This window comes from Anastrepha ludens, chromosome 3, assembly GCF_028408465.1.
Source record: "Anastrepha ludens isolate Willacy chromosome 3, idAnaLude1.1, whole genome shotgun sequence".
Lineage (NCBI taxonomy): Eukaryota > Metazoa > Arthropoda > Insecta > Diptera > Tephritidae > Anastrepha > Anastrepha ludens.
The window spans coordinates 89670551-89958908 of NC_071499.1; the positions used below are offsets into that span (position 1 = coordinate 89670551).

The 288358-nt window shown below is 35.3% G+C and overlaps 16 protein-coding genes and 1 non-coding gene across 25 annotated transcripts in view; 11 read left to right on the forward strand and 6 right to left on the reverse strand.

Annotated features, from left to right (window-relative positions):
* Window positions 1-342: 342 nt before the first annotated feature.
* LOC128856620 (nuclear speckle splicing regulatory protein 1) lies at window positions 343-1794 on the reverse strand. The gene is made up of 2 exons (XM_054091930.1): window positions 1712-1794; window positions 343-1651 (listed from the first exon to the last, which is right to left on the reverse strand). Exons 1-2 carry the CDS (start codon window positions 1720-1722, stop codon window positions 511-513), a joined length of 1152 nt encoding a protein of 383 aa, XP_053947905.1. The 5' UTR covers window positions 1723-1794; the 3' UTR covers window positions 343-510.
* A 5023-nt stretch (window positions 1795-6817) lies between these two features.
* Window positions 6818-9444, reverse strand: LOC128858416 (nucleolar complex protein 4 homolog A). The gene is made up of 6 exons (XM_054094677.1): window positions 9030-9444; window positions 8814-8931; window positions 8095-8751; window positions 7690-8025; window positions 7398-7591; window positions 6818-7317 (listed from the first exon to the last, which is right to left on the reverse strand). Exons 1-6 carry the CDS (start codon window positions 9177-9179, stop codon window positions 7201-7203), a joined length of 1572 nt encoding a protein of 523 aa, XP_053950652.1. The 5' UTR covers window positions 9180-9444; the 3' UTR covers window positions 6818-7200.
* A 363-nt stretch (window positions 9445-9807) lies between these two features.
* On the forward strand, window positions 9808-10972 carry LOC128858418 (uncharacterized protein C1orf131). The gene has a single exon (XM_054094679.1). The coding sequence runs from the start codon at window positions 9945-9947 to the stop codon at window positions 10479-10481; it is 537 nt and encodes a 178-aa protein (XP_053950654.1). The 5' UTR covers window positions 9808-9944; the 3' UTR covers window positions 10482-10972.
* A 751-nt stretch (window positions 10973-11723) lies between these two features.
* LOC128858419 (uncharacterized) lies at window positions 11724-12241 on the forward strand. Its single transcript, XM_054094681.1, has one exon. It carries the CDS (start codon window positions 11847-11849, stop codon window positions 12147-12149), a length of 303 nt encoding a protein of 100 aa, XP_053950656.1. The 5' UTR covers window positions 11724-11846; the 3' UTR covers window positions 12150-12241.
* On the reverse strand, window positions 12222-13395 carry LOC128858417 (26S proteasome non-ATPase regulatory subunit 8). The gene is made up of 4 exons (XM_054094678.1): window positions 13169-13395; window positions 12917-13092; window positions 12657-12864; window positions 12222-12603 (listed from the first exon to the last, which is right to left on the reverse strand). Exons 1-4 carry the CDS (start codon window positions 13274-13276, stop codon window positions 12298-12300), a joined length of 798 nt encoding a protein of 265 aa, XP_053950653.1. The 5' UTR covers window positions 13277-13395; the 3' UTR covers window positions 12222-12297.
* Window positions 13396-13812: 417 nt separating this feature from the next.
* On the forward strand, window positions 13813-18223 carry LOC128858414 (uncharacterized). Of its 2 annotated transcripts, none has more exons than XM_054094675.1 (2): window positions 13813-14244; window positions 14663-18223. In XM_054094675.1, exon 2 carries the CDS (start codon window positions 14694-14696, stop codon window positions 17310-17312), a length of 2619 nt encoding a protein of 872 aa, XP_053950650.1. In that variant the 5' UTR covers window positions 13813-14244; window positions 14663-14693; the 3' UTR covers window positions 17313-18223. The 2 variants fall into 2 exon arrangements, with proteins under 2 accessions (XP_053950650.1, XP_053950651.1); XM_054094676.1 differs by having other exon boundaries at window positions 13835-13919.
* A 5356-nt stretch (window positions 18224-23579) lies between these two features.
* On the forward strand, window positions 23580-25552 carry LOC128858420 (ribokinase). Of its 3 annotated transcripts, XM_054094682.1 has the most exons (7): window positions 23580-23857; window positions 23936-24076; window positions 24291-24423; window positions 24486-24575; window positions 24632-24760; window positions 24814-25010; window positions 25123-25552. In XM_054094682.1, the coding sequence occupies exons 1-7, from the start codon at window positions 23790-23792 to the stop codon at window positions 25469-25471; spliced, it is 1107 nt and encodes a 368-aa protein (XP_053950657.1). In that variant the 5' UTR covers window positions 23580-23789; the 3' UTR covers window positions 25472-25552. The 3 variants fall into 3 exon arrangements, with proteins under 3 accessions (XP_053950657.1, XP_053950658.1, XP_053950659.1); XM_054094683.1 differs by lacking the exon at window positions 23936-24076 and having other exon boundaries at window positions 23598-23857; XM_054094684.1 differs by lacking the exon at window positions 23580-23857 and having other exon boundaries at window positions 23870-24232.
* LOC128858421 (translation machinery-associated protein 7 homolog) lies at window positions 25461-26082 on the reverse strand. Its single transcript, XM_054094685.1, has 2 exons — window positions 25976-26082; window positions 25461-25867 (listed from the first exon to the last, which is right to left on the reverse strand). Exon 2 carries the CDS (start codon window positions 25850-25852, stop codon window positions 25658-25660), a length of 195 nt encoding a protein of 64 aa, XP_053950660.1. The 5' UTR covers window positions 25853-25867; window positions 25976-26082; the 3' UTR covers window positions 25461-25657.
* Window positions 26083-27181: 1099 nt separating this feature from the next.
* LOC128858423 (ADP,ATP carrier protein) lies at window positions 27182-41404 on the forward strand. 2 transcript variants are annotated; one of them, XM_054094688.1, is made up of 4 exons: window positions 27182-27310; window positions 39767-40076; window positions 40150-40277; window positions 40640-41404. In XM_054094688.1, exons 2-4 carry the CDS (start codon window positions 39771-39773, stop codon window positions 41112-41114), a joined length of 909 nt encoding a protein of 302 aa, XP_053950663.1. In that variant the 5' UTR covers window positions 27182-27310; window positions 39767-39770; the 3' UTR covers window positions 41115-41404. The 2 variants fall into 2 exon arrangements, with proteins under 2 accessions (XP_053950663.1, XP_053950662.1); XM_054094687.1 differs by lacking the exon at window positions 27182-27310 and adding an exon at window positions 33696-33810.
* LOC128859422 (small nucleolar RNA psi28S-3327) lies at window positions 34850-34995 on the forward strand. The gene has a single exon (XR_008454160.1). It is a non-coding gene; the product is annotated as a small nucleolar RNA psi28S-3327 (small nucleolar RNA).
* A 3709-nt stretch (window positions 41405-45113) lies between the features above and the next one.
* On the forward strand, window positions 45114-47026 carry LOC128858422 (ADP,ATP carrier protein-like). Its single transcript, XM_054094686.1, has 3 exons — window positions 45114-45599; window positions 45698-45825; window positions 46076-47026. Exons 1-3 carry the CDS (start codon window positions 45285-45287, stop codon window positions 46551-46553), a joined length of 921 nt encoding a protein of 306 aa, XP_053950661.1. The 5' UTR covers window positions 45114-45284; the 3' UTR covers window positions 46554-47026.
* Window positions 47027-53242: 6216 nt separating this feature from the next.
* LOC128858426 (28S ribosomal protein S29, mitochondrial) lies at window positions 53243-54636 on the forward strand. The gene has a single exon (XM_054094690.1). The coding sequence runs from the start codon at window positions 53360-53362 to the stop codon at window positions 54536-54538; it is 1179 nt and encodes a 392-aa protein (XP_053950665.1). The 5' UTR covers window positions 53243-53359; the 3' UTR covers window positions 54539-54636.
* A 141-nt stretch (window positions 54637-54777) lies between these two features.
* On the reverse strand, window positions 54778-58114 carry LOC128858425 (phosphatidylinositol-3-phosphatase SAC1). Its single transcript, XM_054094689.1, has 10 exons — window positions 57746-58114; window positions 57376-57467; window positions 56949-57286; window positions 56782-56890; window positions 56536-56723; window positions 56313-56468; window positions 55850-56239; window positions 55618-55785; window positions 55432-55533; window positions 54778-55365 (listed from the first exon to the last, which is right to left on the reverse strand). Exons 1-10 carry the CDS (start codon window positions 57781-57783, stop codon window positions 55168-55170), a joined length of 1779 nt encoding a protein of 592 aa, XP_053950664.1. The 5' UTR covers window positions 57784-58114; the 3' UTR covers window positions 54778-55167.
* A 25257-nt stretch (window positions 58115-83371) lies between these two features.
* Window positions 83372-203798, reverse strand: LOC128858427 (probable serine/threonine-protein kinase DDB_G0282963). Its single transcript, XM_054094691.1, has 5 exons — window positions 203143-203798; window positions 182962-186675; window positions 101526-101759; window positions 86676-86741; window positions 83372-86445 (listed from the first exon to the last, which is right to left on the reverse strand). Exons 2-5 carry the CDS (start codon window positions 185872-185874, stop codon window positions 86272-86274), a joined length of 3387 nt encoding a protein of 1128 aa, XP_053950666.1. The 5' UTR covers window positions 185875-186675; window positions 203143-203798; the 3' UTR covers window positions 83372-86271.
* Window positions 203799-221960: 18162 nt separating this feature from the next.
* On the forward strand, window positions 221961-222569 carry LOC128858428 (uncharacterized). Its single transcript, XM_054094693.1, has one exon. It carries the CDS (start codon window positions 222061-222063, stop codon window positions 222508-222510), a length of 450 nt encoding a protein of 149 aa, XP_053950668.1. The 5' UTR covers window positions 221961-222060; the 3' UTR covers window positions 222511-222569.
* A 445-nt stretch (window positions 222570-223014) lies between these two features.
* On the forward strand, window positions 223015-227430 carry LOC128858429 (ubiquitin-conjugating enzyme E2 S). The gene is made up of 4 exons (XM_054094694.1): window positions 223015-223848; window positions 223938-224085; window positions 224367-224686; window positions 226063-227430. The coding sequence occupies exons 1-4, from the start codon at window positions 223840-223842 to the stop codon at window positions 226201-226203; spliced, it is 618 nt and encodes a 205-aa protein (XP_053950669.1). The 5' UTR covers window positions 223015-223839; the 3' UTR covers window positions 226204-227430.
* Window positions 227431-241925: 14495 nt separating this feature from the next.
* The window catches only part of LOC128858430 (uncharacterized), a 137388-nt gene continuing 90955 nt past the window's right edge, over window positions 241926-288358 (forward strand). The window contains exons 1-2 of one of the 5 annotated variants that reach the window (XM_054094702.1): window positions 241926-242463; window positions 280439-280832. In XM_054094702.1, coding sequence (XP_053950677.1) covers window positions 280713-280832 — 120 coding nt within the window. In that variant the 5' untranslated portion in view covers window positions 241926-242463; window positions 280439-280712. Of the gene's footprint in view, window positions 242464-280438; window positions 280833-281355; window positions 281708-288059; window positions 288316-288358 lie in introns of those variants that run through there. The other 4 variants (XM_054094696.1, XM_054094697.1, XM_054094699.1 and 1 more) reach the window with 4 other exon arrangements.

Below are 288358 nucleotides of genomic sequence, written 5' to 3' on the forward strand. Positions count from 1 at the left end.
AGATTCTGAGCATTAAGATGGCATATTTTCAATAAAAATTTTAGCTTACTTAGGACGCGAAGTATTTATCTTTGCCCATCATTGGCAAAACAAGCAAAGAGAACATTACCAAACGTGATAACAACTATGGTAAAACAAGGAAAGTGTAAGCAGTGGAAAAAGCTTTTATCTAGTTTTTAAATTCTTTAAAAAAAGTTTATTTTTGGTTGCTCAGACAATTGAAATCTTTACTTTTTTATTTATAATTTTGTAAGAAATGAATTGCCCCCATACTTCAAATTAAAATAGCTAGTCTTTGGAAAAACTACCATGTGTACAAAAATTATATGTACTATACTCACATAAATTTTAACGATTGAATATATTTTTCACAAATACATGTGTATATACATTTCTTCGGCTTGAAACACATATAAATATATAATATAATAGGTGTGAATTCATTAAAATCTTGACTACTCTGATTATCATTTATAGTTAATATATGTACATATGTACGTATTTACATATTTAAGCACTCCTAGCTGCACGCCGCTCATAATAACGTTGTAAGGCAGCCTCGTAAGCTTCTCCCACAGTGCGCTTTTTCCATATCGCATTTTTATCCTTTTTAACTTTGGGCTTCACATCAATACACTCACTGCTCTCAGGGACTATTGACGGAGCTGTTTCAGGTTCATTCTTTGGATCTTCTACTTTATTTTCATCTGATGTTTCTTTCTTTAACACATCTATATTCAAAGATACTGAGCTGGCACCACCATCCGTCACAACTTTGTTTACCTTCTCAGCAGATTTCGCATTTCTGCCTTTCTTTTCGTCGTCTTCATCATCCGTAGAAGAATCTATGCTGAAGTCGGAATCTGCATCGATATTATTTGGCAAGTGCACTTTCTTAGCTTCTGCGTCTGCCGCTGCCTCTTCTTCCTCAAGATCATTTGAAGAACGGCGTTTACGATAAGCACGTTGCTGCGGCACCTTGCCTGATTTTATGGGTTTATATGCGACATCTTCTTCACAAACTGGTGAGGTAATAGCAGGAAAATTGGGTTTCTTCACCTCCTTTGCAGTACCAGTTTTTTGCTCAAACAAATGCCGATAGAAACCATCTAAGTCTTTTTGCTTCGTTACATCACCAATAGCTTCTAAGTACTCGTCACGCTCTTCCTGCTCCTGTAACTTACGCATTTCTTCCAATTTCTTTCGATAACTAGCTGTTACAAAACTTTCTTTGTCTTTGAATTGTTCGCCCTCTTGTTCACGCTCCTTTTGTACTTGCCTTTCCATACGTAATTCGTTTTCCAATTTACGACGCTCGGCGAATTCCATTAAACGTCCTATATACTTAGGCTTTTTCGGTGTCTTGCTTTTAACTTCTTCCTCCTGTTCTCGTTTAGTTTCCATTTCGTCGTACAGCTCGTCATACTGGAAAACCGTGGGATCCTCTTTCAAGGCCTTCTCCTGCATTGTGCGGGCAATTCGTCGTTCCATTAAGCTGGGTCCTTGCACAGTACTGCTTCTTGGTTTAAACTGTGGCTTACTATCGTCATCCGAAGAACTTTCATCGAATATGGATGGCTTAGATATTGGCTGCGTTGCTGCTGGAAGAGCAACTTGCCTCTTTTGCTGTCCGGGAATGATGAGACCATATCTGAAAAATGTAGAAATCTATTAAAAACCAAAGAACCTAGTAGTTGTTTACAAAACTCACTGTTTGGACATATTTCCAATTAAAAATTCCAATAATAATAGGGATGTGTCTATACAAACAATTACGATAAGTTCTCAATGCTTTCCGGCAGAAATCGACTTCTTTGAAAATTAGGGCGATTTGTACTATCGATTCAATAATGGGGTAGATTAGAATGACAGAGGTGAACTCCGGTCCCCGTTCCTATGGTAGTGATTTAGTATAGCATTCCTGATCACGATGCAAGGTAGCGCCTTCCGAAAACTTCTACTTTATTTTTGCAAATATATTCTATCATTCTTGGTCCCAGTGTAATCGTTGACAAAGGATAAATTATCTGGGCATTCCTCCCATTCAGTACAAGTATTGGACTATTTCTAGAAAACAAGTATAAGTGATTTTGCGTTATTTTTCACTTTGTATCAGTTGGTACTCAATATTTCATTAATTAATAGTTTTAAATAAAAGTATCCATACTATAAAATTAGTGCATAACTAAGAAAAGACACATCACCTTTATAAAACATTCGAAAATATAAAAGTATTATACTATCGATATTTATATATCAATTTTCATAGCAAATATTATCGATTTCTCATTGCCCTCCCTTTGGATTTGAAGACTATTAATGATAGGATGCCAGACTCACACAATAAAATTACAAAACATATTTAGGGAATTCATAATGCGTACGATTTATTCTATTGCTTTATTTTGGTTTCAGTGATAGAGAGGAGCAGAGGGAATTGATTGATAAGATGTGCTCGAGCTTCAATAAGCAAAAATTGTAAGAACGTCACAAGTTCTATTTGTAAGCAAAAATTGTTTGAACATCACAAGTTCCATCAACATCATCATTTGGTTGGTTGGTTGGTTAAAGTGGTGATTCTTCCAGAACCCAACTAGCGCTTCCGCACCATTTTGTTGCCACATCCTCGTTACCAACTTGTTTAACGGTTATTTACAGCATGACTACATCCAGTCTGTGCGGTTGAAGAACCTTATTAGGGTGTTGTCTCGAACAGTGATTGAGCTATGGTTAACATTCTGTCCCTCCATAGGGCAGGGCATTCACAGAGAGAAAATGGAAGATTGTTTCCTTTTTCTCCGGTTGCTTACAACTGTGACAGTATGTTTTGTAAGGGATACCCATTTTGGTTGCTTGTTCTCCGATAGACCAAAAGCCAGTTATGACTGCCGTTAATCTCCAGGTGTCGCGTCGTTTCATGCTTATTAATGTCGACGACTGCTTCTTCATTACTAGCAATACAAAAAATATCACTGTCCAATTGAGATAAAAGGCGAAAAGTTGCCAAAATTTATATTTTTTTTTTTTTTTTAAAGCGTGGGTTACACAAAATCTGTACGTCCAAACGTTATTTCAACATTTTGAATAACTTCTTCCTGTTAACTTTTGTAGTAAATTTATTTCACTTATATAATATTAAATTTTTTTTTTACAATAGCACCACTTCCTTCAATTAATATTTCATAATTGCCCAGTATTTTTCGATGCGCCAAAGCTACCGTCAATTAGGTGGGTTTAACTCTTTCGGTACTACATCGACCATATTACTTTGGCGAATGGATGAAAGTAATTTTTTTTAGACACATTAATATAATTGTCTGATATCATTGCTGATGATGTCACAAATGCTCTGTTTTAATACCACTGCTACAAACTGTCTGTCAGGTCAATACTCACGATTTAATTATTAAAGGTTTTCTCAGTAGCAGATTTCTCCTTACCTCTTGACAAATCGGCTCCCTTAGCAAGACTGTAAAATTTAGTAAAAGCGAAGGAAAAGTATAATATGTAGAAAAAACAATTCCTTTTTCAAAATGGTATGCTTATAGGCAGTTATTCGCTGAGGGGCCTGTTTTGGTAAGTTCAGGACTAGTATGACATGAAGTACCACTTAAATCAGGATATCAAAGAGCTTTTTTTTTTTGGCAATGCGCGCAAAATGTGGTTTGACAATCTGAGCTCAACAAACTCGAGCTCAAATATAGGTTACGGATGTAGTTACTAGCTAACGTTGCTATAAAAATACATAAGTTATCAAGATGAGTACATTTAGTAATTTTCTAAAACAAGAATGTGTAAATTAATTAAATATGTACACAAATAAATTCAAAATAAGAAAAGTTAATTAGTAATATAAGAATAATCGTGACTTTGGGGTAAAAACTCCAAATTTACGTGGGAAAATAGTAATGAAAGTAAAGTAATGTGTAAGTAAGTTTGTTTCTTTTTTATAGAAGAATTAATTTTTTACTTACTATAGTGGCCTAATAGCTTTATATTGACGAAACTTCGCAACTTTGCGATACTGTGTTAAACTAAAATGAATTCGTAAAATATAATTCTTGGATTAAAATAATTTCTGCTAATAACTTCTATTTGCACCATTTATTTATTTCTTCACATAAATGTGTATTTATGTATTTGAAATATACTTACATTGTCCATTAAATATGTTCTTTATATGCACATATTAATTCAAATTTATTTTTAGGCCGTCGCAGTTTGTTTCCATTTAAGTATAAAAAACTTTTTAATATATGATTGTAAGGGAGTGCCAAAACTCTAATGTCACAAGCGAGCAAACCTTCAATAAATGAATCAAGATCATTACTTTTCTAAAAATTTATCGTATTTTTTATATTGTACTTTGAGATAGCGTAAAATGTAAAACTGATTTAAGACAAGTTTGACGTACATCCTTTTATTATACAACCTCACTAAAATCTGATCATAAGCTTTGCGGACCTGTTTTTCGCCAATTCATTTTTTTTACTCCGACCAATTTAGATGTATTATGCCATGATAGGACTTTACTCCTACTCCCCTGACCGTGCTTTTACTACTACAAAACTTTTTGGCCCGATCATTATCAGGCAGCTCAGGTCTATTTTTTATTAAAGTTTATATATTTGATTTTAATTTTAGATATGTGTTCCTTTTTTACACATTTTTTTTTTTTTTTTTTTGTTACTTTTATTAAACTTGAAGTATCTATCTAACATTTAATTACACTGACAAAGTGGTTTTTGGCAATTTCAATATTTTTTTCAGTCTTTGATTCCGAGCGTCAAGGGGATTTTTCACGGTCACTTTGCTATTTGTGCAGTGCATCGTCAATAAAATACTAAAATTGAACGAATAATGTTTTCACGGCGGCTATTTAACTCTAAGTACACTTGTAAAAAAGTTATTCCTCAAATCAACAATGCAGTAATAATTGTTAGAGTGCGTACAGATTTTACGCGAGACATGCTTTAATAGCCATGAACCAAAAACCATCTAAAGAAATAGTAGTAGGTTTATAATTTTGCAGAGAAGAAATCATAAGACTACAAATTAAGTGGTACATATTTACAGTACCATTTCATTTTTGAATACTATGGACAAAAAACTACAGAGGAGTGAGACAAGTTTGCATACTATCGCCACTATTATCATATTTAACGTGTATGCAGAAAATATTTGAAGGAGCAATAAATGACGCAAAAATAGGTATTAAAGTTAATATAAATAACATTATATATAAATAACATTCGCTACGCAGACAATGCAACGCAGTAACAAGCAATTTCCAGGATCTTCAAAAACACAGCAAAGACTTCGGGCTAAATATAAATATTGATGAAACCAAATTTGTTATTGTAAATAAAAGCAGCAGAGACTATTCCTATGCGAGACTAACCATAGGGGGCAAAACCATAGGAGTATGGCTGAATGACCAATGGAACCATGATCATGAAATAAGAGGCAGAATAGAAATGGCTAGAGCGACCTTCATGAAGATTAAAAGAATACTGACACGCCGGTACATACCAATTAAATTAAATACAAGATTTTTAAAATGTTATGTATGATCAACAGTATTCGAAATGTGGTGCTATAGAAAATTATGAGAATAAGATGGACTGACAAAATATCAAATGGCATAGTGCGAAATAGAATGCAAGCCTCTAGCAACATGCCAACGGACATAAATAAAAAGAAAAGTCGCTTATTTTGGGCATATAACAAGAGTTGACAAATACGATCTTTTAAAACTGCTGGTGCAAGGAAAAATTGAAGGACAAATTGGAATTGGTAGGAAGAAAATGACGTAGCTCAACAACATCAAGGAGTGGACAGGTCTTAAAACAATCGGCGAACTAACTATGGCAGTGAGAAACAGACACACATTTAATGACATCGTTAATAAAATGGCCTGACAATCGTAAGTCTAAGATCAAAATAACGTTTGTATGTAATCGCGAACATCCAGCATAGATACGCCGATTAAGAAGAAGAATAAGAAAAACATGGTACAAAAATAAGCAATATTTTACGTGGTTTTTATTGAATTATTGGCATTATTAGAAATCCTGTAATGAGGTGCTTTAGTTTTGGTCAATACTGTATACGCATCACCAAAATGGATTCACTCCGGTATAAAAACTTTTACAATTACACCACAAGATACAGCTACGTTATTTTTATTTTTAACTATATAAATTGGGATCCAAATCAAATTTCAATTTTTTTGGGGAGAACGGAAAGAATGGGTATGCCGATTTTGCAACAGCTTTCCAAAGTAAATGGTGTTTGCAGTTCATACATACATATTCTTGTTGAGTTTAAAAATCCAGTTTGTGTAGGTACTATAAGTATTATTTTCATACATATTTTTATTAATTCTGACTATCTTCCAGTCAGCTGAAGGTCCTAGTTATCCTCAAAAGTAGCTTTCGATTGTAAATTTTAAGCTATCTTAACCTTGGAACGTCATGCTTAGTTTTTGTACACTGTGATGTATTCCGAATCCATATTAAAAGGATCCTTAAATAATGTCCACATGGGATTTAATTCTTATTTTTTAGTTAATTTTAAATCAGAATTTTATCAATTTTATAACTTTAAATTAGAATTAGAGCAAAACAAACGATGAAAGCATGAGAAAACTTAAAAATAAGAACGCACATCGCCGCTTTAACGAAGGATGGTGGCCCGTGGTTATGGTCGCAGTGATTATGATTAAGTACATTTTAAAAGTCACCTAAGGGGTTTTAAAACTTTAGCTCAACATTTACCGAAAAAATCCTGTTAACAGTTTAAAATTTGTATCATATCGTTCAAATAAATTGATAAAAAATATATTTAATAAAACAAGAAATAATTGTATATTTCCGCACAATATTATAACCTCATTAATATTATTGTGGCATTATTGCAATAAGAGGTAAAATTAACCTAGCAATATTTATTTTGAACAAATTCATAGCCTTTTTACATTTTATGGTATCTGCACATTGAGACTAAAACAACTTACTCGTATATATGCTATTAAAGAAACCGAAGTTTATCTTTTGAATTAAAACTTAAAACAATGTGTAGAAAATCATTTCTACTTTCATAGCAGGTTCCATTGCTGAACCGCACGAGGATCTCCGTTTTTACGTCAGCATAGAATGCATCTTGGTATTTACAATTACATATGTACAAAAATTGTTTTTAAAACAATTTCCAGTATTGATTCACCTTATCGTCATGCGCCAAATATAAAGATTGGGGCCGCTCAAAAGCCAAGGCATATTGTTTACTCTTCTTGGTAATCTCTTGGTCGAAAATCTAAATAAAAATAATTGAAGTAGACATATTACATTTTGACAGGGCGAACAGTAGTTTATAAGTATTTTCATAGGACTTACATCATCCTCCTTTATTTCAAGTAGGGAGGACAAATCCCACTCAGTAGTGGGTAAGGGCTGTGAGATGAACCGAGCCGCAGTCGCAACAGCAGGAACAGCATGTTTCTGTAACGACACTACTTCCCATAAAGAACTATCCAACGCATTGGATTTTGTGGGATCCCGTTCTTCCATAATAAAAGGGTCGCGGGAAACTAAAAGTATAGATTGTATATGGAAATAATCAAACGTTTACCGGTTATAGCACCGAATGAACTTATGCAAGCGAATAAAATCGGCATTTTTTTCTTACCTTCTATAGCGCCTTGTGCGCAAATCAGACGTTTTAAGCCGGAATGACGTAATATAAGATTACCAATAAAATGCAAAATAATTATAGCATCTTGTGGTGGTGCGATTAAGCTAAGACGGGCCAAACGTTTAACAAATGCCGCTACCAAATTTTCAGGCAGATGTGTGGAGCTTAGGAAAATATCCGCCAAATAAAACAGACGCGCTTTAAATTTTGTATGGAATATTTCTGGCTCAAACATAGAATACAACTTCTCGTATAAATTCGGATATGTAATATTATGCTTCTGTATAAGGATGAAAATCCCTTGCAGTGCTAGTAAGCTGACTGGACCACCTAGAATAGTTTAAATTGATGTTTTGGCATTGTGTACTATTCGAAATTGTTTCAAATTAAATTCCTTACCGCAATCAAGTGAATCCATAAGGAAGTCTGTCAGCAGTATGGGTTTTTCCAAATGGGGTAAGATACGTTCCAACAATATAATAAGCATTTGTCTATGCACGGGTTCCTGCATTCCATCTGTCCATTGCATTAGGGAAAGCCATACTTTGTTAATACATTTTCGTGTTAATACATAATCAAAGCAATCAAGCTGATCAGTGTGTTGTCCGGTAGTTTGCGTTAAGCATAATAACTTTCTTTCTTCTTGTACGTCTTTTGTCACAGGCACTGCATTTATAAGGTCCAAATAATTGCGCGCAAACACTTCATTCGCGAAGGCCGTACGTGAGGATAGTTGCTGCATCAATTTCCAGCTATAGAAAACCAAATCCAAATACTCCGAATACTCTTTGAAACGTTGTAACAGTGCGCTTTGTAATTTTGTTGATGAAACTAACTTCTGAAGAATACTACGCAAACGCTGTTTAGGAAATTTGCTGGGCTCATCTAACTTTTCTAAAGGATATTTTCCTTCTGCTGCCAATAACTTCATACTTGACACTAAAGCTTGCGTGGCCTCTGCAGATTTTTCATTATCAAAGGAGCTAAGTATTAAATTCAGAGACTCTTCGTAACGTTGTCGTAACCATTCCCGATATTTCGCTTCTGGGCTATCATCTATTGAAAGAATATTAAAAACACACGTTATTCGGGCATTACATTTATTATCACCGCCTTACCTTTTGGCTTGAGTGGTGTATTCTGAATACACATTTCACGTCTCTTCAATAATTCCACAAACACAACTTCCAAGGTCAGTAACGCAGCAGTAATTGGTAGTTTTTCTTGAATGCAATGCTGTAAATATAACCAAATTTATATGTATGAATATATGCGCACTGCAGAACATTTATCATATCCTAATAAAGCATTTTCTATTCAAATCATTTGCTTACCTGAAAATGCTCGATAATATCGACGAGATTATTTGCATGGCGGCGTGAATTAAGAAAATCGTTGGCTTTTGCACGCAACTCCTTTGATATCTGGCTGCGTAGAGCACTGGCATTTGATGGCGTTGGGGCCGCACCAAGAGCCGTCGCCATGTTTAAATAACTGGTAATAGCTTCTCAAAAAGCTTGATTTTTTCACTTTAGACTTTATAAAACGTGTTTATTTAATTAAAAACTGTAATGACAATTCTTGCACAACAAAGTCGCGACAAAAATATATGTAGAAGAATTGTCGCACTTGATCAGCAAACGTGAAGGATAAAAATCGTGTTCGGTGCGCGGCACAACAATAAAATATTTACGAAATGTGCTGCCGGATTTTTTATATTTGTTTTTATCAGTTTTTTTGTAAATAATCGACTATAAGCTATTGATACAAAGACAAGGTGGATTTATTAAGGTGACAGCATTCACCCAGCTGAATTTTTCATCGTAGGTATGGCTTACGTCAAAATGATATGCTTTGTTTGTATGTATTGGTATGTTTACATTTGCTTGCTGATTTTGACGTGATGGTTGGACCAAACGCAACAACAAATACATGTAGGGTTTTACTTATATGTGTTTGCTGTCACCTGTACTAAATTCGCCTTGTACAAAGAGCAATTTAACATTTATTAGTAGTCATCAAAACAGTACTTATATGCTATATTTACTATTTGATTGTGTTACATCTTTTAACTAAGTTTTTCGGCGCCCTTCAATTTTCCATCATGTGGCAACTATAATTTTGTAATATTGAATTGTGAGACTACACGTTTTATCAAAAAGGTTATCCATGTTAAAAAGTGTTCCATTGAAGTAGTACTTCTCTAAATTTAAGAAGTAAAAAAGCCAAAAATAATTGTTTAAGTGAAAATGAACTTAACTACGGACTTTAAACCAGTCCTAACACGTGCAGCGTTAGCATTACAACGTAAGAATCAACCCAGTCATTTTCAGGCACTTGTTTTCGAAGATCCCACAAAGACTACACATGCGGATAATTCACAGGAGGATCAAGAGAAGGGACATGTTTCTAAAGTAAATAACTTTACAGATAAATCAAATGAGTTCGATATTAAGAAAGCTCGTCAAGAAGTCCTCCGGTTTGCAATAAACAATCAGCGTGATATCAAAAACAAAAAGAAAATGGAAACGTTCCAACTCATTAAAATGGGAGCAAAAGCACCAAAAAAAGCATATAAGAACTATAAAGTGTTGCTAGACGAACGTAAGCGTTTAAAGCAAATTCGTGAGGAGCGAAAAAAATTCCATCAGTTGGGCAAAAATCAGACAGGTGCTGCTTCCGTGAAATGCCGCAGTAAGACTAAGTTGGAGAAACAGCAAAAGAAACGTGCTCCGGTGACAGCCATAGACCAAAATTATGGTGTTGTTAAGCCCAAATTTAAATAAAATAGGTTTTATAGGTTTTAAATAGAAAAATTTTAGCTTGTAAGAATGATAAATAAATATATAATAAAATTAACAACCCAATCTTAGAAAATGTATCAAATACGTTATTTGACCTATTAGTAAACTGCAGTTCTATGCCGCTTAGGTTGGCACTTTCGCTTTGTGAGAACTTTAGTTAATAGATCAGAATCAGGAATGATAGATTACAAGATTGTGACACCCGTGAGAGTATTTTTGGCTGTGACGTATAAATTTAATAAACAGAGGTGGAACAGTTCTCCACAATCTTCAATCGTTCAGTAACATTATTTTCAGTTGGAGGAAATCCGTATGCGACGTTTACTGAGGTTGCAAAAAATTATGGCAGCAATACGCGTGGGATATTCTATATTACATTTTATAATATGTAATAAGAGGACAAAACCTTTATGAACACACACTTTTTTCTGTAATATGTATCTATAATTAATAATATTTAACAAAAACTTTATAAGAATTATGTTTACAGACCTATGTTCCTTGCCGGCATCCATTTCATTTACTTTTTATTTTGATGTTTCTCCTTACATTCGTATTAATAATTATCGATAACACAGAAAGCACAGGGTTGTGTGTCAATAAGTATCGTTATTATCTGGGATTATTTTATAATCTCAGATTTTGGGAGAGGAATTTTGTATAGGAAACGCACTTTTCAATTACAGATTTTGAGTTAAGCGCGAAAAAATTGATCATCTATTTATATGGGAACGTATTATTACTCACAAATGAGGTAAACTGCTCTCAAAATTTTGGATGGTGTATTATGTAAATCGGAGGGTAATTGGGAATTCAAATACGATTGAGAGAGCAAATTACGAAAGGCAAGATAGCATTTTGCATAGAATTATGTTCTCCAGTAGCCCGTTTCTACAAGATACCGACAAAATTGTTGATTTTATTTTATTCCTGTCATTGTTTGAGAATGCAAGGCGAATAGAGTACATTCTTGTCGAGAATGGTTAATGAAATTAGTTACAGGTATAATTGGTTCATGACAAACCTTTCACTGCTTTCGGCTGTTATGGTTAGCAAGTAATCTACATTTCATCTTCCGATGGACTTCAGAATTTAACAGGAAGATATTCACCGGTCTTTGGGAAATCGTTTTTTGTAATCTACTGTTATTGAGAAATTGGTCTGTCAAATTAATCGATTGCGTGTAATTTCAAATTGAAATTGAGAACTATTTATCTCATCGAATGCACCTCTGTATTGTTGCGCTAATTTATCAGCTGCGATTACGTGAACCGCAAAGGGAGCTAGTGGCTTTTTAACTAGTGAAAAATATCTTCCGCAATTAGTAAATAATATTAACAAGTGAAAATGTTCACCCGCTCTCGTTTTCTTTTTCGTCTGTCACGCCGTAGCTATAACCAGGCAGCCCAAGATATGGCAGGAGTGAAGCCTCCTTCTGGTCCGGGTGGTAGTACAAGTGTCAATACCAACGTGCCTGGCCTGAGCAGCAACATCGTAAAGCCCACTTCTGAGCCCCTTGGTCCCGGGGCTTCTACTAGCGGCAAATACAAAGTGCCTGAATACTATTCTTTCAACCGTTTTAGTTATGCCGAAGCTGAAGTAGAAATAGCCAAATATCGTCTACCTCAACCTTCAGCACACAAAAAGTAATCACGAGAACTTAAAGGAAACAAGATGAGTGTGTAAAAGGTTTATGGAAAAATTACGAAAATAAAAATTCAGTTCTCTTATTTAAATTTAAATTATGTTTATTAGTTGAATACAAACTTTTTTATATGTAATTGTGTGAAATTAATATTTAAACAATCATTTCTAGTTCACGGGCATAGAAAATTGCTTGTTCTGCTAACTCCACAGAAGGTAACGTCTCTTTTGGCTTGGCGACTTTTTCTACAAAATTGTAAACACCATCTGGGCCCAAGTTCCAGTTGCGTTTTTGGCCAAAAGCTTTTACTTCTTCAACTGAGTCGAGGTTTAACCGTTTAGCTGCTTCTTTAGCGGATATCTTTTCGTAGGATTTTTCAATGCAAGCACCTATTTCATCACGAACAGTATTAAGCAGGATATCCATAAAATGGTTGTATATTTCAGAAGGTGCTGAACTCTGCAAATGTAAAAGTTAGATTTTTCCTAGTATTATTTCAAATTTGCAACTACCTTTGCTTGGAAAATTTTGTTGTAGCGTCCCTCCATTATATATTGCTCCAAAGCGAGAATCGGACGAATATATTTGTTATTTTGAATGGTGTCGGCCGACAAAAGCTCTAATTCTGTGTGAAATTCTGAAACACGGTTCACGGAGAGCAAGTAGAGAAGGTTTATGCCAAGTAATTTGTACATATTGTCGGACTCGCCAATTTTTTGCCTGAAACATATGTTCACTAAAGATTATTGAGATTTGAGCTTTTTTCACATACCTGTAATCGTAGTAATAACACTTTAATTGAGACATATATCGTTCATATGCAGGTATATCCTTATTTGCGACGCTGTACTCTACAGCAATTTCAAGAACATCGCGAGCTAGTACCATTTCATTTTTCGACGTTTTAATATCACCAGTTGGCAAAAACGCTAGTTTAGTTAGGGCAATCTAAACAATTTACAGAAGTGAAGTTGAATATGCAGACAACGGATTGGGAGGTTATATTGCAATAGAGAATACGCACCTTCAGATTATCTAGCAATTGTCCGCACTTCTTAAGGTTTTGTGGCTTCTTAGACCACTCGCTTTTTAATTCTTTATACAAATTTTCAACTCCACCCAAATTTGCCATTTTTATGTATGTATATAAATTAGCAATATGAAAATTCAAACGACGAGTTTACAGAATGATACGCTAAAATTTACGGCAGAGATTTCAGTTTTTGACATTCTCTGTTTACGGAGCTATTTTTCGCTTTTCTTTTGGTTCTGCTTTTTTTCTGTCAATTTTGACATTGTAGAGTTTCATTCGTCTGGTTTCTGTTGACATTCGTGGCTTTATGAATAAGCTACTACAAATTTTGACGCGAGCGGAACATGCTTGTCTTCGATGAATTTTGCATCTCTTGTAATAAGTTTTCTGAATCGTCAGCCACTTGAGTTAGAAATACGATACTAGTAAAGAATATCCTTCTAATTTCTAGGTATCATGTTAAATTTTATCGAAACCGTCGCAAAACTTTATTGTAAAAGATCAAATTATTGCTTTGTCCGCCATTTTCCCCCAACTCTCCAGTGCTTATGCGGACATAAAAATGGTCTCTTTCGCACTACTGTATTATCGCTTATTAAATGTCAAATTGACGCCATCTTCGCCATTCGTTTTTAACTATTTGTGTCACTTTCGCGCACAGCAAATTGGATTCGTGAAGTGAAATTAGTGTTGTGAAAATATCTTAGCGATTGCGTTTCTTCACATCGAAATGTCATAAAGCGTTAGTTAACCAGCTCTACATATTTCCAGAAAATAGAATATCAACATAAAAACTTTGTACATAAGTTGTTTGTAAAGAAACAACAAATTAGATAAATATTGTACTTGAAACAGAAATTGCAGAATCCTACGCTGCCTCCCAGACGCGGCAGCGTATTGAGTTCGTTGGTTTCGAGTGTGTAGCAGCAACCTACATTTTTCTCCCATCAAACTGCAGTGTTTTCTGTAATTCTAATTTGTCACTTTGTTTTTGATTGTGTGTGGTTGAGCGGTGGTTAAAGCTTAATTGTTTCGAAATACGCGAACAATTGGCAATTTTAGAAAACGTAAGCATATAATTAGTGTTATAAGTTTATCGGAGAGTGCGTGTGTCGAGGTACAGTTGGGCAAGAGACAAATTGAATTCTTTGGCGCTTATAATTCTGGAAACGGGTGCTCCATGGATCAGTTTATCATAAAAAATTGATCCAAAACTCCATAAGTATGGGGGGAATAAATTTTTTTTGGTAGTTCAATGATTCGCGCCAATATTTGACAATCATAGGATGGGTTTAAAGAGTTGCCACACGACAACATCCATTAGGGGATGTATTTCTCGTTACGTACACTCTAAAGTGATTTTGAATGTATAGAAAAAATTTAAGAATGATAGCAATAATGATATAATTAATCACATACTTATATATTACATATTGTATGCAACCTTAATTTATTGATAATAATACTTCAATATATTCCAATTAGCTAACCTGAGAAATATATATGTGAAGGAAGGATGCGCGTTGGTAAGAAAGCTAACGTCGTCGAGGCGAAGAAAACACGTTCCTGTGTCGTGCGATTGGAAAAGGTTTCATCACCCCCAATAAAAGCAACTAGAAGCAGTGGAGTAAGCCCTCGCGGAAACGTGCAAATACACTCGGATGAAAAAAAATTCAAGGGTCCATTGAAAAAGCGACCAATTGCACAAGGCAGTAGCACTGCTGCATCGCCAAATACTGCTACTCCAACTTCAACACAAATATTAGCTAAAGCCAAAGAGATGAAGGATAGATTTAAAACGCCTTTAAAAGGTGTTAAGAGCGAGTCGGCTAAACGAGTTGCTGACGAACAGCCTTCACCCACAATAGCTGCTGGACGTTCACGAAGAGCAATTAAGCCCAATCCCAAATATGCAAGTGAAGATATGGTCACCCCAAAGAGTATAAGGAATGTGGCTGCTCTTGCTGGAACATCAGTTAAAAGGCCAGTCATTACGGCGAAACAACGAAAGAGGTCAACAAGTAGTTCAGACGATTTTTTTAATAGAGATTCGAGCGATGAGTTGGGTGCCAATGAACTAGATGATGAGGTAGATAAGATCTACAAAGCAATTGAAAAAGAAACGGATTCCGATTTCTCAGATGAACCTAAAGTGGTCGAAACACAGGTGAAAAAGCGTGGTAGGCCACGGAAAAATACACAGTCTACCCCAACTAGTACACCTACACCAACGCCACGACCAACATCAACGCCGCGACCAACATCAACGCCACGACCACCACCCCCGACCGTACTTAAAGGACAAGCATCACAACTTCAGTTGCTGAGAAAGTCATTTGCAGCAAGCGTTAATCGATCCATTGAGCCTTTGGCAGGAATTAAACGCCCCCGTATTGATTCCGTGACCGGAGGTAGCAGTAGTGATAACGATGTTGATGCAGGAGTTGTTGCCCGCAAACGTTTCTTGTTGTCCAAGTCGGCGATTGTGCGCGCCAATAAAAATTCGAATTCCAGTGACATTAGTGTGGTAGTACGAAAAACAAATCAAACACTTAATGGCAGCAAAATAAATAAGATAAAACCCGGCATAATAGACGTAGAACAACATAAGCGCAATACAACTGTAAGTGAAAAACGCACACTTATGGACGGCAATAGTGCTCCAATCAGGATACAGCAGCAAGCCAAACCTCTACATACAATGCGAAATGTTGGTAATACTTCTACGACACCATTAACGCGTACACTAATAACAATGCCCTCTAAGACTCAAAATGCGCGTGTTATGGCCGTGGCAAAGCGACGGAGCGCTTCGCCGGCTACCCCCAAAGTAACAAAAACCCTCATTGAAGAAAAAGCCGAAGAAAGTAGTGGACATAAATTGGCAGACTCACCCTCAACAACCGTGGATGATTTTGAGACAATGCCTACTTTTACCATTGTCAATATCAATGACATAATTAACAAAAAGGGCGATGTACTAATTTCCAAGACTGGCAAATCGCAGAAGCCGGATGATAGTATCACATCGGATAATGATTTATCGGAACAAAACAAAATGAGTGAACCAAAAAATGCACCTGGACGGCACAAAGGTTCGATTGTGGACAAATACAGTGACGCCATTCATTCAAAGAGCCCTTTGATTTCAACAAGGAAACCAACTCAGAAGATTTTAAACCACACACTTCTTAAAAAATTATCATCTTCGGATAGTGCTTCACAGCGCAGCAAAGCCAACTCAAGCATTTCACCTGATAAACCTGCTCCACGAATACTCAACGCAATGGTGGCAAAGAAAACTCAGCCTGTCAAACCTATGATAGCTAATTTTGAAGACTCGGCAGACGATGAAACCTATCCACTTTCACTTGATGGCGATGAGGAAGAGGAGGAGGATGATGCAGAGGAAGATACTGGGGACGCAGAAGAAGACGACGAAGATCCCGACGATTCGTTTGAGGTTAGTAAAAACAAGCTTCCAACCAGCACACCGTATCTCGTCAAAAAAAGGACGCCGTCAGCAAAGGAGAATTCACAAACCGCTCTTAATCGGCAGCCAACAAAGAATGTCATACAGCGCAAAATATCACCGGAAAAAGTGGTTATTTCTCGTCAAGGAGATAAAATAATAAAGAAAATTACCTGTTTTGAAACGTGGTATGTTATAATACCAGAAGAAACAACGCCAAAAGTAACACGAAATATACTCGATATACCCCTTATCAAGCTGGCCAATGTAGCTACTGAAATCAAACTACCATCAGAAGATTGGAAGAGTAAAGTGACGTTGCATGAATTATCGCCAACAATGATTGCCAAATCAAACTTGATAACCTACACAGGTGATCTAAATGAGTACAACATCGCGGAAAATGATCGAGGTCGTTATCAGCCTTCGTGCGTAATGTTTAGGCGTTCAGTAAATGATCGAGCGAAATCACGACTTCCGTACGATAGGGCTGTCATATTCAAGAATAAAACTTTCTTCACAAACATCGAAGGCAAGAATGTTAAATTGGTGGGAGCACCCAGTGCTGTCAATTCGCAGAAAGATGTTGAAATTTTGCTCCAAATAGTGGACTCATTAACACTACAAAGTTCACTTGTTGAACCCACAAATACAATGCAATAGGCAAAGTTGCCAAAAGATTAACGGCACAAATCCAGAATTCAGTACACTTCTTTGTATGTATACCCAGGCCCTTATAATATCTACTTTAATTCGTTATAAATTCAATTTAAAAATTAAGTTAAAAACAAAATATCGTATATTGAGAAGCTCCAACAATGAGCTCAAAAATCTATAAATCGAGAAACTGCAATTGAATTACTTAGGTTTGTCATGGAAAAAGCATATAATCATACATTTGTATATGTTATTATCATTATTCGAGTATAGGAAGGTCTTATGAACACATTTCTTATAGAAGCAGTAAAACAAAAAAACAATGACATTGTTTTTGTAGTGCGAAATTTGTTCGAAAACTCTTTAGTTTGGAGGAAGGTGACATATGCTACATTAAACAAAAAAAAAAAAAAAAAGAAAAAAAATATTTTTTAGACCTTCAAAATACCAGTAGCGATATACATATATGTATATTTGTATAAGTGTAAATGCTATGTATAAATTGTCATTCGCATAGATTCGTAGGTAAGTGCGGACCCAAATTTTTATAAGTCATTGAAGGACTACCGCGTAGGTGTTGTAAATCATATACTTAACATAACTACGAAATAATCTTATTTCTTTACACGCTTAAATAAATGCATACGAAAGAAGTTAAAACTAGAAATGTTAATATATATGTAACATATGGATATATGTATATATTATATATATGGATGTAATATATATATATATATATATATTTGTATGTTTTCGATATATACGGTAATAACATGGAGATATATATCCACTGCATATATAATAATATATTCTGTAGAGAATTATTCAGAAGACAAGAAAATCATCTCAACTTTGTTAACATAATTATGGTTATTTTTAGTTACATATTAAGTATTTTATCGTAGGCGTTAAAGCCTGCCTAAATCTAATTTATAAATTTCTAAACAAAAAAAAAATAATCCGTTGGTAAAATAAACCAATTTTTTATGTTTATATAAAAGTTTTACTTTGCATAAAACAAGTTTGATAAAGGTGAAGTATTCTGAGAATTTTGGAAATGGCCATACCTATTGCACACTTCCGATTTGGAACTGCGAATTATATCAGATTGAACATCAAACATTTGATAAATTCATTATAACCTTTGCAGGTAATTAATATGTATTTTTTCTCTATTGTCTACATAGTGGCATATGTAATTTTGATTTGCAAATAAAAGCAATAAAATAATAAAACCAATGTTTTTATTTCATTCGTCTATTTTGTGGGGTGGCAGCTCCTTGCCACGATTCCGTCGGGGTGGCATCGTTGTAGGAGTGTGTTCGGCGATGAAGTGATCTATATATTAGGGGTTTGAATCAGATATCGGAGCTATATCTTTCCCGTTATCATTGGATTGTAATTGGCACAAACCATTTAAACTTATAGCTTTTAAAGAATTATGTGGGTCAGCTCTTTTATGCCTAACATAACCCTTATGTATAATTTAATATTTCAAGATAATTTATTCAAATTATAACAAGTTTTCTAAAGACTCGAGAGAAGAAATTGCTCTTTACTGAATTCTTTTTCCATTATTCGGAAATATCGCTTGCTTTTTATATAAATATTGTGTAATATTTTGTCAAAACTGCAAGGCCTTTCAAATCACTCGTTTTACCAACACTGGGTTTTCGATCAATACCACATACTGGATAGGGTATTGTATGTGTAACTCTACCAAATTATTCTGATTCCAGACTTAAATTAGTCACGAAATTTCATTACTTAATTAAAAATCAATTTGTTTGCTGTTTGGTTGAGCGTCTCCTTCAATGTATGGTGGGAGTCAGTTTATAATGACTGCTTCGAACCCGGTAACAACCGAATGGTAGTAACCCAGAAATCACTTAGCTGGAGGGGCGCAGAATTAAATGCACTTAAAAATAAAAGAATTAAAGGTATTTAGTTTTGCAAAAAAGATATTTATAACAAACTTTATTGAATCGAGATTTCAGTGTGCGATTACGACATTCGATAAGAATTTAGGCAATTTAAAATTTGTTAGAAAATGAAATACCGTTATTTTCTTTATATTTATAGGAGAATTGTGACTGACAGGGTATTTATGTCTAGGCAATAACTGTTGGCACATTTTTTTTGGAAATAACTTATACCAATAAAAAACTACTGAATGCTAATTTAATTTATATTGTTTGGAACTTTATTTCACAGGAATTTCATAGAAACAGGGAGTAGAGAGCATATCCGGGCCCCGGGGGAAAATTGCAAATGCGGGTCCTTTCCAATTATGTCTACTTATATAATTCGGAATTACTCTCGAGTCCGGGCCCCTCTGAGAACTCCGGGCCCGGGGTAAGAAGTCCCCGATCCTCCCCCCTCTCGTCGGGCCTGCATAGAAATTATATAAATGTTTAAGGATTCTTAAAATTATATTTTAATTAAATAGTTTTATTTATAAATTTTAAAATAAGCAAAGATTATTTTTTCAAACTTGTTTTATTATAAACTGGCTTGGAGGGAGTTTTTTCAGCACTACTGGGGTGATATATTTAGAAATAGAGTTGTTGCAAATATTTTAAAGTCTGATATATTCATTTAAGACACGATTTTTAATTTCTTAAGCATGCTACACTAAGTGGTTAAGACTTCGAACTGACAGCTTTGAAAATCAACTCTTTATAAAAGAAGATTATAAAAGCAATTCTTTACGACAATATTAATCATTTAATAAAAAAGGAAAAGTTGTAGTTTCGGTATGAAATATTAGGAATACATCAAAAATAGTTAATTAATTGCTTTTGCAATATGTATCATGATTCTATTACAATTTTAATGTTTTTAAGGGGTAACATCTATCTAACAGTTCGAAGAGCGTAATGCTGCAAAAATATACTCGTTGTCAAAAGATAGTATACATAAAATATTTAGCTTTATGCTTTAGAACAATGCAAAAAAATATTGAACAACTTTTTCAGCCTAGTCTAAATTCGAGAGTATTTGAATAAAAAGTTTTAAAATTTCAAACAGAAAGGGCTGTAGTTTTATTATTATATGAAAGAGAACTATGCACTTTGGCCTTAAGGTCTTATTGGTTTGCTAAAAAATGTTTAGAATAACTAATTGGTGAATTTTATTTTTTTCATTGAGAAATTATTAAAAATTCGAACGAGAAAAATTTTAAGGTTCTGTATTAAGTTCCTGGCGTTGTTTTGGAGATAACCCGTTTAAAGTTTGAAAATGCGCGAACGGATTGTTGTCCAACTAAAAAAATTGTATTTAAATTTAACTTTTTAAAGAAATTTATAATGCATGTTTCTTAAATGCACCAAAGATTTTATATTTTATAATGCATTTTCGCCAAAGGTATGTGTTTGAAATGCGTCAATAGTTCTTTTTTCAGTTAAGTCTACACTTTCTTAAGGAATTAATAACATTTGTTTACTAAACGCGCTAAAAATATTCTAATCAGTTACACATTTTTTAATTAATGTTTTTTTGGATAAATGATAATGTATGTTTTTTTTATTGAATTATAACATTGGGTTTTTGAATGCGTCAAAAAACATTTTAATTAGATCTATATTTTTGCAAATGAATTTATAATATTCAACTTAAAGTTTTTGTTAAAGAATTAATTTGGCAGAGGGTTGTGCATTTAGTCCCAAAATTTAATCTAGGCACATGGTTTTTTTTTTTTTGTTTTTTTTTTTTGTAATGTTACACAAAATGAGTCATTTCCAAATTTCAAACCTCAATAACTTTATTTAGAATGAGAAAACTGGCAACATTTTTTCCTCACTTTTATCTAAAATAATTGTACTATCTTATAAATTTATTTATTTTAATATATTTGATGCAGATGATTACTAGAAAAAATACGAAACATCAAGCTACGAAAAGAGGTAAAAAAACCAAAATAGGAAAAAATGCTTTGCATAAAAAACTGAATTAATGTAATTCTACAGAGAAACCTTCAACAATTTGTTTTAAAGCCATTGGTGTTATTCATAAGTTTTATTTGGACGGGCATTTTTACTGAATTCTAGTTAAACGGAAAGTTCATTGCTCGGGAAATTTATTACTTGTCAAGTTGGTGAACAACAAAAGGTGGATTAAAATTATTACTTACTTACTACATAAGTTATAATATATAAAGAAAACACACATTTTTATTTATTCATAAAAATTGTTTAAATTGACGCTCTTCGTTATATATGTATGTATATAAGTACGTGCTCGGCATCGATTTCGTATTTGTACAGTTAGGGTATGTAGTCGAACGAAAAGAAGCGATAGCGGGTAGTAAAATTTATGAATAATTTAGTTGTTTCAAATGAAATTTTGATTATTGTTTGCCATTGAAAAGGAGATAAACTAAAAGAACTAACCAAACGTTTTTTGTTTTAAATGCAATGTTAATTTCGTCTTTTCGGGTTTTTATACCCGCGCAGTTGTGCCCAAGGGTATCATAATTTTGTTCATACAATGGTTTTATGTAACATCATAAAGGAATCAAGATAGATGTAGACATGTGGTATATGGTTATTTCGATTTAGCCATGCCTGCCAGTCTGCGCGTACGATAACGGAGCAAAAATTAAAATATTTCAAATAAATTTGATAGTTAGCAATGAAAATGTACGAAATCGATCAATAACGATATAACGGTAAAACTTTGCACCTCTGTTATAAATGAAGCAAAATTATTCAAATTGAGTAGAAATGGTGAACCCTAGAAAATAAATACGACCCAATTACTTTTTGAAAATGGCGTAGTGCCACGCGTACCTTTGGGGAAATGCGTATACTCGACCACGACTTAATAAAACACTCGTATTGCAACCCAGCTCATTTAGAGGCGAAGTAATTATTATTAAGATCTGATAAAAGCCACGATCACTTTTTAAATGCTAAGACTAAATTTCCGTCAGTATCTCTGATGTTACAAACTATAACTTTTATTGTCTATGAGTTTATTTAATTAAAAAAACTAACATCCAGCCCAAACTAAATTTTACTAAAATGTACGGAGGTATATAAAGTTCGGTCCGGACTGAATTTAGTCTTACTCTCTCTTTTTTTAATAAATTTATTGCAAAGCTATTTTTTATGGAGTTTTTTAACTGTAAAAAAACAGTTTTTACTTACGTAAGTCTAAATATTAAATGCGATAAAAAAGATTTTTTATTCAGGTCAATATTTTTTTAATATATATTTTTAAAATGAGAAACAACTAAATTTTATTTATTTATGTGTGTGCATATACATACATATACTTTTTAAATACATTTATATCTTATATTCTTAAATTTTTGGGGCCCAATGTTGTATGGGTATTTTGTAAGGAAGAAAATGTTTTTGTGCGAAGTTTATATTGAATTTCCTCAACTACAGTTATTACTTATTATTTACTAGGAGACATAAAATATTTTGTTAACCTCTTATGGTCAATATTTTTAGTATATAATACGCTTGACACTAAAGTTCGTTGAGCACCACATTCTGTCAGCTTATTTGTTGGCCCTCGTTGATGTTTGATATATTTTTAAATATTCAAAATAATCTTAATAAAGCTAATAACTATATTAGAACTGGTTGCTGTTACATAAAACAATTAATGGGCGATGATGCTAGATATACGAGTATATTCTTGACCTGATATATGTTTGTTGGTCCGCCTCGTTGAGGGAAAGTAAGGCTGTCATAAAAACTAAGTTTTTTCCCCAGAATATTCGGATGTATTAGGTGGGTATTTTTAATGTCTTATAAATAAAATGTATGTCAATAAATCAGTTTTAATTTTTTTAATATTATAAGAATAACATTAAATAATAATATTAAAATATTTATTATTTATAACATTAAATAAATATATAAATCATATTTTTAAAATTATTTTAAAACTAAGAGGAAATTCACATAGAGTGAAAGTGATAAATAACATAAAATAAAATTAATATAGATTTACCTAATATGTACATGCAAATGTACAAATATGCTGTTTTTTATACCTTTTTTTGGTTTTAAGATTATCATGGTTCATTACTAGATTTAAATAAAAGTTTATTCAAGATACAAATTTACGTACATTTTTTATATGTAATTTTGTAAGCCAGTATAGCGTAAAATACAATAATAATGAAATTTCGCACTGAAGTATTTTCTGAAAAATCATTGCATCACTATGAAGGAAAATGTGTATCGGCTTGTTTAGTACGTTCACGTCTACCCATATATCACATGATAATTATTGCAAAGATCACAGCTAAAATTTACATTTTAAGACTGTTTCAAAATGTTTAAAAAATATAGAAATTGAATATAATACATATATTTCAATCATATTTATCTATGTATATGTACATATGTATGTACATGTAAAGATTATCAATTCGGTGATCACTTAAAAGGCGACTATGGGAGGTTGTTAAGGTTATATTCGCCGACCTATTGACATTTTTTGTATTGTATGCTATAGAAAATGGTTCTGATTATAATGCCAACATTTATTTTAAATAAGCGATACTGGAAATTTCCACACAAATTTAGGTACGAGTTGTATGTAAAATAAGTAAAACAAAAAGATTCTACGAACGTCGAGGATTTATTATCAATTTGTAATCATAGGTGTGATAATGTGCAACAAAACTTATATGCAAAACAAATAAAAAGTTACGAGATAATGAGAATGCAATTAGCTACTCGAAAGTCGATTTGTCAGAGTTGGCTGAAATCTGAGGGGCAGAATATCATCAATCAGAACCTTAGGTGGCACGACTGAAATACTTATTGAAAGTTTTTAAAAACCCCATTTTGTAAACAAAACGCTTGTAAAATTTATAATATTTCTTGTTGCGGCCAAATTACATAAAGATAAAAAATGGAAGTGCTGGTATTTGGCTCAGCGATAGTAGATTTCGTCGCGTAAAATATACATATAATAATTACTAGTACAAACAATTTTAACGCAAATCGCTTTCAGTTACACGGAACGTTTGCCAAAAGCTGGTGAGACACTGCATGGTCATACATTTTTGACGGGGTACGGTGGCAAGGGCGCAAATCAGTGTGTTGCTGCTGCACGGCTGGGAGCAAAATGTGCCATGATAGCAAAAGTGCGAGAAAAATATGTGAATATACTGAATATCTTTGTATACATTAACTTAATTCATTATAGTTGGGAGATGATACTTGGGGTTCGAACTACTTAAAACAACTACAGACAGAGAATGTGAATGTTGACCACGTGGAGCAGTGTAAAGGAGCAGTTAGCACTTAATATAAAATATATTAAATAATATCATAATCGTTCCCTTATTACAGACAACTGGAATTGCACAGATAAGTGTTGCAGATAGCGGAGAAAACCATATAGTAATCGTTGTGGGGGCGAACAATTTGTTAAGTGGAGAAGATGTAAAGAAAGCAAAGGCTTTGTTTGAAACTGCAAAAGTAGGTAGACAATTCTCTAGTTTCCACAAATGTGTATTTTACTATACCTTTAGATATTAATATGCCAATTTGAGACACCTCTTAATGCAACATTGGACGCATTGCGCGCCTTCAAGGGCATATCCATATTGAATGCAGCTCCTGCGTTGGCAGAAACACCATCGGATCTGATAAAAGCTGCTACAATCTTTTGTGTAAATGAAACCGAAGCAGCTTTGACAACGGGTTGTGGAGATATCTCTACTTTAGAGTAATTATTTTGCTGAAAACGGTGTACGCAGAATGGCGGCACCCGTTTCAGCCTTTATATAATGATTACGTCTATTTTCCTTTGTCCGCGACTCATTTAATATTGATTCCAGACATGCCAAAACAGCAATGAAGAAACTGCTTGAAATGGGTGCCAATAATGTTATAATCACACTGGGTTCTCTTGGTGCTGTTTATGTTAGAAGCGAAAACCCGCTTCAGTTTATACACGTACCAGCAATAAAAGTGACAAAAGTTGTGGATACAACTGGAGCCGGTGATGCTTTTATTGGGGCATTGGCCTTTAATATGGCTCGCTTCAGAGATTCTCCTTGGTACAATCTAATAGGAGCAGCCAATGAAGTTGCTGCATATTCTGTGCAACACCCGGGAACACAAGCTAGTTTTCCGAAACCCGAGCAAATGCAACGAGTAACTGACTACACATGGCTAGAAATATAAATACCCGAACCAACAAACGCGTTTACTTTATTTTTTATATTTACAAAAATTTATTAAATAAAGTCTAGTCTAGCTCGGCAATGTTTTAGTTTCGCTACAAGATTTTTTATAGAGGTTAACTAGAGTCGTGTGCCATTTGTGAAGGAAATGCACATTCTTATATTTATACATATACAGTCGGTAGTATTATTTCTTCCCCGATTTCTTAATGCCTCCACCAACCAGTGGACCCTTTTGTGAAGCACGTTGCTTTGCTTGTTCTAATGCCTTTTGAGCATCCTTCTGCTTCTGCTTGAAGGCCAACTCGTCATCGTCCAGCTCTTTCGACTCTTTCTTCGGTGCCTTTAGTGGTTTTTTCTTTCCACCCTCGCGACCAGACATTTTCTTTTAGCTTTTCTAAATTGTATAAATAAATGAAGTATTCGTTTTTATTAGTCAGAAACGTTTAGTTTATTTTTTGTTTTTGTAAACAATGAGCGAAATTTAATATCAAATTTTACTTACTCGAACACACACGTTTACAACAGCAATATTAATTGGTTATTTTAGCAAATATGCGATGTGACTGACTTTTTGATATCGATATTTCACACCATATAGAGAATATATTCTTGGATATTTCACACAATAAAAACAAAACTTCAGATTAAGCCCATGTATTCACAGGCAATCGCTTGTGGTATGATATTGATGTCATAAAACACATTCCCAATTTGAAAAAATTATATATTTGTTCGAAATACGGAACATCGGTTAAAGATTATGCATATCCCTTTGAATATTATTGCATAATCTCTTATAAGCATTAATTGAATGAAATATATTGACTTGTTTTCTCCTAAAATTTATTTAAATAAATTTAGTAATACCTACTTTTCAATATTTCTTAACAATTGCTGCTTTATTCAGATTATAGATAGATTGCATAAATAATTGTAGCATACATCCTTCGTTGGATGTTGCACCGAACTTCTCTAATTTGTGGTGCGCGTCTTAATGTTTTTCCATAAGTGGAAAAATCCACGCTTTTGAGTTGTTTTTGTTGTTGTACTAGCATAAACATTCCCCATACGGGAAAAGCTGCTGGAGTGATAGTCCTTGGCCGGATATAAATCCGGGTCGTTTCGGTAACGTAGAACCGACTGTCGTGGAAACGTGTCACTTTTGAGTGGAGACGCATGTTTCCACTTAACTGCTAATTTACAAAACGATTGTCAAACGAAAAATTTGTAAGTGAAAGCAACAGCAGTTTAGTGATGTTCAAGTCGGTTCTACGTTAGCGGAACGACCCGACTTATATCTGGTCAAGGACAACCACTCCAACTGTATTCCCAGCACATGTATGGGGAAACTTTATTCTGTTTCAACAACAACAAGCCCGATATATCCATCCTAGAACTGTCACTCAGCAGCATTCCCCACACATTTGGTGTAGTTTTCGCAATAACAAGAAGGAGATATGCCAAAATAAATTACGATTGCACCATGGAGACCAGATAATTCGCAATTTATTATACTTAGATAGCGAATCACGTGCCGTGATAGCCTTACTATTATATATAGCGTAGATATAGTCGATAAGTGATTGGACATGGTTATATGACACCCTGTTTACTAACTACAGAATGACATAGATTATTGGCAATTTAATAAATCGGCCCAATTCCATTTGTTTGCACCGCACCGCTACGAATAATTTGATGGCGCATTCGGTTTCTTTCATTTCAAGTGTGTCGGCAATAGATTAAACACGCGACTTGTCAACGCCGAGTGGGAAAATCTGATTTCTTGAGAAAATTTTTTACTGTCTCTTTTGTAAGAAGTATACAAACCAAAAAGGTACTGTACATTTTTAATATATTTTCCTAAATTATTGATATAATGTAATGAGTATTTGAGAATATGATTATTCAAAGTGTTAAAATGTGTCGAAAAAATACGACTTGTGACCGGACGATGAAACGTTGAATCGCGTTAACTGCTCAGTAGCGAGCTATTGATTTTTCTCTTAAATCACTCTACCGCTGTCATTTTGCCCGGATGTTGGTTATGTAACGAACTTTTTAACTTGTAAAAGTTAACGAACAAACATCTAATTGAAATGAAACAATGAATTATGCGATCTTATGTCGATACATTTTCCAAAAGAGCCAAATATATGATATAAATGAGTTGTGATTTGATAAATACTCAATAGCTACTGCAGTCAGCTGCAGTAAGAGCGGCGACCGAATTGCGTGTGTAACTAAATTCCCCCTGCTGCCCGCTCAGGAGCTTTTGGTTTTATCGAGCAACTTCGAATGTGTGTGGCAGTCACAAGGTAATCTTTCTTGGTTGAAATTGGGTTTTCATAATTCCTAACCTAAAAATGTTACAACAAAAATAATCTTCGAGAATTTCTGAGCGAATAACCAAATGGTGGCGTCGGTATTGAGTGTGTATGCGTATATACGCGATCGTGGGATGCTTGTATTTGTAGATTCTCTGGCAAGTGGTAGCCAACTTGGCAATTGAAGCAACTAGGCCAGCGATGTAGGACGACATGCTAAGAGATTTCCCTCTTCAATACCATCGCATTTTTAGTTTCGAATGGCATAGATCGCATTCTCTTAAAAGCAACCAAGCGATCATATGAGTATGTATGCACACACAAACCTATATACGAGTCTATATGTGTATGTGCATGAATTTGTGAATTTTACTTCATTCAGCGAATATATACAATTTGCTGTTTATTTTATGTACTTTCTTGCTTTTCATCAGAGCGCGCGTCTGGACTACGTCATCTTCACATTGTCGTCAAGTAGGTAAAAATTGCAAATACATTCCAGTTTCATTGACAATATTGAAAGTTTTCGAAGAAAATTTTAAGTGTATGTATATACTATTTTTCAAAAAACGAAGAACGAAGAATTTATGTACACTCGTGCTTACAATTGTATATAGCTGCTGCTTAGTCCTTCTAATGAGTTACTTTAGTTTCAATCAAAATTTTTTATTACAGAGTTTCCGTTTGTGTCGATTTTTTGCCATTGTTGTTCAGGTAGTGACGTCTGACTTGCATATTTGAATGTACATACACAAATGCATTTTTAGGAATTATTATTTTATTTATTTATTTATTTATTAGAATTAATATATAATACTAAAACTAATACAAGAACGAGTACTAGCTGCCAGGGCCTACAACTCGAAAGAATTATTCTTTTGTCGCTCTCTTGTTTTTGTATGTTTTTGCAATCCACCTTCAATGCGCCGGCTTCATTATAGGTCAAGCGTTAAATCTTCGCTTTTAGTAACACAATTACTTTTGCTTTAAAGCAGACAGAACTGGTTTCCCCCTGTTGTATATCTAGATATTCAAAAAATGCTTGAAGAATGATGTGAGTGTAAATGAGTTTATAATATCTACAACTCTGTCCAATGGAATTTTAGGTTCTGTAGAGAAGAAGATGAAGTCGCCAAACATGTGCGTAAGCGTAATACTCTGAATCCATGAAGGAGCACAATAGATCTTTCATGTCACAATGCTAAATCCTCTCATAATAATAATAATAATGTTATCTACAACTCTGGCGATATCGAATATTAAAATACACCAATTTCACTTGTAATGTTGTTTGTAACTCGTGTAGTGATTCAATATTTTCTCTTTGAGAACAGATCGGTTTGTAATTGAGATACGGCTTGCGTGTTTAGGATCATAAAGAATATGAAACCTAACTCGTTAAATTAATTTCTGCAGCTGCATATATCTACATACATTTATTTCAATGAGTGCCATTGTTTCGTGGTTTGAGGCATTGTTTTGATTATTTGTTTTATTTAAGTTTGTTGTAATTTGAAACGGAGGAAGTGAAGTTTTTGATAAATTGTCAAAGGAATCAGATATGTACATTTGTACAATGTTATAAGAATTACCGAATAGTATAATATAAGCGATATTTGAGTATCACACATGAAGTACCTACATCCTAATAATTTTTATATGATTGCATTTGTCGTCGTTTTCAGTTTTTAAAAACAAAGTAAACATAGTTATACTCGTATGCCGTTTGTTTCGAGCCTTCGATTTCTGTATTGTCAATTTATGTGAGTAAAAGTACGTTCACATATGCATTAATTACCAATAGATCCACAAAATTAATCTGCCCGTTCACATATGGCAGATCACCTGCAAAATTGACGATCAGCTGTTAAGACTGTTGTGAAAGGTTTTTCTTTATAGAACTTATTTTGGTGGAATATTTCGGAGTTTTTGGTTTGTTTAATTATTATTAACGACATGAAGAAAAGACAATGGGAAGGAATATCTAATTTAATTGCGCATTTGTCTGCTAATAATAAACAGTTAACACCGACGTTTACTGAGGTTTCTAAAAATTATGGCAGCAATCCGCATTCGAGATTCGATATTACATTTTATAATAAGTAATAAGAGGACACAGTTAATGGACAAACTCTTTTTTTTCTGCTATATGAATGTATAGTTAATAATACCTAACAAAAATTTTGTTAGATTATATCTATAAGCCTGGTTTCTTTGCCGGTATCCTATTTATTTAGTTTTTACTTTGACTTTGAGAGGATGAACCTATAAAGTATATTCTTTAAATACTATACTTTCGAAATATCGAAAAAAAAAAATCGATTTTTTGAAAATTTTACATGGACTTCCCCCCTTAAGGTCCGTTGAATGAGTTGACCTTTTGAATACGAGTTCAATACGTTTTGTTGCGCAATATTTGGCATTTATATGTTTTTCTTTTGTTTGTAAAATAACTTTTGATAATAATTCAAATCGTATTTTGAAGAATAATTATTAAACATTTGTTATATTAATACTTAATTCAATATGTTTTGTCCGACACTGTATTTGCAATGGTGCACATACACAGCCAAACATTGTAACTCGTGAAAACCAGTTCTAATTGGGATTTTGAGTTTTTAATGAGTTTATTGGTTTTTGCTGCTATGAAATGTACTGATTTTTGACAGAGATAAAAACCAGTCAAATGCTTCAAATTAAGCAAACTTACCATCTGATTAATCAAACCTTCCACACCTCTTTTTGAAGGTATTTTTTCTGTTATTTTACCTAATTCTTTCCTACATTCATTCTTATGTATGTATGTACCAATAAGAACACTTATCGCTCATTTGCTGCAATGCAAGGCTGATATTCAAATAAGCATGCAAAAACGACACCATAAGTTCTTATTTTATGTTGTGTAAAAAAATCATGGCCATATCAATTAACAGTATCTCATTAGATGAGAATACTTAGGGAGGCCCTGTACATTGAAAACTTTGAAACCGTTATGACTCTCTGGCAGCAAATAATTTGAAACTTGTATTAATAATTTAAAACTTGAAAACTTCAGAACCATTAAAGCTAATGGAAATTTCGCTCGAGCGGCCTTACATTTGTTGCCATTCGTACGTTTTTTTTTTTTTGATGGTTAACTTAAGATTGCCTCGAAATATGCAATTATATTGCCGCATCTACTGTGTAATGCTTTCTCAAGTGTCCCGAGTAGTACTGAAAAAGGCTATAAAATTTACTATAGTAGTGTAGTGCAGTGATGTCTTGATTTCAGATTTTTCTAATTAATTTATTTGAAGGAATCTCAGAACTTCTGCAGCTAGAGTTTTAGTTGAAACTGAATGTACCAAAATTATCAAAATCTCAAATGGACTATATATATATATATATGTATATATAATTGGCGCGTACACCCTTTTTTTTGGGTGTTTAGCCGAGCTCCTCCTCCTATTTGTGGCGTGCGTCTTGATGTTGATCCACAAATGGAGGGACCTACAATTTCAAGCCGTCTCCGAAAGGCAGCTTTTTCATGGCAGAAATACACTCGGAGGTTTGCCATTGACTGCCGAGGGGCGACCGCTATTATAAAAATGTTTTTCTTAATTTTGGTGTTTCACCGAGATTCGAACCAACGACCTCTCTGTGAATTCCGAATGGTAGTCACGCACCAACCCATTCGGCTACGGCAGCCGCCATGGACTATATACCAAACAATTTCTCATATTAAACATTTGCCTTCTACAATAAATAAAAGCTCGTGTCAAAATTCATTAACAAATATTTGAGTTGACCCTGAAATTTTTTATCTTGAGAACTTTTGTAAATACGAAATAAGCTTACTTTTTATCTTATCACACTTTTGATTATTCCTAGAGTATCTAGAAACAAGTAACAAAGCGCTAAATTCGGTCCGGTCCGAACTTTGGATATCCGCACACATTTTAGTAAAGTTGAAAAATTTGCAACTGAGATGCACACATTTACCTAAAAATGGGTGTAGCACCGACTATTTTGCAAGATTTTTCTTTCATCATATTTCTTTTTTTGGGTTCATCCTTGTACACCAAGTAATTTTGCTTTATTTATCTTTTCTTTTTAAAAAGTACCTTTATGTTAGGTGGGCATCGTTATTGAGCGATTTTGTTTACTTTAATACCAATCTATCTTGGAGTATTATTCGCACCAAGTTTGATTGAAATACATATGTATGTACATTTTTGCCGAGTCAAACATGGCAAAATGGACTTCTCTCAGCGTGTGCCTTTTGAACACTTCACATATCCATATCGATTCCTTTATGCTGTTACATGTACATATGCGTTATTTGAAAAAATTATAACATCCTTGGGCAAAAGTGTGCACGGGTATACAAATTATGTAAAAAATACATTAGAAAGAAGTTTGTAGGCAAGGGGTAGGGATGACACAAGTTTAGAAAAAGTGAAAATCATTAGTGGTAATGCTTTATATTTCCTTGCTTTTTCTACTCATATTGTTATTATTGATTGAATATGCGTTCAATAGGTAAACCGTAGACGAGCATACAACTTATTATACTCGTACCTATACATACATGAGCATAACATATATACATAGGCATGTGTGGATATAAAAAAATATGTACGCAAATGTTACGTCAAATTCAAAATTTCATATGCGAAACGATCACATGCGCCTGGGTTGTCTAAACTGATTATGTATGTATGCATGCGTATATGCATGGAAATGCGTACCTATGCATTTGTGCTGTTGTCACTTGGTGACGAAAGGGGATATGTCTTCCAAATTCTTTACTAAGCTAAGCAGACACCAACCAAATGCTTATTTAGTGGTTTTGATTTTTTTGTGAGCGAAATGTAATTTAATTTGAAATTGATATTACGTAAGCATTTAATCAAAAAATCTTCGATAGTTATTGTTTTGGTCCTTATCATCAACGTGTACAATTTCGATGGGCGGCAATTCTTTTTTAGCCCACATCTGCTCAGCATTGGCGCTGCACCAACAAGCGCCGACTTTTTCTTAGCATTAACCTGAATACTTGCAATTGATTAAAAAGTAAAATGCACAAATAAATGTATGGTATATTTGAGGCCAAAGACGAATTGCTAAAAAATTTACCAAACTAAATTTTAATTTTAGTTCAATGCCACTATTGTTTAAATACTCTAAAAGGCATTATGTAATGCTTTATTGTACTTGTAACTATATTGGCGTTGTGATCAAAAATGAGTGAAGAAAGCAAAGCAAGGGAAAGAGCAAAACTAAAATAATGCTCTCAATTTATTTTTTTACATTTAGATTACAAATAAATGATCATGACCATTGGAAGGTGGGTTTTTCATGGCTGTCAAAGTGGCAATCAGCCAAAGAGACCAGATTAGAACAGCTTTTACACAAATACATACATATATAATATGTGCAAATATGCGTAACAAGCTTTCTATTCTCATGCACAAATATACGCTCGTGTGTGCGTGTTTACACCCATTTGACGCTCTCATTATTTCCACACATATTTTTGCGATTACGCTCGCTTATACAGAGCATTTGAAAATGTAATTTATTACTGAAATTTGTGAGCGAGTACGGGGTGTGAAGGGTTAAAAGCTAACTAGCGTGTGGCAGAAATGTTATAAAACCACCGATGCCAATGTGTTCTCGGCGTTGGCCTTCAGAGAAGCCGTAATGTATGTAGAAAAGTCCATCAGCTCTCTTTTCCGCCACCCCTCATGGAGAGTTGTGGCGGTTGGGCGAAAGAAAGCGCATGCGTTCCCATAAACGAACAGCACTCGTCGCTCACTTTTACGAGTATGCTTTTGAGGTTACTCTCAGATGCGTAGAGCTTTGAAGCTTTTGAGTTTTGATACACTCAACGTCGTTATGTAGAATTTCCAATTTTCCATAAGCAATTCAGCGGCAGTTCGGTGCAGACCTAGCTTACGGAACAGGAATAGGGCAATAGCAATTAACATAATTTTGTTACTGTGATAAATTTTAACTAAAACAAATAGTACGTAAATACAATTTTTTATTATGTGTGTAAATATATTTAAATAAAATTATTTTATGGTGGCAAGCTATTGAAGTTCATAACTACAAATTAAAGCGAAATTAAACTAAATTATCTATCTATGTTGCAAAAAATCCGGAATTAGCCAAGTGTGCAATTATCTAATGTAGACGCGTTGAATAATCTTCAAATTCGAGGGGTTTGCTTAAAATCTTGTATAGCTGTGAAAATTATTAAAGCGGGACTCTGCAAAAGTGGTTTTATAAGTGCGAAAGCTTAAATATTCTCGTCATCTGCGAATTTTCAATCAACTGACGTCGATAATTGTGTGACTTGAGGAAAAGAATATGTTATGCAACCACAGTAGCAGTAGTATATAGCAATAGCAGCAGCAGCCGTAGTGTGTGTTTGCAGTCGTTTCGCGAAAATGGTCGGTTAGTCGGTCGATCGTTCCCTCGTTTGCTCGGAGGTCGAGTCTATAGTGCACACATCACAATCGTCTAACATCGTGTTGATAAAAATGCGATTTTACGTAATTTAACAGTTATACATCATAGTTCGTTTGTGCAGTTAGTTGCAACGACCTAAAAAACATCACCAAACGACACTGTATTTTACTACTGCAAGCTAATACAAACATTTGTACATCATTTCATAAATTGTTTTTGGTGATTTCTCCTCCCAACTAGTTTACGTTAGCCACGTGCTACCTTAAGTTAACACTTAAGTGTGACGTACCATACATACATATATACATGCAAACTTAGAAGAGCCACTTTTTATACCATACACACACATACGTATATGCCTATATGCTCGTGTGTATGCATACATGTGTGTGTGTGATATCTGCACTTGAACTATTAGATAATAAATACCTGCTACGTACTTAGACGTAGGGCGTATGAGTAACTTCACTGGGGTATGAGTTGCTAAGAAGTGAGAATGCGAGGCGAATGATTAACGTCAGTACAAGAAATTTAGATAGATAATTTGTAAAAAGAAATATTCATATAATATTGCAGGTATTTATATGTTAGATTTGGTTTTATCGAAGACCATGTACTTATGTCTAGAAACAATTATGTGGTTCAAAAGGAAGCCAACAGCAATTTTTGTCACGACGGTCACTGAATGTCTTGATTTTTTGTGATACTTCAGTAACACATACGTGCAATTACAATAGATACTGCAACAAAAATATTGGGTATGATGAACAGCTTGAGGAAATCGATATTACCAGTGTTCAGTAATTTTTCTAACAAAAATGTTTATTCCAAAGCAAACGTTTTATTAAAAATATAAAAAGTTATATTAAATCTTGGAATCTTTGGCTAAATAAAAAAAGTAATAGTAATAATAATAATAAAATCAAGCTTGTTTTGCAAAATCCATTAATTGGCTAGATAATATTTACTTTTATTATTTTCTTAAAACACGGCTAAGTAATTTTGCACGCTGATTTAATAAACAAGTTATAAATTTGAGTTCTTTCAAGGCTTTGAGGGCTACAGCAAAATTTATATGGAATCTGAGTATTTTTTGCGCAACCAAATATTTGACGTCAAAATCTTGTCGCACTGTTTGTGATTACATAAAAAACAGCGAGTTATTAATGTGCACACGCACATGTATACATATACATACTCACATTCATACGAATTTTCCATCTCATTTCGAATAACATCTTTTAGTCTTTGTTTGATTTTTCTCTGCATTTACACAACTGATTGAGTTCTAAATTTAAATCTCAAATTTTGTGCTGATCTTGAAAATTGGTTGCGTGTTCTTGCTGCCAGTCTGCATTTGAGAGATTTTTGGCAATGAATTCAAACAACTTTTTTTGAATGGGTTTTCGTTGTATTTAGTGCAATACATACACATATGCATAGATATGTAAACATGCATGTAGGTGTGGCATTTGTATGCATGCAAAAAACTAAATGATTAAAAAAAATTAACATTTGAAAGCATTAGCAGCCAAAGTTCTCTGACTTCTCCAACGAAAGTTATATACAGTATAATCTCGATAATTCGGACAATTAAATACCAGAGGTTGTCCGAAATATCGAATTTTCCGGATTATCGAGAAGGTAAAAAATTTAATAGAAATCAGTAGATCAGTAATTAAATGAAATAAACTTTTATTTAATCTTAAATTGATTAATATTCAATGAGTTATATGTACATATATTAGTTTTATTCGGCCGTAAAATAATTCAATATATTCGTTTGCCGCAATTTTGTTTCATTTCTCTTTCTGAAGGCAATATCTCTGAGACTCACAAGTTTTAAAATGTCTCCGGATGCAAATTCCTGTTCCTCTGCATATTTAATACAACTATCAAATGCGACAATAGCTTGAGAGTGCGAAATTTTAGCACACGTTCATCCACATTTTTCCAAGCAATAGACGATAAAAAAGCCACATCTTTTAATGTAAAGTTTTTTAAAGATTCTGGGAGATTGATCGTTGGGCTGGACAAAAGTAGAGACAAAAAACTCTTCCGATAGTTTGTCTTTAAAATTCGGATAGCATTTTGGTCCATTGGCTGTATAAGAGCCGTGCAGTTTGGTGGTAAAAACTTAACATATATGTCCTTATCGACATCCGACAGTGATTGGGGATGGCAAGTTGCATTGTCGAGCAGTAAAATGGCTTTGGCTGGTAAATTCTTTTCCTTTAAGTAACGCTTTACTTCTTTAACGAATGAGTTTTCAAACCAATTTTTAAAGATTTGCTCTGTCATCCAAGCATTTTTGGTATGGGAGTACCCAAGCGGAAGGTTTACTTTTTTAAACGCTCTGGGGTTTTTGGCTTTCCCTATCATGAACAATGGAAGTTTATGTTCTCCGGTTGCATTACAGCAAACTAGAAGTGTTACTCTTTCTTTTCCAATTTTGCGCCCGGGTGCGGATTTTTCATTATGTAATGCAAGGGTTTTTTCTGGAAGTTTTCTCCAAAACAAAGCAGTATCATCTGCATTATAAACCTGATCATACGTAATGCCCATTTCTGCAATTTTCTTTCGCAATTTTTCAATAAAGGGTAGCACAGCAGTAGAATCATTGGAAAGTTTTTCGCCAGATATTTATAAGAATTTAATTCAATATCGGGAGCGAAAATTATTAAACCAACCATTACTAGCCACAAATTCCACACTTTGTCCGTAAATTTGGGAACATAATTGTTTGGCCTTTTCTTTGATGATTTCCGAGAAAATCGGTGCATTGTTTCGTCTTGCGTTTACAAACCATTTATAAAAGTGGTCTTCCATCTTTTCAAACTCCGCAGGTCGCATAGTTTTACGCTTTCCAAGGCCACATTCTGTTCTAGCAATGTAACTGCAAAATATAATCAAAGGAGTGTAAGCTCTTCTTACAAAATGTTTTCGTTTTTTACCTAATATATCAATCTTTAATCCACTTGATTTTATGTCCGAAATTGTAGATTTACCTTCATTGTATTGCGCAGCTAGCTGTCGAATTGACTGTCCTTCACTTAGTTTCTTAAGAACTTCTTTTTCTGGTCTATCGTTAAAAACGTATGTTTTTTCTTAGCTGCTGGTGCCATAGTTAAATTTATGCAGTCCACAGTTAAAGAAATTATGGAGTTAATGTTTGAAATTAGCTACTGAACTACACGTTACGCAAATATGCTTATGAATATGAACTAGGAGGCTGACGAGCACTTAAACGCACTATTCACGCAAAGTAGTTAGCAGGGGAGTCCCCTTTATAAAATAAAATAAAAAATAACGGAATTCCTTTTTATTTCAGCATATTCACTGGAAAACAAAGAAGTGTCCGAATTTTAGAGGTACATGAATACGTGGTGTCCGGATTACAGAGACTTCAATAGAAAACGTTTTGGTGTCCGGATTACCGCGCTGTCCGAATTATCAAGTGTCCGAATTACCAAGATTAGACTGTATCTACAAACTGTTCATGAACGTAGACAATGCTAAAGATTAAAAATTAGGCGTTAATCATAAATAGTAGTTATAAAGACAATATGATAGCAAATATTAACGACAATATAATTTTACAGTATCCAATTAGTAATTGATATAATTCAAAAGGCTTTTTGTTTAGGTCAGCGTGTGCATATTGAGGTGGAGTAAATATTGAAATTTAAGCATTCAATAATATTAAAAAATGGAACTTTATGTGACCGTATAATTTTACAGTATCCAATTAGTAATTGATATAATTCAAACAGCTTTTTGTTTAGGTCAGCGTGTGCATATTGAGGTGGAGTAAATATTGAAATCTAAGCATTCAATAATATTAAGAAATGGAACTTTATGTCAATATGTATGTATGGAAAGGTGGTAAAATGAAGTTGGCTATGAAATAATAAGCCCCTTTTTGTTCAGGCTGAAATCAACTTGATTTAAATCGTTCTGAGTGTGCAGTTGCACGCCCAACAGTTAAATACGGCGTAATATTTTGCATTTGTATACCAAACGACTGTTAGAACTTTTAGAATGCATATACATATATGTATTTAAAAGTTATGCATTTATTTAATTATTTGAAAAAATAATTACACAATTCATAATGTGACTGAATACAATATTTTTCTAGCATAAAGCAAATCTCAATATTTGCTTACATATTTAGTAGTTCACTTTCATTTAGCGTGAAAGCGGAAATTCTATAATATTTTCAACAGAAAATAAATGTATGATTGAAGTCAATTTAAAACTGGTCTTTTGCTTGAAGGTCGAAAGACTTGTACAGCAATATAGTGTAAAGCAAAAAGTATTTGTTCAAATGAAAATTTAGTAAAAACCGCATAGACGATCAGAAAATGTTATACTCTGAAATTTTGACAAAAATCTGAAATTCATGCTTTTTTAAAGTACGGGGTTACTTTCTAATTTCACAGAGAATAATATCATTATTTCTTCTTAACTTTTAATGCATGTGTATGTATAGTTTGTATGTATAAATGTGTATGAGTGCCGAAATATGAGAAATAAACGTACACCACGTGCTAGCAAATTAAACCAGAATTTTCGTTTTCGGAACCACTGTCGTTTAGCACACCGCCTTCTGCTGACTCACGCTTAGCAACGAGACTGAACTTCAACAAACTGGTTAGGTTGAACTACATTTGCAATTGCGACTTAAGTTGAAGTCTTATTTTTTAATTGTATTATGATAGTTCTTATCGCAATTGATGCAACGATTTCCTCGTAAAAAGTAGCGACAAAAAGCGCGTGTCCGTTCGGTATTTGACGGGGGCGGCCGGTCTTATGTGAAGTCCCGCAGGCCGCGGATCTTGCTGATATCAAATATAATTTAATATTTTAACACCATTTTATTGTCAACTGATTACGCCTGACGCCTGGCAAAGGCAATTTAAAGTAGCAGTAGCTTGTATTTTTTATTTTATTAATTTATTTTTTTGTTACCATAAATAAGTAGACAGACATATAAATGTACATACAGCGCCTCACCTACAGAGGGACCTAGTAAAAAGTTCAAAAAAATATCACTTTATCTCGGGTTCACATTCAAAAACTTATTTTTTAATACATACAAACATTTAGCTTTCTCTTAGAAATAATTGAGCACCTCAAATGAAAAAGATTATGAACATGAACTGACGTTAAGTATTCGAAATTTTAAATCGTAATAGGCTTTGTAAAGGCACCGTTATCCACACAAAGCGCGTAGCTGTTGGTATTTAGAATTTAACATTTATTCTGTTAGTAAAATTCAAAGGTTTCGGTAGTTTTCCCTTAATCAAATACGAGAAGCTGTTTAAAATATGGCTAGAAAGTCAAAAGAAACTACTTTGGAGGAAAGAAAACTAATTTCAATTTTGTGAGGCACTGCATGTACCGATATGTATATTTTCTACAAAAAAGGCAAACAAAAAACTCTATAGTGTCCTAGTTAATTCAAAGGTTATTAATATACAATTCGTTTGCTTTAATTACAGAAAAATGGGCAAAGAAGGTAAAGTTGCTGATCCCTTCGCATTCGTGAAGGATTTCGCTGCCGGCGGTATTTCCGCTGCCGTCTCAAAGACTACTGTCGCACCCATTGAGCGTGTGAAACTGCTCTTGCAGGTTCAACACATCTCAAAACAAATCAGCCCCGATAAGCAATACAAGGGCATGGTTGATTGCTTTGTCCGCATTCCAAAAGAGCAAGGTTTTATGTCATACTGGCGTGGTAACTTGGCCAACGTTATCAGATACTTCCCAACCCAGGCTTTGAACTTCGCCTTCAAGGATGTGTACAAACAGGTGTGTGGCGTACAAAAATTTTTGTTACTTTAATCGGTTAATCTTGCTTAATTGTTCTTTTTTTATATTTTAGGTTTTCTTGGGTGGTGTTGACAAGAATACTCAGTTCTGGCGTTATTTCGCGGGTAACTTGGCCTCTGGTGGTGCTGCTGGTGCCACTTCTTTGTGCTTCGTCTACCCATTGGACTTTGCCCGTACCCGGTAAGCTAAATTGCGTTAACCAAAAGTGCAGTAACACGGCAAAAAGTTAAAAATACCGGATAATGTCCAACTTACGTTTTCCAGTTTTTTAAAACGTGAAGATCGTCAAATTGGTTGCTAATTTTGGTTGATTTATTTGTATCCGTATCACTTGTATTACGAATTGAGTTTTAGTCAAGCAAAGTTGCTGATATGGAGACAAGCTTTATATTTTCTTTATTTGATATTTTTAATTTTTTGGATTTGCTTGTATATACAAATGTATGTACAATCAAATATTTGTGCAGTTGTCAATATTTAGTTAATATTCTATTACTTAAATGAACAACTAATTAAATAAAATTTGTTTCCTTCCCATCCAGTTTGGCTGCTGATGTCGGTAAGGGTGGTCAGCGTGAATTCACCGGTCTTGGTAACTGTTTGGCCAAGACTTTCAAGAGTGACGGTCTTGTTGGTTTGTACCGTGGCTTCGGTGTTTCTGTGCAAGGTATCATTATCTACCGTGCCGCCTACTTCGGCTTCTACGATACTGCCCGTGGTATGTTGCCCGATCCCAAGAACACACCCATCTACATTAGCTGGGCTATTGCTCAAGTTGTTACAACTGTTGCTGGTATCGTGTCCTATCCATTCGATACTGTGCGTCGTCGCATGATGATGCAGTCTGGCCGCAAAGCAACCGAAATCATCTATAAGAACACACTGCACTGCTGGTCAACAATTGCCAAGCAGGAAGGTACTGGCGCCTTCTTCAAGGGTGCCTTCTCCAACGTGCTCAGAGGTACTGGTGGCGCTTTCGTGCTTGTATTGTACGATGAAATCAAGAAAGTCTTGTAAAGTAATTGAAACCTACTATCTAATTGAGCTAAAACAATTATTTAATTTAAATATTAAAATAATACCAACAAAACAAAACACAAAAAGCAGTTACCATACATTATTGAAATAAGCGATATAAACAATTGTAAAACACGAGGTTGCAAATTGTGACAACACGATGATAGGTCGAAAAATAACCAATAGTAATTCAACTACAGCAACAAAAGTATGATGAACCATTAGTAAATGTTCACCAACAAACAAAAACGGAAAAGTTAAAAATACAAAAATTAATAAAAATTGTAAAACGATCTTTTAATATTGTATTATGGCAGTGAATAGCAGGAAAATGATGATACTTATACGAAGGGCTAATTCCCGTTGAATGAAATATGCATATGTATTTATGTATGTATAACTCTGTTCGAAACAATAGCAGTGGCATGTAGTCGTTATTTTTTGCAGAAGAAAAAATATCAGAGTACGAGATTTCATCTATGATTTCTAGTTTGTTTTAAGGCCGGCGGGCCAATTAGATGTCCTAAATTCAGTAGTTTTCGCGAAGCGTTGTAGGATGAGAAAAAAAACAATTAGCCAAATGAAGTTTTGGGGATAGTTTAATATATATTATATTTGAACTAAAAAAAAAAATTTGTAAGCCGAGTTATCAATAGATTCCCAGAGCGCCTTGCCACTGAATTATCCAACTTCTGTACAAGATACAACTTGCAATTTTCATCTGAAAACAAAAAAAAAAAGATTATTAATTTTGATGTAATTATCTTTGATGTGAACTAAGAAAATTGGGAGAAACACGTAAAATTCGAATTTTTCAAGGAAAAAAAAAACTCTTCAACTGGGTAAAAAAGTTTTTGGATGTTTTTTTTAGTTCACATAGAAGAGAAAACAATACTGAAGATAACGCATTTTGAATGAAATGGATAGCTCGTTTAGTTTTTTTGCAACCGTGTACATAAATTAGGTAAAATCGTGAAAATGAAAAGCCGAGAAAACGCGCTTCAAACTACAACAATAAGCGCACGGTTGCTCGACGCCGCACTACGCTCGGCTCTGTAGCTCTGCAAATACTTGGAATTTAACTCTGAAAATTTGTGTCTCATGTTCTTGAATATCTAAGCTATTGATTTCAGGAAAAAAAAAATCGATTTTTTTGACCTTTTAATTGGCCCGCCGGCCTTAAAAAACAGTTATCAACGAAAAATACAGTACTCCATTTTTTATCAAAATAAATCCTAATATAATTAATTCATTGTATAACGCAAAAAATGAAGGCTTAAAAACTTAATATTTCCTCGAATGGCTCTTGTTAGCGAGTACTGCTGGTTATCTATATGGCGTAGAGTTCACAAAACACCTACACTTTTCGACGGGAATGGCCTTCCATGCCTTTCTAACAGTCTTCTACAGCTCTTTGATTTTTGTGGGATTCTCTTTGCCTACAGCTTTAACGTCTGCCCAAAACATTTTCAACAGGATTGAGGTCAAGTGACAGAGCCGGCCAGCCTATGACTTGAACACCGTTTGAAACGAATTAATTTCTTGACAATTTGCCAACATTTCAGAGCCTTCTTTCACTCCACGTGGTTGACTCCATTATCTCCAGGCGAAATCCTGTTATAAAAAAAACGTATTCGGAACTAAACAAATTTTAATTTCATGCGAATTCGTTCAAATGCCTTGACTTGTTGTTGCTGCTGTTGTAGCAGCATAAACATTCCCCATATTTACATACGGGGAATGCTGCCGGAGTGACAGTCCTTGGCCGGATATATGTAAATCCGGGTCGTTTCGGTAACGTAGAACCGGCTGCCGTGGAAACGTTGCTGTTTTTGAGCACAGTTGAACGGAATGCGTAGCAGGAAACATAGATTACACACATTTTCATTCTCTCCACCCTAAAGTTAGTGTAACTTTTTGAACATGGCGACCAATTTATACGAGGTGGTATTGTTTGATCAGCTGATTGGTTGTCTGGTTGTCAAAGTGTGACCATTTGTATTTTCTTTCCCTCTTCTTACCCCAGAAAGAATATAGGAAAATTTGTAGAATTGATGAGAAAGAGAGGAAGAAGAAAGGGGGCTTTCATTTTTAACCGGGATTCCCTAGTAATCAAGAGGTAGCCGATTTCATAACTAGATAACAGATACCACTTTATACTGGATAAATTGAAAACAAGAGAATTTTTGACCATTTTATAGTCATCCGTAAACGTACCAATATTAATTTTGTATATACATATGTAATATAAGTAGTACAAAAGTCGTTATTTAATTTAGTATCATCGCATTGACGCTAAAACAATCTTTCCCATCTAAATAAAAATGATTACCGTCGCATGGTTTTAAGAATATTAGATGCGTCCCTTCGATGCAGCTAATTACTCCTGGGATTCCAAATTTATTGTAAGAATGCATTGTAAATTAGACTAGCAATTTTCATATTGTGTTCTTCCAAACTTGATCGACTTTTAGCACTGTGTCCACCTTAAGACATTTAAAATTTCTTTTAAAATTTAAGACACTGTCGGCCTATATAGTACAATATGTTAATTCTCTCCGAAGGATCGTTGGAATTCTCGCTCCGTAAGAAATCTTCACGGGGCTGTTAATTTCGGGTCAATAGGCATCTACCACGGCTTTATTAAAGGTTTGATAATATTACTAATATCAATATTACTCTTTTGTTATCCTATATTATTTTTTTTACCCTGTATTTATAGTTGTTATTTATATTTAAAGAAATATTTTTTTTTTGTATGTATACATTTTGTTTTTTGTATCTATAAATTTTTTTATTTTTTGCTATTTCTGTGAACAGAGAATGAAATACTTCGTATTTATACGGATGTGTGTGTGTAAAATTTCTTTCCTCTTCACAAATAGGTAATTTCCCTTGTTTTGTTTGTATTTTCTTCAGTAATGACGCCGTGCGAATTCGGAAGATGCATTCTTGGGGTGAATAAATTCCCCGGGAAAATTCAAAATTGGCTTTTTTCAAGAGCTAATCAATTCAAATATTATCAATTTTCAATAACAGGTTATGCCTAAATTATAGCCTTACAATTTTCTGCAAAAATCCTCATTCAGCATAAAAGTTATCTCTTACATCAAAGATTTTTTAATTTACTTTGTATATCTTCAGTTTTACGTAAAGATTCACATATCAGTGCTACCAATTGCAAAAGCCTGTGCTATCGAGCTAATAATGAAAAACAGAACGAAAAGAATGTATAATAAATAGACCTCTGTCACATCGTTATTGTTGCATTTGAGTGGGCAATTTTTACCTGACTTTTTATTATTTAACTTTTCTGATTTAAGGGTAGCTTTTTGAATCTTTTCAATTCCGCTATTTAGCTTTCGAAATTATTGCATGTATTTAACTCCCACTGGAGCGAAATATAATATAATATTTATATTCCTCTAACATATCCTGTCAAACCCTAAAAAAATTCACGTAACTCAGGATTCGCCATTCAATGTCTACTTACGTTCACTTGCTAAATGGTTCGCCCAAACCGCTCTGTCCTCACTGCAACTCCTGCGACTACTCAACAATTCATATTCTTGACTAGTGCCAAAAGTGAAAGGAATGTTAAACTGTTGTGTTTCCTAACTGCAAGCCCACCGGATTTATTAAGAAGCACAGATATCAATAGTATCTATTAAATTAATTTGTAAATTCATTTCACAAACTAGAGTAAATATAAAACCCAGTAAGCTCTGAGCAAGCCATACAATCCATATCAGCTAACCCCTAACACTGATCTCAAAAATTCTTCACCTCCTCCATCGTACCTTCTCCCTTAACTTTAACCTCACCCCAAATAAACATTAGTATTCAGCGGTTAACTCTTAAGTGTAATAGTTATTTATAATTGTTACTCTTGTAAATAAATAAATAAATAAAAAATAAAAATATTCCACTTTTCATATAGTACTGGATTGGTGATGCTCTGCACCTAAACTGTTGTTATCGCCTAATCTACTGTTATCGAAGCGTTTTGTTTTTTGTTTTAGAACACCTGACAAATAAACATCGAAATTTTATTCAAATTTTTTTGACTCTATCACATTTGATTTCTCTATTTTTTCAAACTTCGCTAACTGATAATTTCAGATACATATTTCGAATACAAGAATATTTCTATTGTGCACGAATATCAAAATGGGTGAAGGTGAAATAAAATCAGATTTATCTGATCCGATTGCATTTCTTAAGGATTTCATGGCTGGTGGTGTTTCGGCAGCGATTGCCAAGACTGCAATGGCACCGATTGAACGTGTCAAATTGCTTCTGCAAGTGCAGGCTATATCAAAGCAAATTGCAGCCGACAAACAATACAAGGGAATGATAGATTGCTTTATAAGGATTCCTCGAGAACAAGGGTTTTTAGCATTTTGGCGAGGCAATTTAGCTAACGTCATTAGGTATTTTCCTACTCAGGCTTTGAATTTTGCGTTTAAGGATAAATACAAACAGGTAAGCAGAAAAGAAATCACGTATGTATATGTATATGTGAATGTTTTGTTAAAATATCTAATGTACAATATATAAAAATGGTTGTGGCATATTTAAAGATATTCCTAAGTGGTGTTAACAAAAAAGAGCAACCGGGACGTTACTTCGTAGGCAATTTACTATCTGGCGGAGCAGCAGGTGCCACATCACTTTGCTTTGTCTACCCATTGGATTTTGCGCGTACTCGGTGAGTGGTGTATTCGTAGAATATTTTGACCTCGATACTGCTCGAGAAGATTGGATAAATATGCATTATTATTTAAAAACTTATAAAGTTCGTCATTCAATTTTATGTTTTATGGTTTTTATGGGGTATAAAGCTCTACCAATAAACATGAAATTATATCTTTGAAGATCAAATTATCTCTTTGATGTATATTGGTAAAAGTTTTTAGACAAGAGTCCTAAAGCTGACAAAATTTTTATATTTGTAACAGATTGGCTGCTGATGTGGGAAAAGCTGGTCAACGTGAATTCAATGGACTGTTTGATTGTATATTAAAGGTTTTCAAAAGTGACGGTCCGGTCGGATTATATCGTGGTTTCATTGTGTCCGTGCAAGGTATTATTGTGTACCGTGGGGCATATTTTGGGTGCTATGACACAGCCCGTGAAATGTTGCCAGATCCCAAAAACACACCGATATGGATCAACTTTATGATAGCTGAAGCTGTAACTTCTATGGCCGGTATAATTTCCTATCCTTTCGACACGGTACGTCGGCGTATGATGATGCAATCTGGTTTAAAGGCATCCGAACGCATTTATAAGAACACAGCACATTGTTGGCTAGTTATCGCCAAAACAGAGGGTCCATTCGCTTTCTTTAAAGGTGCATTTTCAAATATATTGCGTGGCACTGGTGCTGCCATCGTTTTGGTGTTGTATGATGAAATAAAGAAAATGCTTTATTAATATAAAACTCTGCGAAAATTAACAAACTTAGATGTTTCTAGTAAACAAATATATTATTTTTAATTTTAGTAGTCTGAATTACCCATGCATGCATTCGAAACGTGATGGCTCGAACTAAATTGTGTCGTATTTTGGTTGTATGGAGGTTTCAACTTTTACAGGTTATTTTCGTGGTTGGCAAAATTTTTTGTTACCAAAAATTGTTACCACTATTAATAACTTTAATTCTGGTGCACTGGTAGCGCCACTGATGAGCGAATATTGCGTGAACCCATAATGGAAAGAATAATGAGATGGCGCCTATCGTGGTCCCGTTACTTTGCTCTCAGCGAATTTGACAACGAGTTACGTGATTTTAGCTCCAGTATGGCTAGATTACCATTTTCGTAACTTGATTTAGCATTTTTTTGTTATTTAGTTCTTTCTTCATGAATTTTTTTTAACCTGTTCTAATTAATTTGTAATGTTTATAATTTTGTTAAATATACATTTTTTATTAATTAGTTAAATAATTCACTCAGTTTTATTTAGCTTTACTTTTCTTTAACATCTGGTGGCATTGCCCGCGATTGCAGTTGTTGTTGGTGTTCTTCTGTTTTCGGCAGTCAAATCTCTCTCTCGCTCCTGCAGTGTTGCCTAGCTTTGGATATAAAAACGCACTAAAATACCCATTTCAAGAAAGTATATTAAAACATCAAATTTTTATTGAATCACTTAAAGAACTTTGTATGCGAGACAAATTGTATTTAGAATGTGCGTTTTTTTTTTAATAAATGTGTTATGCTTATGTACAATTTAATTTATGAGTTTTTTTGCTAAGCGAGACTCTTTTGTTAAGAGAATGACTTATTTGCTATATTTGAGGTTATGTAACTAGATAAGTTACTCTTTTTTTTAAAATGTCAGTATGGTTTCTTTAGTATTTTCTGGTATTTTATGGCTTATTTTTACAATGAATACACCTCTTGATGACCTATGTCTCACTAAGGATTGATGGCCGGAAGAAACGATTACACCCCTATGGTTTTAATCCACATTCAGTAAATTCAAACGCCTTTTAAAATGAGTAAACAGGTTTTCAATCTTAAGAAGAGTTGAGAGAGGGACATTTAATATTCTTGCATAACCTTAAAAGGAGCAAAAAATTAAATTCACTCTTTCAAAATATCAAATTTTATAAGAACCAACTAATTTTCATTAGCAATAAAATCTTCTCAGAGTGGCCTTTTTTAACCTTCTTTTGTATAATAATACAGTTTTTTAACTTAAAGTTTCGGTAGCTTTAAGTAAAACAAAGAAACAAACACGAAACTTGAAAATTTTCGCATTTTCGGTATAAAAAAGTATTAAATTTATTGCGAAGAGCAAATGGTTAGTACTGCACAACTCGGAAAAACGTGACGTCACGCACTCTCTGATATTCGCAATCTTCTTTCTATCATTCTTGGCGTGAACCGCTAAGGGGGCGTCCATAAATTACGTAAGATGTTTAAGGGGGGGAGGGGGTCGAGTCAAATCTCATCTAATCTTACGTTGGAGAGAGGGGGGGGGGTCTCGGCAAATATCACGCAATTTTTTTTCTGATTGAAACAAAAAAATTGTACATGCTTAAGATTTAATCTCAAGCGTAATCGTAGTATGATTAAGATCATTCACTAATTCGTTCGAAAGAAAATAATTTCATTCATACTTCGACGTTATACATTACTACTGTCAAACCACCATATTTGTTTTATACCAAATAGCTCAATTTAATCTGAATTTGCGGTACAGTGTAGCCCGTCGGTTGTTTTCGCGCCACTATGAGCCGAACGCCCTATCACTCAGGTTGACGTTTGACAATTCCGGACTTTAAAGAACATGACGGAAAATCATTTGCTCCATTTCTAATACGCGTACCGATTCAACCGCTGAATGCCTTCATCAGCACGCCTATTGATCTCTATTGCCCAAGTATACGTGATGATTTAGAGAAAATATGCTGCAGTACATGCGGTATTTACTTCGCATCTATCACAAGAGCTGCAGAGCACAGGAGAGCAGCCCACATTGCACCAGCTGAGCAAGCGCGTATGTTCCGCAAAGTGCGACCCTCACGGATTGTCACAAGACGAGCTAATGAGTTACTGTGCGCAAGCGTCAACGGCTGAGAGTGGCTAGATTAGAACGAAGTTGAAGGAGCACATGATTTTACTGAAAATCATATGGACATGTTGGTCCCAATAGTCTCTCTTGAAACCGCGCATGATTCTCCATGGACTGAATTAGAGTAGATATTCTTTTTTTAATCGCAGTAGTTACGATTTAAGTCTTCTATTGTTAAATTTTTATTACATTTATAACTCTCAGCAATATTGACTACTAGTCTTAACTAGTCGTAAATAAAAGCACGAAGCAAATTTTTTTTCTTTTTACAATAACAATCCAACGCGTTTACATAAGAAACCCACATTTTGAAAAATCTCACGTGAGATTGGGGGATGGGGTTGAATAAAATCTCACGACATCCCACCTTCAGAAAATTGAAAAAAACACCTCACGTAATTTATGGACGCCCCCTAACCCGCTTTCAGTGAATTAGGCAGAGCGATGACGTAATTTAAGATTGTTGTTTTTGTTTTTTTTTTTCTCACAAACAACCTTGGGAAAAGGTGTACTATATGAATTTCAATTGAACCTTGTGGTTAATAATTTGCGATTTATTTAAAAACTTATTCAAATGCGATGTGCGGAGTTGAATTGTGCCACTGACAATATATGTAAAGCTTCCGAGCGCAGTTTCTTTGCTTTTATAACGGATCTGGAATTGTTGCAAAAGTGGATCGAGTTCTACCGGAGGTCAGAAGTATTTATTGTGAGAAATGGTGTTATCTGTATGAAGCGATACACGTACTGAGCTACATAACAATAGCAGGAGTTATTTTTGAATGGATTACGCTATCGAGAGATGATTAATGGAATTGAATGGTATTGATCTGAACAATGTTTATTTTCAACAACACGGTGCTACGTGCCACACAAGTAAAGAAACCATCGATATTTTACGGGAAAAGTTTCCGGAGCGTGTTATCTCTCGGAGAGGTGATCACAATTAGCCACCTTGTGACTTTTTTCTTTGGAGCCACGTGAAAGAGAAGGTCTACGGTAACAGCCGAGGGTCGATTCAAGCCCTCAAAGATGGATTTGTGAGGCTGTCGAGGACATAGGGCATCAACTTTGTAATTCGGTTAAGGAAAATTTCATGAAAAAGATATTGTCCTCTAAGCGTGGTCGTGGTCGTCATTTGCCTGCATACCTTCCTCTTTATAATAAAATAACCATCTGATCATTTATATTCAAAAATTCCATTTTTCTTTGAATATCAAAATACCACCTCTGTTTGGAAAACCCATAGTACAATTGTTTTTTTTTTTCAGAGTAGTGGGCTAATGCTTTAAATTTTGGTAAGTAATGATTTGGTATTGCACTGGGATTTAGCACTGCGACCTGAAATATCTATTGTGGCAAAAAAAATCGGACATAGTGGCTAATGAAGTACGTAGAAAAAATAATTTTTTTTAACTTTAGTTTTGTAACACATATTACCAATATAAGAGAGAAAACTAAGAAAATTCTTGCACTAGTAATATAGTCGGGTTATCTGTGTTTAAGTCAATATAAATGATGATTTTTCCTTTTTGTTTCATTGCATTGTTTATATTAACCTAACCTAAATTGTTGTTGAGATTCTTTTCCAGTACTGACAGTATATGTTTATTTATACCAGTTGCCTCATCTATTAGCCAAGCGTTAGCGATTTTTATTTATGTAGTGAATCGTAAATTTTTGTTGTTGTTGAATCAGCACAGTCCTTCGGGTTACATCCGGGTCGCTCGCAACTCCGTATACACATAAATTTATTCACTCAAATATGTGTGTAAATACCCTGCAAGACAGGTAAGTCATAAATAAATATTTATAATAATTACAAAAATGATTAGAAAGCTCCTAATTTTTGTTCTGACCCTGGGGAAAAAATGAGTACCTACTCCTTGCCATTGTGTAATTATATTTGTTTTCCTCTCTTAGCAATTAGACATAAGTGAATTCCATTGCTTTACAAAGGCAAAGCAACTAATAATTGTTATGCTTACAATATAATTACTGCTGACTAAAAACTGTTCATCGCAGTGTCTCAAGTGCTCAGCAGTGTCTTGTAGGGTATGCCTTTCAAATGCTCGACAGTCTTAGCGAAAGGTAATGGTTTAACTGCTGTGCGTCAATTGTGTACAGAAGTCATGGTGAAACGATTTTTAGAGGTGCGCTCTTTAACATTCCGTTATTCGGCAGAATCAGCTTAAGGTTCTGACGTCACTTGGGATGTGTTTACAAAAATACTGAGATTGTTTTGGTGATTTACGAAAATAATCAATCAATGACACTTTGTTGCCAGCGAAACGATTGATTGGACGGGTATGTGAAATGATTGAGCTAATTTTGGCTGATGTTAAGATAGTGTTAGGTATATAAAAAAAAATTAATACAGTCTTCGCTCATGTTACTTCGTTCCTATTTAACGATTGATTGGACGAGTACATGAATGCATGTGAAATGGTCGTGCAGAATTCGGCTGCTGAATCTCCTAAGTCACATGGCAGCCGAACTTCCCCTCGTAACTTTCTTTTTCACCATAATTAATGTAAATCTATCATCCTTGCACAGAAGCATACTACGATGCACGCAAAGCCCTACCATAGATAATAAGATGCGAAACTCTTTCATTTTGAGAGAGAGCGCGCCCATGAGCTCGTTTCAAATTTGGCAGCATTCAAACATTATGGGATTTTGAACAGCTGATAGGCGAAATAGCGGGCTGCAAGAAGAAACGCGCCAGAAATAACTGACGAAAACATTTCGTTTTTGTTTAATGGAGAAATTGTGCGATTGAAATGTTTATAATTATTTGTCTTAAAATTAATTTAATTGACTTAATTATTAACTTTAATTTAATTTTTCCGCTACTATTTTTATTTCGTTTTGTGTGCATATATGAATACAATTTACATACAGGTAATTTAATTGCAAACTGTGTGATGGTTTATGTGTGTAAATTTCTACATATGTAAGTATTTTATGGATGAAAAGCGTAGGTAAGGGAATTGAATTTAAGTTTGAAATATTTTGCAAACATACTTAATTATTACTTAACTATTTTTAAAAGTAATAATTAAAGGTTATCTGCTTTAGCTTTATTCTTTTATTAAAAAATGGCAATATTTTATGTATTTATTTATACATTTTCGTCTTCATTACTTTATTATTATTATAGAACATTTGTATTTCAATTTTGAATAATGCCATTTAAATATTAATTTTTGATTTTTTAGCTTATTCATGGATTTTATGCTGATTGTGCTGATTTTTATTATATGTAGGTGCATACTGATGATATATTGGGCAACTGCGCACTAAATACTAACCTCAATGGCGGAGTGGAAACTAAAAATTCCAAATTTTTCCTTAAAATATACCCATTCAATGTTTCTGCCGGTGAGGCATTACTAACGAATGTTGTAAAAAATGCACTTTTTTCCGCGCTCCCACGAGAAAAAGAGTTCCGCATCTAGTCATCTATGGCCCAACAAGTAGCTTGTAACGAAATTCTGTTCCGGATATTTCGATATTATTAAAAATTTCCAAACAAAAACATACACTTGCCAGAAAAAGTATCCATACACACAGAAATGAAAGCAACATATTAAGAAATTCATTGTAAAAAAACAAAAGCTTTTTAAACTTTAATGAGAGATGTTTAGTCAGTAATTTTTGTACAATTTCTAAACTTTTTTTTCCCAAATACATCTTTAAAAATTAAATTTTACAAAACAAAAAACTTCATTTCAACGAAGCAGAAAAAGTTTCCGTACATATGACAACGGGGATTTCTGCAGTATGCAGTGACATATTCATACCCAAAAGCGGGTTTATTGTAGTTTGTAATTGATTTTGCTGTGACTACATTACTTTGGAGTTATTTTAAAGTTTTTGTGTACAAGAAATAGCGATGGCCCTCAAAACTAAGGAAATTAGTGTGGCGAGAGAAAATTATCCTGAAACTTAGAAATGAAGGCAAATCTTTTCGCGAAATTGGGCAAATCATAGAAAGAAGTAACTCTACTGTGTAGTATGTCGTGCAAACATATAATACAACTTGTTCAATTGTGTCACAGCCACGTGGGGAACAAAAAAGCAAAGGAAGGGGAATTACATGTTTGTAAAAAAGTAGAGCAGGCGAAAGCAATGGAAGCAACCAAACACAAGAAATTATAGTCACACACACATACTTTCAAACCACCTCGTCTTCCGCATAAAACGCAAACAATCTGTATTTGGAGGCTTTATATTAATTTGTGCTTTCACAATTTAACACACGGCACTTCGTTTTCATTAGTTTGGGTAGTTTAAATCTCACAAATCTCAAAACTACCAAGTCATTCACTGCATTTTCACAAACACGTAATTTTTCCTACTTTTATTTGTTTCGTATTGCGAACTTAGCTAACGTCAGAATTGTCAAAATCGCGAAAAATAAAGTAACTGTTTTTTAATGGCGCCACCGTAGATACTCTATTCGCCTTGTGCAATATCTGATTGAATTGTAATTTTACCGTGATTTCTGAATATGCTTATCGATTATAGTTTTATCGATTTATCGATACTCTATTCAGAAATCAGCTGTTGGGTGCATGGGATTTCAATTTCTGTGTAGCTAAGGTTGTTGGAAAAGTATAAAATTTAAATTAAACTTTTACAAACAGGGTTCGAAAATGTTAGCAAGGCATTCATTGAAACTTCCGCGTGTTTCGAAAGTATATTCGGCTTACTGCACAGCCGTTGCGGAGGCAACGGTGGAGTCACAATATAATCGCCCGACACTCGTTCCAACTGATTACCGCACAGCCGAGACTAACACCGACAAGCATTCTAAAGTGCATGAAGCCAAGTTCTACACAATTTCCCCTGAACAGAAGAAGCAATTATTCAGCGGTGGGGGACTGCCCCGACAATTTGAACAACAAGTAAAGACTTTCACCGAAGCTTGTGTTATGGTGCGTCCAACGGGCTTAGAACTAATAAATTACATCCGGAACACTGATTTCAAACGACCAGTCATTCGTTATGTTCTATACGGTGATAATGGTGTTGGCAAGACACTAACTATGGCTCATGTACTGCACTACGGTTTACAAAACGGTTTCTTACTTGTACACGTGCCTTGGGTGCCTAACTGGATGAAACGTCCAAAGGAGACCGCAAATGCAGCTTCGCAAGAAGGATTCATCGACTTGCCCTTCGATGCAGCGGCTTGGTTGGTACATTTCAAGACCCAAAATGCCGACCTACTTTCGAAATTGCAATTGAAGACTAGTAAAGATTATGTCTGGAGTAAACGAGAAGCAACACCAGCTGGCTCAACGCTATTGGAATTGGTGGAGCATGGTATTACACGTATTAAGTTCGCATCTGAGACAGTATCTGCCTTATTATCCGAATTAAAACAACACGCTAGCGAAGAGCATTGTAAAGTAATGGTGGCGATTGACGGATTTAATGCGTTCTACCATCCGGAGACTCGGATTTTCGGCGATAATAAACAGCGTATAACTCCAGATCGCATTACGCTGACTCAACCCTTCTTAGATATTACAAATTATAATTGGACTAATGGGGTGTGTATATTAACTGTAGATAAAATAGGCATGACGGAAGGTTATATGGAGTCGTACATGCCTCGTTATCTACTTGGCAAGGAAGGATTTGAACATCTAGACCCATTTGTACCGGTGCGCGTTGAAAATTATACAGACAAAGAGTTCGCAAGTTGTATACAGTACTATTTAGATCGAAATTGGATACAGAAAACTCCGGAGGGCTTTGACGAACAACTCAAGTACCTAAGCAATAAGAATCCTTATACATTAATGCAATTAACACGTTCATTGTAAATGGATGTAATTCTTTTGAACAACCGAAAACCAAATATTGTTTAAATACATAATATTACAAACGAAGTAATAAAACTGGCCAGGTGCTATAAATTCAATTATTTTAAAATAAGAACTTTCGAGTGGGGCTTACCTAGATGACTGAAGTAAAGATTTCTTGTACACAAATATATGCTTTTAAATAAAATACACATAGCCGCTAAGCAAATGTTGCAATGATATTGAAATTTACAACTGTATTTACTTCGTTGGATTTTGGATTATTTATTGAATAACCGTTACGTATTTCACAAAGAATTTTGTTACATTTATAAGTAAATGTAATTGTTTATTTTCGCGTCATTTCATGGTTTTTTTTCTTTTGCGTTAATTAAAAATTGTATTTTATATCTTTATCATAAACCTGACGAATATCCTTACAGAATAACATATCAACACAAAATTGGCTATAAACAAGCAAGGAATTTTAAGATGAACACTAGTGTCAAATGCTGCAGAATTATTCAACTAAATTCACTGCTGTGCATACATACATACGTTAATCAAGTGTTGCTCGCGGCGTCAGTGCGAAATTTATTTAATCTTTACTTTTCATCTAAACGCACATAATAACGCCGTTCCCATATTTGCTAGGCTTCAATTTTGATTGGCGGATGTAAACGTGGCCAGTCGACGAACTCCACACCGTAATGCAATATGCCAGCAGTACCCACTCCAACAATTGTTCCCCAGAACAAAAGGAATAATAAACTTTCCGTATTAAATTCTGACGGAAATATGGCCGTGATAAAGAGCATAGCGATGGCAAACAGCAAAACGGAAGGAATCTGAAATATAAGACAGTTCGGTTATGCATATTAATTATTTTCCCTTATTGCAGATTAGCAGCGTACCGTATTGTAACGCCATGTGCGCGTAACTACCAAAGGCGATGGCAGTAAATTACCTTCATCCGGTTTCACAATATACTTGCCCAAGAATAAATCAAAACCATCCTTAAGAAACGAAATTTTAGAAAATGTACAATAGTTTAAATTCATTCAAATATAAGCAATTAAATTTTTCGCATGGAAACTCACCTGTCTGCTTCCATCAGAAAAATTATTGAGATAATAGCGTGTTGCCGAATTAACACCATCCTGCATAAGACCGGCTTTTGTACGTTTACCTGTGCGTGTGAAATCCGTTTTCAGAGCGCCGGTACCAGAATATTGCAGAGAAATTACATCAGCATTATCAGCCCAAACCTGATTATAATTGTGAAAAGCGTACGTTAAAAAATTAATTAAAATTTTAGATTATTTGACACACCCCTTTAAAAATATATTCGAAGTTGGGCGCAGCACGCTCTACTAATTGACCGGTTTGTAAAATACCCAGCTTTTGTAGCACAGCATTTAGCGATCGCTTGGCCAACATACTTTGTACAACATTGGTACGGTCTAAGCAATCAATGCAGTTTGTGCGAAATACGCCATCCTGTGCTGTTACCAAACTACCATCTTCACGTAAATGGAAAACTGAGAACTCGTCCTGCTCATGAGCGACACGATCGATTAGAATTTGCAAACGATCCCAACGCATTTTTTTGCATTCAGCATGGAAGTCAAAGGCTTCATAGCGTACATTCGGATTATTAATTTGCTGCACAAATGTGCGGAATGCCCGTTCCAGAATACCTTCTGCGCGTTTCTGATCCACCTACAAGTTCAGTAAAAAAATGTAAAATATATTATATGAAAATACATATACACTCCGCAGCTATTCAAATTACCAAGTTTAATATTATTTGGCGGCCATACAGCATAACTTGTGATTCAAAATGTTTACTGCATGCTCCCAAGTGATCCTTGCCAGGCACTAGCTCCGGATCGGGCTTGTAGCGTAGGTTTGGCAGTTGGCGCCAATAGAAGGGCATACTACCCCGGGTCTGAGTTGTAGGACATTTATGTTACTCTAATTGAAATACCATTTTTCATCAAATGTGTAGAAACTACCTGCACGAAGGAGATGCGTTGTCCATTATATTCGATAATCTGTTCCGTTTCGACAAAATTAGCTACGTTGCCTGCCTCATCAATGCCACGTGCAAAGAAGCGTGTGCCAGCACGATGTATGGAGCGGCGTGAAATGATTGACCAAAAGAATGTTTGGCCATTCACTTGTACTTGGTTGATGGAAACAACTGTGAAAGAAGATATTTCAATTCTAGTTGTAAGAATGAGAAATGTAGACAAACTTACAGCCTAAAATAATTGGTAGTGCGAATTTACGCATTTCTGGACAGTTGAAGTTGCGTAGAAGTGCGCCATTCCAAACGAAGCGTTCATCGGCGCGTTCGAACAATCCATTCTTTATAAAATTAGTATATTTAGAGAAAATTTGTAAAGATTTTATTTTACAAACGTACCTTCATAAAATCTGGTGGCATGCCATGGAGTCGTTGCAGCGAATGCGTTAAATCGTACCAGTATGAGAAGTAGAAAAATCGTGTATCCAATGTTTGCCGCAACATGTTTAGGTAAGCTTCATTTTGCTCCCTCTGCTTGGGACGCAAATGTGTTATGGTCGGAATGTAGGGTATGATATCGTAACCAGCCAAACGCCATATTATGGCTCCATTCAGCATGCCCACGTAAAGGCGATGAGTTGCCACAATTAGATAGTGACCACCTAGCAGTTGTATTGTGCCTAGAATACCACAGACACGTCGTGTGGGCACTTGGTTGTTAAGTTGGTTGGTCTTACCTAAAAAAATTAATTATATTGGTATCGCATTATGTATAAATACATATGGAATTCTACCATTGTGATATGTTCCAAATTAGATTACTTACTTTGAACACGCACTGTATTCGCAACGCGATCAATCACCAGCAGCTCATCTTTGCCATTCGGTTCAACAACGAAACGCTCCGGCGTTATGTATCTAGTATATGTATATTAGGCATAAGTTATAGCAAAAAAAAAATCACAACAAATCAATAAAATCAATCAAATTTTCCTTCAAGTGGTCATAATTGTGTCAAAAGCACTCACTATAGAAGGGGTGGCAGTGGCAAGACTAATGCATTATTATTGATGGTACAAGAGTGGACTATGTACACCCTCCTATACTCATACTCATAGACTCCAATATTCGCAACGAACCAGCCTTAACGTTTCATTGCCATTTTTCAAACATAATCACAGCTTAAAGCTACTTACAGATTCATGTCATCATGTATGCCCCAACTGGTGTCCATTTTTGCGTATCACTTTTGGTAACTTGCTTTAAAACTCTGATACTTATTGGTTACTAATAAGTTCTTTTAAAATATACTGCTGCTTTATCAATTTTCCAAATCACTGCTTGGCAACAAAATCAAGACCACAATAATTTCTTTATTAGGAATGCTTGGCGATTATCGGCTTTATTCTTTATTTTCGTTAATGCTTTCGTTGTTGAGGTGTTATTTTGTAAGTCATTTATGCTATTTATTTCTGCTCATCGTAGTAAATAATTAATTTAGAATCGTGGAAAAATTGACTTCCAACAAAAAATTTGCAAAGTTTGACACTAAACAGCTGTGACGATAAAGAACAAAGTTGCAATTTTTTGACAGCCGGAAATCTAATGCTATGTTAACACGTTTCGTAATTCGCTCTAAAATTATTTGCGAATTACCAAGGCGCATTGAGGGGGCGTCTTTCCAAAACAGTTGCTGTATTTTTTCGTGATTTTGACAAGTCTGACTTCAAGTCCGTTACCAATTCAGTGAATGGCTTGGCAATATTGTGATTTGTGAGATTTAAACTAAACAAACCAGTGAAAACGAAGCGCCGATTGTTAAATTGCGAAAGCACAAATAAATATACAGGGTCCGCCATATAACTTTATGGAATTAAAAATGCTATAAAAAAGAAACTACTCAATATTTTTCCAAACTTTTTTTTTTATTTTGAAGTACAATCCTTCCGGTTAATGATGGAACACAACTTCATTCATATGGCTGCCTCGGCTAGCCATGCACCATTCCATACGATCGGTCCAATTTTTCAACACATTTTCGTCTCAATGATGTCTCCGAAATGTCCAATTGTTGAGAACGACGGTGAACTGATGTTCCTGGTGTTTCACGAACACCCCTGGCCACAGCAGCAATATTTTCGGGTGTACGCACGGTTTTTGGTCGGTCACGCGTTGGTTTGTCAATAAGCAACCCAGTTTCTCTTACTTTTTTCGCAAAGTAACGCAGATACGCTTCATTCGGTGCTTTTCTTCTTCCCACTGCCGTACGTAATTTGCGTACACATTCTGCAACATTACCATGATTTTCAAAGTAATGTCGCAATATTTCCCAGCGTTCTTTGAGCGTATACACAACCATTTTCGTTCAGCAGAAGAATAAAACTAATTTTCTGTCAAATCAGATGACAGCTAAGTGTTACCATTCTTCAAATAACACCTAGTTCAAATCCGTAACGATAGATGGCGGGCCCTTTATAATGTCTCAACTACAGTTTTTTTTCGCTTTTAAGCAGAAGACGTCGTGAAAAAAAAACAAAGTGTGTGTATGTGCATATAATTTCTTGTATTTGGTTGTTTCCACTGCGTTCGCCTACTCTTTCTCTTCACAAAGAAATAGTTCCCCTTCCTTTTGTTCGTTTATTCATAGGCTCTGACGTCACAGCGTATTCGGAAGATGCAACTTTGTATTCTATTATCCTTGGTGAATTATCCTGTTTCCGCAGCGCACTCGTTATTCGCTTTGGCAGCTCTCCTTCTTGCTCTTGCTCTTTGCTTTTTCTTACTATTATTTGCAGTGAATATCGGTGATGGAGAAAAAAAATTAAGTTTAAATCAATATTTTACTTTATTTAATTATTCGCACAAAATAAGTAGAAAAATGCCTTCGGCCCATACGAAAATTATTTTAAAACGAAAGTTCATCAGCGTGCTGGCAGCTTGTCCCAGAAGGATTGAGTTCGATCCTAAAATATTTGTTATAAGAATTTTACAAAAATATTCACAAGTTCATTTAAACAAGTTTAAGTTCATTTAAATTGACTTTTTCTAGGTTAAACTTACAGAGGTCAAGAATAACTTCACAGTTATTAGAAGTCACAGTTGCTTCAATAGCTGCACCTGCTCTTCATCTAGGTGGAATAGTTTCTCGGAAGACAATTTGATATCTTCCAAAATTGGGTACTATCGCCATTGCTCTGGTCTATCCTGACTGACGATTTGGTACGAACCCTTAACAATAAAGGGTATAAAACAATAGGGTATGCAGATGACATTTCTGTAATAATTAAAGACAACCACTTAATGCACCATAAAAAACCTTATGCAGGTTGCCTTAAATACAGGGTGCGTCATCTTTTATGTCAGTATGAAAACATTGAATAACTTTGGAAAAAAAAACTTATTTGTACCATATAAGTGAGGTATATTTATTTGGTTTGGTTCTTTACAATTTATTAAAACTATTTTTTGAAGACAATTTGAATCAAGTGGCCAACTTTATTAGCAATAACAAGCTGCGATATTTTTTCTGCGTTTGTCATCACCTTGGGTTTTATAGCGTCGATTTCGGTGTAAAGCGATTCATGGTTGAAATTTTACTATTCAGTAAAAATAGTGAACATATGTACGTTAAAGTCGATCGGTTGGTAAATGACAAAGTTTTTCAGCGTTTACATACCGACAGAGAAGATGGCGCACCCTCTATAACCTGTGAATGGTGTAGAAAAGAGGGATAATCAATCAACCCTTCCAAAACCACTAATATCCCAATTACCAGGAAAAGGGTTCTAAATATACCCATTCTGATAATGAATGGAATAGAGGTACCTCTAAAGGAAGAGGTTATGGTAAATATCTAGCAATTATCTGGGATAAAAAACTCACTTGGGAGACCCACCTTAACTTAGTAATAAAAAAGGCAAAGAAAAACCTTTGGACCACAAAACAACTCTTGGGTCTGAACCTTAAAATTACCTTCTGCGTCTACACGTGGTAAGAACTATTGGACTACATGGGGCTTTGGTATGATGGGTTGAAACAAATCAAACCACAGCTATATCAAAACTGTGTAAATTACAAAGGCTGGCGTGCCTAAGTATAACAGGGGCCAGGAGAACTACCCCAACTGCTGGCATAGAAGCGCTTTTAAATTTACCACCGTTGCATTTAACAATACAAGAGAAAGCTACTATACAATCACTCTCTTTTCATATGAAAGAAAAACTTAAACCAGGAGATCTTACTGGACACCTCAATATCTTGAACAGGGTTTAGCATGCAGTAGGCATAACCCATGCGAATGACCACACGGAAACCGTACTCAATTTTATAAAGAGGTACAAGGTTATCTTCCCGTCTAGGGAAGAGTGGAACACTAACCCAACATGGTTAAATGATGACTCACAAAAATGGTACACAGATGGTTTCAAAAAGATCTAAGGAGTAGAAGCAGGAATAGGTGGGCCTAGAGCACAAAAATCCCTAACACTAAGTACAGATACCACGATTTTCCATGCGGAGCTCTTCGCCATAGTGTAAACAGGGCAAATCATTCCAAAAGATAAAGTAAAAATGAAAATACTTTCGGACAGCCAATCGGCTCTTAAAGCCTTGAATAGCTTCACATTCAAGTTAAAGGTCGTAATAGAGTGTAACAATGCACTCAACACACTGGCCACTTATAATCAGTTCTCACTGATTTGGGTACCATGACATGAGGGACACGAAGGAAACGAGAAGGCAGACTTTTATTCCAAAAAAGGGTCAGAATGGCTATTTATTGGACCAACCCAATTTTTCGGCTTTAACAAAAATAATATAAAACAGGAAAACAAAAAATGGATCCAAACAAAAATCAGGGAACACTGGAACGGCACAAGCGGCCTTAATCACTCCAAAAAGTTTTTGAACTTCAATGCTAACAGAGCAAAATCTGCTCTAACCCTAAATAAAAAGGGCCTCAGATTACTCTGTGGAGCACTTACAGGTCACTTTGCCTGTAATAAACACTTTACAAGTACAAAGTTCCGCATTTTCATATCACTTCAAATACGTATGTACTTATATTTACTTTGTGAGGAAATCGACCAGCGACTTAAAAAGTTCGACTTTCTCCCTTTCTAACTGGGCTTTCCGTTCTGCTCTTTCTTCTTTTTTCATGTTTAAACAATTTACCATGGGACCTCTTTTCTCATCCATATACTGATCCAGGTCCGTTTTTCCTTTTTTTTGATTTGTGGATGTAGATGAAATATTTTCCTTTAAATATCCCCGTGTAAAATAAAGATATCTACTAGTTAAATAATTATATAGGAAAAAAAAAATTAAAAGCTACCTGCAGTTAAGACTATAATATATATAATATAATTGGCGCGTACACCCTTTTTGGGTGTTTGGCCGGGCTTCCTCCTCCTATTTGTGGTGTGCGTCTTGCTGTTGTTCCACAAATGGGGGGATCTACATTTTCAAGCCGACTCCGAACGGCAGATATTTTTATGAGGAGCTTTTTCATGGCAGAAATACACTCGGAGGTTTGCCATTGCCTGCCGAGGGGTGACCGCTATTAGAAAAATGTTTTTCTTAATTTTGATGTTTCACCGAGATTCGAAACAACGTTCTCTCTGTGAATTCCGAATGGTAATCACGCACCAACCCATTCGGCTACGGCGGCCGCCCGTTGTACTGACTATGCCATCTTCTAAATCCCTGACCTCGAATGGGAGGTCCTTCAGCATCCGCCGCATTCTCCGGTCCTTTTACCATCATTTCCCCTCCCTGCCAAATCATATAAAGAGCTTTACCTTCGAAAACAAAGAAGTCTTTAAAAACTGGTTCGACTACTTCTTTGACACCAGACCACGCGATTTTTGGCGGAACGGCATCAAAAATTTGGTCGAGAAGTAGGAAGAGGTTGTGAACAGCAACAGCGAATATATAATTGATTAACTTATTGGTTTTTGTCTTGGGTAAAACGCTATGAACTTATTCCCCAACTTAATACATACGTGTAGCGAGTTTCATAACTATAATACAAGAACATATAGAGAAGTATTGACAGTTTCTTTGTTACATATTTCATATTAAAAGTCTTTTATTAAAATAAAGTTCATTCTATTAGAACACCCATATAAATCCAAGTTTCAATTAAAAAAAATTTAACAAATTTTCATCAAAACTTTCATTCAAACTTTTTAATCAGAATTCTTAGAAAAATTACATTTTATTATACCATTGAATTTTGAATGAAAGCATGCCCAGCAACTGATATCTCAGTGCGCTCTGTTCAATTTACAAGAAAAGTGGAAAGGCGACTTTGCAGAATGACCCTAAGCAGCACTGTGATAATTAGCAAAGATGTTTCTTAACCATTCGAAACGAAGCGGGGTTTCAGACTATTTCCGATTTCTTATCATGCGACTTTTTCAACTTGATGAAGAAAAAATTAATCGCGCCTGATAATATCAACATTGTTGGCAATAGTTAGCAGGCAGCCAGTGCAACTTACAAAAAGAATTCCGTCAAGTGCGTCTTGCGGTAAACGAGGGCAAGACAAAGTGCCTTGTGTCAACAACCAAAAACTCTACACGTATTGGACAGAAGGTTGCGATTTACAATTACGAGCTCGGCGTAGTTAAGGACTTTGTCTACCTAGGATCCAGCAGTAACACCAACAAACTTATCAGTCTAGAAATCCAGCGAATAATAACTCTGACCAACAGGTGCTACTTCCACGCACGAAAAAAACGCTCTATCAATCACTCATCCTCCCGGTCTTACTGTATAGCGCTGAGTCCTGGACATTGACGAACATCAATAGGCGGTTGCTAGCAGCTTTCGAGAAAAAAGTTATTCGTAAGATCTATGGTCCAATTTGCGTAAACGAGACATACCGAATAAGATTGAACCATGAGTTCAATACGAGCTGTACGCCGATATCAACGTAGTGAAGCGCATTAAAATTTAGTAGCTGCGTTGGCTAGGTCACGTTGAGTGATTGGATAACAACAGTCCAGCAAAGAAGGTACTCTTTTCGAAATATCAACAATGACCTGACCGCCCTTGGTGTTTCTAACTGGCGTTAATGCGTGCAATGCAGAGGAGATTGGCGCATCATTTTGGTAGCGGTCAAGACCGACCATCGGTTTTAGTTGCCAGCTAATTAAGTAAGTATGCGCAAGTTTGAAGTGACTCAAAATCGCATTGATTTTTGACAATTGCTGATGGTCTTATGCTCTACTTTTTCCATATTGAAGAAAACACTCAAAATTCCATGGTCCATTTTTCCAAAAATTCTGATTAAAAGGTTTGTTAGTTATTTGTGAAGACTTTTGTGATTCACTGTGTACATAACCAAATTTTATGACTATTGGCTTCATTTTACCCAGAACATCCTTCGCCTCGAATTAGCAAGAATATAAATCGTCACTTGAATTTCAAGCAAATTCCATTGCATATATATATCTTCCTACTTTAAAAATGATTATATAAAACGTGGATACATTTTTGTGTTTTATAATTACAATCTATTTTTTTGTTTGTTTTGTTGTTACCGAAGTTGATTAGCATAAGCGACTAGTTTGCGCTAATGCTTTGTATTCAATATTGGTTTGTGATTTAAGTTTTAGCTGCGTGTGTACCTTAGAATCCACAAATTAGTAGAGGATGAGCCGGAAGCAAATATGTGATCAAACAAAAATGCCTTTCAGACCCACTTCGAAGGAGTTAAATGACAACCACGGAACAACAAAGAAATAGGATTGGTAGAAAATATTTGGCTCGGATTTCAATGCATTTGAGGCTTTAAGCCTCTGTGATTCGCCATATGTTTGAAAGTAGCGAATAGATGAAGCAAGACGCATTTTATCACATAAGAACTGGGGTGATGCAATAAAAAAAATACAGAGAATATTTATGTATATATTTATATTTATGTATATAGTAAAATATTTATATTCCTAGGTAGGAATATATTATAATTCGATTTGTTTAAAGATAGACATTTAATTTGTCTCCATGAATGGCCTGCTTTCTGCGCTTCTGCTACAACCTGCTATCTCCAAGTGTTGGCTGGTTTCCCGCACCTACGGCTCTTTTGAGGATTCCAGTATAACGCAGCTCTTTTAATATCCCCCTGGTGCTTACGCAACGTATGACCGATCCAATTCCATTTGCGACGCCGTCCCTCGAGGTGGATAGATGTTTGCTTAGTTGGAGCCCAAAGGTCAACGTTGCATGATCTTGTGAAAACAACGATTGTCGTTGAAAATCATTAGCTACGTACATCTGGAAATGTGCGTCGATTTCCAAACTTTGTTCAGAATGCCAAAGCCAGCTCGTCCTTTTGCTGTACGCTTGTGTATGTCTGTTGCTGACCCACCATTTGTTATAATAAGATAACGAAACTCGTCTACTTAGCGTACTATAGCGTTTCGGCGGTGTTAATGCACATAAGCTTTGTCTTGGAGATGTAAAATTTCAGGCCTGTCAGCGTTGAAAAAATACTTACCGAATGTATCTTCCCTGATATATGCGAGCGCTTGTGCGCCATTACACAAATATCGTCAGCGTAGTTTTGGTCTTTAAAATGAGTATTAAAACCCTAGAATATACCTCTATTTTCCGCTCAAGCTCGACGAATTACTTGGTCCAGGACAAGGTAGACGATTGCACACAGATCTGTTTGACACCAATTTGGACTTCAATGCTGGCTCTCAGAGTAATTTCGTGCTTCACACAGCAGTTCCACCCGAGTACAGTTCTTTTATGAGGCTAATAATTTTACGCAAGGATACTCAAGTAATTTTCATCATGTGTAAGAGTGTCAAACGACTTTTAAAACTCGCTGAAGCAGATGTAAAGGCGAGTGAGCTACTCACCTGACTGCTGCATAATCACTTTTAGGGTGTTTATGTGATCGGTGCATGAGTGGCGTGCGCGAAATTCAGCTTGCTCGTGGCGTAGCTCCTGCATCGACGAATTAGAAAGCCTTTTGTAAATTGTTAAATTATAGTCCATATATGTATTTATATTCATATTTATATATAAAAATGCATAACATACACCTTAATTTTCTAACAACAAGTAATGTAAGTAATTAAAATATTTTCAACATTTTTTTGCTTCATTTCAAAGATAAAATTATTATTATTTTACTTATCTTTATGCCACTCGTTACAAAAAGTTGTATAATTCATTTTCTATTCTTGGGCAATGGAATAAGTATATATAAATATAATTGGCGCGTACACCCTTTTTGGGTGTTTCGCCGAGCTCCTCCTCCTATTTGTGGTGTGCGTCTTGATGTTGTTCCGCAAATGGAGTGACCTACAGTTTTAAGCCTACTCCGAACGGCAGATATTTTTATGAGGAGCTTTTTCATGGCAGACATACACTCGGAGGTTTGCCATTGCATGTCGAGGGGCGGCCGCTATTAGAAAAATGTTTTTCTTAATTTGGTGTTTCACCGAGATTCGAACCAACGTTCTCTCTGTGAATTCCGAATGGTAATCACGCACCAACCCATTCGGCTAGGGCGACTGCCCGAATAAGTGCTCATAGAAAAATTTCAACCACTTTTTTTACATATTTACAACTCTACTATATCTCGACTTGGTGCATTTAAAATGTTATTGAACTATTTTCATACAACTTGTTTTCGAGTTAAGGTTATCGTGGAACCCAAATAGCAAGCGTATAGTAGAAAGTTGCTTAGTTGATATATATTTATTTGCTTTGTTATTATTCTTCAATATAAATTCCATCTCTTCGCCCGGCTACGTGGTCAATCTCCGTACTAATATTTTTTAGAGCTTTGTCAAATTGCAAAACCTGAATATTTAGAAGTTTATTTGAATTTTGTGGACATGCCACTAAACACTTTTCTTTGCTTATCAAAATTGACTTTTGTGAAAAATGGACATGCCATTAACAAGGAATACCTGTTGTGCTCAAGAAGGGTCGCCATAGGAGGCATATTTACTTATTTAATTACTTTACACAATTTTGCAGAATTACCACACGACATGCGAAAGTGGAAAAAAGAAATCAAATAACCAATAAGAAAATAATAAAGGCACAACCCCTTTGCTAGTCCCAAAGATAAACTGTAAGTACAATCGAATACAACGAGTGTCAGTTGATGACGAAAAAAAAGAAAAAAATAATTTTGCGTGAAATAACTCTTTTCAAAATAATCGAAATGAAAATTATGTGATTGTACTAATTTAAGGCTTACACTTGCTTTAAATGTGAAATAAAAAGCATTTCTTAATTTATCACACACAACGGCAATTAAATAATTTGAAATTCATCGTCAATGTGCACACCCAACATATAAAGGAATATATGTAGGTATGTGCACACATGTGACTACCCACCTGCGCTATTCAAGCGAGTTCGCTGCTTAAGTCTTTTGTATAACATACGGGTATGCGAACCCAAATGCATACATACATATGTACGAGTATTCAATGTTTATTATATGTAATTGAATGTATGAAGGTTCTCACGTATTTAACCACATTTTTGCATTGTTACAACAGCTTCCTTTGAATACGCATGTATGCATACATACTCGCACATACAAATGTCTGTATGTAGATGTGTAATTGCGAGCACCTGTGTGGCTCTATAAACAGGTTGCTGCCAATAAAAAATGGAAACGACTTTGTAATGAATTACATAAACATTGATGCTGCGCAGAAAACTAGTCAACGACATATAAAAAATAAATGAAATCAAAAATTTACAAAAAAAAAGGAGAAAAAAAATAAAAATCGTCATGTCAAAGAATTCGAAAAATTTCGCCGGCTACATTAAAAGCCTCAACTCAGAGCAACGGAAGCAAGCCAGAAAAAAAGAAGAGCAGACTGCAAGCGTGCACCGATGGTTGATGGGCCGATAGGTTGGTCGATTGTTCGATTGTTTAGCTACAGGCGAACCGGTATTTGTTATGGCGGCATTGCAAAAGGGTGAAAGTGACGTGCAACAATTCAATTTTATGCGCCGTTGGTGTATAAAGGTAAAGGTTTGTGCACCTATGCGCATAAATACAGTATATGAAAGTAAATGTTTGTATGTATATGTTATGAGTTCGCATTTTAATAGCCAGCATAAGAAATAAATATTTGGTAAGTTCACCTGACAAGTGTTGTCGAATCTGACAACGAATTGTGGCTAGCGTTGAGTTCGTGCCTTACCGCGGCCTCAGCGTCAGCCACATTCTCAACTTTAGCTGTGATTTTTGATGGTCGGGCGCGCATGTTAGAGTTGTAGTGGTGATCGCTTGTAGCGGCATCAGTCTACGGTGCAACAATTGATATAGGGAGACGGTAGTTTATTTTCACTATAATTTAAACATAAAGGGTGGTTACATTTTAAGGGCCGATATTGAATATGAACCACACCTAAGCGTCAAGTTTTTTTGCTGCATTTCATTTGACATTTTTCAATTTCAGACTAACTCAATTTGAACCATGGAAAGATCCACAATCGAGCAATGCGTTAAAGTTATTCAGGTTTATTATGAAAACGGGCGTTCAAATCAAAATGCATATTGAAGAAAATCATCTTCAGTGATGAGGCATATTTTCACCTCAATAAGCAGAATTGCCACATTTGGGCGAATGATAATCCAAGAGTGATTGCCGAAAAACCAATGCACCCACAAAGAGTGACTGTTTGATGCGGTTTATTTGCCGGCGGTATCATTGGGCCGTATTTTTTCCAAAATGAGGCCGATCAGGCAGTTACTGTGATTAGTGTTCGCTATCGTGAGATGATAACGAACTTTTTATGGCCAGAATTGGAAGATATGGATGTGGACGATATGTGGTTTCAATAGGACGGTGCCACTTGTCACACAGCTAACGAAACAATGGCTCTTTTGCTCGAAAAATTTGATGGCCGAATAATCTCACGTCGCGGCGATATCAATTGGCCGCCAAGATCATGTGATTTGACACCGTTGGACATCTTTCTTTGGGGTTATTTGAAAGAAACGGTGTACGTCGATAAGGCAGCAACAAGTCAAGAGCTAAAGAATGAGATAATTCGGCACATTAAGGGCATAGAACCTCAATTATGCCTCAGCGTCATCGAAAATTTGGACCATCGGATGGAGCTGTGCCGCCGAGGCCGTGGAGGTCATTTAGCTGATATTTTGTTTCATACGACCACCCTTTATATGCAGCACATATATGCTTGTATAGTATGTATACTTGTATACGCATGAATGCTTGAATGCATGCATATATATTTTTACTGATATTTGTTTATTTGCCTTTGATGCATCTCGAATAAAACTTTAGTGGTAATAGTCAACGGAATACAGTTAATAGGAAAAAATTAAAAATAACAATAAAAATGCCTAAGCTCCATAAGCCGCAGCTACAGCCACTCATCAAACAACAGTAAAGCTTCCATACATTTCTCATCGTACAGTTTAACTTTTCGCTAAGTTCAATTGGCATGAAGATGAAGCGTCAATGCGACATGGTGAGCAAAATGCTTGCTATTGATATTTCAATCGTTGTAACCACTAAAATTTATTGTTGTTGTTACTGCAACATGCTGTTATGCACTGTACACAATTGCCAATAAACGGATACCAACTGAGATTCGCTCGCTTCGCTGTTGATATTGCGCTGTCAGCACATACGTATCTTTGGTCATAATTAGTATAATTATTTATGTTGGTATCATCGCTGTGTGCAATAGATTAAGATCTTGAAAGAGTTGCAATAACAAGCAGCTTAGCATTGCAATGAAAGGTGAGTGTGTGTCGAATGCGAAGGAATGCCACTCCACATCAGAAGATACGAGTATTGTATGTAAATAAAATAGTATTGAAGACAGGTCCTTTTGAATGTGCTCCTTTCATTGTCATTGTGTTGGTCAGCACTCTTGCTTTCGCTATCCCTTTACGGTTGTCGAGGTACTGAATCTTTTGACTAAACATCATTCTTTACATATGCATCGTTTGACCGGATGGGTTTTCTAGAGGCTTTATAGATATTTTGTAATCTGTCTGATTTTCCACCCAACCATTTTCTGCTTGGTTTTTTTTCTATTTTTCTACTGTCGGAGGTACTTTTGTGAATAAATAATTAATTTTCCTATTATGCCAGTCACCAAGCTTAACTTATTATCTTGACAGAAACAGCACTCTTATTTTTTCTTTAAACGAAATAAACCAGCTCCTGTTTCTTCACAGGTGTTTTTATAATGTCCACTTGTTTTTTTGTTGATTTTTTGGCAATGAAATAGAGTTTACAGTGCCTGCGCACCATAGTGACCATCGTGTCTACGTGAGTGGTGTGTCACTAAAACTATTCCCCCTCCTCCTCTCTTGGATGTTTCCTCTGCCTTAGAATTACGGCAGCATATCATCGAATACAGAGAAGATGCAACTAGGCGTTCTGATATAGACTGCCTTTTCTACTCTCCCTGCATCCAGGGTCGCTGGTTTTGGAGCCAACATCATACTATCCACTCATCTTCTAATTAGATAGGTAGGTTAGCATGTCGTCCATGTCAAGTTTTTTGGCGCGTAGGACTCGCGCTATGTACGTGCCAACAAGTTGCCAGTTTCCGATTTCTCTATTCTGGTTAGATATTTGCGAAAATACTTATGCCCAGATAGCAAACGAGTAATATAGAAGTTCACCTCTCCGAACTGTCTGTCATAACATTTATCTATGTTTGGTATAAGTCTCGCCGTCAAGCTATCTTTTATTTAAGTTCTGAGAATTCGTCCATTGTGTGGGAAGACGAGATGTCAGAGTCAGTTTGTATTTTTCCTGGGTGTGCATTAGAGTTTTATAGAGATACTTTTACGTAAATTGTATTCGTTGTGTCATTTGTTAAACCGGCGTTTTTGTTCCTTAACATATTAGGCTATTCTCTTGCCTGGGGGCAGAGCTAGTGCAAATTATTCTGGTTTTTCCACAAATCTTTTCTAAATTCGATGGATGTGTATATTTCACAGAACGGCGCACCTAGGCCAAATAGTTCACTGTTTTGCCAATTGATCGGGCTCTGATTTCGTCCTTTTAAATTCGCCATTTGGTATCACAAATGTTTTAAGAAACGCTGGAGAAATGGAATGGAATGGAAATGTGGATGGCCGGAAATAATCTATTTTTTCAAGCACGTAGGCATTATTGCTCATTGCACTTAAGGTCAAGGGACAGGATTAAAAGATAGGTGCTTTCGGAATTAATACTGCCCAGCAAACTTCCCAAATTTTTTTAAGCATCTAAGCAGTTTGTCTATCAAAAGAGAATTTGGTTCGTTCATTCTCAATATGCCCGATCCAAAAATCAACTATCTTAAGGTGAGGTGATATATACATAATTGGCGCTTACACCCCTTTTGGGTGTTTGGCCGAGCTCCTCCTCCTATTTGTAGTGTGTGTCTTCATGTTGTTCCACAAATTGTAGGTCCTAAAGTTTTAAGGCGACCCCGAGCGTCAGGTTTTCTTTTATGAGAAGCTTTTTAATGCCAGAAATAAAATACACTCGGCGGTTTGCCATTGCCTGCCCAGGGGCGACCGCTATTGGAAAAAACTTTTTCTTCATTTTGGTGTTCCACGGGGATTCGAACATATCGTTCTCCAAATTCCGAATGTTAGTCTCCCACCTACTCGGTTTGTCAGAGCAAATTACGGTAGACTTTGTGTAGAGATAGGGAAATTCTCAAGTTAGAGGGTCTCCTCCCTGATATATTAGTACAGAAGTCATGAGTTGAGGTTCAGTGACAGTTCCTTAGATTAGATACCACTGTCAAAATTCTCGTCCAGCTTTAAGTCAGCGATGATGAAGACCGCAAATATTGAGTCAGTTTTAAGTTTTGAGTGAGTTTTTCCCAATTCGAATTATTTTTAACTTTTATTGTAATAGCGTCCAGAATTCTATTCAATCTAGTTGCGTTTCAGCTACTTTGGTTCGTTCTGTACAAGTCTATTGGAAAGAGATTTAGAAGGAGATCTAGAGCCCTATTGGGGTTGGAGGGCAGTGCACCTGCAACAAGCATAGATACTGCTCTCTGTACAATTTCAGTTTTGCTCCTAGATGTTATATTTTTAAACTATTGCTACCAGACAGTCACTCCATGGAAAATTAGGGGTCTGACTACAGCTGTATCCAGCAAGACTTCTATGCGCTGCTCTGCATAGTATCACAGGACTTGAGAAGTGCACAAAATAAAGTCTGGGATTGACAGAAATGAGGGTAGGAGCAATGCAGTCTATTATTGATACCGCGATATCTTTAAGTCAAGTCGAATAATCCCAAATATTTTACATTCATGGTGAAGCCTCGAGCACTAGGCTTTGTTAGCATCAAATAATTGAATTTATATATTAGTAACAACAATAACCAAAGCAAATAAAAAATCAAGAAACAACTAGACATGCGATGATTTCAAACACCACGAATAATAAACTGAAGATAGCTCACAAGCTTCCAAAGTCTTCCACAGCTGCGCTTTATGAAAAAAAAAATAAATTTTAAATGTCATACAAATAATAGCAAGCTACATAGATAAAAATAAAAATAAAAAATTGCAAGAGTAACAACGACGAAATTTTACGCGTACAAAAAATAAAAATTAACACAATACCACTTAAGCCCAAAATAATACAAAAAATGCAAGTAACGGGCCTTTCAACAGGGCCATCATAATTTTGTATCTAAAGAAATGCATTGCTTCAGTTCAAATTGAGCTAAAACTATAAAAAACATTAGCCCTTGGCAGGCAATGGCAAACCTCCGAGTGTATTTCTGCCATGAAAAAGCTCCTCATAAAAATATCTGCCGTTCGGAGTCGGCTTGAAACTGTAGGTCCCTCCATTTGTGGAACAACATCAAGACGCACACCATAAATAGGAGGAGGAGCTCGGCCAAACACCCAAAAAGTGTGTACGCGCCAATAATATATAATATATATATATTAGGGCGGGTCGATTTAAAAATCGCTCATTGCTCTGTGAAAATCGTATTCTAGGGATCAAAATAAGAAACTTTGCCGAAGGAACCATACCTCTAAAACGAATTCTGATGTCCCCTAGGGGATCCCTAGAATATGATTTTCACAGAGCAATGGGCGATTTTTTTGGCTCCCCACAAATCGACCCGGCCTAATATATATATAGGGTTTTTCAGTAAGAGCGCTTCAACTTTTGAACTTTTTTGAATAAAACACAAACGGTTTGACTTTTTTAGCTAATTTTTTTTTTATTATCGAGTTTGAACATATACATTTAAGTATGAAATTCGATTTCTTTTGCAGGACCACCGCGTGCACGTTTTACGAAGTCCAATCGTTGAACCCAATTTTCGACCACTCTTTTGCATAAATCGGCCGAAACTCCAGCAATTTCGCGTTCAATATTGGCTCTGAGCTCACAAATCGTCGCCGTCTTGTTACTGTGGACCAATGACTTCACATAACCCCAAAATGGGACGGCTTGTTAAATGGACCGTAAAATGGCCGTAATGCTCTTAAAGTAGCAGCAACAGAACGATTATTTTCATAAAAAATTTGCACGATTTGCAATCATTGCTCAAGTGTGTAGCGTTCCATGATGAAATGTATAATAATGAAGTTTACAAATGACAAGCGAAAAATAAAAAATATTGCGTCGTTCGCCCTCCCTATCGGAAAAAAGTTAAAGCGCACCTATTAAAAAACCATATATAAGCCTTAATTGTAGCCAAATTTAGCCTATAAATATACTTAATTGACAATAAATTTCAGTCACTCTGTGAAGTCTGTTCAATAAGGAAATGAAATGACATTAAAGTCAAATAGATAATAAACGACGCAATGGAGTTTGACAAAATTCGCGTTGAGTAAATTTAAACAAATTTTATAATAAAGGAAACTTTATTAAATAGGAAGGGCAGGATGACAAACGTACAAACTATTATTTTTGTTCGTTGGGAAAGATCTTTACTACTACCTACTTAGTTTAAAGTAGCCCTTATTGGCATGTGATGCTCCGTTAGATTTCAAGACTAACATTATTATCTGTGTTAATGCTGGTTCCTAAATAAACGAAGCCTTTTACAATTCTGACGGCGCTGCTGGTACTGATCAACGCCATCTGTGCAAGGAGCAAGTTACCCTTATTTTTTTCTGAACAAAGCCAGGCTAAAGACATTTATATTCAATGGAAAGTTTAATATGTCTACTATAAGCTAATACAATTGTTTCTAAAGTTAGGTTTCCCTGCATTTTCCTCACACCAAATTTTTCACAAATAATGATCGAATACTGTCAGCTTGCAAATTCTAATTGTGTAAGCCAAATTGTATGTGTGTCAATACCAAACTCAATTTAAATTTTAGTAGCCCCAGCTCGAACATAGTCTTAATAATACGAAACCATTCCATTTACAGGTATTGGAAATCTCCCAAACCATATCGTGACGAATTTTGAGTAAAGATATTGAATACAAAACAGAGAAGTCGCTTCATCTTTTAAAGCGGCGAACCATCATCTATTGGGTTCTGCATAATCAATCGGGTTTGAAAAAAATAATGGTTTCATCGAAAAACTTTGTAACTGCAAATTTTATAACCAAAAGTTGTTGTTAAGTTTGGGACTACAACTTCAATGCATTCGTACCATTGACATTATATCTAAAACGTCTAGAGAGTTTTTATTTAGTGTAACCAATATCAAAAATATTATTACCGCCGCAGACAGCTTTTAAAGGAAAAATATTCACCTTGCAAGACAGCTGAGTATCAAATAAGTGCTTATATTATCATTACCATTCATTAAAAAGAGCTTAGCAAACTATTCATATTTGTACTAGTCACTGAGTGCTTCTTCCAAGGGAAATCATATATCTTTTCTCCCACATAGCAAATCGATATAAATGTAAAATATACTTGCAATGCTCTAAATACGCAAATAAACTAACGATTTTTGTGCTTACAATGCGATTAAAAATCTGCTAATTTTTGTCTTTATCAACACCTTAGCATCTAAGGTGCTTAGTTGTGTCTTGTATGGCGTTACTATATAGTAACCCATAGCGACACATACATGTATGTGCTTTAAAAAAATCTATTGCATCCACAAAAAGTGACCGTTTGATGTGCATTTTATGGTGGAGTTGTGGTAATTCCCTATTTTTTAGCTGATGCAAATTCTCGCCGCGTTAAGTTCAATAAAGTCAATGGGTTCAGAATTGAATGGACTTGACATCAGTGATGGGTAATTCCATCAAAATATTGAAGCGGAAGCTCGGTATCCATATAACCACGAGAAATGGCCCAGTCGAATGAGCGCATCACTTTTTTTTAAGTTAAGTCCTTGGTATATGCCAACAAGCCGACAATGAAATCACGAATCCGTCAGGAAAAGTGTCCCCGTTATTCATATAAATGACAATGAATTCCCTACTTAAGCATAGTACTAAGTTCGCGTTTCACGTTAAATGGCTGCCAAAATCGATACAAAATGCAGTGCCGTGAAATATGCGTGAAATTTAGTATGTATCTCACGGTTAAGTAGAACTCAGAACACGCTGTGAAAACACCGCGCAAGATGCAGGCAACATTTATTCACATCTATTAAAAGCACGCATGCCATTTAAAATTGAGCGAAAACAGACAGTTCGTTTGCAAGCGAAGTGCCTGAGTTCGAGTCGTCTTCGCAAAGAGTGTAAGTAAATCTTCTTTTTTCTGTCTTAATATTTTTTCTAACCAAAATTCGCTAATTACTTCTGGGGCTATGCTTATAAGTTTGACGTTCCACTCCTTGTTTGTTAATCAATGTTGCTAGCAACATTTAATGGCAAGCCGAATGCATGTCTTTGGTGAAATTTCACTGCTTTGTAGTAAGTACTCTCTGTGTTAAGCTTAGAGAGAATATGTTAGCCCTTGTTGAAAACCCCTTTAACTATTCGCAAACTTTTTTTCAACATGACGTGCTGTTTTTTGTTTTTCCATTGTTTTTTGGGTTTACTGACAACTATTTGCATTGCTGTTGCAGTTTCTCTTATAGTTGTTGCCATTGAGCTCGTAGTAATTTTTCTTGCCGTGTTCGCTGCAAATTGTAAGCTTGGTTGTTTGTGTAATTTAACATTGTTTGCGCTGTTATTAGTGGGTTGTTACTAACGCTGTAATTTCTGCTATGTTTGAGTTTTTGTTTTTATTTATTTACTGCGTATTTAGTTTTTGTTATTTTGATTATATATTTTGCCACGAGCAAAAGTTTTTGCGGCCTTCAAATTATTGAAAAATCTAGCACATCACTTACGAATGATCAGCAGCGATAACAACTGAAGTGAAGAAAACAAACAATTATACCAGAACAATTAAGTAGTTAGTATGCAAATAAACTCTTCAGCAATGAAACGCCTTCAATATTTAACAATGTTTGTACATTTACAACTTTTCTGTCTAGATTTCTGCGAGATTGAGCAGTCGTCGAATTAACATACGTACATATGTGAGTAACTAAGAATGAGCTGTGAACATCAATCACATATCTGTACATACACACATAAACGAGCCCTTGATTTTGAAAGTCGACTAAGTCATATTTTCCTTGTTTCGAGATAATTAGAGTTTTGCGTTTTAAAGGATTAAAAAATATTTTTGCACTATGGAAAAAGATTTTTCGACAGTAAAGTAGTGCCAACAAACAAGAACTTATTATGGTTGTGAAATTTATAACCATTTTTAACTGGATATGTGCTTTTGAAAGGTTGCAAATGACTTAGTCGACTTTCAAAATTAACAGAATGACTTTATAAATGATTTATTCCAAGGAAACATTTTTATTAGTAATTAACATTTTATTCAAACTCATTTCATTGTAACAAAGTAAATTATTTGTTAATACATATTTAGGGAAGTAAAGTGTTTGTGAAAAATTGGTGGGATATAGGGTAGTAAATCCATCATATCTTTATGTTTTTCTTTTGTTATTGGTCTAATAGTTGTGTACAATGGAGGCAAATCAATATTTTTGTATATTTTAGGTCTTCCTATTTTAGGTGAGAGGTCTAATATTTTGAATTCGGAATTGTCATCTAAGGAAGTTTTATAAAACATCTTATATGGAGAATTTTTTAGAAATCTGATCCATTGAATTTTTGGCCAAGACACAGCTTCTTCATTGGTGTTTTTCTTTCTATTATTCGTTGAATATTTTAGTTGTTTTGTCGAAATGAAATTTTTCTGAGCCATTTGTACCACCAAAAATGGGTTTTTTTTTTTACATACTTCTATTAAATTATAATAATGCTCAGGTATGTATAAATAATTCGATTTTTTAATTTTAGTTTCTATCATACCAAAATCGCGATCATTTGGCAAAAAAGAATGGCCGGATACCATAAATTTATGATCAACAGTTTCAACATTGTTATCAGATGACTGTCTAATTTTTAACCAAACTAAAGCTATATTGATGTTACGATTTTGTCCTGTGCAGGCATCACTGTAAGCTATGACATGCTTTTGAGTGGTAATGTCCTGAATGTGCTTTAAGATGCAGGACGCAACTTCCTGTGATCCTCTTGAAGCGATTGTTTCATCCCATACATACATTTTAGCATTTTCATTGTGGAAATTATGAAACCCCAAATTGTATACATACATGTTGCGCTTATAATAAGCTACCGAAACAGAAAGTTTTGGATACGCAAGTGCTTTCTGTAGATCAAATGTGAAACCGTAATATTCACTCGGGTTATCTTTTGCTTTTTGTATGTCATCTGTTAAACTTTTTCTGGCCTGTTCGGCACTGATAAGATGTGAATCACGAATTTCCATAAGATGCAACTTCTCGTCTTCGTACCGGATGCTTCTATTTTTAGTTTTAGTGAATCACACTTTTGGCAAGTGTCTTTACGAGGAGTATGAAAATTTAAGTTGAACTCCGTATTGAAAATTTTCCTGTAAGTCCACTCCTTCACACGTGATATATTATTTTCATCACATTTTTTCACATACAGCTCATACATTTTTCGGATATCTAAGTCAGCACTTAAATACTTTCGACCTGAAGTGTGATGTGATCTCGTGTAATGGCTTTCACATGCTGGAAAACTCAGAATATGTTCTCGTACCACTTTAATTTTATCTTCATCTGTTTTTCTAGATGAACCAAGCATTTTGCCACGTAAATCCATTCCAGCTGATTTGGCATTTAAGGCACCGTTTAATCTTCCGTAAGATATTTTAAAAGTATCCAAAAAAAAAAAAGTTCTACAAATGGAAACTTTTGAATTCCGTAAATTTATATGATACTTATAACTACATTTTCTCATATATCCTTCTTCATTTCTGGGTCGTCTTTGCTTTATTGATAGTGTCAGGCGATACCACGTTATTCATTTATTGAAATTAATTTTAAAAAAGCTTCATTTTAGACAAACAGTTTTAGCATACAAAAACCACATAGTATAGTTCACTTAAGAATAATATGCATGTAGATTTCTTTGCCTTTTTGACTTGTTGCGTTGATTTCTTTCGTTTCTTTTTCTGTCTGTAGAGTGCTGCCAGATTTATGCACTTACTTGGTGGCGTGTGCATCGCTAGCAAGACAGCAAACGAAGCAATGAGGTGATGCAATTATTGTGTTTAGTTAGTTATCGTGTGACAATAGTTTTCGAACCAAACCGTGCAGAAACAAATTCTGTTTTTCAAAACTTGCTAATTTCCAAAAAAAATCAAAATTTGCTTTCCTATCTTCATATCCAATTGCATTTATACATTGTTTGGAACAACGGCAATCTTTATGTTCGAAAAGTTTACCACTCACAAGCTTAGACTTTTTTGTTTCATATTCCTCTCCACTATTTCTCTTCATTGTTCTTATATTTTGTGCATAATTAAGTTGATTTCGGCTCCACTTTCTTGATTTCATGTTGATTTCTTCCATTTGTAGGGGTTCCGAATTCACTTTCACAGTATCAGTTGATTCATCTGAAGACGATGTTGCTCTTATTCGTTTCCATTGCTTGGGAGCATTACTTAAACTTCTTCGCAGTACAATGTCTACAATTAACTATAAATAGTACGTTTTTACATTTAAATGATTACTTGATCATACCTGAATCGTTATCTGAAGGCATTACAAAATTATTATTTATTTTCCAAAATTTCTCAACGAACTGACTTAGTCGACTATCAAAATGAACAGTTTCCGTATTTTGTTTAACAACCAAAAAATACACTCAATTTTACGAGTTAATTTTCATGGCATACTGCTAATCTCTTCAGATTATGTTAGTTCATTAGGATTAGATAACAAGTAGCTGATAAACTCGATTTTTAAAAATTTTGACTTAGTCGACTTTCAAAATCAAGGGCTCAAATAGGAATTTATCTAAATATTCTTAGGTAGTGTCTATGAAACTTGACAATATTGCTCTAACTTTATACTTAGATATGATCAGTTTTTCATATATATTAAGCTTTTATTAACGTGTGAAAAGCCAAATCACATGTGAGGATATCGATATACGCGCAAAGATAAAGCTCAAATATAATAAAGGTGCGTGCTTAGTTCTTTTTTTTAAAGAACGACTGAATTTTTTCTAAAGGGCCTTAAAGTTTCAAAAAGGATAGTGAATAAAAATTATTTTTATAAATCTAAAACTATACAAGATAATAAAGTATGGGTTATTAAATGACAGCTCTACAAATTCGACTCTATATGGTGAGATTCAAGGTAGCTACTACGAGTAGTAATATTTGAGATGCTAAACTGGTTTTCTCAGAGAGTTTGACGCATTTTTCCCATGAAACACATTTGCTGTCAACAAAAAAGCCTATAACTTTTAAATTATTAATTGCATGTGCCTAAGATTTACAACATATTATAACTGAAAAAATAGCTTTGCAAAATAAATAAAAAAACACTTAACATTACACGTACTTGTATCTATCGGGTGCTTTTTTTGCTGCATGAGATAACTATGGTTTGACAGCTGAGTATGACAAACCGTACTAATATTTCTGTTCATTAAGGTTTGGAAAATCATCATGAATTGTTTAACGGCACAAAAACGCTTTCAAATTGTGGAAATTTACTTACAAAAAATGAATAAATCTGTTTCCGAAGTTCAACGGTCCTTATTTCTTTCGAAATGAGCTATGCTGACCGAATCTTAGTTTCTAAAAATTGTTCAGACAAAGAATCACGAAATTTGCTTCCAACGACATGGCAAAAATTGCTGTATGCGCGCTTAACAATCGATTTATTGCAATATCCCAGTCACCATTGGCGACATACGGCCATATTTATTGGAAAGAGTATTCAAAAATTGTACTGATCGAATGGTACATGTAACTCGTATTCGCGGTGGACATATGCTGGATATCATATTCAAAGAATAGGTGCCATGAAATTATCTACCAGATTACAATAAAAAAATTCATTCCAACAATATTTCTGTTTTGTATTCTCATTTTAAGTTCTCAAGCTCTTAAAAAAACGCCCGATATATGCACATATATTTAAAGATGGCTGCTGGTAATGTTGACAGCTTAGAAATGAGCTCACTGTAATACCACATGGTTCCAAATTGTCTACTCATCCTTAAAGCAGTTCATTGATTCAACGAACTTTTGCAGCTGCCGTATCTTCAACATCGCCGCTGCAAGCAATTCTTTTAAAAGCCCCTGCACCTACAATCTTTTCCTTGTTCTAGATAATGCAGGGCGGCCATACCTTTGAAGAAGAAGTCCCTGAGCCTGAGTTTGCAGGAAGTGAGAGGCTTGCCTCACCTCTTCCTGATCCTTCAGAGAGGTTTCTTGTTTCTGCTGACAGTTCTTGGTGGTAGACAGTAAACAGCTTCTTATATTGCCAGCAGATCGGCATGAAATATGCTGCAATAGTTTGGAAGACGGAAAGATGCCTGCATACCTATATATGTATGTATGTACGTGTGTATGTATGTATGTATGTATGTATGCAGTTTTTCAGCATAGACACCTCTGCCGACTTTGTTTTCAAGCTTGTATCCATTAGTGTAAAACTAAATGGAGTCGCCAGATTTTGAAATAACTCACTACTGATTATTGTTATGTAGAGATGGGTATTCCCATGCATTGACTTTTTTTTAATGTGTTGGAAGGACTCAATACTATGGAAATTCGGAACCAGTTGGTTCCCATAGTAGACAACCGCTACAACATAATTCAGAGCAGGAGTAAAAAAATACACTTTGGCTCAGTTGATACGAAATGGCCCATTGAAGCAATAATAACATATTTACGGAATTAATTGAAGCATACTATTTGAGGGTCATTCGTTTGGTGACCTGCCCTGGCTAAAAGCCACAAACAAACCAAACTCGGGATGACATAAAGTTTACCTTGTATTCTAGTAACAGGGGCAATATGCTCGAGTCCAAGTGATGTGTTCCACTTAATTAGTCATTTATTACCAATAGATTTTCATATCAAATGCCCACATGCAACTAAAGGGACAAGGCTCAAAGAAATAGTGACCTGCACCACTAGAACGTTTGGTAAGAGTAGAATTCTTCGGGAAGACTATCATCCAGCTAATACCACCACTTAATTAAAGATTTCTGGTATTTCCATCTAGAGCAGATTGGATATGGAGGCGAATTTCTATCCAATTAAATGCACCTTCCAGATAAAGACAGCGTACTCCAGGCAGAATCGCTAGCATTCGCCGAAGCCAAAATAACCAATTTCCCGGATAGTCAGGCTTCTATAAAATTAGTAAATTAAGTCATCAGAACTTACAAACTTGTAATGGAGTGCATAGAAGAACTCAGCTCACTTAGTCAACGGTTCGATATCGCTCTATTATGGGTTCCATACCATAGGAACATCGAGGGTGACGAGGAGGCGAATGAGCTTGATAGGTTAGCATCCTCCTTTAGCTTGATTTAAGCAGAACTAGTAGAAGTTCCCTTCAGCCGGATTAAGGCGGAAATAGAGCCTCGCTGTTACAGTATTGCAAGTAGATGATGAAAGGAACTACCTAGCTATACCATGTACGGGAAGGCAACGTATCAAAGACCAAACAACTGCTTACGTACGGTCGACCCAAATCTCCAGACTAACCGCGATTCTTACAGGATACTGGAAGGTAGAGGAACACGCGGCAATAATATTTGCCACAGTTGCAGAGAATTGGAGAAGGAAACTCCTGGTACAAAAACAATTTAGCTTGTTGTTGAAGGTCAGTTGGTATGAGAAAGCCAATTCCAACACAATCCGTTCAGCGTGAGGAAACATAGAACCAAAAATTTGTAGTCATTAAGGATATTCGCCAAATTGAGAAAGTAGTCTGAAATACATTTTGAAGTTACTTGAAGTGTAAGTTATCTTATTGAACGCCCTTTTTAACAGTTATAGGAATAAAACTGAGAGCTATGAAACAAGCTAAGTTTTGTTTACATTTTGACTTATAAAATTCGCAGCCATGCCGCTGTTCCAAACTGCAAGAGATGCTGTGTTGATTGAAGATAAAGTAACTTTTACATTGGTGGCAGATACGGACGAAGTCTTGAAAATTTGTTAAAACTTAATTGAGTATCTTTTCTCTGTAGTTTCTTCAATCACTTTTGCAATAATTCATAATGTTTTGTTGACTCGGTTGTTGATCTAAGACTTTGTTAGAAACCGTTGATGAAACAAAATATTTTGGCACTATTTTTTCACCAAATTCCACATTTAATAGTCATATTGACCATATTGTTATGTCTTATTCAACATTAGGCTTTACTAGGTGGAGCAGTGAACAGTTCTCTGATCCGTAAGCATTTAAACTGCCATACACGTCTTTTGTATGTTCCAATTTGGAATATGCTACTTTCGTTAGAGGTCAAAAAAATTCTATTAATCAGAACGAGCATGCTCGAAAGTTCTTTTCTAAATTTGTTTTGTGATTTTTGAATTTTTTTGAGCCTACGCCTTCTTATAACTCTCGCCTGCTTCTAATAAGCCTTAAGAACTTAGAAGGTAGAAGAACTGCACTCCCACTATCCTTTCTGTTTAATATTGTTATGTTAGATGATATAAATTTTAATGTCCCGCAGAAAAGCCTACGAGTATTACTTCCTTTTTATGTTGCTAGTTGGAACGCAGGGTATACACGTAATACCCCAATTACACGTGCACTTAGTGAATTAAATAACTTTTAACTTTTATTTTGTATCTCTTACTTTCCGAAGTTTTTGTAATTAATTTTTAGTGATTTTAGTAACAAACTTTTTACTTGCTTGTATTTTAGTAGACTAAATTTATGTGAATAAGCAAATGAAAACAAAAAACAAACAAGCATAAAGTTGGGTTGCATTATAACTCTTACAAGCTAACCACTTAAATCTACTCAACCTTTTAGACTGCAGAAGCGCTGATAGGTGGTACTTTTATTCCAAGCACATTTTGTTGTTCTTTTAGGCTAATCAGCTTTTTTGTTCACTTTCGAAGCCGTTCACTCATTTTGACGAAAATATACTCATAAATAAGAATAAATATGTATAACTAGCGCTTATATCCTTTTTGAGTGTTTGGCCGAGCTCATCCTCCTATTTGTGGTTTGCGTGGCGTGGTTATGGCAGAAATACACTCGGAGGTTTGCCACTGCCTGCCGAGGGGCGATTGCTATAAGAAAAAGCTTTTTCTCTCATTTGGCGTTTCATGTACGGAGATTCGCACCTATGCAATTCCGAATGGTAGTCACGCACCAATCCATGTGACTATGGCGACCGACGAATACCTCCATTAAATTCGGCGCTATAAAACTCAGATGTTTCTGGATTATTATAAGTATGGACATCATAAAATAAAAGAAATGCAATATGGTTTTTACTATATTAATTACTTTACTTTATTCGCTTTATTTCTAAAATCGTTTCACAAAAATAATCGCTTTTTTGCATAAATGATGCTTCTTTATTTTAGAGAGGCACTACGAGACACGTTTTTATTCGATTCGACTTTTTAATATAATACATATGTATGTATGTAAGCTCTTATGGTACTTCACAGAGCTCGCATTAAAGCAACAATGTCAAACGCAGCTAGCGCCACTCTAACTTAGTTTTATTCCTTAATTATTTTCTCTGATATAAGACACGATTATATTTTAGTAGAATTATGGCTAGATCAATATATAAGATATGTAATATATGTAGGACATACATATGTATATATGCTTGCAAATGGTCTTGCCTATAAATTAACTATCAAACTATTTTGGTGTAAACTATACATACATACAAATATTTAAAAAAATTGTTTTAGAATATATGTATTATTATTTTTAACGAACCCTTTTTGCGTCAATTTTAACTACATATATGCATATACTCGTATTAGATAGAACTGATTGTGTATAGAATAACATTTGCTTATACTTATTATCGGGCCATCAAGTGCTTAAAAATATGTATGTGTTTGGGTGTATATAAAAAGTGGGCTTTTATGTATTTTTTTGATTATTTACATCAAAAAATCAATAAACAGGAATACTTTTTGGGAGGGAAAATGGCGCACGAGGACATAAATATACTGAAGGATTGAGGATCGCTGCTAGTCATTCCTCTTAAAAACTAGATTGCTTGCTGTCGCATACATTTTTTAATTGTCAGTTTGTCTTTTAAAGAACTGCTACCACAAAATGTATTTTTATATCGAACTTAATGTTTGTAAGTAGTTCTAAATATATCGACTTTTCGGTAGAAATATCATTTAGAAATTTAGAAATTAATTATTCTTTTCTTTTGATCTGGTTCAAATTGAGTCTTTTAATTATTTATTAGTATACATTATGTGTTTAATTTTTAATAAAATCTTTATTTTACATTCGGTATGCTTATACGCAATAGTATGTGTTTAAAACCAGTAAAATTAGCCTTTTTGCAGTTATTTTTGTATTAAGCCAATTTACTCTCACTTGTGTAGGTGGACGATGGTATTCTTCAAAAATTAAATTAATTGAATAAGAAACTTTTGTTGTCACAGTTCGATGGCGTTTTTTTTTATATATGTTAAGTAAAAAACCCACAATTTACTAAAATTAGTTCGATTTCGCGCGAAAACCTTATGAAAATAATTAATAGTTACTACGGAGCGGACGGTTTTTTCAATTTGAGTGACTACATAAACACAAACAAATGCCTTATTTGGGTATTGGAAAATTCAGATACATTTTTATATTTCTCTAAATACGCGTTTACAGCCAAAGGATTGCGATATCGAGATGTTAACAACAACTGAAGTTTTGAAGAATAAAATTCAGCGTGAAATTGGCAATGTAAAGCGCGAATTATGCCGAAATGTTGTCAAAAATCTCTTTAAAAAAGGTTTTGTTTTAATTTGTATACTGTTTTTTGAGTTAAAGTGATTTTGTTAATTTGTTTTTTAAAATTTTTTATACCAAATATTGTACTGATTAGCCAATTTCCTTTCAAAATATATATGTAAGTCTTCCAACTAGAACCAATCAAGCAAAAAAAAGTATATATATTTGTGAAGTCGAAATATGCACCTCCGAAGTTTAAATTGGAAGGCTATATTTTAGTTTGATCACAGTAGTATCTCTATTTAATAGGAAATAGTAATTATGGGTGATTAAATATGCATTATTTTTCTAAATTATTGAATCCAAGCTGTTTTCTATTTTACATTTTCAAAGAATATTTTTTTACACTTTAGAAATATCTATACTGCGCCACACAAACACTTCGCACTGTCAAAGGTCGAAAATGACTAACACCTCATAAAAAAACAAACGTTAACTGGCCTGGTATGTGTAAGAAAAGATGAAAAATTTGTAAAATTCTTAAAATAATGTTGTTTACGAATTTAGCATTTGAAAGAACAGGTATGAACAGGCTAATCTCATACACAAGCAAGCGTGAACTGGTCTAATGAAATGATGTTTGAGTTTTCATATTTGCATACGTGCAGATTATATTATTGTGGATTTCTATAAAGTTAAAATTAACATTTTTTAACCAATACTTTATTCTTCTTATCTGCCTTTTATTTGTTTTTAGTTGTTTTCTAATATCTGTGTTAAATTATCACAACCGTCATATTTGCAGTTTAAACAATCGACGATATACAATAAATTCGAATACCCTCGTGACCGTCAATCAAATCGAAGACTTTTGTGTACACGTACTTTTAATTATATTGTACAATATAAATTTACATATGTAAATAGATAGAGTTAATTAAACAATTAAAAAAAAAACAATAAATATTGCTAAGGTCAGCAAAGCAATCGTTCGTTAAATATTTTTGTTTGAATTGCTATCCAATAATTAGTTCATGGTTGTGTCTTTTATAAAAATATGTATGTAAATATGTATTTCTTAACAATAAATTGCGCTATTGCACTACTGATATATTTAAAATAAAAACAATAATAAAAAAGAAGAAGCGTAATCCTACTTATAAGCAACGCAATAGCAAAACAAAAAAAAAAACTTAGTGTTTAAAGAAAAATAAAGAAACCATAAAAAATATTGAGTGACTATTTCGTTGCTTAACTTAGTTAGAAGTAGTTAGTAATTAATTCTACCTATATATGCACGTGGCGCGCCATCGTATTTAGTACTTCTCTCCGCCATATGACAATCGTCAATTGCCTGTTAGCTGTCCATTAAGCTTCATTGCTGCCGCCTGTTAATTAATCGCTAAACTATGTATGCAAGTAGCTGCAGGCTTCATTTACTCCTCCTCCTCGTTAGACTCGCTGCTTAACAATTGTGACATTTAACCAGTCCCACTTCATCACAATTCATGCATTTCAGTGCCACAAATTCAGCTGTAAAGTGATTTCGATGCACCGATTTCTTTGAGCCATTGCACGAGGGACACGGCAGTAGGCGGTAGCCGCCGCATGTTTGACAAGTGAACGTGGTGGCAATTGACTGAGAATAACAGCGAAAATGAAAAGAAGAAATAATATATTATAAAAAAATATACAACAAAATTAACAAATGTATTATTAAACGCGCACACTTGGTACTGTTAGCATTCTTTTAAAATGGCCATGAAAAGGCGCTCACATGCCGCATTGACAAATGTCATTATCAATTAGATGGATTGGCTAGCGCGTGTAGGCATTTCCTCAGGCCAGTAAGTCGGCCGTCAGACTTACCTTGTATGGTTTGAGCAACTGGCGCAGTTCACCAGATTCGTTGAGTCGTTCCACGGTGTCAGCATCCTGAAAAAAAAAAAATAAAGTAATGTATGAATAAATGGTTAGCCATATGTGTTGATGATATGAAATACTTAAGAAGGAAACTTGTTCGCATTGGTTTCAAATTGATTTGTTTTGTATGTTGTTGAGCGTCTGATTTTCATAGAAATATATTTTTCCATTGCGCTAATGACTATGGAAAATTTTAATATCTCCGGCATTGTTGGTATTTTAAAGAAATTATCAATTTAAATTCAATAACTCAAATGCACTCATTCATCCATTCATATAAGTCAGGCTAATACAAGTACATATATCATAAATAATAGAAATGTTACTTCTAATATTCGACCAGTGGCAATTCAATTTCGATTTTATATTTAAGCGATTGTCTGTGAATTGGTTAATGTCACGCATATAATTTTAGTTCGGATATTAAATTACTACACCCATTTTTACGTAATCAAAACAACTGAAATGGAAAATATTTGTGGCTTATCGAACATTGCAAAACTGAATTGAATTTCAGTTCAGAAAATGACAAAATTTGAATGCAGTTATTATTATGAGGAGATTTAACATTGCAATCTGAAAGATTTATTGTGCCCCCTTCATGGATTCAGAGTATTTCTCTGAGCTCTACTTCCTTCATAAATTACACTGCACAACAGCATTTCTGATGATTGGGTTATGATACAATCCAATTTTTAATGAAAATTTCAAATCTGTAATTGAAATTCCTATATCAGCTCTATATGACTCTATATGACACATTTGACTTTTTGTAATAAAACACTATAGATTTAAAGATTATTTTATTTTATTGCCTTCTTAAGTTTAAAAAAAATTTCTTTTATATGATTTCCTTGCTGAAGTTGAGGGCATAGAACTGTTGTTAATGCTCCAACAATAGTCGGCCATCATGTGTGTGTTCCAGTAACCTTGATAGCGTTCCTCCATCGTACGAAGGTCCTGGTGGAATCGCTCGCCCTGTTCTTCGCTGATATCCCCAAGATTGGCTGGAAAGTAGTCCAGATGGTTGTGAAGAAAGTGGAACTTAATGCTCATATAACATCCAACCATTTGGAAGTGACCGTTTAGTTGTTCGACGTGCTGAGAATAGTCAGAAATTTTCTTATTTCCTAAGAAATTTTGAACAAGCCAAACAAACGCCTTCCATGCCCTTTTCTCAATCACTGTCATAGTGTCTATGAAATTTGAGTATTTTATTAACGACCTTATCTGTGGCCCGTCAAAAATACCCGCTTTTATCTTTTCTGCACTCAATTTTGGAAACTTTCTAGACAGAAAAAGAAAACAATTTCCATTTTTGTCAAGATCTTTAACAAATTGTTTTATAAGCCCCAGTTTTATATGTAACGGAGGTAAAATTATACCGATCCCTTGATACTAAAGGTGGGTTTATCACGTTCTGTTGTCCTGGTACTAACGCTTCCCGAGCAGGCCAATCTTTTTTAATCCAATGTTGATTTTTAGCTCTACTATCCCATGAGCAAAGAAAACAGGGAAACTTTGTGTAACCACCTTGTTGGCCTAAAAGAAAGTTTACATTTTTAAATCGACACATATGACCCAATTGTGTTCCGCATATTTAATTTTATCTAAAACCAGAGCAATAGTTGTATATTCTTCTTTTACTTTAGTAGAATGATGAATCTATAAATAAACGCCACTCACTAGAAACGTAATTTTGTAATCCCATTGCAGCCATTAAACCAGGTACATTTTTACAAAATGCAAAGTCATCTTCTTCAGCAAAATATTCAAGGAAAGTTTGTTCTCTTCTGCGATAGTAAGAAATTTTAGTTTCTTTTGTGACTAAGTTTCTTTCTTTTAATCTAGATGCCAAAATTTCTGAACCAGTCTTTGACAGTCCCAGATCTCTAATGAGGCCATTTAAATCATCTTGGTTAAATGGTTTTGGGGTTCCCAGGTCACAATCAAAGTCACTATCGCTATTGTTTATTTTTGCCTCAAAATGTAAAGGTTCTTCGTGTGAAGCACCAGGTTGAGGTTCAGATGACATCGTAGGGCTCAAAACACGTCTATGTGCTGATCGTATTTTTTCGGTTAATGCCAGTTATTTAAGAAAACTTAATATTGGTTTAAATATTCGTCAATTAACACTGAAATATAGTGATTTTTTTGTGATAGCTATAACTCGTAAACAAGAGCTGTTACAAAAAAATGAGGGCATATATAGAATCAGCGTTGTCAAATTAGTAAACATCAAGTATCAAAAGTCATTCATCAGACAAAAAGTGCGATTTTGTTTTTTTGTGTTATAGTATGTATTTGTTCTATTTTATTGAGTTTTATTTCCTCCTCCTTTAAAATATGTTTACCCAGGTGTTTGTGCTGCTTATGCAGTTCTGAGCACGATGATAGCACATGTTTCGCGCTTTCATCTTCTACCCTACATAACATGGAGCTTGCCCATTGTAGTATACTCCCAGGTTAGTAAGATTATAATTTAATCTACAATGCCCTGTTAGAATTCCTGTATTGATTCTAAAATTTTTCTTATTCAACTATTGTATGGTTATCGGTTAAATCCCATAATCACATACCCTCATAAAATTACCGAATGCCTGCTTATCAATTTAAAATTCCTGCAGTCTCGGCGCTCTATTTTACCTTGATTTTTTGTGATTGATATTTTGTAAGGTGTTGTGAATTACCGCTACCTTTTGGAGCGAATCTTTCTTAATACCCTATCTGAACGCTTCGTAATTTAGAACTTTCCATATTTTGTCTGCTTATCCTAGACAGTCTTTCATTAAACTTCTTAGTAGAATAATGTCGTATGGGAACTGGAACCCATGAGATATATACCTGACTGTTCTAGCCTAAGATACTCAGTTTATCAAAACATTCCGGCACCAGTTTTGATGCAACCTGGAAAGAGTTAAGAGCCTTGATTGCTTTCATTAAGGAAACTATATTTCTGTTGTTATAGTTGTGTTTGAGGTTAAAGTAAGCGCATGTTTCTATTGCGGAGACCTCCGCTTGAAATGTACTTGTATTCTTGCCTATCGCTTTCGAGTATCTCATCCCGATTCCTAGACTTCTGCCCCTGAAACTTCCTGGAGAGGGATCCGTTCGTGTACTAAGTTATCATGTTCCGGTTTATCTAGTAGTTAATCCTCCTTTTAAATAACCCTTCCCAAGTCTTTTTATTGCCTAGTGACTTTTAAAACGTATTAATGTCGATTATCACGAATTGAAAATCAGCTACGTAAACATATTTCAAGAGTGTATTCGAATATACTTTTTACTAGGTTTTTACGAGTTTTCTAGTCGAGCAGATCTGGACTTAGGCTGACAGTTTGAAGCTTATGCTTACCCCTAACTTTACTAGTATGTCTCAAAAAAATTATATTTTCACTGTTCCATATAAAATACAAAGAAAAATACATATAAAATCCAGAATAAATATTCCGGTTGTCACTTGATACACAGTAAAATGAGACTCTTTTGAAGATTAAGAGACGCTTTTTACCTTTTAAACTATATAATATAGTATTACCACTTACCACAAATCTATTCAAACACAAGAAATACAGGCTAAATTATACACTTGCGCATATTTTAGGAAAATTCTTGCAATATATGTTATTCGATTAGTAAAATGCCCCTACTTCGAAAGTTTTTGGCATTTCAAGTTGAGGTTCTTGTTTCTACAAATTTAAATTTGGGCTAAGTGTTGCTGCAAAGCTGAAGTATTACAAAAATAGTACCACACTTTCATTTACAAAGATGTATTTTTGTCATTGAAAATGGTAAAGTTTTGCGTGAATTTTTTTAAATGCGAAAATTTTACCAGTTATCGAAAGTTATAAAGGACGTATGACAGATGACACAAAGATTTTATTTATGTTTTAGATTCATACAAAAAATTTTTATCGATCATCAATTATAAGATTTTCAAAACTAAAGTGCCTTTCAAAAGTGACGCCTAGATATCAGTACTGAATAATTCCTTGAATGCACTTTTTTATGGCATCTGTGACATTTGACAAATATTAGGTTGGGGAATAATACAATAATTATATCAATAAGTTAATGAATTATATATTCGCCGTTGCTGTTTACAGCCCCTTCCCACCTCTCGACCAATTTGTTGATTTCGTTCCGCCAAAAATCGCCTGGTGTGGTGTTAAAGAAGGTGTTGCGCCAGTTTTCAAGGACCTCTTTGCCATCGAAGATAATGACAGGGAGCGGAAAATATGGTAATCGGTCGGTGCAAGGACCGGAGAATTCGGCGGTGCAACATAGAGTCTGGCGTTGTCGTGAAAGAGTATGGTTTCACCATGTCAATCAGGTCTTTTCAGTCGAATAGCTTCATTCACGCGGTGTAGCTGAGCAATGTAGAGCTTCTTGTTAGCCGTAGCATTCTTTTCGAGACTTTCCCAGTGCACCATGTCCTCCCAGTCCCACCAAATACATATCATGATATTCTTTGGATGAAGATACGTCTTGACTCTCGGCTTTGGCGTATCTCCTGGAGCCACCCACTTCTTTCTTGGCTTCATATTGATGTATAGGGACCATTTCTCATCTCCCGTGACGATTCGGTACAAAATTCGCTTTTTATGTCCGCGTCTTGCTCGATGGCGAGCAAGCAATTTGAAGGCGACTTTCTTTGTTTTCTTCGTTGAGCTCGTGAGGCATTCCGGCTCCCAATTATTCGGTAAATCCCATTGAATGAAGCTGAATGAGAATCGTTTTATGATCGCAGTTCATTTTTTACGCCAATTCAGGATTGGTTTGGTGACCGTTCTCCTTCAAAAGTGATTTGAGACGTTCTTCATCGAATCCAGAAGGTCTTCCGCTGCGGGACATGTCATCGACGTCAAAGTTGCCATTTTTGTCCCGGCTGCTTTGGCAGCTTTTTGATTTCGATGAAAAGCAAAGAAAAGCAGATGTCGAAAATGTTGATTTTTGCCTCCTGTGTATTCCATTTCTAAGCCTCAAAATTATTAATAAATCAAATAACTCAAAAATACAATTAACATAGTTTTGTAGAGCAGAAACAGTTCTATCGAATGAATTCTTACGCTTTGCCAAACAACAAGCAAATCGTTGTAAAATAAAAGGAAATATAAAAACGCTATGGACTTATTCCCCAACCCAATAAAAGATGTAAAATTTTACACGATAGGACAACGCGTTAAAATTATTGAAACTTATTATGAAAATGGTCAATCTTTAAGAACAACATATCTTAGAATTCGTGATGTTTTTGGTGTAAATAAGCGTCCGAATGAGTCGACAAAAAAAAAAAAAATTTCAAAAACTGGTTCCGTCGGAGATAGAAAGAGGACTCGCAGACCAATAATTGTACGATCTGTTGAGAATATTGCGCAATGCCGAATAACCTTCAACATCGATAACACGACGTTCTCAACAATTAGGCATTCATCTTTTCTTCATCTTTTACTTTTGTTATGAGGTGGACGAAAACTTTGCCTCAAAAATAAAAGGTGTGGTTTTATCCGACCTCAATAACATTTTTTGAAATTGATCGTTCAATGGGAGGTAGCCGTGCTTATTGACCGATTTCGCTTATTTGCAATACCAACCTATTATATTATATATTGGATAAAGGGTAATATGTGTACCAACTTGTATTGAAATATTAGTTTGGGGGAAATATAAATCCATTATTTTTTCAGCAGATGACTGTAGTGAACGATATCTCGTAAAGCATCGATCAAACAATTTAAAGTTTATGCTCGTGGTTAAGATGACATTTCACACTAAAAAAGGTTCTGTTGCTGTTTTTTGATTGTTCCATTCAGTTGTGAGTTACAGGGTGGTAACAATGGAAGTCAATAAAAAGAAAATTCGGTGCATTTACAATTTGTCTTTGATAAAGGCGAAAATGCTGCCACGCAGCTGAAATAGTGAATGCTGTGTATGGTGCCGATATTATAACAGCTAATTACGTGCAATTTTGTTTTCGTCGATTCCGTTGAAGCATTTTTGGTGTTAAAGAAAATGTCAATAATGTGGAAAATGTCGGTAAAATCACAGAAATAATCGAAGTTGACCGGCATGTCAGTAGTAGTAGTAGCATCGCCCAAGAGCTAAAAATCGATCATAAAATGACTGAAATATATACATCGTACGCACGGCCAGAAATAGCTTGACTCCTCTCATCATTCTGAGCATTATTATCTACCTTGATTCCTTTATGCTGTTACATACAAATGTGAACAAAATTATATTACCCTTGTACGCAAGTGCGCAATATAAAAAATTAAAAGCAAAATACTATAGTGTGAATAATGTATGCAAAATAATTGAAAATGTGTTTACACAAAGTTCACAAAAATATTTTCCTTGTAAGGTGGCTTCGATCTTCACTGCGGATATTTGGCTTGAAAGTGAAGAACAATTGTTTCTATTAGCAGTGGCCCTCGTGCAGTAATAAAATGCTTTTGAGTGCAGTTCTGCAACTTTATACACCCTTAGTTACTTTGCACTTGATAGTACTTTATATACCATTTTTGATTTGTATCGGTATGCCATACTTGAAGTGACTAAAATTAGCTCTACAAATGGGACAGGGTCGCAAGTGACATATGTATTTTAAAATGTTAAAATTTTCAAGTGAAGTCTTTAAAATATTTCGTTTTATGTGTACTAAGAAAATAAAAAAAATTTGACTGTCAAAACATTTACATTTTTAATAACGAATAAAAAGTAATGTAGAAACCTGAGCGAAACCTAAAGCGCAAGTAAATTTAAAAATATTTACAAACATGCATTCGGAATAAATGCCTGAACAATCATATATATTTGTATGTATATGTATGAACATACATATGTATGCATGGGTACAGAAAGAAATCAATTGTACAAGTAATCGCCAATTTCACTTTCTTCGTGAGTAAATTACGAGATGACGAACCCTCACTTTCTGCAGCATGCAATTTTTGTTAGTGACTGTTGTAACTACATACATATGTACATGTGTATGTACATATGTAGCTGTTGCCGTTGGCCATGATAATGGCAGTGAGTGAGGCGAGAAGGCACCGTGACAGCTCTTTCACGCATATTATGGTCAATATAAACGAGTTTATAAAACACGCGAATGTGTGATATTTTTTTTATTTCTACATAGCTGTTATATTTTTGAACGAGTATATTTAAACCTCGCGGAGCTTGAGTGAATTCCAATTGGAATTATAGCAGTAAATTAGTTGAATCAAGTATTTATAATGGCGGGTGGTAACTACTTCACGCGCATGCGAAAAAAGTGGCTAACCATCATTCGCTCAAGCGGTAAATTAAATACTCAATCCGAAAATGGCAATGATGCGCAAACAATGTTTTTTGAATATAATGCATATGTAAATATGAAATTGTTATGCTTAGTATGTATGAGAAACTGTAGCCTTGAGGCATTTGAAAGGCGCGCTTACGCCTCGTGGCATGCTAACAATCAACTAAAATACAGGTAAATAACTATACGAAAATTTAACTGTCAACGTAAATACCTCAAGCTGCGACGTGCACGTATTTCCTTATGCGTATTTTTGCATTTTTATTATTGTCAATTTTCTCTTTCAAATGCATGTAGCTAAAACGTTATTACGGATGTTTCACTTAACTCGTGTTTGAATGGGCTTTTGTCTTTCTGCGAACTACAAAAAACTATTTTAGCTATCACTAAGTTTGTCCAAAATGTCCGATTATGCTTAGGGGAAAATTGAGTATGATTAGGGGAAAATTAAGTATAATATTTATTTAATAGTTTGGACATTTTTAATTCACAGGCTCCCTGTTGGATGAATCATATATGAGCAATTTTGGACATACAGTAGAAACTCGATTCTTGCACGTAATGAAAACCGGGTTCGATGCAAGTTTCGAGGTTGTTGCAAGTACTCATTTTTTTCTTTCCATACAAATTAAAGATGTTTATTTGTTTGTATTGTATTGATTAAATACACTTTAAAGCGAAAAACTTAATTTGATATTAAAGAAACATTCGATTTTGTTCTTTTTTTTGTTCACACTCGCTTGTTCAGCACCACACAGTTTCTGAGCCTCTGCAGCGTCATAACATCGTTCAAGCAAGCGTTGTTTTGTTCTGATCAACCCAAGCATTGAATGTTGATTTTGACTCCTCCGATCTAATTTCATTTGTTAGTTAGTTCCTTCTCCGACTATTTCGTCGTCTTTCTTACAGTATTATTCATTTAAAGCTGTGGGTTACGAATGAGGTTCAACAACCCTTTGCTCAGATTGGGAGACTTGCTGCAATGGTTTTACTTCCTGAAGCAAAGTTGCAATGAATTGAATATTGGATGTATCATCATCTGTCTGTAATCGTAATTCGGAAAGAGGAATGATATCGTCACAATTCCAGTCAGACACTTTTTCAAATAGTTATGAAACTATGACTGAATTAAACTTGCTGTAAGAGCATCCCAAGTTTCATTGCTAGTTCTCTACGAGATGTGACTTAAGAGCCGTAAAGTTTGGAGGAAAGCACATTACCAGATCCTATTAGCACCAAAGATGCCATTTTGATGCACACTAGTAGAACCACTGCTTTTTATTACTCAAACCATCTTGATTTGACTATGAATCTGCCTATATCGTTCATTTTCTTTTCTGCAATCTCTTTCAAGTTAACCATCGGGAATTCCCCCAGCATTCTACCCAAAATTGAATAGTATTTAAAAATATTTAACCAAACAGGGTAACTCAGATCGAGATCGCATGATTTGTTATAAAATATTATTTTCAATGCAAATTGTGATTGTGACTCGGGATTTTCATAAAAATTAAAAAATAGGAACTAAAATGGAGATCAGAGCAACTCAATACTTCTTCTACTTAGTTCAAGAGGTACAAAATACCGTAACTTTTCGTCACTCTTTCAACGCTGAGGGCAATGAATTTTTTTAATTGACCAAGAAGAGTTCGGTCTTGGTATTTTTGGCTTTGTTAATTTTTACATTGCAGTGTAGAGAAAAATCTTTTCCGCCCGATTTGAATATAGTGAATGCCATATATTTGTCTGTGGCTATTTTTGTGAGTTTACTTGCAACTATGTAATAAATTTAAATTCTGTTTTATACTGAAGAATGCGTAATGAAACCAGCTGCAGTATAGCCCGACAATTGTGACCGACTCTCAAAGTTAACGCATAGAATTTCTGCTAAGCCAAAATAAGTAAAGTCTTAGCACACTGATTTTCTGAATAACGAGACACGGCTTAATAGGCGGACAAATCCAAAGGATGGGCGTGCAACACTTGACTTCTGCAGAAGCTGTCTAGTTGAGAAAGAGATTTACCATTTTATGTGGACAATTTTTGAATGAATCTTAAGGTCCTAGAAATCTTCGGAAATTTCGAAGTACAAAAATACACCCTGATTTTAGAAGAGATAAGAAGCCTGAGTGTGTCCCATAGTGGACGACCGCTTCAACCTAACTGAACCTAACCTTGATAAGTAAAACTTAGATGAGTATTTACAAAGCAATTTATTTTATCTTTCCTATAAAATAAATACCCAATAGTGTTTATTCTAAGGTAGAGACTAATGCTGCGAACACTCACCGATGTAAACACAGTCCCCTATACTTCCCTTCCTATCATAGTTTGGTAGATTTTATCGCAGGATTTTTGAAAATTCCCGTAGAACCGTGTCAGCTGATTGCTCTCCACCACACAATGTTGCCAAACAATACATTTCGAAATCATTTACAAAATAAAAATAGGAAAATTTATTGTATATTAAAATAACTCAAAAACAATTTCGAATAATGATTCGCCACACTTATACCATAGCTACACTTTTGTAACCACCTATTTACTACTGGAAGATTTGGATTAACTTTGCACACTTGTCTAATTCTGCATTTCATTTTAATTAAGCGTAAAGAATATTGGATATTGAAATTTCAATTCAATTAATCAGTTTACTATTAGAATTGTGTTTTATGAGTGGAAAAATGTTGCTTGTTTTTCTACGTTTCTCTTTATTATTTCCCGTCATTCCGGATTATAATTCACACATTGTGCGCATAACCAGACATTGTCCCATGCAATGCCTATGCGACTGACAAAGTGGTAAGCTCCCCTATTTACGCCAAAGCAATTTTTTACTGCTAATACGGTTTGTTTTTATTCAGCACTAACTTTTCGAAAACTGGTTCACTTGCGTCAATACTTTTTGATGCCCAACTAATGGACCGAAAGCGGCTGCCACTATAAATTTTAATGATTAAATTTCATTGTGCAACTTTGTGTGTTTGAGAGTTGTATTTCGCAAATAAAAAAGCCAGAAAAGTAATACTTGAAAGTAGACTACACTCCTGCATACGAAAGGATGTCAAGAGATTTTAACGCATTTTCTGCATCATTACATATCTCTCGAAAGCAACATTTGAGAAAAATTTAACTGTGAAAAACATAAATCACTTGCGGCAAAAATAATGCACACGAATATAGCATTAGCTATGGACTGGTAACATACAGCTGCAACACTAACTTCGTATTTACAATGGCTAATCTTCCTCTATGTATGCAGTGCGCTTGATTTGTCTGAAACTAAATACCATAAAATCTGTGTTGGTGCAATAATAATTGCAGCTGCGGATTTAATAGCTTAAAAGAGAAGTCTTGAAATTGTTTAGCAATTGTTTTCTATCGTTTATTATGTCTTTTTTCTGGCACTTAACCGGTGAATGGCGAAGCGAAAGAATCGCATAAGCACGCAATGAGGTGTTAAAAAACGATTGCGCAAAAATAGTATGTAAGACTCTGGCAAATTATGCTTACAAGAATGTCATAGAAAACAATTTGATTAATTTTATTATACACATACACTCGTGCTCATATAATTAAGTCACTTTATCTTTTAACAATATTCACAATGTATTTAACGCTAGATTTTTCTTCTTAATTTTTTATTAAAATATAGTGTGTTGTATCACAAGGTTTCGAACTTTGGATAATATTCACAAAAATTTAGCAAAAAGTTATCATCAAAATTTTCAACTGTCTAATCAGAGCCCTTGAAAAGCTTCTGGGTATACAGTTTTATATCCCATTTAATTCTAGTATTTATAAGTAAGAGTAAGTTTGATGTCGTTCAAAAATCGTGTTGATTTTTTACAATTTGTTTTCCATGCGATGTTGAGCATTTTCTCCCATATAAAAGACTTCTGAGCAAGATAAAGTGGCTTAATTATGAGAATATAAGTATACATTAGGGCGGGTCGATTTAAAAATCGCTCATTGCTCTGTGAAAACCGTAATCTAGGGATCAAAATAAGAAGCTTTGCCGAAGGAACCATATCTCTAAAACGAATTCTGATGTTCCCCAATTTCAAAATATCACCATTTTTGGCCTTTACATGAAAAAATCAGCTAAATGGCTATGTTTTTTCTTTATTTTTATTTATTTATAATAATATGTATTTTTTCTCTTAAGAAATTTATTTAGTCAGAACATATGTAAATGAAAAAATTAATTTAAGTGAGTTATAGAAAAGAAACTAAAAAGTTCGACCCAAATTGGAGGACATCAGAATTCGTTTTAGAGGTATGGTTCCTTCGGCAAAGTTTCCTATTTTGATCCCTAGAACATGATTTTCACAGAGCAATGGGCGATTTTTTTGCCTCCCCAAAAATCGACCCGGCCCAGTATACATACTTAAATACATTTAGCTTTCAAAATATTTGTAATAAATCGTTAGTAGAAAATGCTTTTTCTATAACGTTTTTATTTAAGGTTTTCTAATAGGTCAATACTGATAGTTGATAGGTGTCTGTCAAATCTGTTAGACAGTCACTGGTGCCAAATGTCCATGCATGCCAACAACTTTATGAACTATTTAAGGATATTGTTATCGGTTCAAGTTCATATGGTTTGACCCCGCTAGACTTTTTCTCGTACTTTTCTGAAGTTATGAAGTTGCAGACTAATGCCAAAAGGACGCAGTCCGGCGATGTCCAAAAAAAACAACATAACCTAGGCCAATCATTCAAATTCAGCCGGATCTACGAAGCAAAATTATGGACAATTGAATCTCTTGGATTCGTGCCATAGTGGGAAGCTCCGGCAGATATTTGAATGATGCCATACTTCATATAGTTTCGTTAATACTTTACTTAGAAACCCCTATACTCGTATTTCCTCTCTGAGTATTTGGAATTGAATAAAAATATTATCATCATAATAGCAATGTTCAGCCCTCAGGCCTTCAAAATGAATGTTTTTGATATATGAATAAAAGCCGATTTCCATCTCTTGACTATGGTGAGGGGTAAGTATCAATACTGCATTAAAAAAAAATTAGAGCTGTTACTAAAATTTTGTGGTGCTGTTACTTTTCAGAATATGATCGGTAGATTGCCAGTTATAATTTGAGATTGAGCTTCCTGTTGGTTGGGAAGCTTAATCTTTAATATTACCTCCTGCATTTAAACAAAAAGCAAGCGCGTTCGCTTCTTCATTCTCATATTACACTTTCAGTTTAAATTCAATCTTCTTCAAATTAAACGAAACCTTTTTCAAATTTGAGCAAATATTTTCAAATTAAATTAAAGCACTTCCAAATTTGTTGAATTGAATTGAATAACAAAATAATAGTGCTTATATTAAATCACAGTTCATGGAATCAATGAAGAGCTTGCCCACTCGCTGCATTACTTAGATGACATGCCCATAACGTAATTCGCAACATCATTTTAACTAATGTAATTTCTCCTGCTCCGCCGCCGTAGCCGAATGGTTTGGTGCTTGCCTACCATTCGGAATTTGGAGTACGTTGGTTCGAATCTCCATGCATGAATTTTTGTTTTCTAATAGTGGTCGGCCCTTGGCAGGGAATACTAACTTCCGAGTATATTTCTGCCTAGAAAAAGCTCCTCATAAAAATCCATCTGCCTTTCAGAGAAATAAAGAAAATAAATTTTGTAACTTTGGGCCACTTTAAATTTTTTCTAATTAATTATAAAAAATGGATTCCTTGGCTTTACGCAATTGGTTTAAAATATGCCGCTCCCACGGATCACAAGAAGCAAAAGTGGTAATAACTACAGTAGCTCAAATCTTTATGTAATGCAATCACCAGATCTCCTTCTATACAACTTTTTACACAACTTGATTACTACCTTGCAGGCATTTATAGTAGGACACACTCAGGCTCATGGCCCATTGTGATGCCGCGTGGGGAACTAGCCCCTATCCCTCTGAAACCAATGTGTGCTATTCAAAAATTTCGCAAGATCTTTAATTTCGACAGAGCCGAGGTCTTCTAATTCGTTGGAAAAATGTCCGCCCAAAATGGTGAGTCTACGTCTGGATAGAGCAGGACAGTGACACAGAAGGTGCGGGATCGTCTCTTCCTTTACCTCGTCTAGACAACTTTTGCAGAAGTCATGTGTTTGCACACCCATTCTCTGGGCGTGCCTACCGATTAGACAGTGCCCCGTAATAACTGAAATCAGTGTGTTAAGAAAGACTATTCTTATCTCTTTTTAGTAGAAGTTCTGCTATAACAAAAGAAGAAATCAGAAATGTCATCAAAATGTTCAAGAATAACCAAGCACCGGATGAATCACGGTTTGAAATATTAAAACTTATGAAGACAACAAAGAAATTCTTGAACAGGAAAATATCCTCACAGAAAATATCTTCAAATATGTCCTCTCAAAAAAGATTTGTGCATCATTCGATTGTTTTCCTTTGGTTTTGTCAAGTCTTTAGCCTACCACCAATCACTTTGGATGAGTTTGAGGTCAACACTCAAGCTTCTATGCATTGCCGGAATTACGCCGTACAGCAGCTATCTCACACCGTTGTTGTTTTATATAATAAATATCTTTTTTCTATCGTTCTTATCTAGCCACGCTATAAAGTCCAAAATTGTCTATTAGTGGTGAGCCAAAAGGTACTGATTAATATTTGGCAACTCTAAGAAAATCAAAATCAATCACAAAGTTCAGGAATTTTACAAAATACACTGAATTATCATGCAGTGTAACTATCGAGGAAAATTACTTTAAAATAATTAATCTCGAATATTAAGTTGAATTGTGTGATTTTAGCTACTCAAGTAGTTGTGTAATACAACAATAAAAAACAAAAAAAATCGTCTTTATCTTCTATGCAAAAAAAAACAAAGTCAAAATTGCATGTTTAGTACATATGTTTCATATGGCAATATAAACATACACATGTTTTACAAGTCTATCGACAACTACAATATTCCAACACAACCACCATAAACGCTCCCTCGCAGATAATTGCAATAGCGCGCCCAGCTGCGACACACGTTTTGGCCTTGCAAGCGCGGTGAAGGAGGACATTCCATACTAAAATGCAGCAGCCATTTCGTGACTTCTTCACCTTTGATTTTTCTTTACTTTTTTGCCTTCATTCAAATGGCAGTTTCAGTTGATTCAGCAATTTTTCATGGATGTTACTTTACTACTGAAACCGTTGCATGTAGCGAAATAGCGTGAAAGATGTATACAAAAACATGCAAAAATAAAGTTTGAACAACCTTTAAGATACAAATAATAAAAAGAAAAAAAGGTACAATACAACATTTATTCTTGGCCCTTTGACAGAAAACGTTCTGCATGAAAATGCCACATGCATCTCAGAGAATGTATCAAAACTGACGAGTTGTATGATTTAGATTTTGATTTATTATTGCAACGTGCACTACCTTTTGATGAAGAAGTTAATGTAAAATACGTGATTTCTGGATTTAATGAAATTAAACTCTTGGTCTTGTACTTACACCAATGTGTTGGCCTTCCACGAAGAGTTGAGGTACTTTTATCGTTTCCGAGTGCATTCGCTCCTTTATCTCTTGCTGGTACTCGATGCTCATGAAAACATCTCGTTCTTCGAATTTCACTAGTAACGTACGCAGTATCTGTTTGACATTTGCACATTTGGCATAGGTGTCTCGTATGATGCCCATACTCGTTGTGTAGAGGACCACCTTTCCCGCATCCTTTTCCTTGAAGTTCTGAAATAAATGTAACATAAATGATATTATATTATAAGAACAGAGGGAAGGAAGTAAACATCATTTTAAGTAATATGAATAAAAGAATGTTGTTGAGGTGGTTTTATATGTAGAATTTGTCTAAATTTTTAATCTCAGATTTCATGTAGGATATAAAGAATATATATAGAATTTTTTTAATATTTTATGAGAGGCACATGCTGCCAATATTGATGCCATCAACCTCAACAATAATAAAGTTACTTCTGCCTTTTCTGTTGTACATAAATAAGTAGGTGGCGAATGAGGAAACGACAAAACGTCTTCTGTTCCGCTCCCATGCTAATGTTCAGGTATAATTTGAAAGTAGTAGAGACCCTTTTTGCCTTGCATACTAAGGCCTTCTCCACTTGGTATTTATAATTGGCGTTCGTTAGTATGAGAAAGAAACAACAGGAGTGTATCGGTGAAATCGGCCAAAATTGCTTCGGCGAGTTATTGCTAGCCGCGGGGGGTAGGGTTAATTCCACTAAAAATATGCACTTATTTATGAATTTTTTTTGGAAAGATGATTCATGCAAATTTATTTATCCAATTACTATACTGTAAACTCATATTTCAAAAATATTTTCAAAAATTTTCACAAGACGCAGACGTCTCGAAAAAAAGACAATTTGCCGTGGACAGTTTTTCTCAGCATTGGATCATCTGAAATCAAAAAATCAAAGAGTTTTCATTAGGTAATCAATTTTCCGAGGTAACCCTGTCGAGTTTTTATTAAAAACAATTTTTTTTTCAATTTTTTTTAACATTTGAAGTAGAAGTGCGATTTTTAGACGATAAATCGCATAATATTGTTTATTGTAAAATAAATAAAAATTGAAAAAAACCTCCCAGGGTTACCTCGGTAATTATGTAGAGAAAGTGTGTACAAAATTTCAGAAAGATCGGTCGAGTAGATTCAGAGAAAAAGTGTCCACCGACTTGAAAAACGTCGTTTTCTAGAAAATCGATTTAAAGTTCGACCATAGCAGGTAGCCGAGTCGGAGCGGCCAACGGTTATAATGCTCTAACTTTGTGAGTTTTGCACCGATTGACTTAAAATTTGGACACAACATTCTTGAGATTATGTACATTCATTTTCTCAAATAAACCAAAATCGATTTTTTTTTACCCTAATAAATATTATTAAAACTTGGTAAATTTATTGCTTGACTTTTCATGCAGATGTGTAATAAATAAAATTTGAACCACGATAATGCCTTCTTTGTACAAGCTATACCAGACATCAGACAATTCCGTCAAAATTGTAAAAACTTAGCAGGAACTGAATAAATTATTTATGTATAAAAAGTTCGAGTGCAGGCCTGATTTAATATTTAAACATTTAAATATATTTGGATTATATAAAAAACATTTATTTAATTTAATTAGTAAATTTTGCTTCACAGAAAAATAATGCAAAAAATTATCAGCCAAGGCCATCGTACAAATCACATCTACACCTGCAATTGCAATGAACTAAAAATTCCAAAACTACCAACTAGGCAAACTCAATTTTTCACGTTTCCAGTAGTAATGGACTTTTTTCGGATGTGCTTGCATTCACCTCTTCGGAGCAGCTTCAATTGCAATTATTTTTAATTAAATTTTCAAATACAAATACTTTATATGATGGCATGCGTTCACCTTAATGCAACCAGTAGCGCCACACCGGCAACATGTTGAAGTTTGTAGCAAGAGCTGCCAGCAATGGTTGTTCCTAGTGCGTGCTCTGAGTAAATTGCCTGCTAACATGTTTGGTTTGTGTTTTGTTATTGCAATTTTCGTTAACCTGCGTGCACTTCCATTGCCTTTATTTGGTTTGCTATTTCCATGCTTGATAGCAACAAGTGGTGGTAGTAGTAGTGGTCCATAGCCTGGCTGGTGAACGCATCTATTTATTTAGTTTGCAGTATGAGTTGGTTATATCTATTTTTGTATATTGAGATATGTTGCTAATGCTGCCTGCATGCAAGCGAGTATGTATTTGTATATGTGTATGTGTACTATATATAGTTTCTAGTTGATCCTGTTTTTGCTTGCTGTTATTTTTTGCAATCCGCGGAATGCCTCTGTGGCGAAGAGTTCCCATACCGGTTGGGAATCAAGATCATGGTTGTCATGAATTCAACAACACACACTTTCTTACTAACTGACTTAGCACTTTATTTATTTGTGGTGAAAAATATAATTTTAAATTTCATGAAAAGCTTATTCAAGGTTTATTTACTATTTGCTGGTTTGTGTTATTTTGTGGTTGGCGATCATAAATCTAAGGTTTTGTGCTAGTTTCTTTGACAAAAATTTGTTTTTTTTTATGTTATGCATTTACTTTTCGTTTTGGTTTTTATTGGAATTTTCAAGGAGAAAAGACCACAGGTAAATACTCGTAATTGCATATGTATGTGTATTTTCGGAGTTGTTTATCAGCTGAGTGTGCGATGCAATTAGTTGTTGTGGGTCAAGTTGGAAAATGATTTCATAGATTTATTACCTTTTTTTGGTCACTGAAAATATTCATAAAAATTTGAATCAATAGAAGATTAACTTAAGTTAAGGCCAGTAAGCGCAGTTACAAGAAAAATTTCGTTGGATGTACTTAAATGTAAATATGTCAATTTAGAAAGAACGAAAAACACTGCTTCAAGATAAAAATATAAAGTGAAGAGCAGATGGGAGAGACACAAAATTCTGTTTATTTATTTTTCTCTTTATCACTTTTATGTGTCACAGCCTCGCTTGGGCCATTGTTAATATTCTCCTTTTAGAATCTCTGCAGATTTTTATATATTTTTAATAGCCTGCGCTAAAATTACTCCGTATAACATAAACAAAAAAAAAACAAGAATATTATGTATGGTAAAAGATGCCATATAACATTTTTCAAATTTACGTCTGGAGTCTTTTCAGGTGGGAGTTTTTTTCTGATCTTACCATGAAACCGCATAAGCATAAGAAATAACAAAATTCTGATCTCTGAGGTATAAAATATACTTCGCAGGGGCTATCTCTATTAGAAAAAAACGTATAATTTGTTGTTTCATGCACGGCGATTCGAACCTACGCACTTCCGAGTGGTAGTCATACAACAAACCATTCGGCTACGGCCACCGTTGCAGGTGTTACATTGAATTTTACATGAATTTTCTTTTTTATTCTTTCTTAATTTCAAATTAAAGCAAGTCAGAGATATTCAGCTGCTATGGTACAAATTCTAGATAATTTACGAAGTGCTAGTGACAAAGGAGAGTCTTGGTTTTTCCTTTGTCTATTAATAGCGACGATTTTTTGGGATTAAAGTAAAAAAATGTTGCTCCATTTGAACTCGGTTAGTTCTAAAATGTACTTATTGCATCTTTATCTTTGTGTTTCAAGGAATATGCAAAATTATTTTTACCTTAATGGGCTCCATTATTTTTGTTTATTTCAGCTTTCTAGTTGACAAGTGTGAAATAAAATTGGCGTACGACCCCAATGGTACACAAATTTATTGTACATCTTGCAATGGGTGATTAAGTTTGCGCCATCTTTTATATATCATGAGGGTTTTTGTTTTTATTTTATATTCGTTTGTAGAGATGAATTGTATATCCAAAAGCAGGGTTTGATAGAAAAATATCAGTCCATTGGCGGACTTTTTCATGATTCACTTGTCATTGAAGGGCAAATTTGACCTGGCGCCGCGATTTACTGGAATCCACTGAAGTTGAGTGAGTTTGTGACTGACCACCTCTCGATTGGTCTAGAGTTTGAAGTCTACTGTAGCGGTTATCACTCCTCAGACATTGGCAAACCTGTGAGAGTATTTCTACCACTGAAAGTTCTGTCATTCTGAAACGGCAAACAACGGTAATTCTACCCCTTTGTAGGAAATCATATATTGCGAAGGAGGCTCGGCCAAACACGTAGTAAATCATACAAAGAGACGGATTGTTTTCCGATGGATTTTTTTAAGTGGTTTCTACTTCTTCTTGATTGTTGCGACAAACACTTAAGCGATTTTGGTCGAGTTTGCCAAACCACGCCAGTCGTTTTTTCTCGTGCTAACTGACACCAGTTTGACACACCAAGGGAAGCCAATCCCTTCTCTTTTTTTCCAACGCAAAGGACGCTTTCCTCTGCTACCACCAGCTAGTACCGCATCAAATAGTTTCAGGGCTGGAGCGTTTGTATTCTTTGGGACGGCATTGTCCAGCCAGCGGAACCGCTGGATCTTTATTTGGTGTCGCAAAGCTCATATTTTGTGGAAAAAATGTTGTGGAAATAATATTTTAACATTTGTGGAAAAAATATTTTTATTTATAAAAATTCGATTTTTGTAGTTACTTTAAAATTGGTTCAGCTCACGCAAATCATAACATTTTTCCGAAAAATTTGGCGGACATCTTAAAATATACAATTTTTATAATTCCGATAGAAAAATGGTAACAATTTTTGTATGGAGAGTGAAGCACCCTAATGTATGTATATACTTTTAAATAATCAATTTCCTTGTCGCTCGTAACTTCATTTGCATTAAAAAAAATGTCTTACTTGTTAGTTATCCATAAAATGGTAAAGGCGCAATACGCTCAGTAAAAGCAAATCTTATTAAAGCGTGCAAAGAAAGGAAATAAGAAATCTCGTAAAAATATACATAACTGCTGATAAAATAAAATAAGTTTTTCTCGCGCCGCATTAACCACACTTTTAGTGACCTCTTTCGCCAGCCGGGCAAAATGCGCACTTATCTTCGATCAGGCGCACTACAGTATCCAAAATGCTGGAAATATCTTTCTACATATTCATACACCAGTTTATGTAAATGTATGTATGTATGAGTTTATATCCATTAAAATACGAATTTGTTTGTAAGCGTGTGAGCATGAACAGCTCTTAACGGTTTAGTATCTTCCACAACAGCGATAAACAAAAGCGAATGCGTATGAATGAGGTACAAGCAAAAAAAAGAAAAGAAAAACAAATTGGCAATAGTTCTTAGCGCGAAAAAAAATTGAATTAAGTGCCAACGCTGGTGAATGGCCATAAAATAATTATTGACTTCGCAGCAAAGCTCAAGCAATAAAATGTTTTTAAATGGTAATGAAAATGAAATGCCAGCGGCTTACTTATGTCTTGCACCAATAAGGCGCGACGAGGTAACAAATCAGAAAAGAGTGGAAAAGTGTACAAGCAGATGCGAAAAATGGTTACGTATACGCACTGGAACCGTTTGATATTAAATCTCGAGCCATGTGCAAATATGTATACATAAGTAAGCTCACGAGTGAATAATCAAACACATTTATATATATTTTTTTAGTCAGAAACGACCACTTCTTGCGCCTGCCTCTACTCACTCATACATTCACTGTCGCTTGGTTGTGGCCGCCAAAGCGCTTCATTGATGACAATAGAAAAGTGGGTTAACACAGAACACGTTGGCCTTCTTAGAACAGTCGTTGGCATCGTTACTTTATGTAGTAAACACCTTAAGTGTTAAGTGTACTCAAAAGATAACGGCGCATTTGAAAAGTGCTGAGCAATTATTTAGACAAGAACTCAATGATGAGCATAAAATGATGGCAATATTTCTTTAATCATTAAATGTAAAATTGCTGATCATGATTTGCTTGATCGACGTAATCAAGTCATCATAATTTTATCAATAGAAGCGTATATCTGTCGATTTGTTATGTGTTATAAGGAGAGCTCCGAAGTACACAATCCTTTGTAAAATGGGAGTTACTGAAAGTCTTTTTGGCAATTTTTTTTTTGGTATTTTCTAAGATTATGAGAAATGTGTGGTTTAAAGAGGTCCGTTGTTACAGTGTCATGATTCAAGTCTTTTGTCTGCCTTCTACGCCCATTAGTCATGTGTCTGTTTTCGGTAAATATAGTTTTCCGAAAAGGCAAAAGAGAGGGAAAAAGATGCCAAATAAGACAAATACGCGGAGTGGGTGACAGTTCAAATGTGAATTTTAGTATAAAAAAAAAAAAAAATTTCCTCAAAAGTGTTTTATCGTTGGAATAGCTCATTATTAATTGAATTCCCTCAGTCTCGGACCCCCTTTTTAAATTATGGTATTGAAGAATTTTAAAACGATAGTCCCGATGCTCCGGTATTTATCGTGACATTCCGGTATATATAACGGGTGTTTTTCTTAGCTGAATGGGTATCGATAACTACGGTTTGGCAGCTGAGATTGACAAAATTTGTTGATATTTCTGTTCAGTAAGATTTGGCAAGACATCATGAATCGTTTAGAATCGCCAGAACAAAAATTTCAAATTGTGGAAATTTACTTTGCGTAAAAATGAATAAATAAATCTGTTGGCGATGTTCATTGAGCAAAGTGTTGAAGAATACGTCAAAATGTCGATTCGACTTCATTCTTAACTTTATCCATCGACTACGTGGAAAGTTTTACGTAAGGATTTTGGCTGACGTGTCTATAAAATACAACTCGTGTAAGAATGGAAGCCAAATGACCATTGTTTGCGTTGAATTATTACGGATTGGGCTCATTTAGATTTACTATTCATATTTATTGGAAAAAGTCAAAAATTGAACTGATCAAACGGGCATATGCCAGATATCAAATTAAAAAAGTAAATGCCATGAAAGTATCTACCTGACTTTCATAGAGAGAATCATTCCAAAAATTTCTGTTTGAGTTCTCGAGCTTTTCAAAAATCATAGATATTATGGGTTTCACTGAATATTGTAAGAAATTATAATAGCTTATAATTTATTTATTTATACTTATTGAGAAATTTATCTTTGAACTAAAAGCTACACATAATTCTAGTTTTGGTTTTTTAAGTTTAAACAAATTATGGTCAACTCCGAACGGCAAATGGATTTTTATGAGGAGCTTTTTCAAGGCAGAAAAACACTGGGAAGTTTGCTATTGATTGCCGAGGGGCGACCGCTATTGGAAAAACAGAGATACGCAATTTACTCCCTTCGCATGGCTCTCAACTGCTCAATAACCGACAAAAGAAACACACAAAAAAAACGATTTCGAGCACCCACGGGTGGCCTCGGGTAGCAAGGAAATATTCTGAATATATAATATGATAATCATCTACGATATTTCCCAAAAAACAACAGTGTTGTCAAATTCAGGGCACTGCAAATTTTAAACTAAATTCATTATAATAGGCCGTTTATTGGGAGGGTCTAAACAAATTACATGTTACTGCTTTTATCGGATGCTCGCGTAGCTAATCCCATTTTTGTTTCTAACGCCGATTTGAAACCTAACGCGGTAGTTCTTCTAAGGTAAATGCTTCAAAAAAAAAGCAGAACATAAATAAACGAAAACACATGAGTTAAATCGGAATGAATTTATACCTTCATTACGAAATAATGATTTATAACTTGTTTGTAAAATAATAGTCCATTGGCGATGACTTTTCTCCAACTTCTGCTTTAACGCCGCTTTGCTCACAGTCAACGCCAGCTTAACCTTATTTTCACACTCTCTTCTTTTTTTAAAGCCGCAGCAGCAATTTCAAAAACAATGACAATGAAATAATAAAAACTATGATTTGGCTTTTTTGCAATACTTGAATATTTACTAACACATGTGACGAAATAAGATTGATCTAATAGCAAGTAGGTCTGGCGTGAGTCAATTAAGAGCACGTGTCAGTGTGTCGGTTTTGATGAATATAGTTTTTTTGTGGCACGTAAAAGTAATTAGCTGTGAAACAAAATAATCAAGGTCACAACTTTCAGGAAACAGGTTCACTAATAATAACATCGTGCAACAAAAATACTGTTGATAAGCAAACAAAATAAGTTGATATAAATCTGCATTTTTCGTTTTTAATCAGTACGTCAGGATTTTTTTTTTAATTTAAAAGTTTTTGTAATTCAAATCAAATATTCACTCGTTTTATGGAACTCGATCGCCAGAGAAATATGCAAGCATAAATGGCTACACTAAAAAAATATTATATATATTGAAATAGTTGTGGTATAGGAAATCGTAATGGGCGAGTTCGAGATATTTTAGATGATTGTCTCGATTGTTCAAACATCTCGACAGTTGCCGATGTTTTCTCTCATTGTTAAACCATTTTTAAGGTTCTTGCAGGCTCGGGCATTAACCATTGAAAGTTGATGTAAGTATTTTACACCCTTGTAAGTGTATATTTCAAAGAGAAATTTTTAAACAGTAAGTTTTTTAGATCGCTGAAATAATGGACCAGACCAAATGAATGCGTAAATGCAAGGTGGCCATCCGAAACGTGGAGTACTCAGTTTTCCGAATGACGGGCGAAATTCGTAATGGCACTCAAGAAGAAATAACTTTTATACTCTGCTTGCAGTTCCATACCGCGCTGCAAGACTTTGAACAATAGTAAAAATATTATAATTATGAAAATGTTAAGATTTTCATTTGTCGTATATTTACATCAAGTTTGATTAGTCAATTGTGACTAGAACTACTTTATATACAGTCTCGTAAAAATATACATAACTGCTGATAAAATAAAATAAGTTTTTCTCGCGCCGCATTAACCACACTTTTCGTGACCTCTTTCGCCAGCCGGGCAAAATGCGCACTTATCTTTGATCAGGCGCACTACAGTATTCAAAATGCTGAAAATATCTTTCACATATTCATACACCAGTTTATGTAAATGTATGTAGGTATGAGTTTATATCCATTAAAATACGAATTTGTTTGTAAGCGTGTGAGCATGAACTCGAACTAATTAAAACAGGCGCTGTTCGATTTATCGAATTTGTTCGACTTATCAATTGAGTGTGCTATGTTAAAAAAACAGTCATCGATATCGATTTTTCGATCGATTGTTGAAAATGGAGGCCAGTAGAAAATTTCTGTAGTATAGTTTCGTTATACGAATTACATTTTGGTCCATTGGCTGGATCAATGGTGTCACATTCGGCGGCATAAACATAGTTAAAATTAAACCATCCTCGGACTTTAATTCGATTTCGTTGGGATGTGATGGGGCATTATCAATTAGAAGATGAGCCTTCTCAGGTAGTCCCCATCTTTCAAATTTTTTCTTACCTAAATATTAAAGTCATTTTACCTGCGGCACGAACGAATTATGAAACCAGTCTTTGAAAATCGCCGAAGTCATCCAGGCTGATTTGGAATTTTTGTACTCCACCGGACAGTTAAAATTTTTGAAAACACGAGGATTTCTTGCTTTGTCAATAACGAGAAGTTTAAGCTTATGGTTGCCGGTAGCGTTAGTGCAAGCCATAAATTGCCTTATCTTTCTTTTTTATAAGACTTATGGTGGACTTGGCTACCCCATATTCCTTCGCTAGAGAAGTAACACTACGTCCACGTTTAATTTTGTTAAGGACTTCAGCCCTCTCTTTTAATGCTAAACACTTCAACCTTTTACGATCCATTACTCACGTGCACTGATATACTACAAATGACAAATTTAAAGCAATTTGGTCAATGCAAGATGTTGTTCCCAGAAAACTAACGGGATATTAACGCCGAAATATTCATATGGACAATACACTAGTATACATATAATTTATATACATATACTATTACATATGTATCTATGTACAAAATGTACATGTTTGAAAAGAATGTGTGTACAAATAAATTCGTTTTTTTGTTCGAGTTATAGCGCTTTTTTATTGTTCGAGTTACAAAGAAGTCAATAGGGGAAAAAATGTGTTCGAGTTAGCACGTCGTTCGACTTAGCGGCTATTCGAGTTACCGCGAGTGCACTGTATATATATATATATATAATTATAATTATTATTATTCATATATATATATATATATATATAATTATAATTATTGTTATTAATATATATATATATATATATAATTGGCGCGTACACCCTTTTTGGGTGTTTGGCCGAGCTCCTCCTCGGCTACTTTAACTATAATATTATTTCATCATTGACTTCAAAGAAGCATTACAAAGAAGCTGACAAAATCCACAATAAGTTAGAGGAGGATGCAAAATCACAAGTATTTAAAAGTCTCTTGCATGTTTGCGCATTGAAACAATATCATACTCGTATGATGAAACTTTGCTCTGAGTGTTGCTGAATATATTCATCAACAGGAATCATCATATGATCGGCCGAATGACTGCCACTGTTCTTGTATATTGTCAGTATTTTTTTTTGATGGGTTTCTTCTGGATTTGGATTTTTCTCTTGGATTTTTTAATATCATCCCTCAATATGTTACTTAATGACACGTTTTCGAAGCAAAACCATCATGCATTTTCCTGGGCTGCGTTGTATCAGAATCTCATTGCATAGATCAGCTTTGATGATTTAGCGACTTAGAAGTTGGAATGCCATTTATAATTTTGAGGGTATAGAGAATGAAATACAATTGTGTTACAATGCTTGTCAAAAGCAAGAAAATATAGATTCGGGTTACGTCTATGAGAATACGTAGTTCCACCTAAAAATCAGGCAAGCGCAGTGGAATGTTCATCACCCCAAGAACAAAACTGCTTTGATGGCATCTTTCCTAAATTGTAAATAAAAATATTTATATATTGTATAATAATATAATAAGATTTTTTCATCATATATAGAATTAAGAGGTCAGATCAATTGATATAACACGATTTGGAGAAACTAACGAAAGGCTTCGTGCCCGTTCACGATCCACCAAGTGCGCTTTTTTCGTCGTATTGCTCAAAGTGGTGTTGTCATTTGAGGCCAACGTATTTAATTCAGGATACCAGTCTGATGTTATGGTTGGTGTTATATTATTATTTGCTATTTGGTGTTCGACTACAAGCCCTGAAGTCGCTGTGGTACCATTTTGTGTATGATTTTCGTGATTCTGATTTCTGAAGGAGTTACCAGCTATAGGCGCTGTTGCAATTTCATTATTTGTTAGCACTGCTGAGGTCAATGCATTAGCGGTATAATTTGAAAATATATAAACTGATAATAATTTATAAAAATAATAAATATTACAAATATGGTTTTTTTTGTAGATTTATGTTTGCTGAACGTCCACAGAGAGTTGGTCGTTGGAAGCCATGCGCAATTGCCAATATATGAGGATCGCTTAAAAAATCCGTGCGAAATTAAAGAGTTGGCACTATTACGTATGGTAAATATCGAGATTATGTCTAGTTAGTAGCTTTTCTTGGAGGAACACACTCCAAGTTTCAGCCAGATCGGCATATTTCTTTATGTTTGACATTCGTTTGAATAGAGAAAGTCGAATGATTTTCATTTTTCATCACGACAACGGACCTCACGTCTCAGCAGTTCTAGTCGTAAAATTAATGGAAATATTGTTCCATTCCCCATCCCTTCCTATTATCCAGACTTATCTACCTCGGATACCTCGGACTACTATGCGTTCCCCAATGTGAAGAAATGGCTGGGAAATGGGAAAAAGATTACATTCACACGAGAAGGTGATTGCATGAATGAATTGCTATTATTCGGACTTTGACAAATCCTATTTTCGGAAGGGATCAAGAATCTAGTTGCATATATAATAACATATATAAGCCTAAAAGGAGACTATGTCGAAAAATATAAAAGGTTATCGCCAACAATTCAGTAGTTTTTATTTTTGCACGAACTTTTCAAACGATCCTCGTTCCATTGTTCATTTTCTTATGCTTATAAAGCCATACAGAAATAGAAATATTCAGCAAAATTTGCTTTTCTTTGAATTAAGCTCAATGACGCCCTTTTATAAGAAAATTATGTCAACTAATGGATAGCAAATGAATGAAAAATATAGGAAATATAAACAATTTTTTGCTTACAATTCTATTCTAAAAGGTGTAAAGAACGATTATCGGTTATTTTATGTGTAATAAAAAAGATGAAATTTGTTCCACTGTGTAATAATGGGACGTAAATAATCTTGAAAAGTTTAGGGAATTTTTCCCTTTATTTTGGGAAAATTGCCTTCTGAATACCAATATAATTATTTTATTAATTGCAATAGCCAATGGGTTGCCAGTATTGAAGTGGATTAAGATTTAAGCCGATAAGCAGTAGATACTAATGTGGAAGCAAAAAAGCTTATTTTATCTGCTGCTGTACGATTTAATTTTTGATTGTAATCCTCAGGTTTTCTTTGTTTGCCGATATATTTGTGATCCCTTTATTTTTTGCTAATTGTATTGATATTTTCTGCTGAAAAATCTGCGCCCGGTATAGTTACTCCAGAGCTTTTAGCACTGAATCATCCACAAGGGAATGGGTAGGAAGCTCTCTAAGTAAAATTTTGAAATTGGAAATTTGTCTATTAACTGAAAATTTATTATAACTGATTTTACTTAACTTTTAGATTCGAAGATATCACTCATCACTGATTTATGAGAGCACAAAAAATATACTCAAACATTTTTAAGAGTGTGAATATGTTTTTCCTTTTTTATAGTGAATTGTAAAAATAAACCACAATAGGTATATAAAAGGTAATACGGATAAATGCATAGTTATTGCCTTATTTCTATATATTGCACCTTTACAATATGATTTATGTTCCCACGCTTAAAACTAGTCACAAATATAACACACACACACATACAATTATACAGGGTGGGCCATATAGCCTTTGCTTTTTGAACCACCTATTTTTTTGAGATTGGTAACACAAATGACATGTCAAATGTGTTCATAATTTACTTAAAGGTTTGACATTTACAAAATGGGACGCTATATGGCGCAAGAACTGAAGCCTAATGACCATCCAATGCGTTTTCGGTTCGCTCAATGGGCAGAAAATCGTTTGACCGAAGATGAGCATTTTTACCGAAAAATCATCTTTTCTGATGAAGCTCATTTTCACATCGGTGGCTACGTCAATAAGCAAAATTGTCGGATTTGGGGCTCAGAAAATCCACACGTTACTGTAGTAGTAGAAGTGTAGAAGTAAATGCATCCACAACGAGTCACTGTTTGGTGCGGTTTATGGTCTGGCGGCATGATGCGAGGAGCCGCGGTTACAGTAAATGGCGAGCGTTACCGTGACATGCTCAACGAGTGTCTGTTTCCAAAAATTGAAGAGGATGACATGGACGACATTTGGTTTTAACAGGACGGTGCAACTTGTCATACTGCCAAAGTTACACTGGAACTTTTGGCTATCGTTTTTAAAAACCGAATAATCAGCCGAAATTCCGATATCAATTGGCCGCCTCGGAGCTGTGATTTAAGCCCGTTGGACTATTTTTTGTGGGGAGCCGTTAGGGACAAATGCTATGCAAACCATCCAGAGACGATTGATGCTTTAAAACACGAAATCGAAGTTGCCATTCATGAAATTGGAGCCCAAACAATCGAAAATGTGCTTAAAAATTGGGTTAATAGAATGGCCTACTGTAAAGCCAGTCGCGGCAGTCATTTGAACGATATTATTTTTTATTGTTAAATGACAATGTTGAATCTTCAAAATAAAAAAAGGTTGAAAAAATATTGATTATTTTTTTTTTATAGCCGATTCAAAATGCAAATTTTACATGGCCCACCCTATATGTACATCGTAACTGATTAGGCTTGAGCATGACCGGCATTTGGGTGTTCACAGGTTCGATGCCACCTATCATTCAGCGGAAATATTCAATATTAGGAAACGTTTTTTCCTTAACAGTTGAATTGCGAATTGCAGAGCGCATTTGTGCTATGCCAAAAGCTTTCCAGAGCAAAACTAACACTTCATAAGTCTGTCATCATGCACTGGCGCGTAGTTTGGACTATGAAAATACCCGGTGAGGTGTCTATTGGAGTGTTTGAGAGAAAGATTCTTTGAAATAGCCCACATAGGGCAGCGACCACAGATCCAGAGGCTCCGCTGGCTAGGCTGTCGTCCGAATGGATACAAACGCTTCACCACTGAAAGTATTAGGTGCGATACCAGCTGATGGCTGCAGAAGAAGGCATGCTTAGGGTTGAAAAGATCAGGTGGAGAAGGAATTGGCTTCACTGGCGCAATTTCTTAATTTCAGCCAATCTCGCTAAAGCGGTTAACGCGCTAATCAAGAATAAGAAAAGTTTTCTAGATATAAGTCATCAGGCGTTCGGAAGTGATAAACAACTGAAGTTCTCTGCATTAAGAAAGAGAATGTCAGTCAAGCATTCGTAATAGAGGACGGTTGGGTATACGATGTATACATACACACATATATATATATTCATATACCCATCCACCACTGGTTAGTTTTTTTGCAATGGTTTTGTGTTGTTTCACCGCAACCGCAAACTAAAATTAATAGCACTTAGTTGGCCATTTACTTAAAATATAAATTTATATAAAAGTCACGGAAAATTTTTCGGCTAAAAAATATTCAACTCCTGCAATAAATTTTGATGGCTTTTTATCTTTTTCCAGCGCGGCACAGAAAAACATTGCGTTTAAAGAAAAAGCGAATGCAAATAAAAAATTAATAAATAAAGATGGAGTAAGATATGCACAAATGTTTATACGAATGCACCCATTGCGTTTAGTTGTTGTGCATGCAATTAATGCTTCCGTTATGTGGCCAACTTGCAATTTGTTGAAGAGCTAGTTCGACGCTGTCAGAGACTTGTTGTCTTTAGCCATTGGCCTCCTGCCAATGCAGCATTGACGAAGAGAACAAGTTCAGTGCCACAGCTGCTTCGGCCATTAACGAACAATGGCGGTAGAGTTTGAATGGAGCGAATATTGAAGAAGGCTCCAAGCGCCTCTAAGTCGTATTTGTTTAGTTTTTGAGAATTCACAGTTTCGTAGGAAAAAACAACGCATGCGGTAAACCTGTTGAGCGAATAAGAAGTATATATGTAGTAAATATGTGGCACGTCAGGAAAACTTTAAAATGCCACAAGTTGCATGCAATAGCTAAGCAGCGTTTTGAACAACAGTCGAATAATATTTATTGCTATTTTTGCTTTCAGCTTGTTGAGATTTCAATAAATGACAATTAATCCATGAAAGTGAGAAATAAAAAAAAAATCCATAAAATATTTACAACTTATATTACTTAAATTTATATGTTGGGAAGTGTTTTAAAATGTTTAATAAAATTGGTATTAATGAAAACATAAAAACACTTCATACTTCCGCTAATTGTGAGCTACCGGAATTACATTAAATGATACTGCAATAAAGTAGAGTAAAAAAATGCAAATTCCACAGCGATATCCGTTGCTCTCATAGTAAAATTGAATATTTATTTATTTAATTGACAGATGTTTTCCAACTGTCATGTCCCCATTGATATGTTCCAAATTATATCCATAAAATTGAAGGTCCCCCTTCATTTGTGGTGAAGAACTGTGGAAAGAGTATATCGGTGAACTTAATAACTTACCGATGTTCCAATGTATTTCGTTGGTACTTAGATTGGATTCTAGAATGAAAAATTGGGATAAAAACTTTAAGAGTTTTTTTGGAGTTTGAGTCAACTTCCAACTCAAACCAAATGAAAACATTGAAAATAGAGCCTTGTCAAGAGGCGATTATTCTTATTTTTATCCCATTCACTAGTCGTTCATGACTTTTAAAAAAATGAGAAGGTGAAAGTTACCAATATTTCTGAGACTGCAACCTCAATCGAAGATGGGGAAAAAATAAATACCTTGATTCAAATTATTTTGGATTTTAAATGATTTGCAGGTTCTAATTTTTAAGGCCCCAAAATCGACTGGCAAATATGGAACAGGCAGTAGATTGTGCGATCATAATAAATGTGCGTTCCGAATATACTTTACGTAAAAAATTACTACTTTAAAAGGCGAGTGTCTTTCAATATAGGTATATGTAATATATATTGTGCATACAAAATATCCCTTAATTCCGGGTGGAGCGTAGGGCCAAAACGAAGTTATTGAAGTGGTTATGGTTGCTAACATAGTTATAGTTCGGATTATTCCAGTTAGTGTTGGAGTTCCTTAGGTAGGCATCTATCATCCGTCGCCTGGAGATCTTTGGTCTAACACACCTTCTTGTACCTTGCGGGTTCCAAGAAAGGACAGCCTTGCAGACTTCGCCGGCATCTTTGCGTATTGTAAGGCCTATCCAACCGAACCATCTGCGCTTGATGGTTGGTCGAATAGGTCAGTATTAGAAATGATATGCGGCCACCAGATCTTTAACATTTTGTGCAGACAGGAGTTGACAAAGTTTGCAGTTTCTGAATAAGCACAGATGTTAGCGCTCTGGACTCTAGAAGATCCGAAGCTTGGTCGTGACTGATACGGATTTTTCAGACCATATGTTGCTTAATTATGCACCACAGGCTTTATTTATTTGAATGCAATGTCTTATTATTAATGCAATGTATTATTTTGCTCTGGAGGTAAAAAACTACAAAACCTCTAAATTATTTTCGTAAAAAACTTAATGAATCCGAGTGGATTTGTGCATGACCATCATTTGTTTGCACCGGATTAAAACCGACTAAGGGCAAAATACATCAAATATTGTTTTCTATATTAATAGCAAATCTCTGAGTGCATTTCTGCCATGAATAAAGTTCTTCATGAAAAACCATCACCCGTTCGGAAGCGCCCTCTATGGATGGAGAAGCTCGGCCAAATCTTCTGTCGAAGCATGAGGATATACAGATTGTTTTATTATCGACTAGAAATACTTTAAGGTTACATTGTTGCTAAATGGCCTAAAAGTTGGGGTCCAACTCGAAAGCCCTAAGAATGGCAGTCATTTTTGTTTTTATATTGCGCCACTAGCAAGGTGTGACTACTAAAAGACTAACTTGATTATATCACCTGTAAAAACCACACATCTTAAGGATTTGTGCAAAGTAAGTTAAAGTTCAGGCTCCTATAGCTTTTGAAAAATTAAATATAAAGTTAAAATTTCGTGCTGTTCTTAAGATTAGAGTCTTCTTAGACTTAGGACTTCTACATCAAAATATACTGTATTTTTAGTCATACCTTCACAGCGAGGCGACATAAAAATGGCTGCTATCCTGGGGCGTTCAAGTTGGACCCTAACTATTACGTCTCCTTCGTCATGAAATTAAACGCAGAATGTGCCTTACAAGCCTTTCTAGTCGATAGAAAACACATTGTATACATATAATTATGTACATAACGGGTTATTTATTGACTATGGTACGATCGTTCGAGTGTAATATGTCTGTGTAATAAAGCAAATACTTTCCAACAATTTGTTAGAAATTTACTACGAACATTTATTGTCGATCACTTCAGGATTTTTAATGATTAATTATTCCATTAATTTTTATACACTCAAGCCTTCACTGCACAAGTAAACTTCCAGTGAACCGACCGACACCCAATGCACACTTAAGTGTCTATAGGAAATGATAGTAAATGGCAATAAATGGTGACGTTATATATGTAAAAGAGTAAATTATTTTATTATTTATGTGTGTAGTTGTAAATTTAATTAATGAATGTGTTTTCAGCAACAAAACTGTTCAGATTAATATTCGTATAACGGATAGCCTTTTAACGCGTTCATTAAAGTCCAATTAACAGTTAATTAAACTGTGTAGTTGAAGTGTAAAAATGTACAATTTTTAAAGGACCATTTGCCGTACATATTTACATATACTTAATATTTATACAAAAGTGCCTACTGTGATGGGTGAGTAAGTCATGCCCATATCTGTTAGGCAAACAGTGCATTTTAATTAGTGAAAAATGTGCTTAAGTATGCGTGCATACCCAAAACTTAATGTTAATTCATGGAAAAGGCAAAAAGATCCATGTGCAGGAACGTGGCTGAAAGAGTTGCACCAAAAAGAAAAAGGAAATATTAAACGAGTCGCAATGGATATTAGAGGCCCGCAGTGGTGAGCTAAAGCTGCGTATGCGGTATTTGTATACATGTGCGGCACGTGTGCATATGTATGCAGTGTATGTTGGCATGCACACATTTGTAAGCGCATTCAAAGTTCAAAGCTACGGATGTAGAAAAGTGATCGAAACTGGTAAACTAGTCAAGCACCCAAACAGACGCACATGCGGCTAAGTAAAACGATCACCCCACCCCCCTCGCTTGGTTAACTGTTTCGTATAACTAACTTTATTAATTGGTAAAACTGTGTACACCGAAAACAATAACACAAGCACGTTACTCACAATGAATTGTCTGCTGCCACTGACGGTTTATCTGCGAACATTTTGACTGCCGCTAACAAAAACAGAAAAAAACGCCAAACAAATCTGGCCCGATTTTCGTAACTTACGCACTTACAGTGCGGGCAAAAGTAACCGTCTTTGGGTAAGCTGACAAACTAGCCGTCAGTGAGCCACAGTGCGAAATGCCACTGTGGAGTGCGAAAACGCGCACAATCACCTGCGGCAAATAATATAAATCAAACGAAAAAAGAAATAAATCAACGCTGGATGCAAAAGAAAAAAAAAAATACTGCAAAGCTACGAATAGGCCACATACATACTTGTATAAGTACGAGTGTGTGTAAGTATGTATGCAAAGATATTATACGACAAGAGTACAAGTGGTGAGAAAGGCACTTGGCCACATTTACAGTTGGACGTAGCGAGGCATTGACATTGGTTAACTACACATACATACATACAAACGTACTTATGGATGCATGTAGATAAGAAATATATACATATGTATATGTAAGCTGACGCTCTTGGGATGCTGTTGGCGATAAATTTTTCAATTTCCAACAGCTTTCCGCTTACTTGACGTCAACTTATTGAAGTCTGCTAGCAATTTTTTATGCTGTGGCGCAAAATCGTTTGCCTAAAAAATATTGATATTAAATTGTTATTGTTTTTGATTGGTTAGCATTTTTTTGCATTCTTTCACTTTGTGCCATTTAATACAATGTTTGCGTATTTTTTAGTACTTCGGTGCTATTTGTTGGGGTAATTAGTATTTACATATTTATGTATGTTGTTGCTCAAAATCGCTAACGGTTTGTTAAGTTTTACACAATAATCGGCTTTGTGTCTAAAAATAACTGCTTACCGGCTCATTTACTTATTTAAAAAATTACGAAAGTTGAAATTTTGTTTTTTGGACTGGAATACCGTTGATTTATCATACTTCCTGCGAAACCGTCCATTCATTTCCAATAGCGAGATTACCTCCAGAAATGAATTCGTATATTAGCTTTCAAGCGATTTGAAGAGCATTGGATTTTTGAAAACGGCCGAAAAAAGTGTAAGCGCCAATTATAGTAATGGGACAACATATCCCACCCTGTAATTGCTCATTAAAAATATGTATTTGAAAATTGGAGTTTTACTATGCATTTTTAAGGAAATGATTTTTATTTAATACATCACAATTTTGAATATTATTAAGGGTGGATCCTGGTTAATGAGGTCTAAAAATTCCATTTCTTTGCGATTTTTTTTAAGGAAAAAATTAATTTAGCACTGCAAAGTTTTTCTATCTTTTAATGAACATTTAAAAAGTATAACAAATTTTTGTACTGGTTAAAATAAGTTGAAAAAAATGTTTAACATAGAAATAAGTAGAGCGCTGCAACGCTAGAGTTTCCAACTGGCGTACAAGATACAGCTCGTAATTATTATCTAAAGCAAAAAATTCAAATGGATTTCCAATTATCATGATTTTCTAAGAAAACTGAGAGAAATTCCAAAATTTCAACTTTTTGGAGGTTTTAAAGAAAAAATGCCTTTCTATAAAAAAAAAATTCACTTGAACTTGGTATAAAAATCTTGAAAATTTTTTTTTATCTATTTTGTTAGTTCAAATAAAAGAAAATTTAATACTGAAGGGAACAAGCTATGATTCATTTCAAAAGGTTCATTAGTTTTTTTTCATTCATGTACGCCAATTCGAAGAAATCATAAAAATGAAAAGTCGAGAAAACAAGATAAAGTTTGTACTATAGCTGTCTGGTTACAGCGTAACCACCTAACGCTCGCCTACCTTTGGCTTTGTATCTATGGAAATATTGAGAATTAGGCTCTGTAACTTTGTGTGCATATTCTGAAATATATTAGGAATCGCTTAAAACGAAAAAAAAAAATGTATTTGTTTGACCTTATAAACCAGGCTCCCCCCTTAATACCCCTTGCAGCAGGTTGATTTCTGTTGGAACAGCCATCTGCACGATCCATAATTGCAGTAAAAATTTAGACGTTTCAGAGAAACTCAATACACATAACACTTTTGGGTAGAGACGGCTTATATTGAAAATTACCAAAATCCAAAATTACCAACTATTGAAAACTACCTTCGTCTGAAAAATATACATAGTATATACATATATACAAAAATATTCAAAGTTTGATTTAATTTATTTGATTTAATACTTTTATATATATAAAACTTTTTATTATAGTTGCCTATTTACAGAAACAAAAAAAAAATAAAAAATAAAATAATAAAAATTGTATTTATTTATTTGTAAGAGTAATAATTATAAAACTACGCCAAGACTATGTTATGTGCGCTCTGTATTTAGTGAATTGGAAACTGACCTCACAGGACATTAGAATAAGTTGTACAAGTTGTCAAATCATCGAAGGATAACAAATCGCCAGTCACGATGAAATTCTTGCAGATATTTTAAAACTTATTGATGAAAACAATTTGTAACTACTTCAACAGACCCTTAATTATATTTTCAAATGATATGGCTACACATTTTTTTTTTTTTTTTTTTTTTGTGTTCGTTTATTTGCAATCTATTTTTAAAATAATAAGCAAATTATCTAACTATTAACAATTTGGCTTATATTATTGAGCTCCATTGAGGTCAATAATAATATAAATGTATACTACGATTAATGTACACTTATATTCAGACTTATGTGTTAGATTTTAATACATTTTAATATTAGATTTATCTATTAGGTTCTGAATGGAATGTCTAATACATGATGTCTTTTAAGTCTATTAATTTCATTAGTTTCATCAAGTAATGCAATTGCTAGCGGGTTATCGTGATAACTTAATCTCTGTAAATATTTTGTGGTAATTTTTTTAATTTCATCTTTTATAAAGGGAATTTTTAGATCAGTATGTATGGCTTTATTTGTGACGAACCAGGGTGCACTTGTGATAAGCCTTAAAGTTTTTGACTGATATCTTTGCAGAATTTCTATGTTAGAATTGCAAGCAGTTCCCCACAGTTGTACTGCGTAGGTCCATACTGGCTTTAGTATAGCCTTATATATTAATATTTTGTTATTTAGATTAAGTGTTGATTTTGGTCCTAGTAGCCAGTAAAGTTTGTTTGTTTTTATCTTTAACTGGGTTTTTTTTGCTTGAATGTGGCATTTCCAGGTTAGCCGTTTGTCCAAATGTATGCCAAGGTATTTGACCGTATCATGTTTGGGAATTATATTACCATTTAGATAGAGTGAAGGGCATTCTTTCCGTCTCAATGAAAACAAAACATGCACAGATTTGTTTGTGTTAACTTTTAATTTCCATCGGTCCAGCCACGTCTGTATCTCGTTTAGTTCTATCTGAACTAGATTGGTTGCATCACTTGGGGACGGACTTGAAGCTAGTATAGCGGTGTCATCAGCGTATGTAGCCATTAGGACATTTTCGGTTTCGGGTATGTCAGATGTAAAAATCGTATAAAGTATAGGACCGAGTACGCTACCCTGTGGTACTCCAGCTTTTATGTATCTAATATCAGTTATTTCTTCATTTACCTTAACGTAAAATGATCTTTCGGTGAGGTAAGACTTTAGTGTTAGATAAAATGGTGCAGGAAGTATTTTTTTTAATTTATATAACAGGCCTTGATGCCATACTTTGTCGAATGCCTTTTGTACATCCAAAAATACGGCTGAACAATATTCCCTTCGTTCAAAGGAGTCGGTTATGAAATTTACAACACGGTGACATTGTTCAGGTGTACCATGGTATCGGCGAAAACCAAATTGATGTTCTGGTATGACCTTATTTTCTTTCAGTATTGGGAATACTCTGCGCAAAAATAGTCTTTCGAATATTTTGGAGAATATTGTCAATAAGCTGATTGGTCTGTAAGAGGATATTTGATTTTCAGGTTTTGCCGGTTTAAGGACCATAACTATTTCGGCGCACTTCCACTGTGTAGGAAAATAGTTTAATCTTAATATTGAGTTATATAACAGAGTTAAGAACATAACTCCTTTTTTCGGCAAACACTTGGCTACTTTGGCGTCAATTTTATCATATCCAGGAGATTTGTTGTTACACAGGTTTTTAATTTCAGAGCGAATTTCATTCGGTGTAATATGTTTGATCGGTAGAGATAGTTGACATGGGGTATCGAGAAATGCTAACACATCATCATCGTTGTTGCTTTGGTTTATAAACGGAGAAAACATTGCCTCTAAATATCTAGCATATGCATAAGCCTTACTCTTGTCTGTCCTACACCAAACGTTGCCACAATCTTTTATAGGCGCATTTCTCTTTTTGGGATGTTTGAGATATTTTGTAGCATTCCAAATCTTATGATCATCAACATTTCTATCGTTTAGGCTGTGTATATAATCTGATACTGATTTATTTCTAAATTCGTTTAGTTTTTCTTTGACTTCAGTTGTTGCTTTATTTAGAGCAGTTTTGTCTCTTGGATTCCTAGTAGTTTGCCATTTTTTTCGAAGGCGTCTCTTATGCTTAATTAATGCTCTTATCTCTCCACATACATGTATACGGCTACGATATTTGATCTCATTACCTTTTTGGGGAGTAGAAAGAAAGGCCGCTTCGTGGATTTTATTTGTGAAATATTCGACTGCATTATCTAGCTCAATTGTTGTTTTAATTGAAATATTAAGTTCCAAATTTTGGGTTAGCCAATCTTGAAAAATTTTTATTTGACTCTTACTAGTTAATGTTTTGTATTTCTGTTGCCATAGGCTAGTTAGAGTGTCGTAACTGATAATGACTGGAGAGTGATCTAAGCTGAGTTCTTCAGAACTGACAACTTCCAGTAATTGGGCTGGGATACCATTGTATACAGCAAAATCTAATAAATCCGGAATTTTCGATGGATCACTCGGCCAGTAGGTAGGCTCCCCCGTCGACAACGTTTTAAAATTATTTTTAACAATACATTTATAAAGCTCTCTTCCTTTTGGGTTAGGAGTACGTGAGCCCCACCATGTATGTTTGGCGTTGTAGTCGCCCCCTACCAGAAATCTTGTACCAAGCGTATTGAAAAAAGTGTCGTATTCAGGTGTTGTAATGCTATGCCTGGGAGGCGAATATAGTGCATAAATGTGTATGTCAATATTATTGCATTTTATTTTAATCCCAGCGGCTTGTATTGAATTTGTTTTGGTTGGCTCTAGTACATCATACTTTATGTTTGACTTTACTAATATAGCACAACCAGCATGAGCCCTGTTACTAGGATGGTTAGTGGCAACAATATCATAATTTTTTATATTAAAATAAGTTCTACTTGTAAAATGTGTCTCTGAAACTAGCAAGATGTCAATAAAATTATCATTTAAAAATACTTCAGTTTCCTGTGTGTGACGGGATAAGCCATTGGCATTCCATATTGCTATTCTGAGATCTATTTGCATAGTTTCTCAATAAGTAAAGACATCATATTAAGTAAAGTGTTTGTTAGTTCAATTTGCTTCGATAATAATCGCTCTATATTGTCCATTTGTGTATTTCTATTATTGTTTGTGCTTCTACCTTTCAAAATGTTAGAATATGACTCTTTGTTGTTGTTATTGTCACCTGGAACATTGCTAGTGTTTTGCTTATTTGTGTTTACACTCTCTTTCGTATGGCTGGAAGCTGTCGGTTTATTTCTAGTTAGCTGCTGATAAACTATGCATCCTTTGTAATTAGCAGTGTGGTGTTGTTGGCAGTGTACACACGTTGGTAAGACGTCTTTAGGTTTTTTGCATTCAGCTGTTGGGTGCATTTGACTACATTTTACACATTTAAATGGTTTTCTGCAGTAAGTTTTAGTATGCCCAAATTCTTGGCATCTGTAGCATTGGATCATGTCATTTGTTTGTCTAGGAGGTTCTATTTTAATAATAGCGTTATTTAAATGTCTCAACTCATAAATTTTTTTGTTGTTGGCGCTCGGCTCCAAGTCAACAAAAAACATTGATAAGGGCTGTTTGGTTAGTCTACTTTTGACATTATATATGTTTCGCACAAATCGCCAGTCACGATGAAATTCTTGCAGATATTTTAAAACTTATTGATGAAAACAATTTGTAACTAATATACTTCAACAGACCCTTAATTATATTTTCAAATGATATGGCTACACATGAAACTATGTTCATATGTTTCTTGGCTTTCGACAATTTGCAGTACAATTTGCTGGAAACTATTGGAATTAATGAAAAATAATAACGTTGCCTAAAAAGTCTCTTAATGGAACCAAACGGCAGAAGTGAGAGTGAGCGATGAAAATACCAAAGACATACATTTTCTTAAAGCCGTAAGGCAGGGTGTATATTGTCACCCTTCCTTTTTAACATCTACGCCGAAAAATATGACAAGAAGCTCTCTGGAACGCATGCGAGTGTCAAATATCATAAAGGTCAATGGTGTTATCATAAACAATATTAGATACGTCGGTGTAATGTCATTTTGAGTAAACATTATGCCTGACATTACTGAATAAAGTCAACATTATTGAATAATCGACATAAAAAAAATGTATGCATGTTAGCAGGAAATCCACAAACACTTCTTAGCACTAACGATGAATGATGAACCGATAGAAAAAGTGCCAATCTACAAATACCTTGGCTGTTGGGCCAATGAAAACTGGGACGCATCAGCTGAAATAAGGACAAGAATAGATATGGCAAGATCCATCTTCTGCAAATTAAAGGAAATCTTCAACTGGCGCGATTTTAAGCTCCTCCAGCACTTTCAAATTTTCCATATTTTTTTTTTGCTTTAAAAATTCATTTATAATCTAAAGCATATTTTATCAATTTTAAGCTTAAGAGAAAGTCTAAAAAGTCCCTTTAAAGTGAGTGAAGTGATGAGCATCGTACGAAAGAACGTTTTTCTCGAAATACGTTTTTTCCGCGCTGTCAAACATTAATCAAAAAGTAATCAATATATCAACTTAAAGTTTTATAGGTCTATTTTATAATATATTGGCCTTTGAATGTACCTTAAATTTTATATTAATTATCACTAAAAATATTGCGGAATAACTTATTTTGTCTAGTTGATTTCAGTGTATTACAGGAGGCTGTACATTGCACGGCGCAGATTAAAGGAGGCATGTTTGAGCAGCTGTAGCGACACCATTTTTTTTTTCGAACATTTATGCATGAATATTAATATGTAGGAAGGAGGAGAGTAATAATTATAACAGCCAATGCACCAAAAATCAACAAGAGCGCTGGCTACTAAGACCTTCGGTTGGAGATAATAACAAAAACTCAAAACCAAATAAATTAATTGAGATTATTTTGTCAATGTTCTTGAAATTCTCTAAAATAAATAAATAAACGAACTAAAATTAAAACGCAGCAAATTTAAACACAAAAAAAAAAAAACAAAAAGTAGACAGCGAACTAATTAAACAGTGTAAGCTGTACTCATTATATTTTTGTTGCAATGCTGCTTAATCAACATGCCGAGAGCCGCTGAGGCTGGAAGTCGTTCGCTTTTATTTGTATATCTGCTTCCAAGCAAGCAAGCGCGGTGTGCAATGAATAGCTGCTATAAATCTGTTACGGTAAAAAGAAACTACATAATCATTTATAAATACAAACATACATTTTTGTGATAAAGTGGTTTGTTAAGGTTGGATTTGGTATAGGCTCAACACTAAGCGCTTGGCAGGTGACGTTGTTAATTTTTCGACTTGTCTGTTGACAAGTTCCGCTTTACCCATACATAAAAAATTAACTTATTTTTCCGGTTTTAAATGTCTACTATTAAATAAATAAATAAATTTAAAAAATTACCACAAAACTGATTATACTCTATGTAAATTACTAAAACGTATTATTTAATAGCTTGAATTAGATAATTTTGTCACTGTCATACGTGACTTTGTAAATAGTAGACAATTTTTAAAATTAGTATTGCTTCACTTTAAAATTAAATAAAAACATCGTTGACCGAAAAACTGTATCCAATGTTGCTCAGCACAGTTTTCCAATTGCGTAATTTTTTTAAAATTAAATTTTTAAGTTTCTGAGCATAATAAAATACAATCTCGTGTTTAGAAAAAATTTACAAATGAAACATTATTGGTTAGTGGACTAAATAAAGTCTTGCCACAAACCGTATTCATATCTCTCGCTTGCTCTCAGTATTTCGTTTTTATTGAGCTTTAGAGCTCATGCGAGAAAGGGATTGTGAGTCTAAATACACAGCATTTACTGCAGATATAACAGATATAAGCAGATATAAGCAGATATAACAGAAACAAAATACAGATAGAACAAGAAGTTAACTAATTTGGTTTGAGAAGACTCTTGAATACCCTCTTTATTCCCAAAACAAACTAAAAAAAGAGCAATCTTTACAAACACAAAGAACCAGTGAGCATTTTGCTACAAATATTCGCCCCCCATTTTTTTATATTTTTTATATTTATTTTTTAATTCAATGAACATAATAGATTTCTATAGGCTAAGTGGACATATTTTAAGATTCATAGGCAATAAAAAAGGAAGTACAATTAAACTATTTATAATAAATATCCAAAAATTTCAATAGGTGATCTTTTGAAAATGAAAAATCTATCTCAGCAAATTTAGCGATTTTATTAAACCCAATTAAGGTTCTAGTAATAGAAGTATTCTGAGCATAAAGAGATTTTGAAAGACCAACATAGAGGAACTCCGATCTACGCAGAGCTCTGCCCGCAATATTAAAGAAAATTCACTCAAGAATCACCGGACAGCCAACAACACCACGGATTAAGTAAAAAATTAAAGACAAAAATAGGATTATTCTCCTGCTCTGCAATGATTTTAAGTTGATCAATAAGCGTCGCGCTTCATATGTTGGGATAGGATCCAAAAAGCGTAAATTACGCACCGCGAAATGTAAGAATACTTTTTAGACATTGCACAGATTAAAGTCGCCCAGCACACAAAGATTGTCATCGCCTACATTCAAAGCTAAAGAAAGAATGTTGTCGACATGGGCTGTGTAGAGGTTGTAGCTACTGTTAAGCGGAATTCATCGTGAGTAGTGACAAATCAGGAGAATATGATGGATAGGGCACATTCAATAAAGTCCTTACAATGTTTAATTAGACAGATTTTTGTTCACTTGCTATCTGTGTGGCAAAACTCTAGAGTTGAGCTTAGGAAGACCTCCATATCTAGTATATATGGTACTGCTGTTCGCTGACTTATACCCTGAATTAAAACTTATTGTACATATATACGAGTATTTAATTCCAAAGTTACCCCCTAAGTAGGTACCACACCTTTTTTAACATTTTTTTTAATTTTTCAATTATTTTTTAAAAGCTGATTTTATAATCACCTTCAGTTTCTTTTGCGGGGTGGCAATTTGAGTAGTAGCAACAGGAAAAAGTCATTCAGTTGTGGAGCGATGCTATGTGGCTTTTGGTCAAATGCCATATAAGAAGTTTGAGCCGTCATATTGTTTTTGTTTCTTCTCACCTGCTCTTGGTGAACATCCTTCCTTAAATACTTCAGTTGTGCTGAAAAATCTTCGCTCTTGTCATAAGCCACATTTCATTCAACTCCTTTCATATCAAAAATATCGTACATAAGACCTTGCACCGATTCGACTGAAATACCAATATCGACAGCTACTTAATTAGCTACATAACTCTTCATCATTGGTACCGAATTCGAGTAATGGGGCCTTATTTACAACATATTTTTTCTTTTTTGAAAATTACCGTTATGTGGGAGGTGGATTTCGGTCATTTTCAATTCCAAACTACCCAGGATAAAGAGTAATAAGTGTACCAGGTTTCACTGAAAAATATTAATGTATTAATTTTTGTTTGAGTAATCGTGCGCACGGACAGACGGACAGTCTCAAATTCAGACGAATTGACACCTCTCATCATTCTGAGCATTTTAGTATACCCATGTCTATATTTACGGACATGCACATTATATTTGAGGACATGCATATATGTGGCTATAACTTCCTGAAACTGTTATTTTTCTGTTAGTTATTTTCCAGATAAGACATGGAGTACTAGAACTTAACTCAAGAAATAAAGAGACATGCAGTTATCGTCGCTATATGTGCAAATCACACGGATTTAGAAATCTCTCTTTAGAAGTTTAGAAGTCCGCTTAAGAAGTCTCTCTAATTTTTTTAACGCGCCCGTTCATTCATTTGTAAGGTGCGCCTCAGGCGGCAGTGCAGAATCTGTTGCAAAACGCAAAAAAAACACGAGGAACGGCTGACAATGTTTAATCAGCAAAATTTATTCAACAAGTGCAAGCGATCATTTACGAGGACAGTTCAAAATCAATGAGGGCCCTTGCGCGCGAGCTTAATGTATCTGAGGGTCTTGTCCGTCAAGTTGTGCTGAAGTATGATCTTTTTCTGACGAAAAAAATGTTGATCAAAACCAAAAGACCAGCCGTAGAAATGACCAATCATACAGAGGTCTCTGTTGTCATGCATACACAGTTTTTCTCCACTGTTATGATTTTAGGCGTTATGGCCAATAAAACACTTCTTTAAAAACACTTTTTCCCTCAAGAAATTCGAGTGAATTCAGCTGCATAATCGAGGTTCTATGTAGAGACAATTGTAAAATTCTGGATTCATATTTTTCAGCAAGACTCTGCTCCTTTATACAAAACTCCCTCGTGCGCAAAAAAAAACTGTCAAACTAAATACATAATTTTTTCAGTATTCATTGGCACTTCATCATGGAAAGACTTTCGTCTGAACAACGTTTACAAATCGTACAATTGTATTACGAAAATCGACGCTCTGTGAAAAGTGCTCAGTCCAACTTATGGTGTTCAGGGGTGAGTCCCATTTTTTGCTTAATCGCTAGGTCAAACCATTGAAAACAACCATTTGGTACGGCCTATGGGCTGGAGGAATCATCGACACATATTTCTTCAATGGCGAACGTTATCGCACCATGACACACGACTTATTGATGCTGAAGACCGTGATCTCCACAATATTTGGTTCCAACAAGACGGCCATTGCTGCTACTTGCCATAAACTTTCGAACTTTTATTTGTGTGGGTATGTAAAGTCTAAATGCTTTGCGGATAAACCAGGTTCTATTGAAGCATTGGGAGCTAACATTTCTACAGTTATTCACGAGATACCGACAGAAGTCCTCCAGTGAGACATTCAAAATTGGTGTTTATGGATGGCCGAATTACGGCGCAGTTTTGCCAATTTTTGAAAGGGATTATTTAAAATAAAAAATACCATGAATGGTTCTACACAAAAATAATAAAGATTGCCCAATCAATTTGAATTTTGAAACAGTGATGGATTAGCGGCTTAGGGAGAGTCCCGTTATTCAATAGCCATACCTCGTATTCTATCTGCACTTACTACGATATCTATCGACACTTTTAGTATTTGCGTTGGCCTTTCATATTTTGTGGCTTTCCTGCCACTTCAGATCTCGTAAATTGTTTGCGACGTCTAAGGAAATGCATAAAAATTGTTAAACAAAATAGTTAGTCATCAAATGGTAAAAGCAAATCAGAAATAAGGAAAATCATAGCCATAAAAATAACACAATGCGAGCAATTGTTATATGCTGATGATGAGAGTGGAGGCGGAAAACAACGCTCGCCAAAGTGTGCCAGACAGAAAAAAGGTGTGTAAAATTATATTCATAAATCTGCAAAATTTTCATTACCAAGAGGCAAACATTATCAATACATTTTTTTTATTTTGTAATAAAAAAAGTTTTTATGTACATATTTATGAAAGCTATTGGCTTCACTCCACAAAAAATTTTTGTAGATGATTACCAGCTATAAACATAATTTTTTTGTTAAATTTTACTACGTGAATACTTTTTAAATCACTGGAGTCGAACTGATTGTTTTCGTGCATTTTTCCCCACTAACATAATTCGAGCGACAATAACAACAGCTTAAAGAAATCTAGTGTCTCGATACGTTTTTATGATAGTGAGATGTGTATGAATATGTACATATGCATGAACGTAAGCAAGTAGTATCAGTCCATTAAGTGCATAGCGTTTGTGCTTGCGCACTCGTCAAAAAGCTGTATTTGTGGGAGGCAAATTGAATGCTGTGTGCTGCAGTGCAGCAAACACATACATATGTATGACTGAGATGGGTGGGCATACATATGTGCATACAGGGCATAGAGTATAGCAATGTGTACATATGTATATATTTAAGTTTTTTATGCAATTATTATTTGGCCTGGACTGAACTTTATATATCTGCGCACTTTTTAGTGAAATTTGGGCTGGCTCTTAATCTTTTAAATAAAAAAAAAATGGTGGACAGTGAGAATTATAGTTTGTAACATCAGATGGACGGACGGGTATTTAGTCTTAATATATAAAGAGTGCGGCCGTCGTAGCCGAATGAGTTGGTGCATGACTACCATTCGGAATTCACAGAGAGGACGTAGGTTCGAATCTCGGTGAAACATCAAAATTAAGAAAAACATTTTTCTAATAGCGGTCGCCCCTCGGCAGGCAATTAAAAACCTCCGACTGTATGTCTGCCATGATAAAGTTCTTCATAAAAATATCTGCCGTTCGGAGTCGGCTCGAAACTGTAGATCCCTCCATTTGCGGAACAACATCAAGACGCACACCACCAGGAGCTCGGCCAAACACCCAAAAAGGGTGTACACGCCAATTATATATTTATATATAAAGTGTGATCTCAATAATATTTATGTCGGACCTACAGTTTGGATGAGTTTTATTAAGTCTTTATATACACATTTTTCTAAAAGTGGGAGTGGCACAGCTCCTTTTTCAAAATTGGGACATCGGTAATATGCGAATCCATTGCAATATCTTAACTATTGCTCGAGTTATCGATGCTTCTTCGCATCTGATCTGAGCCTCTGGTATATGGGTATATATACCTATGCCTATATATATTCTCTTATGTTGTTGAATACAACCGTTATGTGAACAAAGTTATAATACCCGTGCGCGCGCAAATGCGCGAGTATAACAATTTTAAGTTGTGCGGGGAAAAAACTGAAAATAATGTAATAATTAAGTTTCTGTAGATATATTTAGCCGACCCTCGCTAGATTGACGCTGTGGTGCGATGAAACAATAGACTGAGTTCGCTGATTGTAATGCGATTTCACGCTTTAAAGTGCGCTTTTAAACAAAAGATGCGCTACTTTCGATTAACATATTTGTTGAACAAAGAAAAAAAGCAAAGAAAAAGAAAGCCGCTGACAAGAAAGCCGAATACCCATTGATTGAAAAATTAGCACAAATTTATGAAAATTAGTAAAAAATAAAAAATTGCACGAAAAAAGTACGAAAAATACAAAAGGCCACGAATTACTGACATTTCTGCACGGTAGCTGCCTTTTCTTTGCGCTTTGTATATTTACAAGCACCTTACAAGGGTTAGTCGCTTTTGGCGAATGAGTACTCACGCCCACCTACCGACTAACACCCGCTGCGTAACTTAGCGGTTTTTCATTAGCGCACGAAAAAGCATTTAATTTCACATTCCTTTTTTGAACTTACAAGTTTTGCATCACCACTTGCTTTGGCTTTTGCTGGAGCCCAAGCAAAGAAAATTGAAACTAATAACTAAATACAGACCATGAATGGCTGTGGGTGTATGACTCATAATTGTGAAGTTATTTTGAAGTTGATGGGCAGCAACAACAAATCGGCTTTTGTTTTTGCTGTTGTTTTGTGGGTAAATTGTTTGTTAGCAGCCGATGCTGGTGCTTTTGGGCTGCTGAACTTGTGCTTTTGTTGTTCTTATTAAAAATAAATGTAGAAATATGAAATAAAATTTGACACCCAGCAATCGGTGACGGCTAATGGCTGATCAGTGCGCTCAGGCGCACTAATAATCTCCGATCGCCAATTGCTTGCAATAACAGCAACAACAACAAAATCAACAGTGTTAGCACCAACTGCTATCAGACAAGTGACCTGCTTTCTCTTTTCTTCGACTTCTTAATCTGTTGGTGCTGTTGCCGCCGCCACAGTTCTTTCCTCTCAAATTGAAAAAGTCTTGCTATTCATTTTTGCACCGTCGGCGCAGTCCGCTTTATCTGCCATTGTGCTGGTATTTGTTGTTTTGGAGTATAACAGAGCCACCTTTCGTCCCACCATTCAACCGACAGCAAATTGGGCGACAGGTATTTATGTACATTGGTATGACGGCGAGTCGCAGCAGCATCGCGCGATCAACATTCAGCAACATATACAAGCAGAAAAAAATTGCGATCCAGTTGTGTAGAGGCATTTTATGTTAAATGCCAACATTGCGCATAGACTACAGCAGCGAATACTGTAAATGACTGGCAATGGACAACAGCGATTCGGTTCAGTGATTTTATCGAAGTGCCAGTTGTCGAAGCGCAATGCAACAGTGATGCGTTGGTATTTGTATTCGTTTTTGCATTCGTCGTCGCTGATGCTGTCGTCTTTGCTGTCAACTGCATTTGCTTTCAGGTTTTGCGCCAATTGCATTGCCATCATTTCACATTGGACCGCATACACACGACTTTGTGTAGTTATGTGCTGCGCCTAAAGCTCAACAGCCGCTAGCAAAGGTATGTTTGGCCATATTCATTCGCGTTTGTATGTATTATATTACAAATATTGGATTGGCTGTTTGTGTTGCAACAAACGATTGTTCAAAGGTACACAGATATGCGTATTTTTAAGCAAATACTTATGTGCATATGTACAAGTATATGTATAAGCATACATGCATATAGTTGGCGCGCTAGCATGTTGAAAGGTCATTACTGTTTCAGATGCTAATGAACAAGTTTATTTACATACAAACATACCTACATAGGTAAATTATAAGTAAACTCAGCTTTATATGCTTAAGTTACTGCACTTAGTTTTTGTGCAAGTTTTTGGAGCGGCAAATGCAATGCGAATATTATTGACATTTTTATTATGGGGCAGTGAGTTAATTTGACAAATGAATGACAAGAAAAGAGAGATAATAAATATTTACCCTTTTTGTCCTCACATGTGTATACACACAGCTATTATTTGTATTATTTTTGTCTTGTTTGCAATGCAATTTATTGCGGTCTCCTCAGTAGCTTAATAAATTAGGATCGGCCTAACCACTGACCCACTTTTATGCTACATATGTACGTACTTCCATCAACCTCATAAGCATATTCTCAGTTTATGTAGGCAAATACACATAGTTGTGTCCTCTTTTTCATTTTAAATTATGGTAGCAAGTGAGAATTACGTGGGGAGGGAAAATAATGGTATTTTTAGCGTTGTTAGTTCACATTGAGGGATGGACGGACGGCTTCTTCATATAATCGGGTGCATGTACATATGTATCTGCGCGGTCATGCTATACCACTGAAAATATTATATGTATTACCCGGAAGACGTTCAAAATCGTATTCTTTATTAGAAAATCCTTAAGACTGAACTTTTTTTAAAGACTAAGTATTAAGTATGAAAGTGAAGATGAAGTATTTTTACAAGCAATAACTAAATACCATACTTGCAGTATAAATAATACTGCTCAGCACTCGGCTGGGTATTCAAAACAATATTACATTGTATTAGCGGCAAAAATTTGATCTTCAAAAAATTAAACATTTTTTTATTTTATTTGACCGATTTAAAAAAATAAGATTATTGTAAAGATAATAAAACGGGGTTTTTCTTTGATATGCATAATTAATTACTTTGTGCATAAAAATCTCAAAAACAAAATATAAAAAAAATAAATAAATAAACTAAAAATAAAAAAAATCTATAACAAATAAATTTAACAAAGAATAAATTACTAATTCAGGCCCTATGTTCCGCCTAGGAACCACGGGAAAACATATATATTACATATAATAGCACCTGTAATATAATTTGGAGCAAAAAGTTTGAGAGTGTGCTTGAGTGATGTGCTATTAAATAAGTGGAGGCTAATTTCGAAAATCCGAGACATTACTTCTTTACTTTTTTTTATTATTTCTTACTTTTACTGTTAAAAAACATTCAGACCAAATACCCAGAAAAAAAGTTGATTTTGCCGTATAGTGCAATGCAACATAAAGATATTTAAACTGTATCAAAGTAGGTATACCAAAAAAAAAAAACAAAGCAAAAATTTTAAATTGAAAAGAAGACTTGCCGTGTTATAGCACAAACAATGGAGAAAATCAGGTCATGTACTATTGAGCACAAGCAGGTACTCTATATGAGAGTTGTTACTTATATTTCTGGCCTGCAATAGAAAAATCCACATTGGTGGTTGAAAATGAGTTTCGTGACTTTCAAAATTTCCTCCATGATGATCAATACACTTTTACATTTGTTTGAACCAATTTTCGAAGCATTTTGACCAGTAACGTTTCCAGGGCATTTTTTTCTTTACACCATTTTTCACCTTGTACCACACGAAAATTTTCAAGGTATATATTTATTGAAGAGATACATTTTTTAATCCACGGAAAAAACACTAATATGGCTCATACATCAAAGGGCTCTGAGTGCATTTATAGAAAAATATGGGAACGTCAGATGGTGCCTGACAACACTAGAAGTCCCCAAAACCAGAAATATAAATAGCAACCCTCGTATTTGTTCAATAAAAAGCTACTTACGCAGTTGTAGTTCACTTTACTCTTGCCGTTTAAAATCGCGTACCATTCTTCTTTAAGTACCATTAAATGCTTTTCTGTAACATTTTCCAATTCCTTAACTACCACTTATCGCATTTCGATTTGCGACCTGCTTTGTGTCAAGGAAATTAAAGATCGTGGGGTTATATGCGATACTAAATTTTCGTTTAGTAGTCATATTAAGTATGCTCAGATCATACGGTTTCGACAATGTATGTGGACAAAACTATTTTTTTCATTTTTGATCATTAAGTGGAACGTTTATAAAAAAGGCATACAATGTGTGTTTTTTAATACATTTTAGAAAAGAAATTGATATTTAAAGGATTTAAATTTAATATAAAAATAATCTAAATATGAGGAAAATCTATACTAACTTACGTAGAATTTACCAACTACCTTGCTGATATTATATTTTCACAGTTTAAATAGGCAAATTTCTTGTAAAACAGAGACATTATACAATGCCTTATAAGACAAGAACATTTTTTATTTCTCCAAACAACAATATAGATATTGTACATATATATAAGTATAGCCAAAGCCGATTGCAATTTTAATTCGATTATAAGCCGAATACATTTTATCTCCTACGTTTTTAGGCCGTTTGCTTATAGTATTGCACTGATGAGTTGAGATGTTACCAGCAGTCATTAAGGCCAGAACATCATCTGTGGAAAATAGTGGTGGCTTTTGAAGAAACAATTCGTGGAAATTCTTTATTTTAGTTCTCATTTTGGGGGAAGATCATGATAACTCGCTTCCCATTACAGCGGAGTATCGTTTTCTTTCTTGTCCTAACTTAGTTTCCACTGCAAACGTCTATTCTGCTCGTTTCATATTGGCAACCAGAGTCGCAACCTTTCGATTTTTTGTATTTGATACTAATACAAGCGAGAAAAGCCATTATTCGACCTGAAACGCTCACCTGCCGATTGCTTTGATCGAGAGAACAACAGGACCTGATAACTTAGAGTATACTTCTAAAGCATATGCTAACAATGAAGTCTGTCAAATAAAGTCTGACTGGATATTTGTAGAGCCATTTCAACTTTCCTTCAGTTTTTGTTAAATGTAAAGTTGAATAACGCCGATACGTGTTCAGAATTAATCGAAATTCTCTCTTATCAAAAATTATTGAGAATAAACGACATCGCTTCTCACAGAAAACTATCAATATTTTAATAATATAGGGTTATTCAATAGGTGCGCTTCAACTTTTTTCCGATAGGGAGGGCGAACGACGCAATATTTTTTATTTTTCGCTTGTCATTTGTAAACTTCATTAGTATACATTTCATCATGGAACGCTACACACTTGAGCAACGATTGCAAATCGTGCAAATTTTTTATGAAAATAATCGTTCGACGATTTGTGAGCTCAGAGCCAATATTGAACGCGAAATTGCTGGAATTTCGGCCGATTTATGCAAAAGAGTGGTCGAAATTTGGGTTCAACGATTGGACTTCGTAAAACGTGCACGCGGTGGTCATGCAAAAGAAATCGAATTTCATACTTAAATGTATATGTTCAAACTCGATAATAAAAAAAAAATTAGTTAAAAAAGTCAAACCGTTTGTGTTTTATTCAAAAAAGTTCAAAAGTTGAAGCGCTCTTACTGAAAAACTCTATATTTACCTCGAAAAATGGTGTGGTTAAGAATTGAAATGCGATAAAAAGCAAATTAAATTCTACTAACAACTCTTATAAAAGATTATTTTTTTACGAAAATAACTTTATTTACTAATAGTCAGCCTTTTGCTTGGTTTGTGTTCATCTTCAGCATAGTGGGCTATTTTTGTGTTAGAACTCCGTTAAAGTATTCCACTGTGGCTCTTGACTTCTTTTGGATAATTGGCTGTTTTTTTGAATATTTTGTAGAAAATTTGTACATAATTAATTTTTAATTTATAATTAATTCAAGGAAAAGAGATTTAAAAATATTATAAATAACTTGGGGACGAATACTTCAAAGTTTGAATAACTAACCCTTTGCTTCCCAGTATATCATTAGAAAAAATTCTGGTGTGCGGAATTCAATAAATTGCTCGGTACTTGACGATACTTGGGACGAAAACTTTATAGAGTGATTCAGAGATTTTTTCTAAAAGTGGTTAAGCTTAGTAAGTAAAATAGCCCACAAGAGATTTATAAGAGATTGCTTTTAATGTAATTCAATCGAGATGAAAAAACTCAGCGTAAATAATAGTTATGAACACTGAGACTTTGGGCTTTTCGACTTTGGAGCCTCAAATAATAAACTGCCATCAATAAGTGCCCAACACTTTGTACACAAAAAAGCGAGCCAAGATTGCTAGTCATTCAGGAAGATTAAGAGAGGTCGCATTAATAATAATTATAGATTCTATGGAGTTATATATGTATATAATTGGCGCGTACACCCTTTTTGGGTAGTTGGCCGAGCTGCTCCTCCTATTTGTGGCGTGCGTCTTAATGTTGTTCCACAAATGGAAGGACCTACAGTTTCAAGCCGACTCCGAACGGCAGATATTTTTATGAGGAGCTTTTTCATGGCAGAAGTACACTCGGAGGTTTGCCATTGCCTGCCGAGGGGCGACCGCTATTAGAAAAATATTTTTCTTAATTTCGGTGTTTCATCAAGATTCGAATTTACGTTCTCTCTGTAAATTCTGAATGGTAGTCACGCACCAACCCATTCGGCTACGGTGGGATTCTATGGAGTTGGTGGTAAGAATTTTATACGAGTAAGAAGTAAGGAAATTTTAAAAGGTTTTTAAGAAAAGGATCAGAAGAATTGTTTGTGTTTCCCGATAATACCGAAAAGCTTTTGAGATAAGTATTTTTTTTGGTTATAAAACTCAAGCTAGCTAACAATATAACTTTTGCTCCATACTTTTGCTCCATAACTTACTGGGCAGGCATTGAAAAGAGCTTTTATTAGTTTTAGCACATCCTTGATGCGAATAAAAAATATTTAAAAATAATAATTCAGATAATCGTGACTCAAGTATCCCAAAGAAGTCAAATTGCCTGATCTAGGTGGAAAAATTAGAGGCCCATTTTTGTGAACGACGGGGACTTCGCCACCAAAAGTTTATCCCGTAATCACCCACATCCGCTTAGATTTTAGACTATTGATGTATTGATGTGATTTTTCGCTAGTAGCTCATCATTAACTATAAAGTGAGTTCCATTTTCAGTTTTGCCGAAAGGCAAATGATGACAAATATTGCACTTTTCGGGATGCGGGATTAGTTGACAAATCCTCTACCGATGATTGTTGTTGCAAAAGCGAGAAATTCTCTTCTTCACATAGCCGCTGTACCAGAAGAAAAAATATTTGTGTATAGAATTTCATCATAACACAGTGATCGATCGACTTGAATGTTTGCAAGAAATCTAAACCTTACAGGCAGTTGACTAAGATCATTGAGCAAAGACGATGTTGTATGAGTAAACTGGGAGAAGTTCTCTATGAGTATTTTATCGATTTTAAAAATGAATTTCGAATTTTTTTTTTAGCAGATATGAGTAGATATGCCAAAAAACGTCTGTTTACTCGGACAGATGGTATGACAAAGAGGAATTTATGAAAGTTTTGTAAATACATATATCTAAAAGCACCCGCAATAGATTGGAATGAACTGCTTTTTTTGAGGGTTTTTCGTTATATTGATTTATTTAAAAAGAAAATTTTAATTGAATTAATGCGGAAATAAATCTAAAATCGCATTATACCGGGTTTTTAAAAAGAAACATAAAATATTCATAAATATGGGTTCGTCTTTAGTTTTTCGAGAAATTTCAAATTATTTTCTTCGAAAATATTCACCTGTTTGCTTATTATGCACAAACAAGAAAATAACCACAAACAAATCAGAAAAAAAAATTTCCAAGCAGGGCCGACATCTTTGTCTGAAATATATTCGAACTCTTTGTAAAACGGTCCAGTGGCTTGAATTTGTTGGCATTTTAGATTGATTCGTAAAAGCAGCTCTTCAAGGCTATTTATAGGATTTCCATATGCTAATATTTTCAGTAATATACTCGGACCACAGGTACATTGGGTTTCAGTGTGGCGAGGAGCCACAAATGCCATTGCCCTCTATAAACCCCAGAAAAACAGACTGGCAGAAGTTTAGGGAGGCGTTACAGGACCTTGATGTTGCGCCACCAAGGCTTCGAAAAGAACAGGCCATTGAGGCGGCTGTTGAGAAACTCAACGCTGCCCTAACTGAATGTTTTGAGACAGCCTGTCGAACTCGACCTCACCCTAACCAGACTCCCGTTCCTTGGTGGAATCGAAAGCTCCAGATGTTGAGGCGTGAGTCGAGAAAACTTCTAAACCGGGCCCTCAAGACTAACCTTGCTGAGGACTGGGAGCGTTATCGTGATGTTCAGAAGAACTACAAGAGGCTTATTCGGGAATCGAAAAGAGCCTATATAGGGAATTATGCAGCGGTATTGAATCTCTGAGGGACACGGCGAAATTGGTTGGGCTGGGGTCATTTAGGAAATCTGATGGCTCCTTCACGGAGCGGCAAAGTGAGACACTCAGCCTGCTGATGGAATCTCACTTTCCTGGTAATCAGATAAGCGTCAGCCGGCAACAGCCCTTATTGATAGAGGCAGTTGCCAGAGCTGTTACACCTTCTCGGCATGAGTGGTTCGTTGCCAGATCTGTGCTGAATGAGGCCGCCATTCGATTTGCCATCAAATCTTTTGGCGGCTACAAGTCGTCCGGACCAGATGGCATATATCCTGCCATGCTGAAGGAAGGCGCAGAGTCCATGACAGCAGCCCTGAAGAAAATCTTCTCGGCATGCCTGGCACTGGCCTACATACCACGCTCTTGGAGGATGGTGAGGATCGCTTTCATCCCAAAGGTTGGAAGAGACGACTACACCAGCCCCAAAAGCTTTAGACCCATCAGCATGACCTCTTTCATGCTGAAAAGTCTCGAACGACTGGTGGAACTCCGCATACGTCGGAAGTCGCTGAAGGCTCACCCTCTGTCTCCATTTCAGCATGCCTATCAAAGTGAAAAATCCTGCGAGTCGGCACTGCAAAACCTTGTTGCTAGGGTAGAGCTGGCCATCGGCAGGAGGGACTACGCTATGGGCATCTTTTTAGATATAGAGGTGGCGTTTGATAATGCAATTTTTGACAGTATGTGTAGCTCTGCTAGTAGGCACGGCGTAGACCGGGTGCTAGTAAATTGGATTCGTTCGATGCTGGCCCAATGAATCGTTTCGGTGCGAGCGGAGGAAGATCTGCTGGTGTCACCGGGGTTAATAGAGGCTGCCTCCTAGGCGGTGTGCTGCCTCCATTGCTCTGGTGCATGGTAATCGATCCTCTGCTCACCACCTTAAACGATTCGGGAGTCTACGCACAAGCATATGCAGACGATGTTGCTTGTTTGGTAACAGGCCCTTCGCTTATGAACATCTGCAGAAAAGTGCAGAAAACTCTGAATCGGATTGACACTTGGTATTGTCCTCTTCACCAGAAGGAGGAAGCTTGATGGACTCGTTTTGCCTAAGCTAAAAGGAGTCACAATCCAGCTATCCAAGGAAATTAAATATCTTGGAGTAATCCTCGATAGTAAGCTCCTATGGAAATCACACGTTGAAACAAAAATATCCAAAGCACTAACAGCTTTCTGGCAGTGCAAAGGTGTCTTTGGGAAAACGTGGGGTCTTTCTCCCAGCAAGGTCCTATGGATCTACACGGCTATGATAAGACCTATTATCACCTATGCATTAGATGCTCTTATTGATTTACCACCACTTGATGCTTTCATCCAAGGAGAGGCCTTGAAGGCCATCTGCAGGCTGAAACACAATGGAAACTGGTGCGGCCCCTGTCTGGCATTGGAACACAGAGAAGGCATGGACGTCGATCCAACGATTCTCTCTATGCCCCTTGACTCCATGCCATCAAGAGTCGTACTTGAAAAGAGATACAGTGTAGAGCTACCAGAGGCTCAGTTGTGAGAAGACTCAAAAAACGAGCCCGGAAAACACTGTTTTCGCATTTTTACGGACGGCTCCAAGACCGAGCATGGCTCCGGCTCTGGGGTCAACGTGGAATTCAGCGGCACAAAACTGCACTTTGCTCTTGGAATGCATGCATCTGTGTTTCAGGCGGAGGTGTATGCAGTTCAAGAAGCGATGAACTTTGTTGTGGAAAAGCGACGGAGAGGCAGATCTATATGAGTCTGCAACGACAGCCAAGCTGCGCTTATGACCTTAGACAGCCCTCCAACCACATCAGGGGTAGTCAAGTCCTGTAAATCCAGGCTGAAATATGTCGGTAGACATAATAGCCTGATGCTAACATGGGTCCCGGGACACGTGGGTATCGCGGGTAACGAGACCTCTGACTCCTTAGCTAAGATGGGCTCTGAGGCCAACTTCTTTGGCCCAGTGCCCGTTTTGCCACTCCTTTCTGCGGCCATCACAGCCACGGTTAGCAAATGGGTAACTACCACCCACAAGCGAGCTTTGCAGGCTGAGAGAGGCTGCAGATGGACTAAACAGATGTTACCTGTCATGTCCGATCGACTCCCGCAAACCCTTCTGTCATTAAGCAGAGGGGAGTGCAGACGGCTGGTTGGACTGATGACGAGCCACTTTCTGTGGGCGAAGCACATGGAAAGGTTGGGCATCTCAGACAGTGTACTCTGCCCAGCTTGTGAAGAGGAGGAGGAGACGGCGGACCACTTCCTGTGCGTCTGCCCCGCCTTCGCTCGAATCAGGTTTGAGATCTTTGGCACTGATGTGTTAAGAAGCGACCATCTTGGCTCCTTGGCACCACAAGATCTACTCAGATTTCTTCTTTAAAGAAAATTAAAAGAGAATCCAAGAGTGTTACAATGGACTTAATTAATGTCTGAGTACTGCACTTGCTAGTTGACAAAAAAAAAAAAAATATTTATATTAGTTTGTTAAAATATGAAGTGACTTTATTATGTGCTCCCAAGTGTACCTACAGATAACATAAATCCCAATTTCACATTGAAAGAAATAAACATAATTTCAAATTAATATCTATAGCTGACCCACAAAAGTATAAAATACTCAATAAGTGAATCGTTACATTTTCAGTTAATCATTTACGGCTTTTCAATTTCATACCATTACTTGTGTTTATACATACATACATACATATGTATGAATGTGATATACAGTATGCAACAAATATCACTTGACATGATGCAACCACACTTGATTGACTGAAGTCACGCCTTTTACCCTTTAATGCTTCAATTTGCTGGGCGCAGTAAATGCAACGCTCGAAGTTGGGAATGCAAAATTGAAAGCTGAAAATTGAAAAAACTCAATACCTTACAAATTTCAACAATCAGAGAAAAATTAAGCAATCAAATGTCAAGATGATTGTGGAACACACAGCTGGATTACAATTGTCCCAGTTGCAGTGGAAGTGGCGGTAGCTGCATCCACACGTACAACAGGCAGGAAAAACATTAAAACATTTGGAAAATAGCACAATGGTAATAATGGATTGCAGCAGCAACAATTGCAGCCACTACAGTGTCATTATGAGTTGTGTTATGCACAGCATGCCAACTTGCCTAAAAATATACGAAATAAATATAAGTAGGCTTGAGTATATGCATGTAGGCACATATGTATGTATGTGTCTTTTTTTGGTAATATCCACAATGGGTTTGCGGTTCATTTGTTTACCCATTAAATTTAAAACAGTGTTCGTTGCTGCTGCATTTATTTGGCAGTTGTTAATGTTGTTGCTGTGGTTTACACGTACATATGTATGTACAAATGTATACACATATGGCATAAGTTTCCGCTGCATTCATTTGCGTGCCGCTGATAACCGTAAATTATGGCATAATAAAATTTTAAAGGGCTTTATTATGTGCGATGCTATTTATTATGGCAATGGTGGTTGTTGTTGCCATCATAATTGTGAAGTTGCTTTTAGATGGGTTTTATGTATTTACATGTGTATGTATGTATGTATGTCTGTGAGTGTTTCACGTTAATTGCGACTGCATAACAAAGCAATTTTTCTTATTGTACGTGCATTCATTTTAAAATTAGTTGTACGTAAGACAACAACGACTGGTTGCTGAATGGCAATAAAAGTGGTGCAAAGTAAAAACGTGATTATAAATGTATTATATTTACATTGTCATAAGAAAATATGAAAGGTATCAAAAATAGTTACATTTAATTGATGCATATAACAGGTGGCGCTAAAGTAATCCTCCTATCAGAAAATCCTATAAATTTTGCGATTGGCCCCTAATGTCAGTTCTGTTTTGACATTTGTGTAGTAAACACATGCGAAATAGACGTTAATAAACAATGTTACGCTACACTGCTCCAGAACGTGGAATATTGCTGATTATTTATTTGACCAATAATCGGTCGGTGACTTTGGCACAACGTGAATTTCGTCGCAGATTTCCTCGCCGTCCAACGCCTACTGGTGAAACACTGCGACGTTTAGCCGCTCGCCTCGAAGAGACTGGCGCAACACGAGATGCTGCCAGGCGTGGCAGACCCCGGAGTAGCCGTTCTGTCATGGAGGATGTCATGGAAGCGCCGTCGACATCGATCAGACGACGTGACACGCAAATGGGTATCAGTCGACGGTCTTTACAGCGAATTTTGGTACAAGATTTGAAGATGTTTCCGTACAAAGTCCAGACGGTGCATTAGCTGTTAGCTGCTGATCGCCAATCGCGTCTAACATACGCTCAAGCCATCCTTAATCACCACCAAGAGGAAGATGATTTTTCATCAAAAATAATCATGAGTGATGAGGCCCATTTCCATCTTAGCGGGTACGTAAATAAGCAAAATTTACGCTTCTGGCGCACAGAAAAACCGCGTGTAATCCACGAAGAGCCATTACAACTGCTCAAAGTCACTGTATGGTGTGCTGTTTTCGCAGGAAGAGTCATCGGACCTTTTTTCTTCGAAGACGTCGCGGGCTAAACGGTTACTGTGAATGGTGAGCGCTACAGAGCAATGATCAACGAGTTCTTTTTGCCGCAACTTGATGAATTGGGATTGGAAAACATGTGGTTCCAACAGGACGGTGCAACGGCACACACTGCACGTGCCACAAGCGATATGCTGAAGGATGCATTTCCCGGGCGCCTAATCTCCCGTTTTGGCGATTTGCACTGGCCAGCAAGATCGCCTGATTTGACCGCTCCAGACTTCTTTTTGTGGGGCTTTTTGAAGTCGCGGGTTTATGTCAACAAGCCTCAGACTCTAGCAGCTCTTAAAAACAATATCCGTCAAGAATGTGAGGACCTATCGCCGGAAGTTTTGGCCATAGTGATGGAAAATGCCATAAAAAGGGCTCAAATGGCAATCAAATGTGGCGGCGGCCATTTACATGACATCATATTCTCGACTTGATGTAAACAAAATTATAAGACGAAACAAAAATAATCCACAAGAAGAATCAAAGTTTTTCATTTTTTTTTTTTAATTACAGCCAAAAAACATCGCAAGGCTACTTTTGCGCCACCTTGTATGTATGTATGTATATATGTAAGTAGTGACATACGCCCTACTCTAAATATGTGCTAAGAAATTATTTTAACGCAATTCATTTCGATTTTAAAATTCAAAGCATGAATTTAAAAAATATTTATATTAAAAATTATAAACCAAAATATAGAGGAAAATGAAGAGGCAGAGATCTCAGAAACATACATACATATGTAGTAGATGGGACTGTTCGGTGATCGCAGCAACCATTATGTGTAGGCTGACGTTTACCAATTAAGCTTTATCGTATTTCGGAATTCTGCAATAGTGGTTTCAACCATGTGTTGGCCAGATTTAATACAGTGCATTAAATAACTTTAGTACTGTCCCAGTCTGACAAGTTTTGGTATTTTATTTTTTTATTATTTAATTTTAATATGTTTTTGTGAAAATATAGTTAAATCTCCGACAAAAACAATATAGGGTTTGATTGAAAATTAATGAGCCTTCCCGCGCGGAGCGCCTGCCAAGCGTTCAACCGAATCGGCTGGTGGGGGAAAATGATCGTTGGACCTTGTTTCCTGCAGTGGAAGGACCGCTACAGCGGTGTATTGACGCTCGAGGGTCCTATTTTGAAGAATATTAGTTGTATAAGTCAAAAGGTTTAATAAAACTGCTTAAAAATAATAAGGCTCATTACTTTTCAATCAAACCCTGTATATATATAATATAAGTTTCAAACTTATATAAAAAATAAAAAAAATCAAGAAACCTTCAAAAAAGTCTCTAGCTTTTTAATCTGAATTTGTAGAAAACTTTTGTGTATGCAATTTTATACCGCATTAAATTTTGGGACAATAAAGTGCAACTGGATAGAAAATCGCGTTTATTCTTAAATTTTTTTTTACTCACGCTTTTACTTATAATAGAAAAATAATAATTAATTAACATTTTACCTTAAAGCTGCTTTTATCTGCTTTTATATTTGCCCTTCACAATAACTCTATTTATTTATTAAAGAACGAGAAAGAAACACATAGACGACTCTATTTCATTGAAAAGCTTTAAACCGAACATAAAAGGGTTCGTTCTCTTCATAACAAAGAACAATTCGATCCTCATAATTTAAATTTCTCATAAACATCTGTTGCTGTTCGCTATAAGTAAAATGATATGCTCAGGTGTATAATGCAGGGCCCGCCATCTATCGTTACGGATTTGAACTAGGTATTATTTGAAGAATGGTAACACTTAGCTGTCATCTGATTTGACAGAAAATTAGTTTTATTCTTCCGTTGAACGAAAATGGTTGTGTATACGCTCAAAGAACGCTAGGAAATATTGCGACATTACTTTGAAAAGATGGCGCTACTTGCCACACAGCGAATGCTACGATCAATCTTTTGCGCACTGTCTTCGAAGATCGCATTATCAGCCGAAATTCTGATATCGTTTGGCCGCCTCGGAGCTGAGATTTGACGCCGTTGGATTATTATCTTTGGGGTGCCGTCAAAGAACAGTGTTATGCCAACAAACCAGCAACAATTGATGCACTGAAGACCAACATACGCGATGTCATAGCTGAAATACAGCCGCATACAATCGAAAATGTGTTGAAAAATTGGACCGATTGTATGGGATGCATGGCTAGCCGAGACAGCCATATGAATGCAGTTGTGTTCCATCATTAACCGGAAGGATTGTATTTCAAAATAAAAAAAAACAGTTTGGAAAAATATTGAGTAGTTTCTTTTTTATAGCATTTTTAATTCCGTAAAGTTATATGGCGGACCCTATATGTACTAATGCACATACAGTGTCATACACATATGTAAATATTATTGGCATTAAACGCTTTTTCGGTGTTTGGCCGAGCTCCTTCTCTTATTTGTGATGTGCGCCTTGATGTTGTTCCACAAATGGAGGGCTCTATAGTTTTAAGCCGACTCCGAACGGCATATATTGTTTTGAAGAGCTTTTTCATGGTAGAAATATAAATACACTCGGAGGTTTGCTATTGCCTGCCCGGGCGCGACCGCTAGAAAAAACGTTTTCTATTTTTTTGGTGTTTCATGCATGGAGATTCGAGCACTTCCGAAAGGTAGTCGCTTCCGAATGGTAGTTATACACCAACCTCTTCGGCTACGGCGGTCGCATACAAATGCACATAAGTACATTGTGAAAGCCGTTTTTCTTTCGTTCGTAAAGCTCAAGAATGGATTTTTCGTTTTTTTCTTTTGAAATTTGGTATGTAATCTGCTTTAATGTTTCATAATGGAACTGCAAGATTCTGAAAGCCCAATAAAGTCTAACATATACGCCCATATAACAGCTGTGCACACCTGCAAATCATAAAGGAGAGCGCTATTTGCATAAGAAGTGCAGCACAATGTAAGAATTATGTATTTATACATAGAAGTGCTAACACATTTAAATAACTAATGTGTACATATCACGGAGAGGCAATGTAAGGACTTACTCATTGTTCTTGCTATCATAAATTAATATTTACATCTAACAACTATCATTGCTGTTACAATTGCATTATCATAAACTACCTGTTGCTGTGTTTATTTTGTAATGTTACATATACTTTGTATTAAGCTACGAATACTTCGATTGATGAACCAACTCTTTATCCACTAACATTTCCTATATCCTTAAAGAAATTTAAAAAATTTCAACTAGAACAGATTGTTTAGCTTTCTTTTCAAAACTGTGTGGTTGTGAAATGTTATTGTAATTATATTAAATATTTCATTTTATGCGTAGGCGAAGTCGCGAGCACCAGCTGGTTTGAATATAAAGTGATATATGCACATAAATTCAGTAGAATAGGGGGTACTATATTGTCATTGCAGACTTCTTGAACATTTATATTTCCATATGAAAAGGTATTTAGAATCGATTATGCTGAACATCGTTTGAGGTCGGCTTACAAGTGAAGTGCGATAAGGCACGTTGAATTAACAGCTGGGCATCAATTACTTATTGTCACTTCTTTATGGCGATCAATTGCAATTGAGAAGGAAGTTCAAGCAAATTCGGCAATAGTATTTACTGCATAGAACACTTTTCACCAAAGGGTGTCCCCACGAAAACTTAAAGAAATTAACCACCGTACATTCAATATCTATATATATATACCAGTTATAATTAAAATCATTCTTGTGCTTTTTATGTAAACTTGCCTAAAAATATATTACGTTTAAGGCCAATTTGAAAAGAAACTAACATCGCTGAATATTACTTGTTTTTTGTACGCGAATGTTCATAAAATTCTGGGGTCACAATTTAATACAAGAAATTAATTTAATACAAGTAAATAAGATTCTAGCTTTTTAGGAAATTTTATGATATGTAAATAAATTCTATCTTAACCAGCTCATTTTGGTATCATATAAAGTGATGGAACTTGCTATCTATAAAAGCATTTTTTAAGCATAACCGTCTAACGGGCAATGTGGTATAAACTTAAATGGAATCTCTACTTTTCGCTTATTGTTTTGCACTAAACTTATAAAACTTTGGACTCATATGGTATTTTTTTAATTCTCAGCTATCACCAACGTATTTCAAATTCATAGAATGCTATCAACTGAACCCTACAGCTCACTCATAACCTAACTTTAACCACCCTCACCTATCTTATCACAGATGGGGTTACTGTTTGAAGAGCCAAATGGTTTTAAGCATAAGTTAAACTAAGTTATTAAAAATGCCAAAAAATTATTCTCTACAAATTCCTCTGTTTTATGAGGTCTCTGCTGATCTTTTTTCACATCATCTGTGCTTGAAATATGCAAACACAATACTTTACTTAAGCTTTAGGTTAAATAACCTCCAGGGCAGGTAAAATCCCATTTTTTGTTAGCGTCAGTCAGCGAAGCTTCTCAAGTGTACTACATCAGCAATTCAATTACCACTCACCATGGCTGCCACTTACAATATTATTAAGTCTTATTGATTCTTATAACTGTTGTTTGCAATCATATACAACAATCAACGTTTCTTCTTCTTCTTCCACACTTAGCGGACATGTTCAGCGAAAAATTTAATGTGTATAATTATTTTGATTGGAATTAATTGCCTCAGGTCAGAAGCAAACATTTATTTGTTTAATGAAAGCTGGTAAAATGGTAATTTTGGCAATATTTTTCACATCACAAAAAACTCCTCGTGTAATTAGGAGTATGTAAAAGCAAAAAATACTGGTGAAATACAAAGAGATGTTTTTCAGAGTTCAAAGAAATGGATGAAATATTTAAATACATGCGTAAAGTCTTATGTTGTTGGGAATTTCTTATAAATGTAGGTATACATATATGCAGATATACTTTGGGATGTGTCATACGAGTACATATACACATTAGGACGCCCAGTTGAAAAACGGCTACATTGGCGTGCATTCCATTTTTGTCGTTCAGAAATACCAGGGATAAAATTTGGTTACGCTTACATTTACTAAGCGGTCTTGAAATACTATAATTATTTCCCGTAGGCCATATAAAATACATAAAAATTAAAAAATATATATATTTGATTTCGACTCGGCAAATTTTTCTAATATTAATTCCTCCATAGAAAGAGTCTCTATAGATATAAAAATTTGCTGTCACATTCTATCGCTCTTGTGAAATCGTATTTCTCAAATACACTCGCTCTCACTTGATTAAGCCCAAATAGTGTCCTTTCGTTTTTGTGTAAAATTTCTTTTCTGAGTCGTCAAAAAATTATGTTTTTTGCAAATAATTTAATTATGTAATAATAAAAGTGATTGTTAAAACATCCTCTTCTCTCGATGGTAGTTTTAAATTAATATCCACGTACATAGCCTGAACAATTTTTTTTATTTATTTGACTAAGCCTGCAGAGGAAAAAGCTAAGATAAAAAGATGTTTTGGTTGTAGACTGTTATTTGTTTTATTTGATAATGTGTATGATCAACACACTTTGCAATTACTTAAAAAATTCGATCTGATATGGTGCCAAAAATAAGGTTGTTTAAAGAAATCGGGCACGAACCTGCTTTTATCACACCAATTAATGAATGTTTTCTTTACATATTCTCTACAAATTCTTACACACTTCTTTCCAGGTTGTGTTGGGAACTGCTGCTATGGTTACCGGGAAAGTAGTCCTAAATACTTAAACATGCAGAGTTCAAAATTCAGTTTATGATCCAAGTAAAACAATCAGAAAAAGAAACACGGTCAAGTCACAGTCTAAGTACCAGTAGTCTAAAGAAAAAAAGGACGTTTAAAAAACAGCAAGGGATGTTGAGAGAGCTTCATTGCAATCTGATCTCCAAGACGTTTGGAAATGCTTGTTCTCCTGACTTACAATTACGAAGTTATAGCTCTGTGTAATTATCGCAATTATGGGAGTCATTCCCTCGTGTATACACTTTTCCCCATTTACTTTGCTATGTACATACACCTTTCCCAGTAATAACCAGAATGTGCCCATGGCAAAACCGAGTAAAAGAAAATAGTCTTTACAGAACCCCACAAAATTGGTCCACGTGAATCTTGACATCTATTCCTCACATCTACATCTTCCACTAAATGTGTTTTAACATCTGTACATTTTCTGTTTTGGCTTTGCCCTGTTTTCTCATCTTAGCACCTTGCGGTCTTAACATTTCGTCTTCAAAACGGCATTTCTGTTTCGACAGAGCTTTTTGAATATAACTTAGAGAAGCAATACATTTTTTTTATACGGATACTTTAAAATGCATACATATATATGCATATAAAGATGTGTACGAGTATAAGTATCTATCAAACTACGAAACATTGCATTGAGTGTAAAATATGCTCGAAAATTTTTAAAGATGTTTTATTTTGCAATTATATAGGCATTCCATTTCCTATTATACACGTGCACCACTTGAAGCATACCCAACTTTCCAACTTGAATTTTCCCCCGAAAGCATATGGCCACAATGAAAACAAATATTTATATTTAGTATCCGAATATTTGCATTTTCTTTTGGCAACTGAGTTAAAGGAAATCGCACCAATTTTGGCGAAGTTTCTAAGTAAACATTTTTTACTTTCAGTTGGCAAAAGTGATCGACCACTCAATACCTTTTTTTTATATTCAAGTCTGTTAAAATATTTCTTTGGCGCTACTCGTGCCTTTAAAAATTATGACAGTCACGTCAGTCAGCCCATAACGTGATCAATGTTCAGCGAAACAAAGTTACCTTAATGCCGAAATTGGCTGAGAAAGAGTGCCTGGCTACATTTGCTCATAAATAAGGAACTGTTAGTGCAGAAAAATACTACTCGTAAACAGTTAGCAGCAGTTTCGTGCAGAAATGGAGCCGGAAGCCATAATTGAAGGCGCGTTTGTTTTCAATTTTCTTAATGAGTTGCTATTAAGTAGATAAATTTCGTTAGACGATTTCCTAGAGTGAAAAATTATAATATATACCTATGTATATTAATTAATTGAATTATGAAAATGCTGAAATTGCGGAAAATATGTTTGTTAAATGTGATAAAACTATTTAACTATTGCGAATATTACGAAATGGGGAAAGAATTCTCACGCAACGACGTGGCTGGGCAACCGACTTTTTGCACTTTCACTAAATGGGTGCTTTTTTAAATACAAATTTAATTAAACAAATTAGAGCGGAAAATGTTAATAGTTTCTTGTATAGTCTAGGAAAAATGAAAACAGAGACTGGTTCTGCATTTACTGTAAATTATTTAATATTGGATAAAAAAATGTTTTTGCATACATACGCATACCTATTTGTGTATCTATCTAACTAATTTTTGGTACGGTTAAATTTTTATTGGTTTCAAAATCATGCAGGGATAAACCAAATACAATGAGAATATTTTTCAGAAAATATACAGAACACTTAGGTAAACCAGCCAGGTTACTTTTAATTAACAGGAAAAGTGCACGAACTGCACGGACTGAAATTAGGAGCTACATAATAATTCCACTGACCAGAACGCATCTAGGGGCATACTACATACATAAAGGAAATTGTCCACAACTACAAGACTACGGATTTCATATGTTACTGCATAGAAGGTCCAGGACAGAGGCAGGAAAAACAATTTATTCTTCCTTCTAGACTACTTTTGTTCACAACTGCTCACGTTCTCATATCTTTGTTCACAAATTCCATTGATTGTATATTTCATCCCAGTGAGAGCCAGCTTAGGTTTTCTTTAATGTCTATAGCAGACTTTAATGTCCGCCATTCTCTGTATCAACTGTAGCATGCAATCCTAAAACGTTGACAGGATGCGTTTGTCAGTCTAAATAACTCTATCTTACCACTTCAGGCGTATAACTTTAACACATTGACTGCCAAGGCACTTTAAGCAAATAAGATGCTCTGGGGCCACAGCATTTTTTTCTTAAATCTCATCAGAGACGTCAAAATTGGAATTTATCGTAGTGCTGGTAATATTTTCTGCTTAGAAACAGGCAGTTTTTAACTAATTAGTATGTCACACACATATGTTCGACGGAGCGCCTACCGAATTTTTTTAACTCAGGGCCATGGCGGACATATATGCACGACAAAAACATTGGTTAAACACCAAAATACATCGTCGTCATACAAGCTCTACTTCGTTTTGCAAAAACAAAACACAAACAAGTTTAATGGGTTTATTTGTATAACTACTTTGTAAAAATAATATGTAAACATTTTTTTGTTACTGCAATAAAATGAATTAAATTTTTTTTTCAAAACCAATTTTTTCCAATTGTTTTTTGAGCTGCGCCAAAGCCACTATAACAGAAATTTCATGGGAAGCCATATATTTTATTATTGCAATAAAATCATATTTATTGGGATCGTTGTTGTGTGACATGGCGAGAGAGAATAATAGTCGTGTCGGACATATGTGTCCGACGTGGCGTAAACCGTATAGTACAGTGTCACACATATATGGCCGACGTGGCAGTCAATGTGTTAAGAGCGATGTTTGGTTTAGTTATTCTCTCTTTCATCGACCTACCTTCGCCACCAATATACATATTAAAAAAACATTTTTTTTATGGGAATAATAATCTTTATCCTTACAAATGAAGACCCAACTTAGTAATGCCGGTCTATGCGGTAACCCAGTTTGATTGATGGCTAAGTGTGTTTGACCACAGATCAGCCGCTATAACCGGTACTAATTTAACTTATCTAAATTGTCGTTTTAAGCTTCTCATTCAAGCAAACCATTTTGATTTATAAGAAGATTAAATGTACTGTCCTCATTTCGCTTTGAAATATTGATTGATATGCCGAATACCTGGAAATCATCACAAAAGCTAGCTTTACAAAAGATAAAATGAAATTTATTGGTGACCGTCAAAGATATAATAACGCGTGTAACTAAATAAAAAGGTGATAGGAATCAAGTGCTTATGACGGGTGAGTTTTCCCAAGAACATTGCTATTACTAATTTAAATTAAAAAGAAATTAAATTTTCGAAAAAGGCGCACAGATTTAGCACTAAACAAGTTTCAGGCAGAACTATAAATCAAAATAAATTCAAAGCTTAACAAAAAAGAAGTTCCTGGAAAAGAAGATGCGCAGAAACAAAAAATATGCAAAGTAGATGAAGTTCATAAAGAACGTGTGCGATAGTGAAATTAGTTTTTGAATGGCTAGAAATGGAAGAGTGTGAATGGTTTGGAAGTTAAACAATTGCAGTCATAAATTATTTAACCAAATAAATGAATTATTAAAAAAAACTGCTTATAAACAAAAAGTCACACGCTTCTACTAATAACAATACAATAGTTTACACGAAAGAAGTACTTTGTTAAATTTATCAAAGAATGAATGAAAAAACCTTGCTTTTTTAATTTAAATGCCAGTAACTAAAAAATTACTATTGATACAAAAGTATCAAAATAAAGTGAAGGAATATATCTTTGGAACAATATTTCGCTTTTTTTTTGATTTTTTAGGGAATAACACGGCAAAAAGACCTAGGAAATAGTTTTTTTCACTATATCCCGAAAAATAAATGAAACTAACTTTTGTATTCAGCGACCACAAATTAGTCTAAAAAGGGCTTTGTACCAGTTTTTAAGAAACTATTTTACGTCGAATCTAATAACAGTTTTATTATTTATTTTCATGTGACTAAATGTCTTTATTTTTTTGTGATTTGGATTTTATTACTTTTCATTAAAAAAATGTTTTTCCGTCTTATAACTAAGTTTTTTAGAAACTTGCGAGATTTTTATGTAAGTATAAACCCCACCCGAAAAAAATAGTATGCCAAATTTATGCTACCACCTGGTCCTGTTGAGAAGACTGGCGAAGAAGAGAATGAAGATTGTTTACAAATAGTAGAACTATCAAGTGATATGCTACTGGAAAGATAAATATTTTTCGTCGACATTCGGATACTGATGAAATATCTGAATGGAAAGAGAGTGACGAAGAAACTTGTCTGCACTTAAAACCACCTAGATTCCATCCCAAATAGAAGCACTGTACACCATCCTATTCTTCTTCCCTCTTAGCCAATAACTAAAGTTTTCCAAAAAAAAGTATTGATTGTTGACCAATTAAGAAATCTTTCTCCCTTATAGAGAAATAGTCGACCAACAACATTTGTCAGTTCATTCGGATGATTATTTCCACTAAAAATATCACAGATTTTGCGATATGTTGTTCTTAAAGACCGACCATTTTCATAATTTCAGAGTTCTTCATTTTTAAAGTTCGTGTAAAGTTGATGCCTACTTGACAAATATGACGTCAACATAAGGTACCATCAACAAATATCACGTAAACATAAGGTGTCTAGCCGTCACTTTTGTAAGACCCTTCGAGCTGAGTACCACTATTATTTCGTTGCAAGGTAGAAAGATAAAAGCGTAGGTACGTACTAATGGAGCTAATTTGAATAAAGCTAGACTTGTTGGTAAGGTTAAGCGTCGCTGCTCGCAAAGCGAACAGAAAGTGGACGTAGATAATCCACTCGTTTGTTAAGGAAACATATCATGGCAGTGTGGAGGATGATTTATGTATTGTTAAAGACTGTATTAAAAATTACTACTCTAAAGTACACCTTCAAAAGTTAACTATTAAGAATTTTTCACTTTTCTACTTACACAAATGCAATTAGGATTTAAAAAAATATGATTTGATTTAATTTGGGCATAAATGGGTTACCTTCATTTAAATTTGTAATTTTTAGTCCCGTTTTTATTCAAATTTCTGAGTGTCATAAGCATTTATTATGTTTAGTTAAGAAAACTGGTTAAAAACTGTGCAGAAAGCTGGAAATGACAGCGATAAGCTACGAATACTGATGAAAAGTTATCTCGCAAACCTATACGCAGATTTTTTAACAGGTAATTTGTGCCATGGGGTCTCACTATTGACCCCCTCCCTGACTGCAGAAAGTGAGTTTCGAACTGAACGTGAGAGTGAATTTTCGGCATGTAGAGCCTGCTAGCCACATACAGAAGTATCGATGGGACTGAAGCAAAACACATCGCTGTGGACCATTGCTATCTATGATACGCGGTGAACAACTCTTCAAATATGATGGTGGAAGAACCTCAATCAACAGAAGATAGCCATCTAAAATGCGATGAATCGTTAAGCTATTTAGAATATTTAAACAGTTTAGATAATGAAGCGAATTCATTTGCCTTTTTTTGCATTAGGCCAACCAATACGCTAGCCCAACTGTGACCAAGTTGGTGCAGGGGGTTAAAGAGCTACAGAGCTGGCGCATACCCTGAACTCGTACATTTGTGACCACCATGCGCTTGTAGTCTTAACACTAGCGCTTACTTCTTTCATCTATGAGACAAAAGAGACGCTTTGCAACCGACTTTTAGTTCATTGTCCTTTCGTCAGAGAAAGCAGAGGTTAGGAGTACTAGTAAATGGTGCAGCGTTTGCTTTGTCATATATTAACTGAAATTGGATTCACCGGTAGAAAATAAATATTTTCCTTTTATCTTGTGAGAAATATTTCTCTATATCTACAAATAGCTAGCACTCAAACTAACTTATGGCTCTTAAAGCCAGCAATCGTTCGAATAATTTCAACGTTGCAACTGGAGCGACACACAAAATCTAAATTAATTGATCAAATCAAAAGCAAAATAGAGACCGACATTACTAACTAAGTGGTTACTGGCAATAAAAACATGCTTCAAAAGCAAATATCAGTGCATGAAAAAATAAATTTAAAAAAAGGTAGTGAGTCGAGGCGCTGCACCGAATTGAGGTGATATCATTTAACATGAATTAAAATTTGCTGTGCTGCAACAAGTAGCAGTTCACTCAAGAAGTCGGTGAGAAGCTCAGTATTTATTGAAAGGCAATAGGTTGCAATTAACGATTTCAGTTTTTGCTTTTATGCGTGTGTGTGTGTGTGTATGTGCATGTAATATTCACATAACTTTTGGTAGGGGCTTACCAGTTTGATACTCGTACCCCAATTAACACCTTTTCTAGTGAAAATCAAATCGAGTAATTTTTTTCCAATTAAATTTATTTATTTTTAAAACTAAGATAATTTTTCTATTTTACTTGTAAGTCTGGTTCAGATGTGGAGAATGTATTTCATATGAAAACTAATCAAATGCGTAAGCGAATTTTTCGGAATTTTTGTTAGGTGCAGCTATTAAATAACAAGGTTGATAATGGAAATTATTTTATTTTGATTCACGTATGTACATATTTACTCATCATTACTTTTAAGAGGTGGGTAGAGGAGGGGCATCTACAACGCTTTATGTGGGCCTTCCATTGTTCGGAACAGCTCTTTCGGAATGCGTGCCACTTTCGCTTCGATAGATTCAAAGTACCTAAATCAGATTCCTTTTAATGCGGATTTCACGTGAGGAAGCAGATAGTCGCATCACACGCATAAGGTGAATAAGATGGATGGTCTAACACTGGGATGCTGTATCGAAACAAAGTATCGAGTACTGAATAAATACCGGTAAAAGGTATGTGTATATTTAAGCATTGAGTAAAAATATAAATTATAAGAACCAGAACTTTTTATAATTTTTTATTAAACGAAAATTCTGTTTTCAAATTTTATTTGCAAAGCAAAATGTAGGTACAAAAATGAACACTTTAATAAAAACTCAATTTCTCTAAATAATTGCCTAATATGCGGCTTCTGTGTAATTATATTTTCAGTCGAAGGTATAGCAAACCTTCAACTTTGCGAAATCAATTGCATACAGAACTTACAAGAAAAGTAAACAGGAAATAATAACTGAAAATTGAAATTTACATGGACTTAACTTTAACTTGATAGAATGAATTTATTATGAATAATTAAAGCGCTGCCATATAGCAAATACTGCGAAAAAGTATCGAAACCAAGTACCAAATTCGAAAAAAAGATCGCTGAATACTGGCTTCGTGAAAAAGGTATAGAACAATCACTAGTTGCACTTGCTGTACTTGGAAGAACCAGCGCATGGTCTTGGTAGAGAATTTATGACTTATATTTTTATAATTTGGGCATTTTGTCTTAAGGAGTTTAACAAGAGCGTGAAGTATTTAATTTTGACTAATAGTTCAACATTCATTAACAGAGTAAAAATACACACTTCAATGAGAATCGAAAACTACAAAACTTCGGGCGCCATTATCTGCATAATCGCGGCTATCTTAGGGATGCTTTAACTACTCAGAAACATATAAAGGTTTTTCGTTCCACTACTGTTACATTTAACATCCGCCGCTCCAAAAAAATTAGACACAATGAGGCTATGGCTATACCTGTTTTTCTTACATAAACGAGATATATTGAGTTCTAAAGAGAAGGCTTTACATTAGTTAACAGCCAGTCGCTGGCATTTGCGCTATATAGTTCTTCTATATTGCCTTCAGCTTCATAATTTAACAGCCACCCTTAGAGTTAGAATATTTTGTATTGCCTGTGATAAACGGGAATTTTATTTATCTAACAAATTATAAGTGAATGGCGATCAGTAACTTTCCCCACTTGTGTGGACTTGAAATCTAAATCCTTGAAATCCAACGTAGAATCTCTCTTGCCAACAAGTGCTACTTTGGACTAAGTAGGCAACTGAGCAGTAAAGTCCTCTCTCGACGAACAAAACTAACACTCTACAAGACTCTCATCATGCCCGTCCTAACGTATGGCGCAGAAGCGTGGACGATGACAACATCCGATGAAGCGACGCTTGGAGTGTTTGAGCAAAAGATTATGCGCAAAATTTTTAGACCTTTGCACGTTGGCAAAGGCGAATATCATAGGCTATGGAACGATGAGCTGTATGATCTTTATGACGACATAGACATAGCGCAGCGAATAAAGATCCAGCGGCTACGTTGGTTGGATCATGTCGTCCGAATGGATTCAAACGCTCCGGCTGTGAAAGTATTCGATGCGGTACCAGCTGGTCGTAGTAGAGAAAGAGGAAGGCCTTCTCTGCGTTGGAAAGATCAGGTGGAGAAGGACTTGGCTTCACTTGGTATGTCCAATTGGCGCCGGTTAGCACGAGAAAGAAACGACTGGCGCGCTTTGTTAAACTCGGCCAAAACCGTGTAAGCGGTTATCGCGCCAATTAAGAAGAAGAACAACAAATTACAAAACATGGCATTTCAAGCAATACATACCTCCAAATTTCCATCGCCTAAACTAAACTAATAAATCTTCGTAACTGAAGTAAAAAATGCCATTTGAATTTCATCACTAAACTATAATTATTTATTGAATAATCAGTTATAGTAAAAAGCATAAATACCAACACCGGAAACAAGCTCCAAAACAGTAGAAGCAATTAATAAAAAAATATTGAAACCGGCTGACGCGCTTAAAAAAAAATAATATAAAAAAATTCTATATTTCTTTATTGTTTGAAAGACCAATTGAATATTTGATAAACGTCTTGTTAGAGAAGTTTAAATTAATATTAAAAACGAATAAAAATAAACTCAAAGATTCAAATTCTCAATTACTAATTCCAAAAAAATAAAATTTCATAAAATTTCATAAAATTTGTTCAGATTAAAAAGTGAACAATATTTGAAATAAAAACAATATACCTATATACGAGTATGTGAATCAAGATGACTTTTATTTAGTGACTTAAACGTTGTGTTTTTATCAATTTGTTTACTACATGATATAGCTCAGCTCACGTGGCTTATAATCTACAGACAGAAAAAAATGTAAGCCAAAAACGCGGCTACTATCACTCATTTTGTTTTTATGCTCATAATGGGTATCGAACTCAGAAGCTACTGTCACAATGCAATGCACAAACTCACTCTGCGACAGCGGCCATCTTAAATTTATATTGTATATGGTACAATAAGCAAATAATTATTTTAAAGGCATTGAAATATCGATGAGTGGTATAATCAGCACAAATATTTTAGGTGAGGAAGGCTACGCAATAAATTTGTCAAATTATCTGTATGATAAAAAGTCGCTTTAATCAACAGGTTAAGAATTAATAAAAATAAACTCGTATTTCAACTCTTTTTCCATAAATTTTTATGAAGGTTGATAGAATGAAGTGAATCATATACTACTTGAAACCAATCATGCAGGTATTTGAAGAGGTGAATAACAGAATTTGTAAATGTATATATACATACACATACATACATCTGTATATAGTAAGAACAATGCATATTAACGTATATATGTATGTACATAGATGTACAGTGCTAGGTAAAAGTAAAGCTGACACGTATTTTCTAATTAGTTTTGAAGTAAACAACCGTCAGAGTCGAGTCTGCTGGCGCGTTACATACCGACATTATAGAGTGGGATCGATGTCGGCTGAGGAATATCAAAATGTTTTGTTTGATAGCACTCGAGCTTGGCAGGCAACCACCGAGTGTTATTCGGTTAAGAAAAAAGTATAAATTCTGTACATCCTTGTATGTACTACTGTGGGCAAAAAGTAAGGTGAATTTATTTGTCAAACTAAAATTTCGCTCTAGTTATTTTTTTCATGAGTTGGCAGCACTGTTAATAACATCTGGGCCAACTTTCATGTGAATGTCATTTAGCATGTTGCAGAATGCATTTGGTGATCCGACCATGTCTCAGAAAAATGTTTATAAGTGGTACAAAGACTTCAAAGAGGGTCGAGAACGTGTTGATGACTTGGAGCGCTCCGGATGACCATCGACGTCAACAGATGACCAACACGTCAATAAAGTGAAGGAGTTAGTGCTCAAAAATCGTCGGTTAACTGTTAAAGACCTTACTGATATGATCGGAATATCAGAGGGATTTGTGAAAACCATTTTGAAAAACCATTTGGGCCTCAAATCTCGTTTGGTACCGAAAACTCTCAATTTCTTGGAAAAAAGTCGTCGCGTTGATGTGTGTGAAACAATGCTTTCAGACTATCAGGACAAGCTCAAATGCATCATTACGGGAGATGAGATTTGGATTTATGCTTACGACCCTGAAACAACCGACCAATCAAGCGAATATCGTGCTAAAGGCGAGGCCAGCCCGAAAAGAGCACTTCAAAGTCGTTCAAAAATAAAGTTCATGATGACAGTTTTTTCGATTTTCGTGGTGTGGTGAACTATGAATTCCTTCCAACTGGCCAAACTGTTAATAAGGAATATTATTTGAGCGTTATGCGTCGTTTACGTGAAGCAATTCGTCTAAAAGGACCAGAATTATGGGCCAACAACTCTTGGTTTTTGCATCACGATAATGCACCGTCTCACACTGCACTCGTTCTTCGTGACCATTTCGCCAAAAATTCCACGCACATCGTTCCGCAACCACCGTATTCGCCTGATTTGGCTCCGTGTGACTTCTGGCTATCCCCAAAACTCAAGAGACCACTCCGGGGAACGCGTTTCGAGTCGATTGAGGAGATAAAAGCTGAATCGAAGAAGGTGCTGATGGCTATACCGGAAATGGACTATTTGGCATGTTTCGGGGATCGGAAAAATCGTTGGCATAAGTATTTCATCGAGAGGGGATTATTTTGAAGGGGATGAAATTGATTTACAAGAATAAATAAAGATTTTTCATTTTACAACCAAATTAACCTTACTTTTTATATAGAAAAACGCGCAACACCGTTAGAGAAAAAAAATACAAAAATTTAACGACAATTTTTACCAACTTCAAACTTGCACTTTATTTTTTAATAATTTCATAAACTATAAAACCGCATACCAAAAGTCTTTCTAGAATAGGATCAGAAATACGTGTATTCAAAAAATAAAAATAGAAAAATTGGTCCAAATGTTTATATGCAATCTTTTTGTTTTTATAAATCCTTTGCTAAACTCCTTTTCCAATTTGCATTACGTGCCCTGATGTTGTTCTACTATCGACTCCTAACAGAAGATAACTTTTATGAGAACCTGTTTCGTGGCAGAAGTGCACTCGGAGGCTTCTCATTGCCATCACGAGGGCGATCTCTATTAGAAAACACAGTGGGCTTCGAACCCGGAGCAAGCTAATGGCAGTTTTGAATAGCTGTCTGACGTTCGGCAGTGCAATTATACTACTCCAGCTCATGAATATCATAATGGATCCTATTATCCCATTTCATTTAAGAAAAAAATTATATATTACTGATTAACAACTAAAAAGAATTCAAATTAAACGGGCTTAAATTGCTACACAAATTTTTAGATATCTTTGATTTTTTAAAATCGAATTAATTTTTCTTACAATGTTAAGTGGAAACAAAAACTGTCTCTTCTTTTACAGATTCTGTTTCCTTCATTGGTCCTGATTTCTTTACTGATCTAAGGCCATTTATGTTCAACATCTAGCATAAGTACTTATACAATTTTTCCATCAACTTTTAAAGTATCTAAGAGGAATCAGTTTTATGCCACATCTACGTATATATGTAGACAATTCTTTTTTAGTAATTTTGCATAACATGTTAAATATTTGTGACGATTTGCTAAATTTTTAAAAATTTTTTAAATTCATCTCTCAGGAATCTCTTTTGCTAATAAGTGGTTTTTTAGACTAAGTAGGCAATTGAGTAGTAAAGTCGTCTCTCGACGAACAAAAACCCCATTTATAAGTCTCTCGTCATGCACGTCCTATTGTATGGCGCAGAACGATGACAACATCCGTTGTGGCGGTACTTGAAGTGTTCGAGGGAAAGATGCTCTGGAAGATTTAAGGACTTTTACGAGTTGGTGACGGCGGGTATTGTAGGCAATGGAATAATGAGCTGAATGAGATTTACGCTGACAGAGATATAGCTCAAAGTACGAAAGAATACAAACACTCCAGTCTTGAGAGTATTCGATGCGTTACCTGCTAGCAGAGGATAACCTTCTTTGCGTTGGAAAAATTAAGTGGACAAAAGACTTGACTTGGATTGGTGTATCTAATTAGCCGCAGTTAGTATGGAATGTAAACGAATGGCATGTTTTGTAAATCGCTTAGGCGGTTCCGCATCAATGGATAATAAGTTATACTCAAGATAACTGAAAAGGCATCCGGGAGTCAGTTTAAAAACTCAATATTTTAGTTTGAAACTGAAGCTATCGATCTCTTCATGTATTCATGTAGTAAAAAGACCTCCCATTAGCTTTTGAAGTGTGGTTTTAACCAGCCACTCGGTTTAAACTGTTTTAATTTTTTATTGAACCTTGAAACCACTTGTTCTGTAAGTGTTAAAAGAAAACTCTATTGATGTCAGATAAATAAAAGTTGGTTGATAACTTTGTTTCATCAATTACCTCTGGAAGCGGTATCCATTTGTTATTGGCCACTTATCATATTTTATTTACGATATGGATATCATATCAACAGTTATTGAATGAGACGGGATGATAATCCTTTTATTGGTATCATTTCCATAGTGTTTTCTTAGTGAAAATGTATTTCATAAGCGGACCAATAAAATTGGCTGTCTGAAAAAAATTGAATATATTTTGCCCGCAACTGTTCCGAATGTATTAACATATACATATATACGTTTATATGCTGAAAGCTACATATTAATTTACCACTAAATTTAATCCGATTTACAAATCATAAATTTTACAGTTTTCCAAATGTGACGTCAACACCAACTACTCATTTTTGCATAAGCTACAGAAGCAAATATAAATACACACACACACTTTTACATCTGAATCGAACCGACAGTGATCGAGTGGAAAATGAATGCGTTCAATCAATCGCCGATCGGACGGACGAACGGACGGATTGTGTAGACCGGGTGCAAGGCGTTGACGTAATAATCCAATAGCCCGGCTGTAATTTGTGGCAGGTTGTTGCAAATTTTCACTTGCCACACTTATTCCATATTGATTTTCAAACACATACGTGTATACACACCTGTATATGTATGCGCGTACATACAGTCATAGTTATGAAATTTTTGCAGTGTGGATTCGACAAGCGCCGTAGTTGCGCTGAATGCTGATTTGATTTTGCTCGTGTATGGTTACTTTTATTTTTATAAGTAAATTTTTACTCACATTTAAGTATGTAGATGAAAGTGTGAGCTTAAAATTTTTATAGCTTCATTTATGAATTTTTTATGACGTGGGAGTGTAAATTTCACTTAAGCGTCAATTATTTTGATTTTGTAAACTTTTCGCATAAAAGGTGTATCTGAAATGTGTGTCACTCAAAGTGAAAATAATTTGTGTTGCAAGAGTAATGGAAGTACATACATGTTTGTGTATTGTACGAGTATAAGGATGGCAGGGATGATAAAGTAATAGTTAACCTCGATTTTGAAGATATTCAAAAATGGTATGAGAATCATAAACGAGGACAAAGGTAAACTTTAGTAAGCCAATTAATTTTGAATTGTCGGCCGCCGTAGCTTGCACGAAACCCGGTGCATGAAACAGCAAATGATAGAGAGAGGTTTTTTCTAATAGCGGCCGCCTCTTTGGCAGCCATTAGCGGCATGAAAGTGTAGGCTTGCCATTTGAAATTTAAGCAAGTTTTCTTCACTGAAATCATATGACTGGTAATAAGAAATAAAAGGGTGGTTAATGGGTTGTTTCAACACATTTTCTTTTAACACCGGCAGCTATTTCACGCTAAAAAGAGTAGCAGCATCGCAAAATACAGTATCATTACATAACGGTTTGAAATTTATTGTTTTAGGCCTAAACAATGTTTCGTAATATTGAAAACATACTTACTACGAAACAGTGCAAAATTTAAGAAGAATTATCAGTAATAATGCACGATGTAAGAAAATTATCTCTGCGCATTAGTCACACCAAACTCAAGATAATTCTGCATAAAAACAAGGGCTTATTCTCTAATCAGTTTCAAGGAATTCAGAAACTCAAAGCAAATATCAGTCAGATTTTATAACATTTTTCTATTTGGGGTAAAAGAAAATGTCATCGATTTTGTTCAAAAACACGTGGCTGAGTCAGATACCAATGCTTACAATTCCAAGAGATGGGGAGATGGAGTAGCAAATGGCTTTGTTTGCAAGTGATTTTGTGTCGATCTGTCTCAGTATTTTCTACAATGGTAAAAATCAGGTATCGTGCCGTGATTGAATTTTGTTTTTGGAAGGTAAAAAATCGTGAAAAAAGACCTAGTTTGCAAAAGAAAAAAATTTGTTTTCATCAGGACAATACGCCAAAATCCATGAATTGAAGTGAATTGAAGAGGAGCATCCTCCGTATCACCAGATTTGGCTCCTACCGACTTCCATCTGTTTCCAGGCCAAACAAATTTCATGCATGGAAAGAGCTTTTCATCAAATGGCTACTAGTAACTGTGGAAGCGTATTTTGCAGCCCTTTCAGATTCTGAAATCAGAGATAGAATTCATAAATTGGAATCTCGTTGGAACAAGTGCATTGATGTTCAAGAATACTATACTGAATAATACAGTGTATTTTAAACCATAAAACTTATTCTACAACCTAGTATCCGATTGTGTTTTCAATGCGTAAATTTTTTTTTTCTTGAAAATAGATACCAATTTTTTCATCAATTTGGAAGAGAAATGAAAAAAACATTTTTTGAAAAAGTTGTTGTATTGTTAGCTGTCAAAATAAGGTTCTTTAAGGGTACTTGCGAGTACCGTGTAGTCACTGGTCATCCTTCTCTATCTACTCAATGGGTTAAGTGCAAAGGGAGACGAATATTAGGTGAGTGGATTTAAGGAACAATGTGAATAGGTGATTAGCATCGTGCGGCGTACTTTCATATGCCGGACATATGTTGAGTACATCGGGGTCGATTTTGGATCTACGTGCCGGAATGACTCGAGTTTTTCCTGTCCAAGGACTGATGACTCAGCGAACTCGCCCTGCACTACACGCACTGAACCTCACCGCTCAGGGCACACTTTATGAATACATTTTGTGTGACGTACGCAAACATTACAGTTTAGGGGCTGATTCATTTGTATTATCTAGTACATAGTAGCAAAACTGCAGTGGACTTTAATAGATTGGAAGTAGCTTTTTATTATATGAAGGTTTTTCATAGTATGAAGAAATAGTTTTAATAATAATAATAATTTTTTCTATTTGTAATATACCCAATGGCCGACACTTTGACTTAAAATATCTCTTTATGTTTTAGAAGTAGAAAAAAATACTAGCCATATCGACTGCCACTATTACCCTAAATGTATTCTATCAGATTCTATTTAACCTAGATATTCCCTGCCTCAGGTTGTGAATTGGTTGAAAGCCAAATTCTTTCAGTAAATTTTCCGAATTACCGACAAATATCGGATATCTGCAACAGGAGCAGTCTTGATTTCATTCGGATCTATTTGCTCTCGATGAAAGATGTGCAGTCTTGCCTTTGTCAAAGCAATACAGTTTCACAAGATATGTATACTCTGTGGCTTCATCATCCTTCAGATAGAGTTTGCAATTTACCTCATTCCTAATTTGAATTTTTGAGAGAATTGATTTTTTTGAGGTGGTAATTTAAGAGATCTGCTATTTTCCTGATGCCTACTTTATGCATGTTATGCAGTTCCCTAGTATAGGTAAAAGATCTTATAAGCCTTTTGACTCGACGGAGTTCTTGTAAGACTTCCCAATGGGTAATTTTTTTTCCTGCATTTAGCAACGTCTTAAATACTTTCTACTATATTTTGAGTAAGACACTTCTGTCAGTCTATAGATCTGTTTTTTTAACGATTTAAAGCTGGTTATTTTTAATTTGTCCTGTATGCAGGAACATTTTATTTTTATCAATTTTTTCTACCTTCTACCATAATTTCTTTAAAAATAAAAGAATAGTATTTTGTAATAAAAAAATATATGCTTTTTCTTATAAAAGCAATGTTCCCTATAAAAATGCTCCTTTTTGTCATAGAACCTTTAACATAAACATTTTTTCTTATGATAATGTAATATTTCTAATATGTAAAAATTAAATGATGTTTGAGGCGACGTTTGCCATTATTTTTACGAGGAAACAAACAGCAAAATGGATTTCTAAGCCTTAAAACAAGATACAATCTATTTCTAATAAAAAGCGCCACCTATCGTTACTTTTATGTAAAAATAAAAAATGAGAAGTGAGTTCCGCGAGCTCCCGATGCGTTCTGAAAAATAGTAAGGTAGGATAACTTTCAAGAAGAGTTCAGAAACAACAAACATTATGTAGTATGATCGAGTTTTACTCAACTTTTCCCATGTGCAGGTCATTTAAAAAAGACTTTCAATACGTGTAAAAAAATAATATCTATGGACCAAAAATACTTTCGGGATTTTGTTAAAAGAGGTGCAAACTTTCATTTACTTTTGATTTCATCAAATACGGAGACATGAGCCACCATTTTGTATTACTCTGTAATCGCGGATTCAGCGGTAGCGGCGGTAGTGTCGCTCAAGCCGCATTGAAAGTTTCCAATACAACAGTAACATGAAACAGAAAAGTACTTGACAAAACTGTCATTGCCTCGCGTGGGCTATTAGAAATTATTTTGTACTATTTTGATATTTTCACTTTTAAGCAACTTGCCTACATTTCTCACTCGTACACACACACAACATAAGTAGCAAGCAACCAAATCTGCCGAAATGAAATGTTTTCTCCCCCCAAATTTAGCTGACATGTTAACAAAATTGTTTGTCATATTAACATTTGGATTATAGCGTGTTGACACATTCCAAGCTATGCATTCGAAAATATTAATAAATGCTGTATCAACACTTTCCAAAAATTTTACAAACCAAAATTCTGCGTAACTACACACCCAAATAGGCAGCCATTGAAAGCAGTATTAAAAAGAAATATGAAAAATTAAAAATGTGGACAAATAAGCGGGAAGGTGGAAGATGCATCTAATCACAAAATTTATAGGAAAATACTTAACACACAAAATGAAAACGACGGCCAACTAGTTTACGCCATCGTCATGCGTTTAGCTCTTGACAACAGCATGAAGGTGATGCACTCATTTAAAGCTTTAAGAACGGCCAATTGCCTACAAAAGCGGGTGTTTTTTTTAATGGTTTTTAATGTTTGAAGCCTAGTTTACAAGTTGTGACTTTTTGATTTCCCACGTCAATATTAATCATCTAAGTGTTAAATGCTTCTGTTAAGGCATCGCAACATGCCAAACTTTATCGGGGCGAACTTTTGGTGAAAGAAATTAGTCGTCCAAGTCAAGTGATTTTGACTATTTGGACCACTTCTTGTAATGTTGCAACGAATGGGTTACGATAGATGACTTGGAAGCCATCATATGGCACATTGTTTGCGAGATAAGGCCGGTTACGCTGCAAAAGTGGTGCACAATTTTACCGATGTTATAGTCGTTGTCGAGGTAACCATTTGACTGACATTTTTTTTAACTTCAAATGCCATAAAGTTTGCAAGCAAAAAGTCAATATTGGTAATTTCATTAATTTATTTGTTTTAAAAATATATATATATATTTTGCAGTCTGTGCCAGAAAAAAAGGAACCGCGATTATTCATGAAGTATAAAAGATATATATTTAAATGTTTTTTACATAAAAGTATGTACAAAACTACTCAATAAGTCGTGTAGTCTTAATCGTTGTCGAGTATAGCCTGGCATCTTCTTCATGCTTTTCTGCGTACCTCGTCGATAAACAGGACTAGATTTCGCGAACTTGACGAACGAGTTGCTTGAAATTATGGACTGGCCTTCCCGCAAGATGCGTTTTCATAGTTTCCCACACATTTTCAATGGGGTTAGCGTCTGGGGATTGGGAAGGCCAGTCCAATACTGTAATGCCATTTTCTTGTTTTAGTTTTTCTCGATGTGTTTTTCTGAGAACAGTGGTGTTGATGATGTGGGACGGTAGGATATGTTCGCCTCCTTCAGTCGACGCTCGATGGTGTGCTACTCACATCTCCTCCCTTTTTAGCAAGAACTGATCGTGCTTGGCGTAGTCACAAAGAAGGTTCCCTCGTAAAAAATTGGACGATCATCTTATCCTGCTTTTTTCGTCACTCGCTTCAAGTCACGATCGTAAAAGTCAGCATCATTTTTGTGCACCTTATACCGCAGATATCGCTTTTGCAGCGTAAGATAATTCGGCACGTTCGAATGCGTGCATAAAAATACCACCTCAAAATGCTTCGCGTACTTCTCACTCATTTTTGTTTGGGTGCGGGATGTTTACGGGAAAGTTTCGAACGACACTAACCTGAGTTCTACATCTCTAAAAAGTCACCCTTTGGTAGTTGATACGATTATCTGAGACGTTCATGCGTGAATTAGTGAATGACAAGTAGAAAAGATAGCATACACATCGCGAGAAATGATTTAACGCTTTCCCACAAAAACAAAAAACAAAAAAAAACAAAAGCAATGAAGGCGGAAAAATACAAAATTCGATATATCTTAGAAAGAAATTAAATTAGAGGAATTAAGTACTATATTTGCAATTTCTTTTTTTAATGTGATTCTTCCATTACATTGATAATTTTCTATCATGTATGCAGAGACGGAAAAAGAAATTCGTTGTTGTTGTTGCAGCAGCATATATATTCCCTATAAATATTTGGGGGATGCAGCTGAAGTGACAGCTGGATATAAATCCCGGTCGTTTCGATATCGAAGAACCGACTGTCATGGGAACGAAAAAAATCTTGTTCTCAAATCTCAAGTCTTGCAGTTATTTGAAATTGACAACCCCATTTCGGATAACCTGTTTCAGGTTAAGTATGATCGTCAACGTGGCGTCCGGACTATTCTTCTTCTTTACTTTGTTTTTGATTTCTGTAATCAGATTTCTTCGAAAAGATGGGGGGTTAACCCTGGTTTTCTATTCCAATGGTTGGGCTGCTCTATCTTTAGTTGCACGCTGCAATTGCCAGATATATGTATGAGCGTTCCCTAGTAACACGCTTATATTGTGAGCCAAGATGGACGCCTGCTATAGGCGCTACTAACATGTGGTCAAACGCTACTAGGCGTATTCTTTTTAGCTTCGGTGCTTACCATTGACCGTACCGGCTTGGGAGACCCTATTGGTAGCTACGCTATCGCCGATATCGCTCTCAGTATTATTTGAAAGTGCAATACCTCATTGTGGCAAGATAGCAATCCCTCAAAGGAGACCTTACACCCTACACTCCACCCGAAGTTAAAGAATATTATGTCTATATATATAATTGGCGCGTACACCCTTTTTTGGGTGTTTGGCCGAGCTCCTCCTCCTATTTGTGGTGTGTGTGTTGACGTTGTTCCACAAATGGAGGGGCCAACAGTTTTAAGCCGACTCCGAACGACAGATATTTTTATGAGGTGCTTTTTCATGGCAGAAATACACTCGGAGGTTTGCCATTGCCTACCGAGGGGCGATCGGTATTTGAAAAATGTTTTTCTTAATTTTGGTGTTTCACCGAGATTCGAACCGACGTTCTCTCTGTGAATTGCGAATGGTAGTCACGCACCAACCCATTCGGCTACGGTGACCGCTCTATATATGTATATATTTCTATATATTTCCATGAAATGCAAATTACCGCAATGTCAAAAGGTAAATTACAGCTGTTATAAAGTGAGTAACATAACGATTGGGCCACTGCATATCGATTTTAATTATTATTCGTTTAATAAAAATTTATTTCATTCTATAACAACAAAAAAAAAAACACACAAAAATCCAACTTCAAACTGTGTGCAAAGTTTTTAAACATTCATTAAATTTCCATCAACATTTTACACTTTATTTCAGAACTTTTATAAAATTTTCGGATAAGCAATTTTGTTTTCGCTCAAAAATCTCATTCATTTTTGATAATTTTTTTCTTGATGGTATTGCGCATTTTTCTATATAAAAATATCCCGCTATATGGAAAAAATGTTTAACAACGTCAGGTCTATATATTTTAGTAAATTTATTTCTCTGCCAAAGAAAATAACTCAGTCCTATCAAACAGATATGCAACAAATAGATAAGCTGTTGAAGTTCACTTCAAATTAATTAATATTTGACAAATTACGTTCTCTAGCAAAGGATTTTGAGTAAAATAAACATCAAAAAGAGAGGAGGTGCTAAATTCGGTTTGAGCCGAGTTTCATACACTCGTGAAAACTTTAGTAAAACTGTAGGTATTTTATGTGTTTTTTTTTTCATAAATCGCGTTGTCATTGATGTCGTTTTCTCTTTTTCTTATCGAGAAGCTAAATGTTTGTTTTGTTGCTAAAAACAAGAAATCGATACAAAAAAAGTGTATCCAATAGTTCATCATTAGTGCATTCATGATGGCGATATGCACAATTGAAAGCATACTCAGGCTAAGCATCCACATATACAGTCAGCGTCAAAAGAAAGTGTACACCAAATATTGACAAGTTTCGACTATTTATTTATTTACTTTTTCATTTCAAATAAAAATATATTTCCCAGTACCTAAATTTCAAACTTTCTGCTTAGAATATTTAGAAAATCTTCACTAATTTTTGAGATTTTTTGGTCGCGGTCTGGTGCATTTCCCCATTCAACGTCTACTCCACATTTTTTTATATGAAAGAAAACACCCGAAACCATCAGCAGAAAAAAATTTTAAAAATTAACGCGATTTTCGAATTACTTGAAACTAAAATTGAATGAGATATAAAATTGCGTACTTGAAAGTTTCTCAGAAACTCTAAGTAAAAGTTTGAAATTTTTATGAAGTTTTGCCAAATTTGTACAAATTTTTTACGAAGTTCGAAACTTTGGTTTATATGGTCTTTGATGAATATGAACTATATTTGTATGAAAAAATATTTGAATTACGAAATATTAAAATAAATAGGCGACACTTATCAATATGTGGTGTGCACTTTATTTCCTACAGGGAACTCTACCATAGACTTGATTCATCAGCTGAAGCACTACGCCAAGTATTTTATCAAATTTAGAATACAATTAGATATTTACTCCTTTTTCTATGCTTATTTGTGTGTTGACAATGCACACATACTACCAAATGTAAAGCAATTTTGCAGAAAGTCGAAAAAGGCTTTTGCAAGCCAGCGAAAAATGCTATTCAGCCAGCTTCTTGTACCGCCTGTTTTTTTTTAAGAACTTGAGAACGTAAAATGATAATACAAAACAGAAATATTCTTGGAATAATTTTTTTAATTAAAATTTTGTAGATCATTTCCGGGTACATAGTTTTTGAGTATGATATGCGACCTCTTCCCGTCACGATTGTTTTTGCCTATAAATCTGAATACTACATCTGAACGAGCAAAATAAATTTCGACAATTTGGGAGTATTGTTCTATTAAACGATTCATGACGACATGCCCAACTTTACTCAACAGAAATGTCAATACAGTTTGCCATTCTCAGCTGCCAAGCCATATTTATTGTTATCCAAAGCTCTCATTACACCCTGTTTTTGGTGTTTGGCCGAGCTCCTTCTCTTATTTGTGGTGTGCGTCTTGATGTTGTTACACAAATGGAGGGACCTACAATTTTAAATCGACTCCGAACGGCAGACCTTTTTTATGAGGAATTTTTTTATGGCAGAAATCCAAAGCTCTCAGGCATCTAAAAAAACTCCCGAAATAATACATTTGAAAAATAATTAAACAAAAAAAATTGCCTTTGTAATTATTGTAGTTATTTGAATTATTTATATGGGTACTTCAAGGCTTTCAATTAGCTCTACCATAAAGGTGGCTTGTGTTAGTGTAAAACCCACTATTAAGCGCCAATAGCATTTTATTTGGCAACAAGATTTGTCTCACGTGTATTTGGGATTTACGATAAGCACACAAATTTTATTTTGTTCGAACAACTGCCAAGCAAACCAATGACATTGCAAATACTTGTGAGAAATTTAAGTGAATAAACAAATAAATAAGTAACTACATACATATGCATGTTTGCATGTATGTAGCCACTATTGTGCGCCCACAAACACACACACTTGCATATAGATTTCTACTTTCACCAATGACTGTGAAAAAAAAAACGTGACTTATGCATCTAAACGAAGAAAAAGTAAAAATGCTTGAGAAAAAGAAAAACTACACACAAATCTACAATAGTTGTGGATGACTATCAAATGACTCACTTGCATTTCGGCCGACAGATGCCTGCCAATGACCAGCTAACAACATTTATTTAAATTAATTAATAAATAAAAACTTAATCAAAGCTAAATAATTTTATTGTAAGAGCAAATAAATTTGCCTTTGACTGCGTGCAGGCAGTAAAAAATTTTACGATGATACAATTAGCAATAATAATGCAACATTAACTACACATCAGTAAGTGTGGAGGGATGTGGTGTACGTTGGTTGGTCTGACTGAAGCTGCATGTTGCAAGTGCAATCACTTTTGCTGTTTTTGCTTATGCAGTTCCATTAAGTAGTCATTTGTGCGCTTTTGTATGTGCTTCGCTGTACGTAAGAGTTAAGGCTAAGAGAGTTGCGGCTTCAGATGATGCATAGTGGATGCACAGGGAATTACATCGTAGACTTGCGCTCAGACTGGCTGACAAGCACGTCAACCTGTCAACTAACAGCGACAACAAGCTGTATATGACCAACAACTAACAATACCCAATACCTATGCTGTGCAGCTGAGAAACTGATGAAAAATTATGCACGAGTACAGATGGGTGTGTGTAGAGGTGTATGTGTAGATTAATTGCATATATGCTTATAGGCTTTTTGTGCCTTTGTGAGTGTCAAAATAATTTAGGTGAAGTAAACAGAAACATCCAAATTCCCCACCTTGCAAACAACGACGCTTGCGTGGGTTTAATGACACGCTGCCTAAGCTGTTGACTGATTGTCAGAGAGGTGTGTTGTCCTCGTTATCGTGCAACAATGTAGCCAAAGCCAATTTTTATTTGCATACCAGCTGCCATTTGGTATGTAAATATTTGCACTTGTCAGACGCACACGAGGCTTAAGATATTTGCTCGGAACAGTTTTTTTTTGTATGTTCCACAAGTTGTATGCGTATTTCTGTCGTTATTATAACCTATTTGCATCTAAATTATGAAAGTTTTACATAAAATTTAGGCAGTGGTTTATGCGTAGCTAAAGGCATTGAAAAACTAGTCGGCTAATAACAAAAAAAAAAACAAAAAAAAAAACGGCATTACAAGCATCACTTCAGGTGTGTTTACACGTTCATTGTTTTGATGTACAAAATTTCGGAACAGCTCGATATATTGTCTGCTCTGTTATTCTGAGTAAGGAAAAAAATGTTAGGTCCCAAACACCATTTAAAGGCTATTATTTTAATTACACCATTTATTGTACAATACATTACCCTATTTATTTATTGATGAAAATTTATCATATGGAAACCATTTTGCTAAATACATATACAACTAAAAATTATTGGAATACAGTTGAGTATTTATAATTGTTAATAAGGCCAAATTTATTCAAGTTCGTTGCTTAAGTCTTTTATTATTAATTTTGTTTGACAAAAACACTTCCAATTCAATCACAGTGCCATTATTGTATTAATTTTCACAGAGTACAAAATAAACAATGCCTAGGCGAGGCGACTGGAAAAAATTTCACAATGTGGGTATCAAATTTGTGGTCCAGAAATATTTATGAATAAAATTGCTACATATTTTTAATATAACATAGTAGGCCCTGGTAGCTAGTACTCTTTATTTGTATTTAGATACAAGCACTATTGGATATCTAATAAATGGTAATAATAATAAAAAAATTTATTATACAATCCAATTCCATCTGTCCAAACCCTATGTAAAATCTGTCGTCGAATCTCAAAATGTTTGTATTCTGTCATGTAGTTTTTCGCCAAATAACGATTTAGGATTAAAGAAAAAAGGTAGAATAAAAAAAGTTCTAATATCTGGGGAACCCATATACCAGTCAAAACAAGAGAGAACAAGAAAAAAAGTGTTTTCTAATAGCGGTCGCCTCTCGGCGGACAATGGAAAACCTCCGAATGTATTCCTGCTCCTTATAAAAACCATTTGCTATTCGGAGTCGGTTTAAAATGCCACATATAGGAGGAGGAGCTCGGCCAAACACGAGAAGTGTACGCGCCAATTATTTATTTTGTTTTTTATAGAATTTTAATTATAAAACTAATAACAGCTCTTCAAAAAAAAGCTCTATTAAAAATTCAAAAAACGGACAACTAAAATTTATTTAAATTGTAATCTATTTATTTTTTAATATTTATAAAACATTTAATATTTATAAAATATCACGCATTTTCAACCGCTAAAAGGCTGTAATCAAAAATTTTACAAACCATAAATGGAAAAATTAATCAGGTTTGCGTCAAATCTACGCAATTTTTTTTGACATAAAATCGTTGCTTTCCATTTGCTAGTTAGAAAATTTGTCTCTCATGAGAAACCACATGACATCATTTCTTCGTCCAAGAAACCTTGGTAACGTTACGCTGGAAACTGGCGTAATATATTCAAAGTAAGTAGTACTAAAGTAGTAGTTACTAAAAAATATGTAAAAAATGTACTCCTTGTTTGAATTCTTAGGATGAATGATTGAAGATCTACTATTTGAATTCCAATGATTAAACTTTTCCGTTCAATTGCTTCAAGGCCTTTGTCTGAAAGTTTGGGATTTCATTTTAAAAGCCTCAGTTATTCACATGAAAGCATGCAACATCTGCTCATGTGTTCAAAAAACCACCAATTTATTCGTTTACCCCCAAATTACCCAAATAATTGTTTATCCGCGAGCATTGCGAAATGGTGGTGATCTCCTCAGAAGGGGAGATCATTTTAATGGCCACACTACCCGACAGAGTAGACGATGGTCGCTGTAAGTGCGAAGGCATTTTGAACCCTACCTCACCCACCAAAAACAAAAAAAAAAAAAAAATGGTGGTGATCGGTAGTCTGCACGACTAGCAGTAATCACTATTTGTTTATTTGATTTATTTGGTGATTCAATCCTAACACAGCAAGAGTAAACCTTATAATTAATAGTGCTAGTCACAATAGGTTACAATTTTCATGGTAAAATTTACAAATATATTTTAAGTTACATGCTCGAGGAAAAGCAAATCAAGTTAAGATTACTTATGAATCAGTTATGAATTAAAATGATTTCTCTTAGTGCTAATATATCTCTGAAGCTCGCGTCTGACTGTGTTCATACTACTACAGATACTAAATCTTGGGGAAGAGAATTCCAAAGTCGAGTCAAATGCACCAAGAACTGTCTTTCTAACGTTACTGTTTTGTAATTCTGAGGTAGAAATCAGGTATAAAACTTTAAAAGAATTTGGAACACACCACAGCAGCCTATACGACAATATTTCGAAATTAAACACTTTCAAGTCGCTTTGTGTAATATCTTTTTTTTCAGATTTTTTTCTGCTCATATGTGATTTTCCCACATTTACCACGCTTATTCGCCTCAAAAGCCAAATTTTCAATAAGCACATACACACATACATAACAGGTAATCAAATATTGCAATAAACGCCTAGCACTTCCGCCAAACTGTTCCAATTTTCGATTTTAAAACAATTTAATGCAATAAATGAAAGAAAAAATATTAAAACATACATACATATTAATATGTTCATATATGAATGTATGTATTTATGTATGTATGTATGCATATCAACTCACAAATTTATGTGCATAATTTTAAGTAACTGAAAGATTTTGGATTATGACAATTGTTTCCATTATTTTTCCACAAGGTTGTCAATTCTTTGTTTTTAGTAGATTTCGTTGTATGTTTTTTTGTAAATCAGCTGTTGAGTCTTTCTGTCAGCTATTGTTCAAATGTGCTGCTTTTTCAAATGAGTTGTGACATGCTTTTAACACATTTTGGTTTATTTTGGCTTATTTGTTTACTTTGTGAATGAGCGAGGTTGCATGTGGGAAAGCTTGAAGAATGACATATGCTTTAATCAGATAACTGTCAAATAAATAATTGTGAGAAATTCCCTTTTGCTTAGAATACACGGCGGAGGGATTAATCATACGTAGGTTACATTTTGCAAGAGAGCCTAATTCGCGTAATTTCACTACGTCGAATAACATTTTTCAGGGAGAGGCTGGGTCATTGGATATTCAGGATGATTTTATATATAATACATACTTATAGACGAGTATATCATCGTAGTACGATTTTTAGTATACAAATGGATGATTTCAAAAGCTGATAGACAAAAATCGATCTCTGATGGTAATTCTTACGAGACCTATGTATATTAGGCCGGGTCGATTTGTGGGGAGGCAAAAACATGGCCCATTGCTCTGTGAAAATCATATTCTAGGAATCAAAATAAGAAACTTTGCCGAAGGAACCATACCTCTAAAACGAATTCTGATGTCCCCCAATTTGGGTCGAACTTTTAATGCCTTTTGTGAGTAGGCAAAAAAATCGCCCATTGCTCTGTGAAAATCATATTCTAAGGAGCAAAATAAGAAACTTTGCCGAAGGAACCATACCTCTAAAACAAATTCTGATGTCCCCCAATTTGGGTCGAACTTTTTAGTTTCTTTTCTCATGTAAAGGCCAAAAATGGTGATATTTTGAAATTATTGTATGGGGAACCCCCAGTGGAGTACCAGGGAGTGTGCCACTGGCATGGGTGGATCGGCCGTCCAAAGTTAGTGGGGGTCGGTCATACATTTGGACTCGATTGGAGCATTCTAAATGGGTCAAAGTGGGATTTTTCGTTCGACCCAAATTGGGGGACATCAGAATTCGTTTAGAGGTATGGTTCCTTCGGCAAAGTTTCTTATTTTGATCCCTAGAATACGATTTTCACAGAGCAATGAGCGATTTTTAAATCGACCCGCCCTAATGTATATGTACCGAATAGATCGGAAGCCCCATTTCGTATTTGAAAAAATTTACCTCAAATTCATATTCAGTGATCTCAAACCTCCATGTAACGAGTTTCCAGTTAATGTAATAAATTTCAAAAATTGGCCTGCCATTTTAAATTTCACAAAACTTCACTCGGCATTAAAAAGTAATCGCTTTTAAATAAATTGGAAGACTATGACATATAATTTAAACCTAACCTAATTTTGGGCAGATGAGTGGCTCGGTTTGCGAAGCACGGCTTATTTCAAATGTAAGATAAAATTTAATTACTAATTCTACATTTTTGAAGTAATGGGTGTATTAATAATTATTAACATAATTAACAAGTAAGGAAGTGTTAACCTTGGTCCAGACTGAACCTTGTACACTCACACACATTTTAATAAATTTTATTGTAATTTAATGCTGGCTGTTAATTTATGGAATCAAACAAACTCGTTGACAGTGAAAATTATAGTTTTTAATATAACACCAGACAGATGGACGGAAACTAAGTCTTAACATATAAAAAGTGGGCGTGGTTTTTATCCGACCTCAATAATATTTACGTTGGATCTATATGAGGTGGGGAGAAATATGTGTTTTAATTTTGGGGAGTTTTATTAAGTTGCATTGACTTCAAAAAGGGCGTGGCAGTTTTTTCATCGCATTTAATTTTTTTGTTGTTGGGTTAATCATTTGTATCAAAAGTGAATAATTGTCATGTTAAAAATTACCGTTATATGGGAGATGGACGTGGTTATAGATCGATTTCGCTTATTTCTAATACCCACTTACTTTGGACAATGGGTAATAAGTCTACCAAGTTTCATTCAAATATATTATATTTTTCTCGAATTTTAGCGTGCACGGACAGTCACATAGCCAGACATGGCTAAATAGACTACTTTTATCATTCTCATTCTCGTATGTATTTATCTATTTGAGAATATAATTATTTTATCTATTTTTTTTTTTTTTTTTTTTTAATGGAAATACTTTATTTGCAATCTATCTTAGAATACAGATATTCAGCAAAAGAGATCTTATTACCTAATAACAGCATAGTATTTACACTGGTGCAAAACTACATAGAAAACTATAGAATTTTTTTCTTTTTACAATTCTTATGCATATTTTATGTTATTAGATTTAATTTTTATTCGAAAATTGTATAACTTACTTCATTTATAACTTATATTAGAATTTTAAAATTTAATGGAGCATTTTAACAATTTCATATTTAGCTCGTTTTTCTTTGATTTTGTTTTTTTATTATTATTATTAAATTGACAAATTTAAAGGAATGGCAAGTCTAAGACATGATTGCGCTTTAATCGTCTAATTTCATTGGTTGTGTCCAACAAGCAAATAGCATTTGTGTTTACATGATTTGACAATCTTTCAATGTATCTCTTAGAATATACTGAGATTTATCTCTTAACAAATGGAATACCTAGATCCATGTGTATGGCTTCGTTTCTTTTGGTTTTATTTTTAAGCTGTTGATGCTTAGCTTTAATATAATTTTTCCACGTGAGGCGTCTATCAAGATGCATTCCCAAGTACTTGACTGTGTCGCTAGTAGGAATTTGATGACCATTTAAATACACTGGAGGACATTGTTCTCTTCTTAGTGTAAATGTAACATGAATAGACTTTTCATAATTAATATTAATTTTCCATTTATTGAGCCAAGTTTCCAAAGTGTGTAAGTGATTTTGTAGCAGGGAGGAGGCCTCTGCAGGGGACTCACTAGATGCGACGAAGGCTGCATCATCAGCAAAAGTCGCCACTTCTACCTTTTCTGTTGTCGGCATGTCGTAAGTAAATATCGTATACAAGACTAGGCCTAAAACGCTACCCTGAGGCACACCTGCGTTGATGACGCATCTTGGTGCTTTACATAAAAGTGCCTGTCGCTTAGATAAGATTTAAGCACTAAGTAAAAATGTGCTGGTAAAAGTTTTTTAATTTTAAAGAGTAGTCCCATATGCCAAACTCTGTCAAATGCTTGTTGTACGTCAAGAAAGGTTGCAGAACAGTATTCTTTTCTTTCAATCGCATCTGTAATAACATTCACAATTCTGTGGCATTGTTCTGGTGTGCCATGCCCAACTCTAAACCCAAACTGATGTTCAGGAATGATATTTTGATTCTCAATTACAGGTAACATTCTTTTCAAAAATATTCTATATCTATGAGAATAGAATTGTGATACTCTTGTGCGCAAATGCGCGCGTGTACAAAAATTAAAAATCAATTATTTGATATCGATTTATAAATTGTGTGCACCCAATGCTTATTTTTACTTATACTTCTAATTTGCTTTCATAGATGTCATATCAATTATTATTATTATTAAATTTATTTGCCAATGGCAAGCCTCCGAGTGTATTTTCGCCATGAAAAAGCTCCTCATAAAAAAATCTGCCTTTCGGAGTCGGCTCAAAACAGTAGGCTCCATTTGTGGAACACACATCAAGATGCACACCACAAATAGGAGGAGGAGCTCGGCCGAACACATAATAGAATATTTGTCAATTATGTATTTATTTATTTATATTTATTTGTGTAAAAACTATTCACACACTTCTATGCAGTTTTAGAGGTTTATGATATTTTGGGCTACTATTTTCTAAACGTTCCTTATTTACTTAATACCGTTGTTTAGAATTTCAAATAAACATTTCTCTAAGTTTTTTGTTTATAAATTTACTTCCAAAATAATCATTTGTACATATTTTCTATATGTAGAGAAGTGGCTTTATGCTAAGTTAAGCTAAGTCTACACTGACTAAACCTTTAAAGTCCTTACTTAGGAATCTAATCAACAGTTTTCTAAAAGTTTTTAAGTTATTTTAGGATTGGAATAAAATTTATACATTCTCATATATTATTTTGACTTTAAGGGTGCTAATATTTTTAAATTATATTATATTTGTTTCAATGTCAATCAAAACTTCCAAAGTATTTTAACAATATGCGAAACTAAGGCAAATTTCTTCATGGCCTTTCCAAAATCCATATTGGCTTCAACATTTCACATGAAATTTTTACTCAATTTTTTATATATTGTGCGAAGAGAAATTCAGCTCAGTATGTTTTTTTTGTTCTTATGCTTTGTACTGCATAAAAATAGTGGTTGTTCTATAACGGTCACTTGGAATAAGTTTAAAAACAAATAAATTAAATTTGGTATATTGTTTGTCTAAAAATATTAGTGGAATATTTGTTAAATAGCCAAAGTATAATTTTTTCTTATAGAGTACGCACCAAATTATTCATCTCTAAAGAGCGATGATCCTGTCTAGAACGCTGCAGAATTGTAAAGTGTTTTGTGACAAGCCCGAACAGAAAACTGTCAAACTTTCTTCTAAAACTTGGAAGAAAAGACGTTCAGTTGATGGTCGGTATTATTACCACCATTGCAATCACTGAGGACCTGATTTCAATGTCTTACTTAGAGAAGGCAGATATCACTGAGCAATTTCTCTGTGAGTGTTCTGCCTTTGCTAGAGCAAGGCTACCAATTTTGGGTTCCAATGCCATGAGAATTCGTAATATTCGGTCTCGCAAACTGGAGGATATTTCAAATTTCCCAAAGAATTTTGAAAATTCTCACAGATCTTGCTACTTCTAGGTCTCTATTCTATCCTATCATCTATTTCATTCTGTCCTTGACTATCCTTTTACTATCCAGAGTTTTTTAGCTTGAGTGTGCTTCTCGGGTCGACTCTTTCAAACTTCAAAATTCATATGTATTACAAATGATATGAGCCAAATAAGGCTGTAGATACGATTTTGAGAAAAAACTTTTTTTTCATTTGGGTGTTTCACGTAGATTCGGCTACGGCATGTCCAACTATATATATATAATTGCCGCGTACACCCTTTTTGGGTGTTTGGCCGAGCTCCTCCTCCTATTTGTGGTGTGCGTGTTGATGTTGTTCCACAAATGGAGCTACCTACAGTTTTAAGCCGATTCCGAACGGCAGATAAATATTTTCTATGAGGAGCTTTTTCAATGCAGAAATACACGCGGACGTTTGCCATTGCCTGCCGAGGGGCGACCGCTATTAGGAAACTATATCTACGAACTATTCAGGTGATCCCATGAGTACACAACCTTTTTTGTAAATAACGTTCAATTTGTTTAGAAAAAAGAGAATAGTTTGCTGAAAATGTGTATATACACCATATTTAATTGTTTTTGTTTTCGAAATATTGAAAAAAGGTAACGCCCAGATGTAAGTAGTCAATAATTCCCAGACGGTGCATTTTTATGTCATATTTGACATTTGTCAAGTGACCAGATTTACAATTTTATACGAATACATAGAAAAATGTGTTAAAATTATTGAAATATATTATGAAATTGTTCGATTTTCAAAACCAACATATCGCAAAATGACTGATTTTTTTGGTGGAGAAAATGGTCCGAATGAGTCGATAATTCAAAGGTTGGTTAAAAATTTTTAAGAAACTGATTCTGTCGAGCATAGACAAGGAACAATTATGCATTCATCGATTAGGATTTTAGCTGTAGAACGCACTCATGTTGGACATTTGAAACATGTAGTTTTCTACATACAATTGTTAAGAGTCGTATTTTTAATAAAAATAGTGAAACCTGAAAATATCTACATTTTTACATTTTTAGATGCTTTATTTTCAAACAAAATCTAGACCCGTCTCTTGGACCCTCTTTATTTGTTAGCTCTAGAGGTGTTCATGGGACTTAAAAGTATTTAAAATGTTTCATTTTATTTCGCTATTAGTAAAGATCCACATTCACACTTACCTTAACATTTGGCTGCTGCATTTGTAAGAATGTGGCTATTCCATTGCGCACACGATTCTTGACTCCGCGCACCGTTCCCTTCGACGAACGTATGGTTGATGTGGCCGAGCCACAACGTATATCCTTATAGCCTGCGAAGGCGTCGTCGTGTAAACTTTTCGTTTCATATTCGGAAAAACTTTCCAGATCACCACCGCCAAGATTGGCTGCAGCACCAATATCGAAACTACGAAAATTTTCATGCTCCTTCACATGGAAATTGTAATATTTATCTGCTTCGTATTTGCGCGGCATCGAATTCATTTTCACATCGACAAATGTACCGTTATCCGCGTTTAATACGAACGTTTTATTTGGCAGCGACAAACGTTTATTGTTGTGACTGTTGTTAACGGCAATGTTGTTGCTGTTGTGTTCCTTTAAGAATTTCGCATGATCAACACGAATGTAATCCTGTTCGTTGATGACATCGGGCAAAGGAGTTGTAGTGACATCACCATCACCATCCCCTTCACTGCCACCATCAGCGCTGCCAACACTACCACCATCGCCATATTTCGCCTCAAAATCGTTTGTGGGAAATTTGCGATCGCGTATATCGCGCAACAAAGAATCTGGCAAGAAGGCGCCCAACATTTTGACGTGCGCCGCTGACGCAGTATTGCCGCACGTTTTCTGAGTTGTCGGCGAAACTGATGACTGGCGTATAAATTCGGTGGAATGAAGTGAATCACAGCTGAGTGAGGACGATTCGCTTTCCTCACTATCAGTGAAGCTGCCAGCGCGTGCATGGTCGCCATTTGTATGTGACTTTGTGGCGGAGCTTGAGGAGCCCAACGCTGATTTCTTAGCGCTCCCATTTAGACGTATTTTAGTGGCCTTCATATGTAATTCCATTTTTGGTGCACTACTACCATTTGTACTGTTCTGTGAAGAGGATTGAGCAGCTGCTTTAAGTTTATCAAGTGTACACTGGAGCTTGCTTTGTGGTGATGGTGTACCTGGTGTGATATTGCCATTACTCTCCAAATCGCTGCCAGTGCCGCTATCTAGTGTGTCACAAGGTGAAAACTGGCCACTGGACATAACGTAGTATAAATACGAAGGATTTGACACATTTAGTTCGGTGACAGTTGTATTGCCCGATGTAATCGTGTTGTTCGCGTGCCCGTTGTTTGTGCCGTTACTGTTTGCATTGCCGTTGATGATTGCGCCTGTGTTCAAATTCAAGTTTGTGTTTGCATTCCCGCCCGACACGGTTACCGCGCCCGAATTAAGAATTGTCGACGACGCCAATGCGCCCGTCATTGGCGTTGCCGTTACTGACATTGCTGTAGTTGGCTTCTGCACCATTTTCTCGCTGTTCAAATGTAGATCGTACGCACTTTCACCCGTTGGTTGTGGACGCGCACTCTGCTCTTCAAGTATTTCGGTTATATGCACTGGAGCTATACGATTCAGTTCTTTAGTTTGGCTTGTTTTTGGTTGTTGTTTTTGTTTTTCTTGCACTTGTGCCTCTTTAAGGGTCACCACTGTCACTTGTTTCTCGTTTTGTTCATTCACTTTTTCTGGCTTAATCTGTATCTTCAGCACATGCAATTGGGATTGAGTTGCTTCTATTTGATTTTGTGTTAGCGTTTGCGTTGAATTCGCATTTGTCTGATCGTCACTGCGTCTGCGTACAGCGTCTGTTACGGTCAGTGCACTTGCACAATCTGCTTTCGTAGCCTTAGCCGTTGCCGTGGTTGGACTGTTCGCGACAATCGCATTCGCATTCGCGTTCACGTCTGTGCTTTCCAGCTGCTGTTGGACATCTGTATTGCAGAGACTATTACCAGCTTCATGGCGATCACGTTCGCTACCACTTAGGCCATTCGTACAAATACGTTCAAACGCGTTTTGACCATTTTCAACAACACTAGTCACACAACTTTCGTTGTGATTTATATTAGACGGCGCACTCGCAGTCGCTGCCACAACAAGTGATCCAACATGATCATGATGATCATAATTATTAGTATGGCGATCATGTGCAGCCTCATCACGTTCTTCGTTATTGTCATGATGATGTTCATCATCAACATTGCACTGTATGATCATCATGCCATGCTGGTTAGTTTGACCATTTACAGTCGGTTTTATTGTTGTCTTTGTATTGGTTGTAGCCGATGTGCTTATGTCTGTGCTCTGTCCATTTTGACTATTTACGCTCGCAACACCTGTGGCCTCAGCAACGTTAGCGGCAACGGCAACATTTCTATTTACTTGCAATTTTCCAACAGAAATTCCAGCTCTAACTAAATTATCTTCGTTTCCATTCGTTTCGACCATTTCTTCGGAGTTGCCGGCGCTGCTGCTATGTTCATTACTAGATTTTCCTCTTTCATTAGCCACTTTCAACAGTAAGTGTGGAAAAGTTGGGACTGCGGTAGAGGTAACAATTGTGTGCTTACTTGTGGTGTAACTAGTTTTTTGATCATTTCCGAACTCACCACTTTGAATGGTAAATGAACGACGAAATGCGCGCTCATCATTTGGATCTTCATTACTACCGGCAACATCATCATTGTTACGTTCGTTATATGGATAATTATGACCATGGTTAACACCAATTCGTGTTGTTGCTGTCTTTGTTGACGCCACCAATTTACTTGGTTGTGGTTGCAACTTAGTGACCACTGTTCTAGTTATTGCCGTTGACGGTGTTGGTGCCATTTGTGTTCTTGTTGTGACTGTATTTTGATAGATGGTGATCTTGCCATTTTCAGCTTTCTGTGACGACCTTAACGTTTCTTGCTGACAATTGACAATAAGTTGTTGGTGGTGCTGTTGTGTTGCTTGATCTTGGTCAATTACAATAGAGATGCCACGCGCTGAAGGTGCATTTGTATTTATAACAGTTTTCGTTGCCATTATTCCTATTTTCGTTTTCTGGTTGTTTTTCGAAGCTGGTTCTTTCGTTTTTCGCCTTCGATCTTCTCTACTTCGAGTGTGCGTGCATAAAGTCTGACTGTCTTAAATTGCTGTTGTTTACCGGGCAAGTGATTACTTCCTTTGCTACGTCTTATTTTTCTTACCCCTGCACCCGTATACACCTTCTTGCGGCCTATGTACAGTCAGTTGGGTTTTGCGACGCGTTTGCCTCGGCAAATTTATTCTTCCGCGTTACCGCTGCGCTTCTCACAACTATCCGCTTGCCTAGTTATTTTTCTGCGACTACTTTGTTCTTCTGCCCGCAAATCTGATCTCTAACACTTTTCTTTTGCTCCTGTGGCTTTTGTATTATGTTTCTATTTCTTCGCTTCTCTGTGGCTGCAAAGTGATTTGCAGTTATGCAATTTGCGGCGTGTAATATAATCGCTGCGACTCCCTAACAGTTAGTTATACACACTTACATACATGCACGACAGTATCTAGAGATTTGTTTGCACTTACAATTTTCTTCATGCACTTCCTTATTTGATGACTTTATAATTTTCTTTGGTTGGTTTCATTGTGGTCTTTTTTCGCTGCAGGAAAACCTTTTGCTGATTTTTTCGAATCTTTTTTTTCACTTTAACCGTTTTTTGCAACAAACTTGCACACGAATATTGGTTTTTAATATTTTTGCAAAGTTTTCACTCTTGTTTTTACTTATGTGTTTGTAAGTATGTAATTTGAAGCCTTTGCTGTGAAAAGTGCAATTTCGTGTAATTCCAAGTATTTTACGAGTGTCTGTAAAGATAGTGAAAATTTGTTTTGTTAATTTTTAATGATCCCACAAGGCATTTAAAATTAAGTTGTAAAATCGTAAAAATAAAAGCAATTTTGGGCAATCATCTAAACTGTAACATTTTTATGGAAAGATATGAACAGGATATGCACCGGCCATGATTTTTTCCCAATTTTCCTGCAAAATAGTATAACTAATAATGGATTACTTGAATATTTTTAAAAGTTCCCGTTTTGCTTTCATCTTATGAGCAAAAGTAAGAAGAAGAACATAGAGATTTCATATAACTATTGACTTGTGCTAAATTTTTCGGCTACAATGAAACTAAAATAAAAATTGAGTTGTTAATCGGCAATTTTCGAGTTTGAAACCCGTTGTGGGCACGAAGCAAAAAATATTCAAAATACTTTTTATAATAGCGGCTGGCTCTCGACAGGTAATGGCAAAGTGTATTTCTGCCATAAACAAGTTCCTAATAAAAAGGTGGCATAGAACTGTAGGTCGCACGAACTGTAGGGCTCACCTCAAATTGGATGAGGAGCTAGGTGAAATACCCAAGAATGAGTTTAAGCGTCGATTAATAAAAAAAAATTTATTGAATGACATAACGAACTGCAATGAATTAAATGAAAGTATTCAATGAGCAAATTAGTAATTTCCATATGTAGCATCGTAGACTGAGCTCCAGCAATTTAGGGAGTTAGAATTTGCCCGCGATAACGGATGCCTGCCATTAGAGACGACTAAAGCCCACATCTCAGCCTGTCAGTTAAAAGCATTCACTCAACGCTAATTTGCTGAGCGAAACAGGTACAGGAACAACTTGGTGACAATGGGATTACTGTCGTCATTGTGCTAAAATTTATTGTGCTCAGAGAAATGGTCTGAATCCATGAAGGGGGCACAATAGATCTTTCAGGTCGAAGTGCTAAATCCTTTAACATTAATAATAATAATAATAATAACACTCAACACTTTTCAATATCCATTCTGAAGTACTTTCTTGAGGAAGGTCAAACTCCGCGGCATGAAGGCTCCATGTTCAATAGCGTAATGCAAAATGATTATATACCAATGCAAAACCCAGAAGAGGTAGTATTGTACTACTCGTATTATCAAAGATTCAGATATGATATGACATATAGGGTGAGTGTGAAAACCGGCGATAGTAGGGTGTTACCTAAGTTTTAGAGGGAACTCATTTGCGGCTTTATTTATTTGAATTTATTTGCGAACGATAACGCAGTACCTATTTTAAGCCAGGCAAATAACCCGGGGATGCATTTTGTACGGTGTCAATAATAACTTCGAATGGATTATCTTTATTTGACTTTATTTGATACACAAAAATGTAGAATACCATGTGTACAGTGAAATCAAAAATAACTATTTATATATAATATATCAAAAGCCAAGTATTCTAATTTTCAAGAGCAATACCCTTTCAACTAGAATTCATAACACTTTTAAGTTTACACATTCATGTTTCTGCCACCCCCTTGGGCGTTGTTAAATAATAATATGTTAAAAGGATTTCTAGGCATTATGCAGAGTAATTTGAACGTGGCGTCCAAGTGGATGTAATTTACAGTGATTTATCTAAAGTTTTTGATTCGATTTACCACAAAATCTTAGTTGCTAAATTGGCAAATCTATCTCTTTGGAATGGATTAAATCTTATTTGGACAACAGGAGTTCTAGTGTTGTTATTGATGGTATTTCATCGAAACCATTTATTGCCTCCTCTGGCGTTCCCCAAGGTAGCATCTTAGGACCATTATTTTTTATTCTCTTTATAAACGACATTTCCTCGTTCTTCTCTTCAACGAGATTTCTTCTTTATGCCAATGACTTGAAAATTTACTCTGGGGTGAGTTGCCTTAGTGACTCAGTATTTTTACAGTCAGAACTTAATAAGTAATGAATCGACTTTGAAGTAACGTTTTCTAAGTTGCCCAAGCCACGTATTACCGCGTACCATTTATCTAATACCACTCTTCAATCGATCGACGAGATTCAGGATTTAGGAGCGCTTTTTGATTCAAAGCTCAATTTTGCTTTGCATATAAGTTATATTATTTCAAAGTCAATTGCCATGCTTGCATTTGTTAGGCCGCATTCTTCGCAACTCTCTGACCCATATGCACTCAGGATTCTATACTCCTCATTTGTTTGGTCTAAATTGGAATACGCTGCTGTTATCTGCAGACCTTATCGCGCAGTTCATATAAATCGATTGGAGAGAGTGCAGAAAATACTCGTTTAGCTTTGCATTCCTCACATTTTTCTCTCTCGTTGCCAATTAATTGGCTTATTACCATTAAATAACCGACGATAGCTTTTGTCTTTTACCTCTCGTTTATCGGATTCAAAATCAATACTCTATATTAGATTGAAGTAATATTTATTGCGTGATAATGTAGCTTTATTGGAATTCACCTTTAAGCGCATGATACTAAAAAAATATATATTTTGCTTTTTTTTCTAATGTCAGTACCATTTAACTCTAGACATAAAAAAATAATTGCTTTCCTTCTGAGTAGTGAATTCAAAGGTTTGTTCATTTTATTTTCATTTTTTAAATATTTCTTCGATTTGAAATATATTTTTTTTGTCATTGGGAAACATTTAATTAGTAGCATTTGGGTTGAAGAATATGTAAGAAGATAATAAAAATGAAATGGCTAATTGGACGCTTGATTTGCGTCTTCTATGTATAACAAAATATCTATATATACACAGTTATAAAGCCTGTGTGGTCCTATGGGGTGCAACTATGGGGTTGCGCCATCCAAAGTAATATAAATATACTACGTCCCAAGAATAAAATCCTTTGAGATATTTTCAACTCACTCCTCAAGATCCCCACAGTCGCCCTACAGTCGACGACTGCACATGATCTGGCATGATGGCTGTTAACTTAAGGAAGGGACTATGAAAATATCTTCACAAAATTCTCCTTATATTACCAAAATTGTACTGCTCGTTAGTTTATGTGTTGCAGTGTCAACAAACATTGTTACGTATTTTATATTGTATCTATGTTTGTATTAAAAAAAAAAAAACAGTGCGTTTGTCAGTAGTAAAGTTATACATAGAAAAGTTGAGGACAAAATTTAATAATTTAATGTCGTTATGATAACAAACTTCTCATATATATGAAAACTATTGAAAATGCTCCCCTATGTTTTGACGCATACGATAAACGTATATGTATTTTAAGATACAAGAACTCAATAAACCGGAAATTTTCGCATTAGTAATTGAAAACTACCAAACACGCCAACTACAATAAAACAGTCATTAGCGCATGCAAAAGTATGTGTAAGTGCCTTCAAAGCATGCACGAAAGTCGTGCCAAAGCATATTAACCAAAGGTTAATGAAGATTCTTCGAAAAAAAGATAAAACATTATTAAAATCATTTGAAAAACTGGTAACGAAGAGATACTAAAATATAATATAATCGCCATCCAATTGATTGCATATTAATTTTTGTATAAACACCTTAAAGCGAACTTGATAGGAATTAATTCTATCAATTCTTGAGAGGGAATGCTGAGAAGACAGACATGAGTTTCTATGAATATTTATTCAAATTTGCAAAGGCAAATGATATTTGGAATTACCGATTGTAAATTAAAATAAAATAATAAAATCAGCATAAAAAATACATTTTAGGCCATTAGATAACCGAACATAAGTGAAGAGTTACAAGAAGTCAAAACTAAAATCAATAACTACCACTACGAGGTATAAAAAAATGCTGTATAAACAATAAAAATTATGAAAAAATTTTAAAGCTCACATAAGTAGGAGCTGCCAGAACTGGCAATATTCACCTTCAAAAATACCTAATAATTTGAACAAGTATATTAAGCCGAGAAGTTGGTTAGCTAATGAGCAGCAGTCGAGCAATTGTCATGCTAATGGACCAGACCTCGTATGTAACCAAGCGTGTTGGGTTGGAAGTCAAATGCATAAATAACCAAATTAAATGCTTGTTTTAGAATAACTAGAGTCGAAAAACAACACAGGCTTGGTGCCAATATTCGAGTATGGTGCCTATATTGGTGAACAGGTGATTTTTGGGTTCGCTTTTATTTTCAAATAAAAAAAGCAAAAGAAACAAATGGCTAATATTTTGGCTAGATTGACAAATAACTTTATCGAAAGTTCTAAATATCTCAAAAACCACACCCGTTATAAAATATCTCGTTTCGGATATTTATCTATAAAACGTTTCCGGTGTGAAGCTTGAAACTTGCTTATTTACTTTGCACTTTTGAGAATTCCTAGTTGGTTGAATGATGAATGTGAGTTTTGAAATGAAAATTTGTTTATTTAATATTCACTACAGGCTGACATACAAGAATTAAAATTTACAAGGACTCGTTCACAAACTACCGCGTTGAGTTCAGCAATCTCGATCTGAATTTTGTATTTCAGCTCTGGAATCGTTGTTGGCTTATTCATATAGACTTTACTTAACTGTTTGAAAAGAAAATAGTGAAACACAGTAAAAACTCATCACTTAAAATGCTTATTTTAAAACCACATCTGGGCGCGTCTTTTGAAAGACCCTTTACTTCTATCTAGTCTTTAACGTACTTTATAGTGCTGATTAATATGAATAAGTAAATAATAAAAAACGGCAGCCGTCGTAGCCGAATGAGTTGGTGCGTGACTACCATTCGGAATTCACAGAGAGAACGTCGGTTCGAATCTCGGTGAAAACACCAAAATGAAGAAAAACATTTTTCTAATAGCGGTCGCCCCTCGGCAGGCAATGACAAACCTCCGAGTGCATTTCTGCCATGAAAAAGCTCCTCATAAAAATATCTGCCGTTCGGAGTCGGCTTGAAACTGTAGGCCCCTCCATTTGTGGAGCAACATCAAGACGCATGCCACAAATAGGAGGAGGAGCTCGGCCAAACACCCAAAAAGGGGTACACCCTACGCGCTAATTATATATACATAAATAATTTTCTTCAGCTGCCATACAGGGGGCCAGGACATAAACTGTCTTTCATCATTATTTTGTCAGTGACAACTCTTTCGAGCTGGAAATCTTGGCACAATGTCTGTAATGTATCTTCGTGGAACGAAATTAGTCCTTGCACGCTTGAATAATATTCCTTTTTTTGCAATGTCAATGTTGCATAGACCAGTTTATTTTCATCTCGAGGCTCCATTAATAAGCAAAAAAGCCATATCTAGAGAACGTCATCCCCTCAGGTGATCATCCAGAGGCCAATACTTGGTGCGGATTTCGGAGTGATGACAGTATTAGCTATTTTTTCTTTCAAAATATTGCTGGAAACGCCGTTTCAGTCTACATTGAATACTACGGGACCATGATAACAGATTTTTTGTGACCGGAAACTGAAGCGAAGCCATGGACTTGAAGGATCTTTGCTTGCAGTAAAGATCGCCATGCCACAATCGATCTTTTACACGCCAAGCTCGGTAATCGTGTTATTAGCCCTCTCAGCGATGTCAATTGGCCACCTTGCAGCTGCGGTATCACACCTTTAGATCTTCTTTGTGAGGTGCCGTGAAGGAATGATATAATGCGAATAATCCATCAAAGATTCAGGCAGTCGAGACACCCACATCAATGAAATCGTAATCCATAATGGAAACACCAGCTCTTTCGAATATACCAATAATATACCGAAATAAATTTGTTCTAAATTTATTTTTGCTATTTTTTTTATTTTTTAAAAAGAAGCCACTATATGGACCAACCTTATCACATAATCCAATAATCCTCCAACTAGATTGTTTCATCTCTGTAATGGTTTTCCTGGAGTTCTGCAGAATACTGTTCCACAGCTGCTCCACGTTACCTTCTATTCATTGACAAAAAACGCTTTCCTCGCGGAGATTGTTTCAAGTCTCTCAATGGGTACTAGGTCGCTGAGAATTAAATCTATTGAATATGGTGGGTGCTCGAAAAAATTCATATTTTAATTATTCAATTTATCTATCGACAGAAAATGCTGAGAAGCTTTTTTGATTTAATTTTTGTTAACGACTGTGCCACTAATTGAACAGCTTTCCATATGGAATTTTTCATGTAAAGTGCAGTACAATGTTCATCTCCGATCTCTATGGCATCAATAATTCCACGCTCAGCCAAACCATAGTGTAATGATATAAATGTGCCAGCCAGCAGTGACAGTGCTCAAACTGTCATTTTTTTCATTCAGCCTCATTCTTCAAGAAATATGTAACCCGCTTAGTGAATTTTGTTTTTATAATCAAATGATAGGTTTGATGACGTATAAAAAGAAATCTTTCAAACTAGTTTTTAAATATGTTTTTGTTTTATACATACATATATTGAAAAAATTCTAAAAATTCAGCATCTAAAGCTAAATGGATTAAGGGGGTCTTCTGGTCTCCAGCGAAAAAAAAATCGATTTTTTTTTTTGCATAATTTTGTTGTATGTGTATGCGAGAATACGCCACAGAAAGGATTTTTTGAAAATCGCATTTTTTCACATTTTTCTGGGCACCGAAGTGTACCCTCCTCCGGCCGTTTTCATCATAAACTTTATCTTTAAACGCGTTTCCCCGAAAATCGTGTTTTTTAAGCATTTTGGTCACACTTTTCATAGTAGTTATACTCCGATTTCAATGGTTTTGGTCTTAAAAGGTTCGGAAAACTTACCGCTAAGTTTCCCCGTGTACGATTTTTGAAATTTTTTTTCATTCCATTTTTATAACCTTTTAAAGTTCAAAAAATGAGCAAAAAAAAATTTTTTTTGCAAATTGTTGCATAACTTTTGAAAAAAATTTAAAAAAAAAAATCTGTCACGGGAAAACTTAACCAGGGCAACTCTGAAGACAACGCATATCTAATTTTTGCTTTCTGATTACCCAGGTGGAAAAACCGTGACCAAAATGGAGACCTGTTTCGTTTGGAGGTGGACGTCTTCAGCGCCATTTCAAGGTCGCGGGTGTTAGTTTTTTTCAAAGTCAAAACCATTTTTTAAAAGCCAAGACATGTACCTTTAAAATAAAAAAAAAAAATTTTGAAAATATTCACAGGATTTGTCACAATCAATCCCCAAAAAAACCCTTCATTTCAGGGCCTCGAGACCAGAAGACCCCCTTAAACCAAAAAATTAAAATAATGAAGCTTCAGAAAAATGTGTAATAATTATTCCTAATTTTTGAGAGAGCAAAGTGACAGTTCACTGCAAGAGAAACGTTCATTTCGTGCTACTGAGAAATTTTAGCCAGCCTCGAAAATATAGGGTGTTTTGTAAGAGAACTTAAAATTATAATACAAAACAGAAATTAGGCGCGCTATATGGCAAGTTGGGCCGTCTTATTGGAGTCAATGCATCGTCAATGCTTAGCAATGTTTTGTTTGCAAACAAAAATTCAGTCAACATGGCTCGATAGCGCTCACCATTCATCATAGCGGCAGCTCCCTCTTCATTTCGAAATATGGACAGATGATGCCGCCAGTGCTTTATGAACCTCTCCGAATAAATTTTCACATTGAACAGATATGTAAACACAGTTTGCCATTCTTAGCTGTCAAACCATATTTATTGATATCGATAATTCTCATGCTGCTAAAACAGCCGATATGTGATCTGAAATCATATGGTTAAGCTTTTTGTAAAGAAAACTAATAACTTTTTGGTGGATGTAATTTTTTGGTCAGTTCAACTCTTGCGCCGGCTTGAAGTACTGCAATTTATAGTCAGAAAACTAAAAATTTAGCAACAAAAAACGTGAGCATATGACTTTAAGGATCTTCGCTTCATATGAAGTAAATTTATAACAATCTCAACTGATATCTCTTCTTCTACCGATTTATGGAAAATTGTGAGTTCGTTAACTTTTTTGCTTTTTCTCCTCTCTGGGAGAGAATTTTCGCTCTTGTTTCGTTTTATGGCTGGTGATAGCTAATTTGTTAGCACAAATATTGTAAACTAGGATATTCACTAACAATATCTTACGCTTGCTTAATAATTTCTGCTATCTTTGCTTTTTTAGGACCTTCACTATGTGGGGGAGTACAACTTGTACTTGTATAACTACGATTAAACTCTGAAACGCATCGATACACCACTTCCATTATTTTTTATAATCTTGCTGATGTTGCTGATTAAATTTCCGAAATTAAGAGTTTTTGCACTGCGTTTGGTTCTTTTCATTGTAAAAAAATACGCTGACACGGCAACTTAAAATGGCTTGTAAGCAAAAATTGAACTGGCAATTCGAAATACAATTACTTTGTGTGCTTAAATGAAAGTTGAGATATTAAACAAATAAATTTCTTTAATTTTTGCTGATTAATAGGCGTTGCAGTCAATACTTTTCAACCAATCTGTATGCGCTTCACCACGGTCGCATTTCTGTCAAACGCGCCTCAGTTAGCTTTTATTTAAGTCAAAACTTTTGTTTGTTCTTGACACTTTGGGGTTTATCGGGACATAAATTATTGCGTTTCCAGTTATAAAGAAAAATTGTTGTACATTTCGGTTTTACTTTTTAAATTTCTTGGTGGTTTTACTGTCTTAACCAACCGTAATTGCTGCTAAACAGCATTAAATAGGTTTAATACTATTTAATTAAAAAAACAACAAGTATACAAAAACACAAAAACACAAAAATACTATACAGGGTTCGTTGGGTTAAGATATTATTGCTTATACTTAATTTTTATAATTCCATACAACAAACCAACAAAAGCCAACCGCATTCGCTCGTAAGAAGCTTTACTTTATATTACTTATATATTATATATACATGTATATATGTATGCATGTGGGTATACCTATAAAAACAGCATTTGTATATAAAAATAAATGTGAATTCAAAACAACATTTGCATTTTTTTTATTATTGATGAGTTTACAGTCGGGTTGGTATAATAAGAAGTCGTAGCAACATTTGCAAGAGTGGAGCAGTGTGGCGCAGCGAAACCGGTATAGAGTCAACTTCGCATTAAGGCCGGTTCCGAAGTAAGGCAACTCAAAGTCAAGTAAACACTTTAAAGCTAAGCATGCCGCAACAAGGCTGTACGCTAGACGTCCTTACAGCGTGTTGACTGCACTTGGTGATAAAAAAATTATGACAGTTTTTTATAAGGTTTATGATGCAAATTTCAAGTAAGCAAAAGACACCTGCAAACGATGCTGAAAGTGCTTTAATGCCTACAAGGCGCAAAACAGAAACTTCTCTCATTGACTACCCATTAATTGTGTGGCCTCTCCGCCCCTTTCGCTATGTACAAAAAGACCGCAGCTTCTTTAATAATTATATTTAGTTTTTTTAGTGAGATCTTATCGAGGAAAACTCAAAGCAAAATGAAGTATTTTTTACATTGTAAAACAATATTTCCAGCAATGAGGCAATGGGGGATATCTCATGAAGGCCAGTACGAACTTTTAATTGCATTGTTATAAAACTGTTTCAGTTGCTGAAATTTTCCCTCAACTCTTTCTTCTACCTATGCCATTATCCTTATTGCGTGTATTGGAGACACGATCAGTAAAGGGTGCTGATCACTTTCTTTCAAAGGTTATTGGAAAACTTCATTTGAAGCGATGCCCTTCTCGAGAGAAGTATTTCTCGCAAAACAAATTCGCAGTAGACGCCTCTTTCGATATCAGGCGAGCTTTCAATCTAACGAATGCCGAACAACAGAAAGCTCACGGCAGAATGCAGAAGTGTGTCTCTAAAACGAGTAGGAGTACTTCAAAAAATGATGTTTTTCATCTTTAGTATGGATACTTATTATCAACGACCTATTAGACGAACTGGAGAGAAGAGGCTGTCGAGTAGTCTCTTACGCGACTAATTCTTACGGTTAGGGAAAGTTTTTGAGTAGTCTGTATGATGAGTAGCCCGCTGAATGCGGCTTATCTGCAAAACCTCTCAAAGCGGAGATCGATTTTTTTTCGTGGAGATATATGTAAGATATCCAGAACTCGATCCTCTGTTTGCTGTTTTCTGGCAAAGTAAAGTAGCTGAGTATAGTTAAATCAGAAGCATTCGGAAAAACCCAATATTGAGGAGTGAATTTAGACGACATGAGTTTAGCTCTCGTCCTCAGTTGGCCCATTGGAATGAGTTAATTTAAACAACACCGCAGATAAAGTTGCCGCTGACGGAGACACGATTTATCTGAGGGTTATAGGTTTGACTTAAACTACGGGCATTCTACGATTCTGAGAAGTTGCAGATTCATACATGCAACACATCTGCGTCGGATCTAAAAGTATCCAGCCCAACACACATATTTTCATGGGCGCTCATGTTACAAACAATTTCCATTAAAAAAATTATGTTTGGACAATGAAGCTATCGGGTCCAATACTATAGTCTATCATGCATGTAATTTTAGATAGGGAATCTAAAATAATAACAATTTTCGACAACAGCATCACCTATCGGGCTCAAAATTATCCTATATTTCAAATTGGAACCAACTAAATTGTATTTAAATGGGTTAGGCGATTTCTGAAGATTTCTGTAAACGTGCAAAATGGCACGAGATTTTTATATATCGATAGCTATGGTTTGACAGCTGAGAATGGTAAACTGTATTGACATTTCTGTTCAGTTTAGCAAGGTTAGCAAGCACCAGAACAACGCTTCCAAATTGCGGAAATTTACTTTGCAAAAAAATAAATTTGTTCGTAAAGTTCATAGAGCACTGGCGGCATCTCAGTCCTCTCTTTCGAAAAGAGGAAGGCGAGCTGCCGTTGTTTCCAAAAATTCATGAGCTCAAAATCGACGAAACAAGACGGCGCAACTTGCTATACAGCGCGCTTGGTAATCGATGCATTGCAATATTCAAGCCACTATTGACGCTATACGGCTAAAACTGGACTGATCGAATGGACCATATAACTCGTATTCGCGGTGGACATATGCCGGATATCATATTCAAAAAATAAATATCATGAAATTATCTACCAGATTATAATAAAAACAATTCATTTCAACAATATTTCTGTTTTGTGTTATCATTTTAAGTTCTCAAAATCTTAAAAAACACCTGCTATTGAGAAGAGAGTTTTGGTTGGAGCAGTAACGAGTAAACGTTCGGGTTACTTTTGCACAGAATTTACATACTTACTACTAATATAATTCATTTGAATCGCCTGAACAAATGGGTACTCCCGTTAAATTTACAACTTAATGACGAAATTATTAGCAACAATTCACATGAAATTATTTGGGGTACTTTTTGTAGCTATTTATTCTTGCAATGTGATATTCATGTGTACATATACACTTACGAGGTGTGTTCAAAAAGTATCGCGAATTTTGAGTTCTTTTCAAAAATTATTTATTAATTCTTAATATCTATTTTGTCCCCTTCAAAGTAGTCCCCATGAGATATTATGCATTTGTGCCAACGTTTTTTCCAATCTTCGAAGCACTCCAAAAAATCATTTTTTTTTATCTTGTCCAGCCTCTCCTTCGACGGCGTCTTCTTCTCGTCAATCGTAGCGTAGCGTCGTCCTTTCATGGGCCTCTTCGGTTTCACAGGGGGCCAAATTTGGGGAATACGGTGGCTGTGGCATCATTAGTGTGCTGTTTTTGGCCAAAAAGGCGCACACAAGCAACGATGTGAGAGCAGGGGCAATTTTTGTTCTTCGACAAATCCGGGCGTTTCAGGCGGATTGCTTCGCGCAAATTCGCATAACTTGCAGGTAATATCCCTTATTGACCGTTTTACCCTGTGGCAAGAACTTATGATGCACAACGCCCCTGCAATCGAAGAAAACGGTAAGCAAAACTTTTACATTCGACCGAATTTGGCGCGCTTTTTTCGGTCTTGGTTCGTGCGGCAGCTTCCATTGAGATAACTGAACATTGTTTTCCACGTCATAACCATAAACCTATTATTCGTCACCAGCTATGACCCTCTGGTGCCAATTTGGGTCGTCGTGAGCAGAGTCCAACATCTCATTAGCAATGTTCATGTGATGCTGCTTTTGGCCGAAATTGAGCAGTTTTGGTACGAATTTTGCGGCCAGCCGTCTCATGCCCAATTTATTGAAAAAAAAAAAAAATCGAATGGCACGAGTCAATCGATATGTCTAGGTCCTCAGCCACTTCTCTAACGGTGATTCGACAATTGGCCAATACCATTTTCTTCACTTCATCAATTTTTTCGTCTGTTGTGGAAGTGCTCGGGCGTCCGGAACGCTTTTCGTCGTTCACATCTTCTCGGCCTTCTGAGAACATTTGTACTACCGATAAACGTTGCTTTGGTCCAAAGTAGCTTCTCCGTATGACACAGTCAACGGTCAACATTCGGAATGCATCCGCGCACTTAATTTCGTTTTTCACACAAAATTTGATACAGGTTCTTTGATCCATCTTTTTGAATTGGTAAAAATCGAATCGTAACGAGCCGAAACACGTGCAAGCAGCTAACTGAACATTCAAAATGGTCGAACTCGTCGGCATGAGTGAGAGACATGAAAACCGATATATCGCCACAAATAAGTCGCAATTCGAATATACGTAACCTGCAAAAATTCAAAATTCGCTATACTTTTTGAACACACCTCGTACATACATACGTACTTGCCCATACGTCAACCTTGACTACAATGCTGTGCTAATTACGATGCATTATTTGTGAACATATATAGTACGTACTTCTGTGTATACAAGTAAACCATGAAATGCGTATTGACATTTGGTCGAACATTTTGCACATGTCGCATGTCACAGTAATGTACCGATGCAACTATGTTGCTTGCATACCGTACAAATATGTTGAGTTGACATATACCATAATTACAGCATAAGTAAGATCTGCACGTAAATGTACATACATTGTGCTATTTTTAGTTGCTAGTGGAAAGAGTATTGCCACTTGACCGCAAATGAACGAATATATTATATCCAGTCGACAGAAAACCGGATATTCACAAAGATGATGCCTGTCGTCTTGCTACACACTTGACCCGGAACAACTTGCCCTACTTAAATCGATGTACCGACTATCATTTTTGAGCTTTTGCCTTTTAACATTCCCTCGCCGACGATGCTCTCGCAGAAGAAAGTACAAAAAGAAACTAGACCCGGTGGTCTAGAAACTTCAAAAAATCAATTTTTTGTTTTTTTCCATATTTCGAAAGCATAGTATCTTAAGAATATACAGTGAAATTTTCATGCAAAAATTCCCAATAGTATAGCTTCTACAGCCCATTAACTAGGTACAGAGCGGTCCGCGCGCTCCTGTACCTCAAAATTTAAACTCATTTATCTCGAAACGACTTTTTTCGACCTGGTGTTGTCAAAAAAGAAAAAACTATTCAACCGAATCGTCTGAAATTTCAATATGTTGTTCACAACATCAATGGCTATCAGCCGTACGAGAATCATATTATTATTTCAATTATTTCGTATTTTTTTTAATAAAAAACTAACTATCAAATTCAAAACCGCGCCATTTTGTAATTTTTTTTTTATTTTTATTCTAATACGGGACATAACTACTCACATACTGATTAATAATTTTTTTGGTTTTTGTGTTTCAGATAAATAAAAGAGCCAAAATGAACATCACTGTCCAGGTCCAATTTTTCGGAAGGGATTTCAGCGCCATTTTTTAAATTATTAAAAAAAATTTGTATGTAATTTTTGTATGTAAAAGAAGTTAAAGAAAAAGCCTAAAAGAATTAAATATCATGTTTCTTATATTTATTGTAAAAAAAACAAAATCCTGAAAATACCCGAAATTTTCGAGCTCTAAAAGATTTAAATATCATTTTTCATTATTTTTATTGTAAAAAAACAAAATCCTGAAAATACCCTAAATTTTCGAGCTCTAGACCCCCGGGACCCCTTAAACATTTAGGCACCAAATATTAAATGCATTCTAAGAAACTTTCTGAGTGGTTTCAAAAACCTAAAACATTTGAATGGTGAGGAGGTAGAGAGGCCCCAAAAATAACTTTGTAAACTTTTTATTCAAGGGAATTTGCGATGTGGTTTTTTAATTAATATGGATTGATGTCCGAACGCAATTTTTCGATAATGGTGGCCGCTGTGGCCGAGTGAGTTTATGCGTGGTGAACATGCGGTTAGTAGTAGTTCGAAAGCCAACAAGGGCATGAAACAGCACCATTAAAACAGACATGCTTTTATAATAGCGATTACCCCTCGATTGCTAATCTCATAAAAACGCCTGCCGTTCGGAAGCGAAATACACTGTAGGTTCTACTTTTGGCAGTGCATTATCCAATCGTATCTACTATTTGGGGAAGAAGTTAATAAAGGATGTAATCTGCAAAATATATGCAATACAGTTGTATATATATTTAGAGTGTTTTCCTTACTCGAAAGAAATCATTTTGTTTTTCTGACAACATTACGAAGGTATTACCATACACCCTTAGGAGCCTTTGAGCTAACCAGCCCCATGAGGTAATACCTTTTTGGCAGTTCCGCGGGGAGAGTGATAGATTGTGGAGAGGTGCTTAGTACGTATGTGTAGCTGTGAGGCTACAAGTCGTGCATGATGCTATGCCGGTATAGCAGTACTCATGAGAGTTGCCTCTTCACAGGCGTCATTCAGAAAAAATACACCCTCCGAAATGTTCGTGAATGGCACCGAGAATAAAAGTTTGATTCGGACTGAATTCTCTATTCTGTTAGCTTATAGTATTTTTTTTTACCAGGAAAAACTATTCATCGCATTTTATGATAACGCCCTGCGTATGATAATAGCACTAGAGAAATCCAACACTTCTACAAATTACATATTTAATATAAAAAATTATATTATGCATACACTGAATTCAAAAAGCTATAGCATGGAGACTTATTGACAAGTTTTGACAACGACTTTTTTCTCATTTAATTTTAATATTTTTCTAACAAAATATGATCCATTATCCTACAAAAACCATATAAATCCCAGTTTCAAAGTTTATCAAATTAAAAAAAAAATATCAAAAAATTGTCATCACGATTTCGCATTTTTTAATTAAAATATTTAGAAAAATTTCGAGCACGCTGCTTTATACATCATTGCATTTTGGCTTATTAAAGTGCTAGTTTTAAGTGACTTCACCATTGCGTCGAGTTTTGATAATTATTTTTGCTGACGGTTTTGGGAGATTTTTCTATATAAAAAATGCCGAACATTCGTTGTATGGAGAAAAAAAAAATCCGCCTAAAAAATATTAAAAATCGACGCGGGTTTTGAGCCTTTTGAAATTTGCATTTTCTTAAATCAAAATTCGATGGACTATAAAACTGCCTACTCGAAATCGGTCAAAAAATTCTGTTTATTTTTTTCCGGTCCTGAATTCCTCGTCGGTCATAGAGCATCATGAAAAAAATTCTGATTAATATGTGTGAATGCTTTATACAAATTTGTTAAACTTTTTTATAGTTTTTTTGTAGGAGAATTATTATAAAAGTATTTTCTATTTAAATGGAATCAGAAGCAAATAATTTGCCAAACATAAAAATAAGTTCTAGAGCTATAGTTATTTAATGTGCAAGGCATATACATACATAAAATGAATTGATAAAGTAGAAAGATTTAATTACATTTTTTTTGTAACAAATAAAGTTTTCGCACAACTATTTTGAGAAACTTGTGTCCATAAATAATCTCAACTGGACAACGCCCACCTTCACTTTTTGTAGAAGCTGGAATATGGAATATATTTGCCTGGTCAAAGAAAAGAACATGCAACCTCATGAATATGATGAGAAAAAACTCGACAATTAGACAGTCCTACGAGAAAAAAACACCATTATATATACCTCGTTTTATCGGCCGAAAAAGAGAGGTGGCGAAAACACTTTGAAAAGGACACGAATTGGGCGTGTCATTAGTTCGGAGCCAGTGATTTTAACCTAGGCCTGCATTTTTAGCTACATGCGAGATATTTCACTGCATACGTTACCAGCTGATGTTAACAATTGCTGGGCGAATGAAAAGCCCTCTTCTAGGTCGCACGTTTCTTAATTTTGTGTAAATATACCTGTGATCATTATTTTTCTAATATCTTTATTTGTTTTTCATTATTTTTTATGTTATTCTACGCTACACACTTTATGTTTCGAACTCGCCACACAAATGTTTCACTTCAATTTTAAGGTGTTTAATGTTGTTGCATTTAATGATTTTTTTCTCCACACTTTCAAGTCACTTTTGGAGGAAAGGCACTAACTGGGTTGATTTGTATATACATATGTACACACATATATATGTATTTATGTACATTTATAATGAAACGGTGCACGTTTATTTGTTTGTAAATTCACTTCGCATGCGTTATTGCATTGTTGTATTCTCGGCTTTATTTTGATGTTTTTTTTTAATTTTTTTTTACTTTTTCCACTTTTTGTCCTTTCTCTCTCCCCACACTAAATATTCATGTATGTATTATTGACTTTCACGAAATGCGAATTCCAAACTCACTGGCACACACATAAACACTCACTCACATTACTAGCAGGCGTTTATGCAGCAAGAAGTTCCCATATGCAATAACAAGTAGGCTGGCTTTGGAAAGAAAGCCGGTGTTGGTGCGGATCGGAAGTGTGTTGCAGCACTGTTCAGCACAAGCTGATGTTGATGTTGTTGATGGCGTTGACGATGGCGATGGTGTGACGCGGCTGCAATTGATGCTCCTACAACTATGGTTGTTGTTGTTTGTATTTGTTGTTGCAATTAATCAGATGGGTAGTTAGTGTTGGCATTCGAGTTTGCCGTTGAGGCAGATATTGAATTTCAAGTATCAGCTCACTTTTCTACCCCACTTTATTTATATGTCGATCGGTAATACACCGCACTGTACTGCCGCTGTAATTAATGCTGCAACTTTGTATGAAACTGTAAACTGCAATCGTTTCTCACCGCTGGCTCACCGTACGTACACACGGTTGGCTGGTGTTTCGTGTTTTTTGTATGTGTTTTTGTTTTCGTTAACGCCACACAACTTAACGCAAATCGACTTGGTTTAGTACTTAGTACTTTACTACGTGTAATAACGGTATCGATGATAAAACGCGCGTACGATTCATTCAATATCACGTCGCCGACTAAAACTACCTGCGATCAGGTATGGCGCTTTGCCACTTGCCAACCAACGAAACAACCAAACCATCCATCTACTCAACAAGCCAGCCAAGCAGCCAAAACGTCAAAGTCGCTTGAACGCGATGCGCTGCGACGTTTGCTGCTCCTCATATATTGCCTCTGCTGGGCTCCACCAAAAGCAAGGCGCTAATTTAATGCTGCCTCTACCACTACTATTGAAAAAGCTTTCGCTGCGACGCGACGCTCGCTTTCGAAAACAAATGAAATAACTATACCCGAACGAGTATTCACTCACCTCGTAGACGTTGGAACCAACCCAAAACGTAAGCGAGCACAAATTAAAAAATAAACATGAAAAACAAATGCACAGAAACCGAAAACACCAACCAGCCATCGCAATATGGTCGGCGGCGGCGTAATGAGAATTTGCTTACGCTGCTACCAGCCGCTGCAGCACCGAAACACCGAAGCTTCTGTTGGCGTATGCTGTGTGTTAATGTTGCTACTGCTATGCGCATGTGCGCCGCTTTGCCGCTGCTGCTTGGACAGAGCCAGAAACGCACAAGCATACACACATACATATCAAGCGCGCTGTTGGGTTTTTGTTTAACTTTTTCTTCAAAGGCGTGCAAGCATAAAGGTAATTCATTCAGTTAAAGTTGAGTTGTTGTTCTTAGCTGTTAAATATTGGTTGGCACAACTTGCCTGGCATGGAAATACTTATAAACAAACATGTGTTCATAGGTACATACCTATAAATAAATACTCGTTTTATCATTACAAACAACAACAGCAATAACCTGACAGTTTCGCGCACTTAATTTTATACACAAATACTTGAAATTCTGCAACAACCTATAGATGCTGTTTTTTGCGTCGTCGATCTTATTTGTGTCTAAATGCCGAGCTTTGTTATGGCCTTTTCATAATCTATGGCACTAATAAACTATCAAAACAAGGCAAGTCGAAGTGTCTTGGGTATAGATAAAAGAATTATTCTACACTAAAAAAAAATTCTATGTGCCCACCTGCTTATTTTCTGGACTTAACAACTATTGTCACACATTTCATTTAGCTTATAAAGGGTGATCAGAGGTGATTAGAGGTATCGGATTTTAAATTGAAATAAAATAATGAAAATTTAATTTGATTAGGCAATCTTTATTATTTTTGTGTAAAACCATTCATTTATGTTTTAAAGATAATCCCTTTCAAATGTTGATCGCAAATGCGCCATAAATCGGTCATCCGTAAACACTAATTTTGAATGACTCGCTGGAGGGCTTCGGTTGGTTTTTCGTGAATGACTTCTAATGCTGGTTTATCTACAAAACATTTAGGCTCTACATACCTCCAAAAATAAAATACCAAAGGTAGCCACGATCTTGGTGCCCAATCCACTGGTCCGACACGATTTATGAATTGCTCACTGAAACGACGGCGCAGTAAATTCATTGTTTCACGGGCTGTATGGCAAGTAGCGTCGTCTTATTGGAACCAAATGTAGTGGAAATCAGGGGGACTTTAGAGTTCGCCATTCACTGTTACATTATCGCCAGCCTCGCCTATGAAGAAATAGAGCCCGATGATTCATTCAGCCCATAGGCCGCACCAGACGGTTGTTTTCAATGGATGTTCTTTCGTTTATTTAGGAACCAGCATTTACACCGATAACAATGTCAGCCTTGAAATCCAACGAATAATCTCTCTTGCCAACAAGTGCTACTTTGAACTAAGTAGGCAACTGAGCGTAGACGATGACAATATCCGATGAAGCATCGATTGGAGTGTTTGATAGAAAGTTTTTGTGGAAGGTTTTTGGAACTTTGCTCGTTGGCGACAGCGAATATCGAAGAAGAAGGCCTCCTCTGCGTTAGAAAGATGAGGTGGGGAAGGACTTGGCCTTACTTGGTGTGCCGTTTAAAAAGAAACGACTGGCGCGTTTTGTTAAACTTTGCCAAAATCACGTAAGCGGTTATCGTGCCAATCCATAAAAAGAGATTGGCTGTTCTTGAACGACTTCATTTTTGCTTATTAACATAGCCAGTAAGCCAAAAATGGGCCTCACCGCTGAATCCCATAAGTTGTCCGAGCGCGCGAAGAGCACTTTTCACAAAGCGTGGATTTTCGTAATTCAATTGTACGACTTGTAAACATTGTTGAGGCGTAAGTCTTTCCATGATGAAATGCGAATGAATACTGAAAAAAATTATATATTTAGTTTGGGCGTGATATGCCCAAAAACCTCTATTGGAAAAAGTACCTCAAATCTGATCACCCTTTCTTTCATATATTTCTTAGAATGCAAAAAACTATTTATTAACTACTTGACTTTAAGTAGTCAGGCTACCGACTCATAACATTATTAGTAATTTTTAGAAATTTTCAAAAGTTTCTGGTATTTGAAGTTAAGCATTTAAACTTTGAATGGCGTTTGACATTGGCAGATCAGGCCAAATTTTAAGGTAAGTATTTATCTATAAAATGGAATTACTTTATATGCAATTAACAAGAAACGCTAGACCTTTCCGAGCATGTGAAACGTGTTCGAAAATATATTTGCATATTAACGGTATTTGAATATTTTTGTACAAAAATATAAGGAAATTTTTCTAGAGAAGGTTTCTCACCAGCATAGAGCTCTCAATCTCATGCTGCCTAACCTCCCTCACCCATAAAAAACCTGTTTCAGACCTGAAAACACTAGCGCCACTATTTAATAAATTCTTCAGTTGAGGCAGCTCAAGAACTTTCCAAGGAGGTATATGTATTTTTCCCGAGGGCTAGGGAATGCTAAACCGTACCAATCTTATTCTTCTATAGAACTAGGATAGTTTTGCAGAATAGTAATCTTACAAATAATTCAAGCCTTAGTTGAAAATGCTAAATGAAGAAATAATTGGCTTCAATTGGAAGCTCTTATTTCCCAATTAATTACTTGATGCAATTTAACTTTTATTTTCTGATTGAATAGAATTTAAATGTTCAAACATTTGGGTCCATAGATTGTGCTCTTAATTCTAGGCTCTTCCGAGCCTAACCCCTTTATTAAAAGAAAATTTTCTCACAAAAAGCAACTCCAGTTGTGAGGCGTAATAATAACTACTATGCCTTATAAACAAAAAAAAAAAAGTACATTCGATAAATTTGCAGAGAAACTCGACCAAAATAGGTCACCATGGTATGAGCTGCACTATTATCATTATTATTTTAAACCAATAAGAGTTGAGCACACCTCTTGCAACATTTCATTTGAGCTCGCAACTATCGTCAATAAGCAAATTGCCGTATTTAGACTGAAGTGCAACCAGCAGCCGTTCACGATCTACCATTACATCCATTGAAAACAACCGTTTGGTGCGGTCTGGGCTGGAGGAGTCATCGGCCCATATTTCTTCAAAGACGAGGCGGGCGCCAAGTTAACAGTGAATGGCGAATGAATTAGAATTCTCCATTCGCAAAAAGTCTCAAGGTCGCTGCTAATTTCAGCTCAACCGACATGAAGAGCGGTTTTATTAAAAGCTTAATATCGTTAAAAACATTCTGCTAGGCTTCTTTTTTTATCCTTTAGTTCCAAACAGAGCTGCAAACAGATAAGGTTAACGATTTTCATCACACTCCAAACTAATTCTTGTGATTTTCAATTTCCATTTCAGAATAAAATCGCAAAATTTCTAGCACGTGCCCGTATATGAAGTTTCATTATTTTTACTGCTTCCAAAAAACTATAAATTTTTCTAAAAAAAAAAGAAATGTGTGATTATTTTATGGAACAGTTGAAAGCATAATAAAAATTAATTAACTTTTACAGTGTGCTTCACTGCAATGATCAGTACTTTGAATTCCACAGCTGCTGCGGCAAAACTCCAACGCGAGAGCTTAAAGAATGACTGGCATGCTAAAAATGTCGGCAGCCGGCTCTAGCGACAATATTAATAACAACGACAACAGTAGCAGCTGCAGCGTTGACCGCGACAGCACCGCAAGCGCAGTACGAGAAAATATACGATATGAACATGTATATATGTATGTGTGTGCATATACTCGTAGTCAAAAATGTTATTTGTATTTATTAATATAATTTGTAGTTCGGTATCCAGCTGGAGTCATTCAGGGCGCTGCCAATAGCCACCATCGATCGAACAACAAATGGTGAGCAACAAATTACTGCATTGTAAGCCATAAAATACGAGTACACGCATACAAAGAAATTCAGCAGACTTTAGGGCCTTTTGGAAAATTCCTGATGCTGAATTACTGTGCTTTTAGTTGATTTGGAGTCGTAATCAGTTCCTTTTCCCTGTTCTTTTCCATATATAGGGTTTTTCAGTAAGAGCGCTTCAACTTTTGAACTTTTTTGAATAAAACACAAGCAGTTTGACTTTTTTAACTAATTTTTTTTTTATTATCGAGTTTCAACATATACATTTAAGTATGAAATTCGATTTCTTTTGCATGACCACCGCGTGCACGTTTTACGAAGTCCAATCGTTGAACCCAATTTTCGACCACTCTTTTGCATAAATCGGCCGAAATTCCAGCAATTTCGGGTTCAATATTGGCTCTGAGCTCACAAATCATCACCGGCTTGTTACTGTAGACCAATGACTTCACATAACCCCAAAACGGGACGGCTTGTTAAATGGACCGTAAAATGGCCGTAATGCTCTTAAAGTAGCAGCAACAGAACGATTATTTTCATAAAAAATTTGCACGATTTGCAATCGTTGCTCAAGTGTGTAGCGTTCCATGATGAAATGTATACTAATGAAGTTTACAAATGACAAGCGAAAAATAAAAAATATTGCGCCGTTCGCCCTCCCTATCGGAAAAAAGTTGAAGCGCACCTATTGAACAACCCTATATATGTAGTCACTATCTAATAAGTTTATTCATCAGCGAATTCTCTGTTTAGCTCTCGGTCGCCTCAAAACATTTTCCTCGAAATGGAAGTGGTTAACTTGGGGAAGAGAAAAACAACTCAGTCGGGACCATATTAGGTGAGGACGATGTTGCGGTACATTTAATGAGTTGTTCTTAAATACATTTGACCACCATTTGGCATTCTGAAAGGAATTAGCAGTGCAGCACCAATAGTCTTTAAAAAAGGCAGCATGGCCCATATTAATTTTTGAGTGATTGTTTACAAGCGATGGTATCACATTTTGATGACCTTCATACTGGTAAGAATAGGAAGGTCAAGTTCGCAACTGACAAAATTGTACTGGTTCTGATTAAGGTTTCCCTACAGGGTATACCTATGATTAGATATGTATGGGTGCGCGTTCGATAGTATGACGAGACATTGCAGCGCCGCAGCCAACTGCCAGAGACAAGCAGCAGCCAACAACAGCAGCTAGCGGTAAGCCAGCCCAACAATTCGCGTTGCTCGACTGTCAATTTCGCAGGTTGAATTGGTTGACTGTTTTCCTTAGTGAAAAAATACAACAAAAATTACTGCTAAAAGGTTATGCTAGTTGATGGTTACAACAATATTGTGTGACGATGTTGGTGTACTAAAGTGGTGTGCGTCTGCATGGGGCTTAGTGTTTTGTGACCAATATTCAGTTGTTAGCTGCTGGCACAGAAAGATGTTGCTGTTGTTGCTATTTTTCTTTGCTGCAATGGCTTGACTCAATGTATGCATTTTTGCTGCCACAGCTATTACAATAACTATTGTTAATTTTGTTGTTGTAAATACTGCATACCTGGCCACAACGAACTTTTCGCGCTGAAATATGCAAAAGCGGCTAATAATGAAATAAAACAATAAATAAAGCATGCATATGTATACATACAAACTCATGTGCATTCGAACGTATGTATGTATGCATGCATAAAGTAAACAACAAAATTAAGCAAAAAGAAAAGGAAAATATTATAAAAAAGCGCTATTTAGCTATTTCTTCGCGTCATTTGGTGGTAGCAATTCTGTCGCTTCAGCGAAAATTGTTTTCAGCACAATTTGTTTTTCACTTTTTGTAGTTGGTTTTATAATTATTTTCGCTTTTCTGTTTCGTCGATTGGATGGTGTTGCATTGATTTTGTTGCCATTATTACCGCTACCAACAGTAGCTAAGTTGCAAATGCTTGAAAAATGATTTCGTATCGCTCCATTATTGCCTTATAGCTTGCGAGTCTATGAGGTTTCAATTTTTCATCAGTTTGTTGGCCACAGTTCAAAAACATAGATCTATGGTACATGCAATTTAGCTCCATACAGTAATACACGTGACTAATTTCATATAACTACGTGTTGTATGATGTATGTATGTATAGTATGTTGAATAATTGTTTGTAAGCATGTATAGTATCTTCCACCCGTAAAATAGCCCTCATCATCCCCATTGCAAAATCATCAGTTTTTTTAAGCCGTTGTCTGCGAGCTTTCTAACCATCAATAGCCCGAAATGCAAATACTCGCAAATCGTAACTCAAAGGAATAGAGGTAATTGCATTTATTGAGGTTCTTGCACCTATTTTTGTAACTATTTTTACGGCTACGAGCTTTATGCAGATTGGGGCAGTTGTCTTCAACCATATTCGGTGTGACATTTATTCAGTAGGCAATGGCAAGCCATCGAGTATATTTCTGCCATGAAAACATATATGTATAAATATATATATGGGGCATTCTTTCTCAACGGGAGACCCCTATCTGTCCAAAAATGTTTTTGACCTAGAGAGTTCTAATAGGGCTTAAAATTTAGCTCTTTTTATCTACTTTTCAATACAGAGTGGCCAAAAACGAAATTCAAGATGGCTCATTTAATATGGCTAAAAATGTAATCAAAATTCATTAAATTCATTCTAATAACCTATACCAAAAAAATTCATTTCAACGGAAAGAGTTGTACGAGGTCTCAAAATTTAGCTAATAAAGTTTACTTTAAAATACAAAATGAAAAATTTTAAAATCCAAGATGGCGGCCACAACATGGCGGCTAATTTTTTAAAACTACTCAAATCAACTTAAAATGTATAATATTACTCGGGGGTTTTTTGGGTCGCTGATTACAAATCTGGTGTTAGATTTCCAAATTTCAAAATGGCGGATCCAATATGGCGGACGGATTTTTGAAAAAACTCATGAATTCGCATGAAACTCGTTACTCAGGGGTTTAAGTGGATTTGAGTGGTTTTAAAAAATTAGCCGCCATGTTGTGGCCGCCATATTGGATTTTAAAATTTTTCATTTTGTATTTTAAAGTAAACTTTATTAGCTAAATTTTGAGACCTCGTACAACTCTTTCCGTTGAAATGAATTTTTTTGGTATAGGTTATTAGAATGAATTTAATGAATTTTGATTAAATTTTTAGCCATATTAAATGAGCCATCTTGAATTTCGTTTTTGGCCACTCTGTGTTGAAAAGTAGATAAAAAGAGCTAAATTTTAAGCTCTATTAGAACTCTCTAGGTCAAAAACATTTTTGGACAGATAGGGGTCTCCCGTTGAGAAAGAATGCCCCATATATATATATATATATTAGGGTGGTCCAAAAAAAGTGTGTATGCTGCCGCCCCCCAAAATAGTAAAGAATGAAAAATAAAAAGACCCGTATTTTTTTTTCTTTTTAATCAGACCATATTTAATGGTGCCGCCGGGGCTTTGAAATATCCCATGTATTTTGCATGGGAAAAAAATACTTTTTCGTAGATTTCATGTAAAAACCTGGAAAATGAATATATTTTAACCGGATAACTCAGTTTCTCTTCATAATTGGTCAGGGAATAACAACCAATTATGAAATAAATAATTTTTTTTGTATTAACTATTTTTTATAGAACCCCAAAAAGCCCCCATAAAACGAAAATCTAAGAAAAAATCGAAAAACAATATTTTATATTACTTTTATGATATTTGTTTGTGAGATTTGGTTGTTATTCCCTGACCAATTATGAAGAGAAACTGAGGTATCCGGTTAAAATATATTCATTTTCCAGGTTTTTACATGAAATCTACGAAAAAGTATTTTTTTCCCATGCAAAATACATGGGATATTTCAAAGCCCCGGCGGCACCATTAAATATGGTCTGATTAAAAAAAAAAAAATACGGGTCTTTTTATTTTTCATTCTTTACCATTATGGGGGGCGGCAGCATAAAAATTTTAATATAAATTTTTTCCCATGCATTTTTGGACCACCCTAATATATATATATATATAATTGGCGCGTACACCCTTTTTGAGTGTTTGGCCGAGCTCCTCCTCCTATTTGTGGTGGGCGTCTTGATGTTGTTCCACAAATGGAGGGACCTACAGTTTCAAGCGGACTGTGAACGATAGATATTTTTATGAGGGGCTTTTTCATGACAGAAATACATTCGGAGGTTTGCCATTCATTGCCTGCCGAGGGGCGACCACTATTAGAAAAATGCTGTTCTTAATTTTGGTGTTTCATCGAGATTCGAACCTACGTTCTCTCTGTGAATTCCGAATGGTAGTCAAGCACCAACCCATTCGGCTATGGCGGCTGCCATGAAACGCTCCACATAAATAACCATCTGACGTTCGGAGGCGGCATAAGAGGGAGGAAAAAGAGGGTGGAGTCGACAAATTGGAGGACAGCTCGGTCAAAGCGCTAATTATTTAACTAATTTAAATTTAACTAAGTGAAAAAATTTAGAGTACCTATCTATGCCTAGTATGGAGTCGTAGCTTCGTCATGGGTCATGATGCATATTTACTTGTTGCTCTTAGTCGCTGCCTTTTCTTTTTTGGAAAATTGCTTCGCGTAAACGTCTCGTAATGCTCAACTAATAGTCCTTATTAACTGTCTGGCCTTCTGCCGAAAATTCATGGTGTACTCGTACAATACCTTTTCTTTTTGACTGAAAACGATGTGTTTTTATGGTCTCCAAAATGCGCTTTTGAGGATTAAATTGAATTAAAGAAAATTTCGGGGGAAAAAGCGTAAAAATTCTTAAAGGAAGTTTTTGAATAGAGTAAATAGGTAGCACGAAAATTAAAATTGATAATGTGGCAACCACTCGTTGCATAGGTATCAAACTATGCTAGAAAGCTTTTTATTACTACCAAACAACAAATGTAAGAAATGAATTTTAGGGTGACGTGTTTTTAGAGAATAAATTGGTTCGTGACCACCACTGGGTATGGTTCGTGTTCGAAACTCACTGTGAGGATGTATAATAACACCAAATGAAAAGGATTTTTCTAATAATGACTGCTTCCCGGTAAGCAATAGCAAACCTTCAAGTGGATTTTTCTCATAAAAACCCGGTTGCCGTACAAAACCGTAGTTACCCCATTTTTGGGATAAAATTAAGGCGCACACCGCAAATTAGAGGAGAAGCTTGGCCAAACTTGAAATTAACACGAAGCTCTAAAACCTCTGAACCCGTCATCGTCGAAGTAGAGGGCCTAAACGTTTCAGTACTTCCGTCGTTGACATCAACAACCCATTCAAAGTTAAGCTCTTTACTATACCTCTATACCTGAACTCCGAGTGGTAATCACTCAATGTACTTTGGACAGAGGCCAGTGAACTCTTATGGAGAAGTGGTCAAAAATCAATTGCCGAGTTAAGTCAGTCACACGCATTACATTTTAAAATTTTAAAAATAAAAGCTGTGCAACGTAGAATTTCTCGGATATAGCTCAGAATGAGGTTAAGCTTTTTCGCGGCTAGTAGTTTGATTTTTCATCTTTTCGATAATTTCTCTGCTGTCTTATTCACTAAAGGTAAAAGGTATTCATAGTATATATATATAGTATTGTATGTTTAAATTGTCTCTGTCCAAATTACTATTTAAATAGTTATTTGTGTTGGTCTAGAATCATTTGGTCTGAAATCACTTTCCTTTTTGTATTTTCTACCGTGTGTCAGGTCTAAGTGTTGTGCTGCCTATATTCAGGAAACTCAAAATACAAGTTTATTTCTGAAAAGAGGTTTTATCGCCTCTAAAGTACATCCCATCAACTGCGACGCACTTATGCCAGCGTTTGATCCATCTCTCGAAACATTTTTGGAACTCTATTTTCGGTATAACCATTAAAGCCGTCTTCGACTTTTCTATTACTTCCTTTCGGCAGCTAAAAAGCGTTCCCCGTTGTGGTTTTTTGACTCGATCAAACAGAAAAGAAATCCGAGGGAGTCATGTCAGGTTAATTCGATTGTATTCGTTTCGTTCTTGGTAAAAAATTCACGGAACTATGTGACGGTGCGTTATTATGATGCAAAATTCACGAGTGGTTTTCCCACAAATCCCTTCGTTTTTTGGCGAATTTCGAAGTGAAAATCGTGGTGTATAGTACCGTTGTAATCCATACATTGACGGTCCCTTTTTGGCATAAAATTCAGATCCTTTGGATCCGATAAGGATCCATAAGCAATGCTCAAGTTCGTGTCAGCGCTCTTTTCTTTTGCTTTATTTATGTATTCATCAGTTTTCGATGCCGACGGCGTGCATTACGTTCGATATCCTCGCCGAACTCACGATCTCTTCTAAAGCGTTCAAGCTACTCTAAACGGCTATTTTCTGTAGAATATACAGTTTCCCAACATTACTAAGGATTCCGCACTATTGAATCCATTTTTAATACAAACTCATTGTTGCAAAATCAAATTCATTTTTATTCCTGTAAATTGACAACGCAGAGATGGATTTATCCAATATGGCGTGACTTTTACACACGTCAAGCAATGGCGATAAAATTTTGGTAAGCATGTTAATCACAGATGTGACAACATAACAAAACAAAGAATAGAATTAAAATCAGTTGGCTTAGAGCGTCTCCTGGTGCTTATTCTGGGAACTTGTTTCTCAAAGTAATAATATCTTCCTCATTCAGTACTATAGAACTAAAGGACTAGTTTTACTTGCTCCTATTTTTCAGCAAAAAAAAAAATTTTTTTACTTTTTCAATTAAAAATAAAAAGAGAATTCATCCATAAAAAAATTAATTTTCGAAGTTTTATATAATAGATTATTTTTATGTATCTGCAGTTCAGAGCTTTGTGAACTTCCAGATATACGAACAATTTCCAATGCAATAGATGTAACTAAAATAGCTGATTTTTGTTTAAAATAAAAATTTTCGGACAACACCATACTCACATACACCAGAGCTGACTGTATTTTTATATGAAGAGGTTGCATTTTTGGTTTGTGTTTGATTTCTTTCACTTCCAAAGGAAAAGGTAATTTTCTGTACGAAAACTCTGCCGCACAAATCTTATTTAATAATCCCGGTTTTATTTGTTTAGTTAAGGGTCTAGAACCGCGCCTGTAAGTCTTCAAATTTGCAGTACTGCTGCCACTGTTGACATAACATTTTCTGTTAGAGCAGTAACGTTGAGTTAACTTTTTACGAGCTTTGATAAAAGAACAATAGCATCGGGGTTTGGGAATTTAAATACAGTGTTTAGCTGTAATTAAGCATGAACTGCAATTGAGACAAGTTGAAATAAGCTTTAACAACTGTTTATAGCACTACATTCTCGAACTTGATGGGTGGGGTGGAACAGCGATACCTGCAAATAAACGGGCAAATGTATAAAAAATGTATACAAAAATATGTTGATCGCATTAAAAATTATTACAAAGATATATCCGCATTTTAATTTAATTAAATGTCCAATTTATATTTTAATTTTATTGAAATATTTCTTTTTAGGATCGAAGTTCTCTTAAAACCGTTAGGCAAATAACGCGATTTCGAACACGCGATATTCGACGTACAACGCTTGCATTATGCACTCCGGTAGGTGCATAATTAAATGCATACTGGAAAATATACTTATAAATATTTGAGCATTAGCGCGAAAAAACGCCAACATCTTTTCCAAGTACTCCTATGCACTTTTATCGAATGTTTTTCTTTCAGTACTTGTACTAACATTTAATGCAAGAAAAGAGCAACAAAATCACTTCCTGTACTCGCTTTACGAACAATTCTTTTGTGCTGCAATTTTATTTCGCATTAATTTTACTTCAACAACCAGTACTTTTCACATAAAATTCCATGAACAATAATTCTGCGGTAGTTTGCAAGCAATAACTAGTGGCCAGTGGCTAGTAGCTGCCGACAACGCCAACTCATTGCCGGTGGATAAAATGCATTTTTTCTTCTGTAGTTGAAAACAACTCGGAACATAATAATAATAGTTGCAGCCAATGTGGCTGTGCACTAAGTTAATATGTTGTACTACTTGGTGTTAGAAAGCAGCTGCAGTTGTTGTTGGGAGTTGGCGTCAATTTGATTATTTTCTTTAGTGAGCATATCTACTTGATTCGCAAGACTACTTCCCGCTTCTGTTCATTTCCACTTTATGCACTGTTGCCTACTCACACTACGCAAAAACAACAAAGAAAGAAACAATAGCATAATGTGCCGGCAGTAATGAGCAGTCAAACGAAGTTGAAATCTTTCTGCTCGCTTTAGTTTACTGTATCTCTTTGATCGTTAGTTTTGCGAGAGTTACAGATTTTGTATAAGAAAAATTTACATTTGTAGGAGAAGAAGAAACAGAAGATGCATTGCATTTATAAATATGCGAAAGTTTCAATTAAAAATTCGTACTCTATAATCAAAATTTGTGTGAATAATTTTTATACCCGTGCACACTATTGCACTAGGGTATCATGTACTCTATATTTTGTAATATCAGCTTTCCAGCTAATAAAACGTTTGTTTATTTAAAGCAACATAACGGAATCGGGATAGTATAGACGTACTGCAGGTATCTTAGAAGAATTTCAAATGCCAAAAAGGCAAAATGTCGAGTGTACCGGCTCCTAGAGAAATAACGACACTTTTTCTTCTAATGCGAAGCTGCTTTAAATACTACATACATCGTAATAAAGGGATTTCCAATCGGTGCGTTAGAACTTTGACAATGTATAGCGAACGTCTCGGTTGAGCTATAGCACTAAAAATTGTCGGTAGTACGTATTTAGCCTTGTCTTGTCAGTCACACGGCGAATTTTTCAAAAAAAGTAAAAACGTTAACAGAGATCTGTTATAAATATGGCAAAATTATTCACCTTTTATTCAAATGTTGAAGGTAAAAATAAGTAAGACGTTATTAAAATTTAAAAAAATTGGTTTTGCCACGTGTTGCTGCCTACCTCATTTTGATCCGCCATAAACTTAATTGGGATTGGAAAAAAACTTTGCCGAATTTTTATACGCTAAGACTAAATTTCCGTTTAGTTCGACTCAAATTATATTTTACTAAAATGTGCGCGGGTACATAAAGTTCAAGCGCGGACCGAAATTAGCACTATTTACTTGTTTAATTTTACTTTTCACTATTTTACGTCTCTTATTTTTTTAACTCTTACCGTTGCTACTTCTTTTACTTTTTTGTTTCCCTGCTGTCGATACCGTTAAACATTAATAATGTTAAAAAAAATTCATTTAAACATTTGTTAGCAAATAGATGGAAACGAAAAAAAGAAAATGTTTGGTTTTATTTTCAAATCTCAAGTAAACAAAATTTCACTAATTATGCAGTCAAGTGTTAAATAATCCGTAGCGCCTTGCAGTCTCTGCTACTTTGCTAAATTTACCTCTTATTCACTTCTGCACTTGCTTTATCTCCTACCAAGTGAAACATACTCAAGACCATACTTACAACACCTTGGCCATGTCATCATTCAGTTAAGCAGCCAATCAGTTAATCTGTTAGTAAAATCGCCTCATAATACACACACACACGCTCACAAACCAACAACACAACGAAGCCCTGAATGAACATTGCAACAATTATTTGACGTACACTTCAAATATTTTGCTAACATTGACTTGTTTTCTGCCGTTTTGTTGCTGGGCGCGCTGTTATTATCGCCATAATATATAATGAGCGCAATTATCATTGTTGCAATTGGTCACACATTTGTTCAGTGATTTATTAGCAAATATCATTCCAATTCGCTTCGCTTTAATTGTTGATTATGATTTGTTTATTATATATTTTATCAATTAAAGAAGATAAAGTTCAATAAAAAAGATAAAGTACAAGTAGAAAGTGAACCATTTCCTGTAATTTGCGTTGAAGAATTTACAACGGGATTCGTCAAAAAAACATCTTCAACACAAAAACCGTTGACCCTCCTAGATTTCCCTATGTTTCGGAGTTACTCAGTTAGCTCAGGTTAATAGTTCTCTTTTTCATCAAACACTTGTAAAACTATCTTTTAAAGGGGGTGGAAGAGTATTGAAACCCGAATAGAGAGAAAAGAACTGTTTGTGAACAAAAAAAAATAAAAATACAAATAAAAATAACAACATTGTAAACAATACTCTGCCATCTGCTCGACAACAGATTCTGTAGAATAGACTCTGCAGAATTCACTCATGTTTCTATAATACAAGGTTCTGTATTTCCATAAAAAATCGGCTGCTTAATTGATCAACAATGCTTCAGTTTTCAATTACTTGACTAATATTGTGAAATTCTTTTAGATGTGATTTCTACAAATACTCAATACGAATTTTACTAAATGCTTAAAAGAGCATAGAAAACAACGTGAAGTGTTAGCGGGAACCAAGAAAAAATCAACTAAACAGCAAAATGATGGTGATATAGCTGAGGATGACGCACAGTGCGGCCGATTCCCGAAAAGCTGGTCAAAACTCAAAAAATTAAGTAATTGATTCAAAATTTCTTACTCGGGGGTTGTCGGGGTCGTTGATTACGAATTTGATCTTAAAATTTTGAAAATCCACCCCCTTCCACCCCTATTGGCCACCCCCTCACGTGAAATAGCGTATATTCAAGAACATAATCAAGATGCATGTAAATTTATATGTTTTCGGGGTCGCAAGGTAGCAAGTGGTAGCAGCTGAATCTTGTTTTATTCAGTAACCATTACTTTTTTGAGTAACCTTTAATAGCAGCATATGACGGCGTTGTATTACTATACAGTTTGAAAACTCAAATTTTATAAAAAAAATTGCAAAAAATGTATCTACGTATTGCTGCAGCTAAAAATTTTGTGTCGAGGTATTGATATGTACTAAAGATTTCTCGTATTTTACTAACCTTCCGAAGATGATTCCATTTGGTTTTGTTCAATTTACTCCATTACAAAATCTTTCAAATGTGTATTATTATCGACAGTAATACGATGCTCAAACGAAGGTCACGTTGCGACTGAAAATACAGAGGATACTTAGGGTACAGGACGTTGCTATGAACGGGTTTCACTACTCAAGGCATTACTGTAGCCAACCCAAAGACAAAAAAACTCTATCTAGAAACTTTTTTTTTCGACTTTTGGCCAGCTTTTTGGGAATCGGCCGCACTGTGTGACGATGAAATGGTCTTAATAAAATCGAAGAGGAACGATGGTGCAATGACGGAATTGGAGAACGAGGCAGATATTTATACTAAAAGCGATACGAAGTGATTATTATAGATAACATCTACTTAAGTAGTTTTAAATGTCCCTAAGTTTGATTTTAATATTTTGAAAATAAAATACATTTCATTTGAATTCGAAATTTTTATTTGTATGGAGTCTAACGGAAGTAATCTTAACTTTGACTTTGAACTAATCTTTGACTTTGAAAGTCAAAATAAAATCCATGATGTGTTATCATCTTAAACAATCTCGAAGTGTCTCTTTTAAGCGTAAAAGTGGTATTTCTCCATAGAGTTTCCACTATAACTAAGTCATTTTATTTATCTCTTCAGCACAGATTTGAGCAAAAAAATGTATTCGAATAAAATGCAAACAAAATTTAAATTGTTATACACTAGAAACAATATTGCATCTTACCTAAAGTAAAATAAAGAAAGGATTAAGAACGCAACTATGTAGTTTCACTTTAGTTTTGAGATATCTTTCAGTTTTAGGACTGATAACAAATACTTTAGTTAAATTAGCAATGCATTTTTTACATTTCCTTAATATTTCTATTAAAACATCAAAGGTATTTACGAAGGTATTTCTACTAGCTTTGTACTATCATTTTCATCATGGAATTCACTGGGAAACGTTGCCCCGTAATTCACACCCTTTGTGTTCTCTCAACCATATACCTGATCTATGGGTAAGTTAATGGTTTTTCTTACATTTACGAAGAACTAAATAACTTTAAGATATTTTATAATTTTGCATGAAAAAATATAACAAATGTTTAAACAGTGAATAGTACTTTGCATAGCTGTACTACATATTTTAAATCTATGACTTCTATTTAAAAAACGCATGTTTGAATTACTAAAGGTTTGCTCAGTTGTGGAAAAAATTAACCGGTTTTGGTAAAACTGGTAGCGAAAAGTTTTTTTTATTTAAATGAAAATATACTGTGGACGTTTAAAAAATAAATTTTAATTTATATTAGAATGTAAGTAACATATTTTATGAACAAAGTGAATAAACATATTTATGTGTAAAAATAAATATGTATATGATAATAATAGAAGTTATTAGCAGAAAAAGCCAAGTGTGATTTCGAAACCAAAATTGGTTTTATATATTTAATTAAAGAATTATATTTTTTTAATTAATTTTTATATTGAAAATAGATCGCTAAGTTGCGAAGTTTCGCCAATACAAAGCTGTTATGCTACCTAAAAGTATGTTCACATATCCCGTAATTAGCAATAAATCCACAAATTAATTTTACACGTTCACATATGGCATATTACCTGCAAAATTGACAATCAGCTGTCAATTCTGCTTTGAAAGGTTTTTCTGCATAGAAACTGCTTTGGTGGAATATTTTGGAGTTTTTGATTTGTTTAATTATTGTTAACGATATGAAAAAAATACAAGGAGAAACAATAGCTAATTTGATTGCGCAATTGGCTGCTACTAATAAACAGCTGGAGGAAATCCGTAAACGACGTTTAATTTTTTAATTTTATATTATTGTACATTTTATAGTAATTAATAAAAAGACAAATCATTAATGCTCACATGCTTTTTCAGTAACATGAATGCATAATTAATAATATTTGACAAACATTTTATTAGAATTATGTCGACAAACCTGTTTTCTTTGCGGCGTCCATTTTATTTAGTTTTTACTTTGGCGCTTCTCTTTACATTCGTAAAAATAATTATCGATAACACAGGGTTGTATGTAAAAAAGTATGGTAATAATATAGGATTATTTTATAATTTCAGATTTCGGGAGAGAAATTTTGAAGTGGTAATCTCGGATGACGTTGCGCAACACCAACAGCGCCGTCAGAATTGGGAAGGACCTCTCCGAGCCATTTGAAACCAAACGAGGTGTCAGACAGGGTGACTCGCTGATGTGTGACTTCTTTCACTTGATGTTGGAAAGGATCGTACGCGACGCAGAACTTAATCGCTCAGGCACAATTTTTTATAAGAGCGTACAATTGCTGGCTTATGCCGATGATGTTGACATCTTGATTCTGCGAAAGATTTTTGGATCTTTGCACGTTGCCAAAGGCGAATAACGCAGGCGACAGAACGGTGAGCTGTAAGAGCTTTACGACGACAAAGATATAGCGCAGCGAATAAAGATCCAGCGGCTACGTTGGCTGGGTCATGTCGTCCGAATGGATCCAAATGCTCCGGCTCTGAAATTATTTGATGCGTTGTAGCAGAGGAAGAGGAAGGCCCCCTCTGCGTTAGAAAGATCAAGTGGAGCAGGATTTGGCTTCACTTCTTGTGTCCAACTGGCGCCGGTTAGCACGAGAAAGAAACGACCGGCGCGCTTTGTTAAACTCGGCCAAAATCGCATAAGCGATTATCGCGCCATTTAAGAATAAGAAGAATCTCGGATTGGGAGTAAAGCACGAAAAAGTAGACAATCTGCTTATATGTGAACGTAATATAAGTGCTAAGTTGCTAAATACACTCTTCTTGCAACATGGTGGCAAGCAACATAAATAGCTTTCTAAGTGGAAATCAAACCGTGTCTCTATCTAAATTGCATAATATAATATATTATTTGAAATTTCCATTAAAATTCAAAGATGAGAGTTGTAAAATTATGCTAGATTATCTCCATTTCCAAGCTTATTTCCTCGGCCAAACACCCAAAAAGGGTGTACGCCCCCTTCTCTGATTTTTGCAAATGCAGCCAATTGTGCCAACATATATATTGTTGTATGTGTTTGCCTTCAATGATATCATTATTTATCCAAACTAAATATGAACTAATTAACTTGGTAGCTAATTTAACAAATTTTAGGTATACATATGTACCAAATGAGTACTAGATATTTATTAACATATAATTGCAGATAACGCACTAAAATATAGCTATGATATATGTATATAATATAAATATGATCGAACTTCTTTTTCGTTCTACGTCACATATTTCATTTAAAATTCTTTACATTTGTTTTGAAAAACACTAAAAATGTATAAATGCCGACCGACTGGAGAATGGATGAGCTATGATGTCAATATGCCTACACCAAAATCAGTTACACATGAAAGTCTTGAGGCTGGCCGGAAAATGACATCAAACGTTAGGATAATTGCTCGCAAGCAACTAAATTTTCAGTCCTATCCGATGAATGACTTCCGCTTTGATTTGTTGTACTTTGATAAACCTAAGGGAACTCAAAATATTTCGACTTACAAACGCGATTACGTCGAACCATATCCCGCAAAATGTGGACCTAAAAAAATGCATGCCGTAGATTCGCCAGATCCACTTTTTAATCGAAGGACTGTTAACGACTTCGAAATGGTCCCGTGGGTGGATACCAAGTTTATGGACGATAAACTGTTTAATATTTCAGAGCAACGAAAAAGAATAAATTTCTTCAGGCAATTGCGAAATCGCAGTTTTCAGTTTGAGTAAATTGGATAAAAAGGGTTGAAGGAAGTGCATTATTATTCTGGTTTATACGAACGGAGTTTTTGATTGAATGAATAAAGTATATAATTCATTACTTGCCTGTTTCATTAGAGGTTGGCAGTGTGCTAAATTATTTTTTAAGTATTTTCACAGTTATTAGCAATGCAACACATGTTTACCGTTCATACACATCCAAATAATGCAACGTGATTTGTCTTGATTAGGTTGAATGTAAGTCAACATTTCTTACAGCGTTTCCTTTATTTGCTGATTATGTTTTTCATTTACCCTTTTTGTCTTTGTTTTTAATTCCAACCAATTTTTCATAGCATATTTTTAAATAAAGCGCGAAAGTGCCAAATAATGTGCAAAGCAACCCCATATTACTGCTTCCGAGGAGGCAGCGCCACCTACTGGCACAATAAGACGACAAGTATAAACGGTGTGTTTAGTAAGCACATATGGTTGCACTGTTGGGTACTAAAATATCTACCTAGCTTTTTTCTGCAAAAATCATATCCCAACGTTTGATTAACACGTGGTGTGGGTTTAAATATCAATCATAAAAAGTAATACTATTATAAAACCTAAATAAGGTGAAAAGTGCAGCAAAGATGTTTCCTTTGAAGCTGTTGACAAATTCCAATTGTAGACACCCAAAAAGCAGTACCGATTGAGAAAAACTTCATCGCAACACTGTTTTTGTCGAGTGGGAAAAGTTTGTTTCGCCGATTGACATTTTTCTTTTTGGGAGTTTTGTTCGAAACTATAAAATTCTAGTTATTCGAGTGAAGTTTTTGAAGCAACTATAATATATGCTGAAAATAAAAATATATAAACCAACAAAAAAGTAGTGAGTTAAAAAAAGTCACTTTTACCCACGGAAAATTTGATGCAGAAAATATTGAATGAAAGATTAATAACAAAGCGACGCCACCGCAAAGGCAACGCAGTAGTGGGAAATTGAAGGAAAACAAAAAAACATACGAATACATTTTCCAATTGCCCATTTCCAAAAACGGACGGACAGACGAACGGACGAAAAGTGACGCTTTTGCACGGCGCAGGTTCGATTTGTATTTAAAACGATTGTGTGGTTGTGGGTGCAGGAAGCAAGTGTGGCCAAGGTGAAGGGAATCCGAAAAAATACGCACATATAACATAGGAAAATTGAACTGCCAGTTGTGTTGCACAAGACGAATCAACAAATAAAACACAGGAGCAAAACAAAGCAAGTGGAAAGTAAGAGCATCGACTGCAGCATCAGCCACTAACGTCATAGCATTAGCAACCAACAAACAACGCAGCTAGCAAAAATCGAAAGTCATAACCATGAGCTCGGTATGTGTTTTGCATCCCACTCACTGTTCAGCTACAAGTAACAGTTGTATACATTTTGTTTTTCTTTAACTTTTCATGTGCTTGTGCAGATATCAAATGTGGAAAATCTGTCGCCACAGACAATACGTCAAGTAATGAAGGAAATGCAGCAAATAAGTGAAACTCCGTTGGAAGGAATAAAAATACAAATAAATGACGCTGATGTAACTGACATTCAGGCGCTTATCGAGGGTCCAGGTAAGTCATATGTAAAAGATTAAACGTATGCAAATACGCATTTCGTGTTGACCCCCATCCACTGCAACAAGAAAGCTATAAGAAAACGTGACCAATTGAAAAATCAATGCTAGATGCCCTTGGAACGTACGTCTTGCGGCCTTTCCAAAATGGTTGTTTAGCATTGCGTGTTCGATAATAATATCACCGAATATTTTCTGTAAAGTTCATTGCCAAAAGCTTTATTTAGGTATCAAATTGGTGTGCACATTTATAAAATGTTTATTCTTGTTTACTTTCAGCTGGTACCCCTTATGCTGGCGGAGTTTTTCGTGTCAAGCTAACACTCGGAAAAGATTTTCCACAATCACCGCCCAAAGCCTTTTTCCTTACAAAAATCTTCCATCCGAATGTGGCGGCCAATGGTGAGATTTGCGTGAACACGTTAAAAAAGGATTGGAAACCTGATTTAGGTATTAAACATATATTGCTCACCATAAAATGCCTTCTTATTGTACCAAATGCGGAATCTGCGCTAAACGAAGAAGCTGGTAAACTGCTACTTGAACGTTACGATGATTACTCTCAGCGCGCTAAGATGATGACGGAGATTCATGCGCAGGTTAGTATATATACTAACATCAGAGTGGTAAAAATATTATCCTATATTTGCAAGTTAATCTCTGAAAATCAACATGAGATACCAACGCCAACTTTTGTGGACCAAATAACTGTGTTGTCTTTGTTTACCGAACGATGTTAAGAATTTCTGCAAAAGCAAATTTGTTGCAAAAAAACGCGTTGGGCATACCTTCTTATCTACTGCAAAAGTCCGATTCATTTTTAACAAATTATTGTCGTTCCTCACGAATCAATCTAAATTATTTTACGTCCCGTGGAATAAGTTTGTTTTGTATTCTTCCCATTTTAATACTTGATTATCTAATCGATTTGAAAATATTTGATAATCCTGGAACTGGCTGACTTCCAGAACGTATCTACCAATACATTGTGTGAATACTGTTCTACTACAGTATTTAAACCATTTGTATTGGAAGGTTGCGGGACACTGCCACCATATGGATTGTATTTTGCAGTTAAGGAAAGTACCGATACAACTTTTTTCTCGATAATAGCTGTTTTATGGATGAAATTTTGAAAATGCAAAAAAGGCACTTTTCTAGAAAATTTCATAAGTCAAGTAAAGCTAAATTTATTGTAATAAGTGGAGAATTTTGGTCATGTGCCCAATTCAATGTAGTATTTGAGCACAAACAAAATGATAGAAATTTTTTAATCCTCCAATCGCAACCAAAAAAGTATCGTTCTTTTTTAATTAGGCACTTTTAGTGATGCGCTGCTTATTCTAGTAATGCGTTGCAATAGTTTTTCGATTGTTGAACATGATAACAAACCCTGATCGGCACTATGGTGTGGATCGGCTCAAAATAATGTCAACTGTTATGAAGCATATGAAGCTTTGTATGCGAAGCCTCTAGCGATTTGGAATCGACCCCGATACACTCAACTTATGTTCGTCAGGTGAAGGTACCCTGCACGACACCAACCGTCTATTTACATCCTTTTTAAGCCCAATCACTTAACACCCCTCTTCAGATCCATCCCGTCGAAATAGTATGACTTTCACTTTTAGCTGAAATTGACAATGACGACCGGGGACTTAACTGTGGTCGGCACGACTTGAGAAACTGCTACAATAACAACAACGATCTGGAAATCAGCCGATATCGACAAAAGGTGAAACGGGCAACGGCTCCAAACTTGCCTTAAATATACGGCTTTTGCGGGGCATCTAATACATTTTCAGCAATACAGATATAGCTTACTTTAATCATTTAAACGATAAGATGCAACGTCTTAGGGGGACTAAGAAATCAGCATTAAATCTCTGCAACTCAAATTGCTAACATTTTAAACACCTCATTTAATTGAAATTATTGAATTGGTTATTAATACTGATTTACATATTTCTTTCAGCCTGCTAAGGGTGCGGCTAGTGGTGATTCGAAAGACGACGATGGACCCTCATCTAAAAGGCATGCAGTCGACAAAAAACTGCAAGACAAGAAAAAAGAGAAACTCATCAAAGAAAAGAAGCGCATGTTAAAGCGGTTATGAGGCGGTGGGTTTAAATGGAATGAGCCTTTTCTGAAGGCTGTAACACTTCAAGTCACCTTCGCGTTCAATTCTTAAAGAAATATAAAAGCAAACCAAGCCAAAACTTCAAGAAAACATTCAGTGGCAAGTGCAAGTGTAGCAGCAAATATAATTATTACTACAGTAAAAACAAACATGTATTAAAATAATAACAATTGCTAGAAAGAAAGAGTATTAAAGCAAGCAGTGTATATTTGAGTACCAACAAAAGCACTATGAATAAATACTACCAATAATAACAACAAGAAAATCCCTCCACACATAATATAATAAATAACCTCTGAAAAACTATAATATCTAATGAAAACCGCATAAAAGCTAGTAAAAATGCTACAAATTTCATCTTCAGCTTTAATGGCAATTTCAATGATTTCATTTGTTAACAAATTGATTGGATTGCCAATATGAATTTGCCTATGGAATTTGCGCTTTATTACATGAATTAACCTGGACTCGATACCGTAGACATCACAGAGAATTTTCCTTATTTAAGTCATTGTCGAAATGTGTATATGAGCAATCTTTCTGAGTTTTCCCTCACTAAATTAGTCAAGATAGTGTAATTGTTATGATGAAAAGAAACATAAATATGTAATACTAAGATTTACTTTAGCATTAATTTACCTTTACTTAATGTATTGTTCTTAATTGCATACCTATAAACTCAAAAAAGAAACAAAACCAAAATTAACTTTATACTTTAGCGCACTATGGTATATGCACAATTCTATGCATACATACGACTACATATACGAGTATATTACACCTCAATTCAATCGTAATATGATTTCAATTGAATTACATAAGACCGAAACCCTCATAACTGTGCATGCGTACATAAGTGTGTGCATGTGGGTATAAAAAAAGAAATAAAATATTAAACAAAATATGCATACACTTATGTGCCTGCGTATGTTTTTTGCAGCACATTAGCGTACTTCATTATTATATAGAATTTTTTTTATACATATAACTCGTACTCACCACAAATCGCCGTCAAAAACACCCACATATTTACGGAAAGCATTCGTTGTTTATAATCATACACACATACATACTATTTACTACTTACAACACATTTGAAGAAATACATACAAAAGCAAAGAATCACCGACCGAACACCTTCCCGTGTACCATTTTTAGCGTGTAGTAGTCTGAAATAAAAAAGCAATTGTAAAAAATGAAAAATGACAGTTATAATGTTCTTATAATTTCGATTTTGATAGACGTTAAGAGAGGTAGAATTTGTTACACTTTACAATTTATGGGCGATGTAGGAAGTGGTCGCAATATGTGTTCTGCTTTAATGTTTCTTGTGTAGTATGTGGGCGTATCGAAAAATGTTATAGTTACAAGGTATTCCTAACAAATGTTTATAATTTATTATTATGATTAGTATTTCATTAAAATAATATTTTTTAACGTTGGGTTTTTCTTACATATGTGTAGGTTAGCAGAATTTCTGTTTTTCGGACGTAATTCTACTAATTGCTTTTTAAATTGGTTTTATTTTGTTAAATTTTTAGTTTTTCTCTCATTTTTTAGTGTACTAGAGTGTTATAACTGGAGTATGGAACGCTACACATTTGATATATGCACCTATGCACAAGTACATACATATAAAGGGTCCGCCATGTAACTTAACGGAATTAAAAATGCTACAAAAAAGAAACTACTCAATATTTTTCCAAACTGTTTTTTTTTTTTTTTATTTTGAAGTACAATCCTTCCGGTTAATGATGGAACACAACTTCATGACTTATGATCGGTCCAATTTTTCAACACATTTTCGATTGTATGCGGCTGTATTTCAGCTATGACATCGCGTATGTTGGTCTTCAGTGCATCAATTGTTGCTGGTTTGTTGGCACTGGTCTTTGTCGGCACCCCAAAGATAATAATCCAACGGCGTCAAATCGCAGTTTCTCTTACTTTTTTCGCAAAGTAACGCACATACGCTTCATTCGGTGCTTTTCTTCTTCCCATTGCCGTACGTAATTTTCGTACACATTATGCAACATTACCATGATTTTCAAAGTAATGTCGCAATATGTCCCAGCGTTCTTTGAGCGTATACACAACCATTTTCGTTCAGCGGAAGAATAAAACTAATTTTCTGTCAAATCAGATGACAGCTAAGGTTACCATTCTTCAAATAATACCTAGTTCAAATCCGTAACAATAGATGGCGGGCCCTGTATATTGGGCTTTTGTTTTAGCTGCGTGAGAACTATCGATATCGGTAACTTTGGTTTGACAGCGGAGAATGGGAAACTGTGTTGACATTTCCGTTCAGTAAGATTTGACAAGTCATCATAATTCTTTCAGCGGCAGAACAGCGCTTCCAAATTGCGGAAATTTGAAAAAAAATACAATAAAATAAAATACATCTGTTGGCGAAGTTCATAGAACACTGGCGGCATCATTGGCCGATTTATTGCAATATTGCCACAATTATTGGAAGAAAAATTGGACTGTAACTCGTAGCCGCGCCGGACATACGCCGGATATCAGATTAAAAAAATAAATGTCATGAAATCATCTATCAATAAAAAACAAAATTCTTTCCAACAATATTTCTGTTTTGTATTATCATTTTAATTTCTCAGGCTCTTAAAAAGATGCCCTCAAAATGTGTGACGACGAATCGATTTCGCTTCAGTTTCAGTTTATCCCACTGGATAACGACTATAAAAAAGGAGATGCCTAATGAAACTTAGAGTTGGAATACAACTATATTTAAGATTGGTATTAAAAATGCGCGAACTCGTGTGAATAATCACACCTGTCAAAATAAATATAGCGCTTGCCTTCCTCCCGCCCATCCAGTACAAGGAGCCCAGTCCAGGGCGCTGAGTCTAGAGAGGCAGGAGTTTATTTTGTGTCGGGATGTAATACTACTCAGCTACGGAAAATAGGTATCTGCTGCATAAAAACACCAATAAAAATCGAGTTCGATGTATTAAAAATGCTAAAACGATAGTTGAAATCTTGGTATAAGGATCTAAGTGGTTTACTAAGGTTGTTGTCGTTATTGTTGCTAATGTCGTTGTAATATAATAAGCATTTCTTCTTGATTGGCGCAATAACTACCAATGCGATCTTGGCTGAAATTAACAAAACGGCCCAGTCTTCTTTCTCGCGTTATCCAGCACCAGTTGGACACATCAGCCCTTCTTTACCTGATGTTTCTTTCCTATTTCTCTGCTCACACAAGCAGGTACCCCATCGAACACTTTCTAAGTTGGAACACTTGTATCCATGCGGATGACGTTCCACCGCCTGCGATATTCACCGTCGCCAACATGCAAACGTCCAAAAATCTTCCTTAGAATCGCCGACTGTTTGTTTGATGACGTTTTGTCCTCGTTTACCATCAGCTTCTCGCGGTTGTTAAAGTCCTCTGTAAGTCTGTCAGTGTTAAAACTTTCTGTAAGCTGCCGAGCTTTCCGGTTTTTCCTATCGGTCAACATCTCAAGTTCTTCGCACTCATGTAATTCACTCTCTCGTTTCTTCTTTTGGATATACATACGTCTCTCTTCCATTTTCAACTCCCGATAGCGATTCCACATGGCTATCGTTGCGCCCGATTGTAGCGTGGCCCTATTGGCCCCTTTTCTTTCTGTGGCACCGTGCCAATTCTCATCGTACCAATTGTTTTTCCTATGAGAACAGAAGTGGGAGTCAGGTGGCGAATCTTCTGGATGTCCGTTGCTATTGCAACTTTTCGATGCCGAATTTTCCCTGTGTAGTTAGACGTGCGTGTTTTGTTGCATAGAGTCGTGTACGGAGCTTGGTTGCAACAAGATATTGATCCGAGTCGATGTTGAGTACTCGGATCATACGCGCATCTAATACACTGGAAGCACGTATTCTGTCTTTCGAAACATGATTGATTTGATGGGTCCTTTCGTGCTGGAGTCTGGTGCTGGAAACTACCATGTCTCAGGCCTAACGAATTCAATTAGCCTCAAACAATTAACGGATGCTTCGCCATGTGGGCTGAATTTTCCGTCTATCGCCAATCATGATTTTTATTTAATGGTAGGGACAGCGCTCGTAGGTACGTTCCAGCCGCTGATAGGAGGAGTCTTTGGTCGCATCGTCCTTCCCTTTCATAGGCGCGTGTTTTACGTGAATAAAAAAGAATTCTTAAGTGTTTTAACCCTGCAGTAGTCGCGCGGTCTACATATGTAATCCACCATTGTTAAATTTTAAATTTCTTGAAAATCTTGCATCGATTTCATCGGAGATTTTTGCTACTTGTAACTAATAAATAGAGAGTCACTCTCAGTGTTCCGCTGTTAATTGTCGAATGCAGTTTTATCGCTAGAGGTTCGTGAAATTCATGGTCTACGTATGTATGCCGCGCGACCGATTACGTAAGTATTTTAAATTAGGTTTTATGCTAATAGCTAGTTACACTTTGTAAAGAAAAGTGGACTTTTGGCATACTTTTTCATTTTACAATTTTGTGGAACTTTTCTGATAATATTTGCATATGTATGCTACTCTGCTGAAATGACTTTGGACGAACAACTCTTGTCCTTCAGAGGGCGTTGTTCTTTTCGGCAGTATATTCCAAATAAACCTGCTAAGTATGGACTGAAAGTTTTTGCACTTGTAGATGTTCATTACCCCTACACCTATAACTTAGAAATTTACGCCGGCCAACAACCCGCAGGTCCATTTCGGTTAAGCAACGAGAGATTTGATATCGTGATGAGAATGGTGCAACCTATTTCGAATAGACATATCAATATTACTATGGACAATTGGTTTTCTTCTCTGAAAATAGCAAAGCAATGATTTGATAATGGAATTACAATGGTTGCTACCGTTCGAAAAGATAAAAGCGAAGTTCACCGGGAATTCATAGCTAGAGGCAATCCAATATGCTCCTCAAAATTTGGATTCCACTCTCCATATACTCTGGTTTCTTATGTACTAAAAGCCAAGAAAGTGGTAATAGCCATGTCTACAATGCTCAACGATACAGCGATTGATTCTGACAACGGAGATCAACGAAAGCCGGAAATAATACAATAACATACTATAATCGCACTAAAAATGGCGTTGATCTGGTTGACAATGTGTGTTCTCTTTATGACGTATCTAGGAATTCGAGAAGGTGGCCGCTGACTAAGTTCTATAATCTTGTAAACCTCAGTGCTCTCAACGCATTATGCATTTACACTGCAAACAGTAACTATGAATCTGTCAAAAGGCGTGATTTTCTCATAGACTTGGATGAAACCACTGGCTCACCAAAGATTAACACTTACCACGCTACCTAGAACACTAAAAATGTAAAATAAAAGACTTCCTGGATCTTCCACAAGTTGTAACTCATCAAGGTCCAACGCACAATAACTACGTCGGTCGTTGCTACGATTGTGGAAGGGACCGTAATAAAAGCACCCGTAAAGTGTGTAACGCTTGCAATAAACGCATTTGTCCTGATCATTCCAAGACTGTATGTTTGTCATGTTTCGAAAACAATTAAAATATCTCAATTATCTTCTGGTTATTTTATATATATTTTATACTTTTGTGAAGTATCTTAATTTTTTGTTAAAAAATGATGTTTTGGTTTTTATTTATTTTATGCAAGAACTGAAAGTTTATTTATGTTATTTTTGATTAATATTAATAAATTAAACAATAAGAAGAATATTTAAAACAAAAGCAATGGAAGAATTAAATATTTATCTTTTGTATTTTTAATTTTAAAATGGATTACATATGTAGACCGCGCGACCAATTACGTCAGTTTCAGGGGCGCGACTACTGTAGGGTTAAAACTCGAGTAGGAACATTAAGGCTAACTTCCGCCTGAAAAAATATATTATTAAAAAAAACTCCATGAATACAAAAAAAGTAAAAAATGTGACATTTCTAAAACGGTCGACGACAGATATTTTTATGTAAGTAGTCTCGGTTCGCCTGAACTTTTATCCTTCCATATACGTATTCATAAATTTAAATTATTCCTCTTGCTTTATAACAAAAAAATTAACAAAACAACAAAAACGCGGTATGACAAAAGTCTAAAGATATCCAACTGCTTTGGTTCACTCAAGCAAGCATTGAAAAAGTAGCTGTAAAGAACCGTTATTCGAAAATTTCAATTGATAAATTGTTGTTGCTATTACATACATACATACTTGTAATAATTGGTATGAAAATAAAAAGCGAACCGACCGCCTAAACAAGCGGTCTAGAAGAGGTGTAAGCTCCATTTTAAGGGAAATCGACCATGATCCGAGAATTAGTGCTCCGTAAGTGGTCCAACATATCGTTCATTCAAGAATTATTAAGAAATATCTTACTCATAGCAGATATTTCAGCAGGACACCACGTAAAAAGCATCTGACTTCAGAAAAAACCGTTGCCTTCGGCTTGAGTTTACTTGGCCACACATTGGCTGGATTGGAATGGATTTCTGGTGTAAAGTTTTATTTACTGACGAATCGAGGCTCAATATATGTATGTATTTGGAAGAGATGGCTGGACTAAAATATGGGAGAGAAGAAATGCGGATATGGAAATGAAAAATTTGATACCTACTGGCATGCGCGGCGGTGGTAGCTCAATGGTTTGAGGAGCTATAACTGTAACTGGCTTTGGAAAGATGCACTTTCTTGAAGGTACTATGAACCGGTATAAATATAAAAACATATTGGAGCCACATTTTAAGCCATCAGTAGAATGCTTGGACCTTGGGCAAGGTTGGGTTTTTCTACCTGCTTTCCAAAGCATACTGCATTAATTGTCACACACCCAGGCAACTAAAAACAACGCCATAGAGTCCGGATTCAAATCCGATAGATTGGGAGCTTTTTGAGAGAAAAATTCGACGAATTGTAGGAACTGATGCAAACTCGCTAAAGAAAGAGTAGATGGAGGCATAGATCAGTGTCACGATGCCTTCAAGCAGTGATTGGGGGACCTAGTAAATACTAAAAGTACTCAAAAAAACTAGTTTTAAAATGAATAAATTTGTTTTTTAAGCTAATTGAACATTGGATAGAGTTTCGTCATATCGTTTTTTTGTTGTTTCGTTAGTTTTTTTGTTAAAAAATAAGTGAAATAATTTAATTTTGGTAATTAATGAATAAAAATGAATTCCGAAAAAAACTGCATCAACAGTTTTTTACTTTGCAGTTTTCGGTTTTTGTTTTTACAATACACCTATTATCCTTTTTTTTACAATATATTATTTGTTATTTTTTTAATTTCATCCATTGGATTTAATATTGTTTTTTAACAGTTGCTCTCATATACATATACACATATTTCATTCACATATACATATAAACACATGTAAGTACATATGTACATACATATCTAATGTGAAAATTTTCGCGCTTGCATTAGTTTTCAAATATGTTAATTATCGTTGATGTAATCGTCGCGTTACAGGCGGTCAACACTATTTCAATATTGGCTATGTAATGTGCATATGTACATACATACGTATCCACTTATATACTACGTCTACATACGCATATATATTCATACATACATACAGAAGTATTAATTATGTAAGTTGGTTTGAAGCAAAAAAAAAAAAAAAAAATTAAAATCTTTTTTACCACACAATACCAAATGTGGGTTTCTTTAATTTTTTTTTTTAGTTTGTTTTATGTAGGCACACACATACCCAACAAGCACAATACTTGATTTGCAACACCGTCATCACATCACTCGCCGATTGTTTGGACGCACACTTGCCATATGTTGATACTGCCTCCTGCTACAGGGTGCCATGAGTGCATTTTGCAATGGTTTAGAATCAATATTTTGTATTTTTTCACATCCACAATTCCACAACATAATTGTGTGCATATTTATGAATTGACTCGTGCTAAATTCATGATGTGACCAACAGCCAGGCTGTAAAGGTGAGAAGGAAGTGCATTTATGCAATGCAAACAACCGACATTTACACGCATAAATACATTAAGATTCAAATCTTTATTGTCCGATAATAGTTGAATGGTATTATGAAACAAAAAAAAAATGATGTGAAGGATAAACGATGCATATACACACATTTACTATCTATGACATATCATTTTTTTTTGATTTTTGGCCAGAAGTTTTTTTTTTTGAAAAAGGTCAGAAATGTCAGAAACATATCAATGGTGTCGTCACACTATACTATAACAATCCTCCCCCCCTTGACTAAATTCTACCCTGGGACCATAAAAGTATAACATCTGGGTAGAGCCACGTTTATGTCCGAAGGCACAACAGGTATCTGCGTGCGTAGCCGATAGCCCCAATTACTCTCACAGTGTTCATAAGTGGTTAAAGAGACATCGGAAAAGTTGCAATAGTGTTATATTAACCCTACTCCTGTCTTGTCTTCTGTGCGATATTATATGGAGTGCTTCACTCAAAAGTCTGTGATTGTCATAAAGCGTCTGCCTTCACTGCTGCTGTTGCTGTTGCTGTTGCTGTAACTGTTGCTGCATCGCCTTGCGTTGCCAATCCATTTTACGGAGTCGCGTCACGTTTTTAGCTGTAAACGTTCACACAGGTTGCCTCCCTCTTATTGCTGGTTGCGCACATATTTCGTATGAGGGTGCTGGGGCATGGTTGACGAACCAGGGCTTGTACGAGAATAGCTCGTTCTTCTCCGAAGCGGTCGCAATGAAAAATCTCGTATTCTGTGCTTTTGTCAGTATTCGGTGCAGTATTTATGGTGCAGCTTTTCCCAACAGCCATGCCCTCTGAGCAGCTACGAAAAGTGATAGTCCGTGTCTCCATGTTGCCAAAAGCTATACATATATATATATAGCATGGGAATAAGTTTTCGCCCTCGCAAAAAAGGGATCGCTGCTACTTTTGTGTTCGCTCTAGTAATATACTGGTGATTTGAAGGTGTATAGGTGAGGTCTCGATCGCAGTAGTTGACATTCGTTTGAAGCGTAGAGATCCTTTTTTATCTGACGTCAAAAATGTCTACGTTCGTCCCGAAAAAGCAGCATTTACGGGAAGTCATGCTTCATTATTACCTTTTAAAGAAAAGTGCAGCTGAAACGTGTCGTATATTGATCAATATTTACGGTAATCGCGCTCCATCAAATACAACTTGTAAAGAGTGGTTTTGACGCTTCCAAAGTGGTGATTTCGACGTGAGTAATAAAGATCGCGAAGGGGCACTACAACGTTATTGAATGAAGACGCATGTCGAACCTTTGATGATATGTCTAAAGAGTTGGATGTTGCACGCGATGGAAATTGTCCAGAAAGCAAGTAACTGGGTGCCGCATCAATTGAAGGAGAGGGATATCGAGAGACGTTTGGTGACGTGTGAGATGCTTCTTGAACGGCAGAAAAGAAAAGTTTTTCTGCATCGCATCGTCACTGGCGATGAAAAATGGATCTATTATGATAACCCTAAGCGACGAAAATGTTGCAACCTGCCTGGTGAACCAGGTCCACCGACAGCGAAAAAAAAATCATGTTCCAAAGGTGGGCAGAAGGGTGTCATCTATTATGAACTTCTTAAACCATTTGAAACTATCACTGGCGATCATTACCGACTGCAGCTAATGCATTTAAATGGAACTCTCAGTACACAGGTCAAATTGATTTTGCTGCATGACAACCCGCAGGCCACATGTTATTAAATCGGTCCAGAAATATTTAGAAGGACTAAATTTGGAAATCTTGCCCCACCCGCCGTTTTCTCCAGACATTACACCTTCGGACTACCATCTGTTCCGATCAGTGCAGTCAGTCCTTATTGGAGAGCAGTTCATTTCTTACGAGAGTATCGCAAATTGGCTCAATGAATGGAACAAGTCAAAAGAACTCGAATTTTCCGTATTCTGCCTGGAAGATGGAGTAAAGTTATAGCTTCCAATGCCACATTATTATTAGAAGGCCATTACGCACTGCGACCAGAGTTGATCTATTGTGCAATGCCACATACTTCACATAGTATCATGTACGATTTAACAGTTTAAATAATGCGTAACTTTGGGTAAGAAGGACGAAAACTTATTCCCATACCCAATATATGTATATAAGAATCTATGTATGTTAAGTGTGCATTCAAAACCATTGAATTTTATTTAGTTATTCTAGAAAATTGTATTAGCAACAGCATTCTTTCTAATTTAGCCTAGTTTGATTTTATTTTTAATTAATTAATTCATTTTTTTTTTTTTGAGAAATTAGATTTAAAAATGTAAATTTTGTTTTAATTTTCAGCGATATTAGCAAATATGTATTAGTAAACAAGATATTTTCGAGTTCCCCAAAAGCATATCTTAATTCTAGGGGAGAGTACAAATTTACTGCAAGCAACAAGTCAATATCGAAAATGAATGAACGAAAGAAAGCAAAATATAGGAAAGATTCTAATTCAGGTTCTTTCAAGATCAACTCACCGCTCCAATCAAGCAGCCAGCCAACGCGAGCACATAGATACATACATACAACATATGAGTAATTACTCAGCACTGCGTCACGCTCACACAAAATAGTCAAAATCTTTACAACTTGCTTTTGTAATAATTTTCGCTCCTTGATTTGCCATATTTGAAAAACTCGCTACCAAAGTGAAGATCAAAAACACACGCACACACAAGCAGTGGCGTGGCCGGAAATTCCGCAAGCGTGGGGGCTTAAAGGTAAATGATGGCGAAAGATTTGAGTTCTTGTAAATTATGATTGTTTTTAGAAACTCACTTTAACATTTTTTGTTCGTTTTAACTGTTACTACTAATTTTTGTTTAAAATATATTTTATGTTCAAAACTTATTTTCCATACTAAACTGATTCTAATGAGTTCCAATTGGTTTTTGTGTGCTGAAATTTCTTAACCAGCGCAACGGGTCGGGAATTACTCGTTCTTATCTTTATATATTATTTGCTTTGTGCTGCTAGTCGTGGGGCATTCCCTGGAAAAAATGTATTAGTGAATTGTGTGAAATGTATTGCACAAGATGGCTACTTCACAGTCAACCACATCTATCAGACAGTGTTTAGGTATAATTCACCTCCGACTGAACTTCAATAAAATTCACTGTGAGTTCGACGTTTGACTGAACACCTGTGCTTCACTTTCACTTTCCACTTCTTTTTTCAAAATGAGTTCCGAGGGAAATTGTATGTTCCTAGGAACGAATTCACAAGAAAACTGTCGGTTAGTGTTCACTTCAGTTAAAATTTGAGAATTCGAGGCTGTACACTAAACTGCGGTTTTAATGGAAGAAATAATGTGAGCAAATTTAAAGTTATATGAGATATTTTAATATTAATATTAATAACAATAAAATAGCAAGAAATTTAACATAAAACTAACTCTTATGTACGGGGGAAAAAGTCTTCTACTCTTAAATTTATGGATTATATGGATATTGGCATGGGTTCGTTAAGGGCGATAATGCGAAAGGGGACACTTTCTAGAAGGAGTTTATAATGTTTAACGACCCATTAAAATTCACTGCAAATACTTATTGTTTTCTAGAAATTAAATTGAGTGGTAAAATAAGCTGGGTGAGTTAAGGGTTTGCCTTCATAAATTCTTTGGCTTAAGCAAAATAAGTTGCAGTTCTGGACCATTCTAACAAAAATCGAATAGAAAATTTTACCACCCAAAAAATAATCGATTCTAAACTATTCTAATTGGTGTATTTTTGTTTTTTTTTGTTTTGTGGTGAAGGAATTTATTACAGAAATGAATCGAAGTTTATTATTAACTAGCTTTAACCCGCGGCCCCGCCCGCGTAGGAGTAGTTTTGAGGGATTTAGGATATGTATGTAGAAGAATTACAAACAATAATTTCATAGAAAATAATTTTTCATTAATAACCGTAATATTACAATACCCGGCATCCGTTGCTATGCCTCGTTGAATAAAATCAAAACAACCAATCAGAAAAACATCAAGCAAAATTATTTTTATTAATTTTCTGTTTTTGAACTTTGCATTTGGTTCATAGTTGAACAGCTTATGCGGATTATGAAGACTAGAGTGTGCTATAAATAGTGGGAAATAGGAAAAACTAAGATTTTTTAGATTAAATTTAAGCAAATATTCGATTATTAGTGACGAATGAGAGTGGTGGCGTGGCCTGGGGGCTGTGGGAAGGGAGTTCCATCATAAAATCATGCCTATAACCTTCACTGGGTGAAAATGTGAATATATAAAATTTTTTACGTCATTTGGTGTTGTCGTTTCGTAGTGATGCGCGGACAACGTACAGACATTCACCTTTATAGTTTAGATTTAAGTTTAAGTTTAAAATTAAATTAAGTTAATTCTGTCTAATAGAAGCGTTACCGCCATAGCTTACAAGCTACTTGACCAATTTCATTCTAACAAATTGCATTGTACGGGCTTATAATATTTATTCAGTAAAATGTATAGTTATAATGGTTTTACATTTCCAGTCATACTTTGTGTTAATTTTTGCGAAAGTTGTCGAATCGGGTATTTGAGGGGGATCCTCTTTTCCTTAAAACTGCTTCAGCTTCACGCAACAATAAGTTCGGCGCTTTCACAAACAAATCACTGATCCGATGATCTTGCTTTGGAAAGTTTTTTTTTTTTTTGGACCCCGTCGGGGAAGTCGTCAACGTTTTTAATTTCAGTATGCCGTTGCACTCTTTTTTTATGAACGTATTCGGCCGCCGTAGCCGAATGGGTTGGTGCGTGACTACCATTCGCAATTCACAGAGAGAACGTTGGTTCGAATCTCGATGAAACATCAAAATTAAGAAAAACATTTTTCTAATGGCGGTCGCCCCTCGGCAGGCAATGGCAAACCTCCGAGTGTATTTCTGCCATGAAAAAGCTCCTCATAAAAATATCTGCCGTTCGGAGTCGGCTTAAAACTGTAGGTCCCTCCATTTGTGGAACAATATCAAGACGCACCCGACAAATAAAAGGAGGAGCTCGGCCAAACACCCAAAAAGGGTGTACGCGCCAATTATATATATGTATGTATATATTCGACTTCTTCAAATATTTTGCTCCAGATGCACGTGACATTTTTGGATCTTTGTATGCGCGAATACTTTTATATCGCGAAAAGCATACACCTATTTAGCAGCTTTTAAAATTTCTATAACTGAACTCTAAGTTTGAATTTCGGCGCTTCCATTAAACAGACTGCATAAACTACAAGCAGACAAAATCCCTTCGTTTTGTTAACTTATTGCTGGTTTTTTTACTCGTCAAATAATGGGCTTGTTCGAGTTGCAATCACAACCACTATGTTGTGTGATTTTTTAAAATTGACTAGTTTGGCAAAAGTAAAGCATTCTAACTGTCAAAAATTCGGCTATTGCTGCGCGCAAAGTCTTTTAAATTGGTATCGTACAAATTTTGTTTTGTTTGCACGATTGCTTCATTCTTCTCTCTTCTGCCATTTTTAATAGTAAACTACTGTCAATATATAAATTATCAGGGAAAATATCTATAGAAAATTATTATTTTTCTTTGAGTATTCATCTTCACCTATCGAAGCAAAATACGTATATAAGTGTTGAACATCAGAGAAGTATCAGTTTAGCATTACCTACAGGGCTGCAAACATTTATAAGTGCTGCGATACTGTCGCTTTTACAGCGTGCCTCGAATAAGCTTAATGTGGATAAACTAATTTTTTTTACAATGAAAAATATTTCCATTATAGTTGAAATGCACTGCAATGCACATAATGTTTGTTTGCATAGTAGTGGTCGCCCATCAGCAGGCAATGGCAAACTTTCGAGTGTATTTCTGATACGAAAAAGCTCTTTATAAAAAATCATCTGCCGTTCGAAAGCGGCATAAAATAGTAAGTCTCACCATTTGTGGAAAAGCATCAAGGCTCACAGTACAAATCGGAGAAGCAACTCGGCCAAAGTGTCAATTATATGTATTATTATATATACTTATAATATTGTATTAAAAATTGAATTAAGTGAAAAAATGTAGAGTTGCCAACTCACATGATCTATGCCTAGTGTGGAGTTGGAGCTTCGTCATGGATCATAATGTTTATAAAAAAGAAAGGACGTAAGCACAAATTATAAACATATCATACCAGGCTGTTCGATAAGTTTTGCGGTTCGATAAGAAAATCACAATTTTATGGTTTGAAATACACTTTATTATTCAGTATAGTCTCCCTGAGCATCAATACACTTGTTCCAACGAGATTCCAATTTATTAGCTGCAAAATATGCTTACACAGACCTTATCATTTGATGAAAAACGCTTTCCATGCATGCATTTTTTAGGTTTGGAAACAGATAAAAATCGCTAGGCCAAATTTAGTGAATACGATATGCTATAATAATTCGAAATTTAATTCATGGATTTTTGCCATTGTCAAAATACTCTTATGACAGGGTGCGTTGCTCTGATGAAAAATATGTTTTTCTTTTGCAAACTGAATCTCTTTTACAAATTTTTTCCTTCAGTTCGTCTAAAGAGGTACAATAATATTCAGAATTTATTGCTTTACTAGTTTGCAAGTTATCCGCAAACAAAATTCCTTTGGCATCCCAAACAACTGATGCTAACACCTTCTTGGCCGACTTCTGGATACCAACTCGCTTCGGAGCCAAAGAACCAGGTTACCACCGCTCTTTAGCCTCTTGTTTTGATTTATGATCATGGTAATAGACCCAAGTCTCATCCATAGTGAGAATCACGTACAAAATCCACTTTATTCTTTCGAAAACGCTCTAAATGTTGCTGATAAAGTTGCATTCGCAAATATTTTTGTTCCATTGTTAGCGAATGCGGCACACATTGGGCACACAACTTTCTGAAACCCAATACTTCAGTCAAAAGAATACTTAGACTGCCCAATGAGATTCCCCTACTAAGTCTCTTTCAGTCACTCGACGCTTTTGAACCTTCCAAAAATAAAAATTCAACGTCTGTACGATACCCGATTTTTTCCATTGTAGAAAATACTGTGACACGTGGACATTAAATGGATACGTTCATATCACTCTTCATAGCAACATAATAAAAAAAATTTAGGGTAGTGGCAACACCTTCTCTTATCGAACCGCAAAACTTATTAATAACCTAGTACATACCACATATATTTTATTTTAAGCGATTTAATCTAAATGGGAACCAGTAGTAAAGTCCACTAAATTGCCACTATTTGGAAATGGTTTGACCACCAAAATTTTCCAATAACAATATGAGATTTAATCCAGAATATTTTTATCTTACTCAGCTTACCCTTTGACAATCCCCAAACTGGACGCCCGTGTTAGCTTGACGCACTGCGTGTTGGCGTTTTAACGCTGATATTCTGAGTGTTGTTGTTGTTGTTATTATTATTGGTATTGTTGGTGTTGTTACGACAACTAAGGCTGAAAGTAAAAACAAAACAATATGTATGTATATGGCGTCGTCATCGGTGTTTTAAAGTGATTTTGGAGGAAAAGATGTTTCGTGTGTGTGTGTGCACACTCATATACACATATAAGCATTTATAAGATAATATTTGAATTGTTAGAGGAAGGCGCAGCGATTGGGTGGGCAATGCGTGGTGTGCGGTGGGCTTAGGAGGCAGGTAATATGCGCCGCTCCACTCCGCTCCGCTCAGTAACAAACAACAACTCTCTGATGGACCGCAATACCGCAAATTGTTTGCGCTTGAAAATCGTAAGCAGGTAGATCGACAGATCAGTTGTGACGCGATACTTGTACGAACTACACCACAAAGTATCTCAACAAGTACGAAAAGGCGTTGTGTTGCTTCTGTCGTCGCCGGTTCACAAATAATACGAATAAATCGAATCGAATTGAATTTGACGGTGTGCTGCCGTTGTTGAAATATACTTGTTGTTGTTATATATTTGTTTTCGTTTCAAAACGATTATTAGCCATTCTCAAGTGCATCTTACTGGAGATGAAACTAATTGGATCGAATTGAGAATCTTTGATTTTTTTGTTATTTATTTATTAAAAAATATTAACGTAAATTGTTCGTTGTCTAAGAACGTAAAGCAGTCTTCAAATTATTAATTGATTTGCGACTATGATTTGTTGATCGATTGGCTAAGGTGAATCGCGTAATCGATGATGAGATTTGCTTTAATGTGTTGAAGATAATGTGAAGTTTTAAGTTCTTTTTTTAATGGTAAATATTTGTTGTAATGAGTGTGCGAAGATTGGCTGCAAGGAATTAAAATTTAAAATTGGTTACTCATGCTGCATTAAGCAGGGACTGCAAAAAGGTAATAATTTATTTTACGTTGCGAAAAATTACAATGCGAAATGGAGTAAAAATTTTGTTAACATTGTTGACAATTACCGAATTTAAATACTATTACAAAGAAAAAAGTTAAATTATGTTTATTTAAACAAATGAAATTAAACTACAACCACTAAACGAAACTAATATAACAAATGGACCCTTGACTTTATCCTTTCGATCCTACGGATTGAAGCCACTTCATAATTTCAGATGGTTTTTATAAAAAACTTTCTTCTGTTGAAAGCGACTTCCCTGTATAGTAATGTCGTCGACGTATTCAAACCTTTAAACTAAGGAGTATTCTAAGGCCCTTATCTAAGGTGAACGGTCGGAAATATTTGTGTGCGTACAAAGATTTTTACAATCGATTGCACCAAGAGACAAGTAGGACAAAATAAAACACTAAAAAAAAAGAAAATAAAAACCAAAACTAGAAAAAATAAATAAAACATCTAAACGAGAAAACCAAACCGATTGGAGATATGTCACTCATCTTATACCTATTATACAATATATTCATATAATGTGGGAGTAGAGCTTAATTATTTTACGGCACTTTTCGAATTCTTGCAACCAATGACCAACCGGTTTACTACTACTATCACATCGAGGTGTACCATTATTTATACATTTCACAATACTTTTTCATTCTACAATATTTATTTCACCCTCTTAAATGTATCGGTGTCGGAAAAATATGCCTATGCCACCATTTTTTTCCACTTCTCCAGTCTCGGAAACAGTTCTCTATTCTTCAAGGGCCTTCAGTTCAAGTAGAGTTTAGCGCTTAATATTTTTTAAGGAATCCAAATGACGTCCCTCGAGTGATTTTTTTTTTATTCATTGAATAGCCAGAAGACACTTGCGGCTAAATTAGGTGAATAGATGAATGCGGTTGTTGAACTAAATGTGGTATATAGACCGGGGTTGGTCAAAGTGTGCGTGAAGCATGAAGCATTATCTCACCCGAAGTCTAAAATTTTTCTCCGAGAAGTTTTGTGCAAATAAATGATAATTTGGCGTATATTTTCTTAAATCGACTTAGCCACGAATCTTAATCTTTTAATCTTGCCTGGCCCTAGATGCAATGAAACAGGGTGAGCTTTGTGGAAATGTGGAAACAAAAGAGATAATAGCTATGTTTTAAGGTAATACGAGGGGTGCCTTTTATATGTCGGGATTAGAGAACAAAAACAAATTTTAATCATCGAAAATCACTTTATTGTTTTTCAAAATATTCTCCATGAATATCTATACACTTTTGCATGCGTTTGAACCAATTGTCGAAGCACTTTTGCCACTCTGAATGAGGTACTTCCAAAACATGCATTCTGAATGCCGCAACCGCTTCTTCAGGTATCGAAAAACGTTGACCTCTCAGTTTGTTTTTTACGTACGGGAATAAAAAAAAGTCATTCGGTGCCAAGTCAGGACTATACGGCGGATGACCCATTAATTCGATGTTTTGGGTGCTCAAAAATGCAGTTGTTTGAGCCGATGTATGAGAGCTCGCATTGTCCTGGTGAAGAGTGATCCGTCTTTGGCGATTGGTTTTCCTAATTTCTTGGAACACAACTGGCAAACAAATGGTTGTGTACCACTCAGAATTTACTGTTCTGCGTTGTTCTAGTGGTACGGTTGCGACATGCCCATGACTTTTGCTGCATTTGGCTCACCTGACTGAAACACCCATACAGTCGACTGCTGTTTACTTTCGGGCTCATACACGTAAATCCATGATTCATCACCTGTCACGATGTCATAGACGTGTTTCGAAACCCCGCGATCGTATTTGTTGAGCATTTCCTTCGACCAATCGTCACGAGCCTTTTTTTGAGCGATTGACATATTGTGTGGGATCCAACGCGAACAAATTTTTTTGACAGTCAAATGTTTATGCAATATTGAATGTATGCTGGTCCCACTAATGCCTAAGATTGTCTCAATCTCACGATAGGTCACATGACGATCTTGCAATATCAGTTCGCGCACAGCATCAATGGTTTTCGGAACAACAACTGATTTTGGACGACCTTTACGAAATTCTCTTGGAGTGAACTACGACCACGATTGAATTCACCATACCATCGATAAACACTGGTCCTTGATGGAGCTTCATCGCCAAAAAAGGAATTAAGTTCATCCATGCAATGTTGCTGAGTTAATCCACGTCGAAAGTTGTAAAAAATAATCGCACGAAAATGTTCACGATTTAATTCCATTTTTGGACCGAAATGAATCTTTTAAGTTACTGTAAACAACACAAACAGCGCTGGTATTTCAAAACGTTCTGAGTACGTAAAAGCCAAAAAATGTCAAACTTTGCGATACAGCTGTCAGTTGCCAGATTGCAACACCAGGATTGCCAAATCCCGAAATATAAAAGGCACCCCTCGTATAAAATTAAATATTTTGAAATATTGGTGGTTGGTTGTTATTAAGCGAAAATGAAATCAACTTAACCGACATATGCAGATGACCTCAAATAAATCAAGAAAGTTCTATAATTCACTTCCGAGGGAGTCGAGAGGCGTCCATCTGACTATAGTCTCGTAAAGTAGTATAGACCTAATAACGGTCATATACAGCCAATGAGTGTTTTTCGGAGAAAAATAATACATAGATTACTTCAAAAAACTAAGGGTTGGCGTGAAAAGCATAATTATATTTTTATATTTTTATTATTGCATCATTTAGTTCGAATAAAGCCGGTGTTGACACAGTTGACAAGGTGCTTTCCGGTTACAACTGCGAAAGGAAAACACACAGAAAGACTTTGGTTGTATTCGCCAATTTGCCGACATATCTGTTTCGCATGTATATTCGCATCACATATTTCTAAAAAGATTAGCCCAAATTGGCAAATGACGCAAAAATCTAATGTAAGTAGAAATTTCTTGCTAGAATTTAGATGGTCTCTTGTAATGTGCACAATGGAAATGTATGTGTTACGTGTATTGCAGGTTATCTGCTTAAAACTGTAAAAAATCAAGGATTTTCGCAAATCAATTAAAAAAACAAATAAAATGGATTCGCGCTCACTATTTGGTTAAACTTTGACTCTCTTGAAAGTTTTTTTCCACACGCTTCGCATATTTAATAAGACTACCTGCATTATTTGCAAAGGTTACCAAAAATGGGTCATCACTTCTGTTCAGCGGATTACATTCAAACGACATAAAATATACGGGTGTTGAGTTCAAAAACAAAAAAAAAACTGAACTAAATTTACATACCAAAAATAACTTAAAATACCGAAGGTGGATCTGCATTAAAACGGAAATAAAAATTTAAGTGTTAGCGTTAATAAACTAGATTGAATTTTAATTAATTTTTAATTGAAAAAATACATAAAAAGTTGTATCTATATACAAATCAATTATAACAAAACAACACAATGTAAATAAAATAATCTAATTTGCAAAATTAAATTCGTGTAAAAAATACACGTTATGACTTTGTAAAAATGTTGCATTAACTTATGCAGGCAGACACTTGAATCCAGTGCACTGTAAAAACATTTTTTTTTTTTTTTTCACTAAAACCAATGACGATTAGTCAGTGAGTTCCATGCTAGTGTGAGTAATTACCTAAGAATGAAATAACATCCAATAAACCAACAAACGAACACTTAAATCGGCAAATCGCATCGTCGCGATTGACTTGTTTGACTTGAGCGCGTGCAATCGGAGTAAAAAAGTGAAACCAATTAACGCGATTTTTTCGCATCATTGCTCCCTCTGACGTTACCCCACATTCCACTTAGTGGAGCACAACAAGTTGTTCGCTGTCGTCAAATGTTGCATGTGGAGTGGCGTGCAAAGTGTTCCGGCCCTTTGGGAGCACACCTGTGTATTGCCAATTGTCTCACTTTTGGATTATTTTCGTGTTTTTTTTTCGCTTTAATGTTTATTACAATTTTACTATTACAATGCTTAGAGTTTATTGGCTGGCGGTTGCGCTGAAGCGTGAAAATTCTCATTGTTCCAAACATCTGTTCGTCTGGCGTATTTGTTGCTTACTTGTAACTCTACCATCAGCAACAACAACTATAAATTAAAATTGAAGCACATACATATTTTCTGTGATCAATATTCAGCACAACAACGATCATTGCAGCGCATATTAAATGTTTTAAAAATAAAAAAATGTATGAAACTGAGTTAAAAGAATTTCGCTGCGCATGCTCACCGCCTAAATCAAGTCATATCGAATCTGGCTAACTGCCGCTGTCGTCATCATTACAAACCTGCTTCAAGCGCGCCAGCGCCAACTCAACCGGTGCGAGCTTTAATAACTTACAGCGATTGTGCGAGCTTGTTTACGCGCTCACTTAACTCGCTGCGTATCTGAACGCGTTCGTCGTCGTCGCTGCTGCCGCTAGCACTTAAGTGACGAAGATTAGCTGAAAAACGCAATTGCGTTTTAGTGGACGCCGTCATTAAATTGCAAATTGTGCAGGTTGCAGTGGGGGCGGGTGGACAGCGTGGTGCACAGCAACCATCATGGTCAGCCCACATGCTCTTACTATATACGCGTGCGCATGCGCACTTTTTTGCCGCCAACGTTCGACGCCAATTCGATACGCGTACTAGTTGAATCGTGTGGTCAGCGCGGTAGCTTGTTCACTGATTGACTAGCTGTCTGATTGTCTTTATGCTAGTTTGTCTTTAAATTTTATTGTTGCGCTCCGCATGTGTGCCAAATCGAGTTCGTTTCTTTTGTCTTTTGATTGTCGACCCAATTTCCTTCAGCTACAACGGGATTGCGGTTGATCGTTTCCTTTTTCACTTTTCAGCACTGCGCTTTTACTTCCATTCATATAGCTTCAAAAGCAAAAAAAATTGTGTTCATTCATTTCTTAGTTGAGCGATATTTATGTTGGCGCTATTTTTATGAGTTTCTTTGTATGTATGTAAGTATGTATGATATAGATACCACATTAATGCATTCAACTACGTTTTTATATTTATATTATGTATGGTTTTTTGCTATTCCATTTTCATTTCGCAGTAGTTGCCCTATGTAATCGAGCTGAGTGGGCGGTGCGCGCGCAGCGAAGTCAATTCGTTTCATTTTGATCTTGTTTCCGCGCTCGTTTTTTTAACTTACTAATAATTTGTTGCGGTTAGCAAATTGTTTTCTGATATTTTGGTTGTTATTGTAGTTTCAATGGAAATTCACCTGGCAGCTGTTGGTTACTGGTTATACCAATGGGGGTAACGCTTACAATTTTTAGGAGGGTTGTAAAATGTTTCAACCTTAATGTGTTGGGCAAGAAATTAATTTGGGAAAAGGGGAAATGTTTTTTTTTTTTGTTTAATTTGTTTGCATGATAATAAAGTTATTGTATCGGGTGTTTATTTAGCTGCATGAGAACTATCGATATCGATAACTATGGCTTAACAGCTGAGAATGGAAAACCGTGTTGACATTTCTGTTCAGTAAGTTTTGACCAGTGATCGTTAATGCCAGAACAATGCTAATTACAACGCAAATTTTCTTTGAAAAAAATAAGTTTGTTCGCGAAGTTCATAGAGCACTGGCGGCATCATCGGTCTATATTTCTTTCGAAATGAGGAAAAAGTTCCCGTTATGGTAAATTTTTGTTTGAAAAAATTAACTAGCTAAACATCGACGGCATTTGGTTCCAACAAGACGGCGCAACTTGGAGTGTACGACTATGTATGTACGACTATGTAACTTGTACTGGCGGGGAACATATGCCGGATATCATATTCAAAAAATAAATGCCTATAAATAACGAAATCTACTTATCTACTAGATTATAATAAAAAAACACCAAATCATTCCATTCATCCATGCAATTTATATTTTGCCTTATCATTTCAAGTTCTCAAGTTATTAAAAAACACACGAAATAAAATAAAACTAAGGCAGCGCTAGCTTCAGATGCTATCGGCTGAAAGGGGGAAAAATAAACAAATTTCAGCCACACCTACAGCCAAACATCTTTATAACAAAGCGCTTCATGGTGACTCTGCGCAATACAGAAACTCTCTCTATAAACAATCTTTTCGCGGTTACCTACCTTGTGAGTGCGGGAACTCAAGTATATGTAGGGATGTACAAGTATATATATCCATGTATTTCATGTTTATTATATTTTTGACTTTGCAAATATTTGTCCAAAATAATGTTTAATAATTGTGTTCTCTTTAGTTAATTCCATTTTACGTTTTTGTCAATGAGATTTTTATTTCTTTCTCCTCCCTTGACTCATTTTACTATCAAAGTTCACGTTTTTGCAATTTTAGAAAAAAAGGTGCATAAGAGTGATTGTTTCAACCTGGTTTTTGATACTGGGTTGTGTTTTACTCTCTTAATGTGTGTTTTTCCATATAAAGAAAGTGAAATTTATTGAGCAGTTACTGTTGTTGTTGAGAAAAAATTGTATGTGTAAGCGTAAAAAATATTCATGAAGAGACTAAAATATCCGGAGGAATTAAAAATATTGGTTGACATTGGAAAACATTTCATCATAAAGAGTGCTTAGTGATGTTCGATATGTTTTTAAACGTGGGAGTATTTTTATCTCTTTTAGAGACTGATTCTTCAATTGTATATGTTGGTTGAATTTATTATTTTTTGTTGCTGTAGGTTCGTTTATATGTAACGTCAGAGAGTACGGCCGATGTAAATCGAATGTGTGTTCCTTTCTCTTTATTTGCAGTTTACATTATTTCGATCAGTAAAGTACCCCTACACATGTACTTTACGAGTATAATATGTTGTATTATTCGAATGGTTGTCGCTGCAATATTACATTTTAATTTTACAAAGACTGTGAATTTTTCCTAAATGTGTAGATTTTATTAGAGGGAATACTGGTATAATGCCGCACGCTTTGAGAAACACCGATGCAAAGTGGGGTAGAGAAGTGTATCGCAATCCTCAAACTGAAATGAGGACTCTCCGGGGCTTATAATTTATTTGTTGTTCGAGAAGTTCGTATGCAGATTTCTTTGAATTTGAAAAGAGCCTTTGAGTAGAAGGGTGTTTGTAAATGCGCAAGTTCATACATCCGTACCTGCAACTCCATTATTAGCATTGAATTGAGGTATTTAATTGTTGTTCGCATTTTTATATTCATTTGTACGTCTGCCAACATAATATTGTTGCTAGTTCCAATGAATTGTTATTCTCGTTTAAAATTGTAAAGTTTTGATTTGGATAAATGCATTTGCATTTAACGTCCATTGAAATATTTTCAAACCAAATAAAAAATCGATTGCATATTTTTGTTTAATATATGTATGTATAAAATATGTATTTTAAAAGCTTTTTTTATTGACCAAACATTTTAACTTTCACACGTACTTTAGCTACTTTATAGTTAAAAATTATTATTGTCGATTTTGAAATAATACGGTGCACGAACCTCAAAACAAAAAATGTTTGCTAATCAGTCCATATTAAGTCTTTTAATCTTTACTTTTAATAATCTTTAAACATTTTTCGTGTAAGAGCAATACAAAAAAATTCTAAAAAAAACATTTTAGAACTGACCAAGTTCGACTGTGTATTCAAATTTCAATATAATCTTTAGGTCACGTCTAGCTGAATAAAAAGTATTGTGCAAGGTGGGGTAAAATTAATCACCCAATTTTGTTTTTGAATCCATTTTTACTGAATAAAAAATAATAATTTTGAGTGATGGAAATCTTTCTTTGCCCTTTACATGATCCAATGCTTGTCTGTCCGTATACTCTAGCTTTCTAGTTCAGAAGTGTCAAATATGACAGATGGGCTGGACATATCTGATATAGTACCTGAAATATCTACTGATGATAGCAGTTTTGGCCCAGTATGTCATAAACGTGCACGCTTGTTATTAAGTAGCGATGAAAAGTACCAAAATTAATTTTTTTATATTGTAATTTCATTTTTAATTTTTATATGTTTTGTACTATGGATTGAATTTTCACTATAAACTTATCTTAATTTTTTTGGAATAAAAATGAATTGCTTTTGTTATATAAATACTTCTGTAATATGGATCTCATTACTACTTTTTGTGGCACAGCCTTTTGGGGAAAAGATTTAGAGTTTGGATCTTTCATCCAGAAGACGAGTATGTGGATGCTTCCAACACTGACTGGTTTTCACACGCAAAAGTTCTCATTATCTGCGTGCGCAAGAGCTTATCTTTGTGTGAAATGCATTTTTAACGTTTGCATAATTATTCGAGTGGGTTAGAACTTCACATTACTTTTATTAGTATGGAATTCCATAACTAAGTTTCTACAAATTATTCCTTATAGCATTTGTTGTATTGGGAAGGGTAATAAGGTCCGTCCCTTCTTTGCCAAAGTTACGCATTATTTAAACTGTTAAATAATACATGATACTATGTGAAGTATGTGGCATTGGAAGCTACAACTTTACGCCATCTTCCGGGCAGAATAAGAAAAATTCGAGTTCTTTTGACTTGTTCCATTCATTGAGCCAATTCGCGATACTCTCGTAAGAAGTGAACTGCTCTCCAATAAGGACTGACTGCACTGATCGGAACAGATGGTAGTCCGAAAGTGTAATGTCTGGAGAATACAGCGGGTGGGGCACGATTTCCAAATTCAGTCGCTCTAAATTTTTCTGAACCAATTTAACAACGTGTGGCCTGGCGTTGGCATGCAGCCAAATCAGTTTGTCCTGTGTACTGTGTACTGAGAGCTCCATTTAAATGCATTAGCTGCAGTCGGTAATGATCGCCAGTGATAGTTTCAGATGGTTTAAGGAGTTCATAATAGATGACACCCTTCTGCCCACCTTTGGAACATGATTTTTTTTTCGCTGTCGATGGACCTGGTTCACCTGGCAGGTTGCAACATTTTCAACGCTTAGGGTTATCATAATAGATCCATTTTTCATCGCCAGTGACGATGCGATGCAGAAAACCTTTTCTTTTCTGTCATTCAAGAAGCACCTCACACGTCACCAAACGTCTCTCAATATCCCTCTCCTTTAATTGATGTGGCACCCAGTTACTTGATCTGTCAACATCCAACTCTTTAGACATATCATCAAAGGTTCGACATGCGTCTTCATCCAATTACGTTGTAGTGCCCCTTCGCGATCTTTATCACTCACGTCAAAATCACCACTTTGGAAGTGTCAAAACCACTCTTTACAAGTTGTATGATGGAGTGTGATTACCGTAAATATTGATCAATATACGACACGTTTCAGCTGCACTTTTCTTTAAAAGATAATAATAAAGCATGACTTCCCGCAAACGCCGTTTTTGGGGACGAACATAGACATTTTTGACGTCAGATAAAAAAGGATCTTTACGCTTCAAACTAATGTCAAATACTGCGATCGAGACCTCACCTATACACCTTCGAATCACCAGTATATTACTAGAGCGAACACAAAAATAGTATTAGCAGCGGCACCTCTTTTGCGAGGGCGTAAATTTATTCCCATACCCAATACTGTCTTTAAAGCCCTTCTGATATTGTCAGTGCGTGTTTTTCAGCTTATACCTTGTCTGTTGGCTAGCTTACACCAAATTTGAATTTAAGAAAAATAATATTGTATTACATGCTTAAAATTAGTTAATTTATACGACTTAATTATTTTTCATAGTGCGGAATATCCCCAAAAGTAATGTTTAATCATAAATATATTTATTACAAAAACAAAAATTGAATGAATCGCCCCTTTAATAGTCCAAAAGGATAAACATTTTTTATATTTCTGGTTTTAACTCTTTTGAGAAAATCTAAGAGTTAGACACTTCCAATAAGTGAGTGCCAAATCTTTCATACTGCTCTCATTACTTCGCCTGTATAATTCCCATGCCACATTTCACTCTCTGTTTTGAGTGATTTTGAGTTGTGATTTTATATTTTTTTATCATTTAAAATGAAATTAATGAATAAAAAAGCCATTGACATTGTTAATTTAGTTTGCACATGTAGAGATAAGATATATTTTATTTTTATTGTGTATGTATTTAGTTACTGTATTCCTTTTTTGGTGATATTAAACCATTAAGCTCCTTATCGCATAATGCTGGCTTCCCATTTTTGTACAACTGGTAAATGCGTGGGCCATTTCTGTACTTTGCTGCAGAGGCTCCGTTAACCGAATGTGTTGTTAGCATTTGGTGACAATTTCGGACCTATTAATGCAAATATACAGCATTGAGTTAAAGTTAAAGTTAAGTTAAGTTAATTGAAAAGTCAATGTAATCGTAATTAAAGAATTATCTCTTATATTTAAGTCATTTTTGTTTAGAATTTTGCGTTTTAAGAAATATGCTTTCGTGTTGGATATTTTCTCCGCCAGCATTAACACTTCGTGATATATATATAAGTATAACAGTCTGCCAGTGGAATAGAACCTACGATGGACTTAGTGGTAGTTCAGCTTTTTATCTAACGTAAGCGGATAAAAATATAAACTCACTTTCAGCTAAAATTACACTTGGTGCATAAAGAAAATCACCAAGAAAAAAACTTAAGAGAATAGTAAAGATATCATCCCAGCTTTTAGTAAGTTGAAGACCATTTTAATATATTAAACGTAGTCGTAAATATTATATTGAGAGAGCTGCAGTGTCAAAAATTGATGTGCCCATTTTGTGAGAATAATTCACTTCAAACGGATTTCAAATATACTGGTTATCATTTAATAACAACAAAACTCTTAATAGAATCACCTAACTTTTCAATCCAATCATAATTTAAAACCAGAAAAGAACTCAAATAATCCCAATACAAATCGCCCGATAAGTTTGCTCCCGATTATCTCCTAACTAAAGAAAATTTTATTTCTGTTCCCCGTAATTGAACAAAGTCAGTTGATTCCCAAACATCAATTTGGTTTCCATAAACATTAACATTTATTCCCGTCGAACATACTCGTATAAAACACGAACGTAAAGAATTTTGCACAGCAGCTTTTCTTGACATCTCTCAAGCTTCTGACAAAGTATGGCACAGTTGCCTACTTTACAAAGTAAACAAATTTCTCACAATAAATTTCTATAACTTTATAAATATAATAGATAGACACTTTTCGACAATAAAGGCAATGAAGTAACCAATCTCAAAAAAAAAAATGTTGGTGCGGTACCCAACATTTACAACCAGACGTGAACAGTGTCTTCCAGTAAAGCTCAATGGCATCGAGATTCCACAGTCCAACGAAACTAAGTATTTAGGCATCCCTATATGGTAGACTCAAAACTCACTTGGAATACTCACATTCGCACCAAAAGAAAAGCTTTTGATTTAAAACTTACTTTTCTCTACTGCTTACAAAAAATCCCAGTTGTCGCTACATAACAAAATCCTTGTAACAAGTGGCGAAAAATTAATCAATTATGGAAAGATTTATAATATTTGCAAATATCGTCCTACGGCAATCATATTTGACACTTGTGAGCTAGACAGCTGCAGCATACAAACAGACAAGCAATGAAGCACGTAAGGGTCAAAATAAAGATTTCCGTCATTCAAAATATTTTTTTTAGTAAAAAGTTGAATGGTTAATTTTGCGCCACCCGATTAATTTTGCGCCACCCTTTAGAAGGCCATTTTTAAACCCAATTTAGTTGTATTTATACATATATATTTTTATGTTACCATTAAATTAACATTATTTCAAAATAAGTTTACAAATATTGTAATTGTTAATTAACAGAAGCAATAATTAATGGAAATTTTACCTTTTTTTCAAATAGACTTAAAAAAAAACTTATATGTATATAAAAACGGATGACTAGTTTAGAATTCTCCATAAAGTAATAAAGTTCATGCTAAATTAAGAAATTAAATTGTAGGTGAAATATTAAGTGAGCACAGAAAATTGTTACATCAGTTTCTGAGAAGTAGTCAGTAGTACTTGTTAAACATAGATAAACACTGCGTACTTTCCCAAGATTCGCTTGCTTCAAGTTCTTACGGTTAAATGCATTGAATAAACTTCAAAATTCTGTTAAAGTGGTAAAGTAATCATTAGTGCCAAGACCAAGGCCCAAGAAAGTTTTCGATGGTGAGCCAGTATATATAATGTGAAGTCCGAAATAAACAAGACTGGTATCATAAAAATGTTTTTGATGGCGCCATCTTTTTAATGACTACGCCCCATCTTTAATGACACCATCTAACAGACTTCGAGTGAAAGCTTGGTGACATTCGGTTAAGTGGAAGTTACCGCATCTAAAGTGTCAGTATGTTTGTGTCATCGGTACAAAAATGAGTTTCGAATAAAGAGCTAATATCAAATTTTGTTTTAATATCGGTAAAAGGTTACCGAAACATTTGAACGGATGAAAAAAGTGTATGGGGATGATTGTCTATCTCGTGCTAGAGTTCATGAGTGGTTTACACGTTTCAGAGATGGTTGGGGGGGCATAAATGATAATAAACATACGGCCCGCCCAAAATCAGTAATCACCGAAAACTCCATCAAAATTGGTCGTAAACTTATCAAAAATGAACCGAAACCATTGTTGAAATTCATGGAATCGAAGTTAAATATCTCTAAAACATCGATTTATCGCATCATTTGTGTTTACGCTTCCAAGGGAATTGTCCACAAGGAGTTCGTGCCAACGGGCCAAACCATCAATGCAATTATCTATCTTGGCGTTATGAAGCGTTTGTTGCATCGCATTCGTCGAATTCGCCTTAAAAATTAAGGAGAAAGCTGGCGCTTATTGCATGATAATGCACTATCTCATCGATCCACTTCTGTGACTGATTATTTGACTAGAAATCACATTTGAACCATCAATCACTCACCGTATTCGTCTGATATGACTCCCTGTGACTTGTACCTATTCAGAAAATTGCGTTTTGTCATGAAAGGAACACGTTTTGCGTCCGTAGAGGCCATCCAAAATGCTTGTACCGTCATCCTGCAGGGTATTCCGGTCAATGACCTGAAACACTCTTTCGAAAAACCTTTAGATCGCGCAAAACAGTGTATCGAGGCCAGAGGGGACTATTTTGAATAAATAAACTCGAAGTTATCAGAACAAAGCTCATGTCGTTTCTATTTTAGCTCAGTCTTGTTTATTTTGGACTTCACCTTGTATTTAATTCCGCACAAGTTAGTACATAAATATTTGTATCGAGAATTCCCTCACTAAACATCCTCAGTTTCAGTTGGAGTTTCACTTTGGCCTTGTATAATATTTTTAAAAGTAAATGACTTAGGTGATTCTAAACAATATTACGTAAGCTCAGAAATGTTGATGCATGCATATATAGGTATGTGGAGATAGTACAAATAATCAATAAAAAATTAACAGCGTAATCAAAAATGAAATCAACATTTATGCATTGGACGTTTATAAAATATTGCCAGGCAAGAATTTTGTCACTGATGGAGACATGTTGAATTTATCCAGCACGGCGATTTCAATTGAAACTGGATCGCATCGCAACCCTTTCGCTATACAAATTGTATTCATATTTCAATTGCAAATTTCTTGTCCTAATGATTCATCACGATCAGGTATTTTATTATTATTTATTTATTATTTCTCCCAGTAACTGGCACAATCAACTGCCTGCTGACAAGTTGTTTTCTCAAATAGGTAACATTTACGTATACAAGTGTGCTGTTCTATTGTTTATAAATAATTACAAATTAGATGCTTTTGTGGAGCTGTTTGCTCCAGTTGAATATTAATGTGTGCATATGCACATTTTAGAGATGCCAGTATTGGCGAAAATTTTCGATCTCGAGATTTAGAGATATTTTTCAAGTAATCCCGACACTTAACTTCGCTAATATCGTATGAGTAAGTCTTCAATAACTGAAAGCTTTTAGGCATTACATAAAATAAAACCATTTGAAATTCACGATAAACTGATTTTAAAAACCACATATTTATTTATAAGAAATAATCTTAAAGTTATATATGTTTTATATTTTATTTAAAAATCCATACGAATCAGGAGCACATACATCCCAAATAAGAATGCAAATATAAAGTATTTTTGGAAGCAATAAATAATAAAATTTTCTTTTTTAGTTTACAAAAATATATAAAAACAAAACCAATAAACATATTTATGTTACTCCCTAAAATAAACATAAAAAATTGTATATAACTAGGGTGAGATTAAAAAATCGAAAATTTCAAATAAATAATATGATTACATTTAAAATGTATACGTGAGAACAGCAGCTCATTTAAAATGGAGTCTTCTAATCTTGTACTAAGCCCGTTACATGGAAAATCTCCTGATACAAAATATCTTTGGGACTCAGCACTTGTTGCACACTACCTGTGACTACCATTTGAGGATAATGACTCCTATCACCACCATACAAAAATAATTCAACTTCTTTTATGAGTGCGCCGTATAAATTATAAGTTCTTCGATTTAAGGAGGTTTGCTTAGATTGATTTAATATTTAAGCATTATCCAACTTTTCTTTAAAACATTCTGCTTTGTTTACTTTAGGGATGCTATGGGTACATAAATTTCAGTAAGTTTAAGTGCATTAATTTAATTTATATATAAATTGGCGCAAAATTAATCAGCCTGTTGAAGATTTATAATTTTTGCAAATGGCGTCGTATTGCAGTATACAAACAGACAAGGAACGGATCACGTAAAAGTAAAAATAAAGATTTGCATCCCTCAAAATAAATTTTTTTTATTTAGTAAAAAAGTTATTCGAAAATAAAATATTATATTTATCAATAGCGCTTACCCCTTTTTTTGGTGTTTGGCCGAGCTCTTACTCCTATTATTGATGTACGTTTTTTAATGTTTTCCCATAAATGGGGGGAATGGAAGATCCGCCTCCGAATGGAAGATGATTTTATATGAGAAGGGTTTTCATAGCACAAATACCCTCTGAGGTTTGCCATTGTATGTTTCGTGCCAGAGGTTCTGAATGTTAGTCCATCAAACCAATTGGCTACGGCGGCCGTTAATACAAGCTAATTTCGGGATTTCCGGGACCTGAAAAACCGGGATCCCAAGTAAAAATGTAGAGTGTTCATGTCGCACAATGGAGCGACTCATTCAAGTTAGCCGGATAAAATAATTATATATATGGGGCATTCTTTCTCAACGGGAGACCCCTATCCATCCAAAAATGTTTTTGACCTAGAGAGTTCTATTAGGGCTTAAAATTTAGCTCTTTTTATCTACTTTTCAATGCAGAGTGGCCAAAAACAAAATTCAAGATGGCTCATTTAATATGGCTAAAAATGTAATCAAAATTCATTAAATTCATTCTAATAACCTATGCCAAAAAAATTCATTTCAACGGAAAGAGTTGTACGAGGTCTCAAAATTTAGCTAATAAAGTTTACTTTAAAATACAAAATGAAAAATTTAAAAATTCAAAATGGCGGATCCAATATGGCGGACGGATTTTTGAAAAAACTCGTGAATTCGCATGAAACTCGTTACTCAGGGGTTTTTTTAGTCGATGATTACGAATCTTTTGTTAGTTTCAAAAAATTTAAGAAGGCGGATCCAATATGGCGGACGGAATTTTGAAAAAAGCTTTCCGGTAAGTTTCAGTAAATTTGCCCTTCCCCGCCCAAAACAATGTATTCTTGCTGGAGGCAGTGGAACTCATTCTGTCTGCGTGTGTATCATTCATCAGAATTGTAAGTTGCTGTTGGATGCGATTGAAATTGAAAAATTAACAGAAAACTTGGAAACTCCAATAAAAAGTTATAAGGATTGTTTAAAGCAAATTAGCTGCAAAAATCCCACTGAGAATTGCTTCCTTGGTACATGTGATGAATGTCCAAGTATTGCAAACTTCTCGCAATCCTTAAAGCAATTATTAGATGAAAAAAATATTTACCATGTACAATATAGTGCATGGACTAGTACAAACAGATCCACACTGCAGACACGCATTGTCCCCACAGCAGAATATATAGAAGAATTATGCAATAAGCTTCTACTTCTAAAACCTCACTCATTTTTGGCAAAACAGCAGTCGCAGTTCCATCGTGATAAGAAGGACAATTTAGATGATGGTGAAGTTTTTGTTATTTTGGACTTTTCTGAGAACTATAAATACGTTGTTCAAGATGCCTCTCAAGCTCTTCATTTTAACAACACGCAATGTACAGTATTTCCTGTCATGTTTTATTACAAAGTAGGTACCGAAATTAAACATAAGAGTCTTGTATTTTTATCTGAAAGTACTCGACATGATACTGCGGCTATTTATTCAATGCAAATAATATTAATTCCTTATTTAAAGGAAAACCATAATGTGAAAAAATTAATTTATTTCAGCGATGGGGCCAAGCAATACTTCAAAAATAAATATCAAATGACAAACTTGGTCCATCATGAATGGCATGTACATGTGACTGCGCATGGGAAAGGACCCTCAGATGGTATTGGCGCGACGTTTAAAAGAGAGGCTGCATGAAACAGTCTTCTGTCTAAGCCGTCCGAAGCCATCTTATCCCATGACAAACTTGTAAAATGGGGAGAGAAACATTTTACAAGTATTAAAGTATTTTATTACAGTCGAAAAACGCATGAGAGCGTAGACAGATTTCTCAAAAGAAGATTCAGCGAAGCTCCAGCGGTCCCACAAATAATAAAAAATCACTATTTCTTGGTCTGTGAGAATAAACAATTATTAATAAAAAGATACTCAAACGCTCCAAATGGCATTGTACTAAACTACAAGGTTAAGTGAATTGGACTAAAACTATTCTTGCCCTAAGTGTCTGGAATATGATTTTCTCTTACCCTTGCTGGTTGGACCAAAACTAGTCTTGCCTTAACTGTCTGAACCTTAGCTATCCATATTGGATCCGCCTTCTTAAATTTTTCGAAACTAACAAAAGATTCGTAATCATCGACTAAAAAAACCCCTGAGTAACGAGTTTCATGCAAATTCATGAGTTTTTTCAAAAATCCGTCCGCCATATTGGATCCGCCATTTTGAATTTTTAAATTTTTCATTTTGTATTTTAAAGTAAACTTTATTAGCTAAATTTTGAGACCTCGTACAACTCTTTCCGTTGAAATGAATTTTTTTGGCATAGGTTATTAGAATGAATTTAATGAATTTTGATTACATTTTTAGCCATATTAAATGAGCCATCTAGAATTTTGTTTTTGGCCACTCTGCATTGAAAAGTAGATAAAAAGAGCTAAATTTTAAGCCCTAATATAACTCTCTAGGTCAAAAACATTTTTGGATGGATAGGGGTCTCCCGTTGAGAAAGAATGCCCCATATATATGACAATATATACATATATATTAGGCCGGGTCGATTTGTGGGGAGGCAAAAAAATCGCCCATTGCTCTGTAAAAATCATATTCTAGGGATCAAAATAAGAAACTTTGCCGAAGGAACCATACCTCTAAAACGAATTCTGATGTCCCCCAATTTGGGTCGAACGAAAAATCCCACTTTGACCCATTTAGAGTACTCATCATTTAATCCATTGCATATTCTGAACGAGTAATTGCATATAATTTTATAATTACTTTTTGGAAAGCTCACAATTTATTTTACAGAATAACTTTTAATCAGCTTTTTTAATTAATAGAAAAAGTTAATCTGTCATTTCGTTTTTAAACATATGATTTAATGATTATAATCAAAAGTTTGTTCTTTTCAAAACACTGAAATAATTCCAAGCTCCATTCTACTAATATGTTTTTTCGGTATAATTGCAATTCTGTTCTATCTTTATAAGTTTTACCAAATCAAATTGATGCATTGTATTACAAAATATTGTTTCTCACTAACAATAATTGAAATTTGCCAATTCAATCTTATAGCAATCTTAAGAAATCACTAGTGGTACGTACAAATAATAATAATCTTTATACTCTCTGCTAACAGCAAGCCATGAAGAGTGTTGTTATTATGTACTATATTGTTGTAATGTATTGTTATTACGAATACGTACTCTATTTCTAATATTTTTTTGTTTTTTATTATTATTCTCTTCAATGCATATGCAGCATATGCTTGCTTATATGAAACTATCATCACGTGCCCTTTCAACAAAGACTTAAGCAACGAACTTGATTTGTACTTTACATTAGCGAAAATTACATTTACTTAAAATGCATTGATGTGAACTCATGCGAAGTCTAAGATCTTCAGATATGTAAAGTGAAATATTTCAAGTAAGCAATATCAACAATAAACAGAAGTTATAATATTTATAGTCAACTAAAAACCTATACGAATTTGTTGATGCAGTACGAATATTACCAAAAGTTGTCACAATTTTGTGTCCTTTTTTATAAAAATGCATACTCCAAAAAAGTTAAAAAAGACTTTTCAAGAATAGGCAGTTGTGTCAAAAACGCTATCGCTTTGACTGCCGTTTCAAAGATATGGTTTTCTAATTTCTCCACGTAGGAAAAAGTTGAAAATGAAAGCTAATAAAAAGTTCGCACTTTTTAGGTCGGCGTACTCGTACATCTGTGGACTTAAACCATATTGAATCATCTCAAAATTTGGAAATGAATATTGTCCGGCTAAATAGGACAAACGCGCCACTGTGCGTCGTTGGGCAATGAGAAATGCTTACATCAGCATTCATATTGGAATTAACGTTTGAAATCGCGAATCCACCTTTAATTTCAATTGTATCGATAGCGTTCGATAGTTTTGCAATATATTCACATATGTACTAATTCGACGACTAGGCCAAGAAAATGTCACATTTTAATGATTTAAGCGAACTCCTTTTGTAATCCTGAAGCAGTAATCAGAGGTTACGGGTGTTTTAAAATAACAAAATAATCATGAATTAATAATCGTATGCAATAATAAGTAATTAAATTATTGTGTAATAAACTTTCAGCATAAACCTAAAAATGTACTGGGTTTCAATAAAGAAGAAATGAAATGTCTTCGATTCGCCCCACCTCTGTTCGCTATGTTTGGGCTCTACTCACTTGACGTGAAATTTGAATGTGAAAGCAAGAACTAAGTTATCGAGCAAGATTCGTCACTAGTGAATCGCAAAAAACTGGTTTAACTCATTATATACTATACTAGCGGACCCGACAGACTTCGTTCTATCAAATAGATTTTGAAGTGCCAGTTTATATTTCGACCTTAAGACGTTTTTACTCTGCTGACCCTCACACACCGCCCTATCATCATGGTGACGTTTCTGTTCAGGAGAATTAAAGAAAAGGGGCAGCTCGGGTAACCTAGGTACCTTTGCTTCCACGAACTTGGGCCATCCTTTGGAGACCCACTAAAAACCCCGACTGCGATGTTTGCCAGAGGGCTTCAAACTAAGAGGGTAACTTAAGGTTCAAACCTTATTGAAAAATAATTTAAGGGATAGTGGGAACCTAAAGGAGACAAATATTTATAAAGTGGGTTCTTCAATAACAAAACATAGAGATAATTAATTATTTTTATTATTATTTTATAATAAATTTTTTTATTATTATAAACGTAGGGTTAATAACCGATATAATAAAGAATAATGAAATTAAAAGTGTATACGTATTTTCAGTAATCGCTTTATTGTAAATCAAGTAAATCATAATTATTAATAAAAACCTGTTTTATTTTTATTGTAGTGTTTTATGATATACAATATTTTCTGTTTGATTACCTAGTGAATATTCAAACAAATCTGATGGTTTTCCAACACGGGAACAGGCAACATACAATTGTCCATGTGAGAAACATGGGTTTTCTTGATTAATACCACAAACACCTAATAATTGCCCCTGGGACTTATTTATGGCGCTAGAAAAAGTAAGCCGTTTAAATTCAAATGGTACATCAGTCGGAATCATTGGGATGCGTGGTATCAAAACGTTTTCTCCTTTATACTTTCCTTACAGTATAGTTGCTTCTATCGCGTTGTTCAATAATTTTTTTATCGCTAACCGTGTGCCGTTGCAAAGACGCGTTTGGTTGATATTTCTCAACATTATAACTACCGATCTAACCTTTAATTGAAAATTGAGAGGTGGCAATCCTGGTAAATCCAGCGAGTTTCAAAATTCAGGCGATAGTTGACGAAATCATCTTGGTTTGTAGCCGAATCAACTGATTTATGTATCCTCAATTCACCTGTAATTTGTTCTTGAATTTTGAAATTTAATTCATTTACATCTATGTTTTTTGCAGCGAAAATACCCGTTCGCTCAACCAATCATGGTTTCTGTAATTTTGAGCAACATCTGGAAACGCCTTTTCATAAGTTCATCTTTTGGTCGAGTTAACTGACAAAAACTTTGAGGAAAGTTAATGCAACCAGTCAAGGGGTCTATAGGAAATTCGCCATTACCAATGTCAATGATTTGTTTAGAGAATATGTCTCCATATTGGTCATTTTGCAACTCGGCACGCATATTCTTGCTTAAGCGTAATACCTTGACATGTTTCCACAAATTGCAAACATGCATTGAGTTCATCAACTGCCGTTGATCGTGGAATTACTGGCAATATTTGACGAAAATCTTCTGCTAATAAAATCATTGCACCACCAATTGGGTTATGATTTGTGAATGAAATCATTCCTTAACTCGTTCTGAAACTAAAACAAAAAAAGAATATTGCGAGGCCAATCAAATCTATAGCTCTTATATCTTTTGGCTTTTCAATTTGGTCGGGTTCACGATATTATCACTTTTGTGTGAACGCATTATATCCTCCAACGCGAACACGCACACACACGAATGCGCAATATATGTATGGGAAAAAGAAAAGGGCTGTTTTCGCGGTTTCCCGGAAATTATTCGAATTTTTCTCGCCGTACAAACCATCCTTGGACTTCTAGGAACATTTAAAAAAAGAATTGTTAAGTTGGTCCATGCGTTATTGAGTTATGCGCTTACCAACACATTTTGCGATTCATTTTTATATTATATTGTAGATAAGTACTTATACAATGCTCCCAACTCTTTTTCCTGATATTAGGCAAGTCGTATTAGACAGCTCAGACACGACAACTTTTGTTGTAGCAACTCGTAACTTTCGGTAGAGAGGTCGACGAAGAAGAGAGAGGGGAACTCAGTTGCTCGAGCTCGGGTCACACGCTTTATTTTTTCGTTCTGCTCAATGTTGCTGTGGACTATAGTAAAAACTAAAAAAAAATTTAAGTAACTCGATTAGACATGTCTGGGCACAGTCTAACAAATACTCATTGATCGAAGTACTCAATGTCCATTTTGCTAGCTCTTTTCCAGCGCTCTCAACGTAAGTTAATTTAAGCCAATTGTTTCATTTATTCGTCACACGCTATGGGATGGCGAATCGAAGAGGGCTATAGTAAAAAGTATGAACAAGAAATTGTGATAATATTTGCAAAGGAAAACAGAAGCAGTGAAGTGAGATATCAACCTCCGTCATGCCGGCTAAAAGTTTTTGATTTTGTTGAACCTCTAAGAAATGGGAATGCAGCTATTCACCTAGATACAGACCCTCTTCTTGGTTGGAAAGTGCGAATACTTCATATTAGAAATTTAAGTTTAAGCAAAAAAACTTTAATTTTTGCAAATACTTCAGCAAACCGTTTAAGATTTTTAATAATTACTATGACAAACTACTTTTGTCAGCCATCAAGGTCAGTGGAATACTAATGGATAATGAATCGCAGATCCAGAGTGGAAAATGAATTGCTGCAGACATTTTTTTCTATTTTGCCAATGCAAACCTGTCGATAGTTTTTTGGCAGTTTGCAAAATGTTATTAGTCAGTATCGATGCTGCTCACAAACAAAGTTTCAGAATTCTGAGCTCAACATGCCTAACTTAGCTTAAGGTCAACTTAAATTTAAATTAAAAAAAACTTCTATAGTTGTATAAATATTTCATAAATTCATGCATAATTTTAGACACACACGCATTGCGTTTTTGGCTACTCAACGCATTTTTTCAACTCAAAACGCCCACTTTCACGCAGATGATTTGTTCGTACAAGTTTTTGAATTATTATCCCGACCATTTTGGTTTCCACTTGCACTTGTGATTGCATAACGGAAGGGCTGCCATAGCTATTGATTAATTCCAATTGCGCCGGGCGTACGCGGCAGTCGCTCCCAACTGTCAATATCAATGCCATTTGTGGACGCATAGTCTTATAGACTTCCATTTTCATATGCATTCGGAATATTTAAGTATGCAAGTGTTGGTAGTGTTGGTAGTGTCAGTGCCAATGTCGGTTGTCGGTTGTTGGCGCGACTGACATGTCTGCCGTGACTGCTGTTTCCACTGGTGCTGTTTTAGCTTCTGATGTTAAGTATAACTAGCGACCTTGATTTTAATGCTGTTGTTTTAATACGCACGCGTATTTTAGCTGCCCGAGCGTCGCATCAACGATCTTGTATATTTGCTCGTAATGCATAGCATTACATATTTAGATATCACATTACGAATTCATTCATTCAGTAGATACGTAGATATGTATACACGATTGATTGTACGTAAAAATGGATTTGCTCACGTTTGATTTGCTGATTAGGCGCTACGATTGCTTTATCATCATTAAAATCTTTAGCCGCCTTTTTGCCGTTATTAATAAGCCTGTTAATGAATAAAAATTATTTCAACAGAAAAAATAATGAAAATAAATTAAAAAAGTTTTAGCTCCATTGCCAGTTCAAATAATTCCAAGTGCATTAATAATTCATTAGCCTAATCAGCGCAATACATTTTAAGTAAAGTCATATTATTTATTTTCTATCGTACATTATTGACTTGAGCTAAATACCTACAATTAAACTTAGTGTAAATATGTGTAAAGAAGAATATAGAACGGCTCTTATATAACGTTTCCAACGCAGCTTACTTTGCTTTTACAGCTGCCAATAGGATTCCTTTAGGTATTTTTTTTTCTCTTTTATTGCCTTCTTATCGAAGCATGGCAACAACGTTTTGCATCTTATCAATATGGAAACCATCTAATTGATTGCCGGCTTCTTAAATTTAGATGTACAAAAGCGATTTATTTTCCCATATCCTGGTTTTAAATAATATATTGCTCCCTTACTATCTATTATCCATTTTAGAATTGTAGTAATTTCCACCCTGTAGATTAGGTTAGATTGGTATGGTCGAATGGGCACACTTGGACGAAGAAAGATTCGTCCTTTGTGATACCATTATGAAGAGGGTGAGATGAGAGAGAAAGACCGATGGGATGCTGGGAGAGGGCGGGGAGAAGTATTGCTGGGATGGTTAGGGGTGTGCGGATTACGAACGATGACTATGTTTGCGTCAACCGCTTTGTGCTGCTGATGAAATTCATCAGATTTTAAATGTCAGCGCCAGCTATATCAGCAGGCGTGGCAAAGAAGTAAGAGCCAAGATGCCTGGATCTTAGTCACACCAGAGCAGGGCAGCTACGGAAAAGGTGCTGAGATGATTCCACCTCATCCTCCATACATCCAGCGCAAAAAGGACTCGAGGGGATTCCAAGTCTCACAGCATGCATTCCGCGCATTGTGTCCTGTGAGAGAACCCACGAGATTAGTAATAAAAGAGTAAATAAAATATTAGCAAAATGGAGTGTCCAAGGAATAAAACACACGAAATTGTGTGAACGTAATATTTTAAATGACAATGTAATTAAATACTCCTTGAACAGGAACACTTAGAGAGAATATTTTAAAAGTAGCTTTGTAGATGAGTTATAATACAGTTGTAATACAATAAGAGATTATGTTCTAACACAAAATAATTACAGTTTCAACAAAATTTTCATCAACCACGCAGTGGAAACAGTTGGCAATCCTCTCAAACCCAAAACCTGCAAACCGTTGGTGGAAAGTCCGTGCAAAGTCAGAGAGATGGCACTACTGACGCGTATCGAGGTTATGTTTAGTTAGTAGCATCTCGTGGAGGAACACAAAGCAAGTTTCAGCCAGATCGGTATATTTCTTTATGTTTTAATCAAGGAAGTTGAGTAATTTTCCTTTTCCGTTGCGATAACATACCAGCTGGCGCCTCAGCAGCTGTGTTCCCAAAATGATTGGAAATAGGATTCCAACTCCCTCTATTTTCCATACTTGGCTCCCTCGGACTACTATTTGAGCCCTAATTTGAAGAAATGGCTGGTGGGAAAAATATTTTATCCAACCGAGGCGGAGATTGCACGAATGGTTATTTTTCAGACTTCGACAAATCCTATTATTCGGAAGGTATCATCGAACAAGAACAGCGTTAAACGAAGTCTATAAGCCTAAAAAGAGACTGTGTCGAAAAATAAAAAAAGTTTACCGCAAACAATGAAGTAGTTTTTATTTTTGCACGGATTTTTCAACGGCCCTCGTATTATTAGTTTAAATTTATAAACACGCACTTGGATATCATTTGGTATAGAGTCCGACCGATTATTCAGCATCGGCAGATTCTTAACCGATTCTTTTCATTTTTTCCGCATATAATTCTTGTACTATTTTTAATGAAAAATTGGAATTTCAAAACTTTATGAAGGAGCCATTTTTAGTTGTTAGAGCTAACTGATTGTTTTAAGGTCACTCTTTATTAACAAAAATATATACATAGGTATATTTATTTTATATTTAATATGAAAAATGCTATGGAAAGTATTGTAATGCAATATTTAAGTGATATACGAGTATCAGAATTTTTAGGAAAATGGTAGGTATGCAGTTTTATAGATCCTTGATTTTTGGTATAATAAAGTAACAATTCCAAATCGGTGAAAAATCAGTGCGCTTTTTGACAATTTTTTCCACTGACGTTGCTGGATGTTTTCTTCCATATAAAACAAAAGTGCAGTGAAAAATGCTCCAAACCGTCACCGAAAAAATTCTCAAAAATCAGTGTTATTTTTTACCTATTTGATACTTCCATTTTACCACAAAAATGAGCTATAAAATTGTGAGTACAAAGTTTAAAATTTCGATGAAAATTTGCCGAATTTCGGACAAGGTTTGAAACTTTGCTTTATATGGTGTTGTGGTATGAAGTGTGTTTTTGTAAAATAATAATTGAAATTAAAAAGTAAATAAACAAAAAGTCAAAACTTATCAATACATTGCCTGTATTTATGCAGGTAAGTAAGCATATTTAAAATATGGCCCGATTCGGAACGCGATGACCCTTACTCCGCTGATTCGATTCAGCAAGAAAATATTCCTAAGATGCCATAAAATCACACCCAACTAGAAAATCCGGGATTATTTAGAAAATTTTCCAATTAAACTTACTTAAGCATCCCATGCGCATTCAATTGGTTGGAAAATCAAAAATACGTTTATTTTATTATTGTAATCATTGTATGAAAGTGAAATTAAAGACTTGGGTGTAATATTTGATTCGAAGCTACTTTTGCTAGTCATATAAATCTTATTATTACCAAATCTTAGGCTCTCTTGCTTTTGTTAGACGTCATAGCTCTGAGTTCTCCGACCCTTAAACGCTGAAGCTTATGGCGTTTGTACGTTCCGAACTTGAGTATGCCATTCTAACCTCTCATATTGTAGAGCTCCTAAGCATTTCATTCGGGTTCTAGCTAATGCAGGACAAGAACATAGAAGGTGTTCAAGAGTTTTCCTCTCTTCTAGTTCATTGCAAAATCCGCAGCTTTGTTGGAATTCCCATCTTGTCTGCCGCTAACAAATTGTGGCCTGTCAGTATGCCTACGATAGTTTTGCTTTCCTTTTTAGACAGGGCTAGTACGAATCTAGTGTATTTGTCTGCATTCTGTGTACACATTATTTTCACGGTTTTACAAGTAGCTAGATTATTCCACCTCCTGTCCCTCCGTGTTTTCATGTCCGCAGCGATGTCATTGTATATCGTATTTAAAGGTTTGCGTATGTCGTTTTCTTGTTCGAATTATATGTAAGCAGCGCTTTTGGCAATATTAAATCTATATTAAAAATAGTTTAATTTTACTTCATTTTATTATATTCATTCATATACAATAAATAGGTAAATACTTACATGCCTAAAGTGTAATAAAAATTCCAATCCAAGTAATTTAGTATGAGAATTTACCTAAACAACAAATCCTTTACAAGGCAACACAAATTGTTTTTGCCGATTTCTCTTCGATCATGATTTGGTGCTTGAGACACTTCATATTAATCGGGTGAAGAAAATTGATTCTGCAATTAGTTTCTGCTGTCTCTTGTTATAAAACGGAAAATATTGCTTCTATAGCGTGTGTACTCTCTGGGTTTTGGTCACCAGTTTGCCAGCTTTGTTCTTACGGACTTGAAGTCTGTCCAGACAACAGTCCCTATTTCGGGTTCCTTATTTAACAAGATGTGCAATAGACAAGCCTATGTCTACCACTTTTCTTATGTGGCGGCTTCCCACTTTATACTTTATACAACCCTACGTTTCAAAGTTTTCTATACACACATACACCGCGAATAGTTATCTGATCTGACGTTGCTTAGTCAGCGATTTAGAAGATATTGATGAATTATGTATTATATATGGTGATTCGCCTTTTGAAATGAAAAAAATGCATTAAGTTAGTGTTAACTGGCACATTTTTGTAAATTGGTTATAAAAGTATTAAAAACGCTATAACCCATCAACTTAAACCAAAAATTCTAAAATTTAAACAGTTATGGTACGCAAACTAATGGCAAGACAGCTTTACTATTCAACTATCTATCCGGATCAAATAAAGACTTGCTAGTAAGAGAGATTCTCAATAACATTCAAAGGCTAACATTATTAACGGTTCTCAAATAAGCGAAATTTTCTATTACTTCAAAATTATAGCCATCGGCATTGACATCGCGGCCGCCGTAGCCGAATGGGTTGGTGCGTGACTACCATTCGGAATTCACAGAGAGAACGTTGGTTTGAATCTCGGTGAAAACACCAAAATGAAGAAAAACATTTTTCTGATAGCGGTCGCCACTCGGCAGGCAATGGCAAACCTCCGAGTGTACTTCTGCCATGAAAAAGCTTCTCATAAAAATATCTGCCGTTCGGAGTCGGCTTGAAACTGTAGATCCCTCCATTTGTGGAACAACATCAAGACTACACCACAAATAAGAGGAGGAGCTCGGCCAAACAGCCAAGAAGGGTGTACGCGCCAATTATATGTATATATTGACATGATTTATGACGATTTGTTTTCTGACACTCGGGGATTTTCTTCCCTTTTTTATTCAGTTTAGAAGAGACAAAATTAACCGAGCAGTCGTTGAGGTCGATGGTATTAATGTGTCTGAAATCTTGTTTAACATCAAATTGCTCGTTTTGAAATATGACGGAGCAGGTGGTACTGCTCAGCGTCATTTTACACAAGAGCATTCGTATTAGTTTTATAGAGATACGAAAAAATCCAGCGAAACTGTGGGATTTACATCAATAATTCACAAAATATTGAAACATATTCAATAGCGTTTTTATTGCATTTATAAAAAGAAACCTGATTAGATTTTAATCATTTCAAATACAATACAATTTTCCTTAATATTTTTCGATGTTTATTAAAATCTATAATTCCTTATGTAAATTTTTTTGGCTCTACTCATATTTTTTGGCCTGATAAAATAGAATAGAATAGCACCAAAAGCCAAATAAAGGCTTAAAAAGAATTCCATAAATTACCGAAGTTATGAAAATAATTTATTAAAACCGAAGGAAATAAAAGAAATATCTTTGATTTGTGTCTGACAATAAGTGTGAAGAGTCGTTGAAGATCAATAGGGATTTATGTAAATGGCTGTATAATCACATAAAAATATTTCTTTGCATTCATATGCGTGCATATTTATAATTTACATACACACATAAATGTCTGTGTACACGAAAAAGAACTTTTAAAATAAAAATAATTACATAAAAATATGCCTGTGCGAATCTATAAATGAGTAAATGGTCACCAAAGCACTTCATTATTCATTGCGCCATTAAGTTTTTTTATAAATATATTGTACTTTTTTCGTTTTTGATAATCACTCATAGATATGGTTATTGCTTGTTCGGTTAACTCTATGCTGCCTTTTTCTTTCCTTGATTTTATTTAATTTACCATTATAAATATTTTCATAACATTAGGGTGTTCAAATGTCAAAGAAATAAATAACCAAAACATTCAATACCTATGTAAAATCAGGCGCTGAGTCGGAAAATCGAAATCATTTTTTTTCTGTCACGTAGTTTTAGAGAAATCACCAAATAACGGTTTTGATTTAAAGAAAACATAACTGGATTTTTAAATTAAAGATAATTTAAACTCCTATATTGCTTTAACGACTATTTTTTCATTTAAGTTAAACATTTTGAAGATATTTTCAGAGTTAACATTTTTTTTTTTGCGAAAGTTTCCGAAAATACTGAAAATATCAGTGATATCAATGATCTTCCGGAGAAATCGTCAACGTTTTTAACTTCGGTATTCCATTGCGCCCATTTATTTATGAACGTCTTCGAATTCTTCAAATATTTTACTGCAGATGCACGTGACATTTTTGGACCTTTGTTTGTGCGAATACTGCTTCAAATAGTTCATTATACGCTTTTTAAATTTCTCACAAAACTAACAAATTGCATAATGTATATTGCGAAAAGGATACGCCTATTTAGCGGCATTTAATTTTTTTTACAACGGAACTCCAAGTTTGAATTTTGCCGGTCACGCTTCAATTAGACAGACAGCCGCGCCAACTCGTCATTAGCTTCTATCACCTAAATAACGAATGAGTGATTTTTTCTTTATTTTTTAGTATGAGTTTTGAAAGTCGCTACCGCATGTCAAAATTTGAGAAAATACAGATATACTTTCCTACAACTTATTGGAAGCGAAATAATTGAATTAGTTACATCAATGTGATAAATAATGCCATTGAACATCTTTTGACTAAACGCTAATTTCGTATCCCATCCCCTGCACACATTGGAACGACCCTGTCGGCTCTATTCTGTCGCATATTGAAAAAGAGTACACGTGAGTTTTATTTTACTGGGCATTACGTTTCATGACGTGGTGACTGACGTAATTATCTTTTCTTGTGTAGATTGTTTGATTTATGTTACAACATCCTTTTTTTAATTATTAAAATCCTAAAAATTAAAACTTTTTCAAAGTTTCACTCCTAATTATTATTTAAAAAATGCGAAGAAACTAGTTAACGTTTTTTTATGACTTATAATATAATAAAGTATGACATGTGACAAAAATATAATATAAAAAAAATGTAGGTCAAATAACAAGCAACCTAATGTACGTCCTAATCTTTTTCTGTTCTCCAGTTTATGACTCGCTCAACAGTAAATTCTGTTTACGAAGTGTGTGAAATGGCTCTTGGTTATTTGACAATACCCACCGATGAAGACTCCTTTCATTGTATTCGTTGTTTAATGACTGAGAAGGCCGATGTACCCGAATGGGTTGGTGCGTGACTACCATTCGGAGTTCACAGAGAGAACGGTTGTTTGAGTCTCGGTGAAACACCAAAATTAAGAAAAACATTTTTCTGATAGCGGTCGCCCCTTGGCAGGCAATGCCAAACCTCCGAGTGTATTTCTGCCATGAAAAAGCTCCCCATAAAAATATCTGCCGTTCGGAGTCGGCTCGAAACTGTAGGTCCCTCCATTTGTGGAACAACATCAAGACGCACACCACAAATAGGATGAGGTGCTCGGCCAAACACCCAAAAAGGGTGTATGATGTGAAGATTTGGGCCCACTTATGTAATTGCTTGCCTCAAGCTACGAGTATTATGTAAGTTGTTACTGTTTGCTATGAATAAAATGACTTCAAATAATACAAAAACGGTACATGGATTTAAAGACAAATTTATTTTTTTTGTGGTCCACCCTAATGTACCATGCACATGTTTGTTTTCTGTGTGTTTTACTTGTTTTCATATTTGTATGCATAAGTATTTGTTGGTTGTTTCGTTGTCATTGCTATTGCTGGATCTCCCTCTTTCAAGCAGCCGAATTGCCAGCCCCTTAAGGCAATAAGCAAGGCTGTCAGGTTTGCAACTATCAGCAGGCGTGTGGGCCGCTGAAACAATTTAAAGAATCTGAAGCTGAGGTTGAATTTAAATCTCGTTTTCTGGTCTTAGCCTTTAATGCAAAGTCACACTGAAACACACACACACACATGCAACTAGCTCTAAAACGGCAAAGATTTGACGACAATAACGCCTTCTTAAAGTGATCTTGTTGACATTTTCATGAATGTATTTGAAAATGTTGTATTTATTACAATACATAGATGTTTTATTTTTGGCTCCTCAACGCAACTTTCGGTCAACAAAAAATAATCGCAAAGATCATTGGTTGTATACAAAATCTTAATGTGTTTTACAAATTTGCTTCAAAAACCACTTATATGAAGTTTGGATTTTTATGGGCATTGTTTGTTTTTCTGTTTTTTGGGTTTGTGTGTTATGACCAAAGGTGCGTACGGTTACGCATATTTATATACATATAAATATTTATAACTATGTATATGTGTATGCATACTTGTACTTGTAAATGGTTGAGATTAATAGGTCATTACAGCTGTCGCGCCACAACTAACAACCACCAAATTGTCTTCCACTCACTTAAATTCTCACATGTAAACAGATGCGGACAACTAAATAGAGCCGGCATGCTCTTGTTTCATACTTTTTGAAACTTGTTAATATTGCCTTTTAGATAATGGTAAATTTATTTTTAAATTGACTGGGACTTTTTTTGTATGTTATACCACCTAGTCAGTGTATTTCTGTGGGCACACCATACTTCAGTAAAATACTACCAGACATGTCCAGATAGCAAGTACACACAATTTAGACTTAAAAAACTTTATTACAAAAATGTGCATGGTTGCATTTTTGCTTATATAGGTTACTTTTCAGCATGGCCGCTTTTCAATGCTGTTGGTGAAACAGGGTATAAATGTTTAATTTCTGCCTCCAAAAAGCCTGCCGCTCATCGACCACTTCTCCAACTCTTCCTTCACCTTCTCAACCGTTGAAAACCTTTTCTACGCATCAGCTTCTTCAGAGAAGTGAAACATTGCAGAAAGTTCATTCAACGTCCATCTGTGATCGTCACGAACTCAGTTTTCTCAATTTTTCCCGTAAATTTGTTAATCACAATTGAAGACCACCCATTCCTCTGGTCTTCATACTCGAAAATACGGGTGTTTAACCCGCACATCACTGTACGATTCATAACTCTATCACCCTAAGCAATTTTCAGCTCATTGCACTCTCAATTTCAGTATTTTCATTCACAACGATGTAGTATAGGCCACCATTACACTTTATGTCTTTCAATGGATGAACGCATATCTATTTGGCAGTAATTGATGTTCTTTCCCCGGAACCATTTATTGCTACAACAGGGGTGCCCATGGAAGCATTTTAAGACCTTTACTCTTTACCCTCTTTATTGAAAATATTTATTCTCATTTTAACATTTTTTGTGGTTATTATAAATTCAGGGAACGCATTAGAGCTCCAAATTAATCTGAATATAGCCAAAATTTATACTGATCGAATGGACCATATAACTTGTAGCCGTGGCAGACATACGGTGGCCGGGTATCATATTCCAAAAATATATGCTATAAAATTATCTACAAGATTATAAAAAAAGTTCATTCCAACAATATTTCTGCTTTGTATTATCATTTTAAGTTCTCAATCTCTAAAAACACCTGATATATGACACCAAGTTTTTGTTTTTTTAATAGACGTACAAATTTTGTCATTTGCGGATTAGTTTTAACGTTCCTCAAAGAAATCTTCGCCAATCTTAACCATTTCATGTGGAGTGTTTCAAAACCAATTTTGATCGTAATGGCCCTATTGATTGGACACTTCGAGATTGATTTTTCTTTATCTAGGTCAGCTTCTATGAAATTTTGAATGTAACTTCTACGCTCGAATTATAATTCATTTTGTTTTTAGTCTGTAATTTTGTTCTGCAGATTTAATAAATAAATAAATTAATTAATTATGTAATAAAAAATAATTAACTACCATACAAAACCTTCCAGGACACATGTGGATGAAAAAATGTGGTTGACTTCTGCTGATATTAATCCAATGAATAGTTAATCGCAGTTTCAATATCGACTCGGGCTCTCCGAAAGCGACACTCTTTCAAAGATCAAAGAATCCTTTTAACTTGAACTTAGCGACGAAAACGAGTTAACATGGAATAAATAGAACAGCCTAAAGGGCCAAGCCGCATGCTCGTTAGGCTCCATGTACGAAACTCCAACCAAAGTCCATTTACGCAAAATCCAAATCGAAAAGTATAAGCTCTATTTAGTTGTCCACAACTATATGTACATACTTACACACATGTATGAATGTACCTGTACCTCGATTTGCACATCTGCAGACGCATTTCTCGACAAAGAGTCACTTTGTACTTTATTAAGTTGACAGGTGGGAGTGTTTTATGGAATTCCGCATAGTTAGGTTTTATGCCTTTTTGCTCGCTTTTCTTTTTCTTGTTTTGATGTTGCTGTTTTTTGTGCAAATCTCACAATTGCGCAACGTGAATGCGTATGTTTCTGCGCACCAATGAATTGACAAAAAATTTAGTTGAAGGTGAATTTATGCGAATTCATGATGCGTAAAATGCGTTTTTTTTTATTAACCACTTGCATAGGTCAAATGCGGCACGATTAACAGTAAAATATTGTTTTTTAATGAGAAAACAATAAATTGGTAATTTTACAAATCGTGTTTTACGCACTCAATTAGTTATTTGTACATACATATACATTCACAACGGATGTAGCGCATGTGGAATTTTGCAATCGCGGATGTTTAGTGTTTTTAAGAAATAATTTAGGTAATTCAAGTAAATGGAAAAGTTAGTAATTTTTAATAACGTTTATTTGATTTGGCAGTTAAATTTAAAAATCATCAGCTTAAGTTTTCTTAACCAAGCACCTTACTCAGTTTCCACTATAAATAGTACAAATGTTCCACCAAATGTATTTAATTCCAGTTCTTCTGCGAAAACTACTGAATTTCAGTACTCAAATGACTTGAAAACATACTCTTTGTATTTAAATAAAGAAAAATTGGGGATGATGTAAGATGGCGTTGGCAGCATCATGGTCTGCGCCTGTAACTTCGACCACAGTTACCGGGTGGTTGTATTGGATTAGGGAATAAGTTCGTAGCGTTTTTACCGGAGACTTCTATCTAAACAAAAAACCATAATTATATCAATAGGTTAATCAATGATATATATTCACGGCTCCTGTTTATAACCTCTTCCTACCTCTTGAGCAATTTGTTGATGCCGTTGCGCCAAAACTCGCTTGGTTTGGTGTCAAAGAAGGAGTTGAACCAGGTTTTAAGGACCGCCTTGCTATCGAAGATAACGACCTTCATATGGTTCGACAAAGAGCAGAAAATATGGTAATCGGTCGTTGCATGGATCGGAGAATATGGCGGACGCTCAAGGATCTCCCGTTCAAGCTCTTGGTGTGCGGGTTTGGCGACTTGTACAATATGGGGGCCCTGGCATTCTTTTCGAGCACTTCCTAGTGCGAAATGCCCTCCCAGTCCCAACAAACACATATCGCCGCACCCTAAATAGAAAAGGGTCACAACTCAAAATGTACCTTCTGCTCAAATATGAACGAGACGTTATCAATAAAACGGTCCGCGGATGACATATGGCAAAAATAAATTTTTTGTTTTTTGGTAGGACTGTTATAAGCTTACACGGCAAATTTCAGCGTGATATGTCACATAGTTTGTTTTCTGTGCTACTGTAAACAAGTCAAGCTCGAGTGTGGAAAATTTTGAGTTGTGACCCTTTTGTATTTAGGGTCCGATATCATGATCTTCTTTGGATGAAGATCCGGCTTGACTCTCGGCTTTGGCGTATCTCCTCGAGCCACCCACTCTTTTCTTTGCTTCATATTGATATATAGGCACCATTTCTCATCTCCCGTGACGATTCGGTACAAAAAGCGCTTTTTATGACCGCGTGCTGCTCAATGGCTGGCGAAATGTTGAGAAGCAATTTAAAGGAGACTTTCTTTGTTATTTTCGTTGAGTTCGTGCAGCACCCAGGCTCCCTATTTTCTGGTAAATCCTATTGAATGAAGGTGATTAAGAATTGTTTTACGATCGCAGTTCATTTTTTCTGCCAATTCACTACTGATTTGGCGACTGTTCTCCTTCAAAAGTGATTTGAGACGTTTTTCATCGAATTCAGTAGGTCTTCCGCCATTTTTGAACATTGAAAACCATTTCCTTGATGCAGACTCGGCTATTAAACCTTCTACATAAACGTCGCAAATGTCTCGGGTTGCTTCGTCAGCTTTGGAATCTTTTTGACCTTTATGAAAAGCAAAGACGAGCAGGTGTCGAAAATGTTGATTTTTGCCTCCTGGGTTTTCAATTTCTAAGCCTCAAAACTAGTTAAAATTAAATATTTAAAAAATATGATTAACATAGTTTTGTAGAGCAGAAAAAGTTCTTTCGAATGAATACAGGTACTTACCCTTTACCAAACAGCAAACAAATCGTTGTACTATAAAATAAAAGAAAATATAAAAACGCTATGAACTTATTACCAAACCCAATAGTTTATTGAAACATTGATAGACAAATTCATGTATATATAGATTCTAAAGGGTAATTTGTTGCAGGTCGCCGATAATCTGTGCGGTCTACTCTGGAAAATAATAACCGAAAACACAAGATTTCCTACAAAAATGTCCTAAAACAGTAGCTGAAAACGGAATGGATGAATATTTCGCTTTATTTTACTCAAAAACTGATGGGATCAATGGGTTAAAGTCTGTTGTGAACAACAAAAATTAACACTTCATACCAAGTAATAGAAATAGCTTAAAATCGTGTTTTACTTTACTGTTTTGAAAATCATAAGCCTCTTCATAAAATACGCAGAATTAGCATCATTCGTGTTTTTAATTTTTAAATTTTGTATTTAATTTTTAATCCTTACTTCTGTGACTGGTTTGATAAATTTGTGCTTATAACGAGCGTCTAAATAGTCATCGTCATTTTCCAGGGATGATGTCGAGTAGCGAACAATTTTAAGGCGCATCACTCATTGCACGACATTCGCATTCCCAAAGGCTTCGCATTGATTATTGCGAATGATAATGCGAATATCCGCAACATCCCTGGTATAAGCCTACAAACATATACATATTTCATTTATATGTGCATATAGCCCAACGAATTTGTACGTGCCTACCATTCGGTGGATCCCTTGCTCGATTTAAACTAAAAACGTATATCATAAACTTGATAAAAACGTGGTTGTAAGAGCATACAAGATTACCAAATCCTTTTTTAAGGAATGCTGCTGATGTTTGGTCACTGTCAAGTCATTATGTTAACGTAGATCCGATTATTGGGGGAACGGGAGAGGTATAGTCAGGCTAGGTTAAGTTACCCTCTCCCTTACGCAGGAACGACGAAAGTCGATTGCCGTGAGAACGATTTTACTGGACATACATTCCCACTAGTCAATGACAACTGATACGTCCAATCACTTGATAAAGGAATGAATAAGATAATCAGATCTTTTTGTCGATTTTAGGAAGTTAGCTCTAGGTGGGAATTTGACAGAGGTACTAATGTTAGTAGTACGTTAGTGGCGGCCGCTATAGCTGAATAGGTTGGTGCGTGACTACCATTCGGGATTCAGAGAGAATGTAGGTTCGAGTCTCGGTGAAACACTAAAATTAAGAAAACGTTTTTTCTAATAGCGGTCGCCCCTCGGCAGGCAGTGTCAAACCTCCGAGTGTATTTCTGCCATGAAAAAGCTTCTCATAAAAAATGTCTGGAATTCGGAGTCGGCTTGAAACCGTAGGTCCCTCCATTTGTGGAACAACATCAAGACGCACACCACAAATAGGAGGAGGAGCTAGGCCAAACACCCAGAAAGGGTGTAAGCGCCACTTATATAGGGTCCACCATAAAACTTTACGGAATTAAAAATGCTATAAAAAAGAAACTACTCAATATTTTTCCAAACTGTTTTTTTTTTTTATTTTGAAGTAGAGTAGAATGGGGTAAGATAGGTATGGGGGCACAATAGGTCGGTGGGGTTTTCGTCGCACTATTTTTGAGGAGGTCACTCGTCTTATGTGAATTGAATACGTGGTGGGGAACAACGTTCGCGACTTTCATTTCGGCCGTCACCATTGATTAGTTATCCTAGTTCTGGCGTCGTTTAGTTTTTTGTGAGCTTTTCTCCGACATAGCATTTTTTTTATTCTACGGTGCAGTGCATTTAATGTATGTAAATATTTGTCAGGTGAGTTTTATTTTACGTAGAAAATAATGCTGAACACGAATAACGTGTTAGTTTTTTGATATTTTTGTTTTTAAAAAAAATATCGACACTAACATAAAACATGTGCTTGGGGGCACTATAGGTCAGCCTTCTGGGGGCATTATAGGTCACTACTTTTAATTGAATAAAATAAATTTTAATTGTTTTTGCAGCAAAATGGTGCGTAATTATGTGCGAAAAACGCCGAAACGAAGTGAAGAGGACGTAAAAAACGCAATCGCGGCAGTCCGAGATGGCGCTAGTGTTCAATCAGCCTCTAAACAATTTAAAATTCCGTTCGAAACATTACGTGCTCGCGTGATGAATTAAAGAAAAATTCCAAACTTTTATAACATGTGCAGGGTTCATACTCTATAAATAAAAGTTAAAACGTTAATTTCCAAGCCATGTACATTGTTCTTTTCCCCTCACATATAGTGACTTATCGTGCCCCCCGATTTTGAAAATATCGAAAAAAAGTACCTTTGTCTTATTGAATGCAGCTTCCAAAATATTTAGCCAAACATAAGTCAGTATAACCAAAATGTTAGCAGATAAATAACCTTTCAAAATCTTGCTTATTTTTCAAAATCAATGCAAAAACACCGTAGCAAGAGCTCTCCAAAAAAAAAAGACCTATCTTACCCCATTCTACTCTACAATCCTTCCGGTTAATGATGGAACACAACTTCATTCATAAGGACTTTGTACGGCGTCATACCAAGGTCTGTACGCAAAATTCGTCTCAATGATGTCTCCGAAATGTGCAATTGTTGAGAACGACGGTGAACTGATGTTCCTGGTGATTCACGAACACTCTCGGCCACAGCAGCAATATTTTCGGGTGTACGCACGGTTTTTGGTCAGTCACGCGTTGGTTGTCAATAAGCAACCCAGTTTTTCTTACTTTTTTCGCAAAGTAACGCACATACGCTTCATTCGGTGCTTTTCTTCTTCTCATTGCCGTACGTAATTTTCGTACTCATTCTGCAACATTACCATGATTTTCAAAATAATGTCGCAATATTTCCCAGCGTTCTTTGAGCGTATACACAATCATTTTCGTTCAGCGGAAGAATAAAACTAATTTTCTGTCAAATCAGATGACAGCTAAGTGTTACCATTCTTCAAATAATACCTAGTTCAAATCCGTAACGATAGATGGCGGGCCCTGTATATGTATATCCTCTCTGCACTTCCTGCATTTGCCGTTGCTAGCAATCCTTTTCTTGTAGGCATATGCAGTCAATAGATTATGACCTGTTAGGATACCTATGATAGTTCTGCAGTCTTTTCGCGAGAGTGTAAGTACAAAGTGATGATACCCCGATTGATTCAGATTAACTGAATATGTTATATTATTGAAATGACAAATAGCTCGTCCCTCCCGGAACAATAAGTAACATAGTTTTCTAATAAAATTTTACCAAAACTTAAATACTCACGCTTATGTACAAATGAGAAAATTGATTTGTATGATACAAAATATTCTCATCAAAGCATGAAATTGTGTTTAAGCTTTACTTGCAATATCAGATAACGCCATATCTAAATTCTAACAATTTAAAAAAAAAAAATTAATGTTGTTTCTTTTTTTTAATTTTTGCAAAAATATACCATTACGAATATTTGCATAAGATAAGAATTACTTAACCACAACAAACAATAAATATTTCCGGTTATTTTCATGACAAATGTTTAATAACTTCTTGGAAACTAATTCTTTTCAGCGTCAACACTAACAACCACAAGTAAACAAACGATTGCTGATTTGAAATACAATAACTCATCAAGTGCATTAAAAGCAACAAAAGTTTAGCGCCAATTCGAAAAGCTTCAAGTTGTGTAAGTGTGTGTGGCTCTTAATTTGTGAAACTGCAGCAGACTGTGCGCCTAAAAATATGTAACGCTTGAAGTAAGCCAAGCGATTGTGCATAAAAGCGAATTCTATACGACCAAAGCGAATTATTAGTGCACAGATTTGTTTGTGTAGTGCATTAAAAAATGAACAGCAACGGTAAAAAAAAAATAAGCAGCGCTTTGAAAACCACAAAACCGGGGGAAAATGCAACAAAGCAACTAGTGAAGAAAGAGAGAAAGGAAAGCGACGCTGATAAGGAATTGGTGAGTAAAAAACCATAAAATGAGAGATATTTTAAAATTAAGAAATACTAACATACTTACATTTGGGGTGCATAAAATTCGAGATTTATTATTAAAAGTTTAATAATTTAGTTTAATTGTTCTTTTTTTTGCACTTTCTTATTTCTTAAGTAAATTTAAATTTTTCATATACAATTTTTGTTAAAAAAATAATTGCTGGTGGCTTTTGTATGAGGAAAGCGAGTGATATTAGTTGCCTATAAAAGTAATGAATCCAAAAATGTTGAAAATTTCCCAACAGTGCATAAAATATATAAATAAAGAGAAATATATAGAAAAAAGATAATCAATAATGATCGATAGCTTTTTATGTTATTGTGAGATCACCTGCTGACAACCACAATCAACCTATAACTTTACGCCGAACTTCCCCCACACCATTGTAGTTCGCCCTCAGTATCTTGCTACAAATATACTCATCGAATTCGATATATGTACATACACAAGTGAAATACGAAAAGCACTGAGCCAAGCCGTTCAGTACGATTCTGCTCGGTTAAGTTGAGCTAAGCTCAGTTAAAAACGACGCCATGTGAACTTGAAAACGTATAATTGTGCAGTAGATACAAAGTATGTTCAATTCTAAAAACCGGATGACGGGAAAAAAGTACTCCAATACAATGAAAGCGAATTAATTCTTCAAGTACTCGTGTTACATTCAAGAAAAATCAATCGGTGCTAAGTAATAGCAACAAGCAGCAAGCAGAAAGAATTATTTCCAACGGCAATTAAAGCTTGCAAGGTGAAGCAGGGCGGTGGCATAAACAGTTAACGAGCGTGCTTTGGATATCAAATCATCCGCGAAAATTTATGCTAAAAATGTAATAAGTAGTGAGGTAGTGTAGCGGAAAAAATGTATACGGCCAAAAACAAAGCAATTTGACAGTAAAAAATATTTCTACATGACCATAAATATTTATATTTTATATAGCTCAGTCATTAGCCGAATGAGTTGTAGGTGTTCGATAACAGTGGAGCATATTAAGGAAGAACTGTTCAAAAGATAAAATATCATAATAATAAAAAGCAGAATCGGCGTATGTTCCTTCTGTTGTTTTGTTTCGGCACTACTAAAATATGAAAAGTGTGCGCAGCCCATAAATTATTTAAGTATTTTAAGTACCATTTTTTATATTGCAGTACTTGTGGGGTAAGACCACACTGACGGGCACAAATAATTTTCTTTTGCGATATTATTAAAATGCGCGAGACAGTTTTTCCAGAACATAAAATTAATCATTCAAAAAAATTTCTACATCAGTGGGCGGAACGCAGTTAAGAATATGTGCACTAAATTATAGGTCAACCCCATCCTTTTATATTTATACAAGTATATAACGGGTGATTTTTTAGCTATTATCTTTTAAACAGTTGGTTTAAACAGTTGACGCACGTTTCGTGTTTTGTTTCACTGTCAAACATCTTCAGTTTGGTCTTTAATTTAACCATGAATCGTCTTACAAACGAACAACGCTTGCAAATCATTGAATTTTATTATAAAATGCATGTTCTGTTAAGAAAGTTTATCGCGCGCTTCTTCCATTTTATGGTCAGTTTAATCGACCCACTGAAACGGCTATTCGAGCTATTGTGACTAAATTTAGAACCAAATTTACATTATTGGACATCAATCCACCAACACGCTTACGTAGAGTGTGAAGAAAATATCGCACCTGTATCGGCCAGTGTTAATTATGACCATCAATTATCGATTCGTCGCCGTTCGCAGCAATTGGGCCTCTGTTACTCAACAACGTCGAAAATTTTGCGAAAGGATTTAGGTGTGAAGTCTTTCTAAATACAGCTGGTGCAAGAATTGAAGCCGAACGACCTACCGCAACGCAGAATTTTTGGTGAATGGGTTCTTGGAAAGTTGGCGAATATCCACTTTTTTATCGAAAAATTGTGTTCAGCGACGACGTTCATTTTTGGATCAATGGGTACGTAAGTAAGCAGAATTAACGATTTTGGAGTGAAGATCAGCCAGAAGAATTGCAAGAGCAACCAATGTATCCAGAAAAGGTCACAGTTTGGGGCGGTTTATGGGCTGGAGGTATCATTGGACCGTACTTCTTCAAAGATGCTGCGAATCGTAACGTAACTGTGAATGGTGAGCGCTACCGTAAATGGTATCCAACCTTTTTTTGCCCAAAATGCAAGTGTAATATATATTTGGCACTTGCTCCCTTCATTGTGTGTTTGGCCAAACTCTTCCTTAAATTTGTAGTGTGCGTCTTGATGCTGTTCTCCAAATGGACGGAACTACAGAATTTTGTTTTATGTTGTGCTTTTTCATGGCAGAAATACAGCGAAGTTTTGCCATTGCAAAAATGTAATTTCGAGAAAAACTCAAAAGAAGACAAGATGGAAGGCTAAATTTGATCCAGCCTGAACTTTGTATACCCGCGCACATTTTATAGCTTCTAAAATGTAGTCTTAAAAAGTGAGCGTAGTTTGCCCTCGTTAATATTTATGTTGGCAAGCATATACACAAAAGTAGGCGAGGCACCACCCATATTTTATAAATATCGCTGCGTTTTATAAGAGCTGGGAATGGTTACTGACCAATTTCGACCTTTGTCAATACCAAACTACCTTGAATAACGTTGAATACGTGCACCAAGGCTCATTGGAATATATTACTTTTTGCTCAAATTGTCGTGCACATGGACGGAGATACGTGGAGACATGTCTAAATCGACTTTTTATGCTGTTACATAGAGCAGCAAGTGTGCGGGTATCAAAAAAAGATCCCGTATGCCATCTTGGAGTGTTGTCTGTAAATAATCATAACTTCTTCAACTATTTAAATATTTGCGTCTATTTTAAAATTAAGCAAAATAAAAAAATTCAAGATTTTCAAAATTTCAAGGTCCTCCTTAATCGGCGGATTACTCCAATAGAAGAAGACAGGCATAACAAATGTATGAGGGAAAATGCTATGCGGTAAAATTCCGGTAGTGGAGGATATATTTATATGTACATATATGGATTCTAGATGGTTAAGGTAAGCAAAGGGGCTATTGACGTATTAATTAATAATCGTAGAAATATTTACCTGGGCTTACCACAATTGTTTTGCTTTGAAATAAAAACATTTACAATTAAACCGCCAGATACAGAAATGTGTATTAAATTGGTTTGACTCGACAAAGAATATACTTGTCTATTTCAATTTATTAAAAAATTATAAAACGTAATGAAATGAAAAGAACTGAAAATTTATAAGACTCTATACCAAAATTTTCTATTGTACATTGAAATATTCTTAAATGTGTTGGATTTGCTGTTTGAAACACTGTTTGCTTAGTGTATTCTGCTCAAATCCAATTATGTAGCTAGCGACTAATAAGTAGATTCGGCAGTAATCAAATAATTTGTGGTTCGATTATAGGCCAAATATCGCTTTTAGTCCAAAATTCTTCTTCTTCTTAATTGGTGCGATAACCGCTTACCCGATTTTGGCCGAGTTTAACAAAGCGCGCCAGTCGTTTTTTTCTCGTGCTAACCGGCGCCAGTTGAACACACTAAGGGAAACCAAGTCCTTCTCACCTGATCTTTCCAACGCAAAGGAGGCACTTGTTGGCAAGAGAGATTCTACGTTGGATTTCAAGGCTGACATTGTTATCGGTGTTGATGATGGTTCTTAAATATCGAAGCCTTTAACAATCCCGAAATCATAACTGTCAACAGTGACGTGGGTGCCGATACGCGAGTGCGCCGACTGTTTGTTTGTTGACAGGATGTACTTCGTTTTGTCCTCGTTCACCACCAGAGCCATTCGCTTTGCCTCTTTATCCAGTTTGGAGAGGGCAGAACTAACAGCGCGGTTGTTAAGGGCGATGATGTCAACGACAGAAGACTAGTCCCACGGTAATTGGCACAGATTGCAGGATCACCCTTCTTACGGATTGGGCAGAGCACACTTATTCCAATCGGCAGGCATGCTTTCATCAGACCATATTTTGCATAGAAGCTGATGCATGCACCTTACCAGCTCCTCGCCGCCATGTTTGAATAGCTCAGTCGGCAGTCCGTCGGCGCCCGCGGCTTTGTTGCTCTTTAGCCGCGTTATCGTTATTCTCACCTCGTAATGGTCGGGTAGCAGAACGTCAATTCCGTCGTCGATGATTGGCGTATCGGGATCTTCACATTCTCTGTGAAATGCCCCGGTCTTAAAATCTTCTGTAAACCGCCGAACTTTCTGGTAGAATTTTCGGGCGTTGTTCCTATTGGCCAGCATCTCAAGCTCCTCGCACTCACGTATTTCGGCCACTCGTTTCTTCTTCCTGATAATACGTCTATCTTCCTTTCTTAGCTCTCGGTAGCGATCCCATATGGCTCGCGTTGCGCCCGTCGCAGAGTGGCTCTATAGGCAGCATCTTTTCTTTCTGCAGCAGCATGACATTCCGCGTCATACCAACTGTTTTTTCGGGCTCGCCTGAGTCCGATTTCCTCTTCGGCGGCACTACCTCCGAGAGTAGGAGTGAGAGTCGAGTGGCGAATCTTCTGGCTGTCTGTTGTGATTACAAAACTTCCCTCCTTTCCCAACGTGGCGTTGACGTCGGCAAGCGCGATTTTTATGTCGTGGCGGTGGCAGCGCTCATAGGAACGTTCCAAGAGCTCATAGAAAGAATCCTTGGTCGCAACGTTCTTCCGCCAGGGCGTGGGCGCAAATTATCGAGATGTTTAAAAAAACGGGCTTTGATGCGGACGCTCGTCCACCGGAGTGAACGACAGTACTTGGCGATGAAGTCTCTCTCCCACAACAAATCCGACACCGAATTTGCGCTCCTTTACATGGCAGCTGTAGTAGACGTCACAAGGTCCTATGGTTTTCTTGCCTTGGCCCGTCCAACGCATTTCTTGAATAGCCGTGATATCAGCCTTTACTCTCACGAGGACATCAACCAGCCGGGCAGAGGCATCTTCCCCATTAAGGGTCCGGACATTCCAAGTGCATTCCCCCAAGTTATATTCCTTATTAAGTATGCAGGGGGCGCCATCAGTAAAGGTAGTTCTCATCCGAGGCTTTGTATATATCTTCATTGGGGAGGAAATTTTAAGTGGCGGGTTCCAAACCTAGCGCACAAAAAGCTATCCTGGAATTCTTCGCCTTCTCACGTTAGCTCACTCCCGAACGGGTGTTCGGAAGCTACCCAGAGGATACTTGGGCTAATCCCGGGAGTTGTGACCTGCTTGAACCATATGTATCAGTAACTTTCCCCACTTGCGTGGACTTCTACACATGGAACCATCCTCCATCCAGTCCAATATTACTTCTTGGACGAAATTTCCAGTGAAAATAATGGTAAATCTCTATCTACTTATATGCGATTAGTATCGATAATTTTATGAAGTATCCAATAGTCGAAGAATGCAACAGGCTTTGATGAGCTTTTCTAAAAATTATACAAATTATTATTTGAATAGTATTGGTAGATATCGCTATGAAGTTCTATACAGCTGGTAGTCATTTTGAATTAGGACACGAGCAAACTGTAGACCAGTAAACCATTAAACGAACAAACTGATGTAAAGCATTTTTTCTAGTGCGAGCGCAATTGCGTTATCTCCAAAATCACCATATGTTGTGGGTGCAGCCGTTCATCAATTTTCTTAAGAAAAAAATATGCTTCTTTATATACAATGATTTGATCTGATGAAATTGGATTTAGTTTGCATACTAAGTATTCTCAATTCCAATATTCTGATTAGGTCAAGGAGTAATAAGTTCTCAAATAAAAATTCAAGCCAAGTATTCAAAATACAAAACTCTATCCCGACGACCTTATAAGATAATCAAAATAGGCAAAACAAAGTAAACTTCAATATTCACAAAATTGTCAAACCAATCGTCAATGCCCCACATATTACTCATGCTATTTTTAAAATTTTAGTAAGACCGACGCTCTAATATATTATTAAACTTACGTAGATAAGCTAGAATCCATCAAAAATAATTCTATTTTTTTTTTTACTTAAGAGGTTTAAGGCAGGATTATATGATTTTGATCATCAATCTTCCCAATTTTGCTAGTCGCAGGAAAATGCTTTATTGCTAAATAGCTCACAAAGTAAATTTCTAACCCATTTGATCCCGCAGGAGTTAATCTTAGTACACTCTTTCGATTTTCACGGCACATTACGACTCTTGTTTTTAAACCTTGTAAAACAAATTACGGCCTTAATGAAGCATTTAGATCTTTATGACAAAATTTTAAACCTCATTTCAGCACTTATGACATACTGGACTCTCTTTTCACTGTTAAGAAAACAATGCTATACACTCTCAATAAATTGGCAAAATGGTATATTTCGAAATTTTTTTCAGCTAATCAATTTTTTGCTTTTGCTGGACAGCTAAGATCTTCTGTCTTTCTTGATCCAGCACCAAAACAAAAATGATCTGTACTTCATACGGACTGTGCCCACTGTAAACCTATTCGAGTGCTGTCATATGCACACAGGTTGGTCCCCGTAGGCTTCTCATTCTGTTTCTACTATTCTGAAATTGTTGGATGAAGTTTGAGGCTATTAAAGCAGCAAAAAGGGGGGAAGCTTTTAACCTAATGATAATGAATATGAGCAATACTCGTACACAACACGCTAAAAGATAATTCTAATTTGTCCCAATCACAATCGGAAAACGAAAAAAGTGCTTATATGAATATCTCATCAAACGCAACTAAAAAAACAACGAAAGCTCCGCCACCCTACTCCCGTTGGTAGCACAGGTGTGCACATATACATACATACATATGCATCATACATACACATTTATCTAAGAAATAAGCAAAGCTTAGCTAAAAGTTGGCGAATGGGGGAGTGAGACTGGGTTGGCGCACTCTGCTCAGGTGGCTAACGGCAAAGAAAATTAAAAGCTCAACGTGCTAAAGCACACGTCTTCTAAGAGTTTGCATTTCGTTCCAGAGTGGGAAATACTCATACTCACAGAGAGCGAGAGCGGTAAATCGTTAGCGCCACTTTGAAATTGTAAATTTGGTTAGTAAATGGAAGTTTGTTGCTAAAGTTTTTTTGTGTGTGTTTATTTTTTGTGCAGCCGAGTTGAGCGATTATTATGTTGCACTGCATTTAATCTTATGTTAGGCACTTGGGGTGTTGCTGCTGATCGCAAGTTGTTATGGTGCACAAATCGCAACAGATTGTTGAGGTACGCGCGCGCAAACTCGCAAAGTCGCAAAACCGCCAAGTCGTCAAGTCATACATTTCATTGTACGTTTTCTTTGAATCATTTTTCTTCGCGATACACACCAAAGCAGCCGCGCCTCACATGAGCTCGGCAATCTGCATCCCAACCCAACTATTCATTCATACATAAAGAATTTTTAATAATCGGGCGCCAATGGACGTCAATCGCGCAATCGCTTTGTAGTGGGAGTGCGGGCGGATCATCGCTTTGGGGTGGTGAATTGTACAAAAAGTAAATAAAGTGAATCAGTTGGCTAAACGACGCGCGTGCAAGC

What these genes read in the sequence shown, in the direction of transcription:
- LOC128858421 (XM_054094685.1), bottom strand. Translation starts at nt 25,852, where the DNA reads ATGTCTGGTCGCGAGGGTGGAAAGAAAAAACCACTAAAGGCACCGAAG.
- LOC128858423 (XM_054094688.1), top strand. Translation starts at nt 39,771, where the DNA reads ATGGGCAAAGAAGGTAAAGTTGCTGATCCCTTCGCATTCGTGAAGGAT. An exon ending in TCAAGGATGTGTACAAACAG is followed by an intron (nt 40,077 to 40,149) that starts GTGTGTGGCGTA and finishes TTTATATTTTAG; the next exon opens with GTTTTCTTGGGTGGTGTTGA. An exon ending in TTGGACTTTGCCCGTACCCG is followed by an intron (nt 40,278 to 40,639) that starts GTAAGCTAAATT and finishes CTTCCCATCCAG; the next exon opens with TTTGGCTGCTGATGTCGGTA.
- LOC128858417 (XM_054094678.1), bottom strand. Translation starts at nt 13,276, where the DNA reads ATGGCAAATTTGGGTGGAGTTGAAAATTTGTATAAAGAATTAAAAAGC. An exon ending in TGTTATTACTACGATTACAG is followed by an intron (nt 12,865 to 12,916) that starts GTATGTGAAAAA and finishes CATATGTTTCAG; the next exon opens with GCAAAAAATTGGCGAGTCCG. An exon ending in ACAAAATTTTCCAAGCAAAG is followed by an intron (nt 12,604 to 12,656) that starts GTAGTTGCAAAT and finishes TTACATTTGCAG; the next exon opens with AGTTCAGCACCTTCTGAAAT.
- LOC128858414 (XM_054094675.1), top strand. Translation starts at nt 14,694, where the DNA reads ATGCGCGTTGGTAAGAAAGCTAACGTCGTCGAGGCGAAGAAAACACGT.
- LOC128858420 (XM_054094682.1), top strand. Translation starts at nt 23,790, where the DNA reads ATGGTTCTGATTATAATGCCAACATTTATTTTAAATAAGCGATACTGG. An exon ending in ATCATCAATCAGAACCTTAG is followed by an intron (nt 24,077 to 24,290) that starts GTGGCACGACTG and finishes AATCGCTTTCAG; the next exon opens with TTACACGGAACGTTTGCCAA. An exon ending in CTTTGTTTGAAACTGCAAAA is followed by an intron (nt 24,761 to 24,813) that starts GTAGGTAGACAA and finishes CTATACCTTTAG; the next exon opens with ATATTAATATGCCAATTTGA.
- LOC128858416 (XM_054094677.1), bottom strand. Translation starts at nt 9,179, where the DNA reads ATGGCGACGGCTCTTGGTGCGGCCCCAACGCCATCAAATGCCAGTGCT. An exon ending in ATATTATCGAGCATTTTCAG is followed by an intron (nt 8,932 to 9,029) that starts GTAAGCAAATGA and finishes TTATATTTACAG; the next exon opens with CATTGCATTCAAGAAAAACT. An exon ending in TATGGATTCACTTGATTGCG is followed by an intron (nt 8,026 to 8,094) that starts GTAAGGAATTTA and finishes AAACTATTCTAG; the next exon opens with GTGGTCCAGTCAGCTTACTA.
- LOC128858427 (XM_054094691.1), bottom strand. Translation starts at nt 185,874, where the DNA reads ATGGCAACGAAAACTGTTATAAATACAAATGCACCTTCAGCGCGTGGC. An exon ending in TGCAGCAGCCAAATGTTAAG is followed by an intron (nt 101,760 to 182,961) that starts GTAAGTGTGAAT and finishes CATTTATTTCAG; the next exon opens with AACTTCAAGGAAAAGGATGC. An exon ending in AGTTGCTCAAACCATACAAG is followed by an intron (nt 86,446 to 86,675) that starts GTAAGTCTGACG and finishes TGTTATTCTCAG; the next exon opens with TCAATTGCCACCACGTTCAC.
- LOC128858418 (XM_054094679.1), top strand. Translation starts at nt 9,945, where the DNA reads ATGAACTTAACTACGGACTTTAAACCAGTCCTAACACGTGCAGCGTTA.
- LOC128858428 (XM_054094693.1), top strand. Translation starts at nt 222,061, where the DNA reads ATGTATAAATGCCGACCGACTGGAGAATGGATGAGCTATGATGTCAAT.
- LOC128858429 (XM_054094694.1), top strand. An exon ending in GGCGCTTATCGAGGGTCCAG is followed by an intron (nt 224,086 to 224,366) that starts GTAAGTCATATG and finishes GTTTACTTTCAG; the next exon opens with CTGGTACCCCTTATGCTGGC. An exon ending in TGACGGAGATTCATGCGCAG is followed by an intron (nt 224,687 to 226,062) that starts GTTAGTATATAT and finishes TATTTCTTTCAG; the next exon opens with CCTGCTAAGGGTGCGGCTAG.
- LOC128858425 (XM_054094689.1), bottom strand. Translation starts at nt 57,783, where the DNA reads ATGGACACCAGTTGGGGCATACATGATGACATGAATCT. An exon ending in TGCCACCAGATTTTATGAAG is followed by an intron (nt 56,891 to 56,948) that starts GTACGTTTGTAA and finishes AATTTTATAAAG; the next exon opens with AATGGATTGTTCGAACGCGC. An exon ending in GCCAAATAATATTAAACTTG is followed by an intron (nt 56,240 to 56,312) that starts GTAATTTGAATA and finishes CTGAACTTGTAG; the next exon opens with GTGGATCAGAAACGCGCAGA.
- LOC128858419 (XM_054094681.1), top strand. Translation starts at nt 11,847, where the DNA reads ATGTTCACCCGCTCTCGTTTTCTTTTTCGTCTGTCACGCCGTAGCTAT.
- LOC128858426 (XM_054094690.1), top strand. Translation starts at nt 53,360, where the DNA reads ATGTTAGCAAGGCATTCATTGAAACTTCCGCGTGTTTCGAAAGTATAT.
- LOC128858422 (XM_054094686.1), top strand. Translation starts at nt 45,285, where the DNA reads ATGGGTGAAGGTGAAATAAAATCAGATTTATCTGATCCGATTGCATTT. An exon ending in TTAAGGATAAATACAAACAG is followed by an intron (nt 45,600 to 45,697) that starts GTAAGCAGAAAA and finishes GCATATTTAAAG; the next exon opens with ATATTCCTAAGTGGTGTTAA. An exon ending in TTGGATTTTGCGCGTACTCG is followed by an intron (nt 45,826 to 46,075) that starts GTGAGTGGTGTA and finishes TATTTGTAACAG; the next exon opens with ATTGGCTGCTGATGTGGGAA.